At 32.3% G+C, this 247,681-nt stretch overlaps 8 protein-coding genes across 12 annotated transcripts; 3 read left to right on the top strand and 5 right to left on the bottom strand.

The window, feature by feature from the left end:
* Positions 1-11,257: 11,257 nt before the first annotated feature.
* On the bottom strand, positions 11,258-13,027 carry LOC139524982 (uncharacterized). The gene has a single exon (XM_071320153.1). The coding sequence runs from the start codon at positions 13,025-13,027 to the stop codon at positions 11,258-11,260; it is 1,770 nt and encodes a 589-aa protein (XP_071176254.1).
* Positions 13,028-14,731: 1,704 nt separating this feature from the next.
* On the bottom strand, positions 14,732-16,393 carry LOC139524979 (leukocyte elastase inhibitor-like). Its single transcript, XM_071320152.1, has 2 exons — positions 15,494-16,393; positions 14,732-15,123 (listed from the first exon to the last, which is right to left on the bottom strand). Exons 1-2 carry the CDS (start codon positions 16,391-16,393, stop codon positions 14,929-14,931), a joined length of 1,095 nt encoding a protein of 364 aa, XP_071176253.1. The 3' UTR covers positions 14,732-14,928.
* Positions 16,394-20,586: 4,193 nt separating this feature from the next.
* On the bottom strand, positions 20,587-21,906 carry LOC139522313 (antithrombin-III-like). Its single transcript, XM_071315854.1, has one exon. The coding sequence runs from the start codon at positions 21,844-21,846 to the stop codon at positions 20,701-20,703; it is 1,146 nt and encodes a 381-aa protein (XP_071171955.1). The 5' UTR covers positions 21,847-21,906; the 3' UTR covers positions 20,587-20,700.
* A 6,682-nt stretch (positions 21,907-28,588) lies between these two features.
* LOC139523163 (antithrombin-III-like) lies at positions 28,589-29,972 on the bottom strand. Its single transcript, XM_071316968.1, has one exon. The coding sequence runs from the start codon at positions 29,867-29,869 to the stop codon at positions 28,715-28,717; it is 1,155 nt and encodes a 384-aa protein (XP_071173069.1). The 5' UTR covers positions 29,870-29,972; the 3' UTR covers positions 28,589-28,714.
* A 7,181-nt stretch (positions 29,973-37,153) lies between these two features.
* Positions 37,154-38,659, bottom strand: LOC139523161 (antithrombin-III-like). Its single transcript, XM_071316967.1, has one exon. The coding sequence runs from the start codon at positions 38,634-38,636 to the stop codon at positions 37,494-37,496; it is 1,143 nt and encodes a 380-aa protein (XP_071173068.1). The 5' UTR covers positions 38,637-38,659; the 3' UTR covers positions 37,154-37,493.
* Positions 38,660-43,845: 5,186 nt separating this feature from the next.
* Positions 43,846-46,860, top strand: LOC139523160 (leukocyte elastase inhibitor-like). The gene has a single exon (XM_071316966.1). The coding sequence runs from the start codon at positions 43,893-43,895 to the stop codon at positions 45,312-45,314; it is 1,422 nt and encodes a 473-aa protein (XP_071173067.1). The 5' UTR covers positions 43,846-43,892; the 3' UTR covers positions 45,315-46,860.
* A 40,565-nt stretch (positions 46,861-87,425) lies between these two features.
* Positions 87,426-155,502, top strand: LOC139523159 (A disintegrin and metalloproteinase with thrombospondin motifs 18-like). 3 transcript variants are annotated; one of them, XR_011664568.1, is made up of 25 exons: positions 87,426-87,807; positions 104,691-104,742; positions 110,302-110,606; positions 129,090-129,240; positions 129,852-130,096; positions 130,963-131,046; positions 132,350-132,509; positions 132,885-132,990; positions 133,245-133,382; positions 133,701-133,854; positions 134,622-134,720; positions 135,332-135,480; positions 139,777-139,840; positions 141,470-141,581; positions 142,444-142,574; positions 145,240-145,363; positions 146,150-146,394; positions 146,754-146,883; positions 147,836-147,962; positions 148,582-148,789; positions 149,911-150,102; positions 150,827-151,027; positions 152,387-152,531; positions 153,149-154,479; positions 154,620-155,502. XR_011664568.1 is itself a non-coding variant. In XM_071316964.1 (24 exons), exons 1-24 carry the CDS (start codon positions 87,760-87,762, stop codon positions 153,265-153,267), a joined length of 3,489 nt encoding a protein of 1,162 aa, XP_071173065.1. In that variant the 5' UTR covers positions 87,426-87,759; the 3' UTR covers positions 153,268-155,502. The 3 variants fall into 3 exon arrangements, 2 of the variants coding, with proteins under 2 accessions (XP_071173065.1, XP_071173066.1); XM_071316964.1 differs by having other exon boundaries at positions 153,149-155,502; XM_071316965.1 differs by lacking the exons at positions 87,426-87,807; positions 104,691-104,742; positions 110,302-110,606; positions 129,090-129,240; positions 129,852-130,096 and adding an exon at positions 130,195-130,551 and having other exon boundaries at positions 153,149-155,502.
* A 3,194-nt stretch (positions 155,503-158,696) lies between these two features.
* LOC139523158 (A disintegrin and metalloproteinase with thrombospondin motifs 18-like) lies at positions 158,697-246,455 on the top strand. 3 transcript variants are annotated; one of them, XM_071316963.1, is made up of 25 exons: positions 158,697-158,798; positions 160,569-160,663; positions 207,480-207,525; positions 213,365-213,714; positions 223,618-223,762; positions 224,885-225,087; positions 226,179-226,262; positions 226,884-227,043; positions 227,599-227,704; positions 228,316-228,453; positions 229,165-229,318; positions 229,791-229,886; positions 230,236-230,384; positions 230,744-230,807; positions 231,951-232,062; positions 232,321-232,448; positions 233,139-233,262; positions 234,600-234,844; positions 235,309-235,450; positions 236,332-236,458; positions 237,482-237,689; positions 237,923-238,120; positions 238,839-239,045; positions 241,663-241,816; positions 243,419-243,588. In XM_071316963.1, exons 2-25 carry the CDS (start codon positions 160,616-160,618, stop codon positions 243,544-243,546), a joined length of 3,516 nt encoding a protein of 1,171 aa, XP_071173064.1. In that variant the 5' UTR covers positions 158,697-158,798; positions 160,569-160,615; the 3' UTR covers positions 243,547-243,588. The 3 variants fall into 3 exon arrangements, 2 of the variants coding, with proteins under 2 accessions (XP_071173064.1, XP_071173063.1); XR_011664567.1 differs by lacking the exons at positions 158,697-158,798; positions 160,569-160,663; positions 238,839-239,045 and adding exons at positions 190,323-190,701; positions 245,340-246,455 and having other exon boundaries at positions 243,419-244,964; XM_071316962.1 differs by lacking the exons at positions 158,697-158,798; positions 160,569-160,663 and adding an exon at positions 190,323-190,701.
* Positions 246,456-247,681: the final 1,226 nt, after the last annotated feature.

Genomic DNA, 247,681 nt, shown 5'->3' with positions numbered 1-247,681 from the left:
GTCGGCGACGACTTATACATGGTGTAATTATATTGTGACCATAGATTTGACGTTTGTAACGTCATATTTGCCAAAGATTAGGAATCTGCCATAGATTTGGAACCCGCCAGAGATTTGAGTCCTACAAATATATTTTTTCTAAGTAAAATATTTAAAAGTTGATTTTTAAATCTGTGTTAAATCTATGGTTTATATATTCTGCCATGTGGCATGAAAAATATGTGATAGAAATTGAAGCTTTTAACGACCTTGACTGGCTATACAGCCCTTACACAGTCGATACCCTAGTGCAAATATTTATCTGAGCAATTATTTAAAAAATATAAGACAAATATAAACACTCTATAACTAAATAATAAGATGCAAATTCAACAAAATCTGAGAATATATTCAATGAATTATAGCACAATAATGTAACTTTATATATTGACATGTTAAACAACCATTTTTATCAATAGTAGTAATTAAATGTTCATTTTAAAACAATCCATTTTAAAGAGACATGATACTGTTTCAAAACATAGGCTCGCCATTACACATATAAACACTTAATCTTTTAACTATCAAATTAAATATATTCTAATCATTAAACTCTCCTTTAAAAAAAAAAACTAACAAGAAAATGGTCAAAAGCCATATAATGGAGAAAACGGGGGAAAAGATAGTGTTAAAAGATCTTCACAATAGGAAATCAGAAATGAAAAAAAAGAAGTTTACATCTGGGAGGACGGATTTAGAACAAATGTATGACATTCTATCTGAATTTTTATCGCATGGCAGGATATTTAAACCATAGATTTTACACAGATTTGAAAATCAACTCTTTTATAAATATTTTAGAAAAAAATATATTTTATAATGTATATACACAGTGTAGATACTATTCTGTACGCTATCCGGAACTCGCGATTTTCGAAGCGATGATTTCCAACTGGCTAACAGGACGGTTTTGCCTACGGTAACTTTTCTCATCATTTATTTACTCCTATACCTACAAAGTGCTTTGAACATCTTCAAGGTATATATAGCATCATAAATATGAGTAACTGTAACAAAAACATGCATTAGAATATAAAATATACGTGTGCATCACATCAACTTGGTAGAAAAAAGTGAAATCGATGGACAATTTTGCTCTCGTAGTACAAAGCAAATAATCTTTTATTGCAAATATTTGCATCAGTTTACAGTTAAATATATACTGTTTCAATATTCATTTCGTAATTAAGTAGAATATTCGTATTTCCCATAAAAATATGTTTTCCTTGAGGATCCCAAAATAAATTACTGTCCGATCAGTCTAGAACTGACTGTATTCTAGAAGCGATTTCAGATTTTTTGACTGTATGACCAGTCGTGATTTTGAAGAAAAAACAACACTGAGCAATTTGAAGGTATATACGTGTATATGTGATATTATGAACTATATAGGGAACTATAACGTGTAATTACTTTCATCAGACAATACGAATATATTTCTGATGAATTTTTTGTAGACGGCAAAATAATTGTATTTTTGTTCCATCAGTCTTATTTAAAATCAAATGCCTAAAAAGTAATACATGTTTCGCTTGTGGACTTTGTAATAGTGTATCGTTACAGTTATCTGTTTAGCTATTACATTTTTAAAGATTATTTACCGCATCGTCCGCCGTTGACCAATTGGTGATAACATAAATCAAGCTTGTCTCTTTTAAAATAACAAAAAAATGATAAAGACAGCTTTGCGTAGGGGGATAATTCATGTGATATAATTTTGTTAAGTTTACAGAAATAGAAGGTCCAATCCATAATGCATTAATCGAGTAAAAATGGAGCAATTTCAGAAATTTTTAATGATTGGTTTAGGAGGTGTTGGAAATACCTGATGGATGACCCCAAAAAATGCAATGTTCAAGTCCGTATCTTATATAAAGTAACCCCATAAAAGATTTTTACTAAAATTCGAAATAGACGGTGTACAATACAGTCATTATCATTTATGATAAGGAAACCGAATAAGATTAATTAATAGTTATATCAGTGACGGATTCAAAAAAGGGGATCCGGCAGTTTGAAACCCTTTTTTTTTTAACTATCAATGCATTTGTATGGGAACATATATTTGGAATCCCCCTTTTCTCCTGGATTGGACCCCCTCTCAATTTAAAAATGGCCGGAACCCCAACCTCCAACGGACAAACGGAAAGACGGACTTCTTTATCACTATAACCCCCAGCTTGACAAAGTGGTGTACAATTGAGTGTCAAAGAGACAGCTCTACATCTTAAACAAAGTGAAGGAACTGTGATCAATTATAGGCTACAGTACGGCCTCGAATCGTGTGTAAATACATGCATTTTTATATAACAACTAAAGCTGTGTGTTTGTACAATTTTAAGTATAACGGAGGACATTTCTGAAACTTATATACTAGTATACATCAAACCTTCCTCTTATTTTAGCATCATTTATACTGCACTCGTTCTATTTGAGCAGTCAAAATGCGTTGACTGTATATTTCTATGCCATATGTCACTGACCTGATATCACTTTTCCTCATGAATATTTAAATAGAAATTGTCGAAATTATATTTAATTATTCATACGACCTCTTCAACCTGTTCTTGTTTCCAATGTAAACAACGATGCGTTTTAACGACTCAAACTTGTTTCTTTTGCAATTTGCAATTTTTGGGAAAACATATTTCACTTATTAATATTTTTTGTTTGCAACCTATAAATCATTATGTTTTATGCTTATTGTTGATATTTTAGTCTGCAACGAATTCGTTCATCATTGATTGCGGTAATGATGTACATTTCATCGTGTTTTATATTTCTCCGTCTGTGTGATATGAGGCCTTTTTAAAGGGGGATTTTTTTCCAATATTTAAATCAAATAAATAACATTAACATAATAAACAACAATTGAAAATGTTTTTTTAGATTGCAGTATAAAGACAATAATAGTGCATTGACTTGACATATCAACGATATAAGGATTCGGCCCGAAACGGGGAAAATGCTCGGCACAGCCTCGCATTTCGCCGTTTCTAAGCTTCATCCTTATATCGTTGATATGTCAAGTCAATGCACTATTATTGTCTATTTAAACATCCTTATACTTAATGTAGTAAGTCGAGTACACCCTATTAATATGGTGTTCGTCTTGGGGAAAGACTATTTCCCTTGAAAGGACCCGACCTGGACTTTATATATATAGAAGGACTTAGGCTTAAGTACTGTAATTACCTATTACTCGGGCGTTGTTAACTGTTTCTTCGTGGTTAACGTCTAACCTCGTTGACCATTAGATTGAAGAGGGCGCTGCAGGCGTGCGCAGGCTCTGACATCCGCTGTATCCAACCAGAGGCCCATTGGTGTCCATCGTCTACTCCTGGCAGGGAGAATGGTATCAGTTGTCTACTCCTAATAGGGAGAACCCGGGCTTAGGGTAAAGATACAACACCCCCCTCCTTCCTAAAAAGGAGGAACTATAAGTTCCGACAAAGGCCTGACAACTGAAGACGCCCCTTATGCCTTAAATTCAAAATACTAAGTTAATTTACCTAACCAACGAATGGGTTATTTCTAAAATCCACCCCCCTGTTCCCTGGCTATTGGGTCTCTATCTAAATTTTATCTTTTCCCTAAAAACATGGCATTTAAAAAAAAAAAATCACTGAACTATTTGCCTAAGACAAGGAAAAAAAAAAAATTTTCACATCCGTTACTCGGAGCCACAACTCAGAATTGTCCTAATTCTGAATCACATATCTCTAAAATACACAAAAACTAAATCTACTACAAATAATCAAAAATTTACAAAGATCTCTATGTCTGTCAGTTCATTAAGCTCCCCTTGAATTTCCAATTAATCTAAACTACCTGCTATTCTACTAAATCCCCCTTCCAAATTAAGCACCAGTTCCAGCATGGAACAAAAAGTGAAAACCATGACCATAAAAAACAATGTATACACCAATACTGTTCTTCAATATGGCGATATGTAAAAATGTCCAACACTAATCTACTAATTTACAATTTATACACTGGCCTGGTTTTCAAATCCTGGGGAGTCAGCTTCCAGACAGGAAGCGGAGGCTAAGACAAAACCAAAAAGAGTCCAGAATATCCTTAATGTATCTCATATATGGCTCATTTGCGTGTTACTGTCAGTTCTGCCATGGCTGGCAACAACTCCATCCTTACTGAGCTGGTCAGCTCCGCTCCCAGGTAGGTGAGCACGACCTCCTGGTCTTCCAGGTCGAACACCTCCCTAGCCTGAGCAACAGCACTAGCAACAGATGTTACCCCAACCAACTTCCTAGTGTTGTGGTACACTAGAACCACCAATGATTCCTCTGGCTTGGTTGCCACGGCTACTGGCTCCTCCACTGGTGGAGTGACCCTCTCTTCCTCCTCCCTCTGGGGCACTGACTGCAAAGGCTGTGTCCCCTGTGGGACATCCACAGAGCTAGAGCTACAGCTTGCCTCTGTCGCTGGCACTCTGGTTGTGGACTGAGCCACGGCGGGCTCTGCCACAGCTGTAGCTGCCATGAACTTCCAGTTCATCTGGCAGACTAGGTCATAGGTGGGACCGTTGTTCCCGGTGTACTCGTCCATGGCAATGGTTATTCTGTTTGCCTGGCTGAGATGTCTAATAAGGGACAACATCACCCTCCAATACAGCACAACCACTGGACTATTAAATGGGTGGATCGTATACACTCTGCGCTGTGGCCATTTCATAGCAGAACAGACAGCCCTGAGCGGGGGCATATCAACTCCCTGAATCCTAACTCCGTCTGGGATGCCGGCACGTCGCTGGAGCCATGATACAAACTCAGAGGCTGTAACATCCTCTCTCCCCGTCAACCATCTGGCAATTAGAATGACCATCTGGCCTCTGAAATGCTGGAACTCTCTGTCCTGCAGGATCTGTTGGGAAAACTTACTGCCGAACATCCCTGACAAGTGGTCAGCTAGGGCATGTTCTCTCAAGTGCCTGGTTATCACCGGACAGTCTGGGACAGGGCACGCGACATCCCTGTCACTCAGTCTCCAGGTTCTTTCCTTGAACCCACTGTATGGTCCTGTCCATACCAGGTGCTCCTTCCCCTTCCAAGCCTCTGGAATGACCTTCTTGAAAGCCATAAGGTCGACTTCCTTGACTGCTTCCTCCTGAGCGGCTGCAGGCTCCTTTGGAGTAGGAAGTGACTCTCCAGGTTCCTGTACAGATTCCTCCTGTTCCTTTAACTCACTTACTTGGGGTATTGCTGGTACCTCCGGCAATACTGTGGGATCCTCCACAGGTCCTCCCTGGCCAGGTACTTCCCTCCTGACCCTTCTCCTGTGGTTGGCTTCATCCAAGATTGTGGTATCAAATGGCTGAATGCCCACTCCCGGCTGGGAGTTACAACTACTTGGCCTCCAAGACCTTTCCTCATCTTCACTGCCCTCGCTGGAGCAAGACCTGAATGATTCTGAGTCTGACATTCTGAAAAATATGAAAAAAATAAACAAACATTAGTTAAACTGACAATTTACGTATCTAATACACAATAATTAAACTGACTATTTACACAATATGGTTACCTACTCATTTTCTCCCTCTTTTTTATCTTTTGAAGGTGGAGTAGGACGGACAAGTTGGCAGTTTGGGCAAATGTAGGGATCTATCTCATTGGCCTCTTGGATTGACATACCTATGCAGGTTAAATGGAACCATTCCCTACAGTTATCACATTGGACCATTGTCTCACCCGTGTCTGGGCCCCGACACACACAGTACTGAGGTGTAGTAGGCTTGGTCTTATTGCCTGCCAAGACGTCAATACCTTGTTTAAATTTGTCCCTACACGCCTCTAACCAAGCAGGAATTTTCCTATCCCCACATGGCTTGAGTCGGTCATGATTAGTGTTAAAAACCACTCTTTGGAGTTTCACCTTGTACACGTACCCGGTAACCTTACTAATTACAATGCCTGGCCCTTTCCATGGTGACCCTAATTTTTTACATTTACCCTTAATTTGGGCAGTGTCTAAAACATACACAAGATCCCCCGGCTGGTACGATTTTTCTAAGACCCTAAGGTCATAGTCTCTCTTCATTCTCTCCTGGGAGGTCTTGAGCTTATCCCGAGCAATGGTATGCGCACTTTTAATAGCTTTTTCAAGGTCTATGATATAGCTATCAGCACCCTCATACTTCCTTTCGCTCTGACTGCCAAACATAAGGTCTGCTGGCTGATTGGTTTCCCTGCCCAGCATTAGCTTGTTTGGTGTATACCCTGTGCTCCTGTTGACACTAGATCTCATGGCTCCCCCTAGTTGAGCAATATGTTGATCCCAGTTTTCTTGTTGTGAATCAACAAAGCATCTGACTGCATCCATGAGACTGCGGTTCTGTCTCTCAACCTGTCCATTTGACTGAGGACGATATGGGGTCGTTCTTGCCTTATGAATTTGCAGCAAATCACATACTGCTTTAAAGAGTGCGCTCTCAAAGTTACGTCCCTGATCTGAGAATAGCTGGAATGGATAGCCAAATCTTGTAAAAAAACCTCATTAATAGCCGCCTGAGCAGTTACTTCAGCCGTTTGTGACGGTAGTGGTATACATTCCGTCCACTTGGTGAATTGGTCTGTCATCATTAAAATATGTTCATTGTTTTGTTTCGTCTTTGGCAAAGGGCCCATAAAATCTATGTGGACTCTTTCCATAGGGTACCCAGCATGGTACTTGGTCAGAGGACATTTACTATGTCTGCTCGCTTTCTTGTTCTTGTTACAAGTATCACAACTAAGTTCAAACAAGTTAATGTCTTTGGTCATGTTATACCAGTGATATTTGTCCTTTATCTTGGACATGGTCCTTGATACACCTTGATGTCCTGCACTAGGCAGTTCATGACAGAGCTCCATTACTGTTTGTCTTAAAGAAGCGGGTACAACAAGTCTTGTATTGGCTCCCTCTGTTTTGGGTTGACTCTTTAAAATACCATTGTCGTCTAAGAAAAATCTTTCTTTATTAATCCAGTGACTCTTGGCTGCTGGTGGTGCCAGGAACAAATCATTGGATAGTGGTTCACAGCCATCTTTTAAATACGGGAGGATAAACATCAAGTCTAGATCACTCTCTTGGCCTGTTTTTATATCCTCTTCACTGAAACCTGAGATAGTTATGCCCTCTTTTTGGGCGATTGCTGCCACGACACAATCAGAAGAGTCATCCATTACAATTCTTGCCGTTGATGGAGTAAAAATCAATTCCATACCTGTACTGAATGGTGGTAAATCACATTCCTCAGATGACTGGCTCGCTATTGGCTCAATTGAGTTTAAGCTGCTAGGGTAACAACAGTCGTCAGTAACTGCAGATTCAACTGTTACTGCAGGTTGTTTCAAGGTTGAAACCTTTTCTGGTGTTTCAAATAACATCATCATCGCTGTTGCCACTCGTTTAAGTAATCTTGGCTTTTGCTTCCTTTTTCTAGCCAGTAGGACTGCTTCATCTACATCGCATAAAAACTGTGCCCAACTTTGATGTGCTCGCTGGCAGTAATTACAGCCCTTGCAAGGTAAACTTGCCAGTATGGTGTCTGCAGTATAATGTGGACATTCTTTTAACCTATCCGGGAGACGAGACAAGACATCTGCATCAATGTGTTGTTTACCTGGCCTATGCTTTATGACCAGGTCATATTGGCTGAGCTCTTCCAACCATCTAGCTAATTGTCCCTGGGGCTCTTTGAAATTGACAAGCCATGTCAAACTACTATGGTCTGTCCTCACTGTGAATTGTCTTCCCAGAAGGTAGTGTCTGAACTGTCTAGTAAATCTAATTACCGCCAACAACTCCTTTCTAGTTGTGCAATAACGTTTTTGTTCGGCTGTAAGTACAAAGCTACCATATGCTATGGTCCGTTCCTCTCCATCTTGAACCTGAATAAGTTCTGCGCCTATTGCATTTTGGGAGGCGTCCGTATCCAGGATGAAATAATCCTTGTTGTTAGGCAAAGTAAGTACTGGTGCAGATAGCAAGTTGTCTTTTAACGTCTGAAATGCAAGTTGACGTTCATGGTTCCATGAAAACAAATTTTTTCCTGTCACTTCATACAGTGGAGCAGATATTTTGGCATAGTCCTTGATAAATGAACGGTGGTAGTTCACAAATCCCAGGAATTGTTCAACTTCCTTTGTGCAAGTAGGCACCACCCAACCACTAACTGGTTGCAAATGTTGCTGGCCTATTTGGAGGCCCTGGTTACTGACACTCCTGCCTAAAAATTCTACAAATGTTCTGAACAGAGCACACTTTTTAGGCTTTAATCTAAGTCCATACTCTCGAAATCTAGCAAATACATTTTGTAGGTTAGTGAGATGTTCATCAAAAGATGGTCCTAAAACCAGTATGTCATCAAGGAAGGCCAAAACAGTTTTCCACGTTAAACCTCTGAGGACAAGGTTCATCACTCTGGCATAAGTACCTGGTGCGTTGCAAAGTCCAAAAGCCATCTTGACGCACTCAAACAATCCATATTTGGTGACAAATGCGGTCTTCTTACGGTCCTCTGGCTTGATCTTTATTTGCCAATATGCGCTATTAGCGTCCAGTTTGGAATACCATATGTTTCCAGCCAAAGTATCCAGACATTCGTCTATCAGGGGCAACGGAAATAAATCACGTGATGTGACTGAGTTGAGCCTTCTGAAGTCTATGCACCAGCGTACCCCGCCATCTTTCTTCCTGATAAGCACTGGTGCTGAAGCCCATTCTGATGTTGAAGGTTGTATAACTCCAGCATCTAACATTTTCTTGAGGTGTGCCTCCTCCTCCTGAACAAAACAAGCTGGTGTTCTCCGCATACGGAGCTGAATAGGCCTGGCATCACCAGTATCAATTTCATGTTCTACATGACTAAAATTACCAAGGTCAAACTCTGTCTTTGCAAAGACATCACTGTACGTGTAAAGCAAAGTTCTCAATTTTGATTTCTGGTCTGTTGTCAAATCCTGACTGGATGTTGTAAATAGTTCTTGAAGGTGATCTGGTAGATCCTCCTGTGGGGGCGGTGTACCTTTTTGACTGTTACCTTTTTTACTGGTTGAACAAGTGCCAACACTGAGCTCCTGAGGATCATCCATAGATTCAATTACTGTCACAGCATGTGCCTCACCTACTTCTATTCCACCCTGGAGTCAGACAGGGTTGTCCGTCACATTCATAAAACAAACAACTGGACTTTGTCCTTTAGCACAAACTGATCTGGGAATCAAGAGTGTAGTCTTCGAGTTTGGTTCTATCACAAAATCATTATCCTGTACTGGTACTGTACAATTCATTCGCATTACTGAATTAGGTGGGACTACTACCGAGCTTGGTATCGTAATTCTGCTGACTGAGGGTTGAGCAGATGGTGTCTCTCCTCCTAAGACTAGCTTAACTGTCTTGTCGTTGATGGACATGTATCCCTGACCAATGTTGAGTATAACATTATTACTAGCTAGGAAGTCATGGCCCAGTAGCATCTCACAGTAAATTGGAGCGATATATAAGTTGTGATTGAAAAGTAGGTCCTGTATACTAAACAGAGTAGGATTAGTAATTCTGCAGGTCATCTGCATTTCTCGGCCTGCTCCATGCATAAGTGTCTCTTTAATGACATAAGGTTTTTCTTTCAGAGAATCAAAAACTTTGTCCTGCATTATGGTAACCTCTGAGCCCGTATCAATCAATGCAGTTACTAGCTTGTCCTGGATTTTTACCTGTACTCTCAACAGTTGAGCAGTCCCAATTGTTCCTACCACTGTAAACCCATTAGATGGTCCCTCTGTAGCTTGGTCCTCTGGCAATTTCATTGTAACTGATTTGCGTTCTGTTTGCTTGTTCTGAGTTGGCGGTTTGCTGCCAGGTGAGTTATTTAACTTTGGGCAATCTCTTTTGAAATGTCCTAGTTCATGACAATAAAAACATGCCCCGTCTGGGGTTTGTGACCTGCGGTTACCAGCACGATTATTATAACCACCTCTTCTACCTTGACCACGTCCACGTGAGGTATTATCTGATCTATAGTCCCGACTGGGCGAAGTACCACTAGATCTGTTTGAATGTCGCATTTCCTCTGTAAGTGAAGCCATTGAGGACAGTAGGCTTTGCATCTGTTGCATGCTCTGTTGTTGCTCTTCTCGTTGTTGACGAAGCTGTTGCTCCATTTGAGATACTCGTGTGTCTATGTTTGATTTAGACGAGCCTACCCCGTGCACTGATGGTGTGTCACTAACTTGTGCTGTTGGTGTTGGAGCTGACGCCTGTTTGATTTCATGTGTTTTTCCTTGAGCAATGTGGGCTTGCACAGCCTTTCTTGAATGCTGATACCACTTAATTATATCAATTGCATTTTCAACCGATACTGGTTTGAATCCACATGCGTGTTGTCCAGCCTCTGGGTCGTTGCAGCCTTGACAAAATTTCATGACTGCTTGTTTTGTCATGTACTCTTCAGAGAGGTCTTTGAAGGATTGTGTTGCCAGAGATAACACACGATCCGCCCAATCCGCCAGGGATTCCTCTGTCTTTTGGGTAATAGTCTGAAACTGTATCTGTGAAGTTTCTTGTGGTTCTTGAAAACCAAAGCGTTTCACCATTTTAGTCACTACTGTACTAAAAGCAATGTCTTTGTTGGATTCCAGTAGCACTGTATAAAAATCACTAGCTTTGTCCTCCAAGCACCAACAAAGCTGTTCTCGTTTTTGTTTGTCCGTCCAACCGGCAGCCTCAGCGTACCCGGTGAACTTTGTGTAAAATGCCTTCCAGTTGCCTTTCCCTGTGTACTTAAGGTTCTTAGGCACCGAAAAGAAAAATTTCTTGTCCTGTTTCATTGGAGCTGGCTTCGCTCTATGACGGTTGCTTGAGGAATGGTGACCATCCGTTTCCGACTGACCATGTCTGTCTGACCTCCTTTTGTCATGCTTCTTGCCTGAATTCTTTCGGTGTGGCGATGAGTGTTCACTAGCCTCCTCCTCCACTGGTGAAACATGTCTGCTTGATATACTGAGTCTAGAGTGTGTTTTGTTGCTTCTACTCTTATGACGACTCCGACGATACACTACCCCTGATGTAGAACTAGATGAATCAGAATCACTATTTGAGCAGCTCGTAATACTAGACATACTGCGTTGATCCTGAAACTGAGTGTGTGGACGGTTATTGTACAGCTGTTGTTGTGGGTACACTGGCAAGTGTGGAGCTGTGTCATAATACCCTGATTGAGTCATTCCTTGTACAATATTTGGTGCTGTTGAAGGCTGATAGGGCCTCCCTTGCTGATATGGTATATTTCCAAATGGCTGTTGAGTCTGATGTATAGGTGCAGTAACATTTTGGAGATGTTGCACTGGTTGTTGCCTGTAAACTTCCTGTTGGTTATGTATGGCCTGAGGCGGTTGCTCTGCTGACCCATTGTGTTGTTGAGTGGTTGTTGAAAACCTGACTGGTTGGTGTTAGGTTGGTATAGACCTGTTCTGTTAAATTGTTGTGTCGGTGGAACATGGCTGTTGATATGTGGTGTATTAACTGGATGGCTGATCGGTGGTTGATGTTGTTGATTATCAATCACTCTGTTTTGTTGTCCGGCTGTACCGACTGGAAAGGTATAGTTTTGTTGTCTAGTTGACTGTAGTTGACCTGTTGACCTGGGACAGGGTGGTTGATTGGCCCTGTTGGCGGTCGGTGGAAGTTGTTGATAAGGTTCCCTTTCCCTGACGGGTGGTGTAGACCTAAGTGCAGGTAAAGGGTTTGACCTGTTGATGTTGGGTTGAGGTGGTTGTTGACCTGTAGCCCTGTGGTTGATTGGTTGGTTGGCAACAGTCGGAGGTGACCTGTTGAAACCTTGTTGAGTAGGCAATTGTCCGCTAAGCACGGATGTGCCGTGTGATTGATGTGGTACGTTGCTAATGGTATGCCGGGTTGATTGTTGAATTGATTGTGTGTTGGTGACTGTATGGCCACCAAGTAGATGAATGGCTCTAATATTGGATCGCGGGTAGTTGTCATTATGTTCAACAGGGAGTTGAACAGCTTGCTGTCTTTGTTGGTTGTGGTTGATGACCTGTTCAACAGGTAGTTGAACAGCTTGTTGACGCTGGTTGATACGTTCAACAGGTAGTTGAACAGCTTGTTGACGTTGGTTGAAGTTGACTGTATGTTCAACAGGCAGTTGAACTGTTGGTTGTGGCGGTTGAATATAGTTGACAGAATTTTCTAACAACCTACTGCGCTGATTGATTGGTTCCCTAGTCTGGCTCTGTTGGAACCTGTCGTTGAGGTGGGTGTTCTCGAAATGTTGCTCTTTCATAGCAGTTGACGACTCGTACTCTGTACAATGTTCACCCACTAACCTTGGTTGTTGATTCAGCTGAACCTCTATCATAGTGGTGCTATCATGCTGAATACTCATAGACCGATCTAGACTTGGCAAATCTGGCTTATCTGACGGTTCATATTCTACATAATGTGGTCCGTATGCTGGGTCAATTACTTCTGGTTGTAAAGTTCGGCTGGGAAGTAACGATTCCTCACTACAGGACAGATTATCTTCAAAAATTCTGCAACGGTCCATCTCTTGGGTTGGATATTCATTTTCCTCAATGCATGAGGGCATGGATCTCATTGACGTGCGATCAACCTGCGAATTCCACACTGTATCCATGGCAATCTCCGAGTCAGAAAAAACCGGTTGATTTAAATAAGGTTTTTGATAAATTTCACCCCCCTGGACAGGTGCCTGTGTGGAACCGTGTTGGTCTATCCACCTCTGTGTATCGGTGTTAAATTCTTGCAAATGAGCAATTTCCCGTCTAATAGTACCCGGGGTGAAGGGTGTGGACACAAAATTTGCTGCCCCTCCCTCGTGTGATTTTACATGTGTATCTGTCTCATAGTCTTGTGACTCATGTGGCTGACCTTGATACCTGACATCAACATTGTCCATGTCATTGAATTCACAAGGAGAAAAATCAATCATATCGGACACAAGGGACATTTTATTTTTTCATATATGGTATTTGGGCCAATATTTCTGGTGTAATTGTTATGCCATTATTTCTCATTACTATAATTCTACGAGCAGTAGCCGTACCAATGCCAGGTACATGTAGGAGAACAGACTCCGGACTGGAGTTTATTTTGATTTTAAACCCACTCATTGTGCTGAATATTAACCTATATTCAGTGATACTTTCACTATAAATAAATGACAAAACAATAACAAAATAAAAAACAAGTCTTTATTGATTTAAATGCCGTTTACAAATAGCAAAGATGTGTATTGCATATGTAAACAAATCACGGAAATCACTTCCGGTATTGATCTCAAGTATCGCTGTTACCTTGTCACACGAAATCACGCGAGACTCAATCTGAAAAAATCAATGACTTGAACAAAGTTTGAAAACCTTCACAGACAGTGAAAAACTTATCATACAACGCTTGGTACCGCTTCTAAAGCTCTTCTTTTAAGCCTAATCCCAACTGCAAAGTCTCAGAATAGCCAAATTAATTCTGCCAATCACGCTTGATTGCACCTGGTCAGAATCCCCTGACCAAAATGGCTAACTAGGTCACACCATGTGTGTCCGAACCACCCGCACTACCAATAATGTGGTGTTCGTCTTGGGGAAAGACTATTTCCCTTGAAAGGACCCGACCTGGACTTTATATATATAGAAGGACTTAGGCTTAAGTACTGTAATTACCTATTACTCGGGCGTTGTTAACTGTTTCTTCGTGGTTAACGTCTAACCTCGTTGACCATTAGATTGAAGAGGGCGCTGCAGGCGTGCGCAGGCTCTGACATCCGCTGTATCCAACCAGTGGCCCATTGGTGTCCATCGTCTACTCCTGGCAGGGAGAATGGTATCAGTTGTCTACTCCTAATAGGGAGAACCCGGGCTTAGGGTAAAGATACAACACTATCAAGCTAAAACATGTTTCATAAGTTTTCAGGATGTGAATGTATTGAAATATTGTTGTGTTATTTAGAAAAATGCCACCTTCTAATGTATCGTAAATAACTTTGAAATCACCACTAGAATACAGTGACATAAAGACTGATCATACAGTTTTAAAATATACAAGCGAGACTGATCGTATAGTGAGAAATTCAAACAAGTGTAATTTTCTTATTTCTGGCTTCAAGGATCTGGTTGAAACTTTTACCACCACTTGAAATATACTTCATTTAGTTAATTAAGTCAGGTTTTTACTTTAATTTGTACACTAAGAGGATAAAAAGATTGTTTTTAGGTTCGCCGATTGATTTTTCTTAGTGATGCACTTGAAAATCTCTTGATTAAGGCAAAGATACGAATAATGAATGTGCGGAATTTAATTCTAAACCATTTGAGAATATCGATGTCGGCTGAATTAATCATTAAGCAATGTACAGATGATCAACTTACCGTTTAATTCAGTATACCCATTAAATTTAAAATGTGATCCAAAAAGTTATCGCTTCGAAAATCGCGACTTCCGGATAGCGTACAGAATAGTATCTACACTGTGATATACAAATGTGTGTTCATGCTTTTGATTAATATTATAAAGTTAACATGATAAAGTTATAAATCATTTATTCATGAACATTTTCAATATTTTATTTTTGATTGTACTGTATTTTTATTAATGCTTGATATTTTGATAAAATGATTTTAAATTATTTAAATTATTATTCGGCTTATTCTCTACTAATCCCACCAATCAACAGTTTTATTCAGTGCCGGCTAAATAGCAAATTTGCTATTTTTCCGGTGCCGGTCAAATAGCCACTACCAAATTTTATTAGAACAATTTATTTTATATAATAGCCATCAGAGCCATTCTTTAAATGCTAGTATACAATGTTGTTTACTAATTACCATACTGTCGTTTTTCAAAAAACTTCAACTATTTGACTTTTGGGTAGAATCGACCAATAAACAAAATAAGACCAGATTTGATATCTCTAATATAATATAAAAATGGTCCATCTGCAGTGAACCTTGGTATTGTCCTCAATCTTAAACCAAAGCGAACTGCTGTAACAGCTGCCCCCTCTATACCTGCTTCGTTCATGTTGAAAACAGCCTTATGCACAGCAACCTTGATGTGTAAGGCAGCAACCATTTGATTTTCTGGGGGGGGGGGGGGGGGGGGGGGGCTATGGTTTTTTTTGGAAAAAAAAGTTTGTTTCCAGTTTTTGGAGAAAAAAATAATTTGTTTTTGATTCTGAGAAAAAAAAATTGTTTGTTTCACCCTCAGCTGCCACTATATGTAATGCTAAAATTGAAAGAAAAAAATTGTTTTCGACTTGTCGCGAAAAAAATAGGTTGTTTATCGCCGCAGGCGAAAAAAAAATTTGTCCAGAAAAAAAAAACCATAGCCCCCCCCCCCCCCCCCCCCCCCCCCAGAAAATCAAATGGTTGCTGCCTAAGCCTTGTGTTCTCTCAATAATTAGATCTGAAAAATTAGCTTTAAATCCAAAAATGTCTTTCACTCCAAGTTTAGGTAATTCTTTTGTTAAATCACACTCGGACTCCAACTTAAATTTTGGAATGGCAATATTATAAACCGAATTTTTAAATCCAGTAGATATATCGTTTAGAAAGTCAGGAGTTATCTTCTCTTCAATATTTGGGAGTCCATCCGTCTCATCTGGTAAAATGAAGACCATATCAAAGTAGCCACCCTTGAATGGTAACGCTATTGCAGAGAAGTCCAAACCTCGATACGAGAGGGTAAATACTTTCTTGTTATGCATCATATCAACTTCAATCTTTTTGTTGTTCGGAAGGTAAAATGTTTGTTTTCTCGTGGAACTTGGAGAAAATGGCATCCACCACGTGGCTTTAAAATATATAACATTTATAATGAACATTATAGTGTTTTTGTCAAACCAATTTTCTTTAATCAAATCCTTTATTTTGCCGTAAGTCTTTTTTAATACCCACCTATTTATTTCAAATGCAGATGTCTTGGGTTTTGTAAAGTCCTTAACACTAATATCGGCTCCAAAATACTGTTTTGCATTTTCTCGGACATTTTGCAATACTGTAAATTGATCGTTTACGAACAACTTATTAGCACTTGCCAAAACAACATTAATTCCATCTCTCTCAACTATATAAGTATGCATTGACTTGTAATATTTCAAATTCTCCTCGTCGGACAATAAACTATTTTTGAAAATAGCTGTTGAAAGTTGCTGCTTTGATCGTCCGCCTGCTCCAATCATCAACATTAGAAACGCAGCAGTGATTCTATAAGGTGATACACACAAGCTCTCTGTTTTGTTCAATCCTTTATACAAAGATGTCGAGAATCTAACTAAACTTTGTTGAAAGTCAACAGGAATATTACCCAACGAAGCCATCATATATTGCAATAAAAACGAAAATATTATTCTTAGATGATCCTTACTGCAGGTACCATTCTATTTATGGTAATATACATGTACAGTAATACAAATTCAATGTTAACATGAAAAGTTTCAATTAAGATAATGCAATATTACTTCTCAAATGATCAATAAGGATCAAGTGACTTCCGTTGTAAATCCGTAATGTAGAGAAAGTCATGGGGTCACCAGTCGATAATACGAAACGATGTTTTCCTTCTGATGCACAGTTGAAAAAAAGGAAAGACCGATTGAAATGAAAAATATGAAATATACTGTCCTTCAGAGTCTGTCGAAGAACCATTTTTTGAAGACACATTGGTCTCTTGTTAAAACAAATAATAAAAAACAAACTATATTTATTTTACAGGTATTCATTTTGGGTCTTTAATGAAGTCAGTGAAACCGAACCACCATTCAATGACCCTCAATCATCAGATAATTGTTGCTAAATCAAATACAGATTTATACATAATTAAACAATATTATTATTATTATTATTAGCTCACCTGGCCGAAAGGCCAAGTGAGCTTTTCTCATCACTTGGCGTCCGGCGTCCGTCGTCCGTCGTCGTCGTCCGTCGTTAACTTTTACAAAAATCTTCTCCTCTGAAACTACTGCGCCAAATTTAACCAAACTTGGCCACAATCATCATTGGGGTATCTAGTTTAAAAAATGTGTCCAGTGACCCGGCCAACCAACCAAGATGGCCGCCATGGCTAAAAATAGAACATAGGGGTAAAATGCAGTTTTTGGCTTATAACTCAAAAACCAAAGCATTTAGAGCAAATCTGACACTTGGTAATGTTGTTCATCAGGTCAAGATCTATCTGCCCTGAAATTTTCAGATGAATAGGACATTTCGTTGTTGGGTTGCTGCCCCTGAAATGGTAATTTTAAGGAATTTTTGCTGTTTTTGGTTATTATCTTGAATATTATTATAGATAGAGATAAACTGTGAACAGCAATAATGTTCAACAAAGTAAGATCTACAAATAAGTCAACATGACCAAAATGGTCAGTTGACCACTTTAGGAGTTATTGCCCTTTATAGTCAATTTTTAACCATTTTTCGTAAATCTTAGTAGTCTTTTAGAAAAATCTTCTCCTCTTAAACTACTGGGCCAAATTTAACCAAACTTGGCCATAATCATCATTGGGGTATCTAGTTTAAAAAATGTGTCCGGTGACCCGGCCAACCAAACAAGATGGCCGCCATGGCTAAAAATAGAACAGGGGGTAAAATGCAGTTTTTGGCTTATAACTCAAAAACCAAAGCATTGAGAGCAAATCTGACAGGGTTAAATTGTTCATCAGGTCAAGAAGATCTATTTGCCCTGAAATTTTCAGATGAATCGGACATTTTGTTATTGGGTTGCTGCCCCTGAAATGGTAATTTTAAGGAAATTTTGATGTTTTTGGTTATTATCTTAAATATTATTATAGGTAGAGATAAACTGTAAACAGCAATAATGTTCAGCAATATAAGATCTACAAATAAGTCAACATGACCAAAATGGTCAGTTGACCACTTTAGGAGTTATTGCCCTTTATAGTCAATTTTTAACCATTTTTCGTAAATCTTAATAATCTTTTAGAAAAATCTTCTCCTCTGAAACTACTGTGCCAAATTTAACCAAACTTAGCCATAATCATCATTGGGGTATCTAGTTTAAAAAATGTGTCCCGTAACTCGGCCAACAAACCAAGATGGCCGCCATGGCTAAAAATAGAACATGGGGGTAAAATGCCGTTTTTATCTTATAACTCAAAAACCAAAGCATTTAGAGCAAATCTGACAGGAAATTGTTGATCAGGCCACGATCTATCTGCCCTGGAATTTTCAGTCGAATCGGATAATCGGTTGTTAGGTTGCTGCCCCTGAATTGGTAATTTTGAGGAAATTTTGCTGTTTTTTTGTTATTATATTATTATAGATAGAGATAAACTGTAAACAGCAATAATGTACAGCAAAGTAAGAACTAAAAACAAGTCAGTATGACCAAAATAGTCAATTGACCCCCTAAGGAGTTATTGCCCTTCATAGTAGTAGTAGTAGTAGTAGTAGTAGTAGTAGTAGTAGTAGTAGTAGTAGTAGTAGTAGTAGTAGTAGTAGTAGTAGTAGTAGTAGTAGTAGTAGTAGTAGTAGTAGTAGTAGTAGTAGTAGTAGTAGTAGTAGTAGTAGTAGTAGTAGTAGTAGTAGTAGTAGTAGTAGTAGTAGTAGTAGTAGTAGTAGTAGTAGTAGTAGTAGTAGTAGTAGTAGTAGTAGTAGTAGTAGTAGTAGTAGTAGTAGTAGTAGTAGTAGTAGTAGTAGTAGTAGTAGTAGTAGTAGTAGTAGTAGTAGTAGTAGTAGTAGTAGTAGTAGTAGTAGTAGTAGTAGTACCTAGATTTATGGCGCTAAACCTCTCACTTAATTATTTTCTGAAAACACATTGTTCTCTTGTTAAAACAAGAATTAAAAACAAACAATATTTATTTTACTGGTATTCATTAAGGTTTTAAATGAAGTCAGTGAAAGTAACAGTAGTCCATATAAATTGTGCGTGCGAAGAGCATGTCTTGGTTAAGTTATAATTAGTTCCTAAATTAAAAATTTTAAATACAGAAATAAAAAATTAATATAATTGACATTATGAATTATTTTTATTTATCATATACTTAGCATTGATATGATAGCTTTTGCATATGTGTAATGAGCGGAGGTACACAGGCCATAATTTCCCACCCGGGCTGATAACCCATATCATGTGCATCTCGTGCACAAAACCCATAATAGTGCCTCTCGTGCAAGTTACTTCCGGTGTTTCCGGTATCGGTTGTTTACTCTTTCATTGTGACGTCAGATGTTTTTTTATGACGACGTCAAAATTTACGGGAACTTTTATGGGGATAGTTTTGTACTTTCTCACAAATGCGATTAACAATTATGAATCATTTTATAGTACAACAAACATGGATTAGTAATGATCATAAAACTTCCAAATTTTCAATGTTTCAAAATGCCTCTATAGGAAATGTTACCATGCATATATAAGGAGGTAGTGATGCTGTTGTTTGACAATTATAGTATATTTGATTCATAATTTATATTACTTATACAGTTTTTGACTGTTTAAGTTATTGCATTTGTTTATTTGCCTTACATAGCTATTGTCGGAAGTATATATGATAAAGTGATTAATACATGGCCTTTTCCATATCAGCCTGGTTATCATCCCTCGACCAATATAAGCACCTCGACTCCGTCTCGGGCTGATATGGGGGTCTCGGGATGATACCCAGGCTTATATGGAAAAGGCCATGTATTAATCTCTATTTATCATATGTTTAGTACAAAATACAGCAATTTTGTATATCTTATAAAGGTTCTTTTTTCCAGTCTGTATCACCTACCCTATATCGCATACCCCGTATCGCATACCCCGTATCACATAGTAATCCCGTATCGCATACCTGGCATGACGTCACAATTCGAATGATGTCAACGTTTGACCTATGACGTCAAGTTGCTGTTCCTACTAAAAAAAATGTCATATCATTTCAACTTAAATCGATATTTTAAAAAAAATCATTACCCAGTAACTTTACTAGCGATTTTCATATTTACAATAAGATGTAGAAATGGCTGTAAAAACTGTAAAAGAAAAAGGCAGCTGATAAAATACAGGAAAATCATAATGTTCTTTTCTTCCTTATATTGTCGGACGTTTTAAAAAAAAAACGGATATTGCATGAATCTGATTCTGTAAAAATATATATCTAAAATATGCAATATCATTATGATAAGAACTGCATTACTTATTATACTTTTGATAGTTATGATTATGGCCATGTTTAGTAAATTTGGCCAAGTAATTGTACGGAAGAAGATTTTTTGTAAAATATAAACGGATGACGGAAGCCTGACTCCACGTGATGATAGAAAACTCACTGAACCATTCGATAATAAAATTGAGAATGGAAATGGGGAATGTGTCAAAGAGACAACAACCCGACCATAGAGCAGAAAACAGCATTCGACCACATTAGCAAAAACATAAATAAAAAATGGATGGAGAGTTGTCTCATTGGCTCTCATACAGCATTTTCGTATATATCCATTTACATTTACGTTACTGACCGTGTTTTCTCATTGTCGGATACAACCCATGTTTGTTTACAATAAACAGTATATAAATACGTTTTATTTAAATAATACACATAATGCCATCAGTAAAGATGCTTAAAATACATGTAATAGTGTTTGTTCAATCAAAAACTGTTTTATGAATAATTATTAAAAATCATCTGACCTGTGGATGGAATCGTCCAATAAACAAAATAAGACCCGATTTAATATCTCTGACATAAAACAAAAACGGTCTATGTGCCCTGAACACCATAGTTAAGGATTTAAAAAATACTCCAATTGTTGTAGCTGCAGCTCCCTCTACGCCTGCTTCGTTCACGTTGAAGACGGCTTTATGGACAGCAACATCGACGTATAACCCTCTTTTCCTCCCATAAATAAGATTAGAAAAATTAGCTTTGGCCTTGTTAAAGATATCTCCTACAGCAAGTTTAGGTAATTCATTTTTCAAATTAAGCTCGGTTTGTAATTTAAATTTTGGAATATATACATTCGTACGATGCTTTCTAATAAATCCAGCAGAAATATCCAATAGGAACTTTGGTGTTATCTTTGCTTCTAAATTTTGAAGCCCGTGTATTTCATTTGGTAAAATAAAGACCATATCAAACTTTCCTCCCTTGAAGGGTAATGCTATCGCAGAGAAGTCCAGACCTCGAAAATATGGAATAAGTGTTTGTTGCCTCATCATTTCAACTTCAATCTTTTTATTGTTAGGAAGGTAAAATATTTCTTTCTGCGTGTCTCTGGGTAAAAATTGTTTCTCCCACGTGGCTTTGAAGTATATAGCGTTAATTATAAACATTACAGTGCTTTGGTCTAACCAGTCTTCCTTTATCAAATCCTTTATTTTACCGTCTGTCTGTTCTGATACCCAACTATTCATCTCGTAAGCAGATGCTTCAGATTTTGTAAAGTCCTTTATACTTATATCGGCTCCAAAATATCGTTTTGCATTTTCTTGGACCGTTTGCAACACTATGAATCTGTCGCTTACGAAGAGTCTATTTGCACTAGCAAAACTAACATTGGCGCCAGCTTTTTGAGTAAGTTGACTATGAAGTGATTTATAAAACTGCAACTGTTGTTCTTCTGAAAATAAGCTATTTTGAAAAATAGCAGAGGAAATTTGTTGCTTCGATTGTCCACTTGCTCCAATCTTCACCAACAACAAAGCCGCTATGATGCTATATGGTGACAAGCAAACACTATCTGTTTTGTTCAATCCTTGAAACAAAGATGTCGAGAATTCAATCAAACTTTGTTCAAAGTCCACAGGAATATCTACTAACGTGGCCATCTCTACAGTTTAAAATGATATTCTGAGATAAATCTTACAAGAGACAACATTATTTATGTGAACAGAAATGCCTAGATATGTTTACATGGAAATTCCCCAATTACAATGCTGCAAATCTTGTGCTCGAATGGGAAATTGAGATCAACATACTTCCTTCACAAATTGTTTGTATAAATCTGTTGGATACACTGCAGAAAATGTCTTGTTGTAGTCACTCGACAGTATGCAAACAAGCTGATTATATACTCAATATCACATTATTATGATATTTTATTATACAATTGAAAACAATATTGATTGATTTTCTATTCCTTTTTTAGAAGAATTACTATAAAATACATTGTAGTTCAACGACAGGCCAAATTGGACAATCCTTTTTCAATATTAATAAAACCCGTATTAATTTTTATTAGAAAATGTTTTTTTGAAAATCATATATTAATATTGGAAATTAATTTCAAATATAAAAAAATAATTTCGCGAATTTCAATATTAAGAATTGATTATGTAATATTAAAACATGAATTTCTTATATTGATCAACGATTTTTTTTAAAGAAATAGATTTTTAATATTACAAATTCATTTTTGATATTAAGAAATAGATTCTCAATATAACAAATTCGTTTTTAAATATTAAGAAATAGATTGTTAATATTAGAAAAAAGTAAATCGGAAAGTCCCTAATCACATGATAAAATCAAATGACAAAACACATGAGGAATAGTGGTATACAGGGTTGAAAAATCTAAAGTTTTGATAGAACTAATAAATTGAAAATTATCTCGAAATTCTTTAGCATTTTTAAGAATCTACATATGGTTAATACTACTACGCGAGTAAACAGTTCCGCAGTATTTCTGAAGACCCTCTTTCACTGCGGACAGAATTTTAGTCAATCGAAGGGACAATTCTTTAGTGAAACACGAATATGAGCCAGCAATATCCCGTTGTTTGTACGGAACTTTGGAGCTTAGGAATCCAATACAAACAAGGTAAGTCCTCTGATTTGGTGTTCAATGTAATGTCCATTGAAACCATGAAGGACTTATGATTTGCTAAAATCTCATCCTTGTGAAATGATATGTCTTTTTATGTGGGATTACCTGAGTGCTCATTTATACAGAATTCTTTAACGATTTACATACAAAGACAATATTATTTGACGCTTTGTCCGCAGGAACAACAACAAACTGATCATGAAGAGATTATAGACATTTCACGGCCTCTTTGTCTCCGAAAACGGATTTGGGCGATCGTTCACCCAGTTTTTCAAGTTATAAATGCGAAATTTTATCATAGACCTGATAGTTTTGACCCATTCTGACAAAGTGTCCAGTTCTACTTCTTCACTTTTTGCCCATGTTCTGGCGAAGTCCTCAATGGAATCCATAATTATTTTGAAGTTATGGTTCCAATTGATGTGTTGGGGTTCTCTAAACTTAGAACCATGAGAAATCACCTTTCGGAGATTTTCATGTTGAATTATGTTTAGATCCCCAGTTATAACATGGCCAGAGGGGCTGTAATTATAAGGCGAGTTGGAACAGTCAAATGTCGGAGGTTTTTTTAGGTATTGTTCTAAGTCAAAGTCCTGCAATGCTTGTTTATAGTTATACTTAGGTGCAATGGTTTTTGGTGTAACTGTAGGATACAATAGGAACAGAGTGATTTTTAAAATAGATAGGAATTTTACATGTTACCTCTTTGTGATGTAGAACGATGCAGATGTTGATTGCATCCATTTCTCTATTGGTATAGTGAACAGGAAGGAATTTCCTCATTTCATCATGACAAGGTTCCGATCTTACTGGTTTGAAAAGACAAAAAAGAGCTACATCACAAATAATACTGACAAGTCTGTATATTGAAGAAAATGTATTGATGCGATATTCATTTTTAAAATATAAAGAAATATCGTTTTTCTTAAAATTTAAAACTTCAACTGGCTGAATTTTAAACCTGATACCTTTTGTTAGCTATTATTGGTGTGTTTCTCTGTTCTATATGTTCTCCCATTGATCTGTATTGTAGTCTAGTCATGTAATGTTGTCATTTTAATGTTATATTTAACATTGCAATAAAAGCGGGAGGTTTGGCATGCACAATACCCGGTTCAACCCACCATTTGTTTTCTTAAAATGTCCTGTACCAAGTCAGAAAAATGGCCAGTGTTATATTATAGTTCGTTTCTGTGTGTGTAGTGTTTCTGTTATGTCGTAGTTCTCCTCTTATATTTTATGTGTTTTCCTCAGTTTAAGTTGTAACCCGGATTTGTTTTTTTTCTCAATCGATTTATGAATTTCGAACACAGGCATATTACTGTTGCCTTTATTTCTATATTGATATTAGAAATTGTTTTTTTTTAATTAGAAATTCATTTTTTATTATTAGAAATTAATTTAAGAAAACGATGTTTTAATATTTAAAAAAGCTCTTTGTGTCCACTTTGGCCTGTCATATAGTTCTGCTCCTGGATTTGTTATCGTTTTTACCGAAGCGGAATATTGAATAGGAGACATCCATAACAAAATGATGAGGATTCATCAGTGACTATCTTGCACCTAAAATTGCAGAACCACACTTAGAAACATCATTCAAGCATAAAGACATGTAACAGTTATTAAAAAAATGAATTGTTTGACATAACATAGAAACAATGGTTCTAAAAGGAGACATATGATGTCGCTATTACGTCAAAAAGTATGGAAACTGACATTGAAATTTTTTTTAGATTTTGAGTATTGTTTTAGGATCAATAGAGTATAATGAAACAACCTACATGTATACCCAAAATGTTTACACGCACCCAATCTCATTTCTTTTAAGGTTCATTCAAATACCCTAGGGTCTTGTTACTACCTTGATTTTTCTCTTTTCGCATGTTTTACAAGATTTAAACATCAAAACTCTACTATCTCTTTTATATTTTAGTCATTAACGTCTTTGTAAAAACCATTTTGTTACAAATTATTTGTTGGGTAATGCATTTACTCGTATCTATGTATTAAAGACAATATTAAAATGTTGCTATTCCTAACTACACATGCTAAAAGTAGGAAGTTTGAAGCCCAAATGCAAATATGAAGAACACAATTCGTCAATGCAAATGCTGATATAGGAGAAACTGATGTTTTATGAACATTCGAAGGATGTTATTTAGCACCTAAATATAATTCTTTTTCAATTCAAGTGGCCAATAAGAGGCCTTTTCATATTTTCTCATTGCTGATAATTATAACTAAGATCTATATACGTTTTCAATACTACGATTTTTGTACACTATTATTTTTTAAAGTAAAACAAAATGACACATAATTAAATCAGTGGATGCTTGTAATATATTGAAAATCAATAATTAAAGATAATAATACGGGTTTAATAGTCGATTAATCGATTTTTGTATACAAATGGTTTACACTACAATTAGGCACACCTATAACTGTTTCACAGTTGATATCGGATATGTTCCTTGTTTCGTGACTACAATCCCCTTTCCTTTTCACGAATTTGACATACCGAATTAGTCTATTTACCGGGTTTGTAATAAAATGAGCAACACGACAGGTGCCACATGTGGAGCAGGATCTATATACTCTTCCGGAGCACATGATATCACCTCAATTTTTTTCTTGGGGGAGGGGGGTCGTGTTTCTAAGTCTTTAGTTTTCAATGTTGTGTCTTGTGTACTATTATTTGTCTGTTTGTCTTTTTCATTTTTAAGGCATGCCGTTGTCAATTTTTTTTTCGTTCTATAAAATGTCTGTTTTGTTCACGCATCATTGTAAATATCATGGAATTTGATGAGACTGTCAACAATGTGAGAGGTTTAGCGCTATAAGACCAGGTTTAATCCACTATTTTCTACATTTCTTCAAATGCATGTACCAAGTCAGGAATATGACAGTTCTTGTCCAGTCGTTTTTTATGTATTTTGTCGTTTGGTTTTGCCATATGATTATGGACTTTCCGATTAGATTTTCCTCTGAGTTTAGTATTTTTGTGATTTTACTTTTGACTGTCCCTCTAGTATCTTTCGGCCCTCTTCTACATATTCACTTAGGTATATTAGGCTTGTAGTCGTCAATGCTGTTACCCTACAATGTGAGTCTATAAATTACATCATGTACATGATTACAATAGATATGAAAAATACCTAATTGATTCTTAGACTAATCTTGAAAGTCTTGAAAATGTTTAACTCTGCGAAATTTTGATTGCACTTGCCATTTAATTTAATCTTAATACAGTTTTAAAACAAAATCTATCAATTAAAATCATACACCTAGTATTGATGCGTTATTTTATTCTAATGAAATATTACCAAAAATACAATGAAGTCGTATAAAAGTTGAATAAAGCTTTTTATATAATATTATTCAACTTTACCGCATGATACAATGATGCAAGTTCCTTCATAATTCATCCTGTTGGATTGGTGACTGATGTCGAGTATTATTTATCGACTGGAAGTTCATAAAAAATTAACGTTAACATAGTAAGAGGTAACAGTCTAGACTGCACATTGGTACTTGTTTACAGTTAAAAAAATCAAATCTAGAATGTCTTCGCGGAAGTCACATTTTGAGCAGGATCTCCATACATTTTCTGAGCACCTGAGATCAACCCCAGTTTTTGGCAGAATTCGTGTTGCGCAGTATTCAGATTTTTATGTTGTGTTTTTTATACAATTGTTTGTCTATTGCTTTTTAAGTCATGTTGTAGACAGTTTATTTTTTTACTTAAAGATTAAATGTTCCCTTGATATCTTTCGCCTATCTCTACAAAAGCTGATCGTAGCTAGATCTCATAAATATACAATTGATCACGTACAATAGTTAGTACCAGGCTTATTACAACCTATTTACCACTCAAACAACCAAAGACAAAAATATTAAAACTGTGTATTTTGGTTCATCAACCTATAAGTGTGTTGAAATAAAATTGTGGTTAGTTAGAAAAATGTCTTTATTCTTTAACTTTATAAAAAAAAAAAAACAAACAACATCAAAACGTACCCTATTCTCGTGGACTATGCATTCAAAGTTCTGTATTTAAAAGAGTGAATTTTGTTCTGATATTTTTTTTATTTTTTTATCTGTAAACTTTACTGGTTTTTGGTCTATTTGTCAGCAAATTGATTCCAATTACCCAACACTTGTCTTTGAAAAGTTCTAATTTTGGTTTTTGATTTTTTTTGTCGATGGTTAGCTAAAATCCTATGAGTGTGTATTCAGCTTTTTCGCAGGCAGCAGTGGAATGTTTTCACCTATTTATTTGTTTGGTAAAGAATTAGCAAGTTTGTGTTCAAAATTGCGTTTTTGAGAACTGTTAGTACCAAATAATATATTGCAAGGAAATAACTAAACCATAATCTGTTTCCTGCAAGCAGGAGCAGACTTTTTCTGTGGCCTGTTTTCTCAAACACCTCTCCCTAGTTTTTCCCTGTTACAGTTTTCGAGGCTTCATATGCAAGTATCAGGATAAAATACTACTTTTGACGATTTTGTCCTGTATAATTTATATAGAAATGAGTTTCAATCATGGAATGTTAACCAAATGCCAGCTTTTTAGTATAGATTATAGGTTTAAAACTACTTTTTATCAAAGTAAAACGTTTACATTACTGATTTAAATTTAAGAGTACCAGTTGCGCAATGGAAATGGAATTCTATATAAAGAAGTTCATAAGTTGTTATTGGCTTTGAACTAAGTGTAATGAACTGCGAGTACTTTCAGATCTGTTTTTGGGATCTATAAGTACCGTCTACTTCTACTTTGTGTTTTATTTCTTTCTTTTTTTTTATCGATCTGATGAGTTAAGCCTTTATCAACTGATGTTTTGTTCTTTAGTTATATTGCTACACCACTATTCCAGGTTAGGGGAGAATTCATCGCTCACGAACATGTCAACCCCACCACCTTCTTTATGAGGATGTCCTAAGGCAGGATCCTGTCGTACAGTGGTTGTTGTTGGTTCATGTTTGTAGTAAAATGATGGGATATGATTGCCCATGAGACAACTCTCAACAAGGAACAAAATGACACAGAAATCAACAACTATAGGTCACCGTATGGCTATCAACAATCAGCAAAGCCTATAACTCATAGTCAGCTATAAAAGGCCCCTGAAATAACAATGTAAAACAATTCGAACGACAGCCTTATTATGGTCGTTTTCAGGATAATAAAGAAATCTTACAATTTAACCCTATGTTCCATTTAGCCATGACGGCCATCTTTGTTGACATTCGAGGTCATTGTAATTTATATACATAAAAGAGGAGTGAAGGATTTCAGAAAGACATTCAAACTAATAAGTCAAAAGAAGAAGACAAACAGACAACAATAGTAAACAACGCACAACATAGAAAACTACAAACTAAGCAACATGAACCCCACCAAAAACTGAGTGTGATCTCAGGTGATCCTGACGGGTAAGCCGATTCTGCTCCAAATATGGCATTCGTTGTGTTGCTCATGTTAGTAAGATAGTCTATTTCGGTAGGTGTCATTCTTGAAAATGAGACCAAAGTAATGATTATGACCATATTTCGTAAAATTGGACTTGTTGTTTCAGGAAGGAGAATTTTGTAAAATTAACGGATGACGTGAGACGGACGCAAAGTGATGATAAAAGCTCAATTAGACGTTTGGCCAGGTCAGCAATAAGGGAGTTTTTTTCTTCATTCAGCTCACCTGTTTTTTCATTGTCGGAACTTTCCACAAATATTACAATAAACAACATCTGATAAACGTTTTATTTGAAAAATGTATGTAATGTCATCAGTTAAGATCCACAACTACTTATAATGCTATCTTTTCTGTAAAACATAATGGTATTTTTGTTTATAAATAATAAGTATCAATTATCTGACCTGTGGAAAGAATCGTCCAATAAACAAAACAAGACCCGATTTAATATCTCTCACATAAAACAAAAATGGTCTATTTGCCCTGAACACCATTGGGCTAATTCTTATAGAAACAGAAATTGCTGTGGCTGCAGCTCCCTCTACACCTGCTTCGTCCACATTGAAGACAGCTTTATGGACAGCAACATTGACGTATAAACCTCCTCTCTTCTCATTAATAAGATTTGAGAAATTAGCTTGTGCCTGGTCAAAAATATCTTCTACTCCAAGTTTAGGTAATTCATGTTTCAAATAAAGCTCTGTTTGTAATTTAAATTTGGGAATAGATACCTGTACATCTGTACGATCATGCCTTCTAGTAAATCCAGCAGAAATATCAGAAAGCAACTTTGGTGTTATCTTTGCTTCCAAATTTGGAAGCCCGTGTATTTCATTTGGTAAAATGAAGACCATATCAATATTTCCTCCCTTGAAGGGTAATGCTATCGCAGAGTAGTCCACACCGCGGAAATGATGAACATCTATTCGGTTGGTCATCATTTCAACTTCAATCTTTTTGTTGTTAGGAAGGTAAAATGTTTCTTTCCGTGTGTTTCTAGAAGAAAATTGTTTCTCCCACGTGGTTTTAAAGTATATAGCGTTAATTATAAACATTACAGTGCTTTGGTCTACCCATTCCTCTTTTATCAAATCTTTTATTTTACCGTCTGTCTGTCCTGACACCCAACTGTTCATCTCATTTGCAGATGCTTCAGATTTTGTAAAGTCCTTTACACTTATATCGGCTCCAAAATATCGTTTTGCAACTTCTTGGACTGTTTGCAACACTGTGAATTTGTCGCTTATGAACAGCCTATTTGCACTAGCAAAACTAACGTGGGCACCCGCTCTTTGAGTAAGTTGACTATGAAGTGATTTGTAAAACTTCAACTGTTGCTCTTCTGAAAATAAGCTATTTTGAAAAATAGCAGAGGAAATTTGTTGCTTCGCTCGTCCACTTGCTCCAATCATCACCAACAGCATTGCCGCTGTGACGCTATATGGTGACAAGCAAACACTACCTGTTTTGTTCAATCCTTGATACAAAGATGTCGAGAATTCAATTAAACTTTGTTTAAAGTCTACAGGAATATTTTCTAACGTTGCCATCTCTACAGTTTAAGATAGTATTTGAGATGAATCTTCCAAGAGAAAACATTCTTTATATGTGAAGAGAAATGCTTAGATATGTTAACATGCAAATTCCCTGATTACAATGATGCAAGTTTGGGCTCGAATGGGTAATTGAGATCAACATACTTCCTTTACAAAGTGTTTTTGAAAATCTGTTGTTACATTGAATTTAACGCAGGCACTGTATTGTTGTAGTCACTCGACAGTATGCAGACATGATATTGTTTTCTTTTCGATGTTTGAGTATTCAATTGGAAAATGATATTGATTATGATACTGATCCCTTTTTTACATTATAGTTCATTGTATTTCTGCTCCAGATTTTGATGTCGTTGTCACTGACTATTGAAAGAGAGACATCCATCATAACAAAATGATGAGGTATGATAAGTGATTTCTTGCATCTTAAATAGCAGAAGCATACGTAGAAAATTAATTCAAGCATTCAAAACTGTAACAGTCATGGTAAAATGAATCGTTATACATAATATAGACCATATGGTTAAAAAATGTCACGTCTGGTATCATTATAACGTCAAAAAAAACCCTGACAAATTGAGGCTTTTTTGACAGTAAAATGTTTTTACAAATCCGGTTCCTTTTAAAGTTCATTCAAATTCTTAAGTTGTTGTTTGTTAACTTGATTCATATCTTTAACCAGATTTGCAAGCTTTGAACATTTAAAATCTTTTGTCACTTTTCTTTTTTAAATTTGTAGTCATTAACACCTCTTTGTTATAACAAATTATTTTTGGGGTAAGGCATTTGTTCATATATATGTATGTAAGACTACACATGCTAAATAGAAGGAGTCTGAAGCTCTAATGCAAATATAAAGGACACAATTCCAAAATGAAATGCTGATATCTGAATACCTAATGTATTATGAAGGATGTTATTTGGCCCCTTAATATATTACTTTTTAATTCATATTTTCGTATTTGTTAATATTATCATATAGTTGACAAAGCGACATAACTCTGATCACATTATGGTTTCAATACTGTTGTTTTTGTACTAGCAAGTAAAACAAGATACACATAATTGGATAAGTAGACGATTGTACGATATTGAAAATCATCATGTATGAAGAAAATAATACGGATCCAATCTGTGGACTAGGTTTTAAAGACATAATAATATAAAAACAAATGTCAAGCACATGTATCACTTATCAAACATGCATTCTATACATATTATCAAATTATCATATCAAAACGTTGTACATACAATAATACAAGAAATGTTATTAATTGTGACAATGTGCAACTTATGCACAACTAATTATGCACTTCCAGAGCACCTGAGATCACCCCTAGTTTTTAATGGGGTTCGTGTTGTTTATATTTTAGTTTTCTATGGGGTTCGTGTTGTTTATATTTTAGTTTTCTATGTTGTGTCATGTGTACTATTGTTTGTCTGTTTGTCTTTTTCATTTTTAGCCATGGCGTTGTCAGTTTATTTTCGATTTATGAGTTTGACTGTCCCTTTGGTATCTTTCGTACCTCTTTTATGTAAACGACTGTGTGCCGTTAAAGTTGTGCACATGCTTTTTTTGTGGGGCAAATATGGTAAACTGTCACTTTATGCATGTTTTAGTTCAGAATGTATGAGTTTAATTACACATTATTTGTTGATAAAATCGTGATATTGCTAATTCAATGCACCTTTCTATTTAAAAAAAATGACAAATCAGTTTTTGAAATATGTAGAAAAGTCTGTAAGAAAGCACGTTTAACATCAAAAAGATGAATATGTTGTAAATGCCTTATCTGGCATCTTTTTTATTGTGTGAATATCAAATGTTTCCTCTTCATTGCTTATTTTACTTTCATTAGCAATGCTAACTTGAGAAAGTACTGTAAGGGTGGAAGTTATGAATCTACCCAAAACAACATAGGCTAGTATAACAGACAAAGAATTTCCATACACCACAACACCCACAAACTTTTGAATAAATTAATCATGCAAACGATGACTAAAAGCAACGACCATACCATAGTTCAGATTGCAAAATCTAATGCATCGAGCCATGAATAAAAAAAAAGTGTAGCTATGAAAAGTTCTACGTAAGTAATCTTATCAATACTGACAATAAAGAATAATCCATAAAACTAAATGTTTTTTTTTCTCTGAAAACAGATTGTTCGGTACTGACATGACTTTTAACAAATCTTTCTTAAATTGTCCGTTTATAAATTTTTAAATTATAAAGACACTAATTTGTCAACTTCCTCAGGCAAATTTGAACTTAGATGAAGGTGGCTATTTCTTTGTACAGCCTTGGATTTCAAATGTTTGGCTTTGAGCGCTACTGATGAAGTTTAATCCAGAAAATCGCTTCGGACACATACAATTATTAAACGTGTTGCTTTCAATTTTTTTACATTACTGGGTCGATACCTCTGCTGGTGGACTATCAGTTCCCGAGGGTATCATCAGCTCAGTAGTCAGAACTTCGGTACTGACATGATTTATAACTAACATTTCTTAAAATGTCTGTTTATAAATAAATTTTGAAATTACAAAGAAACTAAGGTTTCAACTCCCTCAGGTAGAGTTGACCTCAGATGAATTTGTCTATTTGTTTTATGTATTTTTGTTATACAGCTCTTCGACTGTTTTGGTACTTATACATCCTCGGATTTCAAATTTTTGGCTTGCTTTGAGCGTTTCTAATGAAGGTAAATTCAGAAAAGCGCTTCGGACGCATACAATTATTCAATGTTTTGTTTACATTACTTATTTTATATGTAAGTTTTCATTGGTGAAATTAAAAGACTATAATTCATATTAAAGCATGAATAAATATTTTCTTTAACATATATTCTAAATCCGTTTTTCAGCTATAAAATCTTGTTCTTGTTCAATGTGCTGTTGAGTCAAAAGTTTGTGTCTACAATTCCTGGAAATAGCTGGAAAATAAATAGTTAAATGCATGTGTTACAAATGTCCATTGACTTTGATCGAAATTTTCTAAATAACAGTAAAATACAGAAAACAAGATTAAGGAACCCAATTTTTGGGTTAAAATGGGAAACAAATAATTTGCTTTTTTTCGGAAAAAAATTGCTGTACACTTCAGTTATTATTTTATCTTTGTTTGGCAGTTTAACCAATATTGTATCATATGATTACAAATTCACATCATTTGATTATCAAACACTTGTTAGAATAAACCCTTCGGATAACTGTAGAGCCCAATGAGACAGACCAAGTAATTAAAATTAGAACAGTGTTGGCACTTTGGCATTCCATTATATTGTAGATACATAATTATATAAATTTAGTTGAAATAATGAGAGATAATCAGCAAGTGTAAATTAATCAATATGATAATATTTAAACAATAATATTATTTATAAAAAAAGAAAGGTGTAGTATAAAAGCTAATGAAACAACTCTCCACAAGAAACCAAAATGACACCAAAATTAACAACTATAGGTCACCGTACAGCCTTCACCATTGATGAAAGCCCATACCGCATAGTCAGCTATAAAAGACCCCGAAATGACAATGTAAAACAATTCAAACGAGAAAACTAACGGCCTTATTAATGTTAGAAAAAGGGAACGAAAAAAAATTTGTAACACATTAACAAACGACAACCACTGAATGACAGGCATCTGGCCTGGGAGAGGTGCATACATACATAATCTGGCGGGGTTTAACATGTTAGCGGGATCCTACTCTTACCCCTAACCTGGGAAAGTGGTATAACAGTACAACAAAAGAACGAACTATAAATATCAGTTGAAAAAGGCTTAACTCATTAGATGGACAAAAATACAAGTGGACGTGCCTGGGAACTTGTACATCCCAACAACAAAAAGACACTAGGTACAGAGCTGCTAGTTATAAGGTATTAATTAAGGTAATAATTTTCTTAATGACCATTTAATGATTATTTTATGAATGAATTTGATTAATTTTAATTAATTTGATACAACGGTAAACCATATTATTAACCAAGTTTGAATTTGAGGAAATATATTTTGAAATTTTTGTAAGGTGTTACTAGAACTTGTTCTGCCTCACTAGGCTGTACAGTTACCCTAAGGATTTATACAATAAGGTAAGCTTTGGTGTAAATGTGCCTCCCCAACCGCTCTTCAAGTATTAAAAGTGTAACATCTCCATTCTCGTTAGTTCCTACATTTACCACATGGGTTTATACATTGCAAGCCAAGCTTGGTGTAAATGTACCTTTACCTTTCTACTTTGGTGTAAATCCCTGTTAAAATTGTCAGGTCCTAAATCTAAGACTTCTTGTCTTGCTTTTTCCACAGTTTTAAATACTGGGGTGCACTCGAAAGTAGAGGCAGAGAGTACCAATCTGTGACCCTTGTATAATGTATCCATTCTGATCACTCTGTGCTGAACATGTACCCTCACGACAGGCAGGGGAAACCGCCTATAGTTCTATAGGGCATTTACAGAATATTTCATTTGGGGAAGATGAAGATAACATATATATATATATATAAAATCTTACGTGTTCATACTGGCAAAACATATCCAGCATTTTTGTGAACAAAACCTGGTCGATGTTAAGTTTCCGGTCTGATGTTATGGCTATTCTCTTGCTCCTTGACAGTTTCTCAAAAGTTATGTACATTGATCACATCTGGAACTTCACAAGTGGTTTTTCTTTTGCTGCGTTCTATTCAATATGTTTCAGATGATGGTTGCCAAATATATCAAGTCAATTTCTGCCTAGAGTTTGCCTTGTGTTTCATACACATGATGTTAAAAGTTTTCAATATTTCAGTGTAATAAATGTCAAAAATTATGTCAGGAAATTGTTTCAAAAATTGACAAGGAACATTCATAATTCATTATGTCACTTTCTGTTGAATATTGCAATGATGGTTGTTGTAACGCTGTCAAACAAGGAATAGTGCTCCAGAAATAGTATAATCAAGTTGTCTGTTGGACAGTTATTGCTGCTAATGTTTTTGCCATCTCCTAAACGAAGATTTTCAAAAAGGGGAAATAACTCATTTCTCAAAATTACATCCAGATTAGTAAGAGCATAGAAATTTTAGTTTCTGGAATATGTAATATGATATAAGTACCCTCAATACATGTAAAATAGTTGGGGTTTAATAATAAAAAAGGACTATTTTATCATAAAATATTCATATAAAATATTTATTGACAAACAGAACCTAAACAAAAGGGGATTTCAGGGTAAATTACAATGACTAGTATTTCTCTATTGGCAACTTTCTGCCAAATCTACCCCAAAAAAAATGCACCAATTTGTTGACAAAACATCCATAATTTTATATTTTACAGTCTTTTATGATTAAAGTAATTGCCATACATTATGTTTACAAAACACTATATTAACAATAACTAAAAAAAAATATGCATTGATTATGTTCCTATTAATTGTAAGTAACATTAGACTGATTGTCCTATGTCCATTTATATTGGTATCTACTCTCTTGGTGTATTCATTAAAGGGGCACTAGCTGTCAAATTCATGGTCACCGATTTGACTCAAATTCTCATATTTGTTTTATAACAATGTAAAACATTTATCCAAACTTTCAAAAGCAAAAATAAACAGTTTACAGAGCATGGGGTAGATAATATATAGGTTCGTTTCGTGTGTATTTTAGTCCACACGCCATCTTATTAACTATCGATTTGACCTCAGATGACAATATAAGCGATGTAAACATAAATAAAGATATGAATAGATTAAAACAACACGTGCAATTGGATTTTTATAGATCTGTTTGATTTGATTTTATAGATTAAAAATAGATGTTTCTCATTGCATTTAACCATAAAAGAATGATTTTATGTGCATCGAATTAGTAATCAAATGATTTACCGTAGTTTCACTTTCATTGTTGACATTCTTTTTCTTTGAATAATCAGTACACGTACAATGCATGCGTTGTCAATCTCTAGCTAGGGGTTAAATTGAAGTTCACATAAATACGGATTTAAAGAGGTCAACTCATTCACTTGCAAGTGAATAACTAATTATCAATGTTTCTTAGCGTAATTTGACAAAATTGAACCTTTTTGGCTGCAAAAAGCGAATTGTTATTTCACTAGTTCACTTTCTTTATTGATTGAAGAAAAAAAAATCAAACTTTAGATTTTTTATATATCTCGTAGCTAGTGCCCCTTTAACAAAAATTCTGTAGACGTCTATGTTTTTTTTGTTTTCTTCTCAGGTACATAGTACGACTTATATATTAATTGTAATCAAAAAATTTATTGAGTAATACTTGTTGTTTGTAATTTTGTATCCAAATAGCAGGTGTTTTAATTTTTTTGAAAAATCTAAATTACATTTTTTTTAAAAGGTCGTATATTTGTTGCCAAAATCTTGTCAATAAGAACAATTGAAAAATTAATGAGCATAGTCTTCTTCTATGTTACAAAAATTACACAAACTATTATTAGTTATTTTCCATTGTAATAAAAACTTTTTGGTTGGTACAATAAACTGTATTCGTTTTCATCTGTATATTTCTAATTCATTTTCAGTTAAATATTTGAAAATAAAGTTATATAATGAATTCACATTTTTTGCTTCTTGCATTGGTAGAATTTTCAGCCACCTGTTTATCCCTATTGACGGTTCTTTTTTTACTATTTACTAGAGAGTCATATAACATTTTTTTTTTTAGAAATTAATGTTATCTTAAAATAACGATCTTTCCATGTGATCTTATTTCTCTTGACATTTACTATACTATGGACAGAATTTTCTTGTTTAACTATCTCAATCCAATTTTTTGAATGGATTGTTTCAATTTATGATATTCAGCAAACCAGTTTACCTTACACCTTAATTTGTTCAAAACACTGTTATTATGTTATAGGATATACATAACTTTTATAGGTTGCACATTAATTATACAACTAATTTGCTTTTTATATATCCATTTTCATGCATGTCACAATAAGGTACTTTCGACATGATATGCAAGTAATATTTGCCACTGGATCACTGTGACATAGCTTAAAACAAATACATTTTTTTTTAACGTTTTCATGTGTTGTTCTCCTCTCATTACGGCAATAACTCAAATCTTTCCCTTTGTATTTGATTATAAAATTTGATATAAGGGGTTTGCACAGTTTTCTGTGGATTTTTAGCAAAAAAGAAAACAATTTCTTCATTTTTTTCTTGGTTCCATTTGGCTAATATAGAAAACTGAAAACAAAACATTACATAACATAACATAAAAAACTAAAGACAACAGAGGTGAAATTCAAATGTGTTCTTAAAAATATCTGTCAATTGGTACTTTGATTAAAAGTTTTATAGATATACTATCAATTTCATATATTTTGTCACATACTAAGTTGTTCTATTTAAGACATGTATAACCTCTTTTAATTCAAGACAATTACACCTCAATTTTTTTAGTAGAATACATTAAGCTTAACAATACAGAAACATGGTTCAACGTCAGAAACAATCTCTAAATGCCATTAAAATGAATAATATCAAAACACTTTTGATTTGAACAATTTATTTAATACAATTAATAAAGATCTACAATTGCTCGCTCTGTTTTAAAAAAAAGTATTGTACTACTTTTTGAAAAAAATGGTCATAAATCAATTGACTTGTGGATGGAATCGTCCAATAAACAAAACAAGACCCGATTTTATATCTCTCACATAAAACAAGAAAGGTTTATTTGCCTTGAACAGTCTTGGTATAGATCTTAAAGGCCATCCAATTGCTGTGGCTGCAGCTCCCTCTACGCCTGCTTCGTTCACATTGAAGACGGTTTTATGTACAGCAACATCGACGTACAAACCTCCTCTCTTCTCATTAATAAGATTTGAGAAATTAGCTTGAGCCTGGTCAAAAATATCTTCTACTCCAAGTTTAGGTAACTCTTTTGTTAAATCAAATTCTGTTTGTAACTTAAATTTTGGAATAGAGATACTTAAAAACGTTTTAAAAAATCCAGCAGAAATATCCGAAAAGAACTTTGGGGTTATCTTTGCTTCTATTTTTGGAAGCTTGTGTTTTTCATTGGGTAAAATGAAGACCATATCAAAATTACCTCCCTTGAAGGGTAATGCTACGGCAGAGAAGTCCATACCTCGAAAATATGGAAAAATCATTTCGTTGTTCATCATTTCAACTTCGATCGTTTTGTTATTAGGAAGGTAAAAATTTTCTTTCTGTGTGTTTTTGGGAGGAAATTGCTTCTTCCAGGTGGCTTTAAAATATACAGCATTAATTATGAACATTACAGTGTTTATGTTTAACCAATCCTCTTTTATTAAATCCTCTATTTTACCGTTTGTCTGTTCTGACACCCAACTATTCATCTCGTATGCAGATGCTTTAGATTGTATAAAGTCCTTTACACTTATATCGGCTCCAAAATATCGTTTTGCATTTTCTTGAACCTTTTGAAACACTGTGAAATGGTCGCTAACAAATAGCCTATTTGCACTAGCAAAACTAACATTGACACCCGCTCTTTGAGTAAGTTGACTATGAAGTGACTTGTAAAACTTCAACTGTTGCTCTTCTGAATATAAGCTATTTTGAAAAAGAGCAGAGGAAATTTGTTCTTTTGATCGTCCATTTGCTCCAATCATCACCAACAGCAACGCCGCTGTAATGCTATATGGTGACAAGCAAACACTCTCTGTTTTGTCCAATCCTTGATACAAAGATGTCGAGAATTCAATTAAACTTTGTTCAAAGTCTACAGGAATATCTACCAACGTAGCCATCACTGCAGTAAAAGATATAACACTGATATAAATCTTACTAAACATCATTTATATATGTACAGAAATGTAAATGATGTGTTAACATGAGAGAGTTTCGATTACAATACTGCAAAGTTTTTGCTTAAATGGGTAATTCGGTTCAACATACTTCCTTTACAAAATATTTCTGTAAATATGTTGTAAATTTTATACAACCAAGAAAAAATCATGTTGCAGTCACTCGACAGTGTGCTTACATGTGTTGTTTCTAATATTCTCATTTTAAGAATAATTAAATACTAGAATTGGAATAATATAAAGATTTCTCTCATGATTGCTAATTTACATTTCACACTTCGTACCTTGTTATAATATTTTTTTGTTATACAATTAAATATTGCACCATGTAAAAATTAGGAGCTTTGACAAGAGTCATTATTTGGCACTTGAAATTGAAGGTATACATCAATAAAAATAAAAATTAAATCATTCAAGCATAATAATTTTATGTAACATTTATATAATGAATCGTTCAATCTACTCTTACAATTATATGCTTAAATGTCACTTCCGAAGTCACTTTAACGTCGCTACTGACATATTCATTTTGGAAATGATATTGAGACGAGTCATACACACAAGTTTATTTACACACCCATCTGGGCTTCTTTTAGGTTTTTTAATAACTAGCCATGTCTCTTTACATCTTAAAACATTGTTGTGACGTCATTCTATTGTTTTACCCGTTCTTATTTCAGTGATTGGACTACCATTTACCTGCAAGAAACCATCATGTCACCTTTAACTGTCCAATATTTTAAGAATGGCCCTCCTCTTTCTTAAAAAATATTGGACCGCTAAAGGTACCATAACTGATTCTTGAAGGTAAATGAAAGTTCAATCACTGAAATAAAAAAATATAAATTCCCCAAATTATGTTCATCATATGAACAAAACAACAACCAATAAAGAAGTCCGTTTGAATATATGTTTAACGAATCGAGCAGTCCGAGCAGTTTCAAGACGTCATTGCTCATTTGAAGTTATGATGGCAGTAAAAGTATCAAATCTTTTGTTCTTTTCATCAATTTAGAATCGACCAAAAATGTGTGAAAATAGTTATTTTCTGTCCGTTATATATAAAAGAAACTCAAGGGTAACAACCCAAAGTTATTTTACAGTACATGCAACGTTCAACCTTTACCGGGAAGAGTTGATGGAGGTGTGCTAACTGTAATTGTTTAGTTTCATTTTATTAATGTCATAACATTATATTTAGTTCTGTTTTGTGTGTGTTAATTCAGTTAAATTTGCATGTATTCATTTCATTATTTCATTTATGTTGAATTTACTTTACTTTTGTTTGTTATATTTAGATATATATTTTTTATAACAGTGGCCACTTGACAATCCGGAGAACTTAATTCGTTACATTGACAATTGATTAAGTGAAGAAGAAAGAAGTGTGATATTACGTCAGGATTCAATGCAATTGTAGTTTGTATTTAAGTAGCTGTCTGCCTAAGAATCATGCAACAACAAAAAATAATGGCAGACCCATTATCACATATTTTACTACAAAGGTCTGTAATATCAAGAAAAAGATGTTATAATATCATTAAACTTAATAACTCCTACTGATATGGGCCGATTTGCTTTTTATTAGATCGTTCAGTACATGGATTTTGAAGAATCAAAACTCTTAAAGTTTCCAAACGGATTGTCTTAAAGAAAAGAAGATAGAAATTGTATAAAAGAATGATTGAAAGATGGTGATCATTGATTCCTTTGTTTCAATCAGGTATTATGTGTTATAATCCTTTTTTCATGATAGATGTTATCCCTCCAAATCCTTTAGCAAAACTTTAAGGAATGTTTGTCCTCAATGCTCTTCAACTTCATATCTCATTTGGGTTTTTAGCATGTTTTTATTCGAACGTCACAGATGAGTCTTTTGTAAACAAAACGCGCGTCTGGCGCAAATATAAAATCTTGATCCTGGCATCTATGATAAGTTTGTCTACATTCAAAGATACAATGTTGGATTAGTTTAAACCTATGATGTAAAATAGGCTACTTAAAATAAAGTCAACGATAGAAATAATTGGCATTTCAGTATATACGGGAAAAATGAACTTATTGTTATGAACAATTAAATTTGTTGAAAGGATAATAGTTTAATGCCATCTTTTCTAAATTATTGGCGAGTTTGACATATCTTTAATAAACTTGTGGAAGACCGTATTTTGACTTCAATGTAACTATTGGTATTTTATTGTTTTTGTGGCTTATACCTCTCATTTTCATAAATTCCTATGTTGAAAAGCGCTTCGAACGCATGAAATTATTTAACGTATTGTTTTCATTTTGTTTGATCAAGTACTGTGTATTATGAATCATGAAAAGATAATCTACCAATCACCGACAATAGATGATTGTGTTTCAGAGAGTAATACAATCATTGGACCCTTAGAAATTTAAAACATGTACCGTTTTCCAGATTGTTTCAAGAACATGATTTTGAAAATTTGGTCAATAGTTTAGAAAAATATCAATTTAAAAAAAAACCTGCAAGCACATTTATCACTTATTTTAACAAAATACGGGGCGTATATCTCAACGATTTCCATACAAATATATCGTTATAAATTTAAAAGATGCGTCACCTTTGCAGTCAAATATGTACCGTTGACGTTGTATAAATGCGTTATATATTTTGAAGGTGAACAGGCACTAACCGTATGGTAAAATTCAGAATGGCTTAGTTGTATGGAAAATTATTTGTTAAAAAAAACTGTAACATTGTTAATTTACTGTCCCTTTCAATTTCAAATATTTGACAAATGTATTTGTGAAATATGAAGAACAGTCAGTGATATAAAAAGCATGTTCAACTTCAAACTGATTTTTGTACCGTATATGCCTTCTCTTTCGTCGCTTTAAAGTGTGGGATCTTCAAAATTTCAATAGCAATGGTTCCGTTAGAAAATACAAAGATTGATTATATGAATCTTCAAATAAAAACATTGGCCAGTATAACAGACCAATAATTTCCATACACCATAACAACCAACGTCTAACCCCTCCAATAAAATATCAATACAATAAAAGACTAATAACAACTTACAACCCATAGATCAAATCAGATAGTAAAATCTATTAAATCAAGTCATGTATATAGGAAAAAGTATAATGTAAAATAGAAAAACGACGAAATATTCTACGTTATCTTTTCAATACTGACTATGACGAAAATCCATAGAATTGAATGTTGTTTTTCTTCTAAAAACAGGTTGCTTACATTTCTAGTAGTCATACAATACTAACAACACTGAACAAATCATGGTTCAGATAACAAAACATGTAAAATCTACCAATGAAAAAATTAAGCCTTAATGTGAAATAGAAATGCTATGAAATGAGGCGTTATTTTTTTCTCTACTTACAATGATAAAAAATCCATATAACTCGATGTTGTTTTTTTTTTATTTCTTCTGAAAACAGGTTGTTTACATTTGTAATAAATACTTAATGGTGTTAATTTTTCAAATAAACATACGAAACATGTAAATCAATTCGCACGGTTTGACTAAACTTACTTGTTGCATAATAAATTTGGAAACACGTTCACATCTGTGTTATCGTCTAAAAACATAATCCGCAAATACATGTCATTAAGGACAGTGGTGGCATTGCACTCAAGTAAATGACCTCAAATCGTTCGAAAAATGTGGTTTTACACGTATATAAGATTTTATATCTATCCATTTATTATATATACAAAGTGTACCAATATACAATAATTTAAAAGGTGGGAGACAAAATAAAGACGGTAAATTGAAGTCAAAGAAACAGTTAGATTCATTTTCAGTTCGCTTCAGACCGCAGTAACTTCCCTTCGTTCGTGGTATACGAAATAAGTATGTTTCAATAATCAAATAGGTATTTCTATACATTATTTATGTTCTTTTTTTAAAAGATGATGTTTCTAGTTTTCTGTGGTAGAGAATGTTCTGAAATCCAAAGCCACAATTTTTGAAAATGAAAGTTGCAAAATGGGTTAGCTGAAAACTATGAATGAACACTGAACTACTAAGAATGAATGCGTAGTAAGAAGTTGAAATATATTGTATGTTGATGTTTTAGTTATACAAAGATGAAACCTCATGTAAAAGAACTCATGATTTCCTTTTTTTTTTTGTGCCAACCGATGCATTTAATTTTTTTAAATTTTGTCATTATTTTACAAAACAAATTGAAAATAACAAAAGTTTAATGATAGCTTTCTACACTCTTGGCAATTTAAAAAAAACAGATACGTATCGTGTTTAACGGTTTTAGTTACATGTACATGATTTACATGCATTCTCCATAGTTAAAAAACAACAAAAAACTCACTGACGAGTCTTATGTAGACAAAACGCGCGTCTGGCGTATCAAATTATAATCCTGGTACCTTTGATAAATATTGGTAAAACGTCACCTGCTCAAGAAATATGTTCTCACTCTTTTGCACAAAGCTGCGTGCTTATTGGATAAGCAATATTTTTCAAATTGAAAGTCAATGTTTTGTTATTGTCAATGAGGAGTCCAAAGATATCACGTTTTAAACCAAGCACATGACCACAGAAGGCTATAATAGTTATCAAAGGTACCAGGATTATAATTTAATACGCCAGAAGCACGTTTCGTCTACATAAAGACTCATCAGTGACGCTCAAATCAAAATAGTTATAAAGCCAAACAAATACAAAGTTGAAGAGCATTGAGGATTCAACATTCCAAAACGTTATGCCAAATAAGGCTATGTTATACCAGAAATAGGTATTATTGAACCTTAGCATAGATGTCTTGCGGTCAGCTACAGATTTTATGTTTATGTGTCATGTATATTTACCAAACATATACAGAGGAGTGGAACAGGTGTTGCAAACAATACCATAAATCTTAAGTTTAATGCTATAAAATGATCGATTTAATCACTAATGCTATATAATGATCGATTTACAACTGTTTATTAGAGAAAACACAGAGTTAGATTAATCACTATTTCTAATCTAGAAAAGAATGACAGAAAGATCAAAGTAACTTTCATTAAAAGAAAAGAAATTATACGTTCCTAAAACAAGAAAGCTTGCTCAGAAAAATATATATATATATACCCAATATTCCCGCCTCTGCGATAAACAACAGTCCATTTAGTGATGCTTCATTAAATATGTCCTTTCATTTATTCAAATAACACATTCATTATTAACGTAGACGTAGACTGTAGCAATGGCTTCAGTTCCAGCTAATATAAGTTTTAACGTTTGTTTATCTGATTTTTCATTTTCTATCTACAATGATTTACATAAACCAGACAATGTTTGTCTATCTCCGTTTAGTATTGCTGCTTCACTCATGCTTCTAATGATGGGAACAAGTGGTTTGTCTAGAAACCAACTCAAATCTGTTTTATTCAAGAAAGGACTTCCCACTGGGGACATTGACCACCACTATAAAGTATTGCATGATGATCTGTTGCGAAAAGCACGTGATACACCCGGAATGCAGCTCTCAATCGCGAATCAATTTTTTGTGGCGAAATGGCAAGTTAAAAGACTCAAATACAAGTTTAGAAGAAGTGCGAGACGAAATTATGGTTGCCAAGTTGCTCTGATGGATTTCGGAGACGAACCATATACACGAAATAAAATCAATAGATGGATAGAAAGACGCACTGGAAGAAAAATTAAAGAGTTTATACCAGACGGTATGCTCGATCAATTAACTTTTATGATACTCACAAATGTGGTGTATTTCAAAGGGCAATGGAAAAGCCAATTTGATCCCAAGAAAACAACAAAGCGGAATTTCTGGATGAACGAAAACAAAAAGGTGATGACTAATATGATGTGGCAAAAAAGTACGTTCAAAGCTGGGGTCGACATGGATCTTAACTGTAAAGCTGTCGAACTTCCATACAAAGGGGATAACATTTCAATGGTAATCATTCTACCGAATGAAAAAGAAGGTTTACCAGAAATGGAAAAGAAACTGTCCCCTCTTACATTTTATAATCTCGTCAAAAGATTAAAATCAAGACCAACAGAACTAGTTTTACCGAAATTCAAAATTAAGGCAAAAATTGACCTAAAGGCTATTCTAAAAGGACTAGGAGTAACGGAAATATTCGAGGCATTAAAGGCAGATTTTAGTCATATGGTACGATCACGTGACCAGAACGGAGATCTGTATGTTTCTGATGCTTTTCATGAAAGTGTTATTGAAGTGAACGAAGAAGGTAGTGTCGCCGCTGCTGTCACGTCATTTTTCATGTTATTTCGATCCGCAAGGCCTTCTACATTTAATTTTGTCGCAGATCACCCATTTTTATTTGTGATAAGGGATATAAGTAGTGAAACTATTTTGTTTCTCGGAAGGTATTCTAATCCGGAAATTACTACGATGAACAATATAAAAAAAGTCTCGACTACTTTGTCTGAAAGAACACTTAGGCTAGTGTCTGCTAACGGAAATAACACAACCAAATCTGTCGAAGGCACTGAAATCAAAACAGCATTGGAAAAGAATAAGCAAATCTTGTCAAAGAACGAACAAGTAGAATGTTGTTGTTGTGAATGTTCATCAAGTGATATAGATAATTCAGCACAAACTATAAATGAAGAGAAGACAGAGAGTCCTGTAGACCAATAAGGTGGTACCTAGATATTTTAAGACATATATCGAAAGGATAATTATAAATCATAACATAACATGACTCAGGATTGAATTTACTTGTTCCTTTGTTAAATAAGAAAGAAAGATATCACAAGTAAACACTAACTATATGTTTTATCTCTTAGAGTGTAAATATAAATATCTGTGTTTCGACAAAAATAGCTGTTGGATCCTTCCCGGGTAATTATACAAATAGCTTATTATCTAGACATTAATACAGCGATTATGTTTTCCTGTGTGTTTTCAATTTTATAGAGGACGAAATCCTCATTCTAGAAAAGAAATACAAGTATATACAACTAGTACTTGTAAACGCAAAATTATATTTTTAGCTTGCGCAGTATTTCTGATTACAGAATTAGTCCAGTCAATCTAGCATAAATTTGACCCTAACCTTGAAGTAATTGCAACAGAAGATTTTTAAGTTTTAATCCTTAGCATTATACCCCAAATATACACAAAAAAGTCCCATAAAATCTTACTTTAGGAAGACTAAAACAATCACCATTTAAAATTCCTATGGAGATTTGCATTAAAAAGGGAGATAACTCTTGCAAAAAAGGCAGAAATATCAATAAAAATTGATAACTATACCGCTTCTATTCATCAGAATGTATTGAATCTTGATTTTGTAGCGGTCTTTAGAGTTTAACAAACAACTCTTAAGTTGTTTTCATATCTTTTATTGAGCTATAATCTAGATTTCTTAATTCATTAGTTGACCATTTATTGAACTTTTCAACATGTCAAGGTAAAGAATCTCAAATTTAATAAAAATAGTTAAGCATATTTTCTTCTCTTTGTGGTTTGATGTTCTTTGGATAAATAAGATGCTGAAAAAAATATAATATACAGATATAAACAATACCAAATTTTCACATAATTTTTTCAAAATGGTCACAAAGCTTCAAATTTGCAATTTCTTCAATGAAAAATTCACGAAAAAAATAAAACTACCCATAACACTTCGGTTTTGTACATTTCATGAGCAGAAGATTATATATCAAAGTATCATACTTTACATAAATTTCAAGAAAATCAACCAAAAACTGACCCAAAACAAGACTCATTTTATGGAGTTATCTCCCCTTCCAATATTAATTTCCATAGGAAATTAAAAATGCTGATTTTGAGCTTAGATTTTATGGGACTTTTTTCTGTGTATATAAAGGGCATAATGCTATAGATTAGAACTAAAACATTTTCTGTTGCAATTAGTTTGAGGTTAAATCTTAGTTTGACTCGACTAAATGTAGTCAATCTACCCAGTTGGTTATGTCGATGACATCTAAAACCTTTACATGTATTCTGACTAACGCCAGCATTAACTATATCCACTTGTTTTAGCATTCGTGGATAGTGGGGATATTGCTTTTAATTCCAACTTGCACACAACCATCCTGTTTTTATCAACTAGTTCTTTTACAGCGTAGTTTTTTTTTCAGAAGTTACTTTACAAATAAGTATTAAAATTTCAGATTATATAGGAGGAAACTACATTAAGTAAATATATTTAAAAACCTGTAGCATATTAGTATTTTTTATTTTTTTTTTAGAAAAATACGGAAATCCAAGGTAAAATAAAACATGTACAAATAAGAAGTCCATAAATAGTTATCAAAGGTACCAGAATTATAATTTATTAGTCAGACGCGCGTCTACATCAGACTCATCAGTGACGCTCATATCAAAATATTTATAAAGCCAAACAAGAACATAGTTGAAGAGCATAAAAACTGGCAATATCAAACGTTATCAACCAATGGAATGAATTCAATACAAAAACAAAGCGCTTGAATGAATAACAGTTGTTTATAGTTCAGTTGTATTGATAAAATTAGGCGAGTAACTGTCATACATGTGAGAGGTTAAGCTAGCTTTAAAACTAGGTTTAATCCACCATTATCTACATGAGAAAATGCCTGTACCATGTCAGGAATCGGACTGTTGTTATCCATTCGTTGGATGTGTTTGAGCTTTTGATTTTGCCATTTGATAAGGGACTTTCCTTTTTAATTTTTCTCGGTGTTTAGTAATTTTGTGATTTCAAGTTTTGTTACATTTATTATACAGATGTCCATACTATCGGTTGTATGATTAAAAAAAAATAGAAGTGAATATTCCCATATATGAAACTTCTCACAAATTAGGTGAAAGAACTTGATCAAAATATATATAACAAACAGTCTATGAAGAAAATTACCTTATGTTTGTGAATGCAAAAATTATATATATATTAAGACACTGTATGTCTTTCAAATATGTGTTTTTGTTAATATGCGTTCAGTACAAATAATCATGGTGACTCGTGTAACTGTACAAAATTGGTATAAAGTTTTGTGCAAGTAATATAAAATATAGTTAACTTTCTTTATTGCAAAACATGAAACCCTGGCGGGTTAACATAGAACATTCTTTACACAAGTGACAAGAAACATAATACATGATGAACTGGTACAAATTTATAAGTTGTACACAGCATGCAAATGTAAACTTGTTTAAATTGCATCAATTCATGTTAGAGACTGTCGGTTTTCTCAAAGAATTATATGTTACTTGTAACATGGTAAAATATATGGGTATCAACGCATTGCATTTGTGTTATCTATTTAATTGGATGTGGAATTTTCACAGGTGTAGGAAACTCATTTATCAATGTAACCAAATATTTAAAGATTTATATGAAATAAAACTCTCATCTTAACTTTCTATGTCGAGTTTTTAATCTTTTCTGATAATGTTCAATTTGTAGATACAATTTCAATTCACTGTTAGAATATGGAGTTGTGTCTCTTTGTGCATTATATTAAAATTATGAGATCATTATCATATCTAAAACTAGTAAAGTTCTTGCAATCGTTGAAATTGGGAATTTAATTATCTGGTAAATGTTATAAAGCATGTGTACATTATAGATGAGAGACTTCAGACATGAAAAATATAATTACTTGAAAAACATACTCCAAACACGACGTGATCGCAGAAAGAACATGTGTATGAGGAATAATTCTTTCGGACGGTACGGTAAAAAGTCTCAAATTGACTTGGATATGAAAATCCATTTGATGCGAATGACTATGATTTGTATCTGAAATTTTCCTTACAATGTTTTGTATGACTTTCTGATGATCAATGGATCAAAAAAGAAACAGACAACTAATAGCACACAAGACACAACATTGAAAGCTTATGCAACACGAACCCCACCAACAACTGGGAGCGATATCAGGTTCTCCGGAAAGGTATGCAGATCTTGCTCCACATGTGGCACCTGTCGTATTGCTTATTTTATTACAAACCCGGTAAATAGTCTAAATTGATATCAACACCTTTTCATAAAATTACTTTGTTAAGGCAGGGTTACATCACTCTTGATTTTTATTTCCATGCTTTGAATCAGTCAAGGTTAAAATAAGATATGACTGTATGTGTTGGGTTTTGTTACCGAGATCAATGCAAAACGTATACTTTATCTTTCTTTTAGAGTTCTTGAGAAACCTCTATGAGTTTGCTTTATAATTGCAAAAGAGTTAAGATAGTGAGAAGATGGCACAATGGGTTCATATGAATGTGTTTTATAAATACATGCTGCCATGTCACTGTATAGTAACATAGTATACCTACTCTGACGATTTTGTTTGTTCAGAAGTTCTGAAATAAGATATATTTCTACCAGACTTGATACACTTATAAATCTGTTAGTCTATAGAATCTATAAGAATCCCGCTTTATCATCTTATCTTATACCATATCTCAATTTATTAATTTGAATTTCCAGTCATGCAATGAAATCCACACATAGTTTCATGTGAGTCATTAATGTCTGTGTTATTTAATAAAAATGTATAAAAATGTGCTTCTTTTAATTCAATGATTGCTAATTTTTTAAATTTCTAATTTAAAAAAATAAAAACAATTTTTAAAATTTGTCCTTTAGCAATAAAGAAATGACCTTAGATAGCTATTACTGGTATGTATGAAGATGAAGAAGAAGAAGAAAAAAAAGATATTTTATTTCCAATTATGGGCCAAAAAAAGGGCATAAACATTACAACATCAATAATTTTCATAATACAATACAAGCAATGTATGAGAAGACTTATCAGTGTTGAACAGTCTACAAGACTGACAAAGACCATTTTTTTTATTCATTCTATTCGTAATTGTTTAGATATTACTTATCAATTTAGCTGTACTGTGGTATATAGTTTTGAAGTTAGCCTTGTCACATTCTTTAAGTGCCTCTCTGAAGTCCAGAGCCTGTAGTGCGGAGGTTGTCGTTGGTTCAGGTCTTTAATATTTGAATTTTTTTTTCATACATAGTTTTGTTATAAATTTGTCCGTTAGTTTTCTTAATTGTTTTATATTTTAAATATCGGGGCCTTTTATAGTCGACAATACGCTATGGGTTCTTTCTCATTGTTAAAAGTTGAACGTTGTCTATAATTGCTTACATCCACTTCATTTTGACTTTGGTGGATAGATGTCTAATTTTCAATCTTCTTATTTTTATTTTATACGCAATGAGAAGACGTGGTCACATCGTCAGGCATACCATATCTTCTTACTTTATTAAAACATTTGGTGGGTCGTAGCGTGCATTCTGTACTCTTAAATGTAGATAAAATTGTCAATACTTTTTAATAAACTTTTTCATTACTTTTACAAAATATATAAAATATCTGTAGTTGACTCAATATCACAGGTGCAGAGTAGAAAACAATAAGTAGTTTCTTCCATAAAAGCTTTTACTGTTCCTAACACTTGTCTGGATGGAAGAATTTACATGATTCACGTATTGTTTATGCGTGAAATCATATTCTACTAAATCATTAGTCAACAAAGTGAAAACCATTAAAGGACCATAAATGATGTTATAGTATTTACCTTAAGAAGCAATGTCACACGTTAGCTTTTCTCGTTGTCACTGAAGTCTTTAATTTAGATGACAAATGCCATCAAGTTAAGATTTAATGCACATCGTTGCACTATTGTGCAATTTAGAATATGTTTAGGTTGATATATTGAAAATTCTTTTATGTGAAGAACTAAAACTTTAAAAGACATGGGTCTATGGGTTAATCTTATACTGGGTTTAAGTATTTTATGAGTATTTTAGAAAAAAACTTAATTGACGTGAAGTTGTTTTAGTCAATACTACATGTCACTTGAGCTTCCATTTTCAACAATTAGGAAATACCATATATAAATTTTATACAAGTGCAATTAAATGATAAAATGTCGACGACTTCTTAACATTTTTGTCGAAATATAGGAAAAAAATAACACAATTTTCAAACTTTAAAAAAACCCTTACCTTTTCATATCCGGATTTTCGATTGAAATTCAGTAGAATAATATAGATATTAAATCTTTTTGAAAGACATAGTCTATTGCTTGTTAGCTTCTGCATACTATAACTATCATGTATAACCAGACCCTCTTGAAACAATCTTGTCTGTTGCTATACAATAAAAAAGGCAATAGTAGTTTACCGATGCCCAAATATCGTGTATACAAATCTAGATAAAATAAACCCTAAGGGAATCGCATGGAATCCAAGCAGTACGATACCGGGATCTTAAATGTACATTGACCATGCGAATCACACTCAGTAAACTTATCACACTATCAAAAATTAAGTACAACCTTGTAGCTACAAGATTAGAAAATTAATCTATGAAATGTAGATAACATTTTAAAAAGTTGCAAAAATAGAATGACGACTTCAGCACTAGCTAAATAATTCTATTTCATTGTGAATGTGCTTAAGAAATAAAATAAAAAAATATTTTATAGCTTGAAGTCGGCCCGTGAACATGTACATCGGATACTCGCGTTGTATGTAACTACTGATTCAAACACCAGATACGTATGGTGCACTTAACTGCCGATCCGAATATCGTATGATTTTGGTAAAAATAACTGCTGAGTCGAACATCGAATACTTGTGGTGCACGTAAATGCTGTTCACCAGCATCTTGTGCTAAATGCTGTACATCGGATACATCAGCATTTTTTGGGTTACTTGTAACCTCACTTGTAACTGCTTTAGACAAGATACTATTGTTACATGCTGCTGATGTACAATGGACACTTGTGTAAACTGCTGTCCGCCGAATACTGCAGTAGTGTTACATGGAACTGCTGTAAACCGAATACTTCAGTTGTGTTACATTTGATCATAACATATTCTTTTGAAGAAGCGAATGAAAAGAGAGGTACAAATAGACATCGTAATTTTTGTGCGTCAAAAGCGCTCATCCGGAACGGAAACATATAATCAAAAGTTACCTTCAAAAATAGTCAAATCCATCTAAGATCCACTTTACCCAAAGTAGTTGGTACATTAGTTTCTTGATAATATATAAATTCTAAAGGAAAATTTAAGAAAGATTATTATTCAGATCACCGAAGCACTAACTACAGAGCTGATGATAGATTACTATTTATAATAAATAGTTCATCAGTAGAGTATTCAAATTTGACCGAGTGCCATATATATGAAAAGAGCACTTTGTAATTTCATGCGTCCGAAATGCTTTTTTGTGTTTACCTTCATTAGTACCGCTAAAAGAATATGTTTTTTTCTTAAATAATAACTTAGTTTTTTTATGTACATGTATATGTTTTTATTTCCTACTTACCTCATATAAAGACAATGTAAATCAGTCTGAGACACAGAGAAGATTTGAAAAAGGTAAAAAAAAAAGAACAAAGTAGCATGTACTTTTCTTATCAAATTTATTGATAGGCTTCATTTTTTGTAAGTATATGATAACTTAAACATCCACTCGGACAAAAACATGTTTCGTTTATATTGGGATCTTAAGATACAGTAAAGCTGTGCTCGTACGTATAAACTCATTATCTTTTTTGCCAAAACCTCATTTGAACCTACACATCTTTATCTACATGATGTGTAAGTGTTTATTGTTTCTAGTATTGACCATCATTATACTAATCAGTTTATCAGAGATTTGTTATTCTACCTGCTTCTGCCTAATTGAAGTCTTAACTGCCATTTGATAGTATAGTCTCGTTTAATCTATGAAACTCTCGCACCTACAAATGCAATTTTTCCGTTTAGAAACAGTTTAACTAAACGCAACTGTTTTTTTTTATTAATCTCTTTTTATCGGAATGATATCTTTTTTTGGCTCATTATTTTACTACACTATATTATCACTTCTTTATATCTGTTATTTCAGTAACGAAATTTAAAAGAATGGTGCTTTTGCCTAATCAAATTATGAACGCTGCCTTGTACTATCCGCTAAATTCTTGACTTTACTACGAAAAAGTATTAGGAAAAACATTTGTATTTGGTTGTTTTTCCCCCTTTTCGATTATCATAACATCTTTATTGAAATTTCTCTAGTGATGAATTCAGGAATAATTTATATTAGTATATTATTTCACACATAAGTAAACAATTTTTTCCCCGTTAAATTCAAAAATAAAATACAGGCTAATAAAACAAATCTGATTCTAACATTTAAAAGGACACTTGGTCCCTTTTACAGCAAAACGGAGCGAAAATATTTTTATTTCGCGTCAGTACGGCTGATTTAACAGCGATAAACTTATTCTAAAATACTTTCACGCCTAATTTGACCCTTTAACACACTGAATTTTAAACAAATACAGCATAGTGTTTGGTACTTATAATGCATACACGTAAAGAGACAATATATGACACGGTCAGAACTAAGACAGTTCTGTATACTGTTTCGTGACATGGTCGTTTTGGACTGTTGTCAAATCAATCTTTTTATAAATAAAAGAACGTATGTATATAGCTTATTTTCATTTGTTGACAACTACTACTTTAAATTTGTAGACTGTTCATGTACTACTATCTTTAATAATAAAATCACGATATAAATGTATTTCAAAATTAATTTCATACTCATGAGCAATCCACCAATAGTCATTATGTTGGCTTTTGGAAGGCGTTGGAATAAAAATACGTGTAATTTTAATAATTGAATAAATATCTTAAAGACCATGGTCGTTGACTTCTTATCTAAAATAAGAAGTTTTTAAGAGAGTTGATTCAAATATGTTATCCCTTCCTGCAATTATAAGACAATTTATTATCTGATATAGAAGACGTGGTATCGAAAATGTTTTGATTTACTAGGTTTAACAATATATTTTTTATTTTGACTTTGTCATTTTATTATATTATCACTACGTGAAAGTTCATGTGACAAATCAACTTTATCTTTTCTAGAAAATAAAAACATACATTTTGATTTAACTTGATTATTGATTTGAATAAGTTGTAAAAGAAGAAGATATAATATGATTGTCAATGAGACAACTTTCCACCTGAAATCAAAGATCTTACTCAAATGCGTAATTGACAAACTTTAAGAATAAGCCATGTATATAAAGTATCGCTAACTTTATATGGATCGTATCTTATTCTACGTGCTCTTTAAACGACATTGCCGTAAAAATGAACAGGCGATAATTATATATATATATATATATATCCCGGTTGAAATAAGGATTCTGCAGATACAGCAAAATTTCCAATTCAAAATCTTTTTATCTATAAGAGAAATTAATTAATATTTCAATTAATTTAGGGTAACGAAATTACATACTTATTGATCATAAGCGTAGTACTAGTACTACATATACACCACAAATAATCAGCAGTAAACGAACTCTGAATTTCTGCTGTCATCAACATTTTGTTTTGCATTAAAACACGTCGATTAGCGGTGATTGACCATGTAAGACTAAACACATTTATAAATGTGGCATAGCCCCAAAGATCGAAAACTATTAACACAGTTCTAGACAATTTTAGTACAGCTTTAACGTATCGATATTGCAATGTTTCTACAAGTCAATAAAGAAGTTCTTATATTAACAAACTAAAGATCTCACTGACTGTTGAATGTGGGTCATACCACCGATACAAACCAACGCAAGAATATTATGAGTTTTGATCCCTTTGATGTAGAAATAACAATTGAACCTGTATATGCTACTTTACCTATTGTATAGCATATAAACACACAATATAGAGTTTATGTCTGATTACCATGTTGTGTCTGGCCTACCGCAGGTTATACAGATGTACGTGAATGAAAACGATCATCACCTAAGTATAGTCACTTAGTTCAATCTGTAGACGAAACAGTGATGAAATCTCATATAATCTACGTCACCACTTGTAAACTTTCAAATTGTTCTGGATTGTGGACATTAAACAATGTAAAACGGTAATATCACGGGTGTCATTTGGTTTAACGAGAGAAATGATCGTGAAAGAATATCTAACGGCGGTAAAGTATTGAGAGACGATCGTGAAAGCTCTGTTACCGGATCGTGAAAGAATTTTAATGTAAGTTCTAGTTCAGAATCTTTAAAAAAATCGCATAATTTGCAAAACGCGGAACATATCTGAACAAAAAAAAATGTCTGTCAAAATGGTTTCACTGCCTCAACATAACTGTGAAATAAGATAAAGAAAATATGCAGTACTTTTTGAAAAAAAAACAAAAAGCGCAATGCATATAATTAATTACAAAAAAAACACGCTTTTTGTACCTATAATGGTCATATTTCAGTATATCATGATATATTTGAAATTGAATCTTTGGTGTATTTGATAGTACTGTAAATTTAAAGTATAGTCTTCCCTTAAAAGCATTAATTTGCTTATAGAAACCTTGAATTTGTCGAATTTCCATCAAACTTGATCGTGAAAGATCAGGCAACGCATTATTTTGATCGTGAAAGATGATGCGTGATCCGACTTAATACTAGTAATCAGAAATCAGTATTTCTTTTACCATTTGAAAAACCTACAACTGGTTGAAGCCTGTAACTATTAGATAAGGATGAACATTAAATTTCTTATAATTTTTTGAATTCCACACTTTACCTCGAATGTTAAAAAACAACAACTAAAAACGTGTCTAAATAAGTGTGTAAGATTCAGCTCTGAGAATCGGTCTAGTGCTATTCAGGCAGACCGACACTATTTAGCCAATAATATGGATATGCAACGTTTAAACAAAAATGTTATTCACCAAACAAAAAATTACAGCAAAAACAGCATCTTTCATGAATAATTTGAGATTGAACGATAACCAACATTTTGTGCAACAGTACTTTCTTAAGTTCTATATATACAACGCAGATATTGATTGATTTAACTATATACTACAGACTATAGAATACCAGAGTGCAAATGCTGTAATGTCTCGTCTGCTTAACTTATGATAGTATATTTGTTGAACGTCTATAATATCAAGGGTTTTACTAGAAGTGTCAAATGCGCTTAAGATTGTCAACGGTTCATAAAAAGAGGTCAAGGTCAGATGAACCATGTCATACAGATCTCTACAAATATCTCGTTCACCAAATAAATGTGTTCCGATCTTACAGTGCCTTAGAAACTGACAAATGTAAAAATTATGTTTGGCCAATTAATTCGGAACATAAGGTCAAAAGTATATTAGCCCTGACCGACAGCCAGACATAGACATCTTACTATCATTCAATATATAAAATACAATTGACGTCATCATGGTCATATATGAAACATGCAGACAGACATGTACACCACACGAAATTACAGCCTTTGCCCTGTATATATTTGTTTTAATCACATCAATAATGTAGGAGTAGTTTTTGCAAATTTCCTTTTCATCTTTCAGTATAATTTTATCGAGTGCGTAAGTTTGTTTGCTAATTAGTTGTCGCATGTCTTTAGTCGCAAGACTGAAATTGAAAGATACATATCTTAGGCTTGTAATAAATTCATTCTTATCTAGTTGGCTAAGAACTGAGTCTTCGAAATGTTTTAGACGATCATATAAATGATTTAATCCATTATCTGGTTTTATCTTACCTCCTATACATTTCTAGGAATGTGATTGGTTAAAGCGACCGCGTGAAGACCGTGTATATTTGATATTAGATTAGTAGGAAGGCGGTGCTTATTTCATACACGGTTAGTAGTGGAGTTACGTCCCTTTATATTCCATATTGGTAGTAGGGAGGCAGGGCTTATTTCATACACGGTTAGAAGTGGTGTTACGTCCCTTTATAAAACAATCGGAACTGAGAAAAAATCTTAAAGGTTTCAACAGACGAAGAAATTGATGATTAAGATTGAAATAAATCCATTAAACACATTTAAACCTAACAAGTTGTTATCGTTGGCTATAGTTCTTGTAGGATTACTGGAAGTAGTTTCTTAATGCTAACAGTATTGAAGACTGGCTTACTCATTTTGATCGATCACAAGTCTAAATTTTACACGTAAAGATTGTCAGAAGATAAATTCGTTACATAGTGTTCTAGTGACATAATACGGTATATATGGGGTCAGTAAATTCCATATGGGGATTCGAGCTTCGCTCTCACCCCATATGGAATTTACTATTGAAGAATAATTTGAACGTCTTCGTAGCATCAGATCTTTCACGATCCTTTTCACGATCTTCAAAAATGAGGTACGTGATCTTTCACGATCCGAAAAATCAATTTTGTGTAAATAGTTCCTTATTTACAAAGTTTCAGATTATATTTATACACAATAACTATGAGAGCCATTTGAGCTCTTATTCGGATAAAAGTAGTTTATTTAGTCGAATTTGTGAAAAAATCATGTTTGTTTACATTTTTTATGTCATTGAAATGTCGGGAAGCAATCTGCCTTTTGTTGTTTTGTAATAACTATGTACTCTTAAAACTGGATATTCTCACATACTGATCATAATGTTGAACCATTTTGACAGACAGTTTTGTTTTATCGTGAATTTGTCTGTGTAATTAATTTGATTAAATTATTTTCTGACCTTTCATATGTCTTCTCGATTGAATGTCTTTCACGATCCGTTACCAGAGCTTTCCCGATCGTCTCTCAATCCTTGACCGCCGTTAGATGTTCTTTCGCCATCATTTCTCTCGTTAAACCGTATGACACCCGTGAATATTGTCCTCGATTAAAGTACTGATCTCTGGGGAAAAACCTATATACTTTTATATGATCGTGAAAGATTTACTGGTCGATTAATGAAGAACTTCCATCCATACATCGACACACATAGTGTATGATAAAGGGAGAATGGTACGTGCTTTTCCGCAAACAGATGTACCACCATAACCAGAAACTTCAACTTTTTTTTTATAAAATTATACCTTAATGGAGGTAATTGATGCTGTAAAATGTTTTAACATTGATAATTCATTACAAGTGGTTGCCCTGTCAATACATTTTCCCATCCGTTCGGATAACAGTAAACTAAATTTCCCTTAAAGTTCTTTCTTGCCAACCTCGCATTTTCTTGATATATTGATGTAAGCTTTAAGGGAAGATCCAGTTACACTTATTCAATACGATTTGATTTCGCGTTATTTTTCCAATCGCAAAAGTTACGAAAACAAATCGCTCGCGAAAATCAGTTGGCCTACAGCATATCCATACCCCAAATGCACCTGGACATTTACTGATTGAATATCCATGTCCTTTGCGTTTTGAATGACTTTTTTACTATTTACAAAATTGGATAAAAGGTTGTTTGTATGCACTCTCGACGAGAACTAGGCCATTTTATATTCTAAGCAAACAGCTGAGTTGTCATAAAGTTTTACATAAGTTGTTGCTTCTAACGTTTATTGGGCGTTTAAACATAAACAGATCATTGATAAATTGAAATTCAATGAAACATGAAAAAAAAGAATATAAGACTTTTTTCAAATAAAGCTGCTTTAAAATTTTGTTGAGATTTTAAAAACTTTTGGAATCAGTTATTCTATCAATAACGATCTCAAATTAACATGAAATCATTTTAATTTATGAAAACTTTGAGCAAGCAATGGGCGTTTCTGAAAACAAAACAACACACTATGTCATTGAACATTCCCTTATTGCAAACGAATTTTATTTGACGATTGGGAGGTTATGCGCTTAAATATTTTTGCGCTTAAATGGTTCTTAAACCAAATTTTTACAAAGAACATTCTTTTCGTTGTGTGAGTCTTTTCGACTACGTTGACATGACTTTTTATCCAACAATCCTTTTCAATAACAATTGTAAAGACTTGATTAAACTTATAACCTTAAGTGATATTTTAACACCAAATCGTATTAATTTGCACAAATAATTGAACACTACCATTCAAATGTAATCGCATAAAGCAGTCCATTCGGAAATGTTAAGTCTTTTGATCCACTCAACAAATAAAATTTACCCTTATTTAAAATCGTTATAATCCTGTTTAAAACATTTAAAGAAAAAAACATGCTATATTAGTACATTGTACATGTATGTTTTCACCTCCTTAAAGAACTATATTACATTTGCTTTCAATTCCCAAAGACAACATCGAGATATTTATTATAGTTAGCATTCTAACTGTTTTACATTTGTCCCCATACTTTATTTCTTTCATAACATGTGTATGTTGAAATTTCTGAAAATTAAATCGTTAGTGGCTTTCAAACATTTAGAATTGAGCGTTCCTGGTGAAGGTAAATCCAGGAAAGTACTTCGATAGCACCTTATTTATTAAATGTTCATTTAAATCGTTAAAATGTAATTTTGAGTGATGCGAAAATGTACTATCAAGTTAAAGATTTATTGTCATGAAGAAAGTCGAAAAAATTGTGGGTTAATACATGTAGATTGCAAGATGAAACTTTGACTTAGTTTTATATTTAAAGGACAAATCAATTACTGATTGGAATTCATTGTCATTACTACTCAAAAACATTTTGACTGATTGATGTGTTCTACTTCAGTGACACATATTTCATTCATGTAAATTCAGGCCGAAAATGTTTTTTAGTCTTAAATCTGAGACTACTATAACAGTAGTCTCAGCTTAAATGCATGATTTTTTTATTAGTTATCAGTAACTGCAAGCACTCTCAGATCTGTGCTTAGTGTCTTTTTGTTGTCGGGATGTACAAGTACCCAGCCACGTCCACTTGTATGTGAAGTATTTGTATGCTTATCCATCTGATGAGTTAAGCTTTTTTCAACGGATTTTTATAGTTCGTTCTAATCTTATGCTGTACTGTTACACCACTGTCCTAGGTAAGGGGAGGGTTTAGATCCCGCTAAAATCGTTTAACCCCTCCACATTATGTATGTATGTGCATGTCCTAAGTCAGGAGCCTGTAATTCAGTGGTTGTCGTTTGTTTATATGTTAAATATTTGTTTTTCGTTCATAAATGAGACCGGTAGTTTTCTCGTTTAAATTGTTTTACATTGTCATTTCGGCGCCTCTATATAGCTGACTATGCAGTATGGGCTTTGCTCATTGTTGAAGGCCGTACAGTGACCTAATGTTGTTAATTTCTGTGTCAATTGGTATCTTGTGGAGAGTTGTCTCATTGGCAATCCGCATACCAAATTTTTTTTTTTTTTTTTACGTTAGTTAAGTAGGTTCTGTCAGCGAACACATATTTCCTTGTCATCCTCGAAATCTATAGTTACTGACAAGAATACAGAGATTAATACAACACAGAACATACATGTAGGTTTTTAAATTTCTTTAAAAAGATATTTTGAACATCTATATCCCTTGTTTTTAGTGGAAACATGTAATTGTCTCATTGTGAGTCATGACACATCTGCTTTTTCATGGCTGCATATCTTATACATCACATAGGGTAAAATGTCTGCCTCAAGGCCACCCAAACTGCAAATCGTACGACCAGACAGGAGGTGACTAGGTGACCGCATTTCTATACCCTAGTCAACCCTGCGGTTTAAAAGGTTGATCAAAATCATTCGAAAATATATGTACCTTTGTTTATGTAATAAATCATATGTTTTAGAAATTATAATATGAGCTGATATATAGTTTTATCGTTGTCTTACGGGAGTGAGAAACCTCACACGGAATTTGTAAATTAAATAAGATCTGTGTCTGAATAGATCATTGACATCGATCTGAAATGTTCTTTCATGTCATTAAATTATTAATGGACTTAGGGAGAATTATCAGATCTTAACTTGGGATAAGTTTCAGGTAAAAATTTAGCAAATATTCTTTTCTTTTTATCAAATACTACAATAAATGCTCATATTTCACATAATTAACATTTATCATCGCCCTGTAATAAGGCCTAAACTCGGGTCTCTTTGAAAAGGATATATGATCATTTTGACCACCATAATTTATGCAAAATGTACCTAATTGACCCTCAAACAAAAAGCGACTGAATTTTCATAAAAAAAGATTTTAGAAAGAAAAATATATAAATGATACAATTGGAATCTTCTTACAAAATTAACTGCCTAAATTGTCCATATTAGGCAAATAAACGTCAATAATCAGATACATTAGATAAGTCATTGACATTAGAGTGACCAACCTGAAGAAACAACGAATCTTGGATTTCAAAACTACATTACATAGTATGAATATCATATACAGCAGCTTTTAATTATAATTTAAGATATTAATTGTGTCACCTCAAGACCTCGTTTAGAACCCAAAGGTAAACAAGGGTACTCAAGTATAATGGTTATCCCTGATTTTCTCCGGCAGTAAAGCCTATACTAAAAAGGGTCATTCGTTTATTTGTCCAGGATTGATACATACATTGTATGCAGCCACATTCGATCTGAATGATGACGTTATATTCGAGCCCCGAGAAGAGCCAGTAAGTGACACGTTCTCCACTTTCAGGGATCAATACGTGAAAATTCTTATTCAATACAGATACCTTCCAAATATAGTAGCAGCCCAAATTGCCTTCCTTTTTACTTCCGTTCGACTAGATGTAAAGTACAAAATGTACCTACCTATCAAATTTATTGATTATTTTTTTCTCGCCCTAACATGAATGAAATAATAGCGACTAAAAGATAATATTCAATCAATGAACTTTGTTTATTTGCGCTTAAAAAGGTCATTAGATAAATTCAACCTTTATATAAAAAAAAAGATTCAAAGATATTTTGCAAAATTTGGGTACATTTATTGAATTATGAAACGAGATTTATACGTATGGCATAATTCATTTGGAAAAATAGGGCGTTTGAATGTGTCAATTAAACAAAATATTGATATCCAGAACCACATTTAAAAAGAGACGAAACATCTGAAAACGTTTCCTCTCAGAAATAAAGGATTGCCCCTTTCGTAATTTAACTTTCATTATACAGCTCAGGATTTAGCTTACCTTTTTTGAAGGACACGCATTTAACTTCAAACAAGCTATTAGAGGGTGTGAATAGGGCATTTCAGAAGAGGGAATAATGGACAAAAATATAAAGAATAGAGTTAAGTGGAAAAATAGAAATGAAGGACTTCCCCCTCTAAATCCTCCTATAACAAGAATGTTTGGTCTATTCACACGAGACACCATTCAAAAATTATCCTCGGGTCCAAGGTTTGTGGAGAGAAAAACTAACAACCGACCACATGGTCTTTAACGACAATTATAAGCTTACACCATTCAAAGTGTGTTTAAAAACTCTAGCTATTTTCAAGAGCAAGTTGTAGCCATTGTATTACCCAGCAATTGCCATTAAAATTTTAAAGTTTTTATTGTCCAAAAACAAAGACAATAGGATCAGACACAAGTTTTTTTTTTAAACTAAAACGTGTTCTATAAAATATATATTTTCATGCGTGATATGGCAAAATATGTTTATCCGACATATTTCAGCCAGAATAATTTTATTTCCACTATCTACCAATTCCCCCATTCCCTTTAAAACCAACTGGCATCCTTCTAATGGTGTAATTGCTGCTGATGGATATCTTAAATCGTTAAACAATGAAAAAATCGTAAACATCAAAGCATCGAAATTTAAAAAATAACTAGAGTAAAGATCAACAATAGGTTCTAAACAACAATGATAGACAGTCCTAAAATCTGCCAACTTTACTCAGAACTGTGAGTATATAAAATGCTATAAATGTTATCATCATCACAATGTTAAAATTATAGAATGAATAGAGCACAACACATGATTAGCTTTTAAAGAACCTCAAAAGGCATCACGCCACCTCAGTTCTATTCAAAGAGTTGATCAAGGGTTCCTGAACGCACACAAGTGGCTTTTCCTCAAAACAGTACATTAGATTAAACTTCCAATTCCGAATTTAAAAAAAGTAGTAACGTATATTTATATATCACATGCAGTCAAACGGCAATAACCCCTTTTTACATGGGTTTTAGCTTCTGATGTTAGAAGCCAAAGTGACTTTTATCTTTACCTCAGCAAAGCTTTTAGGAAGAACTCGTGACAAACACATGTTACATCACATGAACGAATGCCATTATATAGATTTAGAGGTGGTACAGAAAACCCAGTATATAATTAAGTGTATATAATAGAAGCCGTGTTTAAATGAAGTAACAATATAAAGGGGCGATCATTAGTAGCAAGATTGAAATTCGAGAAATGACAAAAAATGAAGCAAGTGTGAAAAATGTGTGTAGAGGTAGTTCATTAAAGTATAAGATATCAAATAGTTTTGTTGTTAGCTGGTTTTGTCACCTGAAGACAGTGATTCTGTAATGAACAGATGTAAAATTAATGTATTAAATAATACCCATACTGATCTCTCAGTCATAAACTCTACGTCTTTATTCTATACACTATAATTTAATTTAAATTGTAAATTTTTATATCATTCGTTCGAATTTTTTAAACTGTAATACAACATAATGTATTATACTTCTTCATTGTAAATCGAGCAAGAGAATTTCACAAGGAGCACTCATTTTGTGCTTAAACTACAAATTTAAAATTTGAATTATTTACCGGTAAAAATAAATAATTTTTGATAGGTGAGTGTTGTTGTACCTTTTCAAATTAATCTACTATTGAAAAATATTTACTCCAATGCCCTTTTTATATAGTTTGTTATGGACATTCAGGCCATAAAAATGTCAGTGTAAAATTTGTTTATTTATCTACTTACACAAAGGTTAAAAATATGACTCAGCCTTTATATTATGAGTCTCATAATTTTTATACCAAAAGAAAGAAGTTTAGCAATAATTACAAAAAAACCGAAATGTCATCTCTTTTACCTTAGCCGTATTTGACACAACTTTTTGAATTTTGGATCCTGAATACTCTTCAACTTTGTACTTGTTTGGCTTTATAAATATTTTGATATGAGCGTCACTGATGAGTCTTATGTAGATGAAACGCGCGTCTGGCGTACTAAATTATAATCCTGGTACCTTTGATAACTATTTACTATACGGAAATCCGTAAATATAAGTCTGTATTATTTTTATACCAAAAAGAAAGAATTTTAGCAAAAATTATCAAAAAACAAAATGTCATAAATTTTACTATAAGGAAATTCATATAGTTCCGATTTCTTAAAAATAATAGACATTTTATTCTAAATTTTGAATACCTTAGTTCGCGTTTATGTACTTTTTTAAGCGTCTTGTTCCTCTGTTTCGTGTAATTGCTTTTCCACTTATGATAACTGGTAGAACATAAAATAGCCAACAAGAGATTAAACACCTTCCATGCACTTAGATTAATCAAAACTTATATCAGATATAATTTCTATAATATGTCTTACAAGAAGATGGACAGGATGATATGAAGAAAGGCTCTCAATGCATAATTGAAATGAAGCTCGTAGAGGAACCTACCTATGATAAGATACGTGGTTATGATAACCTTGACAGACGCCGGATCTGGTCAGAAAATTGACAGAAATTACTTACTAACTATAATTTTATGTTCTGCTCATTATTTTGCTAATAACGTTTGTGGTAAAAGTCGTAAAATAGACATCAGTTTAAACCATCATCTATTGATTTATCAGCAAGGTACGAAATAACTGGAGTGTCAGTGATTTAAAAAGCAGCACATGTAAAAGCAGAATTACAAGCTAAGGTTGATAAGGTAATATTAAATTGTGCTAAATCTTACAGATAGGCCCTGCAGTTATTATTTTACAAAACAGAATGCAATCTTGTCATGATCTAGGTCTATTACATAATTAATTATAATGTATCAATAAAACAAAATTTCGGACTTTATGTAGAAAACATAAATGTAAAGGATCTGATATTCAGCGTACATACAATATCACATTTCAGTATAACTGACGATCAATTTTTGTTTTTGGAGAACCAACAAAAATATGCGATATTCATACTTAAAATGGCAATGATGTAGATACAATGTTTTTGTATTCGAAAAAAGAGTTATTTCCCCAAAACATAGCAAGAAGCAGAAATTACGACAATGGTGGCAACGGTGGGATGTCAGCTTTTCAATAGTTTTACTCACCCCCATGTGAGCTCCAAAAAAAATGATCAAATTGTTATAATTTCTTGTCTTAGGAATTTAGGTTCCAAAATTTAGAGACTGGAGGCTCCTGTAGAATGTACTCTTTTTTTTTTTAGATAAAGTAGCCCTTCTACAGGTACTATATTAATGAAGTTTAACCAGTATTTACGTATAACAGGGCTATATTGTACAACTTGATCCCGAGTAGGGAAGGTACCTGTGTCTTTCCATTTATGAAGCCTACCTAATATGTATTCTTTCTTTGTAGAGCTTCAATTTCTTTAGAGATGTACCCAGTGAACAAACTTGTCACATTAACCTTTGAGGAGGGAGTATTTTTGGTCTGACTCTTTGTCACTGTACGTATTGAGTCAAAATGCCCATGCGTAACTACCACTTTTACTAAGGTAGCTATATCGTCTACATCTATCCTAAAATTATCCCAGTCATACTCTGTTTCTAGGTATTGTTTGACAAGTTGCGTCAGTTGTACCTTCAACGTTTTTTCCGAGAAACAGTATCTGCGTTCTGGTGTTTTTTCCTGCCCTTTGTTTGATTTCAAAATTCTATCGGGATAAAACCTCTAGCCAACGAGCTACTTGACCTTGTGGATCCTTGAAATTGAATATCCATTGCAAGGAGCCATGGTCCGTTCTTAGGACAAATCTAGCTCCAAATAGATAATGCCTGTACTGATTAATAAAGGTGAAAACAGCTAAAAACTCTTAAAGTGTCACATAGTATCTTTGTTGGTGTTGATCTAGTTTCTTGGACCCGTATGCACTTACCTTTTCTACACCATTCAGAATTTGCAAAAGGACAACCCCAAAACCGACATTGAAAGCATGTGTCCAGTATATAAGTACTCGTGTCGTGGGGGTAAGCCAGTATTGGCGCAGTACATAATGCTGACCTCAGTGTAGTAAAAGAAGACTGACAGTCTGAGTCCCATTTAAACTTTAATTCTTTCCTGGTGAGCTTGCTGAGTGGGGCTGCTATCTCACTAAATTTATATACAAGTTGTCTGTAGTAATTACAGAGACTTAAATAAAGGCAACAGCAGTATACCGCTGTTCAAAATTCATAAATCGATAGAGAAAAAAACAATTCCGGGTTACAAACTAAAACTGAGGGAAACATATCAAATATAAGAGAACTACGACACAACAGAGACACAACACCGAAACGTACCACACACAGAAACGAACTGATAATGTAACAATGACCATTTTCCTGACAGGGCATTTTATGAAAAAAAAATGGTGGGTTGAACCTGGTTTTGTGGCATGCCAAACCTCCCGCTTTAATGGCAGTGTTAACTATAACATTAAAATGACAGCATTACACGACAGGGTTACAAAAAATAAATGGGAAAAAAAACCCAGATAAATGGGAGAAAATATACAACAGAGAAACAAACGAATAACAGCCATCCAAAGGTAACATGTTAAAAAATATTTTTATACAACAGACGTGCGCTACGTCCACACAAAACTATACTCAGATGTAAAAAGTTAGAAAGCCATAACAACTACCAAGTTTAAGATCGCCGAGAACCAAAAGTTCCAAAAAGTTGTGAGGCCAGGGTTATCCGCCTGGGATAAAAACATCATTGTTATCAAGAATAATACATAGTTTTGCAAACAGTACATTTTATAAAATGACTATATAATAGATATACATGATTAAACTGAAGTGGTGACCAGCTATAGAATAAAAAACGAATACATGACAAAACCACAGTCCTGTTAGCCATATGCAATGCAACTCCCAAAGTGACGTCATATTTAAATTTCTAAAATGTGTTCCGAAAATTAAGAGAATATGAATGAAATTCAAGATTAGATTTGTATGACTGATCTAACTTAATATATTAATAACAGTGAAAATTATAATACTGATTAATATTTAATTGAAGCAGTAATTGGATAATTAATGGTATTATCTAGCTTTGTGGTTGTTTCTTCTGATCAAACTGCAAACCAAATACATAGTGTAAATTTCGTTGATCCAAAATTAAATCTACCAAATGAACTGGATGAGTAGTTATCCCCAATACAACACAATAATACGATTGACAACTACAAACGTTAAAACATTTGAAAAAAATCCGATGACAACAACAAATACAACATCAAAACCCAACAAAATTAATTTGGGATGGATAAGTACCGCGCCACGTCTTAAAGCAATACGAATTCACACTCAGCAAAACAGTCACAGTCGGGAATAAGTCACGTTCGGTGATAAAAAGATCAGACGACGTAATGATAAACCACCATCTAACACGTGGTACAAATGTCCACAGTTAGTTTGGACAAAGATACATCGTATGGATCAACCAATTCGTGATGGTGTCCGTAAAATATACGTAGTGTCATTTTTAGTCTGTCCTCCTCAAAACTTTGTTGGAGCAGTTTCTTCGTTAGGAGCACACTCCTGTATATGAAGTCCGTATAATGTGAACATGCACGAGAATAACGTATTAATAGAGGTATGTATACGAAGGGGCAGAGGGTATGTTACTGCTGAGAAATGGGAAATTGATAATTGGGAAGTTGAAATCTTCCCATTTATCATAGATATTCGTGTGAAGTCGTCCATCTGTGTCAATATTGAGAAAAAGATCAAGGCATGAAGCAGTCCTTCTAGTATCAGTAGTATATTTTATTTTTTAAGTTCGCTGGGATATATGAGATGCAAGTTTTGGCTGAAATATGGGTTATTCAGTGGCAGGACATCATCAATATATCAGAAAGTGAGATTATAGTTTGTCTTTTAGAAGGGTTTGAATGAATTCTGCTTCATACGAGTACAAAAACAAATCGTTTAGTAGGGGTGCACAATTAGTACCCATTTGAATACCGATTGTCTGTTGAAATATGAATCCTCCAAACTCAACAAATATATTGTCGATCAAAAAGTCCAGCATTTTGATAATATCATCTTCAGTATATTTCTGGTAGATCCCTTTTGGTTCTTCACAAAATATAAAGTATTGTAACCCAAAACAAAACATTTGTATCTACGATTCCCATTTTTACAGAAAAGGCTCTGTTTAATAAGATGGTGCAGTCGATCTTTCAACTGAGCATGGGGAATAGTAGTGTAAAGTCTTTATGTTGCTGCAAAATTGCAAAGATTGTGATCGAAGATTAAGCAGTAGATCTTTCGAATTTTTGATTATCCACATCTGGTTAACACCACTGGTAGAATATATCTCATCACAATATTTTTGAAGCCCATCTTTAACTGTAGAGGGAATAGTAGTCAGTATTTCAGAAAGATGTTTAGTCGTACATTTTGACGATCCAGCTATGTATTGTTCTTTATTTGGAGTTTTGTGTAGTTTTGGTATCCAGTATAATGATGGTACATTTTCTTCGTTTTCCTTGATGTTGATACCAAAAGAAAGAAGGACAGATTTGGGATTTTGTAAAATCTCGTCCTTGATAAATGATGTTAAGGAATATGTAGGATTACCAGTTGTTCTCTTTATTCCAAGCTCTGTTGTGAGACATTGCAAATAATGGTTTTTACATATGAATAAATATTATTAGAGGCTTTATCTGCTGGAAAAACGACATATTTGTCATGCAAAGAGGATAAAGCATCCATAACATCTGGATTCTTGAAAGGATTAGTAACTCTTGTGCTCATAGTACATCGTAACTTTTGAATGCGCTTCTGAATGCACGATGGAATAGCTTTGATCCATTCAGACAAAGTGTCCAGTTCTGGTTCGTCTGGTTCGCACTTTACCCATTTTCTCGCATAGTCCTCAACTGCATCCATCAGTAACTTGAAGTTCTTTTTCCAGTTGATAGGCTAGGGAATTCTATATTTTGGTCTCTTGGTTAACAACTCTCTTAGTTGTTCATTAGTAACGATGCCAAGGTCACCAGTACTTATAACATTTACGGTACCAATTTTCTTGCACCAGATGCGCATTTCGACAATACATGTCTCTTCAGGCCTAGCTGGACTATAATTGTATTGTGACGATGCTAATGAGCAATCCGGAGGCTTGGATTTCACATCTTTGAGGTTAAAGGCCTCTAAAACCCTCTCGTGGTTGAAAATCTTGGATGGAATAGACTTGGTGTAAATATTAGATATAACAGGTGTAGCTTTATTTTTGAAGTAATCAGGTATAGTTTTTTGTACAGATATCTGATGCAAAATATTGCTAATCTTTACAGCATCTAAACCTTTATTGGCAAATTCTACCTTAAAAAAATTACGTTTTTCCTCATTTTTGGATGTAGTCGATACTGGTTTGAATAGTCTATGGTTAGCAATGTCCATTATTATTGCAACTAATTTATACAAAACAGGACGAGAATCAGTAACAGAAGTATTTTGGGCCTTTTGAAATAATAAAAAAAGTTTTGACAATGGAATTGAGTATAATTTAGTTCTGATATGATGGATTCCTAAAGGTTTTTGAACATACGTTATCAGACTATCCATTGTCACGGTGTGCATAGTGGGTGGTATATATTTTCTGTGACCATGACTTCTATTACGTTCAGCAGAAATATTAAATAATTGTAATGTATTGACAGTACTACACCTTGGACTAGACAAAATACCTACACCATCAATCTTGTCATTGCATCCATAGGGAATGGCTGTTCCCAGCTCTCTTATCCAAAAGTTTTCTCTTTGTAAACTATATGGTGTACTCAATATGGGGTCATTTGTTGAATGATATATTTTCTCTATAATCCGGACTTTCATTGAAACAATAGAATGGTCAGGCTGATTGAAATGCGTGTAGGGAAATTTGTTGTTACTAGGATCATTTACATTAGATCGATGACCATTAATTCTAAAATTGAGTCTTTGTCGAGTCTCCCCGACGTAGATCAATCCACAAAGAGTACATTCAATACCGTACACAATATTGGAAGCAGTGCAATTCAAATCCTCATGACTGTGTGTATTGCAACTTTTGATGGTTAAATTACTTAGAAAGTAGGTATCAGATATTAGTATATCACAAGTTTTACAATTTTTACGGTTACATTTGGAAATAGAGCAATATTGGTGGTTGTCATCGAAATCTAAAATATTTGAAAGTTGAACAGTACAGGGTCGAATATAAACAAACTTGTCAGAATTTTTATAGTACAATGAGGATTCAGAAGACTGCACATGTGTCATTTTCATTACATCATTTAAAATGATCCTGGGACACCTGATAAAATCGATTTTGTTGTCTCCTTGACAACATCCGATTGACACCTTTTTATCCTGGGCGGCGTGTCATCCAGTATAATATTTTTCATTCTACTTGTTTTCATGCTGTTAGGCTACAGGACTGGTAGAATCCTCGGGCACAAATTGTCCACCAGCAGAGCTTCCGGTTCGGTGGTGATAAATAAAGGCAACAGTAGTATACCGCTGTTCAAAACTCATATAACGATAGAGAAAAAAAACAAATCCGGGTTACAAACTAAAACTGAGGGAAACATCAAATATAAGAGAACTACGAAACAACAGAGACACAACACCGAAACGTAACACAAACAGAAACGAACTATAATGTAACAATGGCCATTTTCAATGACTTGGTACAGGGCATTTTATGAAAACAAAAATGGTGGGTTGAACCTGGAACCGCCCGCTTTAATGGCAGTGTTAAATATAACATTAAAATGACAGCATTACACGACAGGCCTAGGGTTACAAAAAATAAACAGATAAATGGGAAAATATAGAACAGAGAAACAAACGAATAATAGCCATCCAAAGGTAACATGTAAAAAAATATTTTTATACAGCAGACGTGCGCTACATCCACACAAAACTATACTCAGATGTAAAAAGTTAGAAAGCCATAACAACTACCAAGTTGAAGATCGCCGAGAACCAAAAGTTCCAAAAAGTTGTGAGGCCAGGGTTACCCGCCTGGGATAAAACATCATTATTATCAAGAATAATACATAGTTTTGCAAACAGTACATTTTATAAAATGACTATATAACAGATATACATGATTAAACTGAATTAAAAATTGTTGGACTTGTTTAACTGAACTTGGTGCTTTCCAATTTTTTGCAGATCACGGTCGGGTATGATTTACAGTAATTCCCTGATCGCAAAGGATATGTCATTGACTCGTCTAAAATCTATGCACCAGCGTACTGTTTTGTCCTTTTTCCAGTCTAACACCACTGGGCTAGCCCAACTGGACTTAGAAGAAGTTATTACGCCTGCCTCAAGTTGTTCCCTAAAGTATTTCTCTTCCTACCCATTAAAAACCTTTAACTTCACAATCAACCCATGTACCCCATCCTCAATACCAAGAGTTTGAGCCTGGTGAATGTCAACCCAGATACGCGCATCAGGCACATGAAATTAAAAAAATATTATTTTCATTTATCTGTGTTAGTAAACCACTGTCTGTAAGGATCAATTATATCACACATTGAAATTAGATATATTTTGAGATAAGATGTAAAATACAATTTTACGTATTTTAAGTAAACTGCAATCGAACCGTGACAGTTTCAGTTGAATGGGAAAAGTTTAGCCAGTTGGATAACATATACAGTGATGCATACATTTGAGTTAAAGGGAGACAAAAAGCTCATCTGTACTTAGAGTGGATCATTGAATAAGAATATTCATAAAGATAGCGATGAAAGTGTAATATGCAAATCAGATCCTAATTATGAACAACAACGAATTCCAATCAATGAACATATTGCGAAACAAAACAACTTGTAAATACAATACTTGAGGAAAGTAGATGCGAAATATGTCCTTGGTATAACACCTCTTTTTTAAGAGACCACACTTTGATTATTTTGATTTTAACCCTGCGTTTGACAGTCTACCAGAAACTTGATCTAGCTTTTTTATATGGTATACCATATCTGATGAGTAGATGATCATATCATCCATATAAATGAGATGGCTTTTCCATTATAGACCTCTAAATTTCAAATCTACGCATCGTTGAAAAGTACAAAGGGCGTTACATAACCAAAGGGGCATTTTAACATATTCAAATAATCCATATTTAGTTGTAAATGCAGTTTTTCTCAATCAGCCTCCTCTATTTCGACTTGCCAATAACCACTTTGTAGTTCCATGACAGAAAATATTGACGCCGACGCAAAACAGTCAAAACACATATCACTGCAGGGCAACGGATAGGCATCTGTGACGCTTACGTCATTGACTCGTCTAAAATATATGCACCAGCGTACTGTTTTGTCCTTTTTCCAGTCTAACACCACTGGGCTAGCCCAACTGGACTTAGAAGAAGTTATTACGCCTACCTCAAGTTGTTCCCTAAAGTATTTCTCTTCCTACCCCTCAAAAACCTTTAACTTCACAATCAACCCATGTACCCCCATCCTCAATACCAAGAGGCGTAATTAAGGGAGGCCGGGGCCCGGTCCCCCTTTTCTGGGAAAATGTGGTTGAATATATAGGGAATCACTGACTGGAACGGGCCCTTTTCTAAGGCAGTCAGTGGGCCTCCACTTATGATCTGATAAATTCTGGATCTGCAACTGATACCCTGTCTTGTATTGATGATGCTATCAAATCGTTTATGATATCACACCTCAATAAAACATCATCGCTCATTTGAGCAACGTTTACCTCTGCCCGTGTATCTATAACAGCTTTTACTGACTGGCCTCCTATAGACGATGGAGCCTTCATCGTAACTGCACTAACTCTTTCAATAACGACCTTAAACTCTGTGTCCTCTTCAGAGCCACCAAAATGCTCTATGTCAATTGTGTCTGATTTCTTAATATATCCATCATTACTAGGAAATGTGTGGGTACTTAGGGTCTCTAAATTTTGAATTTCGTTATATTCTTGTTTATTTTATTTACTGTTATCCCGTTTAATCTCTACACTCCTGTCAAACTTACTTACTTGGGCTGAGACTTGGCTATACCTGCTGTATTAGATCCTTATTTAAAAACTGCCAAAGAAAAACAATTACGAGGTAGAATGAATGAAATAAACCATATATAACAATTACAGTCGCTGTCACGAATCATGACAAATCGGTGTCTCAACTTATCACTAGCAACATGTTTTCGCAGTGTATCAGAACAATGGTCAAATCTACATTATCGATTGAATTCTACTTCCGATTTTGACGTTTTGAGACGAGACGATTTTGATTTTGAAATTAATCAATTTCCCTCACCTTAGGAGCAATATACCGACTCCACCTGCATATGTGATATACATTTTCCAACTCATTCGGTAGTCAAGAAAAATAGCTGCTACACAGACTTTGTAAATGTCACCAGTGCATGAGCAGACAGTTGAGTGACAAGGGGATGGCACAGAACGTCTCGTGCTTTTTCTAAAAAAAAAAAAGTACATCGGAAGATACTTCGACCATGTTGATAAATATATCCTATCAAATTCATAAAAAATACACGATATTCTTGAAGTATAGATTCTAGGTACTTACTTTGTTTATCATCTTAATAACGTGTTATAGTGTTCCTTTATTTGTCTTTGTTAATTTTAATTTATTACTGTTTAGTCTGTATTTGTTGATAACTAGTTGACGTGCCTCAGTACTACCCGTCATTGTGATATTGTGCTATGGTAAATTTTGTATTCTTGTCTTTCGTTTTTGCTAATGTGCTTTGTGTATATGCTTTTTGGGGGATTTTTTTTTGTTAAAGAAATTTGTTTGTTTTTATAATGATTAACCAATGTTGACAATTTTACCTATTATGTCTGTTTATTCTGTATACACATTGTTGTCAATAAAGTGCAATTTTATGCAACTGTCATACAAGTGAGAGGTTAAGCTAGCTATATCATCAGGTTTTAAACTGAGTTTTACTCTGTGTTTCTTTATTCTACACTGGCTAAAGGTTTTGGGGGAGTTGCTATCTCACAAAATATGTCAGGAGCGTCTGGCCTTTGTTAGTCTTGTATGTTTTTTTTTATTTTAGTTCTTATATATGTTTGAGAGTTCGTTTTCACTAAACTAGTACATAATTTTATTAAGGGCCAGCTGAGGACCACCTTCGGGTGCGAGATTATTTCGCTGCGTGGCAGATCCTTAGGTGGCCTTCGGCTGTTGTCTGCTCTTTGATCGGGTTGTTGACTCTTTGACACATTCCCCATTTTCCCTGTTTGATGTGTGTTATCACTTGATTTCCCATTTGATAAGGGACTTCCCGTTTTGAATTTTCCTCGGAGTTCAGTATTTTTGTGATTGTACTTTTTTCATTCTCAATTTTAGCAATCCCTCATGTTCTGCTTAATAAAATGTTTGTATCAAGTAAGTTATATTTGACAGTTGTTATCCATTCGTTTGATGGGTTAGAGCTTTTGATTTGTCCGTTTGATTTGGGACTTTCCATTTTGAATTTTCATAATTATATTTTTATTTTACTTTTGTGACTGCTTGTTGCTGTACGGCTGGAATCCATAGCAGTAACTACTTAGAGTTTTCCTTGTTTATATTCGCCATGTTCGTTACACGAGACATTTTTCTTTATTACTTTCATATGATTTAAATTAGAAAATGTCATTCAAATGTGGGAGATAAAGTACTTGTATATCTGCTTTAATTTTAATTCAACAATGAAAACTACTCCAACTTATGTAGATTTGATTAATGATTCACTTTTACAAATTGTGACTTGGATGGAGAGTTGTCTCATTGGCACTCATACTACATCTTATATCTATCGATGACATTTGTAAATATTAAATATAATATTTCTTTTTATAAATATTGACACAATAGCAACACACTCTATTTAGAAGTCTTACGTTATCAATCTAATGAATATTTGTTTAATTTTTAACAAACTGACACTTAAAATTTGCAACATGTTAAGTACAATATATTTTGAATTAAATGACCTCTCAAAAATTTAAATGTCACATTGCTACTTTTATTGAATTAAGAGCAATATGAAGATTCGCCGATATATTGCCGATTGTTCAGTTTTTATTTTCTATTCCTTTGTCAAATTTTCTGTTTTTCTCGACAACGGGTCATAATAAGATCGACCACCTTATGCCAATGTACGTAATTAACATGTACACATTTAAGACTTTGGAAATTCAAAAACGACAAAAAGATTGAGTTTTGTAGATTTATTTTTACAACAGCTCAATTTTCAAAGATACAGAGACTAACAGATGTATATGTTATTATTCATTTGCTTCAAGGTCGATTTCTGTCCAACGCGGCCAATTTACAAAGTGTTATTTTCCCTTTACTAGCATTTGGTCGATACCTCTGCTGATAGAATGTTACTACCCGAGAGTATAACCTAAGTTAAGTAGTTAGTGATTCGGCGATGACATTGCTTATAACATACATTTCTGATATGCTAAGTTGATTAATTAAGTAATTAATTAAGGTTGCAACTCTCTCCAGAAAATTCGATACAATTATAATTTTTGTTATTTGTCCATTACCGTCAGAAAATGTCCTTGCATTTCTACGTATTTTTTAAATCTGTAGCTTCCATGTATTTTACACATTTTGCTCGTCAATTCTTATACTACTGATTCGAGCACTACAGATGAGCATTATGAAAACAAACGCTCATGCATATGGCGTAACAAATTAAACATATTTTAACCTAAATGAACTATTTCAACTGCTTGGTTTGAGCCTGGTGAATGTTAAACCAGATACGCGCATCAGGCGCATGAAATTCAAAAATATTATTTTCATTAATCAGTGTTAGTAAACCACTGTCTAAAAAGATCAATTATATCACACATTGAAATTAGATATATTTTGAGATAAGATGTAAGATACAATTTTTCGTATTTTGAGTAAACTGCAAACGAACCGTAACAGTTTCAGTTGAATGGGAAAAGTTTAGCCAGTTGGATAACATATACAGTGATGAATACATTACAGTTAAAGGGAGACAAAAATCATCTGTACTTAGAGTGGATCATTGAATAAGAATATTCATAACGATAGTAATGAAAGTGTAATATGCAAATCAGATCCTAATTATGAACAACAACGAATTCCAATCAATGAACATATTGCGAAACAAAAAAACTTGTAAATACAATACTTGAGGAAAGTAGATGCTAAATATACCAAAGGCTCATACGTCGATAATAAATTGACAACGTTATGGCAAAACAAAATAAAGATATAAGCAATGCATGCATATCACAGGAGTTTTATTCTTTGGCGAAAATCCTTCTTTGTGATATGTTATAATAATGTAAGAATAAAGCAAATAGACAGTTCACATTTATCAGATCCAAAGAGTAAATCAGAGACAAAATATATATTAAAAGACTTTTTCATACTTACTAGTTGAAACAATCTTAAAAAAAAAGCCCAAAAGACAAATAGGAATACAAATGTATACAAATAGTAATACAAATGTGTACAAATTACAAAATGAATCCCACCGAAAAACAGGAGATCTCAGTAGTTCCTCATCATCATTGTGTGTTGATTTACAATGGTATGTACTGATATATTATCGGTGCTACAACGACATGAAAATGTTTAGTACTTCCTTCCATTGCAAATCATGAAAACCATTTACATTTTGGTACCAAGAAAAAAAAACAATATGAATTGGCCTCTATATTTGCATTTTACATCAACAAAAAATAAATTCATAGTCAAATTCATTTTTATAAACATTAATTATCCCTTTTGCAAGAATATAATTTTCATTTTAATTATACAACAATAATATCATCTGATGGTATGATCAACATTTCTATAGACATAATAAGTATATCATATATTATTGAACATTGTAATTAAGACAAAGGTTAGTTTCTCCAACCACCTGTTGTTATTATGAACAGATTTGTTAGCAACCAAATGGAATCCTTTAGTACGCTTTTTACTTAAACAAGGAAATGTCAGAGTATATATGTATGCTTAAGTTCATCTTCACACTCGCACTTAATATACCTGATATCTGTAATGATTAAATTGTCAGTAATTAAAGATCATTAAACTATGTATCGATTTTCCAACGATTGGAACAAAATTCGGTTTGAACTTAAAAACCGGACTATGAAATAATATTTTGCAATGAGTAAGAATTTTGATTCAATTTTTTTAAATAAAAAAAAACGATTCTTATTGATCAATTTTTCCAGACAATATTTAAATCTAATTGTGTTCATTTAGAGATCATTTAGAGATTGGCTCCATATAAGCTCAAAATGTCCGTGCAACTTAAAACTTATGTAGACAAATAAGAAAATAAGACCGATTCGTTGACTGATTTGTCTAGCAAAACAATCATTGTAATTCAGGTCAAAAGTTTTATTACTTTCATTTTTTTATCAATGATTTGAAATCAAACATAACTGGGAAATGTCATTGTTATAATTTTGCACGTCCCTGTTTTGATATTTACATCAAGGTCAAATATGATTTTATTAGCAATTTTCAGAGGTCATATCAATTGCTTTTGTGACATTGTATATTGTTTCTTTCGGAATTTTATAGTTTGGACATATTTGTGAATGATATTTATCAAATTTGAGAGTTTGAATCAAATCGGAGTGATAACATTTGACCGAGCAAATGACAGTTTCAATCAAAGTATGAATTTTTCGAAATACTAAGGATTTTCTTATTCCAGCATAGATAACCTTAGCCATATTTGGCACAACGTTTTTGGAATTTTGGTATCTCAATTCTCTTTAACTTTATACTTGTTTGACTTTCTAACTATTTTTATCAAAGCGTCACTGATGATTCTCATGTAGACGAAACGCGCGTCTAGCGTATCAGATTATGCGCCTGGAACCTTTGATAACTATTTACACCACTGGCAAGCCAAACCTCTCACTTGTATGACAGTCGCATGAAATTCCATTATATTGGAAACGATAATTGAACAAAACTAACAAACATAATAGGTAGGAAAGGACGTTATCATTAACAAGATTATCAATCCAAATGACTTCGAGTACACTTTATCACCAACATGAAAGGACAGCAGGTTTATAATATCAAACCAGGTACAATTAGTTCAAAAGTATATATCAATTAAATTATTCAAGGGACATTATCATTAACAAGAACATAAATCCAAATGATTTCAAGTACACTATACCACCAATATGAAAGGACAGCAGGTTAATAATATCAAACCAAGTACAATAAGTTCACATGGATATGTATTAGTTTGAGTCACATAATATCATTGTTTTCATTGATAATTGTTACATTATTGTACCATATATCTTACTTTTGTTTATCTTTGTTAAATGTTTGTGTTTACTGTCTGCCAGGTCAACAAGTACGTCAGTGCTATATTGTCCTTTTTGCGTGCATATGTCAAACTAGTGTTGATGACATTTTATTTCAAAATAAAATGCAGTACGTGTAATATTGTTTGTCATTTAATATATAAAAAAGAAAGAGACCATAGGTTAACTCGATAACATGATATATTATGGGTGTTAGAAAATAAACACAAATCTGCATGTTGTGTGCTTGATGACATTGTTTTAATAAACCATTGGCAGTTAGTGCAGATTAGCTGTAGCTTGAGTTTGGATATATCATATCTTTAATATATGTGTAGCACCAAATATTTTTCGCATGAATCGATATGTTTGATCTCAGAATAAAGAGCATGCAGTCAGCTTATAATCCTGGTACCTTTGATAACTATTATTAAGGGTTCGTCCCTTTTTCACGGTAACTTATATACGTTATATCTCATAATCCTACGCAAAATCAAAACTACCAGCTGATCAAATGTTCGAACTTTTTGTTCGTGAATCTTGTTTTTCAAAGAATAAAACACATAGCCATGAGAAATGAGTAGTTGACAATTGGAAAATTCAAAATCCCAGGTGTCATCAATTCTAATTTGTCTTGGTAGTATCAATAATGTCGAGTTTTACAAGGATAAATGGGATGCAAGAACGCACTGAAATTTCGTTACTTCGGTATTTTAGTTTACTGTTTATAAAGTGACAGGACATCATGAATATCTTAAATGGAAATTAAATACTAGTAACCTTGCAAGAGCCTTTTTGTTTTATTTTTCAAAAACAAAAAACTAACGAAAGCAACATTTTGTTGGTTTACGTTGCTGCCCAAAAGTAAATGATTTTATAGAAACACTTTGGATAACTACATGTAATTCATTTCCTTCTTTTGATATTGTTTTATTAGCCATTCAATTCCGAAACTTAATTTACCAACTTTGGTATTCATCAATTTATCAAAAGACTGAACGAACATCTTTCCGTATTTGGCATATATCACATTTCATCTAGTTAATTGGTTCAATGCCACAACTATGTAATCATAATTTACGTTTGTCAAAGTTGACAATAGTGACGAGACTCCAAACTGTCCGGAAATTAGGATATAACGTACTTATCTATCATATTTCACTTCTCTATCCCATTTGCAACATCGTTTTGATGAGCAGACTAATTTTAGATGTAATTTTATCTTAGCGTTGTATTGTTTTTTATATACCCTAAAAAAGAAAAATAACAAAAATACCGAACTCCGATGAAAATTCAAAACGGAATTTGTATTTCGATTCTACTTTGAAAATTTTTACATATTTAAGATGTGTTATAGATTTCTTAATAATATCTAACATTGTAAAATGCGTTTACTTTAGGACAATGATATTGAGTTGTTTAAAAATTTGTGAAAATGCACAGAAGATGGAACTTGCAATTCTAAGCATGTCTATTCATGTGAGGTTTTTCTATTTGTATGTTGGCGCGTGCGCATGTTTGTAAGCAGCCGACATCATCAGAATCGTCTTAAACAAGACAGCTTTCGGATAAATGTCGCAAAAATAGTTTCCAGTTGCCTTATATTTGGTGAATACAATTCAACTCAGAGAGAGAAAGTCACGAGGCCGGAGGCAGGTTTCAGCTTCCCTTTACACAAAAAAATATATACTAGTTCAGCAAAATGGATGCCACACTTAACTACGAAACATATAAATGAACCAAATAATAAAAAAACAAATACTAATACTAACAAACTCTATAAGTTCCTGAATTAATACAGGCGCAAAAATGCGGCGGGGTTACACAGCAAAACGCACATTATGTTAAAAGAAGTTCTAGTCCGATTTTATAATAGGTAACCGAAGAATCTAAGCAAAATTACAGTGCTCTGCATACATTAACAAAGGACTGCTAGCAGGTATTGACATGCCAGCTCCAGACCTAAACAAACCTGATCGAAATTTCACTTTTTTATCATATGATTAAATATACACACATTTAGGAAAAATATTTAACTTACTATTTCCGTTCAATTTTAGCACAACAGACTGGATGCACTCTAGATTGTGCAAAAGGCGGACAGGTGTCCATAAAACAGACGTATAAAATGCATATAAGCATATAAAAGACATAATGTTGATATTACTGTTAATAAAAGTATATAAAACCATCTGGCTATCACGATCTTAAAGCATGTATGTAGACAGACATGTATCACATCTATGATATGAGCCAAGATGGAAAAAGGTGGTTGACTGTACAATGACCGACATTTTGGTCGTTCATGATTGATTCTTGATAGTGCGTTAAACTCCATACTTTTTCAATTCCAAATGTATATGGTAAATGATATACACATATCCTTCGTATTAAATTTTAACAATGTAAGTTTGTCAAACTCTACTGAAGCAGGCATTGTGACAGTTCCACTTGTACTGTGTCTTGTTCGCTCGACAACTCGTCCATGGTAAAACTTAACATAATATGTTTCAAGTTTCTTTGAAGATTGAATATACATATTATAGCTATATATAGTTATAATATCTTATTTGGGGTACTGTCCATAGTATCATCCCTCTAACCGCTTTTGCGATGAAACAGGAGGATGAAATTCAAAAAGAAAGATATTTTTTATAAGAATTAGAATGCTAAAAGAGGGTTAAAAGACGTATAGATATATTTTTCCAATTTGGCAAACTCTTCAAAAGAGTTCGACGATTGATCAGATATGGTGCCTCTGAAAATGATCGATTGAGATTCTGATTTATAAAGTGTGGACTGTACATTGCACTGTTTACGACGACTTCTGTGCGACGTGTTCTTGATTTAGATAAATTGCAAAAACAATTATAATTTACAGCATTGAAAGAAACGGTTGTATAGAAATAAATGAGAAAGACATTCAGGTGGATCGGTATGCACAACCAGAATGCATCGCCTCGACATTTACTACAAGGCACAGCATGAAGTACAATTTATTTGAAACAAAATAGTTAATAATTTGAAGATGAAATCTGAAGACGTGCACAGTTATCAGTATACAACAGAAGAGCGAAAACCTTGTATCAATTTATCTAAAATTGCAGACGTATTGATATATGTTTCAAGTTTCTTTGAAGATTGAAGATGCATATTATAGCTATATATAGTTATAATATCTTATTTTGGGTACTGTCAATAGTATCATCCCTCTAGCCGCTTTGTAATATAAATATATAAATGATTTTAACAAGTAAGCGACGAAACAGCGGGATGAAATTCAAAAAGAAAGATATTTTTTTTAAGAATTAAAATGCTTAAAGAGGATTAAAAGACGTATAGATATATTTTTCCAATTTAAAACTCTACAAAGGACTTTTGGTGATTGATCAGATATGGTGCCTCTGAAAATGATCGATTTATAAAGTGTGGACTGTACATTACACTGTTTACGACGACTTCTGTGCGACGTGTTCTTGATTTAAATAAATTGCAAAAACAATTATAATTTACAGCATTGAAAGAAACGGTTGTATAGAAATAAATGAGAAAGATATTCAGGTGGATCAGTATGCACAACCAGAATGCATCGCCTCGACATTTACTACAAGGCACAGCATGAAGTACAATTTATTTGAAACAAAATAGTTAATAATTTGAAGATGAAATCTGAAGACGTGCACAGTTATCAGTATACAACAGAAGAGCGAAGACCTTGTATCAATTTATCTAAAATTGCAGACATATTGATAAATGAAGTCTATTTACGTCAAAATTGTTACACCTAAGTACAGGGAATGACCTTTATCGTTATATAGTACAAAGTATAGCTCCCCATTTGGCGTACTACACTATTACAAGGTGGGAAAATACAACGGATAAAATAATAAAAAACATAACTCAATGAAGGGGAAGAGCATAGTTAATAAAAACGCATACACAGAGCTAGATCAATAGTAGTACAATAGTCAATAAGACCCAGAAACTAGAGATTGAGCAACACAAAAGCAATAAGACATTGAGGGATCGAAAAAAATATGGCAAAAGATGACTAGACAAGCAGCTAGACAAATAGTAGTCTATAAGACGGATAACTTAGACCTAGAAAGACCGACATCAGCATAGTCAAAAGAAAAATAACAATAGTTATTAAAGGTACCAGGATTATAATTTAATACGCCAGACGCCCGTGTCGTCTACATAAGACTCATCAGTGACGCTCAGATCAAAATAGTTATAAAGCCAAACAGATACAAAGAATAAATAAGCTGCTAGACAAATAGTAGTGCATACGACACTTATCATTTATTTTTTGGCCAGCTTTAAAACAGATGAACAAAGACATTGAAAGACACACATGGGCATGGTCAAAAGAGGAACAAACAAACAGCTTGACAAATAATAGTCCATAAGATACATAACACTGGGGATTGACCTACCTCAAAAACAGAGGATCAAATACCTTGAACGACAGACATCAGCATTATAAAAAGAAGAGTCAGACAAATAGATGTCCATTAGACACATAGCACTGTCGATTGAGCTACGTTAACAACATGAGATGAAAGAACTTGAACAACAAATATCTGCATAATCAAAAGAAGATTTAACAAGCAGTCAGAAATATAGTATAACAAAAGACACATAACACTTGTGGTTGAGCAACCTTAAAAACAGAAAAACAAAGATAGTGAACGACGAACATCAGCATGGTCAAAAGAAGATAAAGCAAGCCGCCAGAAAAATAGTAATACATAAGACACATAACACTGGTGATTGAGTTACGTTACCAACATATGAACAAAGATCTTGAACGACCAACATCAGTATGGTCAAACGAAGAATAAGCAAGAGCAAGACAATTAGTAGTCCATGAGGTGTCAGACCACCAATTCTAAATTTCTATCTATTTTACCAAATTTGCAATTTTCACAACTTTCTAAATTTTTACTTTTAGTTTAACTTCATTGCAACCAGATACATCCTGAATTGTACATGTATTACCTTTGTTCATGCCAATTTTCAACCTACCAATAAAGTCTCATATGCATAAACTGACATACGGAACACAAGTACTACTTTTAGTACTTGAAATAACCCCTAGTTTTCTGGAAATCTTAATTTAGTTTACTTTTATCCTCACTTTTACATGCAAACTCATAGACAAATGCAATTGATTCAAAATGATCTAAATATATTTCTCTTTCACCAAAAGTTTCATTCCTGCAAATTTGTTTCAGTACACAATGTCATCTAAATCACTATTTTGTGTCAGAGGGCTACTTTAACATACGTTCTAAATTGAGGATGACTGCTGTACCATTATTTGGACTATTTTATTTATTATGCCTGTTTAGTTCACGCATTATTGTACATATAACGGAATTTGATGAGATTGTCAACTAACTGAGAGGTTTAGCGCTATAAAACCAGGTTTGATCCATCATTTTCTACATTTGAAAATGCCTGTACCAAGTCAGAAATATGACAGTTCTTGTCCATTCGTCTTTGATGTGGGTTTTTTTCATTTGATTTTGCCATGTGATTGTGGACTTCCCGATTTGATTTTCCTCTGATTTAAGTATTTTTGTGATTTTACTGTTTGGTTGGAGTGAATTGGTGGTCTGACACAATAAGACACATACTTATGGTGATTGAGCTACGTTACATACAGAAGAAAATAGATCTTGAACAACTAACATCAGCATGGTCAAAAGAAGAATACACAATCAGATAGACAGATAGTATTCAATCAGACACTCAAAAATATAATTGAGCAACATGAATACAACCAAAATTCAGGACAATTAGTAATTAATATTGTAAGACATGTTACGAGCAGCACGACAACAACTAACAAAGAGACAATAGATGCAAATGTATGAATTCTGAGAGTTTTATGAGTTACTGAAAGCTAGTTTAACGCCAATAAAATCTAATAAATAAATTATGTTCTCCTTGACTTAAGTATCTTCAAGTACCAGTCTAACGAATTTAGTATTTATACGTCATCAACCGTCTGACAAAGCATTATGTTGTGCCATTTAATGCCAAAATATAGGTCCATAATATCGACAATAAATTCCACAACCGTATAGCAAGCAATGCATGTTTTAATTTATAAAAACCAAAAATCAATGCTAGTACTGATATGTATAAAACTCAAATATCTTACTATTGTGTTAAATTGATAAACATTAAGAATTTAGTTTATATATGAATTAAGATGGAGTTGAGATGGAACATATATAATTTTACGGGCTTTATAAACAATATTTTTCTTACACATGAATTTCCTACTACTCTCAAAATTTGTGCATTCTATTAAAGATCTAGACCTTGTTTTCTGGTATTTCCAAATCCAAGATGGAGGAAGACACCATATCTACCTTAAAGTAGGGTGCTATATTGTGTTTTAATAAGAAAACAGAATTACAGCAATACTTCAAAACAAAACATGTTTGCCTATAAAATAATCATGTAAACGTCATATCTAATTCATTGCAACAGAATCCCTGTGACATCAATTTACAAGTTATAATACATAGAAAATCTAAAACGTCTCTATACTATAGATTATAGACACGAGCAAAGCGAACGAGTTTGGAAACACATCGTCAGATGACGTCAAATGAACATAATCGTCCAAACAGGGTAAATTAGCACTAGAAATTTTAACAGACATCTTATACAGATGACTATAAACGTAGAACCTGTGAAGCTTTAGTTACTTTTGTTTTATTTGTGCAATATCTTTTCATAATTTGTTTAAATATTTGGTTAATATATTTTCTGCGGTATATTTTTTCAGACGATATCTGCGTTTAGTTCTGATATTTCTTTCTTTTCTAAATATTTATGTTCTTTCGGTCATTATTGTCATTTATGTAAACATTAATACTCATTTAAGCGCCTATCGTCCTGTTATTTTTCTACAATATTGTATCTGTTGATAGAACAGAAGAAAACCCATCTGCATGTATGCAACACTTTAATTAGTATGTTCTTCTTTACCTTTGATCATAGCATTAATTGACACGAACCAAAACGTAAACATAATGTCAATAGAACGAGCAATCAAAAAGTCGTTAGCGTAGAGAGAGAAAAAAATACATGCCGAGAAAAAGAATTGCAAATTGAACTGACAATAAAAACAGGGATTCCTCTTTTTCTAAAAGTCGAACGATAATGAGTTTTTTTCTGTGTTGTTAATTTATTGTTGATATTTACTGACAAGAACCAACTGTCCGAAAAATAATATTTACTACTTACATTTGCTTTTGTAGTTATAAGAGATTTTACCATGGACTTTAATTATCAGGTTAATTTATGTAACATATCTTATATTTTGAAGGGAGAAAAAAAGAAAAATAAGCACACAGAATAAATTATGGTAGAGTGACAGTTTTAAATTGGCTTAAAATTGTCTGAATACCGTTCAAGTTCAAAATCATATATTTGAAGATGTCTTTTATACTAATTTTTAACAACAAAAAATATGAATGCCTCGAATTCGAAAAACATTGTTGAAAGTGGCGTTAAACACCAATCAATTAATGTTCAAGTTTTATAAAATTCGTGTTTTAGGCTAATTTACAAGTAACATATTTTTTAGAATGATACGTTCCTTTATTTTTTTTTAATATACTATGATAGTCAGAACTTGTTCCCAAACATGCATTCTATAGTTAAAATCCACACGATATGGATATTTACATTTCAAGAGAATGCTAGTCTTGTTAAAATGCTATCAGAATATAAACAAAAAAGTGAAGAAAACACTTTCCATTTATTTCTGTATATAAATATGCATACATAAATCATCCTCTTTGATAAACTACATTTTCTTCAGATTCTATGAATTTATAGCCATTATACAATAAGAAAATGAAATCATTCATGATTTGAAAGCTTATGGCTATTACCGATTAAATAACTAAAGAATTAATGTAAATATATCTTCATGCAACTATTTGACTAATCCACGAACCCGCATACAATAGAACCTATTCTTCAGTACTGACTGTCATACTACAAAAAAAATATCTATACTATCTTTAAAAACTCCTTTCCAATATCTTGAACGTAGATCGATATGCCTGTAATAAAGTTTTCAAGTCCTTAATCGTCTATTTTTTTGTAAACGTGCTTTAACAAGCAAAATAAGCAAAAAACCCAAATTCGTAGTTTTTTCTGTGTCAATTATTTATCAGTAGAATTGCTAAAACATACACATGCATTCTATCTCACTGAATGCCATCCTCTTACTCGCGGGGTTGTTATTGGACTATTGAGTTTATTTTCATATTTTTTGTCAACTTAATATAAAACACATGTAGTAATGATGCAAATCAATGGACTGTTTGTGTCATTTCCAAATGTACTTTTATTTTGGTCTTTTGTGGATAGTTGTCTCATTGGCAATAATACCACATCTTCTTTTTTACATTTAACGTTTGTCAAGGATTGAATGTGTTTGCCTTAAACTAATTTTATTTTTTTTGAACGTTGTGGATGGCTGAAGTTTGATAATTTTAAATTTTCTTTGTTATGTTTTTTTTTTCATTCTTTATCAAATTAGGTACCATGTAGTCCTTATTGTTTGAATATGTAATTGTGTTTAGTCTTGTTTTCGTTAAGTAAGCTTAGCATGTGCTAACTGAAAGATTGACACGAACTCGTAATTTCTTTTTTATCTAAGAATGATGTGGTGACGGTTGTTCTTGTATACTTTAGTTTTTATTTCTGACCAATTTTGCTTTATGCATACGTAATTGTTTATACAATTTGATTTTTATATCATATCATAGTCCAGTAGTAAGTGCTAAAATGAAATATCAGGGGAGGATCTAGCCATTTTAAAAGGGGGGTTCTCAAACCCGGATAAAAGGGTGTCTAATCATATGTCCCCATTCAAATGCATTGATCGTCCACAAAAAGGGCTGGTTGAACCCCCCTTTCTGGATCCCCACTGCACATTATTGATTTGTCTTTTTCTGTAAAATCAGATAAATTTAAGCACTAAGACTTTCTTTTCCAGGGCATTATTAGTTAATTAAAATATGGCACTAATTTTATTCCCAATGTTTTTTTCAGCTTCGTTATCGAGTTTGCCGACTGGTCTGTTTTGTTTCGAGCACGACTGATTTGTCAAATATAGACGAAACGCTGGTCTGACGTAACACATTATAGGCCTGCTATGTTTTAACAGTTATAAATCTAACTCTTCCTCTATAAACCTAAACCTCAAAACAAACTGTGGCATTATATTATATCTCTACGCAATGGCAAAATGTAAACAAATTGAATACGAATCATAAACCGAGAAATGATAAAATTAGTAAAAACAGATTAAATGTATTCGGTGTTTAAAGTTCATATTATGAGGTATAGGTTTGTTAAGATAATAGGATCTAGGTAGTATACCTGTTCAAGATAGTACTTTAATACAGTACACTAGTTATAGTCGCACTACCCCTTTTACACATAAATTTGTCTGTGTTCAGTAGACCACAAAACTTCCAATTTTGATTGGTCGACATGTGCGATAGCAATTGTATATATTCTGCTACAAAATTTATGAATGAGAGTATATTAAATATATTCCAACTACTTCTAGATTTAAAACTATTCCACTTATAGCTGGGCAAAAATTTTCGAAAATGCTTCATAAAAATATTTAACATTTATTAAGCATATTGATATATTTTAAATGTTAGAAATTACAATACACTTTTCTTCTACTTTGTATATTTCAAACCTAGAAAAGAGAATTCTTGGTCGTACAGAGATATAGTGAACAGTCATCTTTTATGATTAGAGGATAGTCAAACGAAAGTGACTTTATAGCAAAAAATAGCATTATGTTTATGCATAACAGCAATTAAGTTCAGGAAATTCTTTTCTATGGAGTTGAAAAATGAGGTTTCACGGACTATTATCAACTCTGATATTATTTCAACTACAGGTAAGTCTTCTAAATTTATCAAAAATCTTTATTAATTTTACTAAAAATTTTAACTGCAATTTTGAAATATACTATTATAATATTTAGGGTGAATTTTTACGATTATCAATTTGGAGAATTGAAGCTATCGTAGTTAACATATGTTTGTATGTAAGTAAAGATTTTTCTACTATATCAGCACATCTAACACTTTGTAGTTAAAACGTTGGAAGCCACCTGTTAGGTTGATTATATAATGTTACTTATGTTTATCAAGTGTTCTACATTACAGATTCGTACTTAGGAGGCTGGTATTTTAGTGTTTCATTTCATTCATGTATGATTTCCAATTACATTGCAATTACAAAAATGTATAATGTGTACGAGCACAACCTTGGAACACATTTTACAAATTACTGACAATTAAAAATCTTTCAATAAAATGCGGTTTATTCAAGTTTACGTTATACTGCATAAACTTTTGATTGTCCGTATTTCCGTTTGATCTTTTTTTGCAATATTTCCAATAAATTAGCACATATTAGCCATTAATTTTCATCTGATTTTTACTCTTAAAAAACAGGTGTTCGCATGCAGCTTCTGGGATTAAGTAATACATAATTCTTCAATAGCAAACTATGTCAGGTGCTTTTATGTTCATAGACAGTGGAATTATTAAAAAGAGGTCATGAAATTATTTCTATAAAAATAATGGACAACAAAAAGGGGCTTTATGAGATCTTATGGGACTATAACAACTGACATTAAGTCATAATTTAAAAACTAGAAGATGTGGTATGATTTCCAATAAGACAACTATAAACAAGAGTTAAAATGATGTGTTAGTAAGCAATTATAGACAACTGTATGGTCTTCCACAATGAGAAAAAAACCCATAGCTATAAAAGGCATCGAAATGATAATGTGAAATTATCCAAACACAAACACTAACAGCTTATTTATAACAAAACAATTTACGAAAATCAAATATGACATGAACCAATGACAACCACTGTACTACAAGCTTGAATAGACGTGACACAGGCAAATACATAATGTGATAGGATCAAACATGTTTTGATTTCCCAACTTGGGACACTGCTGAAACAGCACAACATAGGAAGAAACTGTTAAAATAACTTGGAATTGGCTTAACAAAAGATCGATCAAAGACACAAAAACAACTGCGGATAACAATAACCACAAAGCACCAAATTAAGAGTAATCGCAATTACAGAAAGCGAGAAACGCCATTATAAACTTTTTAAATTGATGTTTTGCCAGTCTTAATGTATCAAGCAGTACACATCCAACGGATTCCGTGTAAAGTTTAGCAAAGGGAAATGTATGGCCAATACCATAGTCTGGCAGCCTTACTCTCTATATCTCATTCCCCAACCTAGGTTTTGTCATTTAGCCCGTATACAAAAACACAACAATGCAGTAATGTTGTGCAGTCTCCCTTTTATTAAATTTCCTTAATAGTTTACTTTGTTATTGTATAAATGGTCGAACAGATCACATTTTTAAAACAATTATTCGTTATTATTATTTAAGAACAGTTGAATCATTTTCGTGCTTGTTTCTTTCTTATTCATGCATACGTAATCAGAATGTTGTGTCACATTATTCTAGTAAAATAAATACGAATAGGAAATTAAATGAACTGTACCTAGTGGCAAACAAAAAGGGACAGAGGTAAACACTGGACACGTTACTATCATCCGTCACATTGCATACGACTTTGCATGTATGACCTGAGGACTATTTGTTTGATTTCGTAATTGATACCTGTAATACGCGTGAATGTATTTCAGTTGCGATAAATTAATTGTTCCAGCTCTTTCGTTTGTATTTGTTCTATTCCTGTATGATTTGTATTAAAGTTGTGGTTTGAGTATTATTGATTGTAGTCCAATTTGTATCGTTCTTAACAAAAATTTAATATTTGAAACTAGGGATTAAGCAACCAACATTCAATCAATCAGTTTGTATATCAATTTCTGATTTTTAGTACTAGGAGTTGTCTTGTATTTTTTATTGACATTTCCTTTTCACATATTTTTGTTATTTTTACATTTCACTGCATATTCTTTCGTTTCACCTATTGGTAACACTTCTTAAAGTTATGATAATCAAAAAGACTTGTATGTCAACGTTTAAAGGTGACTTTCCCCAAGACCATGAAGTGGCTTAAATGGTACTTCTGAAGCACAAACAACCTTTGTGGAATAATCTTTAAATAGATAAAAGGGACGATATATCAGTTTGTCGTAGGATGGAAGCTATATTGGATGACGGATGCTATTTTCATTGCATTTCATTACATTTCATTGTCATCTCACTTCTTTGTTATTCATGCATTAGTTATGAACTATTTTATGCATATTTGTTGAACAATAAAGTAGCTATGTGAACATCGTAGTTTCTGTAAGGTGCAATAATGTGTTTTCAGATAGTAGCTGACTTCTGTCAGAATTAGCTGTTATCTTCAGTAATCGTTATATAATCTGGTCTGACACGTAAATTTGATAGGGACACACGACTTCCCGGCATCCTTTGCAGCAGAAGCTTGATTATCCGGATGATAAGATACCAAGTTAAGTAAAGCATGTAAACTAAATGGAGATTATGTCATGGTGATACAACCTGTAGTTTTGTCATTATTTTATTGGGGGAAAAGAAAGTTTTTGGCATTTAATCTTAAAAGAGTGACAACATATCAGTCGTACCTAGGAGCGCTTGGCGTTAAATATAGAATTTATGGTGCATACTTTGACACTTAAACAGTGTGGGAGGACTTATACATGACATTTATTACGGATTCTGATGCTACTGTTTTGTCATCACTAACATATTTTTTTCCCTTAATGTGTATTAAAAGGAAATAAATTGTGTTTACTTGTATCGGAACAGTAAGCGTAACATCATGGCAATATTTGAATGAATAAAAAAATCTTAAGTACATTGTTATTTTTGGGGATAAACGTCAATAATAAATTGTTCTCTAATTTATAGTTTGAACAATTATACTTTACAAAAATGTCTTTCGTTTGACTGTATCGTTTGTTCTATACATTTATTTCTTTACTGTTTATAGCGTTGTTGTATTAAACATTCACCCGATAGAGTGGACAGCATGATTTCAAAACAAACACTGAAGAGGTTTTTGGTAACGTGATAGGTTCAACCAATTTTAACCTTTATCTGATCATGCACTCTATTTGAGGGCGCCAATATTAAAACATGTCTATGAATAATGTTCCACCTTGTAGTAGATTCCAAAATTGTTGCAGATATAACTAAAGACCAACATCGAGAAGGGTTATTGTCATGGTTTGGGACATGCTCATTTACATGATCTGTTTAAACCTAATTAGTTCGTGAAATGAATTATAACAGTCGTTTTGATATCAGTTTGGTTTTGTTTAATTATAAAAGTAATAATATAGTTTACACCATTGAAAATATTGTGTATCATTTTCTTGCATACAGAACAAGTTCTAATCGTGTTTTTTCAGACGTTAAACAAATGTGAAGTGTAAATTAGAAAGTCCTAAATCTTGAAATATTCTAGCTGTAATTAGAAATTGACAAGAAGTTTCTTATCACAAACCGATTGAGCATGTAGACAATTACAGTGTTGACATTTATATAAAGCATATAAAATGAACTTAATCACTGTGAAATCTATAACTGTGTAAGAACGATGTACAATTTAATTGAATTTTTGTCCAAACATTGACCACTGGTCATCTAGACACTTTAAAGTCCAGAATTAAAGTTCCTGTTGTTTGAATATTGAATACGTGATCATTTGAAGTACTACAAGGATTACCGGAATAATATTTCAAATAAAAGCTATACACGTCTGAAAAACTGTATAGGTGACAGTTAACACTGACATTATAAATGTTATACAGATTTTTTCAAATTCATTTATAGTCTTTTTTATAATACCTTTATGAAAACCAAAATTATAAAGCTAGAAATGCCATATACTGGAATTGAGGTGTTAAATGGCTCATCATTTTCATTGCCTAAATGACATGAAAATAATATTTTTATCACATTTTGAATTTTTCAGGACGGATTAAAGTATGACTTTCCAAATCGATTGCTTTTGATGCGCTTAGTTTGAATCTATCTTGGGGTTGTAAATTTAGAAATACACAGACAAATTACCCTATTAAAACATGATTATCCTTGCATCTTGGTTAAGTTCTAATGCCATTCAGCGCGATGAATGTCGCCTTTGTTTTGGATTAGTCTCATTTTGACCCATGGCCATCTAGATATTTTCAAAGTCTCCATAGTATAAAGATTCCAATTGTTTGGGTTGTACGCGATAACGTGATGGATTATCATGGATTACATGCACAGCCTATTTTGTGAAAGTGTAGGAATTGATAAACAATACTGTTTGTGTTAAGTATATACAAGATTAACGTGTACAAAATGTACATTATATGCTTACAAAGGGAAAAGTAAAATATCACGAAAATAATTTAAAAAAAAAAGAAGACAATTCAGTGGTTTTCTTTTTGATGCTTTTTTTGGTATCCTATTTATTATTTCATTAGTTTTTTTCACTAGATCAGACCGTTAGGGGTTTCGTTTGAATTGTTTTATATATTTTCATGTATTGTAACATCGTATAGCTTGCTACTTTGTATGTTGAAGGTCGTATATATATATGGTGACAGACTTATAGTTGCTATCATCTACGCCATCTGATCTCCGCGCAAGTGAGAGTTGTTTCATAGACAATCATACTACCGCTGCTGATATTTACATGTACATGGGAACAATTAATAAAAATATCAATATACTGTTATATTCAAACATCAAAAGCACTTAAAGCTAAAGCATTCAAAATATAACTTTTTACAATAGGTGAATGGTATCATATCTATGGGACAGCCAATTCTCATGATATAACCGATAAAAATACGTTATGGTTTTTAGTCTTTATTCAACTTGAAGACAACATTTGTGTTCTGATCAACCAACTTATATAGGTATTTCTAAAACAGCTTCACTATTATTACATAGTTAATTTGTATGTTGGTCTGTGGTATTCCTCTTTGAGTTTCTGCATCTTCCTCTCTTTATCTTTCAGTAATTTTAATTAAATGTATCTAAAATAATGGTGAATCCAAAAGTCTAAATATTTTCAACATATTAGCCTCGATTTTCAATAATGTTATAAAATTTACACTTAAATTCATGTTTATTTACATTATATACGTAGTTACACGCGATTAAACAATGAATTCGATGTCAATCGTGTGTTGCATGACAGTACAGTGAAATTATCATCTTTCTGTGTGCGTTTTATATTTTGGCATGTAACAAGCTCTCTATCATAGATTTAACTTGATAGAGATATATCATATGCTAAAAAATTTTGTAATATATCATCAAAGAAAAAATACCCATCAGAAAAAAACTGTTAAAATGAAGTCTTTTGAATCAAAATCTGTTGACTATTGTTTAAAATAGATATTGTGCCACACATTGACTTCTCGGATTATAGAATATCTTAGTTATTATTAATTTAATGTAAAATACAACACGATATTGACGTTTACTTTTCATTTGTGCGTGCTTGTAGGGTATATATTTTTCTGTCAATACTAGATATTTATTACGACGCATATACAATTGAGGTTAATTGAATGAAACAAGGATCCATTCTCAATCAACAAACGTGTGCTGGTTTATGTAGAAGTTTCGCGTGTTGAAACACTTTCACTTTGGAAGCTTGGTTGTTATTACTATGATACTAACTATGTATTGCTTTCAGCTTTTTTTCGTATTTTTACTGTCTTGATATTGCACGTTACAACAAGTTGAAGATATATTAATGAAAAGATGCAGCATAAATAGGACCAGAAGTAATGATATCAAATTTCAGATTATTTAACATCAGACGAATCTTATGCCTTTAGCTGAATGTAGCGGTATAAGCCTGGGTTGACAATCGGATGCTTCTTTATAATAAAACCAGCTATTGTAATCCCTGTGAAAGATTTCAAAGTTATATGTGTAGTATATCATTATACTCAGTAATTAGTTAGATGATAGGTTTGATCATTGTTGAAGGCCGTACGGTGACCTATAGATGTTAATGTATGTGTCATTTTTGTTTTTTTGTGGAAAGTTGTGTCATTGGCAATCATACCACATCTTCTTTTTTATATTGTAGTCCTATGGTGGTCAACATGGTATCGTTAGGTAGTTGAATATAAATCTTTGTAGAGTATACACACCATAATGGTTTTACAGTTGGTCAGCTTTATAATGATAAACATCTTCAGAATATATAATTAGGTTTATAATACCTTTTCCACCAGATGTCCAGACAATAGATTAAGGTCATTTTATACTGGTCATCATAAGAGGTCATTTTTATTTACTTTTGTACTTTCGTTTGTTTAAATCGGTGTTGTCAAGTACGAGATTATACTTCTTAAGTAGTCTATTTTAAGTAAATTGTCTGTCGCGTTTGACACTCACTGGTAATTATCGACGAGGGTTCAATAATTGTAAAGGCACCAATACTCGAACTGCTTTTCGTTAAACTGTAATGCATGGATAGTTTCTAATTAATAGCTATAGGCGATCATTTATGTTTGGTTTCTTTTTATCGTACAGTTTAACTTTCTGATGAATGCATATCTTTCTTTAAGATATATAATCATTTTTCAACCATGAACAATACACTAAAAATTGACCTTTGAAATAACTCAAGTTCATTTGATAGAAATATGCTTCAGACTAAACAGTATTCCTTTCATTGTTTTTTCTTACTTCGATATTTTTCATATTTTTCAAACGATAAAAAATACTTCGGATTGTGGGCCTACTTACACAATATATGTTACATTCCGTGTTCGTTCTTAGTACAACTTGGCCTCATTCTTACTCCGTACTTATGAAACACTCATCTTGGATTACTTTTCATTTCTGTAAGTCAGGAATATAACAGTTGCCTTCCATTCGTAAGATGTGTTTGACCTTTTGATTTTTCCATTTGATAAGGAACTTTCCATTTGATAAAGGACTTTCCATTTGATAAAGGACTTTCCATTTGATAAGGAACTTTCCATTTGATAAAGGACTTTCCATTTGATAAAGGACTTTCCATTTGATAAGGAACTTTCCATTTGGAATTTTCCTTAGAGTTTGGTATTTTTGTTATTTTGCTTTTTCCTTTCATTAGTCAAACATATACGAAGGCTTTCGAAGATGATAAACGCTCACTTACCCTTCCGGAAAACCTGAGATCACTCCCAGTTTTTGATTAGGTTCGTGTTGCTTAGTCTTTAGTTTTCTATGTTGCGTCTTTTGTATTATAATGCTTTAGCAATGGCGTTGTCATTTTATTTTCGATCTATGAGTTTGACTGTCCCTCTGGCATTTTTCGCCCTCTCTAACAATTCCGTTATGAAGTAAGAAGAGGTTTACTGAAAATTCATAGTTTTGGAGGAAGCGAAATCCAGACCTGCTCGTACGTGATCTACTATAATTTACTCTAACTGCTGGTCAACCGGCAGTGCTCAAAGATCCTACCAGTGGTCAAGATTTGGGTATTGATAATATTTTATGACATTCATATCCTACATAAGAAAGTGCATGAACCACGTCAGGAAAATGACAGTTATTTTCAATTCGTTTGATGTGTTTGGATTTTTGACTTTGTCTTTTTATAACTGACGTTTCGTTTTGAACTTCCATTGGACTTAAGTTTTTTTTTAATATCTGTAATTTACTTGTGAAATGAGTCTACGAGTCCTCTGGATTTGTTATATTTGATTGTAAAGCAAAATTCCGATTCAACGTTTTAATGTTATATCACTCAGTTTTACCAGATGTTCTATGCTTAAACGATCGTAACTTCCTTATCTTGTCTCTATTTTTTTTTAATCTGATACCTGTTTTATTCATTTCTTACATATCCATTAGACAGATTAAGAGAAGAGCACTTGTTAACGATCTTGTTTGTAGGTACCTAATTGAGTGAACAGACAGATCATTAAATCTCATGACAAGTAGCATATCGTGTTAGTCCCCGAGTGATGAGGTTATGTAACGATTATGTAACGTCAATCAAATACCAGTTTATGATTGTGTGGGGTCTGCAAGGTGGTTTTCCTAACTCTGCTAACTCTGCAATATGTAACATGCAACACATATTAGTCTAACCTACTGCAGATTATAAATTTGTATATTGTTTTTTTGCACGTAAGAAACATAATTTGTCTGATACATATTTCAAATCGTTTCTTGTGATTTACATGATGCCATTTTCATGATTGAATAGATATATCTTCATATTTTCGTTGTCATATGTTAAAATAAATCTATATGAGTTTATCATTTTAACAATTCCTTAAGTCGCAACATCAAAAGTCCGTCTGATGGCTCCATTTCTTGAAAAATAGGTCCGAGATTGGATTCCACTGCTGGTGGAGTTTTTATTCCCTTAGGGTATCACCAGCCCAATATTCAGCACTTCTGTGTTGACACGTATTATAATTGATATGGTCTTGATTATAAATTAACTCTTTACAAAAGTTGGCATTTTGAAATACTAAGGCTTTTCTACCTCAGGAATATATTACCTTAGCTGTATTTGGCAAATCTTTTAGAATATTTCGTCATCAATACTGTTCAATTTCGTACTTTATTTGGCCTTTTTTAAAACTTTTGTTTATTCGAGCGTCACTAATCAGTATTTTGTAGACGAAACGCGCATTTTGCGCAAATACAAATTGCAATCCTGGTTTCTATGATGAGTTTATTTGTTAACTAACTGAAAGTGGATTTAATCATAGATAGCATTAATTTGATATACCAGCAATAACTGTTATTTTCCAATAATTTTTTAATTCAGTGAGTTACTTCTAGCATCTTTGCGTTACATATTCAGTTTGAATAATAGTTGATGACGGTAACGATAATTGGTAATACCCCTTTTTGGCTGACAAAGTCATTTCAGGTTGATTTGCAACTTAGATGATCTGTCCAAAACTGAAAATGTCTGTAAAAATAATTTACAGGTTCAGTTATGACTTTGTAATCAACATTATTATTACAATGTTCTTTTTATCGCTTACTTTGATTTTTAACTGAAGCAATTGACACATATCGTTTCAGTAAATACGATGTTTGAACTGGTTAGTAATGCTTCGTTTATATGTCGTCAATAAGGACGTTAATTATAGTTCTAGGCTAGAAGTAAAGAACAATCAACATAATAAACAATAAAGATTGATACAAATAATGTACATCACATGAGAATTTCGTTATCATTACGTTAACGACCTATGCTGATATCCCTATAGTTATACTTTAATTAAAGAGTATTTCTTTTACTGTAGTGCAAAGCAATACCACAGAGTTTGTTCAGATGTTCGACCTAAATATTGATGTGTCTGCCATTTTGCGTTGTCTTTTGCACTGCATGATGATTATAACGTTTTTGTAAAAAAAAAATTCAGAAAAGAACATCGATCAAACAAGTAAAAGAGCTGAGTTTTTCTTTTGTGTAATATCATTGATTCTAGAATCTTCACAATTATTTTGTCCACAGAATTTCAAGTCGTTTATGATTGTGAATAATAATTCACCTACTTCATCATTCCAAAGGGCAAAATGAGTTAAACTTGCCGTATATAGTTTTTTTCATTTTAAGTTGATAAATAAATATCGTGCGTATAAGAATGCAGTTAAGCTTTATTGAGCTGTATCATAATACATGATATAGCTCGTTCTGGTCTTGTATACTGCCTTTTTACCTTAAAACAAAGGGTGATATATATACCATCCGTTCTCGATTGTGACGTCATTGCATGATTCCTATCACTGCATTTGTACTTACAAGAACACTTATATCACCCGCAGTTTTCGGTTGATTTTATTTTGCTCGGTCTTTAGTTTTCAATACAATGATCGATGAAATTATTTGACTCTTTGGTGTATTTTGTTTTTATGCCCCACCTACGATAGTAGAGAAACATTATGTTTTCTGGTCTGTGGGTCCGTTCGTCCGTCCATTCGTCCCGATTTTGGTTAAAGATTTTGGTCAAGGTAGTTTTTTAAGTTCAATCAACTTGAAACTTAGTACACACAAGTACACACCCGTGATATCGCGGGTCCGTGACTGAATTAAAGTATATAACTATGCCTAAGCCTTATTTTAGTAATTGGTATTGTCATCTGATAAGTCATGTCGATTATAAGATACAAAGTTTTCTCTGCTTTCAAATCTTTCTGTTTGAACCCGTCGACCTGGAACTTATCAGTTATTGGAAATATTAATTATTTGGAAAACAAAAGGTCCTGGCTATCCAGGAATAGAGTATTTTTTAATCAACAGCATTGTCCTATATTAGTTATCTTAGAAAGGCTTGCTGATTGCTGAATAAAACTACAATAGGGAACAATTTGACAATGATTGAATTTAGTAGTGTCAGTCCTTTGATTATGACCCGTGTATATAGCAAAATCCTAAATACACCGTTTGGTGGTGCGCATGTCAAATGCGGAACGTACAGATAAGATAATAGCTGAATATACTATTTGTATCGGTATCGGATTCGACCCGGAACTTGTTAATTATTGGCAATATTAATTATGCTGAAAACAAAAGGGTCTGGAGTGGTGTAATTTTTAATCTACACCATTGTCCTATATTAGTTATATATAGAGTTGAATTCTTTGATTAGTCGTTTTTACCCGATGACGGCTGACAAATTGGACCTCGTAATTTTAGTATTATAGATGTTCCCTAAATTTCAAATTAAAGTTTTGACCCCAATTTCACGGTGCACTGAACATGGAAAATGATCGTGCGAGTAGGGCATCCGTGTACTATGGACACATTTATGTTTTGTTATGTGTTTGTTTGTTTCTAATGACATTCATATATTGTTTCTCAAGTATTTTAACATTAAGGAGAACTCAAATATTCAAATGATTAATAACGGATAGCTATAGTTAAATGTTATGTACTCAATAACAACAAAAGAGAAAAACACTGGAAAAAAGCAGCAGTCTACAATATGATAAATAATTTGGGGTCATCACTGCTCTGCATCTTTGAACTTTAATTGGTCTTTTTAACATTCTTTATTCGAGCGTAACTCATAGTCTGTTTTAGACGAAATGCGCTTCTGGCCTATACAATTTGAATCCTGGTATCTATTACGATGTTATATAAAATACACAGAAAACTAAAGACTGAGCAACACATAAACCGTTAACGACAGGGGTTATCTGTATGCTCAAGAAGGTTATGTAGATCCTTCTCCACATAAAGCTACCGTCGTGTTGCTCATGGTTAGTACACATTCAGTGATAAGTGTGATTCGGTGATCTCGTAATCAAGTATTGTGGTTACGACTATTGGTATATACCTGTAGGTAATTTATCATGTTTATGACAAAGATATTCAATAACGGTCAACCAAATAATGATGTCGTCCGTAGTCTTTCAAAACTCTTATACGGAAAATGCATAGGGTGTTAGAACACCATATAATTAGAAAAATTACGTGCCATATTGAAGTATGTAGCAGAGTTTTAAATGTCAAAAATATATTTCACAGTATTAACACCTGTAAAGCATGCCACTGACCAAGTTTTTAAATGCTATGTTTGACCGATTTCCTACCTACATTTAGTAGTATAGCTGCGTGAACTGACAACAAAAAGTTGCGGTATTGTGGCTTTTTAAAACCATAAAAATTTACAAATTTTAACTTAAATGTCCCATACACGATATGTGAAATATAGAGAAATGTTTGTTGATGACAAAACACAGGAAACGATTTCCTTTGAATCATAGTGTCAGTCTGAAAGTACTTCCATTGTATCATAGTCTGGAACATGCATAATTGATTAAGAAAACTAGCTTTTACTTGATCCGGTATTTGGCTTTTTTTTCGCGTTGAAATAATTTTGTGTTGATTATATCTCAGCATCTTAGATTCTTAAAAACTCTACAACATTTAGCTTCGATTGAAATATCAAAACATACATAAATCCTATTGTTTTAGATATACAAAACATATTCCATACAGATCGATAATATGTGTTACATCTCTTCGTCTAACTTTTCTATTAAATGGAGAATTTGCGCAACTAGTTTGATGTTAAATAAGAAGTTTGGTTACAATTTTATTTTAAGGCCAGGTAACCAGCGATTAAAAAATGCTTAAAATGTTGTCAGCTTTAATGACCTTTTTTCAATGAACAATAGATAAATGTTCCCTGTTTTTCCACTTATATAAAGTTCTTGTAGTGTTAAAAATATAAATCATTTTGTTACCGTCTTTTGACCTTTTTGTACTTTACCTTATTCTTGTTGAATCATCATACTAGTATAGTTATGTACTGCTCTAGGAAGTCATGTGACATAAATATTTTTTCTACCAAATTGCAAAGTCTTTGCAAAAAATGAAGCCAACAGTAGTTTGTCGATCTAGCAAATCGATTAAAAACAGAAGGAATCAAATGACTTCCAAGAGGAATGAGAAAACATTTTTTTTATTTCGTATGTCAATCGATGGTGCTTTACAAATTATGCTAAAATGGAAACTAAACCAAAATCACCGAACTCCACGGTAACTTCTAAACGGAAAGTCCTTTATCAAATGCCAATATCAAAAGCTCAAATACATCAAACAAATGATGATATTTACAGTGGCGGATCCAGAACTTTTCCTAAGGGGGGGGGGGGGGGGGGGGCTGACTGACCTAAGGGGGGGCCCGCTCCAGTCATGCTTCAATGATTCCCTATATAATCAACTAAATTTTTCCCACGAAAGGGGGGGCCCGGGCCCCCCAGGGCCCCCCTGGATCCGCCTATGATTTATAAGGATTTACAAAAAGTGTCTTACAAATCAGTTATTATTAAGATGTACCTTTACGTTTGTTTCATTACTTTGTTGTAAGGGTTTGAATGTGAACCTTTCTAGAATATCGAGTAAAATAGAACAAATTAACTAGAATGCAGTAATATTTCTTAATATTTCGTGTCATGCATACACTTTTGATTGTCACACTGAAAGACCAACAATAAAATTTCAATAACTTTTTTTTAAAGTTTGCATAGTTGACTGGACACAAGTTATTGCAATTATTCTCTTTATGGAGAAATTTATTTGCAAATAAGAAGTCGCTTGCAAGACGTTCGGTAATTAAAATACAATTGAAGTTTAATTTATAGTTCTCATTTTTAAATTTCAAAGAAACAAAATTAACTAAGTGATCATATATAACCGAACTGTAACTGATGTTCTATTGGTATTAATGTGCACAGCACAGATCAAACGAATTTTCTACAATACTATCTAAGGTTATGTCTGCAGCGTAGTAAAATAGTGCAAATTGGCTGAATTACTCACTTCTTCTTAACATTTTGACAACAGGACTATAGGATGTAGGGCCTTTAATGCTGTTATTAATTGCGATCTTCTATTGTTTAAATCAGTTATGCCACACACATAATGTTCATATGCTTTTATTATATTGATTCTTAATGTATTTGAAGGTTTTTAAATGTTATGTATGGTGCATCTACTACCTGCCTTAATCTTAATTCTTATAATGCGTTCTAAAGATGAAAATACAATAAATTTTAGTTTATAAGTACTTGTGTATTGGGATAACGACATCGCCGATAATTTATTTGTCATTACAAAAATATCAATCAAAAACGTTTTAGGTACATAGGTTTCTTATGGTAATGAAAAGTTTTCTCGTAATTTTTTATACTAATTCCTATTAATTTAAGATTACAGTAGGTTTTTATTCTGACTTTTCAACTAACGATGTATAGATCCCGTGCATAGTAAGTGTGTGAGACATAGGCAATAGAAATTATGATGAATGCTTTTGTTGAAGTTTCCTTATTAAAATAATTCTTAGGTTCTGCTCTTTTAAAAGTGGTATCGACAGAGCAATCCAAAGCTATGGGGAAAGGGTTAAAAGATATAGCTAGCTAAATGAAGAAAATTAAACGCTATGGTCCATAAAACGTTTCGCTTGATGAAGCAATACACAAATCAGAGATAGGCTGTTAACAAATTAGAATATTGAAACAAAAAATCTAAACATACAACTGTTTTAAAGTAGTATTCCAGAGTTCAATCAATAGGTTCTGTCGCTGGCAACAATGCTAAAGATTTTGACGATTTATTCTTGATGAAGGCTGACGACTTCTATAATTGTAAAAATATTGTATTACTTTTCTCTAGATGTAATATCAAGAAGCTTCAATAGGTAAATATAAACGTTTCCTGTGATGACACTAATCCGACAGTGTGTGTTTCCAAATAAGTTTTAATATATCTTTGTAAGTAATAACACATATGTTGTTGTTCCATTGAATGATGTTTATCGTCGAACGAGTACAATTTCAATTATTATCATGAATTAAACACATTTAAATGTGTAAATGTATCTATCTTCTTGAATTGTCAAGGATGTCGAGTAAGTTTGTATGTCTTTTTTTATCATTTGTGACAATTGTGCATGCATAATTTCAGCTAAATAGATCAGTCCATGGACTTGTTTTTAATTTTCGATATTTATTTAACCTGGTCCAGCAATTAAGGCAAAGGTATGTTACCGCTGTCCAATAGTCATATATCGATTTAACTAAAACAAATCCGGGTCGGAAACCGAAAATAAAAGTCAGGGCATTCAATTTCCGGTTGTATACCTGCTGGAGTTTTTGTAACTGAATGTGTTTTATCTGCTGATCTCTACGGTTTGTATATCATACTACGAAATTTATCGTCTGTAGTAGCATAAACATAAATTATGGTGAATGAAATAATACATCATACATAATCGTGGAGTATAAATCAAATGTGGTTTACTTATAAATGATTTATTAATATCAGTAATGTTTTGTTCTTTTTCCAAAACCATTGTCCTAATTAGTGATCATTACATTGTATTTTATAGACGACATTATATATGTACATAAAAAAATTAAAAACATTTTGTCAAATGATATTCATACATCAACCTTTGAAACACTTTTGTATCATCCTATGTAGACAATTACAATAAACTTCAATTTTTAATTAATTCCAAAACCATTGTCCTTATTAGTGATCATTACATGGTTTTTAAAGACGACATTATATCTGCACATAAAAAAATAAAAAAAACAAATGTGTCAAATGATATTCATACATCAACCTTTGAAACAGTTTTGTATCATCTTATGTAGACAATTACAATAAACTTCATTTTTTAATTAATTTAACAATAAATGGAGACTATAAATGTCATTAGTTTACAAGACAGGTTCAATTACAGCATACAATGTTGAAGGCATGACAAACAAAGACCATAGTATGATATGTATAAATTATTCAAAGACTTTATTAACAAATCAAAGTACATACAAATCTTGAATGTATAGTTATTAGAGAACGCCAAAGTCGTCTTAATTGTTAGTCACAAATATTGGTGAGACATAAGATATGTTTATATATATATAAACAGATAAAATAGATATAGGAAGATGTGGTGTGAGTGCCAATGAGACAACTTTAAAACAGGGTGAAAACAACTAGATTTAAGAAGGGACTACTATGACAAAATGTCTTTAGAAATCAAACGTCGGATGATGTTTTAGTCATATTATCATTCGGCTTAACCAAATACCAGAAAGATACAGTGATTGGTTGATAGTTGATTGCGTATCTGTATATATCCTTATGTTGCTTCCTATTAAAGTTGTTCAAAATTCAAATGAAAGAGAGAAAGATCAAGAGTTTAAGAAAGATATAAGTTGTCTATTGTGTTGTGTTCTTCAATGATTGAAATATGCAAATCATTCATAAACATGAGAAATATTAAACTAGCGAAAAGTTATATACATGATTTGTAAGGATTTTAAATACTTAAATCTAAAAGAGAAAAGCGAATATCCAAAAGCAAAGGTTAATGTGCATTGGCTTTCTAACAGTCTAGATCTGTTGCAATTAAAAATTAAAACATGTTGTCTTGGAAGACATTGATCACAATTATAAAAAAGTAAATCACAAAAATACGGAAATACGAGAAGTCCCTAATCTAATGGCAAAATCAAAAATTCAAACACACCAAATGAATTGATAACAACTGTCATAATCCTGACCTTGTACATGCATTTTCTTATGTAGAAAATGGTGGAATAAACCTGGTTTTTAAGCTAGCTAAACCTCCCACTTGTATGACAGTTGCATCAAATTTCCATTATATTGAAAACGATGTGTGATCAAAACAAACAGACAAAATAATTAAAAATGTCAAAAAAGTACAAATGCAACACGAACCCCACCAAAAACTGGTGGTGATCTCAGGTGCCCCGGAAGTATGAGCAGATCCTTCTCCACACGTGTTACCCGTCATGTTACTCATGTTATTACAAAGCCGGTAAATAGTATAATTTGGTAGGTCCCATTCGTGAAAAGGGAACGGGATTGGATTGTAGTTATGACATAATGAACATTTTCGATATCAATTTCATAACGGTCAACCAACTCCTGGTGGCGTTAAAATGAGTCTTCTATAGTATTTGTAATTGGTGACAAGGAAAGTCTTTTGTGAAATTCACTTCAGAATAATTGTACACCTTAGAATTAATGGTCAACCAGTTGGTCCGTGCATTGATTTGTTTGGTATATTGGATGTGTTAACGAAGCAAATTAAACTGTATACAATATATTTTCTCCTATGTTAAAAAATATGTTGCTATATGTGTGCTGATCTTTATATTATTTTAAACTGGCTGATCTGATACAAATTTAGCAAAAGTTGTTATACAATATCATCCTTCTACCTGAACTTCGGATATGCATACCAATTTTAAAATCATTTCTTTTTTTCCAGAATATAAGACTACCAGTATTAGGAACAAACTCAGGGAAACTACTACCTCGAGGTAAGTGTTATTAGATAGTTAAGAAATTTGAATACACTTCACAATTTTTTTGTGGTGTCAATATTTGCTTCTAGATAAAACGACCAAACATACATGAAACATTGACGCGCTAGTGGTATTATCAAGTAAGGAATGACAGACATATATTATGAGTCAGATGTGACTAGTGCTCACCGCAAAATGAAATGTACCTTTACAGTACAAAATGATCTTCGCGACTATCTAATGTTGACTAACTGTCTTAAACATTCTCATATTAAAAAAGAAATGGACATAGTAGAAATACCATAAATCACCCATCACACCAACCCCGCGTTTAAATCCGTTGTAAGGATCACTTCAGATGCAAGAGTGGGTAACAAGCTTTCCGATTTAGTAAAACAAAAAGGCAGAAGATACAAAGGGACAAAACAAAAGCTGAAACGAGGAAGAAAACCAAAACGAAAGGCAATCAAAACACTGCATATAAGACTAAAGACTTAGCAACATTATCTAACTTTGAGTATTGTATCATGCAGGTACTTTGGAAATGGTTATCAAAAGTACCAGGATTATAATTGTATACTCCAGACGCGCGTTTCGTCTACATAAGACTCATCAGTGACGCTCAGATCAAAATAGTTAAAAAGCCAAACAAATACAAAGTTGAAGAGCATTGAAGACCCAAAATTCCAAAAAATTGTGCCAAATACGGCTAAGGTAATCTACTCCTGGGGTAAGAAAATCCTTAGTTTTTCGAAAAATTCACATTTTTGTAAACAGAAAATTTATAAAAATGACCATATAATTGATATTCATGTCAACACCGAAGTGCTGACTACGGGCTGGTGATAAGCCTCAAACCATCGTGTTCACATACACGTTTGCATTTCTCCAATGTTGATTTCATCATTCAGGTTAAAAGGGTGAATGAAGACCAAACAAAAGTTTGAACTTAAAAAAAAAAACTGCAATACTTAAAACAAACAAGCAAGCACAAACATAGATTACACCAACCAGTAAGGAAAAACAACCAAATAACGACGAAAAATACAAAACAAAACATAGAAATCTAAAGGCTTTCTAAAATTTTATTGCTTTACGGTTCATTGGAAAAAAGATCAAATGCACAGCTATAGCTACTACATGTAACCGTAGACCATGTACAATTTTACATCTCTATCACGAGGAAAACCATCACTAACCAACAAAAGCTGTATTTAAATAGTTTAGTTTGCTGTCTGGTTTATAGAGCGCTGGTCAAATGTAGTCCGTTGCAATTTTTCAACCAGTTGAGGTCGTATTCCGAGCTAACGAAACGATATGGATGTGTAATGATATTATTGTTTAAGAAACCTCGATGTCATAGATATCACTTTAAAATAAATAGATATGAAGTATGTGATGGGGTAAACTTATATTTTTATATGAAATAAATAATATTAACTTAACGATGTCTCTATTGTGTATCAATAGCAAAGCTTGTGTGGAATGTAACTTTGAGAATTTAAAACATAGACGGCGTATAAAACATATCAGACTATGAGTTTTTGAAAATATTTTTAAATGTAGACAAAAATGACGTAAAGGTATTGATTGATTTTGTATTGTTGATATATCTAAGTACAGTTCCACTCCGAATGTTGCGATTATTTTGGTTAAATAAAATGTGTCACCCAATTTATCTTGCCAAGTAAAATGAGTAAACTTCTTCTGTTTAAAAAGTGAAGACCTATAGTACTAAAAGCCCATAAATCATTCCTTCACCTAAAGATTTGATAACGTTTATCATGCAATTTTGTTTGATACTCGACTTTTTTCAGACGATCAAATGAAAATGGAATGTCAGGGATATCGTTTAACTAAAGACCAAGACAGTATTGTTGCGATGACGTTTATCTCTTAAGATATATGTTAGGTGCATTTGTTCTTCAGATAGCTCAGGAATGTGCATGCACTACACACTTTTTTATGTGGTGTCAATATTTGCAATCAAAATGAAAGACATGCATAACATGAGTCAGGTCTGACTATGGCTTACCGCAAGATGAAATGCACCTTAACAGTACAAATGATTTTGACAAAAGATGAAATGTAAAGGCTTACCAAAGTTGACTTTACATCTTAAAATCCAAAGTTTCTTCATTACTTCCGATGCACGAATAACCTGTCCCAACATACCCTAGTCAAGGCCAGTTCAATTGAATAGTTTGAGGCGCCAGTGAATTTAGGGGTATCTTCAAAGTAAACGCAATGAATTTGAATTTTCTTTTTAATAAGGGGATCATTGGTGAGTGTTTTGTAGACGAAGCATGCGTCTATCCAACAGTTCATGATAATGGCAATTTACTTCTTAAGAATGGGAAGTTAGCAATAAGTAATCTGAAATCATGGAGTTTTGTTAGACTAAAGATTTAAACCTTTATTTAATATGAAAGTATTCCCTAAAAACAAATATTTAACGAACATGGCATGCACAATATACCCGATAATGAAATTGAAAACTTGATGGTTTACGCATGCCTGAAAGAATGTCTAGAAAAGTTACGTTTAAATGGGTACAAGAATAGACCAGCTACAAGGGATACAAATTTATAAAACATTTGTCAACTAAAGATGGGTTGGAATATCAGTCCCCACACTCTACTTATTTGATAAGCTTCCAACAGAACATGGGATAAGGCATAAACGGGACATTCTAAAAAATACAATTTTTGGTTCTGTGTGTTTTAACTTCTTCTCATCCAGTCGATACATCAAGGCTCTTATTAAAAAAAGAGGGGCGAAAGATACCAGAAGGACAGACAAACTCAAACAATTTTACTCGGAGTATAAAATGTGTGCCTTTAGGCATATACTCCTTTCGAACGTTAAAGTATAGAGGATTATATAAGCTTGGAGTTCAGTATTTTTGCTAGTTTACTTTTCATATACAAATGCACTAGAATAAAAATGCCATCAACGCAGCTGTGTTAAAGCTTTCGATTTTTATCAGTACCTTAAACAAGGATCAAGCAGTTAAACTTATGGGCACTCTAACGTAGACGATTGAATATCAATAGAAACACCTGAGCAAGGTTCGTCTATGAATCAAAATTAGAATAAGAGTAACACGGAGACAGTTACATTATTTCCTGGAGTGAAAAAAATTACGGTTAGCTAGGAAGTGATTGATTTTGTATTTTTATTCATTGAATCATTGTTCTACCCAGTACTATATTGCATATCAATTTTAATATATCAGTTGAAATTTTTCTTGTCACATGTAGTATATCAAAGTAATATAGTAAACGTCTTCTGTTTAAAGGGTGAAGACTTATAGCACAAAATGTCGATAAATCATTTTTTTGCACGCGTAGATTTGATAGCATATTCATGTAATTTGGTTTAACACTGCTTTATCGATCAAATTCAAACGTAATGTAAGCGATATCGTAAAAGCATATATAGACTGAGACAGATATTTGGCGAGGACATCTTTCTCGGAGTGCGTGAGGTGTTTATGCATTTTATGAAAATCCGTTTGAATATTCAAAAGGTATACGTTGATTCTTTAATACTTATCAAGATATTGTACAAAAAAGTTGATTGATAAATTCTTCATTAAAATGTAGAATTTTGATCTTTTTTATTTTTATTGTTATTTCTGTTTTAGAAAATAATCAAATAATAACAAATGTATGAATAGACATATCGCTGGTATCCAGAGGCGTGAACATGTTGCATGCAATAAATCTGGTGTATATCCTGTTAATAAACATCGACATGCAGTTTGCAAATTTATCATGCGATGCATAACAGTATCTATTTTTGAAAAAAAAGAGAAATTTATCGTTATGTAATGTTATTAATTTCCACCAAACTAATAGTGGGAGAGGAATTTAGTATCGCATTTGTCCGTTTGTCTTTATTCAAACACCTGTAGGCATTACCATGGTATGGAGGTCAATGCACTTATTTCCCATCTTTACATATCATAGATAAAACCGTACAATAATTATACATGAAGCGTACATAAACCTTGTTATGACCTGATATTCTTGGGTAAATACCAAATATTAATTTGTTAAATTGGCCGTTTTGGAGACTTTTACCTTGGAGTTCGCTAATTTTGTTATTCTATTTATCAAATGATAAATTTCGTACGTCCAAAGTATATTCTGAATTGTCAACTATAAAGAACGCATTTTAAAGCCAACAATGAAGAAATATGTCGAAATGTTATAAAAGTAGCTTAACAACGCATAATATAGTATGAATATGATTTTTACAATCAAATGTAGGAGAAAGTAATTGTTACAAGAACACAATTGCAAGGACTATTATGGGCATCCGCTATACCTCATTTACTCATTGGTAATAAGACAACATCTTCTTATATTGATATCTAGTGATATTGCATTTACTTTAATGTTTTACTTTCAACTTTTTTGTATATTAAATATGCTTTTAAGTAAAGTTAAGTTCGAGAAGAAAAAACAACTTTTAAAGAAAACTTTTGATCGTTATTATATTACATGTGAATATTTGTATTTGTACCGGTTTGTGTTTTCTTCTTTCGTTTCAGGATGCGTATAATTAAGGGCGGTTGTGTCCGTCGACATACCTAAAAAAAATATTCATTTCCTATCATAAAAATCATAACGATAACCCATAATTCATTTATGCTGAAAAGATGAATGTGTTGCCACAGGAACTATAAACACATGGCTTTTTTCGTCAATTAGGTCATAAGTAACGCTCTAGATAAAACTAGGTAACTTACTTATCTTCATATGATATAATCTGTCCTTCCTTGCATTAAAATAAATGTAAATTAGAAAGATGTTATACCAATTAACGTATCTTGTAAATTAACAGGTGGGGGAAGTATTACAACAGAAATGCTTAAACCCAGATCTACAGTCGATATATGCAAAACCCAAACGGAAAATTCAGTTGGCTTTACAATCAGAACAATTATGAATAAAGAAAAAAATGTCATATTTTTGTTGGTTCTTCAAAAATTGGTTTCGAGCACACCTGACAAAGATTATGAATTCCAAGATTATATAACTTAACTATCAGCTGCTGTATTTCGTAAACGACCTAATTCGTCATCGTAAATAGTACAGGATCAAACGATTATATGTATTAAAATTTATCTTTTTCCTAAACTAAGAATAAAACTATGTTCAAAAGTATGCCATAAAAATTACAATTTTCATTGTCCTACTCAGAAGACCTTTCCCAATTTGCGGCTTCTCGACACATATTTGTGTGATTGAAAGAAAGACATGTTGTTGTTTTTTTTATTTACATGGGTTAATAGTCGCAGGTTCTTTCGTCAAAAAATACTTCATTTTAACTGTTCTGTTTCAACCGGCATTAATTCAATATAGTGTTGCCATTGAATGCATTATGAATTTGGTTCCTTACAGGTTTCCTTTCGAAAGAGTTTGAGGATGGTTATTGCAGAAATGGGAATTTAACTCTTGTATATCTTTCATTCTTAAATCTAAATAATATACGTCTAATTCAGATAACCTCATCAATGTATAATTCGTATTTGATAATTGCCTAAAAAATTATTTTCTTCAGATTACCAACTGATATACCCTATCATCTCAGAAGAACCTCATATTTCGACTGTATACTCAATCCAGCGACACCGTCGTAGTGCTCCTCAACTCAGGAAGGACCTGTTTTTAAACTTCACAGCTTTCAATCAAACATTCCAGCTTCATCTTAGACGTAATGGTCATTTCGTAGCACCTCATTCCTTTGTCCAATATCGATATTACAATGTGTCATCATCAACTGAAAGTATTAAAAAACAGTGTTATTTCAAAGGGAAAGTTGCTTCGAGGAGAGGAAAAGCTGCTGTATCCCTATGTGATGGCGTGGTAAGTTCTTTTCATCAACTGTACCAAATTTGCATACCTATTCCTCATTTGCATACCTATTCCTCATTTGCATATGACTCATTTGCATACGTCTCATTTGCATAAACAGGCCTATTTGCCAGGTATTAAAATATTATTCATTTGCATGAATGTAATGATCATGGTTTAAAATCATCTAACAGTTTGATCTAGAATTACTGTAGGTTACTGATCCTCAAGTAACAATATATTCTTTCAAAATAACAGCGTCTGATTTAAAATCTATAGCTGTAATTTGATATGCCATCTGAGTATATTAGGCTCTGTTTGTATGTAAATACCTTCAAGAAGTTTATATTTTCCAAAACGTTCTTGACCGTTAATAAATCATGCACTTAATAGTTATCAAAGGTACCAGGATTATAATTTTGTACGCCAGACGCGCGTTTCGTCTACATAAGACTCATCAGTGACGCTCATATCAAAATAACTGTCTAATCTATTCTATTTATGGTAAAAATTTGTGATTTTTTTTTCTGCGTATTTGACAATGCCATTTCTAATTTTTCTGTTTTTTTACATCTGTTTCTATGTATTATTTCATCTGTTTCTATGTATTGTTTCATCTGTTTCTATGTATTGTTACATCTGTTTCTATGTATTGTAGCGCATATGACAAAGGCAGAAAACAGTATCTGGATTTGATCTAAGGTTTTCTTCTTGAAATTCTTAAAATCGTCTTGTAATGGACGGATTTGGCTATTCCTTTGTTGTCCCTTTCAGTCACACAGCCCTTCGCGTATTCAAATACTTTTTTATACTTAGCTTTTAATTTTTGGCTTTCAATTTTTTTGCTTTATTATTGGTGACTATAGGTGATTTCTGAAAAACGCTTCGGACTCCCCAAATTTTTCAAACATTTTTTTTCATTTGATAGCTTTTGTCGGTTTTATATGATTATGAGACCAGTTTGCAACATTAATTTTATAGTTGAAATTGAATCAACGAATACTATGTAACTAGTTGACCAAATAATATTGGAATTGTATGAAACTCGTGTTGGAAGGAGTCAACGCATGTATCATTTGGTGTTGGGTATAACGAGTACATTCTAGTTTTATAATTACATTTGTTTATGTATTTCAATATAATTTTGTAAACAGAAAACTTAAGTCTCACGGACGATAAATTTAAACCATTTCAGATAAATTTGTTTAAAATATTTATTGACTGATTGATAATTACAAATATCAGGGCAACTAATATGTAATTTCAGATAAACAAGTAACTGATTTGGTAAAGGGTTCACTACAAATGTTGATATTACATTTGACTTATTACAAACTGTAAACAAATAGAGATATGAACTAGTTGATGTTGCGTAATGTAGTGATTAAGAATCAAAGAATAACCCGTATGTTTATGTTGTTTTGTGACATTAGTGGTTAGCACTGTATATAACTTGTCTTGTAAATAGTTCTATATTTAAGATCACTGACATGATGAAACTCTAACAGTAAAATGTCAAATCCAATGAAATAAGACAGATGCAAAAATGTATATTAAATTTTAACAAACGACAAATAGAAATATTAAAGAAGAGTATCTTAAAGTTCACAATATATACCGATAAATATCTATTATTCCCACATTATGATTTAAATCCGTGCTTTTTGAGATATCGTAGCAAAACCGCCTCTACTGCGTCCAGTGTTCTAAGTACGACGTCGGACAACATAGTTATATAATTTTAGTTAGTCGAATACACCTTTCATCGTCGGGTTCATATAGCGTTATAACACAGTACATGATGTATGGTGGGTGTGAAGACTATATACTTTGTGTATCAGATGCTTTTGTCAGTCGTAATAGATGAAAATACTTATGATGTAGTCACATCAATATGCAGATCTAACATTGCTTGGCTTATTTTTAGACGAATTTTGTATTATTATATTTATACAAAGTGTATTGCGCATATTTTGTTTAAGTCTTAAGAATAATTTGAATATACGAGAAGTCGATAGTTATGAACCAACCCTGAACCATTTAAAAAAAACCGATAAAAATAGTTTTTTCACAAAGTATAATAACTAAAATACCGAACTCTAAGGAAAATTCAGAACGGAAAGTCTGTAATCAAAAGGCAAAATCAAAAGCTTAAATACTTCAAATAAATGAATAACATCTGTCATATTCCTGACTTGGTACATGCATTTTTCTTATGTATTCCTCGTTTTATAGCTAGCTAAACTTCTCACGTGTATGACATTCGCATTAAAACAGTCTATTATATAGCCAACGATATGTGAACAAAACAAACAGACATAATGGGTAAAAATGTCAAATGTAGGGGTACAGCAGTCAACATTGTTTCTATAATCTGAATCTTAATATCTATGCATAACTGTTTGGTTAGTTAAAAGATGAACCTGTTGATAGGTAGACATTCACGAGTTTATTTGAATAGGATTTTCTTTACGCGGTAGATGTTGTAGAAGTAGTCATTAATAGTTATCCCACGATGACGCGATGTGTCAGTGTAAGATCACCCCAATGGCCGGAGGCCAAAGGGTGATCTTACACTGATACACCAAGTCTGAGTGGGATAACTATTTTAAATCTCAGCTGTTTTAGATTAGACGAAAAACCATTTACAATTCATAAAATCTAGTTTAGCACGCCACACAACCATTATAATATACTTTATACATTACTATAGGATTTATACCCTTTTTGACCCCCGAACACGATGGGTAGATATCAAACAATGTCAACTCGCCCCACTGGCCAATCGGCCCAACCTATATCGCCACTTAATGAAAAAATCGCCCCGCTCTTGTTTACCGACTCGTACCACCTTTGAAAAAGGATAAAATCAAACTGAACAATCACTGACAACTCACTTATCAACGAAAAGGGTTTAAACCCCACTGAATAAAGGTCTACCAACTCGCCCCACTTATAAAAAAACCATCTTGCTTCCTTTAAGTATGTTAAATTACTGAATGTTCGTATCCAGTCGTCCTGCTGTAGTGGTTGTGTCGTGGCTTGATATGCTAAAGGTCTTGAGTTCGAATCCCAGCATATACACTGGATTTTTTCTACGTAAATTTTGATAGATAGTCTTTTCCGTATAATTGTATATTTAACTATAAGTTTTATAGTGGATTCAACATTCCCGCCAAAATGTTACAGAACAAAGGAAAGCATGCATAACAAAGACACTCAAACTAGGGTAATCTGGTAGGAGTGATCCGGCTCAGATCACCCCTGTTAGAACAAAGGAGCGGGATGTAATTAACGGTACAGTTTGATAAGTTGTCGTTTATGAGTACAATTTTGATCAGAAGTAATGTAATGAAATAAAGTAGTCATGTATGCATACAAAATTTAATTAAATAGTTATGTACTCATACGAAATGATACATGATTCACGTTCGCATATATAAAATGATATGCAGTAGGCATATCAGCGTACGAAATTATTCATGTTCGCATACGAGATACTATTCCGTAGTCATGTACGCGTACAAAATGATATTCAAGGGTCATGTACACATGCGAAATAGTATATTTAGTAGTAATGTGCGCATACAAAATGATTTTAAGTAGGCATATAAGCGTACGGATAATTCGTGTACGCATACAATATAATACTTGTATTCAGTAGTCATGCACGCATACGAAATTATGATCAGTAGTCATGAACGCATACGAAATAATGTCCAGTAGTCATGTACATGTACTAAATTATATTCAAGATTCGTGTACGCGAAAGAAATGCTAGTAATCATAAGTAGTTACGCATACGAGGTGATAGCGTATATGCATGTGCGTGACGGGGTCTGAATCAAACAATTGTATACTCTTAAAGATGCTTCAATTCAAACAATGAATGCATGATAAAACCTTTGAAAATATTATACTTGTAATTCATCTATGGTAACCTTTGTTTGAGATAGCATAATAAAATCATAGCATAATAAAATCATATCTGATATTCATCCTCAGTCATAATAACCTGTTGGTGACCTTCTGCTGTTGTTTTTCTCTATGGTCGGGTTGTTGTCTCTTTGGCACATTCCCCATTTCCATTCTCAATTTTATTCCATCATTACCAAACTGAACAAAGAAATAACAAGACTGGTGCCGTATACGGTGCAGGAAATGCGTACCCTTCCGGAGCACCTGATTTCACTCCCGGTTTTTAGTGGTGTTCGTATTGTTTCTTATTTCTTATTTATAACTGTTGATGTAAATGTCCTTTGGTTTTGTGAGTCTTTGTTTACTCTTGGGTTTTGATTGTTATTGTCTTTTCTGCATGATAAAGAAAACAGTTCATCTCTGCAGTTAAAGTATTCTGATTATAGTGAATTACGTTTGATTAGTACACTGCATTAAAAAAACCAATTAATTGTTTATTTCATTCAAACGGGTTTTCTAAATGGATTTTTGTAGCTAAAGCATAAATCTATTTCAAAATTATGCCTTACCTTCAGCTATGAAATATGCAGTATATAAATATAAAAGATGAAATTTATTTTTATTTATTTTCATTAATGACATAAATGATAAACGAGCTGTTTGAAAGAGTAATATTTACACATTGGAAAGAATGAAACACACCATGCATTTTGTAAGAAATATGTTTTCTTGGTGATAATTTGTCGATCCTTTTGATCGCTGATCATATTTCAAAAGAAATGATAAAATCTCTAAATATTAAAGTTATGATGTCAAATGAAATATGTGTTGAACACCGAAAAATGAAATATCAGCATTCCGTTAAGAACGAACGTACTTGGCAGAACTGAATATAATGATATTTTTATCAAGATGCAAAATGGTGTGGAATAAATAAAGGCAACAGTAGTATACCGCTGTTCGAAACTCATAAATCGATAGAAAAAAACAAATCCGGGTTACAACCTAAAACTGAGGGAAACGCATTAAATATAAGCGAACAACGACACAACATTAAAATGTAACACACACAGAAACGAACTACAATGTATGCATTAGACAAAATCCGACGAAAGACCCTTATTATTATAAGTATTATTTAACAGTTTTGTCATCGTAAGACATCTTCATGTGGTGTGAAAGTGCAGGTGGTAACTACGTTGTCATGACAAAATTATTGTTAGTTGTTAGCCCATACACTAGAAGAATACAAAAAAAAGTAAAATCACAAAAATACTGAACTCAGGAAAACTCTAAATGGAAAGTCCCTAGTCAAATGGCAAAATCAAAGGATAAAACACATCAAACGAATGGACAACAACTGTCATATTGCTGACTTGGTACATGCATTTTCAAAAGTAGAAAATGGTGGATTGTACCTGGTTTTATAGCGCTAAACCTCTCACTTTCATGACAGTCGCATCAAATTTCATTATTTTTACAACGATACGTGAACAAAACAGACATAACCGGTAAAAAAAGGCAAAATATGGTTACAATAAAAGGGGATCATTGTATAAAACCCATTAGCTAATCTTAATATTTATTACTCTTGTATCCATTCACGAGAAAAACATTATAACCTAAAGAGACATCCCTAAACCATTACATTAAATAAATATGTTTATGATTATTATTACTATAATATTATAATCATTACTATCCGTGACCAGAAATATTTCATGACAGACAATGTTAATGTTAGTCGTTTCAGTCCCTATCTAAGACTACGGGAATGTTACATTGATGAACGAATAGTGAGTATGACCTTAACATGAATGTCCTTTAGTTAAGCTGTGTTGGTTTGTCCTGTCTCATTGGCGCTAACACCAATTTACCCTAGTTTCACAGTTTCACAAGATTTGTCTGTATAACAGTCTAATGTTGGATTCCATATAAATGCAAAACATTTTTTTTCTTATTATCAAAATTAACACCATGGGCATCAATAGACGAGAAGCGCGAACCAAACGATGGATGATTGGTATTATTTGGTACCAGGGTACATGTTTAACGAAAAGAATGCTTTCATTATTGATGCATGCCTATTTCTAACATGACTAAAAGCTCCGTATTTAGAATCAGATTTTGGCGTTGATAGAAAAGTTATCTATATATGCACAGTGATCATAGTCTAAAATAAGAAATGATCTGTTATTGCATATAAAGAATTTGACAGTAAAATAAATAATATTGTAATTTTTGAAGGCTAAATATTGATACCATCAGGACCATCTATGCACTATAATGCAAGACCAATCAAAATACTTGTAATTTGTAAAGAACTTGAAGTTTTTCCTCTGTAAATAGCCGTACTATTTGTCAGTCCTTGCTTGACAGCTGATCGAATTTCAAAAGAACAGATAACATTTAAAAATCACATAAGTTAATAAAGTGTAAAAAGTGAGAAGAAACATTATCGCACCTGTTTTGACAATTTAATTTCATATCTCCGTATCCTCTATGGAAGGAAAAGATTGTTTCTTGTAAGATAAATAACAATTGAAGGTAAAACAGAAGATTTATTTGAAAGATAAACAAAATTTAAAAGCTTTGAAGGTTGACAGATGTGACAATGAAATTTTATTACAGAAAACTTAAAATAAATGATTAAGAAAAAGCTATTTCGTTTAAATTATAAAAGCTTTTGACAACGTACTGAAATCAGCTAGTAACTGCTTTGTTATATTGCTTTCTTCTGAAGATCTCCCTATGGGTAATACATACTGTAACGACAAACGGGAACACCACTGCCAATGTCAATGGGGTGGGATGTGGGTATATATAAAGAAACTCATCATAGCTACCAGGATTGTTTTGTCTAGCGCCAGACGCGCATTTTGTGTACAAATGACCCGTAAGTGACGCTCGAATCCAAAAAAGTTAAAAGGGCCAAATAAAGTACGAAGTTGAAGAGCATTGAGTACCAAAAATTCCTAAACGTTTTGTCAACTTCGCTAAGGTAAACTATTTCAGACGAAGTATAAAACCTTAGAATTTAAAAAATTCAAAGTTTTGTATACAGTCAATTTAGTGAATTTTATGAAGTTTCGTGGAACTGCGATCCATGATAGTAAAAATCAAATAAATGTGTCCCGCTCGTAATTTCACATTTCCGTGATCAGTAAACCAAGAAAATATAGGTAAAATCATAACTTGGTACACATTTTTTTTTAATTCATATCATAATTAAAATGAGCACTAAGATTCCGGTTGATGTGTACGCCACTGCTGGTGGACGTTTCGTCCCCGAGGGTATCACCAGTCAAGTAGTCAGCACTTCGGTGTTGACTTGAATATCAATTATATGGATATTTTTTTTATAAATTTCCTGTTTACAAATCTATGAGTTTTTCGAAAAAACTAAGAATTTTCTTATCCAATACATAGATTACCTTAGCCGTAACTTTTTGGAATTTTGGGTCCTCTGACAATACTCTTCAACTTTGTACTTGTTTGGCTTTATAACTCTTTTGATCTGAGCGTCACTGATGAGTCTTATGTAGACGAAACGCGCGTCTAGTGCATACATTTATAATCCTGGTACCTTTGATAACTATTTACAACATTCATTTTGTTCATATAGCTCTTCAACTGTTTCGGTTCTTTAACATCTTTTTTTTCAAATATTCCAAAAGTAGATGATTTCCGAGAAGCGTTTCGGATGCGCAAGATTCATGCTGTTCCCCTATTTCTGCTATAGTAAACTAAGGTAACCAAAAACCAGATATGGTAATTTATATAAAATTACCGTTTGCAAAAGTATGAATTATTCGAACTACTATAGATTTTCTTATCTCTGGCATATTTATCTAAGACGTATTTGGCACAACTTTTTGGAATTTTGGGTCCTCAATGCTCTTCAACTTTGTACTTAATTTGGCTTTCTAACTTTTTCTTTATCTGAGCGTCACTAATGGGTCTAATATAGAAGAAACGAGCATCAGGCGTATCAAATTATAAGCCTGGTACCTTTGATAATTATATGCAATGAAAGGTTAAAATTCGTCCCATTTTTCTAATAACTACTTGACACAGTACCTTATCATAAAAACGAACATATTATCGGTTATCGAGCAAACAATCTATTAATAAACAAAGTCTGCGATTGTAATTGTTATTGCTTGCAGAATATTCAATTAACCAGATCAGGTTAAAGCATTTAACATAATGATTATTTTACATCTGTCTAAATAACTTCATTTATGAATTATGGTGTAGGTAAATGATGTCACAAAACATCTACAAAGTCAGAGCTGCGTGTTGCAGATATGCATGTTATTATGCAACAGTCTGTTCCTACAGTGACGATAGGTAATTTGTTTCCTGTAATCAGCAAACCTCTTTTACCTCAACTCGTAAAACATTAAATCATATCTTTGAAGAAAATTGTTTATGATACCAGTAACAAAATTCCTTGCTAATTTGATAGACAGTTATGTTGAATTAGGAACTTTAAATGAAACGTGAATCTAGATTTAATTTGACAAAATATATTCGGTAGACTTTTTTGTTATGATTTTTTTGTTCTATAAATCATGACCCATGTAATAGATTTTACTTCTGTTGGTTCATCAAGTTACAACAAAAAGGATTAAGTAATGTTTAAAAATCAAAAGGCAACTTTTTTTGTTATTTATTAGAATGTAAAAAAGTTGACCGAAGCACATTCTTGTATACAAATCATATGCATTACACACTTACGAAGCTTTAAAATGGTAACACCATATTCAAATTTACAAAAGTAGTCGAAATGAATATTATTTATCTGTCATAAGAATTTAAATCGTTTTCAGTAAAATGGGATAATACCAGGGACAATCAAATTTCAAAATTCTAATAAAAGCAGACAACCACTGCTCAAATAGAGAGAAAAAAACACGAAAAGAAAATAGACAGTCTACTAAACGCTTCACAGAAAACTAAAGATTCAGCACCACAAATCCTACCAAAAACCGGAACGATGAATTCGGGTGGTCCAGAAGGTTCAGAAGTTAGTGCTATGAACTAGAAAAAAAAAATTAGCACTGATACTTTATAAAATGAAGACAAGAATTTAAATGATATATTACAAGATCATTCGTTTAAACGGAAAAAAATATCAAGTACACAATGGGAATTTGAAAATATGGTTAAACCAACATGTTTTGGATGCACGACGAAGAAGGACAAAAACAGAGAAAAGAACGATATACTATCCATTGAAACCACAAACATACCTAATTAAGTGTTAATAGTGGTACTCTCATAATTTATCTGATTATCAATATCTTAGGAAAGCATTTGAAAAACAAATTATAAAAAAACAAATTCACAAAGAGAGAGAGACAGCTGAAACTGTCATATCGAACCTTTCGTTAGGTGTCTTCAAAAGCAAAAGGGGTAAAAAAACAAAATAAGACCACGTTAATTGTTTAGTCCATAGAGGCAGAATTTTAAAATCTATTCAGCTAAATTTGTTTATATAGGTTTTTTGTTTAAAAGAAAAACGAAAATTAAAACGCATACACGAATCAAAATAAACATAAGAGATCTCTGATGTCGAATTTTAGTAAAAAAAATAATGTACGAAGACAGAGACTTATTTGGTCAATTGTATCTTCGGAGAGATCTGGTTCAACAACAATGCTACCATGTTAATCTCCTTTTATGTCAATACTACATACAAAAATGTATCAGATGCATTGACCATATGTGATTGTGTTGATGTTTCGAGAGATAATGCAAACACGTATGTTTTCTTACTTCAAAAAATTGAAAATTAATGGATATAAATCGAAGCGAAATATAAAATCTTCCAATCCTCATCCCACACCTAAAAAAAATGAGAAACAAAGAAATATCAATTCAACCAAGTATTCAATAACTTAATAAGTTAAGTTATTAAAAAATATATAGCATACATGAAATTATATAGTTTGCCATAATATCCACTAGTAAGATTTAAAAGGGATGAATGTTTCTAAGTTTTGATGACCTCGAACGTTTAAAGCATAAATGTGTCTTCCAAAAACTTGTAACTCTTGAGAATTTACGAGGTTTATGTCACAAATCACGAAAAATGGCAGCGTATGTCTAAGTTGCAAATCACTTGAAATAGATTTAAAGATTTATCGATGAAGATATGTATCAATTATTTTTTTGTAAAATATTGAATTTCACTCATCTGACTTTAATACAGACGTGACATTGAGGATGTTAAGCAGAGAAGAATAGATACCATTGGTATATATTATTGTAGGTGTTATGCAGCGAATATAGCTTGATGATTTGATATAGATGGATTCCTTGCATGACAATTCATTCATTGTCGTAACCAAAGCCGTGTGCATTTCAAAAGATCTAATATGTGCATAAAATGTGCGATGGTGATGCATTTACTGACAGATGATCAGTTAAAGCACTCTTTTTATGAGGTGATAAATATGTTTTTTTAAATTGTTTTATGAACCAAGTGGCCTTTGGGTTAAAAGAGCGAGTTTTGCTGAGCATAACACTGAAGCTTGACTGTTTATATATCACATTATTGTGTTTCAATATTGAGTTAAGTTAAAAGGATACCTCGAGATAATATGGTTTCGGTATATCATTATCATTTTGGTGTAATTGCATGCAATATGATGACAATTGACAAATAGGAAAGAAATACAAACTTGCTTATCAATTTTGAGACGACTTGCCACAAACTGAATAAAGTTAACAGAACCTGCTGTTTAAAAGAACTTTTGTATATATCTTATCATTTCGATGTACATGTATTTAATAGGATGGCAATAGACAAATATGTAAGAAAAAAATACAACTGGCTTATCATTAGTAAGAAGAGTGGCAAAAACGTAATGTATATTTCTACGTTATAAGTGAACTTTGGGGCATATCTCTGATTCGAAAAAGCACAAATATACTGCACTGTTTTTTCCAAAAAAAGTTGACAAAGCTAAGTTTTTTAACACAACATTAATCAGAATACCACAATATTGTCATTCATTTCTAACGTGGTCTTTAATCCAACAAGTAGAATAGAGATTAGAAGCAAAGATTGTTTCAAAGAGACAACAACCCGATCAAACAGCAGAAAAGACCCCGAGGCCTCCAATTGATCTTCAATGCGACAAGAAAATTCAACATCCGGCGTGGAATTGTTTAATTACTTCACATGCATGCTTTTAATGAACCAAATCTTTTAGCTCTTTTTGCACATTAAGCTTCTTGGTTAATAGATCTAAGAGCTAGAATGAGGAAGTTTAACTCCAAAAATTATTACGAATGCAAAAAAAAATGCATATATATTTCACTTTGAGTTACGAGATCGTCATTTCAGCAAGTTTAAATTGTCCTTCCGTTTAAAATCTTGTATTGTGAACTTAATCCTTTGCAGCTTCATCGTTTGCACGAAAGTTATACATTATGGTGGATCAACTTTTTATTAATCAATTAAGTCGTAGTTTTTATGGAGTGATGAATATGTTTTGAAATGGTTTGAAGAAACCGCAGATCATGAGGGTCAGATGACAATGTTTATTTGATAAAGATACTAAATCGTGATAAATGGAAATTAAAAAAATGTTCCTCACTTGATATGCCAAAACAATTCAACTTTGACAGATATTTTTAGCTACATAACATACTGAGGTTTCACAGTTTTCATAAAAGAAATAAACTGACAATTGACGAATTCGTAGAGAAATCTTAAGCTGTTGTTATTAACTGTACGACTAACAAGTCAATCAGCTGACAAAACTAATCTTGGAACTCATTACATAAGGCAACAGTAGTATATCGCTGTTCAAAAGTCGATCGAGAAGAAAAAAATCCGTGTTACAAACTAAAACCGAGGGAAACACATCAACTGTAAGTGGAAAACAACGTAATAACAGCTCACAGAAGTGCAACAAAAAACAAACAACATTGCAACATTCATAGAAACGAATAATTAGATAACAACTGCCATATTCCTGACTTAATACAGGACATTGTAATAAATAGTGTGGGTTGAACCTGGTTAAGTGGGGTTGAATGGACACATAAAGATCAAATAACATAAAAGAAAAGATGTGGTTGATTTCAAATGAAACAACTCTTTACAAGAGACCAAATGATACAGAAATTGACAACTATGGGTTACTGTATGGCCTTCACCAATGAGATAAGCCAATACCTCATTGTCAGCTATAAAAGGCCACGAAATGACCAATGTAAAACAATTAAAACGAAAAAACTAAAGACCTTATTTATTATAAAAAAAATAAACGTAAAACAATGTAACACAGTAACAATCGATAATTTACCACTGAATTACAGGCGCCAGACTTGTGACAGGCACATACATGCAGTATGTGGCGCGGTTAAACATATAAGCAGGATACCAACCCTCTCTTAACCTGGGACAGTTGTGTAACAGTACAACAAACGAATGAACGACAAAAATTAGTTGAAAAAGACTTACCTCATCAGATGGATACAAATAGAAATGCATCTAACAAAAACACAGAGTGCATAAGGCCGGGTTCTTGTACATCTCAAAAACAAAAAGACACTTAAGTACAGATCTGAGAGTACTCACAGTTACTGGAAGCTATTCAAAGCCAATAACAAATAATAAAAAAATCATGCATCCAAGACTACATTTTCAATCATCAGGCTTATGGACTTAATGTATTGAGGTCATAAACAGTCGGAGAAATTCATGACCTCGTGCAATGTATATAACAATACTGTTTAGTTTGCTTTTAATTTACTGATAACAAAATGAATATAAATACCAATAAACATTGATAATATTCAAAGATCTAATTACAGTGTTGAATTGGTAACCATTTAGAATAAGTTTATTTAAAGGATCGAGAAGTTTATCAGGATCTTTTTTAAATTTCCGGGCACGATAAACAACATATCCGTAACAATGAGGAAGTGCTATCCCGTTTGAAATAAGTTTTCTACAGGTACAATTAAATTTCAAAACCAAATATTTAAATTATGTATGCTTGATAACTTTTTTGGTAAACAACGACTAATTCGATGTAGTACGAAGTTATAGAAACTATAATGGAACCTATAGCGACATATAATATTTCCTTTTCTTCAGTACTTGTTACTGACAGACATTTACTGGTGGAGGTTAAGCTAACTTTCTATTTTATGGTTTGTTTATGTTGGTTTCTGCATGAGATGTCTCTATATGTGTACAATATATTCGTTATGTTCTTACAAAGTACATTCGCAGTTCAAGGGTTATGTCCATATAATATATAAATTTACACATTACAAGTGGTTGGTTATAGAAGCATAATAATAATAAATCTTCATGACCATACGTGCATTTTCGGAATGTAGGATACTTATGAATGATAGCGTCATGCTTTATGTATACCTTAAATTACTTATTTCCATTCTCTCGCTCGCTAGAATGTAAAAATATGTGATTTTATGAACTGATTTGACAGGAAAAATAGATATGTCACATACATTTCACGGTGGATTGCTCTGACCCTGTAAAGTTTACCACCCCTGGAGAAATAATGTGTTAGTACGGTGTATTTATTTAAGCAAGGTCAATTAAATTAGTTAAACGTTAAATCAAGTGTGCCCTAATATACACTTAAAACGGAAGTTGTTACGTTGAAAGATCAATTATACTTGTCAGTGTCATCGTTATCTCTGATTTTATTATTATATATGGGCAAATATTGGAAAAAGCATGCTGCTAGGGCCAAACGTTCCAGGCTAACAACAGTTGTAGGGTTGTTTCGATTAATTTAATGATTTAATGATATCAAATGGGTAGCATAATTGAGTTTAAATACAACAATAGCACGATTCTGATCACATGCCTCTTAAAATTCATGTTAAAATAGCAACAGTAAAAAAAATCTGTCGATATAAAAATTATCTGTTACATCTTCGCGATTGAAAGCATTTGAACGTACATATTGTTTTTATTCGGAATGGAGCTCTTTGTTAATACTTGACTTTCATTATTAAAAGTCAATCATGGTCAATAGTACAGATGCGAAACATAATTTTTATGTTTAGTCTCTTTTGTAGTACCCAACATCTGTACTTTTTACACAATTTTTTTTTTATTTAAACCTAACGACAAAATGAAAAAAAATATAGTAAAACTTTATTGAAGAAGGGACTAATAATAATTGGATGTAAATAAACTCTTGATTCTACAAAAATAAACTAGTGAAGAATATCATAGAATTGCTGGATTTTTTTGCAACATAGTCGTAACGTTCAAGTTGATAGACATTTTTTCAAGAGTCCGGCATTCCTATGGAAACCAAATGTGCACCTTTGCTTACATACTTCCCCCTTACTCTGACGAGGCAGACTTCATACAGGCTCTTCTAAATATATGAAAATAAATTGGTCCTTTAGTTACTATCTGGATAAGGTTATTCATTTGAAATTCAGTGTTGCTGACGAATATGATTATTGACCATTATTGACTAACTGTTTCGCAGACGTCCACGGCGGATATTTATCAGAAATTATTTTATACAATCTTGCTTTTCTTTCGATTACGACAGTATCATCAAAATTTTACTTGCACGAGGAACAGTAAATACCATTGTCACTATAGTGAAGCAGGACTTAGTCCTATAACATATGACCTCGGGGGCATTATTTACTATTCCTATTTACTGTTCTGATATCTTTTTTTACTATCAATGTGCCACTCGCATTCTTTGGACAGCTGAACTGGCTTGACTGTCTGTTACTGTTCTTGTGTGCAAATACATTCATCCCGATTCTTTGTTTGATTTGTTGCTTTTTTTCAACATAAAAAGTCAAATTCAACTTATTTTCAATCCATCAAGACTATCACCAACCTTTATAAATTGAAAATTCAAATTGGTTATAAAAATTAATATCAGTCAATGGGAGATAATCCATGTCAAATTTCTTGCAAATCTATTTTAGCCATTACGCGGTTATACTATTTCCTTAAATTAAAAAAAAATGATATGAAACCTTAAACAAGAAATGACAAAGCATTTAGATTAAATTGTGGTTAACATTGTTTAGTTTACACATACTCATGTCTGTCTTCGTTAACGAACATATTATTGTACTGGTTGTACGTTGCATTTTAATTGTTTAATTTGGTCAGTGTCGTGATCTCAAAACGTTTCAGAGACGAAGATACCTAAATAATATTAGCGCGAAATAAGCACATGTATAAACACACAGAATTTATCTGAACAGACGTGAGTGCAAATTGTCTCAGATCAGCTTCTAGTAAACCTGTCAAATCACATGTACCTAATCATATATGTGGAAATACATTCCTAATGACCGATGCTATGTGCTAAATTTTGATGTAGTAGGTACGGAAAGTGATTTTTATTAAATCAACTGATCTAAGAAAACTTTACCTCATTTTAAAGGCATTGTGAAGACATTTTCAAAACAGTTTCACGTTTATCAATACACATAATAACAACGAAGAAATAGCAAATTTTCAAAATGGACATTTTTTACTACTCTGGAAAAACTGTTTCCTCTCTGTAAAAAATAATAAAATATATTTTTTTAATCATTTGAGTTATAGCTTTTGTTTATTTTGCTTCTTTTACATCTTGTTAGTCAATTTCAATCCTCCATATTAAGTTTTTTTGGTCAAAATAGAAGCTTAAAGCATGAAAATGTCAACCAGTCTCATGAAATTCTATCGTCCAAAGTCACATAACATGACGATTTTTATATATTCAGAGCATCAGTTGGTATATTTAAAATGTAAAGTAAAACTTTATAAACATTTGAATGTAAAGAAACAAAATAGGAATATTACTCTTTATATACAAATGTATATGTTTGTGTGTGTGTATAAAAAAGAAGATGTGGTATGATTGCCAATGAGACAACTCTCCACAAGAGACCAAATGATACAGAAATTAACAACTATAGGTCACCATATAGCCTTCAACAATGGACAAAGCCCATACCGCATAGTCAGCTATAAAAGGCCCCGAAATGACAAATGTAAAACAATTCAAACGAGAAAACTAACGGCCTAATTTATGTACAAAAAATGAACGAAAAACAAATATTTAACACATCTACAAACGAAAACCACTGAATTACAGGCTCCTGACTTTGGGCAGGCACATACATACAGAATGTGGTGGGGTTAAACATGTCGGCAGGCGCCCAATCCCCCCCCCCCCTTTTGACCTGTGACAGTACAACATAAGAACGAACTATAAAAATCAGTTGTACCATGAGAGACAAGAAAAGTTTTGAAATATGTCATCTGTCTTTGTATTGTCATGATAGTTTTAGAATGTTCCCTTTTCATTAACATTCTACATTTGTATTTAATGAAATATTCTTATTCTTATATATGAATGCTTATAAATAAAGATAAACAACAACCTTTTAACAATTATTCTACTGGACTAAAATACCTGTTGCACTGAAAAACAATGAAAATAATATAACATTATTTTTATTCCAGAAATTTCAAACAAATAATTATGTCAGATCACTGTATTAAAATACTTGTATGTATAAAAGTAAAGTAAATTCATATCTGTATATCAGTTACTATATTTATACAGTGAAATCTGTAAACCAATCTCATTTAGGACTGAAGTTCAAAATGCATTGAATGTGAATAGCATTCGAAGTGATCTGCCGCTACTGTATGGATTCCTATGTATGTTTTTAGTTGAACATGTTGAAAATACATATATTGATTGTTGTTAAAACCACATAATTCAGTATCATAACTATCTCGTGTGCAATGACAAGGGGTTGAACTATCTTTAAATCACAATAAACTGGCTGTATAATGCAATAAAAAACTATCACAGCTGATTTCCAATCAAAAGTAAACCAAAAGTTGTCCATGCAAGGGAAATAACTCTGTATACACAAAAAGGAGGGTTATTTATAAAAAAAAAAAATTGATATGAACACAGCTATCTAGATTTATTTATTGAACCTAATTATTTGATTAATATATTAAACTTAATAAAAAAGTACATTTTAAGGCTGTATAACGTTCCTTTGTATTTTTTTGAAATGAATGTAACTTTCAAACCCTTGTTTGTACCTCAAATATTTCATCGTATTCCCGAAAATTATAATATACAGAATCATGATTATTCATATAATATCTATCAAAAGCAATCAGAACCTTCTGAGACTTAACAAGTTAATAGAAGGCCGTAATCGGAGGTCACCCAAAGATTTTATTTTTACACACATCTGGGAACAATTATTTAGGGTAATTTAGAGTTATCTCCCATTGGTTTGCCATACCTACATGATGTAGTCCTACACTTAAATAGTTGTATAACATGACCACATAATTTATTCTTTTCAATTTTATAAATTTCATGCCATAAATTGAAATAGAGAAAGGAAGTCCTAATAGACTGGTTTTTTTTAAGGTGTTCCCTGAAAACATGGAATTCCCCACTTGTCCTGACTTGTGTCCAACCTGACTTGTGTCCAACCTGTTTAACAGGTCAGGAATAACCATACCTCAAAAGGGGTACCACAATTTCCCGAGAAATAAGAGAAAAACGTAATATCCCGAAAACAAGATGATATTTCCCCGAGAAAAAGATTTTTAATGGTGTTTTAGGTGTTTTTTTGCTTCAATTAGTGTAACAGCATACAATGATTAAGGTTTATGAAGTTCATGATTAATACAAGTACGTGGAATCTTCAGAAAATCAATTTTTATGTCTTGTATGCAAATTCCTTGTTGAAAACAATATGGCGGACGTTTATATATTGTAAGGTAGATAACTCAACTTGAAAGCAAAGTAATGTAGTACTGTTGGCTCACTGAGGATTTTGTGTTTTGTATTAAAACAACACCAAGCTTTAGTTTAAAAGGAGATATTTGGAGAAAATTGTACAGTAATAACATTTATATGAATGTCAAATAAAGGAAATTATTTAGTAAGCTTAAATACACCAATGGCAATGCAGTTATGATAAATGTATAACTGTTTATAATTTCATTTTTTTTAATAGAATCTATTCTTTCAGTACATTTGATACTCCAATCTTCCAGTTCTTTTAATACTTTGATTTTCTTAAGTTGTCTACCTTAATAATGTCCGCCATATTGTGTCCATTTCTTTGTAAGAAATGTGAATGTTCATCATTTGTTATATATATTATGACACAATTTTGTTGGATTTAAAGCAATATTAGATGGCATATTGATAGTAAAAAAAATATCAATAAATAAGAAAAAAAGTTGTTTAACTTCAAAGTGTATAAAAGATGTATTGCTTTTTTTTGTTATAATTTAAAGTTTTGTATGACTTTTAAACAAGTTAAACAAGGATGGATATCTTATATATATACATCCTTGCTTTTATAAAATTTTAATTATCTGTGTTATCTCCCCTTACAGTAATTTTGTTTATTTTTTAATCAAATAATGTTCCAGTATACTGGTTGCAATTATAGTGAATTTTCTTCAGTTTGATGGAAAGTCTTTATGAATTACATTCCTTTCTATAAACTGCAAATCTAAATATATATATTTCTTTTTCATTTCAGAATGGAGTGTTGCAGCTTGAAGATGATGACTATATATTTGAGCCTGCACCACATCATTTATTGTCCACATCTTATGGTGATACAGAAGCATCCCACATTCTCTACAGAGCTTCATCTTCATCAGTACAAAACCAATACTATGACTCAAATTGTAAGTTTAAAAGAATGAGTGTCCATATAAAAATACAATTCTAATTACCCCATCACTGTAAAAAGGGAGGAGATACCAAGAGGCCATATAAAACCATAAAGTGACAAAAATATATGCAATTTATTAACAGTCCACTAGCACCTTACATAAAACATTATATTGAACAAGACAATAATGACACATTCAGAGCCAAGACACGTGCAATGCATGTATTTGTAGGTTTTTTTTATGTCTCAGAAACTCGTATTCTGAAGGTTTCAACAGAGTTTTACATTGCTTTGATTTTTCATTCTTTAAAAAGGCAACATATACAGCATAGGTACAGTGGTTGACATTTAAGTACAAATGTACTTGTTTCTTTAACTCCAGTTAAGTTTTGATATTAAAGGATTTGAAAATGCCCAATGAATTAGATCAATGTGTGTTCTGTTAACACTTTTTCTTGTATATGTTGTAATTCTGCACTTGTGTCTTGACTCTTGTGTGATTGTTGTGTCCTCAAAATTCCTTGTTTTGGTATTTTTAAGCTGTACATAATATCAAGGACACATTTTAGGACGTAGAACTAATCTAAAAATCCTTGATAGTAAAAACAATTTTCTTTTTAACAGATACTATAGAAAATAATAAAAGTGATACATATTATAATCCATCAAGACGAAAAGAGGCCAATTTGGATGAAAACCAGACATTGCCCAATGGTAGCTATATATATTTTAACCCTACCAGGACGAAAAGAGCTACACACAGAAAATCTGTCAAAACTGTGGAAACACTGGTGGTTGTAGATAAACATGTTTACTGGAAACATGGAAGAAATAACATCACAACATATGTACTTAGTATGTTTAATATTGTAAGTATGAAGAAATAATATCACAACATATGTACTTAGTATGTTAATATTGTAATATAAGTAAACATGGAAGAAATAACATCACAGCATATGTACTTAATATGTTTAATATTATGAGTAAACATGGGAGAAATAACATCACAGCATATGTACTTAATATGTTTAATATTGTGAGTAAACATGGAAGAAATAACATCACAGCATATGTACTTAATATGTTTAATATTGTGAGTAAACATGGGAGAAATAACATCACAGCATATGTACTTAATATGTTTAATATTATGAGTAAACATGGGAGAAATAACATCACAGCATATGTACTTAATATGTTTAATATTGTGAGTAAACATGGGAGAAATAACATCACAACATATGTACTTAATATGTTTAATATTGTGAGTAAACATGGGAGAAATAACATCACAACATATGCACTTAGTATGTTTAATATTGTAAGAATTAACAAAATCAGGAAAGAGAAAAACATTACAAACGCTAAATTACTATGAAGACATTTTTTTTCCTTTTTAAGGGGGTGAAGGGTGTAAATTTCAGATAACTTTAGTTATAAATCAAAATGCCTTCATACTATTGGGAAATTGTTGTGTATAAAATTAAGTAATTCAGTTGCAACGGAAGATATTTTGATTTTAATTTATTTTTTGGTTGCATGAAGATCTTTCAGGGTTTTTAAAACTTTCTTTTACTTATTTGTTTAAAAAATGAAAAAGTAATTTTTATGGAAGGTGAATGAATAAGCTGATGTTTGTTTTAAAATGATTCTTTTGCTTTGATTCTTGAAAAAATTATAAAAGGTGTGCTTTTGTTATAATGTAACAAAATGATCGTTTTATTTATAACAGGTGTCTCAGTTGTTCCAAGAGAGTGGTGAAGCATACAGAATTAAGATAGTTGTTGTTGGTCTGGTTATCTTGGAAACGGATGAAGTATGTTAGCTTATTCTACATCCTCCAAACCAGGAGTCGATTTCACAAAAAAACTTACAACTAAGATTGATCTTAAGTATACTGAATTGTTCATAACTTACGACAAATCTTAGTCGTAAGTTTTTTTGTGAAATCGACTCCTGAGACTTAAGAAAGCTGGAGATTTATATATGTATATTGATTAGATAGATATAAGAAGATGTGGTATGAGTGCCAATGAGACAACTCTCCATCCAAGTCACAATTTGTAAAAGTAAACCATTACAGGTCAAAGTACAGTCTTCAACACAGAGCCTTGGTTCCAACCAAACAGCAAGCTATAATGGGCCCCTAAAAAAGATGAGTGTAAAACCATTCAAACAGGAAAACCAACATGAATGTATAAAGCAATACATCTTAATTTAATGAAGACAAGATCAATGTTACTAGATATAACTTCTGGTTTGTGTATAACAGAATCATATAAAAAAAATATATCTGAAACTATTTAATATTTCTTTACAAAGATAAATTCCATTGCTCCATAATGTAAACAAGTTAAACTCTTTCTCAAATCTTTTAGTAAGACTTGATATTGTTTGCCTTAAATTACCGGAGAATAAAGGCTTTTTCCCCTGGAGAAGAATCCCAATTTTAAAAAAAAATGGCTTAAAATTATTCCCAAAAATACAACTTTTTCCTTTTTTCCCAAACAGTGCAGTCTCGGTAATAATTGGGCATGAATACAAACAGAAAAACACTCCAGGTAAACATTTTTATGCCCCACCTACGATAGTAGAGGGGCATTATGTTTTTTGGTCTGTGCGTCCGTTCGTCCGTCCGTCTGTCCCGCTCCAGGTTAAAGTTTTTGGTCAAGGTAGTTTTTGATGAAGTTGAAGTCCAATCGACTTCAAACTTTGTACACATGTTCCCTATGATATGATCTTTCTAATTTTAATGCCAAATTAGAGTTTTTACCCCAATTTCACGTTCCACTGAACATGGAAAATGATAGTGCGAGTGGGGCATTCGTGTACTGAGGACACATTCTTGTTCATGTCTAAAATAACTATATGTGCAGATTTGAGGGTCTATTTATGTATCATTATGACAATAAGGGGTCTTATTTCAAATGAGGGTTTACCTCTTGAATGGGGGTTTCAAATTGAAGTTCCAGTCAAATACATGGTAAAAATAACGCATATTTTCCCAATAAAAAAGGGTAGAGGTAGTTTTGAAAAAAGCCAACAATATCACTGTGAGTGTCCCAACATTAATCAGATTATAGTTGTTTTAATTTTCTATAATCTTGCTCTTTTTGCAGCCAGGTTTGAATATAAACAACAATGCAGACAAGACATTAAACAGTTTCTGTCAGTGGCAGGCTTTAATAAAGAAAGGGAGACAACATCAACATGACCATGCTGTACTCCTTACAGGACTAGATATATGTGCCTTCAGTGACAAACCTTGTGATACATTAGGTAAGACTAGATATATGTGCCTTCAGTGACAAACCTTGTGATACATTAGGTAATGGCAAGGAAACAGAAAGTAATGTGGTAAAAATAAGGTCTTTTGTTTGAGTTGAAAGTGAATTTTGAGATTTATCAAAGGACTGTGGGTGATAATGGTGAGAAAGAGGTTTTATTTTTGCTTTATATCTTTCGAAAGACTTGCACATATATAAGGACAATTATTATTTTATTTAAAGTAATTAGTAATTATTTACAATGACAATTCTGCAATTGTTCTGGCATATTAGTGAACTTTAAAATAAATATATTTAAGAAAAAGGTGACAATACCAACAACGAAAAAAATGTATACCAAATTATCTCAATACTTATTTTTTTCTAGGGTTTGCCCCAATTAAAGGTATGTGTGAAGAAGCAAGAAGTTGTATCGTGACTGAGGATAGTGGTCTCTCTACAGCCTTTACTATAGCTCATGAGATAGGACATAAGTAAGTTTATTATTTAACATTAAAATGCTGTTTGAAAAAAAAAATTGTTTTGAGTCTTTTCTATTAAATGTCACCAAGGAATTGCAAGTGGAATTTGAAAAAAAAACAACATATAAGATGATTTTTTATTCGAGAAATTGAAATCCAGGAAGAATCGTCTTGTTCATACAAAATATTCATTATCAGTTAACCAATTGTACATGTTGTACTAGAAATGTTAACATACTAAAATTCATAAATCTGTTTTTCTTCAGCTTTGGTATGATGCATGATGGTACAGATAATCCATGTAGATCTAATGCCGGAACAATAATGTCCCCCACACTCAGTTCTAGGACAGGGTTGTTCAGGTGGTCAAGATGTAGTAAACATTACCTTGACAGGTATTTCAAGTAAGTAGGACACACTTATACACTGAATATGAAACTCTACCATTCTTACATATATTACTATTAAAAGTATATATACCATGAAGATCAATTAAATCACATATATAAATATATGCCAAATTAGTGTTTTGAGACTTACAAGATTTCATGGTTCACTGAGCATGATAATATGTTAGTGCAAGCAGGGTGTGGTGTCTGTCTAATGATACACTTTCTTGTTGTGTATTGCTGTTTAGGCTTTGTTCAGTTACAAAGTTATTAATGTCTTCATAAGAATGATGTATATCTACAATTTATTATAGCCTTAATTTGTATTTTCAGTACTATTCAGTCATCCTGTCTTGAGAACCGACCCCATGGACTTGGAGAATTACAATTCCCAGAGAGACTGCCAGGAGAACTGTTTGATGCAGACACTCAGTGTAGATGGCAATTTGGAAGAAATGCAAGACTCTGCATCTTTGATTTTGGAAAGGTATGTGATTAAGAACTGATGCCCAAACAATCTGTCCAGTTCTCAAAACAACAGCTTTTAATTCACTACTAACAACTAGTGGTAACAATTTATATGAAAACATAAGATGTTGGTGTTAACTGTCAAGTCTTTGAATTCAATTAGGTATGAATACTCTTGTTTTTGGGGTGTGGCAATTTACCTACAAAATTGTGTGTTTTTATAGCATAACACTCAGTGTATGTTGTATGTTGTATGTTGTTGTCTGTCTTGTCTGTCATAATTATTTTTTTGTTCATTATTTTGTCATAATTTAGGCTGTTGGTTTCTTGCTCGAATAGTTTTACATTTAGTCATGTCTGGTCTTTCTATAGCTGATTATACCGTATAAGTTGACTTGTTTCCATAGCTGATTATACTGTATAAGTTGACTTGTTCAATGCTTTTCATAGCTGATTATACTGTATAAGTTGACTTGTTCAATGCTTTTCATAGCTGATTATACTGTATAAGTTGACTTGTTCAATGCTTCAACTTCAGTAGATCATAAGAGATGGAAAGGTACATTTCTATGGGAGTTGCTTGTTTTGGTATTTATTCACTTTAAAATCATAGACCATTTGTTTACTAGAACATTTTTGCTTTATTAAATCAACATGTCTGCAGCTATGCTGCAGAATGAACTGGTGTTTATTGGAGATGCAGCACCATTTTACTTATTACATAACCTTCAGCCATCACATAATCTCATAATATAGTATTAATGTCTAATATTTGATGTTTTTCAGAGAGAGATTTGTCAGAAGTTATGGTGTTATAAAGGAGGCTTGATGTGTGAGACTAAGTTCCTACCTGCAGCAGATGGTACCTCATGTGGTAATGGTATGGTAGGTAGGCATATTTTGTCATGGTAACTTACTAATGTTCAGTCTCCAAAAATGTCCAGGATATTCTGCTGGTGAAGATACAGAAATACATCACTTTTTAATTACAATTTTCATCATTTTTAGTTACATGTCCTTAGGTAGGCATAACTTGTTGTGGCAGCTTTTGTTGTCTCGGAAAATGTCTTTTTCAATTATATTTTTTATCATTTTAGATTCATGTGCTTTAGGATTTTGTCTTAAGGACTTTTTGATCATATTACTTTATTATTTATCTGACATGCAGATTTTTTTCATAGATATAGTATTAGACGATAGAAAAATACTTAGAAATACATTGCCTTTAAAACACCAAAAAGAAATTCAAATGTGGATTTTTTTACTGAAAGAACTGTAGTTCATATTAAGATTTAAAAGAATTTATGTTTATGGAACTAAATTGACTATGTAACTCCTTGACCAAAGAGACATAATTTAGATTTGTTAGCAGAGTTCATTAAAAGAAAAATTGTGTACACATTGTACATATGAATAGTATACCAAATGAAGATATGCTTGAAGGGAGATAACTCTGGACAAGTTGTTATTTTTAGATTTTAATTTGAATATTACAGTGGTGTAAGCAGGGCAATTGTGAGTCCTATGGAAGAAGAGGTCCACAGCCCAGAGATGGAAATTGGTCTGTTTGGTCAGAATGGGAACAGTGCTCTAGGACATGTGGAGGAGGGGTTAAAAAGAGGAATAGACTATGCAGTAATCCTTTGTAAGTTAAGGAGATAAAAAACAATTAAAGATGTCAGTTAAACTTTACTATTTTAACATTGGTATTTTTTATTCATACAGAACACCTACATAATAAGATGGCTCAGTTGTCTTCCACTATCTTGGATTTTGAAGTAGCAGATAATAATTGGTCTAGATCTTTAATGCAATGTGCAAATTTTGAGTGTAGTATGTAATTTATTTGTAAGGCGTACTTCTAATGTTAACATAGAAAATTATGTGTTTTATCATATTTCCTGCTGTATTCTCTAAACAACAAAATATTTTTGTTTGATTATTTTTTTTTTCAACTTTGCCAAATTAGGGGAGATAACTTAGATAAAGTAATTTTACAAGAGAAAATGTTGGGATTTACTTATTTTAGTATTTAGCAAGAAAACAAGTCCTGTGACCTCTTTTGTCTTTTCCCATTTGAAGGCAGGTCATAAGAGCTATCTTCTCACATTTTATCTTAATAAATTCTATGGTGTAGTTTTCTCACTTGGCGTCCAGCATCGTCCTGCGTCCGTTGTCATTAACTTTTACAAAAATCATCTCCTCAGAAACTACTGGGCCAAATTAAACCAAACTTTGCCAAAATCATCATTGGGGTATCTATTTTAAAAAATGTGTCCGATGGCCCGATGGCCACTATGGCTAAAAATAGAACATGGGGTAAAATGTAGATTTTGGCTTATATCTCTGAAACCAAAGCATTTAGAGCAAATCTGACAAAGATAAAAAATTATCAGGTCTAGATCTATCTGCCCTGAAATTTTCAGATGGATCAGAGAACCCATTGTTTCGGTTTGCTGCCCCTAAATTGGTAAATTTAAGGAAATTTTGTTGTTTTTATACGACCGCAAAATTTGAAAAAATTTTCGTCGTATATTGCTATCACGTTGGCGTCGTCGTCGTCGTCGTCGTCGTCCGGCGTCCGAATACTTTTAGTTTTCGCACTCTAACTTTAGTAAAAGTGAATGGAAATCTATGAAATTTTAACACAAGGTTTATGACCACAAAAGGAAGGTTGGTATTGATTTTGGGAGTTTTGGTCCCAACATTTTAGGAATTAGGGGCCAAAAAGGGCCCAAATAAGCATTTTCTTGGTTTTCGCACTATAACTTTAGTTTAAGTTAATAGAAATCTATGAAATTTTGACACAAGGTTTATGACCACAAAAGAACGGTTGGGATTGATTTTGGGAGTTTAGGTTTCAACAGTTTAGGAATTAGGGGCCAAAAAAGGGCCCAAATAAGCATTATTCTTGGTTTTCGCACAATAACTTTAGTTTAAGTAAATAGAAATCAATGAAATTTAAACACAATGTTAATGACTACAAAAGGAAGGTTGGTATTGATTTTGGGAGTTTAGGTCCCAACAGTTTAGGAATTAGGGGCCAAAAAGGGACCCAAATAAGCATTTTTCTTGGTTTTCGCACCATAACGTTAGTATAAGTAAATAGAAATCTATGAAATTTAAACACAAGGTTTATGACCATAAAAGGAAGGTTGGTATTGATTTTGGGAGTTTTGGTCCCAACAGAATAAGGGGCCCAAAGGGTCCAAAATTAAACTTTGTTTGATTTCATCAAAATTGAATAATTGGAGTTCTTTGATATGCCGAATCTAACTGTCATGACTGTGTATGTAGATTCTTAACTTTTGGTCCCGTTTTCAAATTGGTCTACATTAAGGTCCAAAGGGTCCAAAATTAAACTTAGTTTGATTTTGACAAAAAATGAATCAGTTAGGTTCTTTGATATGCTGAATCTAAAAATGTACTTAGATTCTTGATTATTGGCCCAGTTTTCAAGTTGGTCCAAATCGGGGTCCAAAATTAAACTTTGTTTGATTTCATCAAAAATTGAATAAATGGGGTTCTTTGATATACCAAATCTAACTGTGTATGTAGATTCTTCATTTTTGGTCCTGTTTTCAAATTGGTCTACACTAAAGTCCAAAGGGTCCAAAATTAAACTTAGTCTGATTTCAACAAAAATTGAAATCTTGGGGTTCTTTGATATGCTGAATCCAAAAATGTACTTAGATTTTTTATTATGGGCCCAGTTTTCAAGTTGGTCCAAATCAGGATCTAAAATTATTATATTAAGTGTTGTGCAATAGCAAGTCTTTTCAATTGCACAGTATTGCGCAATGGCAAGAAATATCTAATTGCACAATATTGTGAAATAGCAAATTTTTTTTTAATTAGAGTTATCTTTCTTTGTCCAGAATAGTAAGCAAGAAATATCTAATTGCAAAATATTGTGCAATAGCAAGATTTTTTTTTAATTGGAGTTATCTTTCTTTGTCCAGAATCAACTTAAATCTTTGTTATATACAATATACAATGTATATTCACTTTTTACTACCAACTGATAAATTATAATAAATAACATTCAGTGATAACAAGCAGTTTTTTTTACATCTTAATATTTTATGATGTATTTAAATGAGTAGTTATTGTTGCAAACTCCATTAGAAATTTTAATTGAGATTAGTTTTGGAATAAGGGAAAGGGGGATGTGATTAAAAAAATTGGGTTCAATTTTTCTCATTTGAAATTTCATAAATAAAAAAGAAAATTTCTTCAAACATTTTTATGCCCCACCTACGATAGTAGATGGGCATTATGTTTTCTGGTCTGTCCGTCCGTCCGTCCGTCTGTCCGTTCGTCCGTTCGTCCGTCCGTCTGTCCCGCTTCAGGTTAAAGTTTTTGGTCAAGGTAGTTTTTGATGAAGTTTAAGTCCAATCGACTTCAAACTTAGTACACATGTCCCCTATGATATGATCTTTCTAATTTTAATGCCAAATTAGAGTTTTTACCCCAATTTCACGGTCCACTGAACATGGAAAATGATAGTGCGAGTGGGGCATTCGTGTACTGAGGACACATTCTTGTTTTGAGAGGATTAATATTCAACAGCATAGTGAATTGCTCTAAGAGAAAACAAAAATTTTAAGTTCATTAGAACACATTCATTCTGTGTCAGAAACCTATGCTGTGTCAACTATTTAATCACAATCCAAATTTAGAGCTGAATCCAGCTTGAATGTTGTGTCCATACTTGCCCCAACCGTTCAGGGTTCAACCTCTGCGGTCGTATAAAGCTACGCCCTGCGGAGCATCTGGTTGGTTATTATCTTGAATATTATTATAGATAAAGATAAACTGTAAACAGCAATAATGTTCAGCAAAGTAAGATCTACAAATAAGCTAACAATACTAAAATGGTCAGTTGACCCCTTAAGGAGTTATTGCCCTTTATAGTCATTTTTTAACATTTTTTTTGTAAATTTTAGTTATCTGTTACAAAAATCTTCTCCTGTGAAACTACTTGGACTAATTTAACCAAACTTGTCCATAATCATCATTAGGGTATCTAGGTTAAAAAATGTGTCCGATGACCCTGCCCGTGAACCAAGATGGCTGACATGGCTAAAAATAGTACATAGGGTAAAATGCAGTTTTGGCTCATATCTCTGAAAATAAAGCATTTAGAGCAAATCTGCTGTGAATAAAGTTCTTTATTAGGTCAAGATTTATCTGCTCTGAAATTTGCAGACCAATTGGGCAAGTTGTTGTTGGGTTGCTGCCTCTGAATTGATAACTTTAAGAAAATTTTGCAGCTTTTGATTATTGTCTTGAATATTATCATAGATAGAGATCAACTGTAAACAGCAATAATGTAAAGGAAAGTAAGAGCTACAAATAAGTCAACATGACCGAAATGGTCAATTGAGCCCTTAAGGAGTTATTGCCCTTTATTATAAATATTACAAAATATTTTCCACTGTCACTTTTGGGCCAAGTTCATTATAGGTGGAGATAATTGTAAGCAGCAAGATTGTTCAGTTAAGTAAGATCTAATGCATCACCAACACCAAAACACAATTTTGTCATGACTCCTTCTGTGTCCTTTGCTCAATATATATGCACATAGACCAAGGCGAGCGACACAGGCTCTTTATAGCCTCTAGTTATGACACAAAGTTGGATTTTTTATGCATAATCTATACAAAATCTGACAATTTTGCACAGCCTGTAGCATATAAAAAAGTCTGGTGACCCGTACTTTTTATTGTATGTTTGAAAAAAGCATGATAAAAACTTCATTTTAACACATTATTAAAATATTCTATGGATTTTAATTAATATGCCTCAGCCACTTACATCATTTTCATTAATTATGTTCAAAACCAAAAGACAATTTAAATTATTTTAGAGTTAAGTAAAGATATAATTTGTAATTAAATATGGGATAGATGATAATAAATTTTACTTCTGCTTTCAGACCACAGTATGGAGGGAAGCAGTGTCAAGGGAAATCAGAAATGTTCAAGCTTTGTAATCTACAGGTATAATTCACTCTTTGTGATGTTATTTATATCTTCATTTTACAAGACAGATATTACATACTTTATTTATATCTTCATTTTACAAGACAGATATTACATACTTTAAGATATAGGATCTTTAAAGTGAATTTAAAAAAAGTCATGTTATAAGCTTTTGGAATTGAAAACCAACATTATTCATGATTTGAATTGTTTTTAGCTCACCTGGCACAAAGGACCAAGTGAGCTTTTCTCATCGCTTGGCGTCCGTCATTCAGCATCTGTAAAATTTTACAAAAATCTTCTCTGAAACTACTGGACCAAATTTAAATAAACTTGGCCACAATCATCACTAGGGTATCTAGTTTAAAAAATATGTCCAGTGACCTGGCCAACTAACCAAGATGGCCGCCATGGCTAAAAATTGAACATAGGGGTAAAATGTAGATTTTGGCTTATATCTCTAAAACCAAAGCATTAAGAGCAAATCTGATATGGCTTAAATTGTTTATCAAGTCAATATCTATCTGCCCTAAAATTTGCAGATGAATTGGACAACTGGTTGTTAGGTTACCGCCCCCAATTGGTAATTTTTAAAGAAATTTTACTGCTTTTGCTTATTATCTTGGATACTATCATAGATAGAGATAAACTGTAAACAGCAATAATGTTCAGCAAAGTAAGATCTAAAAATAAGTCGACATGACCAAAATGGTCAGATTACCCCTTAAGGAGTTATTGCCCTTATAGTAAATTTTTAACAATTTTCATTAATTTGGTAAATTTTTGTAAATTTTTACAAGTTGATTTTAGATAGAGAAAATTGTAAGTAGCAAGAATGTTTAGTATAGTAAGATCTACTAACACATCACCATCACCATAACACAATCTTGTCATAAATTCATCTGTGTCCTTTGTTTAATATGCACATAGACCAAGGTGAGCGACACAGGCTCTTTAGAGCCTCTAGTTTTATAATGTCTAGAAAATGAAATTCAATAAAAAAAAATCTCTGAAATACTTGTACATGTAATATAAAAGAAATCAGACATGAACATCAGAAAATAAATGTAAAATATAGTGAAAAAATGCAACAACAAAACCATTGGATATTTATATTGCTGATCATAAGGAGATTGTTTGAATCAGTTGTGACTTAGATTTGATATTATTTTAATTTTTCAACCCCTTCAGCCAACCAGTTCAATTTTCTGATTATATAAGTCTTGTGGTAACTTTCCCACTCTTGTTCAAGAGGTCTTGGGTTCAGTCTACTGTCTATGAATCCAATATTTGAACATTTGATTGGTATTTCCTTCTTCTCTGCTGGGGGCATGAAGGAGTTGAGCAAAGACTGGTTTGCCCTGTGTCAGAATAAGGTGCCCTAGTAAAATGACATGACATGCAGACTGTTGGGCTTTTGAACTAATATATTTAAGTACTAAGCAGGGTTTATATTATTACCACATTAGCATATTTTTGTCTGACCATGCAAGATCCTCATGGCTAGAAAAGGTTGTTAATAAAAAAAAAACATGTCGTTATTTTTGTCCTTCAATGCATGCAATATTGTCTATGGACCTGGAATACCAATTCATCCAAATAGCTTTAAAACAGCAATAATCAAATTTAATTTTATTTTTTTCATAGGAATGTCCATATGGCAGCAAAGATTTCAGAGAAGAACAGTGTGGCCATTTCAATAAGAATAGATTTAGAGGATTTATGTATAAATGGATGCCTTATAAAAGAATATATGATGGTAATATTTTTGTTAATATGAGATAGTAGAGAGTAAATTTTTTAATTGCTGGAGACAGATTTTTTAGAAGTTTGATTCTCTGATCTTTTTATACACCCTATAGCTATAGTCTGCCTTTACTGGACATTACATAGATTTCCTGTAAAATTTTGATGTCATAATATAAATTATCTGATGCCACAATAGAAAAGTAATTGTTGTATGATGTCTCTCAATAGTTCAAGCGGCACAGATTCTCATGTCAACAAGGCACAGATTTCCAAATAGCAATAAAGTGTGTAAGAATATCAGTTTCTTGTGTACTCTCATCAAGTAATTATAACACTCTAACACTGACATTATTCAAACATGAAAAATTTTAAATTATAAAAAGAAAAGAAATTTTATATTGTGTTCGTCTGATCAAAGTATATCTCATGATTCTTCTGGAGATTTTTTTTTCATTTATTCTTCAATGTTTAGATTTGAACATTTTTTAAAATTTTCAACAAGGGAGACAACTCATTGATCAGTATCAACAAGGAGGACAACTTATTGCTCAGTATCAACAAGGGAAACAAGTCATTGATCAGTTACAACAAGGGGAAACAACTCATTGATATGTAATAACAATTCATTGATCAGTAGTAGCAAGGTGAAACAACTCATTGATCAGTAATAACAAAGGGGAACAACTCATTGATCAGTAACAACAAGGGTAAACAATTCATTGATCAGTATCAACAAGGGAAAACAACTCATTGATCAGTAGCAGCAAGGGGGGGAACACCTCATTGATCAGTAACAACAAGGGGAAACAACTCATTGATCAGTAACAACAAGGGGGACAACTCATTGAACAATAATCGTTTTCTCATTGTAGAACATGACCAGTGTAAGTTGTACTGCCAGGCTGATGGATTTAACTTCTACTATGCCTTGTCTAAACAAGTAGAAGATGGGACCAAATGTAATGACTACAGTGATAATATCTGTGTACAAGGGAAATGTAAGGTATAATGATTATCTGTGTACAGGAAAATTAAGGTTGTTTTTATTCTCAGATGTTTTTATTCATCAGATTATTTTCAATAAATATACTTTGCTGCAAATAAATCTTAAGAAGATAAAAGAATCTTGTAACCCTAGTCGCAAGTAAAACAATACATTTTTAAGCTGCTGCATGTAATGGGCATTCAGTTTTTGGGGAAAGACGGCTTCAAGCCGTCAATCCCCTATGGGGTTGACCAGAGTGACACTCCCTCACATCATTCATTTTGTTTTTATACATGTTATAATGTGGAAAACCCCCCAACAAACCTTACTTAGATTGAAGAGAAGGAGACCCAGAAATAAATAGTTTGACTTTAAACACTTTTTTACACATTTCCCTTCTGTTTCTCACGAAACTATCGTATCTTGAACTCTCCTTTACACTATTTACGTTTATTTTACAATCCGGAAAAATTAGTATGACGAGATATTCTAAATATATCCAACCTACATTGTATTTTATAGTGACGTCATTCTTGGAAGAAGCAGGGATATCCTTCACAAGTTCACTGGTTATTTAAATCAATCTTAGAGATCGTGCACTAATAACAAATTGGTATTTGTTAAATCTAAACATAATATTGTTTACTGTAGATGATTTAAACATCAACATGCAATACTTTAATTTGTAGGTCAATAACTTTCAAAATAAACAAAGATCTTGGGGTTACATGAGACAGGGGAAAGAAACGATTTTATTACTTTTTTCGGGTCTCACTAATTAGAGACAAAAAGCGTCAAGAAGCGACAAGAAGCGTCAAAAAGACTATTTAGCGACAAGAAAAAAAAATTCTTATTGTCGCTTCTTGTCGCTAAAATTCTTCTTGTCGCTAATTAGTGAGACCACTTTTTTCTGTAAAAATTCTGAGAATCTTCCTCCAATTCAGGAGCACCTCAATTGATGAGTTATCCACTAAAATAAAAGTTAATGTTTTTAAACACTTCAAATGTGACATTTCATTGGATAAGTAGTCTTCTATTAAAACTAAATGTTTGTGTACCTACATAATCATTGTAATGGTAAAAAAATAAATAATAAAAATTTGCATTTTGTAGTTTTAACATATTTATTATTTACAAATATTTCAAAATTAAGATTTGGAAACAAGCTTCACACAGTTTACATCACTCTTAATGTTTTTTTTTTATAAGTACCTGTTTCCCTGTGATGAGAGTTGTAACTCGGAATTTTAACAATGGAAATTTAAAACTGAATAGATTTTTCAGTCCACACTTTCTAAAGAAAAAACTTAAAAATCCAAGAGTACTGTCACAAAAAATGGAAAATGGCCCTAGCCTGCAGTTCAGTGATACACAATCAAGATTTCAAAAAATATTGTAGTTGTTGTGAAATGACAGAATTCAGTTGAGTTTTAGATAATTAGCTATCAACGTTAATCAAATGTTTAGATTTAGAAGATGCAAATCTCTTTCATTGGTCCAAATTGAATCCTAAACTAAGGAAATGAAATTACATAAACAACAATTGATTTCAATATTGTCAACCTTTCTACATGTTCTAGCTGTTCTCTTTTTCATTCTTCATATGAAAACTATCAAAAGATACCCCCCCCCCCCTTTTCCAAAAACATAATTAAATAGAAACAAGGGCCGTCTTTCCCCTCAGAGCTATTCAGCTCTTTGATTACTGCATGTAATGGGCATTCAGTTTTTACATATGTCCATCTATATTTCCATCTGTCGGTATGTTTGCCCATAAGTTCCATTTCTCTAATTTAACCAAATGTTATGAAACTGGTACACAATGCTTATTATAATCAAACACAGATTAAATTAAAATGTGGATGACATCACTTTCAACGGTTTTCAGGTTATGTCCCTTTATCCATTGTAGATGGAAAAATTTGCAAATTTGCCATTCACACACTCCAATTGTAGTTTGCTGCAGCCATTTGTTATGACATTTATACACAATGTTTATAACCATCAAACACAGATCAAATTAAGATGGTGTCACTTACATTGTTTAATGTCCCTATAGAAACAGGAAAATTGCTGAATTTGCCACATTCTTCTTTTTTCTGATTTATTCAGGAATTTAAATAACGCTTAAGGCACAGTTCATATTTATTTTTATCCAAAACATTTGTAATCTAAAGTCTTTAACAGCAGTTGTCTCCACAAATTTCCCTGCCTTTGTATATGTGAAAATTGTTGCCAATAAGTTTTGATAAACAAGTTAGCATATTTGAAATTTAAATGCAATGGGGTTGATGGCATGCATACCCCTAACAAAATAAGTTGTTATCGAAAATCCTTGGTGACTTTGGCTCTTCAATGTACAACTAAACCCCCACTCCAGTCTAGAAAGGGACTATATTGCAATCCCTAAGACGGTTGTTTTCGTTCAACAAATATTTCTGTCACACTTAGTCTCAGGAACTGCAGAACATATTTGCTTATCAGCTTGACAGTAATGATTTGAAACCTGTGTCTGTTTGTCAGTTCTAACAGACACCTACTCCCTGTTTAAAATCTAGTTTGAATTATGAGTAGGGGTATGAATAAAAAGATTGAACCTGTCATTCTTGTTTATTAAGGTTTTTTTTTCATTTTTAATGGTTAAATGTAGAAAGTTAAATGTTGGTAATTCTTTATATTTCAGACTGTTGGTTGTGACCTGGTGGTTGATTCTATAGCTAGAAAGGATGTCTGTGGTGTATGTATGGGAGATGATTCTACATGTCGTAAAGTGACAGGAAGATTTAATAGGCAACCTCCTACAAACAGTAAGTTGGTGCAAGTATTTGGCTACTATGGTTTTATTATAATTCATGTGATACCAATTTTCCTGGATTTCATTGTTACAGGTGAACCACAAAATTAAATGTTCAACGAATAACAAATTTCTTAAAGTCTTCTATGCAGACTTCAGCAAAACCATGAAATCAAATATCCACGAAAATGCAAGTTTTCCTTAATTTGAGAAAATTGCTACCCATGAAGATAAATGAACCTGCAGTAAGTTATATTTTAAGAGTTAAGACATATATTTTTATTGGTTACAAAAGAAAAGAAAAAGTAAGCTTCAGTCATATGTATTGATCTGTGGTATTTTGATACCCTGCTCGCCACCTGTATACAAGTTATTAGTTCATAACTTTAGAATTCGCCTTTTCAGAATCTAGAGGACTATGGGTAATCTCATTGTTCGTACACCAAAATTAAAAAAATAATGTTACATCATTGGTTTAATTTCTATTGGTTATCACATTCTAAACCAATCTCAATGTTTTGGTGTACACTTTTGGAAATATTACCCATAATGCTTTAGATTCTAAAAAGGCGAATAGGTATGTGCTTGCTTTTCCACCAAACAAGTAGCATTTAAGAGTAAAGACTGGTGAACTCAACAGTCAGAATAATGTTATTGTGTAGTTTGAAATTTCTTCCTGTCCTTGCTTGTTACTTTATAGACAGGCACATTAAAAATTCTGGCATAGTATATGTGTCTTTTTCTTTGAGATTGTTTCCTGTTCTTTACTCTATAAGAAATTTTAACAACTATTTTCTAGCTTATTTTCCTATAATGGTCTTACCTAGAGGAGCTAGAACTATTCAGATTGCTGAAGAAGCCTTGTCACGTAATTATCTAGCTGTCAGGGACATATATGGAAAGTACTACTTGAATGGGAATTGGCATCTGAACTCTAATGGAGCATACTCCATTGCTGGAGCTAAGTTTATATACAAGAGAAGTTATATTGAACCTGAAATTCTTCAATCAGACGGACCATTGTTAGAGGATGTAGTATTAGAGGTATGAGTAAATGTTGAATGAAGGTGGAGGAAAAATTACAATTGTTTTGAATTTAAGAATAAAGAAATAATACATTTTATCACTCACATAAGTCTTTAATGCTATTCCACGAAAAATGTAAGGAAGTGTTGAACGCCACATTATTTCTGTTGGTGACAGGGCTGGGTGTAAATACAACTGTTGTAATAAAATGAAAAATTATGAGTGGATGGGTATAAAAATGATGTCAAACCCCCTCTTGTACATTTTTTCTTGACATAGTTCCGAATCAAACTGATTAACTGACTTTTACTTATTTGATGCATGACATGAAATTTGAGGGTACAGAATTAAATTAAAGTTTCCATCTCATTTTGTAGATTCTAACACAAGGCAAGAACCCAGGAGTCACATATCAATATACATTACCAAAAACAGACGACAGACCAAGGAGATATAACTTTACATGGACAGTCAAATTATCTACTTGTAGTGAGCAGTGTGCTGGAGGTATGGTGTTCTATTTAGATACAGTGATTTGGATATTAAACCATCCAGCATAAATTATTTATATTTGGGAGATAAGTTTGCATAATAAAACATCTAACTTTCAGAAAAGAGATCAAATGAAAGAGGTGGTACTATTCCCTTTAATTACTGTAGATTTGCTTATAATCGTGGGTATCATTTTTCATGGATTGAGGAAAACTTACATGTTCTTGGATATTTAATTTGATTGTTTTGCTGAGGTTTGCTTACAAGTCTGAAGAAAATTTGTCATTTGTGTAACATTTACATTTGTTGTTCACCAATACCCACAAAATCAACGACAATTGGTATCCAACGTATAATAATGAATCTACAGTATGTGCTTTAGAATAAATTGACTTTCAACCATCAAATGATATACCACTTTTAAGACCAAGAGATATACACAGGTGACATTAGCATCAAATGATATACCACTCTTAAGACCAAGAGATATACACAGGTGACATTAGCATCAAATGATATACCACTTTTAAGACCAAGAGATATACACAGGTGACATTAGCATCAAATGATATACCACTTTTAAGACCAAAAGATATACACAGGTGACATTAGCATCAAGTGATATACCACTCTTAAGACTAAGAGATATACACAGGTGACATTAGCATCAAATGATATACCACTCTTAAGACCAAGAGATATACACAGGTGACATTAGCATCAAATGATATACCACTTTTAAGACCAAGAGATATACACAGGTGACATTAGCATCAAATGATATACCACTTTTAAGACTAAGAGATATACACAGGTGACATTAGCATCAAATGATATACCACTCTTAAGACTAAGAGATATACACAGGTGACATTAGCATCAAATGATATACCACTTTTAAGACCAAGAGATATACATAGGTGACATTAGCATCAAGATTCGAAGTTTTAATTGAAATATGTTTTAGGTATACAGAAATCATCAGCCCACTGTTACCGTGGTGATGGAGAAGAAGTCAACCCACGTGTATGTGATCAGAGCTCTCGTCCTAGAACTGGTATTTCATCATGTAATACCAGACCTTGTCAGCCAAGGTACACTCAATCACTTACATGCTTAAATTCTGTAAAATTTCTCAGAAGCTTTGTTCTGTTGTTTTTTAAAGAAAATTTGTTGAGATCCATATACCTATATATAGCTTGTTACTGCAGTTAATGGAAGTTCAATAAATCTTTGTTTTACATTATCATTACTGTGTGACAGTATTTTGGGTTATTTGTAAAAATAAAAATATGTAATTTAACTTAATAATACTGCATGAAATTTAGGGGTTAAGGATCTTGGCTTCTATGTTTCAAAATAACAAGCTTTTTAAAAGACTGTTATAAATTGATTGTATATAAATAAAGAAACTGAAAAACTAAAAGCAGAAAAAATGATGGTCCTTGTGCTTGTTTTCGAGATTTAAGCCATTCAAAATTTGGCAGGAAATCTCAAGATTTTTCCTACACTTATCATTGGCTATAAGAGAGCAGTAATAGGATTATCTGGTGTTATTTACTAGGCCTAGAAAAGAAGATTCTGCTGGAAAATTTCAAACAGGAAAGGAAATTGCCAAATTGTTGAATAAGATGAATAGGTAATAATTATCTTTAGGAAAATAAAAACTAATTTGATATTTTAATTTGACATAATATATTGTTGTTTTTACAGTTGGTATTCTGGTCCTTGGACAGAGTGCACTAGAACTTGTGGAGGTGGTAAACAGAAAAGACGTGTCTACTGTAGTCAGAAATTATCTCTTACTAAAGAAAGGCGAGTTAGACGTAATAGATGTAGCCATCTTAAGAAACCAGCAAGAAAAATACCATGCAACACTCAAGAGTGTCCACCTTCATGGCATGCTAAAGGATGGTCAAAGGTAATAATTTACAATAGTATGAAAGATGTGATCCTTTAAAAAAATATAACAGAAAATTAAAGAGATTATATATTATGCCCCACCTACAATAGTAGAGGGGCATTATGTTTTCTGGTCTGTTCGTCTGTTCGTTGTTCGTTCCTCCATTTGTTTGTTTCCGTCTGTCTGTCGTGCTTTAGATTAAAGTTTTTGATCAAGGTAGTTTTTGAGGAAGTTGAAGTCCAATCAACTTCAAACTTAGTACACATGTTTCCTATAATATAATCTTTTTTGATTTTAATGCCAAATTAGAGTGTTTACCCCAACTCATGGTCCACTCAGCATAGATATAATAGTGTGAGTGGGGCATTCGTGTACTGGGGACACATTCTTGTTTATGTAAGTATTAAAAATAAAAGTATTTCAACTCCTTCATTCATGTATCCATCATATTCTGAAGTGATTGACTTTCCTCCATGAAATCAAAAGAAACAAGAATGTGTTCATAGTACACGGATGCCCCACTCGCATCAAAAACTACCTTGACCAAAAACTTTAACCTGAACTTCACACTATCATTTTCTATTGTTCAGTGGACCATGAAATTGGGGTCAAAACTATAATTTGGCATTAAAATTAGAAAGATCATATCATGGGGAACATTTGTACTAAGTTTCAAGTTGAATGGACTTCAACTTCATCAAAAACTACCTTGACCAAAAACTTTAACCTGAAGCGAACGGACCCACAGACGGAAAGACGGAGGTGGAGCATAACTAAAAAACATAATGTACGTGGGGCATAATATCGATAATATTGCTAAATTAAATAATTCTGCAATACAATCACTGTGGATTCTTCATTATTTGTTTGATACTAATTTTAGTTTTTAGATGGATGCTTTATCAATTTCAAATTTTCTGCAATTGTTCAATGTTGTATGCAGAATTTAGCAAAACCCTTCACATGATAAATTAAAATGTCTTTGAAAATACAAGTTTTCCTCAATTCGTGAAAAGTGGTAATACAAAAATAAATGATTCCACAGTACCTTGTATTGCTATAACATATTAATGTTAACAGTTCTGATGTTTAGACATTGGAGTTCGAAATATAAGTCTTATTCAACCCTACATTTATAGTGTACTGTAACTTGTGGATCTGGAAGAAAGGTCAGAGAGGTGACATGTCTCAGTCATACAACACGTGGATCAGTCTTATTACCAAACAGTATGTGTGATCACCAGCCTTCTATGGACAAGGTGACCCGTTGTCAGATGCCGACCTGTCCACCTGTGATTACCTACCAATGGAGTGTTTCTTCTTGGACACAGGTATTTATTAAATTCTGATAAAACCGTAACTTCAAATGTTATTATAACATGGTACAATACATGTTTAAATAAACTTTTTCCAGTTTACATATACTCAGGAAGACATTATATTCTAGCCCTGTACCATTCTTTCATGTCCATCCAAAGTACAAGTAAAGATATTAAAGATATTGATTTATGCCCCAATTGCTAGGGGAGCTTTAAGTGTATCCCTTGTCATTATGTTTTTCAATAATTGGTTTCTGTTTTGTAACTTAAGTTTGCCTCAGCTAATTGTGTTATTAAACTCATACACAATGCTAACACAGATCATCTTTATATTGTTAAATGCAAGCAGGGGCATCAGCTGTGTTCATTCTCCATTTATTTCAAATTATAGAACGCCTTATTTCATAAAAGTGTTGAGGGGTGTTAACCTGATTTTATATTGAACTTTATTGTTGAAAAACATATGTAAAATTGGCAGTAAAGGAAAAAAACCTTACAAATGTGTCTGTGGAAAAATAGTTGGGTTATCTCCCCTAGGCTGATTATTAGTTTTGCAACCTAGCATTTCTAAGAATATCTTTCAAAATCAATTTTAACTTCAAATTTTGCAGATTTTAGCTTTTATTATTCATGAGTTATGGTCTATAATTAATTCAGTAACCAGAATTCACTTAATGTTTATATTGCATCCCGAAACCTTTTGTAAGTACAAATAATTATTTTTTTTATATTGTAGTGCTCAACGACATGTGATTATGGAACAAGAAGAAGAGAAATGATTTGTAATCGACAAATAGAAAACAGTGCAGAAACCCAGACAGTTAGACCTGAGTATTGTCAGAATATACCTCGACCTGTTCAACAACTGTCAGATAGATGTATCATTCAGGAGTGTACCAAAACTAAGCCATATTGGTACACCTCACCTCTATCTCAGGTATGTATCATTCAGGAGTGTACCAAAACTAAGCCATATTTATACACCTCACCTCTATCTCAGGTATGTTGAACCTAATCATTTGTTGAGCATGTCATTTTTGGCAATCGTACTATACTGTGATTAAAACAAATAAACTTAAACTCTATTTGTTTCTTAATTAATAATCAAACAATTCTGTGCAAAAACGAAGTCAAATTACTACATTTTTAAATATTTTGCATATAGTTTCACATAATTTAACGTGATGAGGTCATTATGGTGCATGCCACCTCTAACAATTTCAATGGAAGCCATATTTGTACACCTGTTAGGGTTTGAACTTGATTGTAAACTGGTTCTATTCTCATATGTGATAATGTTATAATAATTTTCTAATGAGAAACATGCTCTCCTACTGCATCTTTTTAAGTTCGAGGAACACTGCCACACTGCATATTTAAGAAAATAAATAAATTGTTTTTGCATTCTCTAGTATTCTAGGACTGTCATTTAAATGATTAAAAAGAATAAACCTGACTGAAGTTAATTTTAAACAACAATAAAACTAAACAAATACTTCTAGTTTCCAAGCTTGGTAAATTCATTGTAATGCGGGGTTCACACATTGCCGATTATTGCTCCTGTTTGAGATCAGATAGCGATACGACACGAAAAGTGAAAAAGTCGGATTAGTATCCTAAATTATCTGGAATGTCCTATTATTGTCTGAACGCAGTCGTTTTAGTTCGTAACAGATTCCTACTGGTCGGGAAGGGTCCGAATAGTTCGGCAAAGCACCCCGACAGTTAGGTGCGTCCCGTAACATTCGGGGAAACTCAGCCGATTTTGTCTAGTCGGATTACAATCGTGCCTATGTCGTGACAGATTCTGCTGTATCGGATCGAATTCCTAACAATGTTCTGTGTATTCGGGACGGTGTCCTGTGGAACGGGAATGATCTGGAGAAGTCCGACAATAACAGAATACAATACGACTGAGACCAGACAAAGCCGTTTGCAATGCGATAGAGCGGACCGTGATAGGATTACATTTCGACAGTACCTGATCATCCCGATTATGCCGACAGTTTTCGAACGGATAACTTCCATCAGCGTCGGTTCACTGTCTTGTCACTATCTGATCTCTGTCGGATTACATTCGGTAGAATCGGGACGCAGTCGTTACAGACTCAGTCGAATTTTACCTGGCGAAAGATACAAATTGAATTTCCATCCACGATTCACAGGATCTTGATCAGACTTTTGACAAATTTTAATCGGGAATGGTCCTGTCAAGGACGGCAGTAAAAATCGTGAATGTGTGACCCCAGCTTAAAGTCTTTACAGCTATCTAACTGAAATGTTTGTTGTATTTCAGTGTTCTGTCAGTTGTGGAAGGGGCAGTCAGACCAGACTGGTTCACTGTTTAGATGAACTTACTCAGGAATTATCTACAGGATGTGATCGGGGAAGGAAACCAGATTCTCAAAACATCTGTGTAAAACCTGAATGTCCAAAGCCAGGTATATATATTAATCTCAAAGAATAAATTGCAAGTAGTTGAGAAATTTTTGGACATAAAGATTGTATGAAACTTACGATTATAATTTTATTGGAGCATAATAGTAAAATGAACAAATAACACTACATATTTACGAAAAGGATTGTTTTGCACTAAATCAAAACCAAAATTCAGCTTGCAATATTCCCATGACCATCCAAATGTATTTGAGTTATCTTTCTTGGTCTATTAGCATTCAATTGTTTTCTTGCATGAGGTGACATTTTTCTTTAATATGTTTTTTAAGGTCAAAACAAATGTGTTTAATTTTCAAAATAAACTTTTTGGATGTCAGCATTTTGCAAAAATGTTATGTTTGTATTCAAATAATCGTATTTGTAATGTTCAATTTCCAGCTGCAATTACATCAACTTCATATGTATATATGTTTGGACATGCATTAATTATATTTGTTGTTAAATTTATTGTACTATTACACCTGTGAGGCTTTTAGTGAAATAAAAAGTTTCAAAGCTTCAAGTCAGCATGAATAAGTTACAAGACTTGGGAATTGTCTATTAATAAACTGTTGTTTCTTAATGGGGTAGATCATCTCCCAGTTCTTCTTTAATATTTCAGATCCAAGGTGCACAGACCAATTCAAATGGTGCTTTTTAGTTCCAAAACATGGAATATGTCATCACAGATTTTATGGCTCAAAATGTTGTCGTTCCTGTCGTGGATTCTTCACTGGATAATAATTACTGTGTCCAATATTCAGGGAACCAGTTCGTGGTCTCCAATATTCAGGGATACTCCAATTTTGCATTTGAAACTAATTACAAGAGTTTTATGGAAAAGACATGAAAAGAAAAAGATTTTGTATATGATTTTTGTTTTGACAGACCATTGAAATGTATAGGATATTTATATTTAATCATTACCTAGTAATATTTATCATAATTTGCATCTTTTTTTCATGTTACATGACAATCTTTTACAAAATGTTTATTAATTTGTCATTTTGTTTCATCAACCAAAGGGTACCAGCAAACATAAACATTGTGTTTTACATTTAATATGTGTATATTTGATATTGTATTTTATTGATGCTGTATTTTTAACCAATCAAAATGTCCTCTATACAGCTTTGTATTTATTTATATTTGTTAAAATGTTTTTTTGAGGGATTTTTTTTAATAGCTGTATCTGATATTTAAATCACAAGAAATTATTGTAAATAGCTGAATATATTAATCCTATTTTAAAGTATCAGTCTTCTATGATATGATCATATCTGGATACATTATATATTTAGGAATACCATGCTAAAATGTTATCTATGTTTTGCAATTTGCCATCTGTAAACTTTTATCCTTACTTGAAACAGGAAGCAGCATTTTTTAAAAAGGTTATATTCATATAAATTGAATATTATTGAGTAGGGAAGGGAGTTATTTTTGGACCTTTTCCATGTTTCATTTTAGTTTTTATTTCTACTGAATGTTTGCTAATATTTATGTGCCAGTCCTTATAAGAATCATGTTATATGGATAAATTTCTAAACAAGACAGAAAAAAAAACCACCAACCTAATTAACCTATATATGAAGTTGCCGTCATCCTGAGTTAGAAATGGTCGGCTTTTTGTTTCTACATGTCTTTAATGAAATAGTCCTTAAAGAATTTACTGTGTAAAATCTAACTCTTTAGAAATATATTCGACAGAATTTTACAACTGTGGGAATAAGGAAAAATATAAGGATAATGGCATGGGAACAAAATTAGAAAATTAGAGATTGGTGAAATAAGTCAACACATTAATTCTACATTATTGTTTATTAATATTACACCATGTTAATGTCAGATGTACAGTTTGTATTGATTTTTTTTTTAGATATTCATTTAAAATGTCATATATGAATTTGTTATTTCTTGTGAAGAAAAACAGTGAATTTAACTGTCGTTATTGTAATAAATAAACTTTGATAACTTTTCTCAAATCAAATGGTCAGTTTGTTAACCATTTAAATTTTTGTTTCTTTATTTTAGAGCTTCAGGTTTTTTATTATCCTTAATGTGGAATTGTACCCTTTCCCCATTCGTAGTAGGTTCTCTATGTATCAATGAAGACTCGTTTAAAAATTCCACCATTTAAGGGTTATTAGACAGTATTGTTGAAGGATTTAAGTACTGTAAATTCAGAAATTATTGCGAAAAAAAGTGACAGAGTTTTAATTGCAATAATTTAAACTCACATTTCAAAATTTAAAATTGCTTTTTAGTTTAAAATGACAAAATCGCAATAATAATGCACTCAATAATTTCTTAATTTACTGTACTGGGTACATACTAATATTAAATTCCCAGTAGACATGCTTGCAGGGTTTTCATACATACAAAAGTAAAATTTAAAACTCAATCCATCTTGCTCCATGATATAAATCAAGGGACACTTGTTTTCAAATGAATCAGGGTAGACCAATCTTGTATGAGCCAGTGTATCAAACCTGCCAGTTTGTAAATGCATGAATTCCATTGAAATCTATGGAGTTTTTTTCTTTTATTTCTTTTGTAAATATGCAAAACAATTCATACCCCTGAGATTCATATAACAAGCTTTTTAAGCTTTATAATTTTACTAGGTATGCTTTATGTTAAATATGGAACAGAAAATAGATTAATTTTCACTTTTATCATGAGTCTTTTGTTACACACATTAAAGTATGGTTCTTTGGCAATCAAATCAGGTCTATCATTTATACTCATGTTTTGCAGTTGTCTCTTTTGTGAAGCCCTTTTATTTAAATGTTAGTCTGCCACTAAATGCATTGCTTTTATTTTAGCTAATGTATGGGAGACAACTCATGTTCACATAGTCTTGTGCAATTGTAAATTTTAAGATATGTTTCAGGATGATAGTAATATATATGTGTTTTATACAATTAAGTATTTTATATGAACAATGTCATTAATAAATATTTGATACAGTTATTGTTTTATCTTTATTTTAAATTAATTGATATAAAAAAAAAATTGCCAAATAATAGATGAGGAGATGTTTTGATATTGCAGTATGCTGTGATCTATAAGTTCAGTGTAAAAGGTTTTGGACAAATATTTTAGATGAAGAACTGCATTTAAAGTGTTGTTACTTTGATAAATTGGTTATTCCTATTTCTCATCTCATTTTATCTTTCAATTTCAATCACATATGTTTTACATCTTGTGACACTATTATGACATTTCTCAGTAAAAAATTTCAGAAAATAACAAAGGAACAATTTGTCTAAGCTTTACATAAACAATCCTCATGGTACCCACTATTTAGTATAAAGAATGTCATTTTTTGTGTTCCAACCGACCACCACCATGGCTGCCACAGCTAAAAATAAACATTAGGATAAAATGCATAATTAATTGAAAACCAAAGGAAGGAAAAAACTATAAATCCACTACATGATGATTATAAGGACTATTTACAGTTGTGTAAATGGTTGTAATCTGACATAGATGGGTTTGTATGCTTAGGTTTTGTCATTCAGTCTCCAAAACATAAGTTATCACTTCAGCTGTTTATGGTCAATGATTGGCAAAAATGTTTATTGTCTCACTCTTACTGCAGAACATCTATATGTTCATTGTTCTTGACCTCATTTTCATGGTTTCATGACTGCATTGAAGAAAAAAAATGAATCCATTGTTTAAACGTTATGAAAGAATAATTTCAAGGTGTACATGTCTATCAGTTTGGGGACATTTGTCCATATTGTGTCCTCATAATTAGTATGGAGTGTCTGGAATACCTTCAGTTTCTCTGACACTTTAGGAAAAGCCAACAATATTTTGTGTAAAAGAATGATTGTAAGGGATGCATGTCTGTTTTACTGGGTCACATGACCTGATTTGAATGATTCATTGATCACTGTTTTACTGGGTCATATGACCTGATTTGAATGATTCATTGATCACAGTAAAGATGTCCTGATCATGTCATTTTGTGATAATTCAACTAAAAGATCATCTTAATTTGATTCTGAAATCATTTTCTTTCTTTAAAGTTAAAACTTTCATGATTATGTTAGTTTGTCTTTTTATTTATTGGTCCACTATCTTTGAAATAAATGATAAGGTTCTTGTGACTTTCACCTCATTTTCATGGTGAAAGACTAAAGATTTTGATAAGAGATCAGTTTCATAATTACTTAGAGAGATTTAGCAGATGAATTTGGACCATAGGGTCATTGTGATGTCTTCATATCTGTTAATAAATGGTTGTCTGTTCTCAACCTTATTTCCATTGATCAATGCTAATGGTAAGTTTATTAAGACCTTGATTTTGAAGTTTTTTTTACACAAAATTCAGTCATATTCAGAAATTTCACTGATGCAACTTATGTTAAATTGTTTACCCTTGCTTGTTTGTAAAATGGAGAAAAAAAAACACAAGAGAAATGAAAATGCATAGGTGATACTGGTAGAACTTGATATATGGTACAGACATGGACAAACTAATTTGGTTATAATGACAAAACTTTAAATGTAGTACAAAAATTTCATTTGCACACTTTTTTTTTTAAAGATTCAAATTATAGATTTATATAGTAACACACAGCTTTGAGAAACCAATATTATATCTTGTTGTTTATGATCTGAAAAAATATATGTATTATAGGTTTCGTATGCTAATCTTGAATACACATGAACATTTTGTCACTGGATGATATTTTTTAAAGCAAAGAAAAACTAGTTAATCATTTGACCAATTAGGGAGCTACCATTTGATTTTTAGGGGGGGCTAGGATGAAATTTGAAGAAAAAAAGGCAGGACAGATTTTGAGTTAAAAAAAAAAAAGGCAGGATGAGTAACTTGGCAAAAAAAAAAGCAGGATGACAATTGTTGTAAAAAAAAGTCAGGATAAGCTAAGAAAAAAAAAAGGCAGGACCTAATAGACTGAAAAAATAAAAAGGCAGGACAGAGATTACAACTTTAAAAAAAGGCAGGACACAATTTTTCATCCTAGCCCCCCCCCCCCCCCTCCATAAAAATCAAATGGTAGCTCCCTTACTATGGATTCATTTATTTTTTGGGGTACTAAATTTTGTGACTTGATTCAAAATTGTGTTTTTCATGGATATTTAATTTTGTGGTTTTACCTAACCAATGTCTCTAGAACATTTGAAATTGTGGTTCAACAGCACCCTCAAAACCCATGAAAACGGAATCCAACAAATGCTAATGAATCCACAGTATTATTTGTTTGTTCAAGCGGTCAGTTTTTTTCAAACTTTATAGTTTCAATCAAGAAGTATCATCCAAAATACATACATGCAGTATTCAACACTATATATTAAGCAAGTACATTGTACCATCTTTTATTCAATAGGAAATGACAAGACATCATGTGGAAAACAAGTCAGCGGTATTTTTAGAATAAAATGAATGTAAGCAATTATATTAATCAGACAGATGTTAATGTAGGATATTTGAACTCATCTTGTTTCTATTCATCAATGTTACTAGTAATCTGAATGGATCTCAAATCTATAATTATGATTGTATGAATTACAACTTTCATCCAATTCTTTTTTAGATTTGAGGACTACAGAAGTAGTTTTTCCAGACTTCTGCTGAACAGTTTGCTAAGAAAAATACAAATTCCTCAATTATTAGACATAACCATGATGAACTCATTGAAGGTTACCGGTAGTTGGAAAATTCTTGTTTGAATGGGCAAAGAGTGCAAAAAATCTTGTGAATGGGCTTAATATTTGTAATGGGTTTTGCTCATTGTTGAGTGCTGCAAAGAATCTTGTTTTCCTTTCTTCTTTGGATTGTCTCAATAGCATTTACACCACACATCTTTATAGGAGTCCTAGGTCACTCAGCAGACTGTTCTAGAAGAGAGGTGGTTAAAACCAAAGGGATATTTAAACCCCAAAGTCAATGGCAGACAGACAACCTGATGGCAAAAAACAATGAAAAGAATAACGTTATGGAAAATTGTTAAAAATATTGGACTGTATTCATAATTTGGTTTATTTGGCGCCTAAAATGAACCTGACACAATCAAACACACTGACCAAAAAGATAAATGCAATGTCTTTAATAATCATATTTCTACATGATATTATGTAATACACAATTTAATTGATGAGAAAAATCATAATTGCACTTATTATATTATTAGTAAGATCAAAACATCCAATGGTGTAACAGTTTGATGAATGGTCCCAGCTACTTGATTATACAGACCAATGTTATTGCAATAACACATAATTAATAAAAGGTAAACAATTAATTTACCCTAGTTATTATCATTACAATCAAATATCATATGATTTAATTTTACAATTTTTCTTCATAAATATTATCACAAATTTTTATCCAAATAAACCACTAACAACTAATTGAACAATTCAGTAAGCTCAAATCAAAATACAGAGTGTCAAAATTTAACTTACTTTTTTGTTAAATCAGCAAATATACCTAGTACATGAAAGCATAATTATAAGGCATGTGCCAAGAAATGCTGTGGAGCAGGTACCTAAAGTCAACACTTATGTGCCCAGAATACTACACATTCAGAAATTATTGCACACATTTATTATTGTGATTTTGTAATTTTAGACTAAAATGAGAATTTTAATTTTTGTGATATTGAGAAAAATCATACAGGTTAATTTATTGCGATTATAACCCTGTCGCATTTTTAATGAAAATAAAAACATTGCAATTATTTCTGAATTTACAGTAATCACTCCACAGATTAGTCCATGAAAACTAAGCAGCTAAATCTAACACTGAAAGTGCCAAGAATAGTCCTATGTTATATATTGTACGGATTTGCATGCATTATTGAAGGTCATACAGTAATCTATATTTGCTTAAATCTACATTATGTTGGTATCTGGTGGATAATTGTTGTATTGGCAATCATACCACAACTTCTTATTACAACTTCTTATTTTTGAAAGAAGCCTGATGGACCAAGAAAAGTCCAGAGACTATCAATACACAAATGGGCCAATATATTTCCATGCACAAATAGGAGACTAATTTCTAACACTAAAGGACCAAGAATATACCTTAGACACTTGTAGGAGGACAAGGAGACTGAAGTCAAATTTTACACACCAATAACTCCTAAGATTTAATGACTTGACACAAAAATAAATATAAAAAATGTGATTTTATTTTTCTTCAACATTAGACACGACATTGATAACTACGAAAATAAAAATAAAATAATATGGTATATGATGGAAAGTTAACTAGATGAAATAAGTTTAAAAGCATACAGAAAACATACAAGTTAGACATAAGAATTGTTATTCAAGTAAAAAGTTAGGTATTAATACTCTTCTTTAGTTCAGTGAGAAAAATCTTATAAAAATGGTATATAAAAAACTGTATTTTGAACGTATTGTACAATGAATAATAGTCCTATGAAATGGTATGAATCATTGATAATAGTAAAAGTTAAACATGAATGTAGGTAAAAAAAACATGTAAACATATATTACAAACAGCTCTTAAATTTCTTTGTTGAGGTAGAAATTGTTTTAACTTTTGCATAATATTACCATTATGTGTGCATTTCATTTTTTTCTATAGGATAAAAACATTTTGTATACATTATATTGAATGCATATTAGATTAACCCTAAGACGTGGAAACATAAAAACTTATTGTACTAAAGCTTTAGTTATCTCCCCTTACACATAATCTAATTGTAAAATCTGATAGTTTACTTATTTATCAAAGATCTAACAGCCAATAAATAAAAATTATCAGTTTGTATCTTGTCAGTTTTAATACGATAATCTCAAAAGCATCCCAAATTATTAAGATTTTATGAATTTTGTTTGGAGAATTTAAGTATTAGAGAGTATAAACTGTACCAAATTGTTATGTATTATGAAAATGAATGCAGGCTGTTGGTAGATATCAGTTAGATCTAAAATGACAAAAAATTGAGTCAGAATGTCTAGTCAAAGTGATAAATAACATTTATTATCAATTGTCATAATAATTTAATGTGTTGAAATATAATCAGGTTGTAACACAGAAGATACAGTCAAAAGATGTCCTTGCAGTGTTGGGATGATGAATGGTCGTCTGCTGGCAGTGTCGGTGGTCATGTTTACAATGGTAAGAAACTTAATTGTTTCACTTTTGAAATGTAGGAAAAGTTTGCATCTATGTATCCACCATGATAAAATACCTCTTCAGTGTGTTTTCAATGTATATATATAAAAATTATGTAACTTAAAAAAAAAACCACTTTTTTCTGCAACATGAATTAACGAGGGGGGATAGGAGGGGTCTTGATCCCGAAATCCCGGACTTGAAAAAACGAAATCCCGAGGTCCCGAATTTAAATAAAGCAAATCCCGACATCCCGAAATCCGAAAAAAAGGATTCCCGGATCCCGAAAGGGTCAATCCCGAAATCCCGAGCTTAAAAACACCCAATCCCGGAGTCCCGATAAAGGTCCTATCCCCCCTCATTAACTAGTTCCTGCACAAAATTATGTATAATTCTTTGGAAGAATTTAATGTAAGTTTCTACTAATGCCAATAATGATTGGAAGTTGTGGTCTAAAGGAGGCCTTTCTAGCACACCTGGACCAAAGGGCCAAGTGAGTTTTAATTGTCACTTAGGGTCTGTCATCAGTTAACTGTTACATACATCTTCTTCTCTGAAATTACTTGGTAAAATTTTAAAAACTTGGCCACAATCATCATTGGGGTGTCTTGTAGTTGGGGTAAAATGATCAGCCAATCAAGATTTACAAATAAGTCAAATTAAGATTGATATTTACTTCCTTTTGATTAATGGAATTATAGATAATGTAAGACCAATTCGATTAAAAAATTGGATCCATTATTGTTTCATTATTTAAAAACAGATTTATTTTTTAATTTAATGCAGATGTAGTAAATAAAAATACACATATACATTTTGTACTTTGCATATGAGCTGTTACGTCATTAAAAAGATTTTGTTATTAGAAACTGCATGCGTTTGAAATTTATTTTTTTGGTTCTGCAATTCTGCAACCAATTAATTGTATACCAAGGTGTTGTCACAGTGCACTTTAACCACTCTGCCCTGATCTTCCTGCTCTATGCTAAATAAGTCATAAAGTTAGGATAATAACATGTATTACGTTTACTATGATTAAAACAAATTGCATATTTGGGTGACTAATTCTAGTTTCATTGAAATGACTACTGATTTACTGTGACATAATAGATAAGTGTTGTTTTTATTTGTTTGTTGGACTGCATGGGAAGTACAACTTTTAACCTTGTTCAAATGTAAATTTTCGTGAGTAGCTGAATGCTATAGAAATGGCATCATTGGCTCCATGGTAACAAAATATGATTCAATTCAAGAGATATTTGTTTTGATTCTTGAATTGTAAATTCAGAAATTATTTTGAGGTTTTTTTATTGACGCAATAATACGACTGCTTGAGTAATGCAATTATAAGAACTTGCATTCCGATATAAAATACACAAACATGTATATGTATAAATATTTTCTAAAATCGTAATAACTCGCATTTTTTTTCATTCTTCAAAAAATTCCAATAACAATTGCACATAATAATTTATGAATTTACACTATGATTTGTGATTTTTGACTGGGTTAATTTCTATTTACTGCTTTTCTTCTAAGCTCATTCACCTAGCATTTGAGAGATAAACCAAACTTTAATTGCCCATTCAAATTTATGCATACCCTTTGTATTTGTTATAAAAATAAAAATAACAAACTCATAACAAACTCATTTAACTGCATTATTTGACATTATACATGTTGATAAAATATAACATCACTGTTGAATTATAGTCTTGCAAGAGAATAACAGCAGAATGTTTGATATAAAAGATAATTTCTACAAGTGTTTCAGCAATGGATTGTAAATTGGTGATTACAACAATTAGATCACATTGACCTATTTTGTGCAGTTAAAGCATCATGATCTTACAAATTGCGACTTTGATGGAGAGTTGTCTCATTGGTACTCATACCATATCTTCTTATATCTGTCCAATAATTTTTGTAAATCCTGTGTTAGTATCCTTTTTGTGTATTATGTTCAATACATTCTCTCACTGGTTTTTTTTATATAGTACATGGGACATAAAAAATAACTGAGTTAGAGATTAGTTGATACATGTAGCTCAGTTTTGATATTTTTAGCAAGGTATGGATCATATTGATAAAAGTAAAAATGATAGAAAAAAAGCGAACTCCAAAGAAATTTCAAACGGAAGTTCCTTTTTCAAATGACAAAATCAAAAACACATCAAATGAATTGAAAACAATTGTCATATTCCTGACTTGATACAGGCATTTCCTATGAAGAAAATGGTGGATTTAAAGTGGTTAAACAGCTAGCGAAACCTCTCACTTTTATAACAGTCATCCTAATATGTTGTAAGAAGATTTGCCAACGAGAAAACTGAACCAGAGATAGCTATAGTATAGTACAAATTATTTAAGCTCTTTTAATTGTCGTGTAAAAAACTAGAAGTAAGGGTGTGGTGGGAGCTGTCTATGAATCATTTCCTAAACAGTAATAGAATATATAAATTATATTGTCCCCAATATTCAATTACAAAACCTTCTGAACTTTTGGGTATGATTTTCATGGTTTTGACATTTCCATAAACAGTATTGTTATACGGTATAATGGTATTTACATTTTGTTAACTGAAGATTTGTCCTTTCACATGCCAAATTATGGCTTCATAAACAATGAAGCATTTTAATGGGAACACCCTCAAATGCTTTGATTTTTAAAATTTGTATGCGATCTCAGCATAATTGTCATTTAAAATTTATATGGTAATTATCTCAAACTCAGTAACATTAACTAACTTAAAAGAAATATAAGGTATATTATTATTTATTATTCAGTGACCCACTGACCATGGCCAGGGCTTGACCCTAACATACAAATGTTTATTAAAATGCATGTTGTTAAGTATGTATTAAATCATTCAGTTCTATAAGTGCTAAGGCTATGATAGTCTGGGATAATTTGAGAATCTCATAAATAAGTCTGTGGTGTTGATTTTCAAATATAGTTATAACCCATTTATATATTTATTTCAGAAAATTAAATTTAAATGAAATAAAAATCTTTTTTGATGATGGTGCAAGATGGTACTTATTTTCACACACCTTAAATGTATGGAAAAAGTCAAAATCACAATAGATTATATTGGGAAGGTTAAAGTTATTAAAGAATTAAAAAATCGAATAAAACTATATTCAAACTTGTGATGTTAAATTGTTGACAAATTTATTTTAGTGGGAAAGTAATTAAGTTTTTTTTATGAAAAGATGAATTACCTATCGCATAGAGATTAACATCAATAAACACTTTATTTGTGTAAATGTGAGACAGTTTAACATTTAGCTAAGGGGGAAGTAACTCTGCATGCTGAACCAATTTAGAGCCTTTAAAGCTTAAGACAGAAAAATGGCAAGGTGACAATTAAAAACTTAAGTTCTAAGAGTAACTGACATGTGACATTGCCATGGCCAAAAAGAAAACAAAGTTGACAAAAGGCGCATGTCTATAAAACACTAGGTATACAGAATACTAATTATAGAGTCTGACCATGCAAGATCCTCATGGGAAGTCAAGGTTATTTTTTTAAAACCTCAGCGGCGCTATTGAGCAATATGAATTCTACCAAAAACCTTCAACAGTTAAAGAGCAATATATGCTGAGGGTAAATTGAAATAAAAAAGATTTTTATAGATTAAGTCTCACACCAAATTTTGTAGTAGTTGCTTTTGACTATAGTTTAGTACCTATTACAAGGGTATATTCATTCTACTGACAAACTAAAAATAAATATTTATTGAAAAATTTCATTTAATAATAAGCAAATAAGTTATTCAATACATGTATATACAGAAATAAACCAGAAACTGAAAAAGTTCTTAGACATCTACAAGTCAAATTAAGCTAATGTTTTAAAGACTGCAATATTTGGCAAGATTCTAAAATTCAACAATAAACATACATTAGTTTTTTACAAATTTGTTCAGTATGTGGATTCTGTTTCAAGATGACTATGACTATCTTGATAGTGTGTATTTGCTTCATCCAAGCTGTGAGATTCGTAACTACACTTGCAGCACTTTAACGGAAATGATTTAGTATGTCTATGAATATGTGATTGAAGGTGTTCTTTCCTATGAAATGCTTTATCGCACACAAAACAACGGTATTTCTTTTCTCCGTGAATTCTCTTGTGTCTGAAGTAAGATGATCTATTTGTAAAGGTCTTATTACACAGTTCACAAACAAACTTTCCTGACAAAGCATCTCTTGGAACTTGATTTGGTAAACTTTCCAACTGTCTTTTCTTATAACTTCTCTGTCTCATTATTTTATTATCGTGTTGGTCTGTCCCAGCAGACCCCTGTAGCACATCATTGCTGCTATCTTCTCCATACAACTCAGAATTGTCCTGCATGTAAGATTCTTCTGCTATGTCGTCCCCATGATATTCAAAATGTGTTGAAGTGTCCTTGAAACTTGTAGCGTCACCGTCGGAACTGTAACATTGATTATAATAATTCCCTGTTGAAGAGCTATATTCCTCATCATTTTGAGGTTCTGACTTTACAACAACTGGTCTGTTATTTCCATTGACCACCATTTCATTACCAGTGTTAGACATACTGGTATGACTCTCATAATCATTAAATTGTTTAGGAATTGAACTTTCAAGAGGGTTTGGTGTCTTCTCTCTTTCAATTTCATAATTTCTTGGACTGTTAACTTCACTTCTGCCTGGTGATGCAACTTCCTGTTTAATGGACATATCCTTTAATATTTTAGTTCCATTGTCATATTTGCTTGGTGTTAATCGATTACTATTATGATTTTGCTCAGACTGATGGTTTGACGGTGGGTCTTCATTCTCATAATATTTTGCTGTCATTTTGCAAACACTTTGTTTTGCTCGTCTTACAGCAAATTGTTCATCGAGCTGATTTTGCGCAAAATAAAAATCAGCTAGATTTTGAGCTCTTGGTGGTTCGTCATAAGGTTGTGTAATTTCACTATCTTTGGTTTTAATTAATGGGTAGGTAATTTCCTCATTTGATGACCTTCGTCTCCTTCCACGTGACCTTGAAAGTGAAATCAATGAACTAAACTGTTGACTCTTATACAAAGGTGCACTATCCTCAACAGATACTTCTGATTCCTGGGATGGGTAAATTTCTGTGTTTCTATTTGATAATCTATGATCATGTATTGCTCCAGATGTTACTTCCTGTCTTCTTGATAGACTTGACATTACTTGGTGGTTTTGAGTGTTGATACCATTATTTTGATATTTCCCTTGTAAGGATGGTGAATCTTTTGTTTTATATGAAGGATACACTTCTCTCTCAGATTGTTCATTCTTCTGGTTCCCTGTTTTGCATAAATCTGGTCCTGAGTCTCCCACTAGAGGATTATTGATAGAGTTTTGCTTTAAATTATTAACAATGCTGTGTAAAACTTTTCCTGGTTTTCTTGGTTTCCTTTGATTTTGAATTTTATTGTCAACAGATTTATTTTCACTGCACTCCTGACTTCCAGACTCAAATGTTTGTCTTTTACATTCTTGGTTCTGACTGTTCTGCTTTACAAATTTCATTGAATTATCTGTTCTTTCATTCCTCCCAGCATTAGTGACACTTTCCATATAATCATTCAGTTTATTTGGTGATCTTTTCTGTTTGGTTTGTTTCCCTTGAATAGGTAAGTCATATATTTGTTCACTCGAAGATTCTGAAAGTGGAGACGAAGTATTAATTCTACTTGTTTGCCTGTACACCGTAGCTTGATCTTTATCATAGGCTGACTTCTTATCCAGAACCATGTATCCTAGGACTTTGTATTCTGCTAATTTAAGGTCTAACCACATGATGAAATGAGAAAGAGTCCATGGTTGGACCCTTCTCATCATGTCTGAAAACATTTGTTTCACATCCACTAAATCAGCATCCATTATTGAAGGTTAATCAGGCTACTTTCACTTTCAATTTATCACAATCATAAAATAGTTCATTAAACCTTTTCACTATTTTTAGACATTAAGTTTCTGCAGATGTTTAAGGCTTTACAATTCCTCAGTTTTTCATTACTGTCCTTTGGTTAAACCAACCCAGAAATTTATATCATGAATATGTCACAATACTCAAAAAGTATTACTATTGCCTTTAGAGAAGTACCTGAGGGTAGTAAAATCACACCTGTCTGTCTGGCTGATTATTAAATCAAACAATCACTGGGAAAAAGAGTACTGCTCAAAGGCATGTGTGACACATTCAATTATTTCCTAATTAGCTACAGGCAATTTAATTAGACAAACTTGAAATAAACATAATTCTATTAATGAAATTAATTTTGATAAAGAACACATGATTTCAGAAAATATTTAACACATTATTCAGCATACAGAAAATATGAAAACAGTTAAAATATTATAGTAATTATATGAAACCCTGCAAGGAAAGATATCCCAATGAGACAATAGTGTTTTTACACACCATAATTATGAAAATGAAAATAATGTAAAAAACAACAGATTCATGAAAATGAAAATAGTGTAAGAAACTCAACAGGATCCTGGAATTTTTTTTTCAAGATGTTGGGATTTAAATTCAGGATCTCAGGATTTCATGTTTTTAAGCCCAGGATTTCGGGATCAGGACCCCTCCGACTCCCCCTATCATTTCACAAACTATAATTATAAAAATCTGGGACTGTTGTACGAAGTACAATAGTGCAATAGTACAATAGTCCTAGTAAAAATCAAAATTGTAAAAAAATTCACAATAGATAATTGTTTGTATGAGAAGGTTACAGTCTCACTTCATTTTAAACAAAGATTATGAATTAAATTGTATTCAAGCTAGTAATGTTTAACAGTTGACAATATAATTCTACTGAGAAAGTAATTAAGTTTTTTTTATGAAAAGATGAATTACCTATCACACAGAGATTAACATCAATAAACACTTTATTGTCAATTGATCTCAATACATGACTATGTAATTATAGTATTAATATATTGTTTAGTGTTTTGAAGTGATTCTTATAAAGAACTGTATGAAAGTGATCTAGTTTCACTGCCATATAATGAAGTTTTAGCTCACCTGGTGATAGGCAATATGAGCTACCTTTCTTTTCTATCTCTGCCTACTTTTTTACCATATCTTTAGAAGTTACAAACTTAGTAATCAAAGTTTTTAATTTATACAATATTTCATTTTAAATGAGGGAAAATCTTAAATTTATTCCAGTAAAAAAAACACCTTGATTGTGATATTCTAATTGCCTTAAAAAACCAGAAAAAACATATATTTGCTATAAAATAGTTTTTTTATGCCCCACCTACGATAGTAGAGAGGCATTATGTTTTCTGGTCTGTGCGTCCGTTCGTCTGTTCGTTCGTCCGTTCGTTCGTCCGTCTGTTCGTTTGTCCGTCTGTTCATTTGTCCGTCTGTCCCGCTTCAGGTTAAAGTTTTTGGTCAAGGTAGTTTTTGATGAAGCTGAAGTCCAATCAACTTGAAACTTAGTACATATGTTCCTTATGATATCATCTTTCTAATTTTAAAGACAAATTAAACTTTTGACCCCAATTTCACGGTCCACTGAACATAGAAAATGAAAGTGCGAGTTTCAGGTTAAAATTTTTGGTCAAGGTAGTTTTTGATGAAGTTGAAGTCCAATCAACTTGAAACTTAGTACAAACGTTCCCTATGATATGATCTTTCTAATTTTAATGCCTAATTATATTTTTTACCCATTTTCACGGTCCATTGAACATGGAAAATGATAGTGCGAGTGGGGCATCCGTGTACTTTGGACACATTCTTGTTAATAAATGTTAAGTGACCTACAGTAACCCAACAACACAACACAATGTTAAGTGAACTGCAGTAACCCTACAACAGTATATTAAATGACATACAGTCACCAAATAACACAACATGTGCAATTACCTACAGCAACCAAATATCATCATGTAAAGAAGACATTGTTTTACGTTTACTTTTCTACATTGGTTAGAGGTATAGGGGGAGGGTTGAGATCTCACAAACATGTTAAACCCCGCCGCATTTTTGCGCCTGTCCCAAGTCAGGAGCCTCTGGCCTTTGTTAGTCTTGTATTATTTTAAATTTAGTTTCTTGTGTACAATTTGGAAATTAGTATGGCGTTCATTATCACTGGACTAGTATATATTTGTTTAGGGGCCAGCTGAAGGACGCCTCCGGGTGCGGGAATTTCTCGCTACATTGAAGACCTGTTGGTGACCCTCTGCTGTTGTTTTTTTATTTGGTCGGGTTGTTGTCTCTTTGACACATTCCCCATTTCCATTCTCAATTTTATTATTGGTTAATATACTGATTGTTACTTTTTAGCTCACCTGGCCCAAAGGGCCAAGTGAGCTTTTCTCATCACTTGGCGTCCGGTGTCCGGCGTCGTCCGGCGTTAGCTTTTACAAAAATCTTCTCCTCTGAAACTACTGGGCCAAATTTAACCAAACTTGGCCACAATCATCCTTGGGGTATCTAGTTTAAAAAATGTGTGGCTTGACCCCGTCAATCAACCAAGATGGCCGCCACGGCTAAAAATAGAACATAGGGGTAAAATGCAGTTTTTGGCTTATAACTCAAAAACCAAAGCATTTAGAGGAAATCTGACATGGAGTAAAAATGTTTATCAGGTCAAGATCTATCTGCCCTGAAATTTTCAGATGAATCGGTCAATCCGTTGTTGGGTTGCTGCCCCTGAATTGGTAATTTTGAGGAAATTTTGCTGTTTTTGGTTATTATTTTGAATATTATTATAGATAGAAATAAACTGTAAACAGCAATAATGTTAAGCAAAGTTAGATTTACAAATAAGTCAACATGACCGAAATGGTCAGTTGACCCCTTAAGGAGTTATTGCCCTTTATAGTCAATTTTTAACAATTTTCATTAATTTGGCAAATTTATGTAAATTTTTACCAAATATTTTTCTCTGTTACTAATGGGCAAAGTTCATTATAGATATAATTGTAAGAAGCAAGAACGTTCAGTAAAGTAAGAACTTCAAACACATCACCATCACCAAAATACAATTTTGTCATGAATCCATTTGTGTCCTTTGTTTAATATGCACATAGACCAAGGTGAGCGACACAGGCTCTTTAGAGCCTCTAGTTGGTTATTATCTTGAATATTATTATAGATAAAGATAAACTGTAAACAGCAATAATGTTCAGCAAAGTAAGATTTACAAATAAGTCAACATGACCGAAATGGTCAATTGACCCCTTTAGGAGTTATTGCCCTTTATAGTCAATTTTTAACCATTTTTCGTAAATCTTAGTCATCTTTTAGAAAAATCTTCTCCTCTGAAACTACTGGGCCAAATTAAACCAAACATGGCCACAATCATCATTGGGGTATCTAGTTTTAAAAATGTGTCCGGTGACCCGGTCAGCCAACCAAGATGGCCACCATGGCTAAAAATAGAACATGGGTGTAAAATGCAGTTTTTGGCTTATAATTCAAAAACCAAAGTATTTAGAGCAAATCTGACATGGGGAAAATTGTTCATCAGGTCAAAATGTATCTGCCCTGAAATTTTCAGATGAATCAGACAACCTGTTGTTGGGTTGCTGCCCCTGAATTGGTAATTTTAAGGAAATTTTGCTGTTTTTGGTTATTATCTTGAATATTATTATAGATAGAGATAAACTGTAAACAGCAATAATGTACAGCAAAGTAAGACCTAAAAAGAAGTCAACATGACCAAAATGGTCAATTGACCCCTAAGGAGTTATTGCCCTTTATATAGTAATTTTTTTTTTAACAATTTTCACAAAATTTGTAAAATTTTACTAACATTTTCCACTGTAACTACTGGGTCAAGTTCATTATAGATAGAGATAATTGTAAGCAGCAAGAATGTTCAGTAAAGTAAGATCTACAAACACATCACCATCACCAAACCACAATTTTGTCTTGAATCCATCTGTCTCTTTTGTTTAGTATTCACATAGACCAAGGTGAGCGACACAGGCTCTTTAGAGCCTCTAGTTTCCTTTGTTATACTGGTTATTTCAAGCATTTCTGTCAAGTTTTGTCATAATCAGTTCAATAGTTTGAGAAAAATCTAGTATAATGAAAGACAACATCTACAGCGATTCGAGCAAAATTTCTTCGACAAATCCAAACCAAGCTGCATCAAGATAGAATATAGTGTGGACCAATTAATTATCAAATATTTATCTTATCTGTCTACAAACAGTTGAATATGATACTCAAGATGATTTTAGGAAGATAAATACCACTAATGGACCTCTTTGTCTTCTTTATAAGGTCTCTTTTGGTCAATTTATACCTCTCATTTCCTCAAAATTTCAACTTTTCAGACCAATAAGTAAAAATAATGGGGTAACTTTCACTAATTTATGATATAAATGTTATCAGAAATGAGTAATTGAAGTATGTTAGCAGAATAAACAATCCTTATAAAAGTTTACTGTCTCCAAGGAGGTTTCAATAAGCCCTTGCGTCAAAATTAAATTTACGCCGCATTCGAGAGATGGACATAAAAGGCTTCTCTTTTAGTGAATAATTTGTCGTTACAGCATTAAAAATAATTTCATTAACTTATAAATATATATCTATTTATGCATTTCCTAGGAAAATGTTCTATCATAGCAGAATATAAGAAATAAGGAGAAAAAAAAAACCAAAAAACTTAATATTCATAGAATAGTCGTATTTCAAGTAAAAATTCTCATAAAATGTGTTTTGGAGACTCAATCCACTCAGAATATTTCATTTTTTGTAATATTTCACTTAAATAACAAGAAATTTTAACACATGAGATGACTCACAAGGTCAAAGGTGAATGTACAGCTTCCCATATTAGGTGTAATACCACCATTGATTTTCCCCTATTAGTCTTGGTTAAATGTGCACTTTTCAAAAAAATCTGTAGAATTTGTCTTTGTTTCAAATAAAGAAATACTTGGCATGAGTAAAGTTTTATCCTGTCCAGTACTATAGAAAAAAAATTCACATAACATTTCATTGCATATAAGAAAATAACCATCACTGGAAGTTAACCAATCAAATTTCTCCCCTTATTTTATCTGTGTACAAGGTTTAGTCACCATGTAACCTCAAGATTACAAAATATTCTATAGAAATCCCAAATAAAAAAATAATGGTGCTTTGAAATACCCAAGACATATGTTTATGACACAGAAATCTTTTACTGCAATAAAATGTAGGATTAATTACCTACAACTGTCAAATTCAAGGGAATATTTTTTTCGACCTATTTTCGTTAACAACCGGATGTGATGTACCATGATCTGGTGATATTACACCTTAACTGACCTGGCAGCAATCTAATAACACAACACATTGTTTACTGACCCACAGTAACTCAACATCACAACTGTTAACTCACCTACAATCACCCCAAAACAAAACGCAGCGTAAAGCTTGCCTACAGCAACAAAACAACACAACACAATGTTAACTCACATACGGCCACCAAACAACACAACACAATGTTAGCTCACATACGGCAACAAAACAACACAACACAATGTTAACTCACATACGGCCACCAAACAACACAACACAATGTTAACTCACATACGGCCACCAAACAACACAACACAATGTTAACTCACATACGGCCACCAAACAACACAACATAATGTTAACTCACATACGGCAACCAAACAACACAACACAATGTTAACTCACATACGGCAACCAAACAACACAACACAATGTTAGCTCACATACGGCAACCAAACAACACAACACAATGTTAACTCACATACGGCCACCAAACAACACAACATAATGTTAACTCACATACGGCAACCAAACAACACAACACAATGTTAACTCACATACGGCAACCAAACAACACAACACAATGTTAACTCACATACGGCCACCAAACAACACAACACAATGTTAGCTCACATACGGCAACCCAACAACACAACACAATGTTAACTCACATACGGCAACCAAACAACACAACACAATGTTAACTCACATACGGCCACCAAACAACACAACACAATGTTAGCTCACATACGGCAACCCAACAACACAACATAATATTGTTAACTCACATATAGTCTCCAAAAAAAAAAACATGATGTTATCTTACAAAACAACACAAATTACACAATATCTCGCAAACTGCAACCCAACAACGTAATATAATGTTAGATCACCTACAGCCACCCAACAACACAACAAAACACCATGTTAACTAAGACCTTACGAGTACCCATCAGCAAGTTTGACATAATCTCATTCATTTCAAAATGTACTTTTCAGATTTTACTTTAGTATTCCAGGTGAGCAATTCAGTGACTATATTTCTGGTGAGGAAATTTTCATTCTAAATGATATTTTATGGTCAATAGTAGAGAATTATACAGTATGAAACGAACCTTTATATCTGTGGGGGTCTATCCCAGTCTAGGTGAGGGAAGAATTAACAATGTTTAATTAATATCAGATATTCCACTTTATATCATTTTTATGGGAATCTGAGCTGAATATGACCTGTTCCGTCTACTCATTTAGATTTATGATAATTGAAACATGAGCAGATTAATCATTTTTTCACTACCTAATATTGTAGTAAGAAATTTGAGCTGCAGAAACCCAATAATTAAAACTAATTTTCATCTTTTATTCCAAACATTTCTGTATGCAACAATAAAGTAATAGAAACATGTACCAGTAGTACATATTAAAATAAGAATAGGTTTTACTATGAGATAGAAAATTTATATTTCAGTGTTAAGAAAATTCCTGGCATTCAAGAGTTTAAAATCTGTAGGACCTGATTTTCATGACACAATTTTTATACCCAAAGCATTGAAAGAAGGTGTGGGTATAATTTAATGTACATAATTTTTTCTGTTTATATGTGCGTCACAATTTGTTTTAAAATGGTAACTAAGAAATTGCGTATGGTGTATAAATTATTTTTAAGAAAGTAAAACAATAGGGGATTGATGGTGTTTCAATTGGAACTTCTGTTAGGCGGAACAAATATACGTTGACAACACCAGTATTGAAAGGTTCGGCCAGCCTGAATATGGACCTACACCATTTTGAACCTTAGTGTATCTATTAATGAATTATTTTAGGACTAATTCTAATCTATTTTAAACCTGATGTTATAATCTTTATATCAAATATGTATTACTGTATTGTTAAAGATGTGAAACTATGATTTGGTAGATCACCCAACCTTCTTCTGTGTGTCCTCGGTCACCACCCAGTAAATCATTCTCTCATTCATGATAAAATGGCCATTCAAATATTTCATAAAATTCATTAATGAATTTGAATAGGAAAATATATCTGGTAATCAAATATCTATCATATGGTCATTCATTGATAAAAATGTACAAATAAGGAATTTTTACAGATATTTGAACAATCTCAAAAAAATTATCATGCAGTGGGACTTAATTAATAACCGCAGACAAAAAGACATGGGCATTGCACAATATTACACTTCCGAAAACAAATGATGCACAAATACAACACATGTCAAAATATGCATGATTTATTATTTAACATCATAATAAAAAGACATTTACATTATAGGATAGAACCTTTACCATTGTGTAAGGTTAATCATTGAAATCTGAATAATGTCATTAGTAGTTACATGTTTTAATTAAGTTACTATAAAAGTTGTAAATGACAAGAGGACTGACTTTGACAAGCCTTTGATCACAAATTAGTACAGTGATAGTCTGTTAACTCCTTTAATGCTGAAACGCTAAATTTTCATTTTTTCATGATATTTATTGAAATTGATGAAAATTTAAAAATTGCATATTTTTTCTAGCAAAATATGAAACATCACAAAAAAAATCACACTTGTAAAGCATATTACAAAACATTTGAATGATATGTAATTGATTTAGAGTCAAAAAGTTAAGTCAATCTAAATTGTCGAGGTAACAGGTAACATTTCCTTCTGTCATAAAATATATAAAGTATTGGGTTGCACTTATTATCCCTGTCTTCAGTTAATATACATGTACACTAAAAAATATATATCAAAGGATAGCGATATCTCCGATGCTTAGGGTTAATTTTCTATAAATGTTTTTTTTTTGTGATAGCCATGTTCAACCCACCATTTTTCTTCATAAGGAAAGCCTATACTAAGTCAGAAATATGACAGTTGGCTTCCATTTGTTTGATGTGTATGAGCTTTTGATCTTGCCATTTGCTAAGGGATTTTGCATTTTTAATTTTTACTTAGTTCAGTTTTTTTTTATTATTTCTTTATTTGTTCCTTATGACATTGACACAAGCTCTGGAGTGACTAAAGAGTTATGAAACTTTGTTCAGGCTGTTTTGCATCCAGTTTAAATCTCTTAGAGTGGGGTGCTCATTTTCGCCATATCTTTCCATGTTTTCTACAGTTTATGTCCAGGTCTATATGTTTTTGAAGTATACTGATATTTCTATATGAAGATAACTTCAAATGCAAAACATTCCTAAGCTTGAAAACATATTTGTTTGAAAATAATCATCTGTAAAGTTAGATTAAAAGGTGTTTGAAATTTCCTGAAGTTTTGTCAATGGGGGACACATATTCGCCGTTTTTACACATCTATTTAAAACTAAATAACTGCAGCTTTATATAATATTTATCAAATAAATTTCATTATAGATGAACAGCAGACATTTCAAAGGTGTAAAAAAAACAGAAATTTAGGCCAGTCAGTCAAAAAAATGCTAAGAAAAAAATCTATGAAAATCCTGTTTTTCATTCAGGAAATTGACCGAAAATCGTTGTCCGTTTTTCGATCTTTTGCAGTAAGTGCTGTAATTTTGTTTAAGTTTAAAAAATAATCATATTTGTTATAAAATTATAATTTATTGGCATTTTTCTTCCATTTCAGCCATCCTTTGAAGTGTTTACACCTCAAAATCATAAAACGGCGAATATGGGCCCCCCACTCTATGTAATATCAAAGTTTGATTATCTGAACTTGTATGTATGTTTATCTTAAAGAAGGGGCCTTGGTGTACAGTGGTCTGTTTAGTCCAATTTCTATATCACTAGCCTCTCAAACACTCTGTTTCAATCAAGCACATGTGAGTAATTTCTACTCCAATCTTAATAGACTAGGATTGTCAGTTTTATTGCTGAAGGTCAGTAATTTTTTTCCAGGCACACCAACTTCATCAAAACACAACAAAATGTATCATAAAACACAACCAATCAATCAATCTCCATCTTAGAAAATAGGTCCACAATAATTCCACCTCACATACATATATGTACAGTAATTTGGCATACATACATGTTCAGTCCTTTGACATACAAACATGTATAGGCCTTTGACATACATACATTTTAAGTCCTTTGACATACATACTTGTACAGTCAATTAACATACATATATTTACATCCATTTGACATACATACATGTATAGGCCTTTGACATACATACATGTACAGTCCTTTGACATACATACATGTTCAGTCATTTGACATACATACTTGAACAGTTCTTTGACATACATACTTGTACAGTCCTTTGACCTACATACATGTTTAGTCATTTGACATACATACTTGTACAGTCATTTAACATATATATATATATTTACAGCCATTTGACATACATACATTTACAGTAATTTGACATACATACATGTTCAGCCATTTGACGTACATACTTGTTCAGTCATTTGGCATACATACATGTTCAGACCTTTGACATACAAACATGTATAGGCCTTTGACATACATACATTTTAAGTCCTTTGACATACATACTTGTACAGTCAATTAACATACATATATTTACAGCCATTTGACATACATACATGTATAGGCCTTTGACATACATACATGTACAGTCCTTTGACATACATACATGTTCAGTCATTTGACATACATACTTGAACAGTCCTTTGACCTACATACATGTTTAGTCATTTGACATACATACTTGTACAGTCATTTAACATATATATATATATATTTACAGCCATTTGACATACATACATTTACAGTAATTTGACATACATACATGTTCAGCCATTTGACGTACATACTTTATCAGTCATTTGGCATACATACATGTTCAGACCTTTGACATACAAACATGTATAGGCCTTTGACATACATACATTTTAAGTCCTTTGACATACATACTTGTACAGTCAATTAACATACATATATTTACAGCCATTTGACATACATACATGTATAGGCCTTTGACATACATACATTTACAGTCCTTTGACATACATACATGTTCAGTCATTTGACATACATACTTGAACAGTCCTTTGACCTACATACATGTTTAGTCATTTGACATACATATATTTACAGCCATTAGACATACATACATTTACAGTCCTTTGACCTACATACATGTTTAGTCATTTGACATACATATATTTACAGCCATTTGACATACATACATTTACAGTAATTTGACATACATACATGTTCAGCCATTTGATGTACATACTTGTTCAGTCATTTGGCATACATACATGTTCAGTTATTTGGCATACATACATGTTCAGTCATTAAACATACATACATTTACAGTAATTTGACATACATACATGTTCAGTCATTTGGCATACATACATGTTCAGTCCTTAAACATACATACATTTACAGTAATTTGACATACATACATTTACAGTCATTTGACATACATACATTTACAGTCATTTGACATACATACATGTAAGCCAGCTCATTGCTTCGTAACTTACTTTTTTTTCCTAACGTACATTTCCTTGATACAATTAATCATTTATTATATAACATTGGCCAGATTGTTACATAAAATGTAGACTAGGACAAATAACATTTAATGGAAATAAAAATGAGTAAGAAATAGTTTGTGATGACTATGTAGCTCTAGATTACAATAGAGAAACTTTTTATACTAATTTTATTGTAAAAACCTAAATTTAATTTGGCATAGGTACAAGTATCCCAGTTGGTTATGAGATAATCTCTTTGTATGAAGGACAGAAGATCTGAATCATAAATAGCGTTGACAGGTTAAATGGTTATTTTTTTTTTTACATATTAATAATAATGTTTTAGTGACTCACACACGATGTAATGTGGCTGGTTATGTAAAATAAATGTTATTATTAATTCATAATAATTTTTAATAACGAGCCCTTGAGATTTTGAAGATGTGAAATTGCTTGTACATATTAAGTTTACGTTTTTTTAAAGAATGGAAATTAAAGTGATACAATTTCTTAGACCTCATTGTAGCTTAAAAGTTGAGCAATCTGAATTGGAATATATTCCTGTGTTCATGCAGGCTGCGACGACAAGCAAAGTTTTGACACAGGATGTGTATTAAAATCATATTGAAAATTAAATGCCTCTATTAAAGAATCGGTTCCTTCCAAACTGTGGATCACATTGTGGATTAATTGATCATGAATTTATTAAGCCGTATGGAGTTATCTTTTTTTTTTAACATTCTGAACTTGATTAAAGAAAATTTTAGTTTTCAGCAGTTAAGTAAAAAAACTAATTTGCAAATTTTATTGTGTATTGTAATATTTTGTTTCCGCAAATTATTTCTTTTGAATATTTCATTTTCAAATATTAAAAGTTTGAAATAACTTGTGCATAAATTGATGCTGACAAACTAATACCAATAATCTCTCCTCCTTGTTAGTGAGATGTGCAGATATTAAAACAAGATCCCCTTTTAGATAAAAATGACAGAAGCTGTTACATTGAAATCGTGCATATACAAATGTTTGATCCAGTTCACTGCTGCAAGGGCTAGGAAATTTTAAATGTGTAAGGCATGCTATCTAATGAAAATGTATAGTTAAAGTTAAATTCCTTGAAATGGATGACTTATATATACATCATTTCTAAATCACATTTCACCTCCTCAAAGACATGTAGAAATTCTAACAATATGGAAATGGCATTTCTTAACAGGTTGAATGATGTGACTCAAACATGGTCAAATCACGCCTAGGACCTTGGGCTTGACCTTGCTGAACAATCTATAAGGACCAGGAGTGTTATCTTTAAACCGTATAAAAATGTGATCAGTTTAGCACTTTTTATAATTGCTTAATAATAGTGACAAGGATTTTTTTAATTGAAAAAATCCTATGCGAATGAAGTATTTATAAAAAAATATTCCATGGAGGAAAGGGTTAAGTGGGATAACCTACTAGAGCCCAATGAATTTTTGGTACTAGATTTGTCCATCCTTATAGCTGCCATATATTATTGGCCGTCTCTGATTTGATGACTAAGATACAAAATCAAATTAAGTTCTAAAAACCAAGATTGTAAAGCCACTGCAAATTCTTTAGTTAAACAGAACTATAATTAATCATTTTAAGCCAGCTTTAATTTCTTTAAGAAGCTCACGTTTTTATTTATTCAAAACTCAGTCTTCTCTAAAATAATAAAGAGTTTGACTGAAATAAGGTACAGACACTTGTTAATTGTTGAAATATTACTACAACCTCTAGGTGTCTTTCCTGGTTTAGTTTAGTTTTTCTTATTTACATTACTCAGCATTTCTATTACTGTCACTTTAATTTGAAAATTCTTCCAATATAATAAAATTTTAACCCTTTTCCTTACTATTGTAAGGACTCTTAATAAATAGAATTACTGTGTGACCATTTGCCAGAAATCTTCCATACTGATCTATGTGTGGCATTTTGCAGCATACTAACACCTTGTGGCTGTATTCCTCAGTTTCACATTGGTTGGGTACAATTGTCTATGGCATACAATCTTTTAATAGTGGTTTTAAAGTACATCTCTCAGAAAGTTTTTTTTTATTAAATTTAACTGTTTAAAAAAATAGTTTAACCTAGCCACATGTATAAGTTCTAGATCAAAGTCACAAATATTGTCATTGGTTGTTTTTGATACATGAGCTGCATTAGATACAAATCTACCTTATGATGCCCTTATATGCAAATGAAAATCAATACATCTGTTCAGCTATCTTGGGTTGAAAAAACTTTTCTGAAAGTCTGTTTCTGTTTGAAAAAATAGTTAACATAATAACCCTACAAGAAAAAAGACCAAAGATCATCTTTTACTTCGTATTTTCATTTTTCAAAATTACAAAAAAACTGTTCACACATCTTTAGCAGTCCCTGTTTTCAGTCATTCAGTTGTTTGGTTGTTCTGTGTTGTTATGTATACTGTCTTCACATCACAACCTTTTATTCATATCAAGGTCATTCACCTCAATATATGGTTAGAAGAAATCTTTACTAAAACATTGTCTCTCTTTTGTATAAATACTCATACAGATTTTTATTTAATTAATTTTTTTTTTAATCTTGAATTTAAATTGAAACTGACTTTAATCAAAATGTTATATAATAAATTACTAAAGGATATTGTAATGTTCCAGGGGAAATTAAACTAAAGTTTATATATTCTTTAATAAGAAGATTTTAATAAAATGATTCAGTAACGCATTGATTTCTGAAGCAGTTAATAGTTGTATATATGCACACAATATACCTTTGAAATTTGATATTTTTGCAACCTGATGAAAGATTTATCTACGATGAATTAACAGTGTAGAAAGTTATGAAAGTATTACAAGAAAACGTTGAACATTAGTGAGTGCAAGATATTATGTTTTAATTTATTGTTGTTATTTGAATTTGTATAATGTCTTTCCTATTGGCGCCTTCACATTGTACGATAAAACTCTGAAAACTCATTCATTTTAGCTTTTAAAATGTATATTAAAAAGCAGTTTTACCCTTATTGGTGCATATAATCTTTCACTACAGTGTGTTAAAAATTAACATGATGTATATACATTGCATATTATGATTTCATACAAAATCAAGTCTTTTGTTCAAGTATTTTGTATATGAATTTGAAATTCTCTACGTGAAGTCACCACTACTCACAGGTGTGAAATATTAAAAAAAAAAGTCCCAATACAATTCATTGTACCATATGTAGTATCGGTTGCTTTCAAAATTATGTTACTTACTTAAAGTATAAAACACTCGATTGAACACATTAGAATAAGTGTGCACCTGCTACTGACATCAAAGTTTGTATATTATTAATTGCAATAGATTTGATTTTATAGATTTTTTAAAACTATTTTAAAAATGAAATATTGTTAAATGTCTTGAATTATAATTTTTCCATATGGTGTCAATCTTAACTACTTCCTCAAGTCACCAGATATAATTGGTGATACTTATACTGTAAAACAACTTATTTTCATGGATACTTTATTTCATGTTTGGCTCTTTCAAGGCCACTTTGTATTGATTTTATTTTCACGATTTTTAATCTAATTTATGTGGTCAAATAAGGAAAGATCATATTTTTACATATTGGCAACGATTAATATTCACATTATTTTTAAACTCATGAAAGTCGTGAATATAAGTTGGTTTACAGTGTAATAAAATAATAATTATTTGTGGTGTACCATTTTTTGTGGATTTTGTGAATATCGGTAAACCACAAATTTAAATGTTCAACAAAGTACACATCTTCCATAGGCTTGAATAGATACTTCAGAAAAAACACGAAATACAATATAAATACAATCCCAATCCCATATAAGCTGAATTCACAATTTTTTATAAACAAATAAAATGAATCCATATAGTATTCAAAAGTGCAGTAATGTTTATGTATGACAAATTTTCCATGTATCTGTAATAGTATTTAAATGGTTTTTTTTCCATGTATAGATATTAATGTTTCTTAGTAAAATAATTGTACTAACGTTAGGATATACATATATAATTTAATTTTCACTTTAATTTATCATTTCCATTCTACAATTCATGGAAAGTCCAAAGATTTGTGATAACTTTATAAAGGTGCAAATTTTACAATTCACTCATCAATTATATGAAGATATAGATAGTTTACATGCAAAACAGTAAGATATTTCAAATAAGTGTCAAAAGTAATTACATGTAGTAAGGGATCATATTTACTTGACACTTAATGGGTGGCTTTTTTCACTTTCTACAGCCAAGGTCAACTTGACATCTATTTTTAGATGAAATACAAGAACATATATGTAAACTGTTGTTATCTTTCTTACTAATGTTTTTTTAATTTAAAAAAAGCTGAAAAAAGAAACACAATTTTCTGTAAATACATTAATAAAGGAGAAAGAAAATAACAATTTCATGAGTCAATTCAAGGACACATAAACTTTCTGCTATGGAAATCTTCTGAATCAACTAAAAATGAAAATGGAAACTGTATCTCAGTTCAAGCTATTAAAGAAAGTTTGATTTGCAATACAGGAGTCTCAGAGTTTTTTTAAGTCCATCTATTCATAAGAAATAAAACGGTAAAAGAGTGGTATTTTTCTACGAATTAATGGATAATACTATTTGTCAACAAAGTGGTAATGACTGTATAACAGTCTATATTCAATTGTTATTTTTTTCTAGTTGTTGAAGCGCAATTAGTTCCTTTTTCAGCTTTGAAGTGAAAAATGATCTATAATCTACACATATAGAAAAAAGAATAGTGTCTGACACTCCTTATTTCTGTATACAGAAACCACAAAATATGAGCAAAAGTTTGAAGTTCCCATCATTAAATAGTAGTGATGTGGTTTTTACCTACTAATTTCATTGTATCTCTTTTATTGTACAGATGCTTGAAAAAGTGAAGTATGCGGTTAATATAAAATGATATAATAACCTGGAATAAGCGCTGTTGAGTACGTGACAGACCACATTAACCACAAGATATATTCAAATGAATCATTGAGGATAGTGGTACCTTTTTTGTTAAGGTTTAAATGTCTTTAAATGGTTTATGAATAAACAAGTGCTTGGGAAATAAATAGTATGTATGGCAAATGTTACAAAAATATAAAGAATATGATCTTAATTTGATGAATGAAGTGTTGAGGTGAATTGAGCCCTGTGGTAATAAAGGTTAATTAATTGCTAAATTATGTATCCCTATTGGTGTATCGAAAGTTCAAATGGTAGCGCAAATTTAAGTACCTGTATGATAATATGTTTTTCAGCAATTACAAAAATGAAGATAGTAGTATATTTGGCTAACATCTAAACTTTTCAAAGCTTTACAAGGCAAAATCTTTGATATTTGACATTGAACCCTATTATGAGTACCTGTGTGTAAATAAAACTTTTCAAAACCTCTAGGTTCATTTTAAGTGTGCCTTAAGGTTTTAAATATATCATGAGGTTAAATAAATGATTGATAACAAGTCATTTTTGTACCATATCACCATAACACTTATCCAACCTATAGTTAAGATAGTCTGACAACGATGAATATGCATTGAGAAGCAACCAGTTCTAAAGTTAGAAGTATAATTTTCACAACCTATATCCTTGATCACTGTTTGGCTGTTTTCACTTTAGTCAAGTTCATAAGTGACTGAAATATTACTTGTTCACAGTTTCCTTTTGACAGATAATAAGTCTTGTTCATAAGTGACTACTAACAAAACTTGTTCACCACTCACTGTTGACAGATAAGTCATTTTCTTCAGTGACTACAAACAAAACTTGCACATGTGCACAGCTCACTGTTGACAGATAAGTCATGTTCATAAGTGACTACAAACAAAACTTGTTCACAGCTCACTGTTGACAGATGAGTCTTGTTCATAAGTGACTTCAAAAAACACTTGTTGACAGCTCACTGTTGACAGATGAGTCATGTTCATAAGTGACTACAAACAAAACTTGTTGACATAAGTTTTGTCCATAAGTGACAACATACATTACTTGTTCACAGCTCACTGTTGACTAATAAGTCTTGTTCATAAGTGACTTCAAACAAAACTTGTTCACAGCTCACTGTTGACAGATAAGTCTTGTTCTTAAGTGACAACATACATTACTTGTTCACAGCTCACTGTTGACTGATAAGTCTTGTTCATAAGTGACTTCAAACAAAACTTGTTCACAGCTCACTGTTGACAGATAAGTCTTGTTCATAAGTGACAACATACATTTCTTGTTCACAGCTCACTGTTGACTGATAAGTCTTGTTCATAAGTGACGACATACATTACATGTTCACAGCTCACTGTTGACTGATAAGTCTTGTTCATAAGTGACTTCAAACAAAACTTGTTCACAGCTCACTGTTGACAGATAAGTCTTGTTCATAAGTGACAACATACATTTCTTGTTCACAGCTCACTGTTGACTGATAAGTCTTGTTCATAAGTGACTTCAAACAAAACTTGTTCACAGCTCACTGTTGACAGATAAGTCTTGTTCATAAGTGACTTCAAACAAAACTTGTTCACAGCTCACTGTTGACAGATAAGTCTTGTTCATAAGTGACGACATACATTACATGTTCACAGCTCACTGTTGACTGATAAGTCTTGTTCATAAGTGACTTCAAACAAAACTTGTTCACAGCTCACTGTTGACAGATAAGTCTTGTTCTTAAGTGACAACATACAAAACTTGTTCACAGCTCACTGTTGACTGATAAGTCTTGTTCATAAGTGACTTCAAACAAAACTTGTTCACAGCTCACTGTTGACAGATAAGTCATGTTCTTAAGTGACAACATACATTACTTGTTCACAGCTCACTGTTGACTGATAAGTCTTGTTCATAAGTGACTTCAAACAAAACTTGTTCACAGCTCACTGTTGACAGATAGGTCTTGTTCATAAGTGACGACATACATTACTTGTTGACAGCTCACTGTTGACTGATAAGTCTTGTTCATAAGTGACTTCAAACAAAACTTGTTCACAGCTAACTGTTGACAGATAAGTCTTGTTCTTAAGTGACAACATACATAACTTGTTCACAGCTCACTGTTGACTGATAAGTCTTGTCCATAAGTTACTACAAACAAAACTTGTTCACAGCTAACTGTTGACAGATAAGTCTTGTTCTTAAGTGACAACATACAAAACTTGTTCACAGCTCACTGTTGACTGATAAGTCTTGTTCATAAGTGACTTCAAACAAAACTTGTTCACAGCTAACTGTTGACAGATAAGTCTTGTTCATAAGTGACAACATACATTACTTGTTCACAGCTCACTGTTGACTGATAAGTCTTGTCCATAAGTGACAACATACAAAACTTGTTCACAGCTCACTGTTGACTGATAAGTCTTGTTTATAATTGACTTCAAACAAAACTTGTTCACAGCTCACTGTTGACAGATAAGTCTTGTTCATAAGTGACTTCAAACAAAACTTGTTCACAGCTCACTGTTGACTGATAAATCTCGTTCATAAGTGACTTCAAACAAAACTTGTTCACAGCTCACTGTTGACAGATAAGTCTTGTTCTTAAGTGACAACATACATTACTTGTTCACAGCTCACTGTTGACTGATAAGTCTTGTTCATAAGTGACAACATACATTACTTGTTCACAGCTCACTGTTGACTGATAAGTCTTGTCCATAAGTGACAACATACAAAACTTGTTCACAGCTCACTGTTGACTGATAAGTCTTGTTCATAATTGACTTCAAACAAAACTTGTTCACAGCTCACTGTTGACAGATAAGTCTTGTTCATAAGTGACTTCAAACAAAACTTGTTCACAGCTCACTGTTGACTGATAAATCTCGTTCATAAGTGACTTCAAACAAAACTTGTTCACAGCTCACTGTTGACAGATAATTCATGTTCATAAGTGACCTCAAACAAAACTTGTTCACAGCTCACTGTTGACTGATAAATCTTGTTCATAAGTGACTTCAAATAAAACTTGTTCACAGCTCACTGTTGACTGATAAGTCTTGTTCATAAGTGACTTCAAACAAAACTTATTCAGAGCTCACTGTTGACAGATAAGTCATGTTCATAAGTTACTACAAACAAAACTAGTTCACAGCTCACTGTTGACTGATAAGTCTTGTTCATAAGTGACTTCAAAGAAAACTTGTTCACAACTCACTGTTGACAGATAAGTCTTGTTCATAAGTGACTTCAAACAAAACTTGTGCACAGCTCACTGTTGATTGATTAATCTTGTTCTTAAGTGACTACAAACAAAACTTGTTGATAGCTCACTGTTGACTGATAAGTCTTGTTCAATTCTGATAACCTCATTTTGGTTTTCTGAGATCATTTTACAAGAGCTATTATCTTCTTAAGGTAGATGGGGTGTCTAAATTATAATCCATAGAATCTTTTAATAATTTGCCAAAATGTAGTTTATATCCTGCTTGTTTAAAAACATTAATAAAAAGAATGGGTCACCGGACTTATTTTCACACTACAGGTTGTGCAAAATTGTCAAGATTTTGTATAGATTATGCATGGAAAACCCAATTTTCCGCCATAAAACGCAACCCACACCATAGAATTTTGAGATAAAATATGAGAAGATAACCCCAATATTATGCTTTCAGATAAGAAAAAGAAAAAATGGGGTCACCGGACTCGTTTTCATGCTACATGTAAAAATGGGTAAATTCCTAACACATTCTATAGAAAAAGTAACACTATCTGAATTATCTGCCCTTGCATTTGAGTTGCCTCCCCTTATTTGACAAAGTTGGGAAAAAATAAATCAAACAGAAGAATTCTTTTTTTTGTAAAATACAATCATAAATATGATCAAACATGGCATTTTCTATATTTTAATGACAATTCTTTCACATGAATTACCTACTACTATAAAAATTTGCACATTTTATCAAAGATCTAGACCTTGTTTTCTAGTATTTCAAAATCCAAGATGGAGGAAGACACCCTATCTACCTTAATTAAGTTAAAAATTAAAAATACTGAACTCCGTGGAAAATTCTAAATGGAAAGTCCCTAACCAAATGGCAAAATCTTCATCAAAGCCTAAACAAATCAAACAATTGGATACCAACAGTTAAACAACTGTCATATTCCTGACTTGGTACAGGTATTTCCTTATGTAAAAAATGGTGGATTCTACCTGATTTCATAGTAATTTAAATTTTTGTAGTCATTTTACACATTGTAGTGCATCTTCGCCATATTGCAATGTCAGCTATTGACTAATTGACAGAAAAAAGATTCAGTGAAATTCATTCCTCTTTTTTCACAAATTAACAGGTATTATAGAAATAATTGACACACACAGTTATTTCTAAAAAAAAAAGCAATGGACAAAAGAACCTGTGAAAAAAACTGAAAAACCCTTGAAAAAATTAAATGGTGTCACGAAACTGCCTGACTAGATATGTTACTGACACTTAAAAGATTTCTTCTAATGACACTTTAATATGTGTCTTCAGGATCAGAGACTCTAGCTTATCAAATTAACACTATGTTAAATCTGTCAGTTTAATAGCCATTCAATGTATAAGGCTTAATTTTCATTCACAGATTTTCACATCCTTCTTATTTAAACAGATCAAATTTCTAGTTTTCTTTATGTGTGAGTATTTTCATTTCAACAAGGAATTATTCTAAATAAACAATAGTATTGAGAAGTTTGGTTTATGAATGACTTTTTAAACTACGGTGAGAGGGAAGAATAAATTTTAGTTGTTCTCAATGGCTTGGTGTCTGTTGGAGAATTTGTCAAAGTAAACAGCATTGTTTTAAAGACCAACTGGTACTTTTTTATATAGTTGTACTGTATGACATCTTAAGTTTATCTGTTTTAATAAGTTATCAAAATATTTAAAGTGCAATATTAAAACATAATAAGTTCAAACATAAATGTTTTTAAAAGAAATTGGGTTCAGTTCTAAGACTAGGTTAGCATGGACAATTATTACCAGAAATATTAAAGTACACTTATGCATTAAATTCCAATATACACAGTTTGTTTAATTTTTGCCTCCCTTCCTTTCTTTTTTCCATGTCTATACCCTCACATATTTTTGAATTTTTATAAAAAAAAAAATGAAAAAAAGATAAAAAATTAAAAAAACATTTTTCATGTTTTGTAGTTTTTGGCTAAAGACACTGATTTTTCTTTTATAAAAGTCCATAGTCTAGGTAAAATATCAAAGAACAAAAAGCATTGATTTAACCTGCTTCCATTCAATACCCTATTTTGTTCAGCTAGAAGACAGTCAGCAAGTATGTAGTTATATTTTACCTAGTAAGTGTTTCAGAAATCTAGTGACCAAATATAATCTCAAAATGATAAGTTGTTTGAATTATTGATTGATTGTTGTTGGCTTAGTGTTTAACAGCAAATATTTCAAGCAAAGTTAGAAAAAGAACAAATTATCAAAGAAGGATAATGTAAATATTCTATACTGGCAGATAATGTGGAACGTTACCTACACACAGCATCTGATTAGGTGTCCCCATTTGGACAAGACATTTAACAGTATGAACAAGCACAGGTTTTAATCAGAAAAGAAGGGGATATGATGAAATTCTAATGTTCTTTCTTCCAACATTACTGCCATTACATTCTACAGTTCTCACATTTTTCATTACCAACTAGTTTAGTATTCTTCAGGAGCCGCACCTCTGAATATTGGGGCAGATCAGTGTTTGTTTAGAGTCATGACAGACTGGATTCACCTCACCTTGACCTTATTTCATGGATCAGGGATCAAAGTTATTTTTTTCATGATGGTTGTTCTTGGATACGATAAGCAATAGTTCAACATTAATCCATGTAATGATTGTAAGGTATGTATGTCAATCTGTCAGGTTCATCTTACATTGACCTTATTTTCATTGGTTAAAGATAAGTTTCATGGTAAGGTCATTTTCTCTGATACTATAAGCAAAAAGTTAACAATATTTGGCATATGAAAAGATTGTAAGGTGAACATGACCTTGACCTCATGTTCAGGGTTCCTTGGTCAACCTCAAGTATTCAGGGTAAGTTCTTTCTTTCAGATACTTAAGGAATATTTGTTGAATGATTGTAAGGTGCCCATATCAGAAAGTGTATCTGAACTTGACCTTGTTTTCATGGTTCATTGGTCAACCATAAGTTTTGGGGGTAAGTTCTGATTTTCAGAAATGGTAAATTATATTTGATGTATGAAATGATTTTTTATTTTGAAGTTTCTATATGCAATGCCCTTGACCTCATTTTCATGGTTCATTGATGAACCTTAAGTTTTCAAGGTATATTCTGCCACTCGGATACAATAAGCAACATGTCATATAAGTTATGTGTATGCAATGATAGTAAGGTTTACATATTTATCTGATAGGATGCATCAGACCTTGAGCTCATTTTCATGGTTCATTGGTTAAAGATAATTTTTCAAGGTTAGATTATTTAAGCAGTTACGAAAAGCAAAAGGTAACCTATGTTTGATGTACAGAATGATTGTAAGGTGTATATGGTGGTCCGTCAAATCTGACATTGACTTTATGTTCATGTTTCATTGGTCAATCTAAGTTTGCAGGGTAATTTTTGTTTCTTACATACTAAAATAACTTTAAACTATAGATCAATCATATTTATTGCATGAAAAAAAGTTGCACATGACAATCTGGTGGGGTTCATCTGACCTTTACTACATTTTCATGGTTCATTGATATTAAGGGTAAGTTTTCATGGTAAGGTCCTTTTCTCAGATACTATAATCAAAATGTCAAATATATTTGGTGCATGAAATTATTGTAAAGTGTATATGACTGTCTGCAGGTTGATCTGACCTTGACCTCATTTTCTTGGTTCATTGGTCAATTTAAAGTTTAGGTGTGTCAATATATTTGATGTATAGAACACTATAAGATTTCATGTCCTTTAGCTAGGATTCATCCGACCTTGACCTTATTTTGTATGGTTCATTGGTTAAAGTTTAGTTATTTGTAGTCAGGTGACTGTTAAATAAATTGACTTTATTTGATGTATTAATTGATTGTAAGTTGTCCATCTTCATCTAGCAGGGATCATCTAATCATGACCTCTTTTTCATGGTTCATTAGTTAAGAAAAGATATCATGGTAATTAGGTCATGTTCTCAGATACTTTAAGCAGTAGGTTAACTGTATTTGGTATGTGGAATGATGGTTAGTTGCAGATATCCATCTTTTATGGTTAATCTAACCTTGACCTCATTTTTATGGTTCATTGGTTTAAACGAAGTTTTCATGGTTTCTGTCATTTGTCAGATGGTAAGTTATATGTTAACTATATTTGGTGTATAGAATGATATATAGTTCAAGATGCCCATCTTTTATGATTAATCTATCATTGTCCTCATTTTTATGGTTTATTAGTTTAAAACAAGTTTTCATGGTATTGGTCGTTTCTCAGATGATATTCTAATCCTAATATAAGTTATCCCTTTTCTAGCCTGATATTTGCCCATTAAGTCACATTAGTAATGTACCTTTTTGGCTCAATGTTTGAACACATTATTTTACTTAACAGTTTAAATAAACTTAAGCCATAAATGTATAAACTAATCTAAATGTTTTTTCATCGCTGATACTTAGATACCTGAAGTGTTTGTGAAACAAATTATTTAATGAATTTCTGTTGTAAAATTAGCATTTGTATTTTTTTAAGTGTTAAATTTGAAAAGTCTATATGTTCTTTATTTTTTTTTTAAATATGTTTTTTTCTTCCGTCAAATGGATATACATCTCTTGCTGTTTACTTATTAAAGTGCTGTTTTACCTGAAGTTAATCCCTTATCACGACTGCTGCGATAGCGAAACAAGCCCTTTAAATTTTCATTCAAACAAATTTGCTTGGGAAATCATCTACCTGTCACCTGTTCTGATTGGTTGATTACCTGTCTGTCACAGACGCTGGAGACATTGACATCGGTGTTTTGTCAATCATGTAAATTACTTATATATACAGTAAATACACAAATGTACTTCAAGAAAACTTCCAGCAGTCTTCTGTTAAAAAAGAATTTTAAGCTTGTCTTTTTAGATTATGATTCCTAAGCAGTTTAAGATAATACTATCATAAGTTATTTTTATGGCTGTAAAACGATAGAAAATAAATTCATCTTCACAAAGAATTATAGCTTTTGTCTGAATGGAGACTGTTTTAAAGTTTTTACAATTTAATATGTTTTTAAAGAAGTGACTATTTTATATGGATAATTAAGATGAATTTATATACCTGGAGAAGTTATGTTGCTCTCTTAGTCATTCCGTACATGGTAGGTAGTTTTAATATCACAGGTAGAAAATCACTTTTTTTTAGTTTAATTATAATTTTTTGCTTTTATATCATAAATGCAAACTTAGTATTTGCTTCAGTTGATGTTTATAGCTGTTTGTTTTTTAACTTTTTTCTTCTAGAATATATAGTTTGCAAGTTTAAATAACAATTTGGCTTTTGGCTCTGTCGATGTTTATAGTTGTCTGCAGTTTAAACACTTTTTTTTAGAATAAATGGCTTGTCCTGAATATGCATGACATATTTGCAACTGGACATTAAGCAACCAACAATCAATCAATTAGAATAAATGGTGTTAATACAAGTGAAAATGCAAATTTTCCTTTTACATGAAATGTTAAATTAATAGCTGTCTGCAGTTTAATTATTAAATAAGTATATGTATATATGCTAGTTCATATTAACTTCAAATTATTTCCAAGAAATCTATTTTTCATTACAAAAATAACACTTGATGCTGGTGGTAACTGAATATTAGAAAAATTCATTGATATATAAAGTTATAAAAAGTATCAGTGGCTATTTAAACATCTACCTGAACCTGTTGCATGTAATAGTTATATCAATTGACAAAACTTTATTGATAAGGAGGTTCAACATGCAAAACATAGTGCAACATCTTAAGACTTAAAGTAATTACAGATAAAGAACATCAATTATTTCAACAATATTGTTGACAAAATATGATACTGTCTAATTATAGGTGTCAATTTACTGTCACCAGATAAGTCAGAGCACATTAATAGTGCTTGTACATAATATCTTAATTGCTACCATTGGTACACAGGCACTTGTCTCTGTAAAAAAAATACTATATACCTTTATATTAAACTACTTTAAAGTTTCATATTTAAGAAGGTAGAAGACCTAAATGTTTCAAACTGTGTATATTGTATATTATGTTGTAAAGTTTACAACTGTCATATGTCTATTGTCCTTGACCTCATTTTTATGGATTTAGTGACTTCTTGAAAAAAGAGGTCAGATTTTTTTTTAAATGTTAATTTCTCTCTAATATTAAATGAGTAAAAGGATAACTATATTTGGTATGTGCATTCCTTGCAAGGTCAGACAGTTAAAGTTTTCACTTGACCCCAACCTCCGTTTCATGGATCAGTGACCAAAGTTAACTTTTCATGGTCAAGTCCTTATCTCATATCCTCTAAGTAGTCTACTATATTTGTTGTATAGAATAATTGTAAAATGTACAGTACAACTGGCAGTTGTCATCTGACCTTGACTTCATTTTCATGGTTCAGTGGTAAAAGTTCAGCTTTTGTATTGAATTCTGTTTTCCTGATTCTCTATGCAATAAGTGAACTAAATTTGGTGTGAGGAATGATTGCAAGGTGTACATGTCCTCATTTTCATTGTTCCATGGTTAAAGTTAAGTTTGCGTGGGTTATTAGTCTTTATTTCGTATCCTGTATGGCTATGCAATAGGGCAACCATATTTGATACATGGAATGATTGTAAGGTGTATATTTCTGTCTGGCAGGGTTTATCTGACCTTGACCTTATTTTCATGGTTCACTGGTCAATATAAAGTTTTCATGGTTTGGTCTGTTTGGTCTGTTTCTTGCATTACTTATAAGCAATAGGTCGACTTAATTTGATGAGTGGAATGTTAATGGAAGATTTACTTGTATCTCTGGCTCAGTATCTAAATTTGACCTCATTTTCTTGTATCATGTTAAGAAACTTGTAGTAAAACTGTATATTCAAGACTATCAACATAAAAACGTTTTGGTCAGTAAGGCAGGTGGGACATTTAAGTGTGTGAACTCTTGTTATTGCAGGGGTTTAAGACCAGTCAGTTATTTCAGGCATCAGTGTTTGCATATACCAATGACTGTCTCCTTGCTCTGATGAACTTAAAAATGCAAAATTGAGATTTATTTTATTGTATAGTTACATGTATCTCCTAATATAGTGTTTGTGTATATGTCTCTTGTGTCATTTGTTGTTAAACTAAGCACAATGATTTTATAACATAGACCATTTAATTGCAAGGTCTGTCCTTCTGGCTGTCTGTGTATGTGGGTTTATTTTGTAAATGTTTTCTTGTGTTGTGTTTTGTGTTGTGTTTTTGTTTTTTTTAGCTGGGATGGAGATGCCCTGCTCAAATCAATGTCTTGGATTTGATAAAGGGTACAGTTACCTTGGTTAGCACTTATAATATGCTTCTATTGTGGTTCAGATCACTTCATGTAGTTGAAGTTATTGTTTTTATTGTTTTTTGAAGAAGAACTAGACATAAAAAGTGCAAACAAAACAAGAAATAACTGAAAAACTTAAGATGATTTTGTATTTTAGACCTGTCTAAATTTCACAGCATCTATAGATTGTCCAAACCAATTTAGGTTTGTTTACATCCTTATATATTTACCAAATGACTTCATGTTGTGCTCTTAATTGCCTTAACTGTAATGTTAGCTTCCTTTTGTAGTAAATATTGTGCACATTTCCAGTTGTTATTACATAACTGTAAAAAAGTGTTACTATCTATATGGGGCAATTACCTTTCTGCACATGCATCGAAAGATATCAATGTCTGTTTATTTACACTGTATATGTCAATTACGATGTTACTCATTTGCATAATTTTTATGGTATCAGCAATAAAATATATAAAATTTCACATTTATAATGTGATGTTATGCACCTGAGATGTCCTTTTTATGAAACCACATGTACGTTACACTTGATTGTTGTTAAGTTTCAAAGTATGGAAAACACACCAATAAAACAGTTTTAACGGAATATTTAAAAAAAAAGTTCCTTGTGTCTCAGTTTAAGTACAAAAAGGTGACACCTGACATATAAAGAAAGACTTGTATTCTGTGTGTTGAGCCAAATAGAGGATTAACAATTTGAATTGTATAGTGGTCATTTAGATTAAAAGTTTTGTATTACCCATTCATCATTTTTAGCCACTTAATGCATGTATGACTCACAGATAAAATCAAGATAAAAATCTAACTAGGGCCTTGGACAAAAAATATTAAGGTCAGGGTACTAAAACCCAGTTTTGGTGACTTTTTGAAGTTTCAACATCAAAGCCCTATGAAGATATTGTTAAATACTAAAGGTCATATCATACTAGTGTATTGTTACTGTTTTAGGGTTTTAATGTAGAACACATTTAAGAAGGTTCCTTTTCAGATCCATATTAGATAACCTTTCTGGCATTAAAATGGTAACAAAACTTGTTTTATTCATTAAACTATCTTTAGTTCTATACGTTTAAATTAAATTGACCACAGTGGACATTTAGTGCTTTAAAGGTATACATGGTTATCATTTCCAATGTATAGCAGGTTATTTTCATGGGTGTAAAATTTCACGATTTGCATTCAATAAGGCATACGAAATATTTTAGCAGTAATATTATTTGGTGGATTCAAATCTTTCATCAATACCTTTGCATGTACACTTTTAAATTGGCGGAATTTATTTTAGCGATTTTGTTCCATCTGCAAAAATAAGCGAAAATTTATACCCTGCGAAAATAACCAGCTATACGGTATTATAAAGAAATGTCTTTACAATCAGATGATATGTGGATATTCTTAAGAAAGGCATTGTTGGTAAAAGTCTATCAAACCAATTACTTTTGTTGTTGAAAGTTACCTAATTCTCAACTCAAATAAGGTAATATTCAATGATTTTAGGAATTATCTCCCTTTTTGTTAGGCTTTGCAGTGCATTCTATACAATTGATTTTTCTCAGAATTAGTAGATGATCACACACTATAGTAACATACCAACTATGAAACCTGAGAAGTTGCTACTGTGTCCCCTTTCTTTCAATATGATTGGTCAAAAGTTATAATTTTTTTTTTAAAGAATAATCTGTATTTTTATTCCTTGTAAATAAATGTGATTATGGTTTTAAATAAAGAAATTTATGAATTAAATTAATTTCAAATCATATAGTAATATATTCAATTGGTACAGAATATCAATTAATATTTACAGTAATTGTTTTTCATCTTTGGTGGTCAAGTTTATACATGATAACCACATTATTTGTAAAGAAAAGACTTGAGCAGCGATATTCAAATGGGGACTTGGTACATTATGATTTTATCTCAATCTATATTTAAACAGTTTGTTAAATCGTTTACATAAATATTGAAAATGAAGTAGCTAAATCATATTTTATTATTATTATTACTTTATTTATAACAAAAAATTAAATGGGTGCTTGGTTTAAAAACTGATGAATGAAGACTTTGTGAATGAATTATGGATTTGCGAGCTGTTTTAAACGACCGTCTCGAGTATTTTTCATTCAGGTTTTTTCTATAGATCTTGTTTGAACAAATTTGCTTTTACTTACTGGCAAAGTAAGAATGAATATATTTGAGCAGTTTATAGTACAAATAAATTATATTTTGTATGTCGGGGAAAACTTACAAACAAAATGGGTAGGCTCGACCTTTTCATAGATGACTGCATATTAAGATCGGTCTTTGTTGACAGGGTGAATGAGCTGCTAGTTTTTGTTTAATCAGTAAAATTCAAAACCTTCTCACTGAAAAAGTGTCATTCTTGTGAATGAAATATCAAGACCAAATTTTTGTTATAAAATAGTAGTTTACATGTGTCAGATATGTATTTACATGTTACATTTACAATGGGAAACAATTGTAATTGTTTGCAGTATTGTAAACACCAATAAATTACAGGAATTATATGTTAACAACTCAGAAGGAGGCATGTTAGATTTTCCTTTTGATATTTGTGGGTTGTCTTGTTTTTATACCCCCACCTCTGTGTATGGTACATGTAGTAAACAGCTTGTGTGGATGTCTATCAATCAAGCATTCATATTTTGCATGCATCCTTTATACTTTTATGAATGGCTTAGGTTTGCGTGAAGCAAAATGATTATAACTCAAAATCTAATTAAAACATCGAGGGAGAGATCCCAATCGGAAATAATGTCTATCGTCAAATTTTGTCAAATTCATAAAGTAAAATTATAATTTTCAGTTATTATTGTCAAAAAATTAATGATGTTTATCATATTTCACATACGAAACTGAAAAAAACAAAATAAAGAGAAATGTGAGAAAGAACAATATTTGATAACTAATTTTGAAACTTTGTAACTAAACAGACTGAATTGCTCCCAATTGATTATAAATGGCGTTGATTTTTTTTTCATTTCTTGAGATGACCAGCATCACATAACAGTGGTCAATATTTAATGATGCTGTTACTCACTACTGATTAAATTGTTTTGAATTTATTTCCTAGTGTAGAAAGTGAAAGCACAATTTTAATATTTCTGAGAAATTTCATGACATCATACAATGAATGATAGCCCCCCAATAAAAATCAAATGGTAGCTCCCTAAGGATATAGGTCTGGTATAATATTAAATGCTGAAGCAAATGTGTAGAAGCTTAAATTATTTTTATTTTAACTCTGAAGTCAGACAAAAAAAAATAGATTTATGATTATATATTTTTGTACAGGTAATTCAAGATATATAGTGTACTACTAATACTTTGGTTTATTGTAAAAAGTTGAAAAGTGTCAGAACATGATATGACACACACTGTATTAACCTGTTCTTTATGGGGAGCCTTTCTTACGTAAACGCAGGTAGCTCTATGCATCAAGGATCAAACTTTTTCGATATTCTAACTTAGTTTTTGGAACAATTCATTGACAATTTGTTTATTTAATGTGACGAGACTTTTTTCAGTGCTGTTAAATCTTGTTGCATATTCTTAAAAGCATAATCTATCTTCAAAGAAAAAGTTCTTTAATAATTGACAAGTACTTTATTGTGAGATTTTCATGAATGAAAAACGGCAGAGTGAAACTCATCAATAACTTATGAAGTTTTCATTCATATAGCTACTTTGACTGTGGTTTATCATATTTAAGATCTAATCCGTTTCTAGTTTTACTCTTAAATAATTACTTGTTTATGGAAATAGACAAAATTAAATGTCGGCTAATTTATGCTTACAACTTGTCATCGGTTTATGTTTATTTAAAAAGTTTAATTTTAAATCTATTAAGTTTGGATATTAACTTGGTAGCAGTTGGTGCATATTGCAGTATACATAAATTGGGAAAGTGCATGTATATATAAACGGTATCTCTTTTTATGCTCCATCATGAAAGTGGGTGCAGGGCTGGGGTATACAATTCTCCTGAGGAGGCCCTTATTGTCTGCCCAGATTTGTTATAAAGAATAGAGAATAGAATACACATCTGAAAATCTTATTTCAGTGTAAGTATACAGCATCAATTGATGCTTGCTATTTATGTCCAGTTGCAAATATTTCATGATTAATTCAATCTGATATTATAGTACACTGTATCACCAAGTAAACTTTTGTAATCATGTACATGTAGTACAATAGGAGTTTAGTATGATGTCCATTTTCACTGAATATTATACATTTCTATTTAGAGGCCACTTGCAGTTAGAGGCCCAACTCAGTGGTGGATCCAGCCATTTTAAAAAGGGGGGTTCCCAACCCAGAGGAAAGGGGGGTTCCAACTATATGCTCCCATTCAAATGCATTGATCGACCAAAAAAAAGGGGGGGTTCCAACCCCCCCCCCCCCTGGATCCGCCACTGCAACTGAGTGGGTGCAGGATTTTCTTGCTGCATTGAAGACCCATTGGTGACCTTCTAAAAACAGAAGTTATCTTCTTTTTTGTCAAGTTGTTGTCTGACATATTCTGAATTTCCATTCTGAATTTTATTGGTCACCAAACGAAATTCTCATAAAATGACAAGAACCTGATTAAGTAGCTATGAGAAGTCCTTGAATCCTTTAATTCCTATACTTTGAACCACTGGACCTTAAGCAACCAACAATCAATCATATACTATTCATGTTGAGTGTTCAGATATAAGTTGTGGATCATCAGACATGAGGTTGCTATCAGACGTCCCAAAAAGTACTAGGTTATAAAGTTATAATGTAAAGGGCAATATTCATAACTGGGTTCATTTATCAGATATAAATTTAAAAGCTTAAAAACGAAGCCTACTATAAATTCAAAACTAAAGTATAGGATTTTGATCTTGAAGCTTTTAAGCTTGTACAAGGACATAATTTACAGATTATGTCACTGTTTCCAATAAAAAAAATAATGAGATAAACTTCAATTTTCAATCCAAAATTTATATTTAGACAATTTTGAGTCCATATCAATTTTCTGTGTATTAAAACCTTTTTGTGACATAATCAGATTTACCTGAGAACAAATACAAGAACCTTGAATCAGATCTGGAGTGTACTAACATAACACAACTAAACAGGGGGACCTTTAAAAAATAAATAAATTGGTGTTTGTATGAAAGAGATCACTTTTAAACATAATGATATGATGTAGACCAAACTATATATTATTTTCTGTTAATTATGGAAAGTCATTTCCCCCTATCAGTTTTTGTGAATTAAACCATTTGAGTGGGATAATAGAAATCACCTTGTTTGTCTGTTCGTCTGTTTGTTTGTCCTTCTGTCTGTCCATGTGCCTTGTAAGCAAAAGTTCTCCTAAACAGTTGGACTTTGATTAAACTTCACAGTGTTGTAGAACACTTTATAATGATGAGCATATAAAGGAAAATAATTAAGGTCCAACAGTTAAAGGGGAGATAATTAAATTGGTTAGGTTTGGGGAAGGGGTATTTTATGTGATTTAACCTGCTATTTTAATTTTTTTTTAAATGAGACAATGAAACAAAGAACAAGATATGGGCCAGACTGCCTGGTCTAGTATTGTATGAATTGAACAAACCTCTACAGTGAAATGAATTACATTATAATTCAAAAGGTATGGTCTACATAAAATTCTCTTAAAATCAAACAAGGAAATAACTCGAATAATTCAAGCCCTTTCCGTGTCTGATTTTCTCCCACACGAATGTAGCCTTCGTAGATCAGCGGAATATAACGACTGAATTATTCGGGTTAACTTAACAAGGAAATAGTAAAAAAAACACTATATATCAATTTAATTTTTATAACACTCCTGCTTTGAATTTCAAGAATATATATTGTTTCTTAAAAAACGATATTTCATAGAAGTATACCTGGTTCATTTATCTTAGACAAAAAGACCAGAAAGGTAGCACTTAACTTGATAAATAAAACTTGTACCAGTAACCTAATGAAGTAAGATTGATGTCTTATGTCAGACTGGTTACATCAACAGATAATTTCATGCTATTAACACCCTATTAACACTATGATAAAATACTTAGTAATGGACATATTGTGTGTATCATCCTTTTAAGTGGTGGGATTAGTACTCTTCTTTCTCTTGTAGCATTCTGCCCCTTTAATTCAACTGGATCATATTAACTGAATGTGTTTTTAAGGTTGTGTAATTTTTAATTGAAAACTGTTAATTGACAATTGTTGTGTGCGTTAAATTGTTGTGATTGTTATACATTGTTGTGATTGTTATACATTTGATTTTATGGATACAAGTTTGAAATAAATTATTGTAATTTTTGAAAATGCTACATACGAAAATAATGCTATCGAAATTTAAAATGCTAGTTTTTTTTTTAATGCATGCAAACATTGTCCCATTGCAATTATTACAATAATATCTTAATTTACAGTATGTTTTCATGACCAATCTAGAGGAGTTAGCAGAATTCCAAATATGGTTCGAAAGTTTGTACAAATGTTTCTTTTAAAAGAATTGTTCTGTGATATAATTGAATGTTTTTTATTGATTGATTGATTGTTGTTTTCTTATTGTCCAGTTGCAAATATTTCATGATTTTATCATAATTGTAAAAGATTGCCATACAAAATAATTATCTTAACATTCTCACTCATCACCATAAATTTTTATCAAAAGGTTAATAGCATCATACAAAATTTGAATGATACCAGTGGCAGATTAAGGTAAAGGCGTAGAAGGCAATTTACACCTTCAATTTAATTTTGAAAAAAAATTATTTGGGCATAAAATCATAAAAAAAATAATTTGATCCACTATGCTCAGCTTTTTTTGCCTAATTTACCAAAATTACTATGCTTTTTCTTTTGAATCAGCTCTAAATGATTGGTTTTTAGTTTACATGACACTTACTAAAAGTGCTGCCAATCTTCAGGCAAGATAAGTACAGATTAAATAGGTTATGTGATTTTTTTGTTTACTAACATTCAATTTTATGATCATTATGTACTTGTATAAAGCCATCTGTAAATGTCAGTAAATGGTACTGTTTGTTTCAATTAAAACTTCTTATTAAAGATGTGGGCACTTTTATTAGAATGCACTGTAAAATAAGACATTATTGTAGTTGTAAAGTTGTAATTTCCATGCAACTCAAAGTTTATGTAATCTTTTTTTTTATATGTTATGCTTTCTAATTATTTGTTATTTGTAGTTATCACATCTCATATTTATGAAAGTTTACTATTTATGGCTATGAGTAGGTTTATATTGGTTTATTTATTTCTAAAAAAAAATCAGCTATAGGATGGTATTTAATAATCAGTGAAAGCATCTCGGAAAGCATACAATAAAAAAAGATATTTTGTATTAGTTCCATACATTATTGACATTTACCTACTATCTCATAGATGCAGCCTTTTTCTATAAAAGAGTGGGCCTATGGACTCCTACATATTTTTGTTACCCTTTAATTTTATGCGACTTATACTCCTTTAAATGTCAAGGTCATATTTGATATTTAATTGTATCTTATATATATATATTATTCTATGAAGGATAGATTATCCCGATTATGAACACCTTAAACCATAAAAATAGGAGTAAAAGTAAAATGTTCTGTTTGTGACTTAATGTAATGTGATTTAAATCATTACGGCTATCCATTAAATACACTGTTTAATGTTTCTGATTTATGAAGTAAGACTATTTTGATACGATTGTTGATTTTTCCGTTTTAAATATGACTATTTGTACCAATACACGGCTATCTCCTCTTTCTCTGATGTATATTTTATTTAATTTATCCCCATATTTATATGATTTATTTATTTAAGTAGAATCAGATATCTCCTCAGTTTTATATTTATACTTGTAAAGGAAATAAATCTTTAATAGTTTTATATTCAGTTAAAGATAATATAAGTATCTATATATATGGTTTTGAATTAATACATATGGTTTAAAGATGCACCTGTTTTGATATATGTTTTCAGTAAATTTATATCTTTTTTTAAATTGTCTTATTAACTTATAATCTTTACTTTTTTTATGACATGCTGACAAATCAGTTTAATGGGACAATGTAAAATTGTAAGATTCAAACTGTAACTTAAAAGAAGTAGTGTATGTGGGAGAATTAAATTTTGAGGCTATTTTTTTTCTTCAGCAGACTTATTTTACAAAGAAAAGTGAACATTAAATTGGAACAGTCTGGTTTAATATCATTACATGTATATTATTTACTTAGCTTTCATTCCTTGCTAAATACATTTTTAGATGGATCAATTTGTAGTAGAAAGGTTGTACCCATTCTGTTGCCAATTAAGTATTTTTAATGCCTTTTGTTATTCCACTGAAGGGGAAGGGTTGAACATGGTCATGTGCCAGTCAAGTCAGAAAACTTAGGGCATTGCTTATTACATATTTATTTCTAGCTTAACTATTTTTAATAAAATGTTGTAATGACGGGACAGAGGGCACCAAGAAAATTTATTCTGGAACACCGAAGGGTAAGGAAGTGTGACAATGTATACAGTAATTTGTGAGCTTTCCTGCACCCTTAGAAAATTATGTTTGAAATAGATGAAATATACTGATCAAATTTCTTAAGTTTGGTGTTGATTTTCACAGGTGGCAAGAGTTATGGATATATATCACAAATCCACCTTATTGTTACATTTGAACCTAAAATAATGCATTTCAAATTCAGCTGTACAAGCTTCGAGGTTAGCCTTTAGTTTTCCCTCTTCATTAACATGCATTCTCACATAGCATCTTGGTAGTGATGGCACAAGATGACCTTTACACCCAACAAACATACATGGTATATTGTATAATGATGATTTGCAGAAAGTTGATAATTAGAAAATAATTGGTAGCAAAGTGCTTTAGTAATCTTTTTTCCATGGGTGTTATTATATTTGACAAAGGTGAATGTATATGTATTTGCATAACCATTGAAATACAAACTTAGGTTAAATGTTCTAATTAGGATATTCTACACTACTGCTTTGATCCTTCAGTTTACATTAATTATTTCTCTAGACTGTGTGTGTGGGGTAGGTTTTCCCGCATTAAATCAGAGTTCAACAATATACATGATTCAATGTATGGTAAAGAATAGATCTTTCAAAAACATGATTTGAAATACTAGTATGCGTTTTCTGTTGATGCACCATCAGTTTCATTTAAGGGTTGTTCAAATTACAAAGATATAAATTTTTTGTGAGAAATTGGAAGACAAACAGCTCACATTTGACCATTTGGAACAACATAAAATTTGTGAGAAAAAAAATCTATCTGCATATATATATCTACTATAGGATATTATTGAAGATTTATAACAAGTGTGGACACAGATCAGTGCAATAGTATTTTTTGTATGTTTTTTACACTATTTTCTGATTAAAAGAGGTCTTTGTTTTTTTCATAGTGTTTGTGTTAAACATGCTTAAAAGACTTTATTTTTGTTACTTCTTAACAAAAGTCAACTGATACAAAATTCTTGTCAAACATAACAAGGTATGTCAATATATGAGATAGTTTTAAGATTTGCTAGCTTATAATAAATTACTAGAACTTCATTGTTGCAAATTATGATATGCTTGTCAAAACATCTACTTTTATATCTTTTGCTTTATTATATTTCTGTTGGTATAATAAAGCAGGAGATGTGGTGTGATTGTAAATGAGGCAACCTATAGTAACTCACCAAAACCGAAGGACATGAATGTCAACATCTATAGGACAGTGAACAGCCTTCAACACAGAGAAAAACTGGGCATACCATATGGTACTGTATGATAGAAAATGCAATAGCATGACAATTTATGAAACAATTTAAAAAGAGAAATGGCCTGATTTATGCTAAAATCAACATAGGGAAAACAAATTTGACATATAGCAACCAATAACAACCTTCATATAAAAGGTTCTTGACTGATTTGGACAGGCACATACAGAATGGGGTGGGGGTGAATATGTTTGTGAGTACTCAACCCATTTTCTAAACTGGCATTCAGTGTATAACATAAGAACAAACTTTGCATATCTAATTTTTGATTGAAAAGGACTATTTACTGAAAAAGTGGTATAACAGCACAATATTTGAATAATCTTTGTATATCTAATTTTGCATTGAAAAGAACAATTTACATGCTACACGTTGACACGTATTGCAGGTAATCTTTGTATATCTAATTTTGCATTGAAAAGAACAATTTACATGTTCCACGTTGACATGTATTGCAGATTGTTTTCTCAAGTATCAAGTAAAGAAATTAATACTTGAGGCTTCCGATAAAATATGAATGAATAGAAAAACTATGAATGGGTGATATACTATCTTATGTATAGCTACTGTCGAGATTACCGCGGGATTACGACGTTCCTAAGTTTGTAGATCTTTGTACATTACCATTGGCGATGTTGGCGACTTCAGTGACGTCGCCGTGGGCTCTTTGAGTTGTTATTAAAAGTTATGGCTGAACAGACGTGTTTGTTTATATTAGCGAAAATATCATACTTTTAACCTCCACATTTATGGTGCCGTGACCAGGATTTAAGCAAGCTCAAATCGATAAGATCCGGGAACAGAAGTGCTGTTACAAAACTTATTCGGAAGATAGATGCAGCGAAGCAAGATACAGATTTCGATCCAGAAGAGTTGACCGCAACATTTGAAAACCTTCTCCAGAAGCAAAAGATACTGAACAACTTGAACGAGCAGATACTCAACCTAGCGGAAGCAGAAGATATTGAAAGTGAAATTCTAGATTCAGATGAGTATTGTATTACGTTAGAAACCAAAATCAGACACATAAGAAATTTTGTTCAAGATACTCATACCACATCAAAGACACGTCAGAGTGAAACTTCATCGCAAGTATTAAATGTTGACTCTCATCCGTTCGTCTCAGCAAACCTCACAGAAAACTCATGCACGCAGTCGTCACAAAATCCGTTCTCTCAAGCTAGTAACACAGTGAGTACTAATATAAATTCGTATACATCCGCAAGCAGTCAGAATCATTACTTACCCAAACTCACACTTCCGATATTCACAGGGAACATATTAGAGTGGCAAACTTTCTGGGATTCGTATGAATGCGCTATACATTTAAACCCTTCATTGACCGATGTCCAGAAATTTAATTACCTCAAAGCGCAGTTACAGAATGAAGCATTACGCACCATAGCTGGTTTTGCGCTTACTAATGCAAACTACGCAGACGCCATTGTTTTGTTGAAGGAGAGATTCGGGCAAACACACAAAATTACACAAGCGTACATGCAAGCTTTATTAGAAATTACACCGCCAAGAAATAATCTTGTCAGTTTGAGACACTTTTATGATCAAATGGAAACTTACGTAAGAGGGCTAGAATCTTTAGGCCAATCACAAGATTCTTATGGAACATTACTTGTGCCAATCATTTTGAGTAAGTTACCGGGAGAAATTAAAAAAAACCTTGCCCGTGAACATGGAACAGAAAACTGGTTATTACGAGACCTCCGGAAAAGTATTTGCAATGAAATAAACATAATTGATGCGGGACAAGACACTGAAACTTCTAACAATTTACCAAGTACATCATCTTTCTTTACCGGGACAAAATGGATAAAACCACCAAACCAAACTCTAGATACGAGACATACACACCAGAATTTGCAATATAAACCTTGTGTATTCTGTCACGATTTACACGCACCAGCGCATTGCACGAATGTATCTGATCTAGAAACACGCATGGATATTGTAAAACGCGAACAATTGTGTTTCAACTGTCTAGGTACACACCGTATACACGAATGTTATTCAAATCAGTTTTGCCGCATTTGCAATAAAAGACATCACACAAGTCTGTGTACCGATAACCCATTTAACAGCAACATTGTCCATGATAATGACACCAGCAGACATATCCAGCAAAATGCAAATGACAGCCCACAGAATACGAATTTTCCTATTAGCAATGGACATTTACAGAACTCACCAAATTTGAATCAGACATCTGTAAATATTGTAAATGATACAAATCAGAAAGAAGAGGACACTACAATTCTACACTCCTCGTCAAATGACGTACGCACGCATGTACTTTTGAAAACTGCCGTCGCACCAGTATGGTCAGACAACTTATGTATAGATACCCATATACTTTTTGACGAGGGATCACAGCGATCATTTGTGACCGAAGATTTAGCAAGAAAACTTAATTTACATACAGAGGGAATTGAAATTCTACAATTATCGTCATTTGGAGATAGAAACAAAAACGTACGACATTTAGATAAATCAACAGTGTTCGTAGAATCAAATGCAGGACAGAAAATACCGATACACGTTCTAATTGTACCAATGATTGCCGTACCTTTGCAGAACAATATTCGCCACATCAACAGAGGACTGAATTATTTACGGGGACTTAAGTTAGCACATCCAGTTACACAGGAAGAGTCTTTCGAAATATCGTTATTAATCGGAGCAGACTATTACTGGGACTTAGTCGAGAATGAAGTCGTAAGAGAAAATGGTCCAACCGCCGTAAAGTCAAAGTTAGGTTTCTTACTTTCCGGTTCAATAAGGGACAAAAGCGAACACGCATTGATATGTACCAACATAGTAAGCATTCTTGTTTCGCACAAACCAGAGAAACACGATATAAAAACCTCTCTAAACACAACACACAGAAGTACTCAATCTAGACGATTAGCAAGTGCCAAGGTCCGGAAGAAGATACGGAAGCGTACGAATTACCAATCATAGACGAAAATGATGACGAAAACTAGAACTTAAACAATTTTAAAAAGGACTTTCAAAGTTAATTCAAATTTTTCATCATGTGAACAAAAACTTAGTTAATTCAATTCAGTTCATTCATGGAGATAGAGACTTTTTTAATTTGATTTATTTACAAATATGGACAGTTAATGTAAAATTTAAGATAATTTGCACTTTTTGCGGCCCCCAGTATGTCGAGATTACCGCGGGATTACGACGTTCCTAAGTTTGTAGATCTTTGTACATTACCATTGGCGACGTTGGCGACTTCAGTGACGTCGCCGTGGGCTCTTTGAGTTGTTATTAAAAGTTATGGCTGAACAGACGTGTTTGTTTATATTAGCGAAAATATCATACTTTTAACCTCCACAGCTACATTTTAAATTGTAAATTGATTTGAATGATAGCATAAATATAAATGAATAACACTTCTGTCTTTAAATTCTGTATCAAGACACCATTTAATCTTTTGGAGACATAACCCCAGTTTCCTGATGATATTAGATTACGCAAAGGGCCATAACCCTGGACTATCATTTGGGTCTCATTGGGGTCTAAGGGTGACACGGGATTGCCGATTTTTTGTAAGCGTGACACGTGAAAGTCAAATTATTGTGTCGTGAAAACGGGAAATGAGGTCTTGCAGAACCCGGGAAATGACAAAAAAATGAGAATTGCTTAGTTACATAGTGTAAGCGGGATACGGGAATCTGACAAAACAGTAAGCGGGATCCGGGATCGGAACCCCCAATGAGACCCCCTATCATATGTTCTTACTTCATTATCATATATACTCCACATTTGAAATATGAAGGATTGACTAGACACTATATATATTAAAATTTCTAGACATAGATAGACATTTTTGACAAAGATGGACTTTTTTGGTCTGGCATAGTGTTAAATACTGCAACTTTTTTATGGTTAAAGATCAAAAGATATTGAAACACAATCATTACCCACATTTATATTCATGTTTTAAAGGTATATAGAAAGGCCTTAAAATGATGGTGGTGTTAATAGTCATATAAAAAAAAGATTGGATGCAATGAAGATTTTATTAGAGTTTTGACAAATCATTTAAATTAGATTTTAAAGACATCAGACAGTGTTTATGACTTTAGTGGTATTTTATTTAGTGAGTTTAAACAACCTGTTTTCAGTTGACCTTAAACCCATAATTTATTTAAGCGTAATAGTGTCAGCTGGGGACAAAAAGAATTTTCAGAAATATATTCAAGATTTTAAAAATTGAATACATTAAACATTAAAATAAAACATCAGTGAACTGGCCACCTATGATTCCTCTAACATTATATTTTGACCTTGTTAGTATTACCTTAAGGAAAAAGTAGAAAGATGTACTGAAAGATATTTTAGATCAAGGCATATATGATATACTTATTAGCAGAAGCTGTGCATTGAATTTGAATGGCTAAACTTTCAGTTACTACAAGTACTGAAGAAGGTATTATACAGGGCTGAAAAGGGTCAGGGTACAAATCATCACTAAGTATTCTTAATTTTTGGTTTTAGCATTATCTTCTTTTTTTTTGTCATAATTTGTTTCCACTGTAACACATGATTGATATGGCTAATGGACTAACAAAAGCTCTATTGTACTTGTGTTCAGAGACCTGAAGTCTTTCTGTATGCTTTCTCTCTAGTAATTCCTCTACGTTAAGTTTGGTACTTTTATTTAATTGTGTCTTGACATTTTATTTAGAATCTGTTGACTATTTCTAAGTATATTTGATGTTTATAAAGATGTCTTTATTACTTTGTTTCAGATATTACAGACATGTGACTGTTTACTCACAGATCATTCCACAGAAGGTAAGCTAAAACATAGTCCAATTGTTGTAATACCTTTTGCATTTTTACCTCATTTCATTGGTCACTGTCTTAAATGGTCAGTTTATGCTTATAATGTCATTTTCCTCTGGCCCTGAGGTTGGCCGTAATATACACAGGTTTGACTATGTAGTGTTTTCACCCAGATTTCATTGTTTATTGAATATTTAAATATCATAGTGCATCGGCTCTATGGACACATTTCAGGAACAAATTTTCTTGTTTGCATATTTTTTGGAACTTTCTAAAACTAGAAATTGACTGGATATTTTTTTGTATAATTATAGGAAGACGGTTTTTATTCTGCATTCAATCTTGTTTTTGAGGATATTCTTTTTTTCTGATTAGGCCTTTGTATTCCACAACAATATATGTTTTCAATTTTCCTAATTTATTGGTATTTTAATATAAGAGCAGATCCAAGTTCATTCTAATAATGACAATTTACATCCATGTTATTTTTCTACTCACAAAAGTTGCAAAAATAAATCACTGACAAAAACTAGTTTACAGCATATTGACTGGTTACAATGATAAGGGAAACACTTGAGGTTTACCATAGACTACGGTGAACAGGTACCTTATACCCTGCACAGCAACAGATTATAAAATTGTTTACTGTTACATAGACGACTATTAAACCATCTTAACAAAGGATGATATGATAAATGTATAAGATATAAATGTTAGCATCAGCTTACTTTCTTTCACATTTTCCTTGACTTTAATACTTGGAAGCCTAAGTTTTAAATGGTATTATAAAGTCACTGTAAAATTTGAATGAAATGGTAATTAAAAATAGAAAATTCACACCATAAAATTTAATATATGCTCATCTGTAGAAAAATAGAGGCATATGTGAGTAGTATATGATCTTTAATATGGTATATATCCTTTGTTACATTTGTTATAGGCTAAACAGTGGAATAAATTGTCAACAGGTTGGTATTAAGATGGCTACTTTTAATCTACAGATTCTAAATACAGATAGATGTGTTGTCTACTTTTTTTACATCAATATCTTATATAAGAAAAAATAATAATAACTGCATCTCATTTTACCAGTTAAATTTTACTTAACACTCTCCAATGATAGATTTGATACTGCAAATGACTAGACTCCAATGATAGATTCGATACTGCAAATGACGACTCCAATGATAGATTCAATACTTCAAATGACTAGACTCCAATGATAGATTCAATACTGCAAATGACTAGACTCCAATGATAGATTCAATACTGCAAATTACTAAACTCCAATGATAGATTCAATACTGCAAATGACTAGACTCCAATGATAGATTCAATACTGCAAATGACTAGACTCCAATGATAGATTCAATACTGCAAACGACTAGACTCCAATGATAGATTCGATACTGCAAATTACTAGACTCCAATGATAGATTCAATACTGCAAATGACTAGACTCCAATGATAGATTCAATACTGCAAACGACTAGACTCCAATGATAGATTCAATACTGCAAATGACTAGACTCCAATGATAGATTCAATACTGCAAACGACTAGACTCCAATGATAGATTCGATACTGCAAATGACTAGAACTCATCAGGTTTTCTAAGCTCTCATAGCACTTTATATAAACTTGTATCTTTATATCTGCAAGAAAGCAAAACCATATAAAAGATTAACTAGTCTATACTTAATAGTAAAGAATACATGAACATCCCCAATTATAGATGTTTTGCTTTGACAGCATTGGACATTTTTAAACTTGGTTAATTTTTTATCATGAATATTACTAAGACAGAAATTTCTGGCTGGATATTCTTTTTTTAATAAGTTTAACTTCGCTATCTCAGGGTGGGTTTATTTTGACAATGACTCACATTATAAATCCATCATTACCAGAAAATAATTTACTACAAAAACAAACTCATTTATGTAGAGATGACAGTTCTTGATTTTATCTAAATATTATCATTTTCTGGTGATAAACTTTTAACAATAGTAAGTTAATAGTAGTTGGACTTCAGTGTCAAAATTTAAATGGTAGTGCTCCTCATTAGTAAGATCAGATGACAGTTGGACTGAATAGAAAATGGTGATAAATTATTAAGATAGCAATTTTTGTCAATTTTAACTGACCGCAATTATTATAATTTCACATCACAAACAGTACAACTTATTTTTCAAAGAAATGAAAATAGAATGATTTAAGATTATTGGTAAAGTAAGGTCATTTAATGATGTAACCTTTGCCATTTATCTGTAGATATATATATATATAGTGGACCCCTCCCCCCTTTTCTACATTGCTTTTATTTGCCTCCCTGTCAACTGATTCTTTGTTGAGTCAAACCGCAGACATACAATATGTAAAATTACCTATAGTTCTTGACAAGCCCTAGTTTTCAAAAACTATATAAAAATATATTTAAAAGATACTCATTCTTTTTTAATTGAAATTTTACTGCTTGAACCAAATTCAAACCGATGGATAACTTTTTTGTCTCAGATTTGTCAAGCAAGCCAACTTTTTTATAGGCAAAAACCTTTGTTACAAAGAATTAAATGTTGCTATCAAAAAGTCATATAGACATGCATTTATTGTCCATTATCAAGCATTTAGACAAATTTTACAGCTAAAGATATATTTACTCCTAGGTAATATATAGGTATTACTCAGTTCAACTTTATTATTTTATACAATGGGAAACAAATGACTTGATTCTGAACCAAACAATCACAATAAAATTTATAAAAGTGTACATGTAGTAACCATTAAAACATAAACGATCTGTCTGGTTTCGGGGATAGATGGAAGATTTTTGTGGCATGTGAAACTATAATAACAAATTGGTTTAATTGTTACAGACTATTTTATGTATGTCTTCAGACTTGTTAAACTTCACAAATAAAGAAAAAAGATTGGCAAAGTTCATGAAACATGATGTACTATAGTGGGGATAGATTGAGGGTTGACCCACACTAAACATTACCTACACATCTGATGAACATGTTGTCCTTGAAAATGGTTCGATATAACCTACAGAACTTAACATGGAGTCCTTGAGCTTGGTTAAACATTAGTCATAGAAATAAACAAATTGATCTTGAAAATGGTAAACAAATAACTAAAGAAGTAAACATTCCTGAGAATGGTTAAATATTTCCTACAAAACTAAACTCTTCATCCCTGTGAATGGTAAAAATTGCCTTCAGAGCTAAACATGTCCCTGAGAATGGTAAAAATATAAGCTACAGCATTAAACTTGTTGTCCTAGAGACTCAGGTAAAACATAACCCACTGAACTAAACATGTCACTGAGAATACTAAAAATAACCTACAGAACTAAACATGCTGTACCTGAGAATGTTAAAAGTAACATACAGAACTAAACATGTCTGATAGAAAATTACATACAGAAATTACATACAGAACTAAACACAAAATATTACTAACAGAACTAAACACAAAATATTACTAACAGAACTAAATACAAAATATTACTTACAGAACTTAACACATCCCATAGAAATTACTCACAGAACTAAATACGTCCCATAGAAACTACTTACAGAACTAAACATGTCCATTAGAAATTACTTACAGAACTAAACTTGTCCAATAGAAATGACTTACAGAACTAAACATGTCCCATAGAAATTACATACAGAACTAAACACAAAATATTACTTACAGAACTAAACACAAAATATTACTAATAGAACTAAACACAAAATATTACTAACAGAACTAAGCACAAAATATTACTAACAGAACTAAACACAAAATATTACTTACAGAACTCAACACATCCCATAGAAATTACTCAGAACTAAATATGTACCATAGAAACTACTTACAGAACTAAACATGTCCAATAGAAATTACTTACAGAACTAAACATGTCCCATAGAAATTACTTACAGAACCAAAGTGTCCCTGAGAATGGTCTAAAGTTAAAGCTACCTTATACAGACCAAAACAGGTTGTTTAAGAATGGTATAAAACTTCATTTGTACCTACAAAGTACTTATAGAACTGTTAAGATACATTTAATTTGTGGTAATTTTTCTTGAATGAACATAATTATTTACTCCCTACTCTGTTGTGACATTGTCTGAAAAAAGTAAAGTTTTCTAAAAGTTGTACTTCTAAGTAATTAATTAATTAAGTAATATAATAATATTTTGACTCTGCATAAATCCTTATTCACAAGTGCTTCTTGAAATTCAATTTCAAATTATAATGAACAAATCACAGCTCAGCTGGTGACTCTTTTTATAATGTTTCAATATGTTGAGAAAAAAGATTAAAGTGTTTGTAACCATTGAGAGTGTAGAACAAATTGAATAACCCATGCAGTGGCCCACAGACATGCATCCCTTTAAATTTATAGGATAATACAGGAGTCCTGACTTTGGTTTCCAATTATTATTTCTTTTTACAATTATTAAAAGAGGCATAGAATGTCACCACTAATATGACTAATACATTTTAATGAAAAAAACTGAAACATTGTCATTTGTGTAAGCCTTATGTTTTGTCAAAGTGAATTTGTAATTTATGAAACTTTAAAAGTACTTTTTTTGCATCAAGGAAGTAATATAACACTTTGTGGTTTTCCTTATATCTGTTTCTGATTCATTTCATCCTTGATCAACCATTGGTCAGAAAATAGTGAGCCTCCTCATAGCGTTTTTTATTAAGTGATCGCTCAAGCTTTTTTCATAGTGATTATTTGATAACCAGACCAAACATTTCAAGATTTTTTGATAATTTTGTTTAAAAAAATGACTAATTATGTGATTTCTCAGCCCCCCCCCCCCCATGAGTGGGCCTCAGTAGTTTTATAAAAAAAAATATGATGAGTGGGATAGAAACTAGGTAATTGAGATAGACATACAGCTAATCTGTGGTGTTAAATATCCCCATCTAATAATTTGACACTATAATTTGACCGTCACAACTTCACACTTCCGAAAGATGGTTAACGGTATTGTGATTCACACTTCGATAAATATATATGTATATACTGTTGTCTGCACTTGGTTTCACCTCCCAAGACGTATACAAAAATTATAGCGAATCAACACAATTATCCTATGATAATTTATCGTGTTAATAAGCTTACGGGTACCGTGCCTGCATGGTACAAGGCTTTCTATAAGCTGCTTAATACAGTATTTGTAAGGGATATAAATTGATAGAGCTGTTCTTCTATTGATAGTTATTAAATAGCTACTCTCAAATCCTGCCTTCTTTGTTAACATGAACTACCTTAGGACTGAAAATCTCTAATTCAGAAACAAGTAAATTAACAGGATTGTAACGGAATATACTCTATGTTAAATCAGTCGTGAAAGCTCAGACCCTCGACCACACACAAGTAGTTAGTCCAATTTCACGATAAATTCATACGCATTCAAGCTCTTCTTGCATATTAAGTGCACAACAATTAGTCTACGTGTTTCCATAAGGCAGAACTTTTCTTAATCCGTCTATATGAAGATTCAATTTTATAGAATTTGATTTAAAAACAGGTTTGATTGCTAAAAATTATAACATATATGTAATAGAAATAGTTCAATGATTTTTTAGACTTGCGAGTTATAAATTTTATGTATTTCAGAAAATCTACTTCAACATAAGTAAATAAAAAAGATGTGGCATGATTGCCAATGAGACAACTCTTCACAAGAGACAAAATGAACCAAAAATTAACAGCTATAGGTGACTGTACAACCTTCAACAATGAGCGAGGGGTATAACTCATAGTCAGCTATTTTAAAAAGGCCTGAAATGTCTAAAAAGTCATGTTAATGATTTATTTTTGTCTTTTCAGAAATTGTGATTCCGTACATTGTAGATAGTGATGGAAGTTTTGTCTCTCATGAACTCAGTCATCATGTTCGTCATAAAAGAAGTTCACCATCATCCTCTTCATCATCATCGCCATACTTATATGTAAACATCACTGGCTTCGGTCAGACATTCCACATCGATCTTAAGGAAGAGAAAGAACTTTTAGCACCTGGATTCAAGGTGTATCATCGGCAGAATAATGTCCATTCTCACAAGGAAACCTTCGTTAGATCTCAAGAGAAACCCTGGGATGAAACACGTTGTCATTTCTCTGGTAAAGTGCGATCACATCGTCATGGTACTGCAGCTCTTTCAGTCTGTGATGGAATGGTAGGTTTACAATGTGTGAGCTCGTCTAGATAGGAAAAAATGTAGGAATGGGACAATTGAACATAATAATTTTTGTTTATTGATGAGCTACAGTTATATAATATTGAACTGTTTTTTTTTAATTGATTCCATCTAAATCAGTTGGCTGCATTATAAAGGATAATATTTTCTTGATTATAATAGTTATTAAGAATTTATTTAGCAAAGAGACAAGCAACTCTTGAGATGATTTAGACCTTACCGCATAGACACATACCCCCACAGCTTCCCATACTTAAGTCATATTCGTTATTCCCTCAAAGTTGTTTTCAACAAGCAAGTTAAATTTATGTCTCAGTTGATAATTTACAATTTAAAGATTGTAATTTTCTCTGTGATAGTAAATTACAATAAAAATGATTATATTTAAATAATATTGAATACAATGATAGGTTGTATGTCAGTATTAGATAAACCAATGAGGATGATAGCGGTAATGATACTTGATATGAGAGTAATTGTCTTGTATCTTTTCCATAGTCTGGATGTATTGAACAGACTGAACTCAAGTCAATATCTTGATGTTAACCTATTTTCTTTAAGTGTTTTTGTCATAGTTCAGTCGTTTCTTCTTTTTCAAAGTAATAATAAATTATCATTTAAAGAATTATGGTTAATTATTCTGTCAAAAATAAACTGTCTATAAGCCAGAAATCAACTCCTAAATCAAACATTATTGAAATATACACCAATGTTTTTTATTTGTTTAAAAATGACTTATGACATAGTCTAATAATAAAACACTTTTTTTCTATATCACATGTGAAATCTAACCTTTTTTGTGCTAAAAGTGAAAATTGTTGTAAAACATACATTTCTCAACGTACAGGTGAAATAGATAACCATCGACATGTACATCTGTATCTATATTTTCATCCCTCCGAGATATAGGTTAGGTATAAAATTGTCTGTGTTTTGTCTATTTAATATAAAGAGCATACAACTGTCAAAAGATGTCAAATTTTTTATTAAAGAAACGAACTATTAAAAAAGTTGACATTCCCATAAGCAAGATGTGATTTAGTTCATCAAATGAAAAAGATTCATATGACCTTGAACGAGGATATTTGAGGACAATATTTAGCCAATTAAATCAAGCCTTGAGATGATGATACCAAAAGTAACTTTGCATTGAGGTCATAAAACTTTCAAGCAGGATATTTGTACTCAGACTCAGAAATCAGCCAATCAAAATCCTGGATTTGGTGTTTAGAGAACAAATTGTTTACATTGATTGCTGAGTAAAGTTTAATTATTGAGGACAGGGCTAGTTGGTTTTATCCCTCTTTTCTTCTTTACAACTAAGGGGAGATAACTTAAAAAATAAATGATCTTCATAAACAAAACAATAAAATACCTGTTTATAATATGTAGTCTTATTATAAATAATTGTAACGTACATTTATATTGAAAATTGCAAAAATATTTTACCAAATTTTTTGTGCCCCACCTACGATAGTAGAGGGGCATTATGTTTTCTGGTCTGTGCGTCCGTTTGTCCGTCTGTCTGTCTGTTCATCCGTCTGTCCCGCTTCAGGTTAAAGTTTTTGGTCAAGGTAGTTTTTGATAAAGTTGAAGTCCAATCAACTTGAAACTTAGTACACATGTTCCTTATGATATGATCTTTCTAATTTTAAAGCCAAATTAAATTTTTGACCCCAATTTCATGGTCCACTGAACATAGAAAATGACAGTGCATGTTTCAGGTTAAAGTTTTTGGTCAAGGTAGTTTTTGATGAAGTTGAAGTCCAATCAACTTGAAACTTAGTACACATGTTCTCTATGATATTATCTTTCTAATTTTAATGCCTAATTATATTTTTTATCCAATTTCATGGTCCATTGAAGATGGAAAATAATAGTGTGAGTGGGGCATCCGTGTACTTTGGACACATTCTTGTTTACCTTATTCTTAATTTCAAAAAAAGTTTAGAGCATGCATGCCCATGCATCACTGACAGGGGTACAATAAATATGTTTTTGTCTTTATTAGTTCTTTGACATAGTTTAGTAAGCCACCTTTGCATGTTACAAATGCTTCAAATATGAATGTGAACAATGGACTATTGAATAGGAAATTAAAGTGTTAGTTTTCATGATACTTCAAAAGTAAAACCTTAATTCCTGTAAAACAAGTGCTTTTTTGTTTGAATACTTGACTTACAAATATTTATCCCTTTTTCTCTTCTTGATCAATTATTATCACAAACATTTCAATCTTGAAAGCCATTGAACTTTAAGATAAGAAAGAGAGAATAAGACTTGAAAATACTATTTTCTAACAGTTTTATGACTTGTTTGACATTTATTGCCAAAATGTTGACCTGACATGACCTTTGATCACAGCAGGTCATCATACCTTTATCAGGCTGACCTTACCTGTCCTGAGACACCTGTAGAGAAGGGTGTGGTCACTCAATTTGGCTTTGATGTGTTCTTTTGATTAGAAAATGGGAATTAAATTGTCTATATATCTCTTTTTAATTGTTTGAAATGACATAAATATAGACAATTTAAACTTAGCGAAAATAAATGTTCTCTTTTTGTGTGATTTATGAGACCACAAATTTGTTTCAGGGTTTATAAAGGTGAAGAGTTTGGGTGTTGCTGTATGTTAAAGTATTAGTAGGTTCTGATAGAATCTTATTTTAAGGGCTATACTGTCAATAACTGTATACACTGGTATTTTAGATCTCAAAATGAGATTATTTGTAGGAACAAAACTTGAGGCTCTAAATGTGTGCAATTTTTACATTCAATGCAGATGTCTTTGTATTTCAAAATAGATATAGGAAGATGTGGTATGAGTGCCAATGAAACAACTCTCCATCCAAATAACAGTTTATAAAAGTAAACCATTATAGGTCAAGGTACAGTCTTCAAGTGACGGAGCTTGGCGCACACCGATCAACAAGTTATAAAGTATAAATTACATAAACAAACGACAACTACCGTTCATCAGATTCCTGATTTAGGTCAGGTGCAAACATTTGCAGCGGGATTAAACATTTTAATGGTACCAAACCTTCTCCCTTTTTCTGAAACAATAGTATAACATCACAACATAAAAAAAACATGCGATAAAATATCAATTGGAGGCTTAAAATGCCTATATTTCCTAGCTCAAAAACTGGTATTAAATTGAAAAGCTTTTTATCATTGACCTGTTATTCAAAACAAAGTTGTGAATAAAATTCTATACCTAATAAGAAGTATTGAAGAAAGTCAGTCTGTAAAAAAAGAAGAGCAGAACAAAGTGGCTTCAGTATGGTATACCCTAAGGTCACAAGGTCACATTTAAACTCAGGTCATTACAGGTCACTTTACGGAAACTATACAGGTCCAAACTGATTTGATTCTATTAAATATGAGCAGTTTAAAGATCATAGGTTCTTTTAAAGGAGAGGTAAGAGTACAAGGTCACTGGCCCACCTAACCCACAAGGTCACAGATCAGAACAAACTCAATTGGAGCCAGAATAAACCACAGACTAACAAGAACAAGCAAACACAAACAAAACATACTGAAACAAGAATGTGTCCAAAGTACATGGATGCCCCACTTGCACTATCATTTTCCATGTTTATTGGACCGTGAAATCAGGTATAAATCTAATTTGGCATTAAAATTAGAAGGATTATACTATAGAAAACATGTGTACTAAGTTTCAGGTTGATTGGACTTCAGCTTCATCAAATAAAATTGAGAATGGAAATGGGGAATTTACCAAAGAGACAACAACCCGACCATAGAAAAAAACAACAGCAGAAGGTCACCAACAGGTCTTCAATGTAGCGAGAAATTCCTGCACCCGAAGGCGTCCTTCAACTGGCCCCTAAACAAATATATATACTAGTTCAGTGATAATGAACGCCATACTAATTTCCAAATTGTACACAAGAAACTAAAATTAAAATAATACAAGACTAACAAAGGCCAGAGGCTCCTGACTTGGGACAGGCGCATAAATGCGGCGGGGTTAAACATGTTTGTGAGATCTCAACCCTCCCCCTATACCTCTAGCCAGTGTAGAAAAGTAAACGCATAACAATACGCACATTAAAATTCAGTTCAAGAGAAGTCCGAGTCTGATGTCAGAAGATGTAACCAAAGAAAATAAACAAAATGACAATAATACATAAATAACAACAGACTACTAGCAGTTAACTGACATGCCAGCTCCAGACTTCAATTAAACTGACTGAAAGATTATGATTTCATCATATGAACATCAGGCACAATCCTTCCCGTTAGGGGTTTAGTATCATACCATACCAAAAACTACCTTGACCTTAAACTTTAACCTGAAACTCCCACTTTCATATTCTATGTTCAGTGGACTGTGAAATTGGGGTCAAAAGTCTAATTTGGCTTTAAAATCAGAAAGATCATATCATAAGCAACAATTGAACTAAGTTTCAAGTTGATTGGACTTCAGCTTCATCAAAAACTACCTTGACCAAAAACTTTAACCTGGAGCAGGACGAACGGACGGACAAACAAACGGAGCCACAGACCAGAAAACATAATGCACCTATACTATCATGGGTGGGGCATAAAAAGAACATAGGATTGATTGATGCTTTCAAAACTTCCAGTGGCAAATATTTCATGCATTTTCAGCGTTCGATAAGAATTTTAAGCACCATTTGTGAAAAAGCCACATCATAATGTGTGATCAAATAGTGATCAGTTTACTAGGAAAGAAAAGAAGTCAGGTTTTTATGATACAGTATGTATAAGACTTTTACAAAGATCTCTTAATCTGAGGAGTAAGCGAGGTGTTTAATGACTTGAAAGGAATTCTTGGTGTTAAATTATAAATATGAATGGCTTTGATTTTCATAGGAATGGTGTCTAACATTTTAGTCCAAAGGAATAGTAAAACGTGGAATTGATTGATCCTTCTAGAGGGTTTCCAATTGGTCATTCTTATATAAGAAAGAAAAATTATATGACAAAAATTTAAGTCCTTTCTAAATAGTTCTAGACACCTAAGAATTTAAGAGTTCATCATTTTTTTGAAAAATGAATTTTGTATGATAAACTACTCATTTTATTAATGTGGTGCTTAACCTAAGCCAGAATAATTTGTTTTTATTAAAGGTATTAACTTTTCTTCAAAAGGATGAAAAGCTTTCTGTGTTTTTAACAAAATTTTATATTAATGACCAATTAACGCCCAATAGTTCATTTTCGTAGTTAAGTTGCATGTTTTATTATAGGGCGAGGTACAGGCTTATATTAAATGTAATATGTTACTGGTAACTTTGTGAATATTAAATTCTATTGAAACCTCTAATCCTAAAATTGATTTTCTTCAAAGTGTTACTTTTTATCAAAAAACTTATCATGTACAAAATATGAAATAAATCTATCACTTCAAACAATGTATGATTGACAAGAAAATATTGAGATTAATTGTGTTATTATATTTTAAAATTTAAATGAAGAAAAAGCTTGGAATTCTAGGCTACTGTATGTGATAAAAAATATTAGGCTAATGTCGTAAATCTGACAGATTTCTCTTTTATTTTGTTTATAAATTATGATTGAAATGTTAAATAGACCTGTCTCATCTGGTAGGTATTCTCAGATTAGACATATTGTAAAACATGGATTGTATAAGATGTGGAATTCCTGGCCCTATATTCATTGAAAAGAAATGATGTTAATTGTTCCAGCTAAATGTAAATGCTGACCATGGGAGATTATAAACACAATGAATTATCAAATTAATTGGTATTCCATTTGAAAGGAAGACATGCTTAATATTGTAGAATAAATAGAATAAAAACCTTTAGATCTACAGAAATATCAAATTATTTAAATGATGATAAACAAAAAATACAATGGTAACTTTAAAGACTAAGTTTTTTGTGTTGATAATACTCTCACTTGGATAATTCTTGTCAGATTTTTATTAAACTTCAATCATAGATTAATATCAGCAATGTCTCGGAGAAGTTTAGAAATCAGTGCAGAGGAACAATTTTTTATGTCCCTGCTGTCGTTGAGAGGCATAAAGTGGTACGCTTGTTCGTCTGTAAGCACAATGCCTCAAAATTTAAGTTTCCATTTTCTAGCTTTAGTTTGCCTTAACAAAATTTTATGAAATTTATACACAATGCTTATTACCATAAAACATAGATCCAGTTCAAATTTGGGTTGCGTCACTTTTACTGTCCCTTATAAATAGAAATTGCGTTTGCTTCAGTTCTATAATTTAATTTGCTTCAACTAAATGTTATGAAACTTGTAAACTTTGATTATTACCACATAACTTAGAGCAAGCTTGAATATGGGTGGAAATATCAAATACATTGTAAACTACCGACTAAATTATGCAAATAAGGAAAGATAGAGAAGTTCAAGATGCTGTACAATTATATTATATTTCTTCATGTGTCGTTCATTCTTTATTTAACAAGTCCATGTTTTAAAAATATACTATTAACAGGCTATTATTTCAACTTGGAATTATTTTTAATTATAGAATTTGCATAATTTCTTGTGTTTAATTTTTTTAATAAATTCCATGTTTATTTGGTGTTATGATGTGTTAAGCGGGTCATAACACTTTCCATACAATGTATTTTGGTTAGATAGTTTTGTGCGCGGCACAGTACATTCTAGTGAAAATATACTATTTTCTTTGTAATAGAAAGTGTTGTGCGCAGCACAGAATATTAAAGTACAAAATAAACATGGAATTTATTAAGAATTTCAATAACAAGAAATTAAGCAAATTCCATAAATAGAGATTAATACATGGCCTTTTCCATATCAGCCTGGGTATCATCCCGAGACTCCCATATCAGCCCAAGACGGAGTCGAGGTGCTGATATGGGTCGAGGGATGATACCCAGGCTGATATGGAAAAGGCCATGAATTAATCGCTTTATCATATACTTCCGACAATAGTTTTATGTATATAAGGCAAATAAACTAATGCAATAACTAAAACAGTCAAACATTTTATAAAGAAAATTAAAATTATGAATCAAATATACTATAGTTGTCCAACAGCATCATTAACTCCTTATATATTTATGGTAACATATCCTATAGAGGCATTTTGAAACATTGAAAATTTGGAAGAGTTTTACGATCATTACTACTCCATGTTTGTTGTACTATAAAATGATTCATAATTGTCAATGGCATTTGTTAGCAAGTATTAAACTATCCCCACAAAAGTTCCCGTAAATTTTGACGTCGTCATAAAAAACATCTGACGTCACAATGGAAAAGTAAACAACCGATACCGGAAACACCGGAAGTAACTTGCACGAGAGGCACTTGATATGGGTTATCAGCCCGGGTGGGAAGATATGGCTTGTGCACTTCCGCCCATTACACATATGCAAAAGCTATCATATTAATGCTAAGTATATGATAATTAAAAATAATTCCAAGTTCAAATAATAGCCTGTTTATTGTACAATTATATTAGATTAACTCCATTTCTTGTCCAGTCTTATTGAACCAGTCCCTGTTTTAGAAATGCCCTGTAAGCTGCAGATTTTACTATTATTACTACTTTAGTTTTGAAGTGTCATTATACCATGATGTATGACTTTACTATCTTCCTTTGAAATAGTTTACAACAATAAATTTACATTAATAAGGTATAGAAGTATAATATTTCTACAACGATTGGGAAATAGAGTATGATAAAAGAGGTTCTATGTACTTCTTGTTAGATCTCTCATGTGTATAAGTTGTGGTGATTCAGTCATTACTCCTGAGTCCTCGGCATGGGTTTTGAAATACATGTACATTCATGAGAACTTAGGTTTTTTTTCTCAGTGTTAGATGTAAATATAATGTAACACACAAAATTTGCTTTGAAGTAAAAAAAAAAATCAGATATTGCATGCTTTTTGAAATGCATGTTTAAATTATATTTATGAGATTTTTTGTTTTTTTTTTCTCAATGGTAGATGTAAAATGTAATGAAATGCACAAAATTTGCTTTGAAGTAAAAAAAAAATTGAGATATTGCATGTTTTTTTGAAATACATAATTATATATTTGCATTTATGAGAATTTTTGGGGTTTTTTTTCGATGGTAGATGTAAAATGTAATGTAATGCACAAAATTTGCTTTGAAGTAAAAACTTTTTTGTCTTTTAAACTGTCTTTACTTCTACACTATTGTGGATGTAACTTGACCACATACTTTATCTTATGAGTGCATATATTCTTCTTAATCTGAGATGCACTTTTTCAGTATTTAAACTGTTCAGTGCAAAGGGCATTTTCATAAATATTAAGTCATGTTAGTTCCTTTGAATTCAATGTATAACCTATGTTCAATTATACTTGTAAAATTTTTTAAGATTTTGTATGTTAAGAACCCTATATCCTTTATCATAAATAAGATAATAAATTATCTAAAAAGTTGTTATATAATGATAGAAAGGAAGTAGAAACAACTTCAAACACCATCAAATATGAAAGAGATATTTATAGAAACAAATGGTTTTGTATTTTTCATTGCTAAGATTTATGACTTTAAATGTGTTGAAGAGTATAACCTTGGAAGCAATTTTTTTGAATGACAAAATCTTTATGAGTCAATGTTTATTTAACAGATATGCCACACATAACATGTACTTATAGAATTAAACAAAAAAATCAAGAGAATTTTGTAGATGGTGTTAATTTATAGAAAGGAGGGGGGTCGGATGGGTCCTGATCCCGAAATTCCAGGCTTAAAAACATGAAATCCTGACGTCCTGAAGATAAAGAAATTTAAATCCAGAAATTTCCCAAATCCCATTAGGATCAATCCCTAAATCCCTAGCTTTAAAACATCTGATCCTGGAATCCCAATAAAGGTATACCCCCTCTTCATACAATCCTTGCTGCATTGGAGATAACTTTAGTTTCATTATGCTGAACCACTCAGTGTTACTCATGGCTCTCATTATTTCCTTCTGTCATTCCATCATTTGAAAATCAAACATAATTATTAGGACTTTTTATTATGATGTTCGGGTTTCATTAGGATTGAACTTTTTAGCAAAATAACTGCATTTGAACTTAGAAGAAAAATTTCAAGAATTTTTTTCTCAAGCCTTTATTTTTGTAATGCCTGCTGAACTAAAGCTGAAATTTGACACATACCACCGCATTTTTGTGTCTGTCCCAAGTCAGGAGCCTCTGGCCTTTGTTAGTCTTGTATTATTTTTAATTTTAGTTTCTTGTGTACAATTTGGAGTTTAGTATGGCGTTCATTATCACTGAACTAGTATATGTATTTGTTTTGGGGCCAGCTGAAGGACGCCTCCCGGTGCAAGAATTTCTCGCTGTATTGAAGACCTGTTGGTGACTTTCTGCTGTTTTCTGTTTTATATGGCTGGGTTGTTGTCTCTTTGAAACATTCCCCATTTCCATGCTCAGTTTTTTACATTCTTTTAGTTAATACTGATAATTTACAGGTCATCGTTTTCATTTGGGCTGTTGGACATTAAATATCTTTTTATGTTGAGTGGAGACAAATATTTCATCACACTTTTCCAAGGAACTACTGAATAGCATTACTAATTGATTGACCAGCAGCTTAAAAGCTATAAAGATAGGCATTTTTGTATGAAATCATGCAACTTTGTGTTGTTTTTGTGGAAGAAAATTAGCTAGGGTTATTTTTATTATCTCCAGCAAGAAAAAATGACCTTTTTTTGGAAATTAGGTTCTGATTGAAAGTTTCCAGTGAGGCAAGGAAGGGTTAGCAGATATGGATTTTTCTACTGTCAAATAAAAAAAAACCCATTAAGATTTAAAAATGCATGGGAAAATTTGTGAATACCCAGTACATTGCTACTTATACTTATATGTTTTGTACATTTTTTTCAGAGAGGTATCATTAGAACAGCAGATGAAGATTACATCATAGAACCTCATAAAAGTCATAAGGTCAAAGGTCAAGGCCAGCCACATAAAATGTATAAAAGATCATCATTAAACCAGAAACAGTATTACGACAGCAGGTCCAGTAGACGTAGGTACATTGTTTCAATATTTGACAATTTATTTTAACAGTATAACAGCTACTAGAAATCATACATTTATTTAAAATTAACAATACATGTAATAAGTTGAAAAATGTGGAAAAGGCTGATTAAACATAAAAAATAGTTTCGTATTATTGGTATAAGAAAAATGAAAGAAACTCTTTATGTTCTCATTATTCATCTTCATAAATGCTGAAAAGTCAAATACCCAGCAGCTAAGGGGAGATAAGTCAAATACCCAGCAGCTAAGGGGAGATAAGTCAAATACCCAGCAGCTAAGGAGAGATAAGTTTCAGGGACCAGAAAAGTCAAATACCCAGCAGCTAAGGGGAGAAAAGTCAATACCCAGCAGCTAAGAGAGGATAAGTCAAATACCCAGCAGCTAAGGGGAGATAAGTCAAATACCCAGCAGCTAAGGAGAGATAAGTTTCAGGGACCAGAAAAGTCAAATACCCAGCAGCTATGGGGAGAAAATTCAAATACCCAGCAGCTAAGGGGAGAAAACTCAAATACCCAGCAGCTAAGGGGAGAAAACTCAAATACCCAGCAGCTAAGGAGAGATAAGTCAAATACCCAGCAGCTAAGGGCAGATAAGTCAAATACCAAGCAGCTAAGGAGAGATAAGTCAAATACCCATCAGCTAAGGAGAGATAAGTCAAATACCCAGCAGCTAAGGAGAGATAAGTCAAATACCCAGCAGCTAAGGAGAGATAAGTCAAATACCCAACAGCTAAGGGGAGATAAGTCAAATACCCAGCAGCTAAGGGGAGATAAGTCAAATACCCAGCAGCCAAGGAGAGATAAGTCAAATACCCAGCAGCCAAGGAGAGATAAGTCAAATACCCAGCAGCCAAGGAGAGATAAGTCAAATACCCAGCAGCTAAGGGGAGATAAGTCAAATACCCAGCAGCTAAGAAGAGATAAGTCAAATACCCAGCAGCTAAGGAGAGATAAGTTTCAGGGACCAGAAAACCTCAAAATAAAACCTTGCAAATAGTTATGACTTGAAAAGCCCAAAATCTAAACTCTGCAAAAATGAGTCACCTTTTTACATTTTGTATCTCAATGCAATTATACCAAATACAATGCATTGTTGAAATATTTTTCAGATAAAGACAATTTATATTCATCTGAATCAAATCATGATAGCAGCATTAATAAAAGATCATTAAAGTCAGATAATAACAGACATAAACGGAAAGATCCCCTAGCAGACAGGACCGTTGAAACATTAGTTGTAGCTGATAAAAACTTGTACCAAAAACATGGAGACCAAAATATAACAACATATACACTCACTTTGTTCAATATGGTGAGTAAAGTAACATTGATTTGGGAAAGTCAAGGAAACATAATAGGTCTGCCCTATACCTGTATCACTCTGATCAGCTCTTCATATTATTGCAACTTATTTATAGTGGATTGGGAAACAACTTATTGCAACTTAATCCTTTTCCACTATACTGGTGTGAATTCTGCCTTGTATCGGCAGTAGCCTGCTCTTTTTTTACAAAGGTATCTTTTACATTCAAGAGATATTGCTCTCTTAACAGGGTTAGCCATTTATCATCCCCTTACAACGAACTATTGTGATCTAATGTTGATAAGTTTGATCAAAACTTGCATCATCCTCTTTTGCTATGCTAATAAAATCAAGAAATAACTATTGTTAACAAAATAACAATTTTGCATGGACTTCATGTGTACAGAGTTAGCACGTTTTAAATGTTCAAAGAATTACAAATTTTCTGAAGGAATGTATGCAGACCTACTAAAACAATGAATTTAAATATCCATGAAAATTGGTACCCACAAATAAATGAATTCACAGTATAAGATTTTACATCATATTGATATTTCAAAATACTCACTCCAAGTCACAAAATGAAGCATTCCAGAGTGAGATGAATACAGGGAGTACAAATATGCAGAATTTTGATGATCAGTACATTGTAGCTATAATTATTAACATCAATAAATAGAAGTAATCCAAACTTTCAGATAATAGGATAATAAATACAACAATAACCACTTTTTTGTTATAATTGCTTGGCACCGTTTGTGATTTTTTTGTGTGTGTTTATTTTATACAATATATTTTATTTTTTATCTCCTCTATATATAGGTATACATCCTTGCATTATTTAATAGGGAAATAAGATAATTCTATAATATGAGGTCCATCAGACTTTGTCTATACAAATTAGATTTTAAACCTTCGAACAGGGTTAAATAGTAATAACAATCTGTTTATGAGTTCATCTGTACTTGTGAAAAAGAAGGGAAATCAATTTCCTTAATGTTGATATTGTCAAAACAATTCTCAACAAACAAATTGCAGTTCTATCTTATTTAGAATTAAAACATTTCACTATGAACTTTATTATTCATTGTTCATTCTAGGTTGCTGAGTTGTTCAGAGACAGGAGTCTTGGTAATAAAGTCAGTATAGTATTAGTGGGACTCATTATTCTGGAGGGAGACGAGGTAATATACTTATTATACAGTATTGGTTTTGCTCATTGTTGAAGACTGTACAGTAACCTTTATTTAGTCTGTATTCAGTATTTATATGTACCTTTGTTGTCTATCAATCGGTCATACTGCTTTATTACATACATTTGAGTTTCAAAATTGTCATTTAAAAAAATCTTAACTAGATCACCAAACAGCCTGTGATATAGACTTGTCACTATATCACTGGCTGTTGTGTGGTCTAGTAGTGAAATTAAAATATAAGATATGCATTTATGTAGCAGTATAACCTGAGGCCAATCCAAAACACCTCTGCCATCAAACCACTTTTGTTTCTGGTCTTTTAAAGAAAATGATAAATAAAGATATCCAGAAATGTTAGGGAATGAAACAAAAACTGTTTGATAGCGTCCTTATTTCTATATTTTGCCATTACAAATCAAGCATAGACAAATCCCATCAAATTCACTGTTTAAAATATGTTTGGCACCACTGTGCAAAAGTGATTCACAGGAACCTAAATAGTGGATACATTCTATACTTCAATTTGACAAACTTTGATTTATCTTTTTTTTCTAATGAAATACACACTTATTACTAGACAAAAAAATACATCTCTTCTATATTTTCCAGCCAGGATTAACCATTGGTTATCATGCAGACAAGACATTAAACAGTTTTTGTTCCTGGCAAGCGGTCTTGGAAGGAGACAGGGGCAGACAACATGACCATGCTATACTGATGACAGGGATGGACCTGTGTTCATATAAAAACTCACCATGTGATACTTTAGGTAAGCAGTATTGATCATTATTGTCTGGTGCTCTTAAGAGGAGAGCTGTCCTGATATTGTGGAGAATAATATAGGACAACCATATTGTAGAGGTCATATAAAAATGATCACTTATTTAACATTTCATGTTAGGAAAGTAAAATATAAATTGATTGAAAGAAAAAGTAACCAGTGCTTATATAGATAGAAAGTAAATTTTAAAGATATTCCAACTGTGTCAGAATTTCTGTATTTTGAAATAGAGTTATCTCCCTAATTATAGGCAAAGTAATCTTGTGGGAAAATGAATAATGTTTTATTTATGGGCAAAAGGTTTGGCAAGTACTTTTATTTTTATCTTACATAACATGATTATGAATGTATCCTTTTTGTTCGTTTTCTTTGTTACATGAATATGCATTATAGGATTTAATTGGTAAAAATCAATGAGACATCCACGAAAAAAAAACGAAGTTAGCAAAACAGATTTAAAAGTCACCATCAAGTCTATAATGATAATCACCAGTTCCATATGCCAAACTAACAATCTCTTTTAATATATGTTGATATCTGTAGGGTTTGCACCAATAGAAGGCATGTGTAACAGAGTGAGAAGTTGTACCATTAATGAAGATACAGGTCTGACTACAGCCTTTACTATAGCTCATGAGATGGGGCACAAGTAAGTAGATACAGGTCTAACTACAGCCTTTACTATAGTTCATGAGATGGGGCACAAGTAAGTAGATACAGGTCTAACTACAGCCTTTACTATAGCTCATGATATTGGGCACAAGTAAGTAGATACAGGTCTGACTACAGCCTTTACTATAGCTCATGAAATTGGGCACAAGTAAGTAGATAAACATTTCTCCATACAACACAAAATGTGTTAATGATGTAGGACTTATTTTGAGAAATTCTTGTATTGAAAGGGTGAACCGGTGAAGGGGTCATTTAGACTTATAATATTGGAAGTCCTACAGAATAGCTGTAAAGTCAAAGGTGAAAGAAGATATAATAAATCTACATTTGGGATAATTTCACAGTAGTTTGTAGTATCAAAACTTCCTTAGATAGTTTTAATAAATGTAACTTAGATAAAAGATGATGTTGGTTAAACATCAATAAGACAGCAACCTATTAATTCAAAATACCAAAAAGACATATCAAGATCAACATATTCTTTACCATCATTAAAAGACAGATATTTATACAAGCTCTTAATCAACCTCAATCTAAAAAAAAAATTTATTCTAAAAATGTATGAAGCTTTCATTTAATTTTTTTCAGTTTTGGAATGTTCCATGATGGAGAAGGTAACTACTGTTCACAGTCTGCTGGTAAATTGATGTCACCTACCCTTGTTAGTAAAGATGGATTGTTCCAATGGTCAATATGTAGTAAAGCCTATCTTATGAGATTCTTGAAGTAAGTTAACAGCATAAATCTTTTAAATGTTAATAATTATCTCCCCTGAAACTGTATTGACTCATTTTAAAATGTTAATAACTGATTGTTAAACAGACTATGATTTATATTTAAAACTTAAATTAGTTCCATAAAAATTGTACTTACAGAGCGGTTGAAATTTATTGATATGACAAGTTTTAAGCAAATTTGTGAGTTCATATGAACAAAAATAGATGTGGGGTAAATGTCAACAAGACAGCAACCCAATGCCTCACAAGCAACAGCCTAACAGATGAAAATATGGTTACATATTTATGTATGATGTGTACTAGTTAATTTATATAGTCATTTTAAAGGATTTTTAAATCAGTGCTCTGTGTTTTATGATTATATTACAATTGCACTGCAGCAGCTAATCCAATGATTATGATTATGAAAATGAATTCTGTAAAATAAGATAATTAAGAAATGTTTTTGATTGATACTGTGAAAATTGTGGCATGATAGTTTTTTCATAAAACTTAAAAATGGTATTTTGAACTTTTGCAGAATTTTTTGTTTACATGTTTTCCTGAAGTGACAGGAATCTCACATTTTTGTCCATTTTTCAACAATCGCAATAACAAATGAACACACAAGTTTATTTATAGTACATACAACAGAACCCTAAGAAATCATTCAAGCTTAAAATGCGTTCTTAAATCAAAATGAAAATCTTTATTGTTTTAGTACACCACAAGCACAGTGTTTGTCTAACCATTCTAAGAATGTAGCAGAGTTATCTTTTCCTGACAAGTTACCAGGAGAGTTGTATGATGCTGATATGCAGTGTAAATGGCAGTTTGGTGATAAAGCCAAGCTTTGTGGATATGATTTTGGAAAGGTTTGTTGTCATAGAGTGATTTGTCTTATTGAAATATTCTGTTAACTGCAATGACACACCAAACCAACAAGAAATATAACCCAAAGACCGCTATATAGAGGGCAACATACAGTCTTCAGCGAACTCTACATACTGTCTTCTCCTGAAATAGGTTGAGTCTCTCAAAGTAAAATCATTCATTAAATAGTACTAATGGTACCAGTTTGATATGCCATATCAACTGAAAGTAAGAATACAAACTAGTGCAAAGTATTATAAGATGAAGGGTTTTTCCTTAAAAGTCTGCACCAAAGCTGTTTTGTAAGAACTTATTTCAATTATAAGAAACATTGCTTCATAATAGAAGGATAAAAGTTAAACCGTTACCAATAACTTCAGTAGACTGGCTACTCTGAGGATTTGAGTGCCAAACATTGATTAAAATTCAACAATTAGTTTTTCTTACTAGTAAAATTTGAATATATAATTTCAGGACATCTGTAAGTCACTATGGTGTTTCAGAGGAAGACAACGATGTGAGACAAAGTTTTTACCAGCTGCTGAGGGAACATCTTGTGGTCATGGTAGGGTAGGTAGGCAATATTTGTTATTTTACTCTTTTTTTTAAAGTCATGTTGTGATCTGTTAGGTATTGTTTATAATCACCTGACATATCTTATCAATGGCTTTAAGACTGGTAAATGTTACTTCTGTTTGAGGCACATAAGAAGTAAGTGACAGACACACTGGTCAGAGCAATTCCTCTTGGAATTCATTTTCTGTTGTTTTAAAGTAAATTAATATGAAAGTTGCAAGATCTCTTTAAATACCAAAGGTAAGACAAATTAATAATAAATAATCTAATATAAGGTACTTGTTTTTATATAACTATATAACTTTTCATATAGAATGTGAAGTATACTCCTGTTTCTTTTCAGTGGTGTCGCCAAGGTGCATGTGTAAAGTTTGGACAGCATGGTCCTAGTCCTGTAGATGGTGGGTGGTCTGAGTGGTCAGTATGGTCAGAATGTTCCCGTTCTTGTGGTGGTGGTGTTACCAAGAGAGAGAGACAATGTAACAAACCATTGTAAGTATGTTATTTTTCATATTTAAGTACATCAAGTAAATTTGAGAATCACAAAATTAAATCTCCATGAAATGGGCTACAAAGGGCTAATCACAAAATAAAGAATCTGTGAATATAAGTTAGTTTACAGTATTGTCTTTACGTCTTGTAAAATAAAGGATTTCTAAAGGATAAGCTAGCAGTACATCAATACAATAGTGATCAGCTTCTTAATGGTTATGTTTAATTTGTGTGAGGTTAACAAGATTTAAACAATATCTTAATTTTGACGGTAATAGAAAATGATATAACAAACTACATAAAATGTAATAGATATATACCAAATCCTTATATTTTTATGATTTTGATATTTGTTTCAGACCTCAGTATGGTGGTATGCCCTGTCAGGGAGATGATAAAGTTTACAAAATGTGTAATGTAAAGGTAAGTATTGGTTTGAATGGTTACATAGATCTTATTGTTACTATTTTTATAATTCTTTAACATGTACAACAAGAGTTGACGGCACCCTTCATAATAGGACAGGGTAGAATTTGATCTTAATCCAAAATCCAGAGACAATAACACAAATTCCAGACTGCCTGTAAAAATATTGTGTCTATAAAAAAAAAAAGATGTGGTATGATTACCAATGAGACAACTGTCCACAAGAGACCAAAATGACACATATCATATCTGCTCCCACATCAGGATATAATTCAGTCCAGAATTCCCAAATTACGGATAATTTAACTAGCCATTTATGAATTCCTCCCAATAGCCAAATCCTGACTGTTGGTAAAAAGTCCTTTGACCCCTAACGTAACGGTACCCAAATTGCACCAAGTACCCAAATTGCACCTATTTAGCAAAACTAGCAGCGAAAATCTTACAAGATTTCATAGAGACTAAACAATTTGTATTTTTATGATTTGATACTAAGCACATCTTTCAACATAGGTAAAACTATTTAGATATGCACAAAACGTTCACAGTATTTATCAACAGATGAAGTATTTACTGAAAAAGCAAAATGTACTGAAACGTCGCCATGCGACGTCATCAAAACGTCATCTTTTTAAAATGAGCAAATACAATATGTTACAAGTATCCATTTAAAAAATAATGAAGAGTAAGCATGGACTAATATCCAATTGTTCAAAATATTTAGAGAAATTTAACAAAATCTCTGTTATTAGACTTTTGACGATGTGAATTTAAGCATGGATGCAATTTGGGTACTCCTCATTTCAGAATCATTGATGGTTTGGAGGTCAGTTTAGACCAATTTTTCTATGATTCCATATGGCATAAAAATCAAATTGGTGTACCTTTATAATAAAGAAGGATACGGCTACAAAATAAACACAGAATGGACATTTTTGTCTTTATCATAAAAAAATGTAGATGAAAAAACTGTCAAAATAGGTGCAATTTGGGTACCGTCACGTTAAGAGTACAATTTCTGAGAGTCAACTCAAGAACTTTGTTTTAATGAAACAGCATTTACCTAAAATGTTGATTATTTATCTGCACTATATTTTGAGTGTTTGAATAATATTTGATGGATTATTTTGTATATTATAGGTGTGTCCTGATGGGGATGGGGATTTTTATGATGTACAGTGTACATCTTACAACAAAGAACCTTACAGAGGATGGTACCTCAAATGGAAACCTAATCATAAACTTTATGACTGTAAGTTAAATTATAAACTGATAAAGAATTATTTTTATTTTTTTTAACATTTTTTCAAACCTCTTTCTAGATGAAAATAATATTAAGAAATAATCATAGGTTTTTGTTTGAAATCAGAAAAAAAGTGGGACTGTGAAAGAGTTATTAGGTATTTTTTGTATGGCCTTAGGATTTTTTTCAAGAATTACATCTATTCACATTACATTTTATTAAGGTTACATTTTCTAGTATTTAAAAGTTATTCTGGTGTATTTTCAGTTAATGAGCCATGTATTCTGCATTGCTATGCTGAGACCTACAGTTATGTGTTCAATATCAAACATACTGCTGTTGATGGTATGAAGTGTATGGACAAAAACAACCTTTGTATAAATGGTGTGTGCAAGGTACGCATGAAACATAACCATCTAAAAAGTTTATTTCATCATATCAAAATAAAGATAATGTTAATTAATAGAATGACAACAGAAGTTATCTCAATAACTGAAAAATTAAAAATAGACATTTAAGAAGTAACTTTTTGGTCATGAATGATGAACATATGATCTGCCCATTGGTCAGGTTGTTGTGTATTTGAAACATTCCCCATTTCAATTCTAAATTTTATCCAGCAGATATATTTTTAACTTATGGCAAATATTCAACTTGGATTTGACAACCAGCGCTTGCTTTACTTATCAAATAAGTTGGGTTTTTTTATGTGTAAAGCCTCTGTTTAAAAATGCAATGTTGAACATCATAGATTATTGTGAATTCAGCCATTATTGTAATAATTCAGTCAATGCAAAAAATATGGACTTTATAGCACATGTACATGTAGTAATATTCATTTGTTCTAGGTGGTTTTTCATTGTGTTTATTAACTACATTTTGCAAATGGTTCCTTAAGTTTTAAAAAAAACAAATACACACAATTAATTCAAAAATATGTATTATACAGTAATTGGTGTAAGGGAGATAATAACATTTTTGTTTTAAGCTTCAAATTGCTATTTTTGGTCCCTCCTAATTTATCTTATGATCTTTCTGAAGTGTGTATTGGCAATAACATAATCACCTTTTTAATTATTATTCAGCCAATAGGATGTGACTGGATTGTTGGTTCTAATGCCTCTAATGACATTTGTGGAGTCTGTAGGGGAGATAACTCTACTTGTAGAATATTAAGTGGTGAATATACAGAACAACCTAAATTAAACAGTAAGTAAAGGTTATCATATGTACATGCTACCTTGTTTTAGAAGTAAAATATTAGATGGAATATACATGAAGGCTAATATTAAAAGCAGTTAAATTCAATTATTAATGAATTACATTAATTGATTTCCCAAATTTTAAATCAAAACCGATAATTTCACATGTGAAATAAACATGGTTATTTCACTCTCTGACGTCATACAACAATAGGCGTTGTCAAGACATCGATAGCGGCGGATCAAAACATATTGTGAATGCGTAGAAAAAAGATATAGTTCCTTACATGTTTTACATTAATTTCTTTTAAAAAAAAGCCATTTGCCAATGTAATATAAAGAATAACTAATTAAAAAATTCAAATATCGAAAAATATTCAACTCGTGACTGAACAACACTGATAATTAACTCATGCGCTATGCGCATTCGTGAATTAATGTGTTGTTCGGTCACTTGTTGAATATTTTTCTCTATTTGAATTCTTGGATTAGTTATTCCATAAATCCTTTCTGCAGAATTCAATGATACAGTGTTTAGTCTGTGTCAATAATATAATACAGCTTTGAAATTTTGAAGGAATGGCAAAAAAACAATTTTATAAAAAAATACTTTCCTCCCTTATTAGTATGGTAAGTAGATCAATATATATGTATATTATGAACAAAGAGTTAACTTATTATTTATAAAATGTTATATTTTTAAAAACTGTAGCAATAAGCGCCAACAAACCAAACACAATTATTTTATTTTTTAAAAAGTTCAGATAAAAACTTGACTTTAAGGATGTACTTAGGTGAGGTTTTGGAATTTGTGTCAAATTTTCGGACTCCTTGGTGTTTTTCCATACAATATAATGTAAAATATTTTGTCCCATAACACCCATATATTTTTTCATATAAGACTTTATAGCTCATGATAGGTAATTAATCAAAATTTTAGAAGATTCTTGATTTTCTTTCTTTTATTTTTAGACCCAAATAATACCAATGCAAATATAAGGTAAAAGTCTGATTCAGCCTTTTCCCGCCATATTTTAAATCTCAAATATCTCGAAAAGGAGGTCCATGACCTATCAATATTTTTAGCTTATCTTTATCCTTAATTGATGCTCTACCAGCTTATAGTATCAATTTTAATTTCTTAATTTCTTAATTTTTACCTAATCTCACCGAAGTACATCCTTAAAGAGAATATGCTGTTTGATTATTATTGGTTTGTCTATTTGTTATATCAAATATGCTTGATTTTGTTTCGGTAGAATATTGATTGATTGATTGTTGGTTGCTTAACTTCCAGTGTTTAGGTATAATAATGTTTATTTCTCTCAATTTAATATTTTTCAGCATATTTCCCGATAGCTGTATTACCAAAGACAGCTAGATCTATAAAAATTAAAGAAAATGCCTTATCATCAAACTATCTGTCGATACGTGATATATTTGGTAAATATTTACTGAATGGTGAACATCGTGTTGCTTGGCCTGGTGAATATAAGATAGGAGGAGCTAAGTTTTACTACAGTCGACCATACAATAAACCAGAGACACTGACATGTGATGGACCACTAACAGAAGACTTAGTTTTAGAGGTAAAACATTTGACAGGAATTGCAAAGATCTTTGACTCCTGAATATTTGTGTAATAGTGTTGTAAGAAGCTGATGCTGTGTAGTGTAGTGTATTGAATCATCTGTATAGAAGGTACCAATTCAAAGAAACAGCATAGGCATCAAATTTGGACTTTTAAAATGTTTTATGCAGTTGGCTATTTAATTTTTTCTACATTAAGTGTATACTCATCTCCTTGTTTTTTTTATAGACCAAATGAATTATTAACATAAAACAGAACACTTTTTTAACTTAATCTCATTTTATGGAAAACAGTTTCAGCATGAGAATTTAAATGTTTTCATATTTTCAAAATAAATATCTTGGATTCTGCAGTAATTCAAAGCTATATAGGTAAAAAAGAAAAAAACACAATTCATGATATCAGCATCAAGTTTCATTACATTGTATGATCAATTTACAATGTGTATATTTAATTTTTTAGATTCTAGTACAAGACAAAAATCCTGGAATTAGTTATGAATATGCATTACCTATAGATCAACATGAGAAGTTAACCACAAGAAGATCTGATATGTATTCTTGGAGTATATCTGTAACAGCATGCTCAGAGCCATGTGCAGGAGGTAGGAAGCTTTTTTGGTTCTTGAATAAGTCTTCATAAAAATTGGAATCTCTACCTTAAGTACCAGTAAGAGAAGTGGCTCACATATATGAAAATTCTTAAAAAAAAACATTCTCATTTTTTCATTGGTTGTTATTGTAGTTAATTGTCATGTGTGATTGTTGTTTTTTTTTATTGTAAGTACTACAAAATTGTGTTTACCATAGTAATTGAAAATCTTTTAGGCCATTTATGTCTTGTTTGGTTTTGTTAAATTTTGAGCTTAATTTTTCCCTTTCTCCTTTATATTGTAAGAACAAAACTGTCAAACAATACATCTATATTTTTAACTATTTGCAATGTATATGTTGTGTACAAGTTGTAATGTTGTACAGATTTTTTGTACAAGTAATCAGTGTTTTATGACCTGCTGAACACAAATGGATAATGCAAGCAAACAGTCTTTTGTTTCGCATATTTCTGTCATTTTCACAACTTCATGATACAGACTTAAACTGAGCATTGATACAAAACCATTATAAGACCACACAAAGATTTTGTATGAATATGAATATGGTATAAGGAAAAAAATAAAATTATAATTTAAACCATATCCTCATTTCCAGTTTGAAGACAAGGAGAATAGCATTAAATGTTAGTTTGAAGAATATGTGTTTAAATTTAAAACAATACACTGGTTCATATTATAAGATAAACCTGTATCACCTGTTGCAAGAAGGTAGGTGTCAAAAAACTTATAACTTGTACAAAAATCCTGACCCTGTACAAATTATAATTTGTACAAACTTACATCTTGTACACAACATATATAAATCTAAGATATAAAGCATAATTTTTATGGCTGTTTACTTACCTAATGCATTTAACAATATATATTTATAGGTAGTAAAACAGTGTCAGCTTTTTGTCGTAGAAACCATTATGAAGAAGTAGATCCAGCGTACTGTGATTCTAAATCCAAACCAGGGACTGGAATCTTCTCATGTAACCAGAATCCTTGTCCTCCTAGGTCAGTATCCAATGATACAGGGACCCAGTAAAATAAGGTCATACTATTTAAGACAATATTACTCCTTTGTCCAGTTTTATCGATGTGATAAAGTGTATTGAATATTTGTTGGTTTAACTTCTGGGGCAATTTTAGCATAATGGTCTAAATTCTGACCATATCAGGTAAAAGAGAAATATTTTGCCTATTGGTCTTGTAAAACAGGATTTATTAAAGGCTGTATTCTAACATTCTTCTCCTTTATTGGTTAGATAATTTTCTCATTAGCAATTAAACCACTTTTGCAATTAAAAGTTAAAAAATAAATTGAGAATGGAAATGAGGAATATTTCAAAGAGCTTACTTCAATTCAAGTCTTGATAGCTGGTAGCTTAATAAAGGACTTATATGGTATATTCAGTTTTATCATTGTCTTAAAAAAATTACATGAAAAAAAAGAATGTTCAGGAGCTCTGTTATCTGCTCTATGGTTGGGTTGTTGTCTCTTTGACACATTCCCCATTTCCATTTTCAATTTTATATCAGTATAGTACAAGAAAGATACCTAAATGTAAAGTTTTAGATATCATCATATTTTTCTATTAAATTTACTAGTAAAACAAAACAAAAACTCCCAAAAATGTAACTTGAAGCATTATATATACAAAGACAAAAAAGGTGTGGTATGATTGCTAATGAGACAACTCTCCACCAGAGATCAAATGACTTAGAAGTTTAACAACTATAGGTTGCAATTCAGCCTTCAACAATGTCTGCTTATAACTGTTAGGTTATGCATTCTCATATGGAATATTTCCATGTTTCAGAATCTAATGCATTTTGGGTCATATCTTTAAAAGCGTTCACCAAAACCTTGTGATTTGTTTGAAACATTCTAAACAAATGAAATTCAAGCAACGAAGTAACGTTTTTTTCATTTTGGTGTACGAACAATGATATTACCCATAATTCTTTATGTTCCGATGAAGCAAATGACCCAAGAATTGCATATTAGTATAAATACGTTTATGTGTACATTTTCAGATGGGTGCCAGAAGGATGGAGAGAGTGTACCAAGAAATGTGGAGGAGGTAAACAGAAGAGAAAGATCATGTGTCGACAGAAACATTCAATGTCAATAGATAAAGCTGTCAAGAGAAAATTCTGTAGAAATCTACCTAAACCAATTAAAAAGAGGCCTTGTAACAGTCATGCATGTCCTCCTAGATGGTTTAAAGGCAAATGGTCAAAGGTAACAGAACATTTTTATCTTTTCATTGAACTTTTATACCAATATACTTGCCTTTCATCTGCAAAAGTCTCATCACTGATGCTTAAGTAAAAAAATGTCAAATAAAGTATGAAGTTGAAGAGCTTTGAGGACTTATTATTAAAAATATTAGTTCAATAGGAGAGTATGATTCAAGTGTTTTTTACTACACAGAGATTACTGTATATCATGACATTGCACCCTTTTTGTTTCAGTGTTCTGTGAGTTGTGGAGAGGGTTTTTGGTCAAGGAAGGTGGTCTGTAAAAGTAAACGGGTCAAAGGGGTTAGAGGTAACAACATAATAGCAGACGACAGTTGTCGTGGCAACAAACCTAACATTACAGAATCCTGTAAGAAAGAAGAATGTCCACCAGAGGATCATTTTGAATGGCATCTGTCACCATGGGGACCAGTAAGTATGGTGTCCAGTTCATGACCATTTTCAAATTCAGAATATAGTCAACTAATGCCCTTTCATTCATTTATTAAATTTCATTTACATTCAGGTTGCTTTTTCTGATATACAGACTTTGAAATTTCAGCTTTTTGCAGCAATTTCAAATCTGTTTGTGCTTTTTGCTTTGACAAAATTATCTAGTTCAAAAAGGTCTTCAAAGTATAGATCCCATAATGGTAGTTTATTAGTCAGTCTTTCAATTTGTTGTATAACTATTGAGGGATAAAAATAACTGCTGTTTTAAGATCCCCTATATTACTCTTGCGAAGGACCAATGGAAAAATATTAAAACATAGGTTGAATTTAAACTTTCAACATTAGATCCATTGCCTTTATGATATTTTATTGACCAAAGGTCTTTTATAGTTGGAGAGTAAAGCTTGAAAGAAGGAGACTCAATTTTAGACAAGATTCTAATTAAGAGATTCTGAAATCAATATTTAACAGAATTTCAATGGGTTATTTTTTGGCATACAGCAAAAATTAGAAACACATACACACATCCTAATTTGATTATGCTCAGAATTTCATCTTAGCCATTGCCTAGGATAGTCTACTATAGGCTTTTTTATGCATTGCTTATGGCATACTTCATTTGCAGTTATATTAGATTGTACAGTGCTTGCTTCACTAATTTTCCTTTTTTGAATCATGCCATTATGCCTTTTAACAGTGTTCTCAAACCTGTGGAGACGGTTCAAGATCACGGTACCTGAGGTGTAACCAGATCATTGGTGATAAAGTTCAGGAGTTGTCCAGTAACAGGATGTGCTTTGGCTTAGACAAGCCTGATGTTGCCATGGTAGAATCATGCCACCTTATGCCATGTCCTGCAGCTTATGTCTGGTTGCCACAGTGGCATTCAATGCCATGGTCACAGGTCTGCTTTTTGTATTGACAAGTTGTTTTTAATGTAGTTTTGCATTACATATATTAGGTGAAAATTCCAGTCTTTTATGATCTTTTCAACATTATGTCATGTTTTTATGTATAAAGTGTAACCAATACTGTAAACCAACTTATTTTTATGACTTTGACGAGTAAAAAAAGGGGACTATTAAATTGTCATGAATATGTAAAATTTTTACTTTTATACATCATGCAAGTATGAAAATTGCAAAATAAAGTATCCATGACAATAAGGTGGTTTGCAGGTTCCAATTTTATAAGGAAAATAAATCTTTGGAATATTGACCATAAAAGTGCTAATTTTTTTCAACTTTAAGCCCTGCTTTTCCATCATGTCAACTTTCCATTCAGAAAAGCTCATACTGCTTATTATGTGCTAGTTATGTTTTAGCTTGCTTTTTAACCCAGTTGGGGTTGTAGTATATTTGTATAGTATAAACTTGTTTTTGACATATTACATACCAGCTGTATGTTAGAAATTTAAAATTATTCAGTATTAAAGTATAAAAACTATCAATAAAGTTTTGAGAATATTGTATATTGTTGCTGGGCTTCCAAAATGTTGTAAATTACAAATATTTCAAGAAAAAAAAGGAGTAGGTCTGGTAAGGACTCAATTTGGCCTCAAATTTCAGTTTCATCTGACGAAAGATTTTGACCACTTTGTAAACACTTAAGTGTCTATTTCACTTGATTCAATTAGTTTTTGTGAAAATATTTAACTAAAAGAGGGACGAAAGATACCAAAGGGACAGTCAAACTCGTAAATCTAAAACAAACTGACAACGCCATGGCTAAAAATGAAAAAGACAAACAGAAAAACAATAGTACACATGACACAACATAGAAAACTAAAGAATAAACAACACAAACCCCACCAAAAACTAGGGGTGATCTCAGGTGCTCCGGAAGGGTAAGCAGATCCTGCTCCACATGCAGCACCCGTCGTGTTGCTTATGTGATTACAAATCCGGTAAAAAGTCTAATTCGGTAGGTCAAATTCATGAAAGGGAAGGGGATTGTAGTTACGACATAAGGAACATATCCGATATCATTTGTGAAACGGTTATTCCATAACGGTCAACCAACTCGTGATGGCGTCGGTAAAATTTACGAAGGGATGATTTCAACTTCACCATTTGGAACTCTTGGTTTAATAGCTTCCTTGTGAGCAGTAACCCTCTATCAAGAAAATCATGATAGGAAATGCAAGCACGGGAATATTGTATCAATTGGGAGATATATACCCCGTATGCAGGTGCTGCTGGAATGTTGCTACTTAGAAATGGAAAGTTCACAATTGGAAAGCTGAAATCATCTCTTTTGTCGTAAAGTTTTGTCTTCAACCGACCCTCATTGTCAATTTCTAGATGTAAGTCAAGATATGAAGCCGACTTAACTGTATCTGTAGTATCCTTTATCTCCAATTTAGTCATTAAAAACGATCCAACTCAAGCTCAATTATGAAAAATCTCTCAAATATGCCAAAAAACGTCACTTTTGAGGTGGTTTTTGTCAAAAATGAAAGTGGCCGCATCCGTGTTCATCCACAACCTTTATATATGTTATGTAATATCATAAAATACAACTTACATTTCAATATTAAGGATGAACACAAATGCGGCCACTTTCGTTTTACACGGAAACAGTCTAAAATTTAACTAAAAATGATAGAATTTTGAAGATTTCAGTAATTTAGCATGACTTAATGGTGCTACAATCCAATATATGTGCATTGTATTGTCAAAAACAGCCCATATTTATGTAGCAGAAGCATTCAACTGTCCAATAAATAACTAAAAGTTTACATTTTAACAATTTTGTAAAATTGTTATATTTTGGGGCCAAAAAAGGGGTCTTACCGGACCTACTCCTTTTGACAAAATCAATGCTTCCAAAATGTCGTATGTGAACTTGAACATTTTTGTATATAGCAGTGAAATAAAAACTTTGACATTTCTGGATTATCCAAGAACTAAAATTATTTTAACAGAAATAAAGAAATGTGTAATTATATTATTCACAAACCCATGATACAACAATTTTCTAGTTTTCATACAACATTTTGGAAGTAAACTTTACAAACAACTGACATTGGCAATTTTGTAATATGACTTATTTCAAACGTCTTGATTGGTCAAACTGTATGCTATTTTGTAATACCAAAGATTTCCTCCCGCCCAGACCATTGGTATCAAAACGTATTTTTAGCAAAAAAGTCATATACTAGTACAACATTTTAGAAGCCCAGCAACGAATTATGTCTAATTTCAAACGTTTTGATTGGTCTAACTGTATGCTATTTTGTAATAACAAAGATTTCCTCTCGCTCAGACCATTGGTGTCAAAAAGTATTTTTAGCCAAAAAAGTCATAGATGACATTTTGGAAGCCCAGTGATGAATTATGACATATCCCTATATTTGTACATTTCATTAATATTTTTAAAACCCCAGAAGATTATTGTTCATGAAATATCTCTCGTTCAGTTTGCTCAAATCCAGGACCAGAACAAATTAACAATAAATACAATACTAAGGTTCTTTAAATTAATTTTATTATATTTGATTGTTGTTTTATTATTTCTAGTGTTCTGTTACTTGTGGAGAAGGAGAACAGAGACGTCAAGTTCGTTGTTTGAACATAAGAAATGAAGATGCTTCAGGATGTGAAATAGATAAACGACCTTCAGCCTCTCAAACCTGTAAATTACAACTATGTAAACAGAAAGAAGTTTATCGTAGTATGTACATTAAAGATTTAATACTCACAAATCTATACTGCAGAAAGTTTTGTTTTCTTTTGGAAGGGGGTGGGAAAAGTTGGTTTCTGTTCTCTAACTTTATTTTGCCTCAAACAAATGTCATGAAACTTATACACAATGCTTGTCAACACAAAACACAGATCATGTCTGAATTTAGGTAGTTTCATTTTTACATTTCTAGAGTTATGGCTCCTAACAGATGAAAAAGTTGCTGCATATTTCATTTTTATGCCCCACCTACGATAGTAGAGGGGCATTATGTTTTCTGGTCTGTGCCTCCGTTCGTTCGTCCGTCCGTCTGTGCGTCCGTTCGTCCCGCTTCAGGTTAAAGTTTTTGGTCGAGGTAGTTTTTGATGAAGTTGAAGTCCAATCAATTTGAAACTTAGTACACATGTTCCCCATGATATGATCTTTCTAATTTTATAACCAAATCATAGTTTTGACCCCAATTACATGGTCCACTGAACATAGAAAATGATAGTGCGAAGTTCAGGTTAAAGTTTTTGGTCAAGGTAGTTTTTGATGAAGTTAAAGTTACATCAACTTGAAACTTAGTACACATGTTCCCTATGACATGATTTTTCTAATTTTAATTCCAAATTAAAGTTCTGACCCCAATTTTCACGGTCCACTGAACACAGAAAATGATAGTGCGAGTGGGGCATCCGTGTACTATGGACACATTCTTGTTATCCTCTTACTTTAGTTCGCCTCAGCCAAATGTTAGAAAAGTATACATAATAAAATTGAGAATGGAAATGGGGAATGTATCAAAGAGACAACATTACCTGACCATAGAAAAAACAACAGCAGAAGGTCACCAACAGGTCTTCAATGTAACGATAAATTCCCACACCCGGAGGCGTCCTTCAGCTGGCCTATAAACAAATATATACTAGTTCAGTGATAATAAACGCCATACTAATTTCTAAATTGTACACAAGAACTAAAATTAAAATAATACAAGCTGCTTACAATGCTTATTACCACAAAATTCAGATCAAGTTTAAACTTTGATTGCATCACTTTGACTGTTCTAGAGTTATGCTCCTTTACAAATGGAAAGAATGACAAAATTTTCATTTCCTTTCTCAATCTTATGTTTGCCTCAACTAAATGTTATGAAACTTCCAATGTTTATTACCACAAAACTCAGATCAAGTGCAATTAGGGTAGCATCACTTAAACCATTCTTCAGTTATGTCTCTTTATAACATTATGTGCAAGGTCTGGTATCATCTGCATCTCATGAACACATTCCTTATTTAATTATAAAAAAAAGAAGATGTGGTATGATTGCCAATGAGACAACTATCCACAAAAGACCAAAATGACACAAACATGAACAACTGTAGGTAACCGTACAGCCTTCAACAATGAGCAAAGCCCATACCCCATGGTCGGCTATCAAAGGCCCCGATAAGACAATGTAGAACAATTCAAACGAGAAAACTCACAGCCTTATTTATGTAAAAAAATGAACATTTCAACCAGATGGCACTTTGGTATCTATACAGGTTATTTGAATCTCTGAAAATATGAAATATACATGTAAGTTAGTTTTTCTCGCTGTATTTTCAGGTCCAGTTTGTGAAGATAAATATCCTTGGTGTCATCTAGTACGAGAACATAATGTATGTCGTCATCATTTCTATGGAAGTAATTGTTGTAAAACTTGTCATGGAATAGCGGTCAAATATCGTACATAATGATTGTCAACATCATCTCTATGGCAGTAGCTGTTGTAAGACTTGTCCAGTTAAATTCATAATTAGTGTTGACATCAGGTATGAGAACCCACAATGTGTGTGTAATCTCTATGGGAGGAACTGTGTTAAAAACTTTTCCTGGAAAACTTGTCCAGTTAAAAACATAACAAGTGTTGGCATGGGGTACGAGAACACACAATCTGTGTCAACATAACGTGTATTGGAGTAACTGTGTTGAAACTTGTCATGAAATTTCTGTCGTGTTCCGTACATAATTTGTCGAATAATTCCTATAGAAGTTACTGTTGTACAAATTTTCATTGAATAACTGTCAGGTATAATGCGTATTGTGCTGCAACATCATTTCAGGGGGAGTAACTGTGGTAAAAAAAACTTATCATGGAATAATATCATCTTCAAGTATCATATACTAAGTACATCAGCATAATTTCTGTCACACTAATTCTAGTAAAGCATCATTTGTCCAATAATATTTACATTGTGGCCTATGATCTCATGATAATTTAGTAATCTTAATGTCACGCATTAACCTCATTTTGTAGTAAATGTGATTGTACATATTGGTGAAGATTGTATTTTATTACGATGAAAAAAATAGTAAATATTATTTCATTTGTCATAATTTACTAGTATTCCTTAACTAAATGTATTTAACTTTCAAGTTTTTGTTTTTATAAGTATGCAAGTTTGAATTTCAATTTAAGATGTATCAGTACAATGATCAGTATGAAACATTCATTCATGTTTAATTGTCTCTCAAATATGTAAATTTATTTTGTACTTTCTCTCAATATTTTAAGTGCATTGTGATTTATTGTACAGAACTGTATACAAAATATGTGTTATATATACTTTGCTTAGGTCACTTTAATTGAAACTTTTCATTCATTCATGGTGAATTATTAAACAAGGCCACATTTGAATATGCAAATGATTTTAGGTACCCCTGCTTCTTTTCATTTAAGAAGCACTTTTAATCTGGTTTGTTTTTTAATTTATTTTTTTTAAGGATATACTGAAATGTGAATTTTCACTTTAGGTCAATTGGGCTATTTGTTTAGGTCCCTTTGAGTGATAAACTATATACATGTCTAGGTCCCTTTTGGTAATAGACTATATACATGTCTAGGTCCCTTTTGTTAATAGCCCTTTACATGTTTAGGTCTTATACATCCTTGGTGCTCAAATGTTTTGGTTTAAGATATCCTGATGAAGATCAATCTAGAAAAGTTGCTTTGGATACAAGCAATTGTAAAAGTGTTATTTTCATGTTAGTGCTACATATTTGAATAAGCTTTTTATAAAAATATTCATGTGTTTCATTCAGTTTTCTGCAAACCATAAATTGTTGTCATATTGTATGCTTTATGATGTCATCAAATGATTACTGGGTATTTGTACTATGAAGAATTTATTGTTACAAACATTACATCTAAGATGAAAAATGGACCAAATATTAGGATGGTGGTATTTACAATGATTGAAAAAAAATATATACTTAAGGTGGTACTCAACACTTTCACTAAAATTAATTTGGCTCATTTAATTTTCATAAAATTTTGTCAAAGTATTTACTTTGACACTTTAACAAAAATATAAAAATTTTGAACCAACAGTTTTGTCAGAAAAAATACACTGGTTATATAGGAATTTGACAAACACCAATTTTGATCATTGAGAAGCTTAATATTCCTTTTACAACACAACGTAATTACAACGTTTAGCTGACTTTACAGAGTTATCTCCCTGTAGTGTTAAGTACCACCTTAAAGTGATAATTTAGGACAAAATTAATGCTTTCGTTAGTTTTTTAACAACCGTTTTAATTTTTAAACTTCAGGTCATTCCATATTCAAATTTTCACACATGGACTGAAATATTTTTTATTTTTATTTATATGCGGATAGTTTTCATAAGAAAGCCATGTTATTGTACATTTTCAAGAATACGGATATTAAAATGCATTTAGTGAAATTCAGAAGAGAGATAAGAAAGTAGGCCCAGCTTTAAAAGTGAAGAAAATAAGTAACATACTTAGGACCAATTTACAAATGATTATCTAAAAAAAAAGATTTTAGAAAGCTTTTCCTGCAGTAATATGCTAAATTGCATGTTGTATATGAAAGTGGTATGTTTGTTGTAAATATTTTCGTTATTATTAGAGCTGTGATAATTTTGAAATGACTTTTAAGTAAAATGATTTTACATTTTTGTTATATTTATTACCAATAAGAGTTCTGTTTTTGTAAAAACAAATATTGCTTGTATATGTGATTGTTTTGGAAGCAATTAGTAATCAAGGTAAAATTACACGATTTTTTGAGCTACATGTAATGTCTTTGTTGAACCCATCTGTAACATTCTATACTTATTTCAAGTATAGCCAAATATGTGATAGACATATAAATATAAACTGCTATACTTAGGGGTGTCATGAGAAAATAACCATGTTAGAAATCTGTCATGTTGAACATACACATTTAAGCAAAAAAGATAAATATTCCATCACTTTAAGTAAGGTTGACAGTCCTTTTGTGTCCATTTTGTCTTATTTCATTTGTTTTCAGTTTATTCGTGACTGTATTTTTGTGGATTGAAGAAAAATTGTATTGATTCTTTGATATTCGATTTTGTTTTTGATAAACTCTGCATTCAGGCTTTAGAAAATGTGTACTTTGATAAATATTTAGATTAAGCTATACCCATGAAATCAATGAAAATCAATATCCCACAATATTTATGAATCCAGAGTATTTTGAAATCAAAAAGGTAATGTTTGTTGATGGCCAGTTTACAAGAACTTATAGTTTACATTTATATAACATTTGTCATGTGATTGTAATTTACCTCATTCTGTACCGATTGTAAATAAAAATATAATAGATGTTTTCACTTTGCCAACAAATTTTTATTTATGGTGTCATTCTAATCCATGAACAAATTGTTCATTTTTGGTAAGCTGTCATAAAATGAGCTAAAAAAAAATTACTTTGCATTTAGTTCCTTTTCAAATATTGATTCAAGTAGAAGAATATCTGAAAAACTGACATAAAAAGTCATTTAGATAATTTTTTAGGAAAACGAAAAAGAAGCAGAATTATAAATCCATATCTTATTTGTAGCTTTCCTGGCCCAAAAGGGCCAGGTGAGCTTTTCTCATCACTTGGCGTCCATCTTGGTAACCAAACTTGGCCTAGATCATCCTTAGGATATCTGGATTAAAAAATGTATCTGATGACCCCACCCTTCAATCAAGATGCCTGCCATGTCTAAAAATAAAACATGGGGGTAAAACACAATCTTTGGCTTATAGTTCTGAAACTAAATCATTCAGAGCAAACTTGACTTGAATGGAAATATTCACCAGGTCTATATCTATTTTCTATTTTGAGACACATCTTACAATCTGTTGTTCGGTTGCTGCCCCTTATGGTAATTGTAAGGAAATTTGTCAGTTTTTGGTTATTATTTTGAATACTTTTATAGGTAGAGATAAACCGTATAAAGCAATAATGTTCATCAATGTAAGATCTACAAATACGTTTACCTTTAAAGGAGTTATTGCCCTTTATAGTCAATTTTTCGTAAATTTTTGTAATCTTTCCAAAAATCTTCTCCTCTGAAACTACTGAGACAAGTTTAAGCAAACTTGGCCATAAATAATCATCATTAGGGTATCTAGTTTAAAAATGTGTTCAATGACCCTGCCTTCCAAACCAACATCTCCAACATAGGTAAAAAAAAAAGAACATAGGGGTAAAATGCAGTTTTTGGTTCATACCTCTGAAACTACAGGTGAGCATCACAGTTAGGTCAATTTTAGCTATGCTGACATGATGACTCTGCTGATTTGAAATTTAACATTTTCTAATCTTCGGCGAAAATAGATTGCAAAAACTAAATTCATATAATTGAAAACAAAATGTAAACAATAACAGACCATAGAACAATCTGCGTTTGAACCATATGCGCTTACATGGTAACTCGAAATTTATTTTGTCAATCGCAGTCATCTGTAGCAGGACAGTTGTGTTCAAGTTTTTAATATATTCCTGCGGTAGAAATTCCTTAGTATTTCGAAAATTCTAAGTTTTGTAAACAGTTAATTTATAAT

Source organism: Mytilus edulis, chromosome 5 (genome assembly GCF_963676685.1).
Source record: "Mytilus edulis chromosome 5, xbMytEdul2.2, whole genome shotgun sequence".
Classification (NCBI taxonomy): Eukaryota; Metazoa; Mollusca; class Bivalvia; order Mytilida; family Mytilidae; genus Mytilus; species Mytilus edulis.
This window is presented reverse-complemented; position numbering and strand designations above follow the sequence as displayed.

What these genes read in the sequence shown, in the direction of transcription:
- LOC139523159 (XM_071316964.1), top strand. Translation starts at nt 87,760, where the DNA reads ATGAGGTTTCACGGACTATTATCAACTCTGATATTATTTCAACTACAG. An exon ending in GCTCATGAGATAGGACATAA is followed by an intron (nt 132,991 to 133,244) that starts GTAAGTTTATTA and finishes GTTTTTCTTCAG; the next exon opens with CTTTGGTATGATGCATGATG. An exon ending in TAGTGAGCAGTGTGCTGGAG is followed by an intron (nt 146,884 to 147,835) that starts GTATGGTGTTCT and finishes AATATGTTTTAG; the next exon opens with GTATACAGAAATCATCAGCC.
- LOC139523160 (XM_071316966.1), top strand. Translation starts at nt 43,893, where the DNA reads ATGGCTTCAGTTCCAGCTAATATAAGTTTTAACGTTTGTTTATCTGAT.
- LOC139522313 (XM_071315854.1), bottom strand. Translation starts at nt 21,846, where the DNA reads ATGGCCACGTTAGTAGATATTCCTGTGGACTTTGAACAAAGTTTGATT.
- LOC139524979 (XM_071320152.1), bottom strand. Translation starts at nt 16,393, where the DNA reads ATGGCTTCGTTGGGTAATATTCCTGTTGACTTTCAACAAAGTTTAGTT. An exon ending in AAGACATTTTTGGATTTAAA is followed by an intron (nt 15,124 to 15,493) that starts GCTAATTTTTCA and finishes TTACACATCAAG; the next exon opens with GTTGCTGTGCATAAGGCTGT.
- LOC139523161 (XM_071316967.1), bottom strand. Translation starts at nt 38,636, where the DNA reads ATGGCTACGTTGGTAGATATTCCTGTAGACTTTGAACAAAGTTTAATT.
- LOC139523163 (XM_071316968.1), bottom strand. Translation starts at nt 29,869, where the DNA reads ATGGCAACGTTAGAAAATATTCCTGTAGACTTTAAACAAAGTTTAATT.
- LOC139524982 (XM_071320153.1), bottom strand. Translation starts at nt 13,027, where the DNA reads ATGTCCCTTGTGTCCGATATGATTGATTTTTCTCCTTGTGAATTCAAT.
- LOC139523158 (XM_071316962.1), top strand. Translation starts at nt 190,648, where the DNA reads ATGAATTTATATACCTGGAGAAGTTATGTTGCTCTCTTAGTCATTCCG. An exon ending in CATCTTGTGGTCATGGTAGG is followed by an intron (nt 229,887 to 230,235) that starts GTAGGTAGGCAA and finishes GTTTCTTTTCAG; the next exon opens with TGGTGTCGCCAAGGTGCATG. An exon ending in CTCAGAGCCATGTGCAGGAG is followed by an intron (nt 235,451 to 236,331) that starts GTAGGAAGCTTT and finishes ATATATTTATAG; the next exon opens with GTAGTAAAACAGTGTCAGCT.